This window comes from Larus michahellis, chromosome 9 (genome assembly GCF_964199755.1).
Source record: "Larus michahellis chromosome 9, bLarMic1.1, whole genome shotgun sequence".
Lineage (NCBI taxonomy): Eukaryota > Metazoa > Chordata > Aves > Charadriiformes > Laridae > Larus > Larus michahellis.
Window position 1 is genome coordinate 40,004,337 of NC_133904.1, and position 272,815 is coordinate 40,277,151.

The window sequence follows — 272,815 nt, forward strand, 5'->3', positions numbered from 1 at the left end:
CGGGGCGGTGTTTTCTGCGGGGCTTGATTGGTGTTTGGTTAGAATCTACCAATAACAACTATTAAAAAATAGTAAAATATACAAAGTACATCCTGTGCTAAACTGATAATGTGTTTAACAGTGCTGAGCCTAATAAAATTTCATCGTGAACTAGTAGTTTTAACTGGTGGTTAAAACAACTAATGGTTCACAAAATATTTCACAATGGGGAAAATGTTACATGGACAACGTAAAGACCTTTTAAATAACCGCAGCATAGCAATTTTTTTTTTTTTTCTCCTTTGAGAATTTTGTTTCTGTGTTTAAAAAAATACTTAATGTGCCCTTGTCTGTGCCTGGCACGACGAGGCGGGGTGGGGATCTGAACCGTTGCCGTGCCTGAGCGTGGTGCTGCGGACACGCAAAGTAGATGACGGGATCGAGCAGGGCTGGAGCACGTGCCCGCTTAAAATTGCTGCCTTGTAACTTGACAGAGTTTTAATTGCAGGAAGTGATCTTGGCCTACAGGTACTGTCCACAAAGCAAATTAATTTTATTCCCAGGAGTGTTTACAAATAGATTTTTTGCATGGATTCAACGCTAACAAGAGCAAAGCTATAGCTAATAGAACATTTGCTAATTATAATGATAAAAAAACTAACCTTTTTGCATCAATTAAATACAGAGGCTTACTTGTCTTTTAAATATTGCAGGGTTTTGGTTTGGTGGTTTGTTTTGAGTTTTTTTTTGTTTTGTTTTAAATATAATCCAGAGAAAGGTAACTCGAACCAAAAGTTGAGCATCGCTGGGCTGTGTGGTCAGTTTGTGTCTTCAGTAATCTGGGATTTGGGACAAAGCCGTGTCATCTTGGTGGCTGTATTTGAAAGTACTGAATATTAAGAAATCATAGTGCTTATAGACATGATCGGTCTCTTCTGATTAGCTTTGTCCTGATTAATTAGAGTTTATTTCTGAATGAATCGGAGAAGATTACAAACCCTTGTCCCACAGTGCAAGAAAGACACAGACAAATTGGGGCGGGAATCAGGTAAGAGTTACCCAGCTCATTAGAGGTGAGGAAGAATTACTAAAAAGGAGAGTAACTAAGCTAAATACTCAGGTGCTTTTAATTAACTCGTTAAGGCAGTCTAAAATGAAATACTTCTATCAATGTCACTCTCGTCCTTGGGATTAACTGGAGTGTGAGCGAGATGAGGCTTTGGCTGGTTGATGGGGCGCAGGGCTGGCACTCCGAGATGGGGCTAAACTGGGCACAGGAAACGTCACCCTGGGGTCTCTGAGTGTAGCGTAGTCTCCAAAGAAAACGGGAGACTATCTGTCAGCCCAGACACTTAACGGTGAGCTGAAACAATTGTTTAAAATTCAACTTTGAGGAACTGTGAACCTGCCCTGGCAGGAGGGTTCATCCCTCGCCTGCAATGCCCGAGCAGTGGTGGGAGAGGAGAAGCGATGCGGGATGCTCACGCTGACCCTGTCGCTGGTGTGGTAAGTGCGGAGATACACCGGCAACAAACTGCAGCAGTCCGAAGGACACTGCTAAACTTAGTGAAAGCACGTGCTGTAGCTGGGACAACTCAGCTGTGCTCTGCAATGTCCTGACTTCCTGAGAAGGGCCACAGCAACAGTCTCTCACCACGTTCATGCCTATGGGAGGGTTTTCTCCCCCAAGAAAACTTTCCAAAACAAAGCTGTGGGGTCTCTGCAGGGACTCAGACACGTGGGTGGAGATATCAGTGAGGGTTTAGGGGTGTCTGGTGATGGGAGTGCTATGTAAGTACAGCCCACGGTGAGGGGGAAGGCCGGAGACCTTGAGTGGCAATAGGGGGTTCAGCGAGTTGCAGAGGGCTGGGGAAAGCATGGAACGAAGGGGACTATATTCCCAGAGCTGGCCAGGTTGCGTGGCTGTGGGGGCCAATGGTACGCTCATCAACACCATCGACTACATGTGCGAGGGTTGTGGGGCAGAACAGACAGGGGCAGGCTTGACCTGGGGTCAGCCCCCTACAGTGCACCCTGCCACGACCCTGGCCCATGGCCCTGGGGAAAACCTGGTACAAAGCGCCCATCAATTAAGCCCCATTTCTGGTGCGGCCTGTCTGATGTGATATTCTAATCGCTCTGTGTAATCTGCAGCATCTGTGATAGGTCACAGCTTCAGCTATTTTATAATAAGCTATTTTGCCTGAATATGGCAAACTTCCCTTGTTTAAAGGGCAGGGGAATATTAAATAAATACCATTTATATTTATTTGCCTCAGATCAAACTGTGGCTCTTACATTAATTTTGTAGGTTTTTGGTAATTAGCCTGCTCAGCCCATATTTGGAATTCAAATCCAATATTTGTTGAAAAGCTTCGAGTGATATTAAAATCTGCTCCCCCGGCACGCAGCAAACACCTCTCCCTCTCGGAAAATGCCAGCCCTGCGCCGAAAGGCTGGGAAAGAGTTGGTGAAAGGGAGATGGGTGGAAAACCAGGGTGCTGTTGAGATAGGAGGGAGGGACACTGGCTGGGACACACACACACCCCCCCCCCCCTTCCCTGTGGCGTCCTGCTGGGCTCGGGGCTCCGCTGGGGCCGGCGACGTGGGCTGGGGGCAGCTGGGCTGGCTGCGGCGAGCCCTGGGCTCCTGGCGGGAGGCGGACACGGCCCCGGGGCTGCAGCGGGGCGGGAGCGGTGGCGGTGGCGGGTCCCTCCCGCACCGGCCGCTGCATGTCAGTGTTGCTCCAGCACCGGCAGCGGCCGCCGAGCGCGTCCCGCCGGGCTCCGCCGCCGATACCGGGGAAACGGAGCCGAGGGCGGAGCGGGCCGGTCCCGGACACCCCCCCGGCGTTGTCCCCTTCCCCCCGCTGCAGCGGGGACCAAACCGTTGTCCGCCCCCCCGAGCCCGTGACCCCGGCCCCGCCGGGCAGCAGCTCGCTGGCAGGACCCAGGCGCCGCTCCCGCTCTCCCGCACAGGCTGCGGCTCCGCTTTTCTATTCCTTTAATCAATTTCTTGCGTTATATCGTACATTTCCCTACTCATTACAGCGTATCAAGCATCTGCCATGCGCTCATTAATTGGTCAATTACTTTATTTATATGCTAAACATTATCTAAAGCACCCCTCATTACCAGCATCATGGCTGAGGTTTGTGTTGCACTTTTTTTTTACAGGCTTTATGTGCCTTATCCTCTCCTTGCCACCGAGGCCGGGGGGGCTTGCACAGACCCCCATTAACCCTTTGCGGGCCAGTCACCAGCTCAGCAGCGCGGTGCCTGTGCAGGTCCTGCTCTCAGAGGGCAGCTCCGCACCCACATGCCCCGCTCCCCAGCCCTTCCTCAGAGCCCTCTCCCTTCGCCTTGGCTTGTTTTCCGCTGCCGCCTTCAGCTCCTCACTGCTTCTTTCACACCGCCTGAAACTAGAATAAAGACAGACCTGAAACCAACAAAATGGATGATGGGAGAATCTCCTGTGACTACCTGCTGGGGCAGGCCAGGTGCCACTGCTCATCCTGGTTTCTATCCTCATCTGCTGCTACAAATTGGCTCTGAGTTCACCTTTAGGTGTCAGTTCTGCCTGCTTGCTTGGAGATGTCAACAGCCTTGTCACCAGATGGAAATGATGCGCTGCTGGAAAGCCTCTGCCCTTCCTCGGCTCTGCTCTCCCGGCCCCGTGCTCCATCGCTTCCCATGGTGCCATCCTGCTCCTCCTGCTCCACTGATTACAAGTTGCTGCAGAGCGGGATCCTGTCCTCTTGCTCTCCTGTAAGATGCCCTGTCATCCTAAAATGCCATAGCCATCATAAATAATTTAGGGCTAACACATCAATGTTAGAAACTGTGATGAATAAATACCTGGTGTGTGAACAAAGGTTTCGTTACTCTGCCCTTCCCGTCAGCCCGCGGAGGCACCGCCACCCAGCCCATTGGTCTATTGGTCTGCCCGTGCCATGGCATCCAGCAAAACCGGCGATGCCGGTGCTTCCAGCCAGCTTTATCAACTCCACCGGGCAGCAGCCTGGAGGGGAAGGCCTGGGTGCTGGGAAGGGACAGAGGCTTTGCTGTTACGCTGGCTCTAAGGTGCATATGGCAGCTCCTTTGCTCACACTCTTCCCCGGGTACCGGTGCGGTGTCCGGCTGCTCCGTGCCTCACAGGGTGGCTGCTGCCGATGCCTGTGCCCAGGGGAAGCAGGAAAGCGCTTTTGTAGATGCTGTTGCAGCGATGCTGCCATGTTAGAAACCAGTCTCAGTAATTCCTCTATTGCTGACTGATGAAATACAGACAAGAAAGCCTGAGCAGGTCTGGGGTGCTGGGGGGATTTTAGCCAAACCTGCCTCCCCGTAGGGTACCACGCAGGAAGGTGTGGGGGCCCGCTGTGGTGGCTCCAGCCTGGAGCTCCTGGGCTGGGCAAGACAGAGCAGCGGCTGCCCTGACCCCGTATTAGCCCGCGGCTAATGCCAGCCTGGGCCTTCCCTGCAGCCCTGGGGCCGTGGGGCCGCCGAGCCCAGCTCAGCGGTGTGCCGGGGTGCAGGCGGTGCTGCTGCCGTGGGCACTGTCCTCCCTGGTACCAGTTTTAGATGTATTATGTTCTGAGCTAATATTACTTTGAAATTTATAATATCCATGAAAATATTATCTCTGTATTTAAATCCTTTAGTTTAATTGAATAGAGCTATCACTATCCAGAGCTTGTTTATGTATTGCTGCCTGCAAAATAGAGTCAATTTTCCAGACTGAGATGATGAATGTGAGCACCAAAGAAATTTTGTAATTTAATTTTAATAACCATGACTTATTATTATTTTAGTAACCATAAATAATAATAATTTTTTTTAAAAAAATTGTTCAAGTGCTTTGCACAAAACCTTGGAAGGAAAACTGTGCCATAATAATACAGTGGGGTTTGTGTTACAACTTATTATTATTAATTTTATTTCGTTGTCAGATGCACTCTTTGCTGTCAGGAGGAGCTGCTCTGGGTTTGGATTTTTTTTTTTTTTACGTCTGAACTTGAACACTGTCAAGGTCCTTTTGCTCCTGTTGATGGCTCTGGAAACCTGATGAATTACTGTGAATTTTCCCTTATGTTATTTCCCACCAAGTCTAGAGGCAAAGTCACTCTGGGGCCCATTAGAGCAGCGTGTGCCAGGGCTGTTGCCGTAGCCCTGCTGCCTTCGCTCCAGTGTCTGCTGCAAAGCCCAGCTTTTGACTCAACGTGCACCGTCCCTGCAGCCCAGGGAGGCTCTGGGGCCCCGCCAGCCCCAGCCTGGCCCAGGATGTCAGGCCCTGCTCCTGCACCCTGTCCTGGTGGCCATGGCCCTGTGTGGGGTTGTCCCCCCCTGCTCGCTGGGTGCAGCCATGCCGCTTCGCCCCAGCCTTAATTCTCCCTGTGGAGACCAATGACGAGTGGGGTCAGTACTGGGAGCGGCGCTGTTTAACATCTTTGTCAGTGACATGGACTGTGGGATCAAGTGCACCCTCAGGAAGTTTGCTGATGACACCAAGCTCTGTGGGGGGGTCGACACGCTGGAGGGAAAGGAATGCCATCCAGAGGGACCTGGACAGGCTGGAGAGGTGGGTGTGTGCGAGCCTCGTAAAGTTCAACAAGGCCAAGTGCAAGGTCCTGTGCCTGGGTTGGGGCAAACCCAAGCACAAACACAGGCTGGGTGGAGCAGGGATTGAGAGTAGCCCTGAGGAGGAGGACTTGGGGGTGTTGGTTGATGAGAAGCTCGACATGAGCTGGCAATGTGCGCTCACAGCCCAGGTGGCCACCTGCATCAAAAGCAGTGTGGCCAGCAGGGTGAGGGAGGTGATTCTGCCCCTCTGACCCGCTCTGGTGAGACCCCACCTGGAGTACTGCATCCAGCTCTGGGACCCCCAGCATAAGACGGACATGGAGCTGTTGGAGCAAGTCCAGAGGAGACCACGAAGATGATCAAAGGGCTTGAGCACCTCTCCTATGAAGACAGGTTGAGAGAGTTGGGGTTGTTCAGCCTGGAGAAGAGAAGGCTCCAGGGAGACCATATAGCCCCTTCCAGTACATAAATGGGGCCTACAGGAAAGACTGGGAGGGATCCTTTATCAGGGAGTGGAGCGATAGGTCAAGGGATAACAGTTTTAACCTGCAAGATGGTAGATTTAGATTAGACATTAGGAAGAAATTCTTTCCTGTGATGGTGGTGAGGCACTGGCCCGCGTTGCCCAGAGAAGCTGTGGCTGCCCCATCCCTGGAGGTGTTCAAGGCCAGGCTGGATGGGGCTTTGAGCAACCTGGTCTAGTGGGAGGTGTCCCTGCCCAGGGCAGGGTGCTGGAACTAGAGGATCTTTAACATCCCTGCTAACCCAAACCATTTTATGACAAGTGCCTTGTTCTGCCTGATGCGTATTTATTAGTGCTAGGACGTGGTGCGCGATGCGACAGCACTGCACTGGCTGCTCACACAGGGACAGGGCTGGCTATGGCTGGCGTTACCGTTTCACTCACACCCTCCCAGCTCGGCGCTGGGGCTCTGCAGGTGACTGAATCCCTGCTCACAGTGGCACGTTTTGGCAGGTACACGGGGAAGGGACCATCACACACGCCCCGTGGGCAGTGCAAGGCTGCGTGCGGCCATCTGGCAGTGGGGAGCAGGTCAAGACCCCCTTTCTACAAAAATGCAACCTGCCCGTGTTGGCCCGGGTGCTGAGTGTGAAATGAAGGCTAAAGGACAGAACAATATTTCTTTCCCTGCCTCCCTGCATTCAGTGTGTGGGTGCTTTACATATAAATAGTCTCATTTCGGCGTGGGCTCCCTCAAGGCCAAGGTGAGGGAGGCGCATGTCCCTGCCCCACCAAGCACCACACTCCTCTCTACCCCAGAACAACCCGAAACCTTCAGCATTGTAGGATAGTTTAGGATCAAATAATTGCTGTTGTTCTTACATAGCCCTTGCTTATTCCTGGGCTTATGTTGCTGTTGCTGAGGACTTGGGTGAAGACACGCAGGTGGGCTCAGCCCCTGTTGTCCCTACAACAAGCACCAGCAGCTGGTGGCATCTCTGCAGGGAGCGGGGCCGGGCCCACCAGACCCATGGCTGGGACTCACCACCGGGCACTGGGTGCTGACCTGGAAATGTACCGATGTGATTGCCACGCATGTTTTTCCCTACAGCCAGAGGCATCTCACACACACACAGCTCGTCTGGCTGGGTGTCAGGGTGCGCTTTGGCCAGCAGGTACCCAACCAGTTTCTCAGGTCCCCTGCCCCTCTGCTCTGCAGCAGTGCCACCTGCCTAGGATCCTCACCGTTGGATTTTTCTTTTTCGGGAGATGATCTTTACATCCCCAGCCATCTGAGTGAAGTCTTGCGCTGCTCCAGCTCAGCCCCCGGCAGACGTTGGGTGCTCGCAGGGGATCGTCACCCATGGCGGCCCCAGGAAGGAGCCACGAGGGAGATGGTTTCTGACGGGGACCACCAGGCTGGTTGGGCCAGGGGTATCCCCAGGATCCTGCCAGGGTGTGATTTGGGTGCACACTGGCTGTTTAATACCAGGATTGCTGCCTGTGGGCCATCTTTTGTGGTGACTTGGAAAAACTGAACTGTGGCTGAGGTGAGCTCGATGAATTAGAGTCGGTAGAGTCGGGATTAGCTGCAATGCAGGGTACCAAACCAGAAATACGCACTTCCCAGCAGCGTCCTCCGTTCAGTGTTGTGGGAGAAGCATCAGTGGCACCTCCAGGGCCCCAAACTAAATACCTGTGGGACACCCCCAATAGAGAGAGACGGGTTTATGGGGCCAAGGGGACAGCAGTAGGCAGGGACTTTCTCTCTCTCCTCCAGAGAAAAGATCAGCAGGCTCTTTATCTTTTTTTTTTCTTTACAGTTTTATTTACAAAATGTATTAAAACTCTTTGTACAACACCTCATTAAAATGAGGCTCAGTAATTGATGCCCACACATGCAGTTTATGCTTTTACAGCCATTAGTTTGCTTGGCAATTTTTCTGCTCACTGAAGTGCAGTTTCAACAACAAAAGTAGGAACAAAAAAAGGAAAAAAAAAAAAAGGAGAAAAAAAAAAAGAAAGAAAAAGGAAAGAACCCCCAAATCCCCCAAAGCAAAACAAATGAAAAAAAAAAAAAAATACCGAAACAAATCATCGTGAGACTACTGCCGAACTTCCGATAGCTTGAAGTTGGTAGCCGGAATTGGTAAGCACTCAACACGTTTTGTTTTAGCTTTACATGCAAGTTTAAAAAATATCGAACCATTTACCAAACTCCCTTCACTGGTGTGAAGCCTCCACTCTTAAAAATTGATTTGATAAACATACATATTTTATACAGCTTTTAAGAAAAATGTTTGTTTTAAATACAACTCATAACCGCACAGCTTTAGCTCGCCCTGGCTGGGGACGTGATCGCGTTCAGAAGTCGAAAAAAAAATAATCAGTTTCATGAAAAGAAAATGAAAACAAAACAACAATTTTTTTGTCAATATCTTGTTAAAAACTCGAACAATAAATTATTCTCCTATGAGCTTTTAAAATGATTTTATATTACATTTTTGTTGGAAATACTTATTTTTAACAAGACTTTCCCCATATCATTTTTTTCTTTGTTTTTTTTTTAAATCCTATTAAAAGTTCAAATCTATCATCAGCAAACTAAACGCCTAAGGGTCAGACTGGTTTAAATGAGTTTCTTTTTCGTTGTGTGTTACTGATGAAATAAAACTCTATAGTAAACTACAGAAAATACATATTGTCGATTAGAGGTAATTAGTATGCAGATATTCCATTGAACATTTCCCATGTGATTGACAATATGTTTAAAGGTTTGTTGTTTGGTTTTTTTTTGTCTTTTGCTTTTTTCTTTTTTTTCTTTCTTTCTTTTTTTTTTTTTTTTTTTTTCCAAAGATGAAGTTAAGTAGTTTCCAGGCAGAGGTTCGAGGCTGAAAGGCTGCTGCTGTCTAAGCCGTTGGATGTGAGTAATAGTGAGCCCCTACCTGGAGCGGCGGCGGCTGGAGCGCGGCGTCCTCTTTACAGAGAGGGCAAGGACAGGAGCATCCTCTCACCAGTGGCCATGACACAAGAGTTGGCAGGAGCTGATACAATATAACAGTACTAGCAGGAGTCATGTTAGACTGCTTAATATTACTCTGGAACTGCAGCTCTAATTTGAGTTACTCTCCTCTTCCCTTACCTCTGTTTTAAAATGACCGTTCCCGAGAAGCGTTAGCGGAGCACAGTGCTAGTCGTGAGAGACCTGGGGGGAAGCGGAAGCTGGCCTGGGAAACACTAACCTGCGCTTCTCTTGCTCCATTGCTTGATATTAAACTGCGAATTAAACTGCAAATGCACAGCAAGAAAAGAGATATATGGTCTGAACCTAAACAGCAAGTAGCTTTTCTTTTTTTTTTTTTTTTTAAAAGCCACCCAATGTCATTTTAATAAAGCACCTGTAGGTATGCCTGATGATAGGGAAAAAAAAAAACCAAAAGGACTGCAGTATTTTCTGCCCGCACTTTAGCTACCTTGTCAAGAAATTAATTTACTGATCTGGAAGCAAAGACATGCAGTTCCACAAATTACTTTCTTTTGGATTTACAGATTCACAGTCATTGACCTTAACTGGTTTTAATGCACAGATTCTTTTCTTCAGGTGTTACACCTTTTACTGCTATACAGAATTGCCCAAATTAGCTGGAGAGTTTAAAGTGGCTCAGAAAAAAAAAAGTAAAAATCACACCACTGGTAGGTAAATACTGAAACATCTTGACATCAGCTCATACAAGCAGCGACAGGCCAGTCCGTGTTCGCACGCAGCAGATTTCTGAGGCTTTGTGTCAGGAGGAGTTTCATAATTTGATACGATTGGGGTGGCTGATGAAACCGGCTGCGGTTTGCTTTCAGGACACAAGTTCATTTACTGTGCAGTGGTATCAAAGAATGGCTTTTGTTGCACTGATTTTTTTTTACAAGATTTTTTTTTTTTCACGTACTAATATCTTGTTTCCAGTCTTTTCTTTTTCTCTTTTCTCTCTTTTTCTTTTCTCTTTTTCTTTCCTTTTTCATTTTCCTTTCCTTTTCTTTCCTTTCTTTTCTTTTATTTTCTTCTTTTCTTTTTCTTTTCTCTTTTTCTCTTTTTCTCTTTTTCTCTTTTCTTTTCTCTTTTCTCTTTTCTTTTCTTTTCTTTTCTTTTCTTTTCTTTTCTTTTCTTTTCTTTTCTTTTCTTTTCTTTTCTTCTTTTGTTTTACTTTTACTTTTTCTTCTTTCAAGCAAAGCAAGAATATTTCGGTGATGGTTTGCATTGTTGTGAATCTCAGAGTCTTCCATAAGGCACTGAAGGAAAAAATATCAGTTTTTCCTATTAAAAGTACATTGCACCATCATCAATGCGTGTCATGCCTGACACCTCGGAGAGAGTACGACTGGCTCAGGTGGTCCAAATCCGTGAAGTAGCCACATTCTCTGCTGCTTCTCCTCTTGCGTGCTGTCAGGGTGAGGATCTATAATAAAACCAGAAAGATTTCATCACACCGGGGGCAGGGATGCTCAGCCTGGGGGGGGGGCACAGTCTGTGGGCGATGGGCTAACCAGGCTTTTCCGGGCTTGTTTTTCAGCAATTCAACTCTACTTTTCATGCTTTAGACATCACGATTTCTAGCGCAGACTTTTTTGTTCTATTGTAGATATTTTTGGAGATTTCCTAAAAAGCACTTACCTGAACTGATACTAGCTTAAAAAATAAAGGGGAAGAGGTCACTAGCAAGAGAGATGCAAATTCTGATTACAGTAATTTTTAAAGCAATTAACAAAATACTTTTATATGTGCTGAACTAGCCCAGCGCTGGAGAGAGGAGTTACTCACTTCAGCCTGAAGCCAGCTATCACTGTTTGTAATACAGGATGGTACCAAGCTTACTTCGGTTCAGGAAAGAAATCTACGTCACTTATACTCTGAGATTGCCACCAGACGATGTTTCACAAGCCCTTTTGCAGCAGTCCGCTGATGCACACAAATGAAATATCACACACAGCTTAAAAAAAAATAGAGAAAGAAAACCAGAGGGTTTTAGTTCCTGGCCCGTAGCCGTACCCCTAGATTTTCACACTTTCTGTGCCGTACACGTTGTAGCCTTCTCTGTAGGTAGCGTAATTCTGGGTGTTGGTGGCGGGAGCGGGTTTGAAGTTCTGCGTGTTCTTGGTGAGTTTCATTCGCTTGGACTCGGCCCGAGACTTGTAGCAGAACTCGATCAGGGCCACCATCATGGCCAGCCCCAGGCCTCCCACAAGGATATAGAAAACCCCGGCAACATTGCTCAGGCTCAGAGCGCTCGTCTTGTCCTAAGAGAAACGAGCCACGCCGTTAGTTTCGCTGTGAGAAGCGGACAGACAGACAGACAACAGGCTACTTTGCACTTAGTCCTAGCTGGAATGACTAGACTCATGGCGTTTGGTGTCCCGCTCGCGGGTGGGTGGTGTCCCCCCGTCCCCGGCAGCCCGGGGCTGCGCAGCAGTGACTGCTCTGTCTCCCACCCTTTGGCGGGTGAAACCCTGGCCCACTCCAAGGCGATGAGATTTAATTTGGCCACTGACTTCCCCCAGCCGAGCATCTCTGGTGGCAAAGGCACCTCGGGAAAGCTCTGAGGGGGAAAGCAGCAGCTGTGGAAAACAGCAGGTTTTACAGAAGGCCGTTATAAAACTAGAAAAACCAAACCCCAAACCACTGCACACTCGGTTTTGGTGAATGCAGATAAAATTACTCAGATGCTGCTAAACTTATCTACCTTTTTTTCAACAATTGGGAAAAAAAACCCGCACCCTAGGAAGACGGTCAGTTACTTTAAGGTCAAGCAGCAGAGCCCTAAACTAAACTAACACCTTTGGTGACCGAGGGAGAGGGAGTTACTGAATAAAACCAGTCATTGCAACACAAAAAACGCTGGCCAGGGTTCATCTTCCTTCAATACATGTCAGATGGGGGAGAAGGCTTGCGTTTTTTTTAAAAAATAGGATTCTGTAATCAGATTAACTGGAGCTGCAACCCTTTTGCTGCTGCAGGACCGGCGTGTGGCACCGCTGCTGGCAGCCCCGCGGGACGGGCAGGAGCCGGAGCAGGGCTGGGCAGGGGCTCAGCACACGGGCATCCCCACGGACAGCAAAACCGGCACGGACTCAGAATAAAACAGGATCTGCTTTCTAAGTGTCTGTGCACTTCACAGGCAGTTTGGATAGGGGCCCTTGTAGCAAACAGCCTGCCTTTTAAACTAAAAATACTACTCATTTGCACCTCTCTTCAATTACAGTTTCCTTCTGCAGCTGCTGTACATTCAGCTGCCCCGTGATCCCAAATTTCACTCATACAACAGCTACAGGGTTGTGCCCTGAGCAACTTCCAGTCCAGCTGAAACCAATGAATTTTTTATTATTGGCTTCGATGGAACTTGGAATTGTCCTCTGACACCGAGAGGGTGCTTCCAAATTATAGTTTTCTGTTTGAATGATTATAGAGAGCACTTCCAAAGGTACCAGGGGAGTTGGGCACTCGGCTGTGACTGATTTCAGCTGGAGCTGGATTTCTCCTCCTCTTGGCGCCTTTGAAAATGTCCTTTACTCAGACAAGCTCAGCACTTCTACAGTGTTTTTCTACTCAATGGCTCTATAAGCATAACAAAAATAATAATTCCTCTGTGTTTTCTTTTAAGTGAATGGTGTAAATAAGTATTTCCTGCAATTTAAGTGTGCGGCTGCTGGGCTGATCCACCCGTCACCCCGGGAGGGGGATTCCACTGGGGGTTACTGGGGTCCTGCCCGAGGAGCGGCCGGAGGCTGGCGGGCCCTGCCGCGCGGCTGGCGTGGCACAGGGCAGTACAGCAGCAAGATGGTGCAAAGCAGAATAAAAAAGAATACACGATATTTATGTAATGAGTTACCAGTAGTATTTCTAGATTTTTTTGTTTGTTTGTTTAAAATCAAACCAATTTCAAACTGAATTGGGAATGGGGCAGAAAGGCTTTTTTTTTTTTTTTTTCTTTATCACGGGTCTGTCCTGAAACTGGCCACCCTTAGCAAGCATGTGGCTGTTTCCCAAACTGACATGTAGAGAATCTAAGTCACAATTTTGAAACAAAAATGTGGTTTTGCAAGAAAACTAAGAAAAGACACTGGCCTGAATAATACACACTGACTGTGCTGAAACTTGCACATTTAAATGAAGATACCAGCTTGGGAGGCTTTGGGGGCTTCTCTTTCCACGTTTTTCTAGCAGAATACTCAAACAGTAAAACATACTTACAACTACAGTCTGTTACTGCATAAAAGAAAAATGCTGTCACGTTCAGAGACTTAATTATTCTTTCTATTCTTTTCTTTCAACCTTCGAAATGTAAATACCAACTTTTGAAAGTCATTCTTTGTATAAACAAACAGTGGGTCAAAATGTGATTGCTAATCAGTACAAAAAGACCTTCAGCGACTGACCTTACTTCCGGAGTCCTTGGCTCCACATTCACCCTTATCGTACCACCATTTGTTTTTCAGCTTGTCTAAGATGCCTTGTTCACTGAGTTTCAATACTGCAAGGTTTACAGGAGTTCTTCACGTGGGAAATAACATAAATAACATTATATTATGTTATTTTATGTTATTCAATCTTTAAACTACTTTAAAACTATACAAAGCGATAAAGCAGGGTTCCTGGCCACAAAGTATTTACACTGCAGGCAACTGGATCATCCCCTTAAGTTAACGCTAGAGCAACGCTACATTACCAGGTCCTGCCCATATCGCTTTGAGTAATCGGCACTCACTGTTAAATGAAGGCAGCAGAAACAAAACAAGGCCAATTTCCCAGTTTGGTGCAATCGCAGGCGTTCGCAGTAGCTTTACGGATTACGGTGGGTTTGATCCAGCAGGATGCCCCGTATTGCACTAACAGACAGCAAGTCCCACGAACGAGCAACTGCGGCTCCTTACAGTGAAACAGCGCCTGCGGCTCCAGACCCCCCAGGCAGCCCCGGCACCCAGGGCCGTGTGGGTGCCATGGAGGGGGGATTTTGCCAGCCGTCACAGCTGTCTCCCTGCCAGCAGTGGTTCCTCCAGCTCCGTGCTCGGAGGCACCGCGCGGGCAGCCGCTCTCCCCTAGAGCCGCTGCATCCCAAGCACCACCGGTCCAGGGAACTGCAGCAGAAAATAAGCAAACGCAGACCTTTACGAAACAAATTAGTGAATGTGGAAATGCCGGCTGAAAGTGTCCAGGGTGGGAAATGTTGGCAGGATGAAGGGAGCTGCTGACTCTGGCGCTGATAAAAGCCCACAAGCCCAGGGAGACCTGAGCTTGCCTGTCCCATCCCTGCGGGAAAGCGGCGCCTGAGGAGCCCTCAGTTGGGGTTTGTCATTTCCATTTCCTTCTTGTGAGATATCTCAGAGGTTTTCCTGCCCCATTCCCTCATCTGCCAAGAAGCTGTGTCCAAGAATGCCACGAGACCTGTTTGCGGCTGATGTTGAGAAGCGCTGCCCTCGGAGGAGCCACGTGCCCTTCGGGAGGCAAGTGGGCCTGAGGTGCCACCCTGGGGGTAGCAGCCCCTGGAGGGGACACAGGCTGTGCTTGGCCGAGCCCAGGCAGGTCATGGGGCACCATGAGAAAAACGAGCATGTTCAAGAGCTCCTGAGCTGAATGCCCCAGGGGCTGCACCAACGTGGCCCAATGTGGTGTTACCGAGGCCAGCAGGGAGGGCAAAAGCAGGGAAAAGCCATGGAGGTGGGGAGAACGGCTGGTCCCTGGTCCCAGTGGCAGCGATGCTGTCACTGCCTGCGCCCGCAGAGCTCCCTGGCCGGCCAGGCAGCGGCAGCACCACTCCCCCTGCTCTGCACAGCGCTCGGTTTGACACCAGCCAAGAGTTCATTTTTGTAAAATGGCTATTTTTAAGCAGCAGCTGTAATCTAATTAAGTATCAATCAGGGAAGGCTGTACGCACTCAGCCGGACACAGCCGACGGGGGCGGTGACAAGCCGCAGGAGACAAGGCCGCGTTTGCTGGCTGGGCTCTGGCCCCTCCGCCAGGAGCCGGGGGCACCGTAAAGAGCCAGCTGTATCACAGCGACGTTTGCATCCACCTATAGGTAGGGCTATAAAATACCAACGGGATCAAAGCACGCTCCCCAGACACTGCAAACGCCCTGGGTAACGCACCTGCCCCCGTGGTTTATGCCAACGGGGACCAGCCAGGTGCTGGCCAAGCCACCACCATGGGCCCTCCTGGGCAGCCGTGTTGTGACAAGGCCCCTGGTGACACCCGGGCAAACACCCTACGAGCAGCCGCGCATGATTGCAATGCAAGTCAGTGAAAGCTGAGTGCCCTTACCTACCCATCACAAGCCCCAGCAGAAAGAACGGTGTGGATTATTGCTTAGAGAACAGCACTCTCATTTTAAATTTCATTTAAAAACTATCCAATTTGGAGAGATTTTATGCAATACATCTATCCGCTTTGAGAAGCACTGTGCAGCTGAGAATACACAAACAATAGGGAGAAGGTTATAAACACCTTTTCTCCCATCCGCATATTTTATTGTGCAAATTTTCCCCTCCCCCCAGTCCTATTCCAAACACTATTTTTAATTTGCATGCCTTTATAAACCCCATATGGAGTACAGAGAATTTGCATAACATCCAATACATTATAGATTAGCTTTCACAACATTATACAGTATTGGGAAATGAGGAGGCTTAACATGCTAATTAGGGTGCTTTTTTTTTTTTTAAAGCCAAGATTGCAGTTAATTGCGCATACGCCAACTGCCAAAAAAAAAAAAAAAATAGTAAACTAAAATTATCTTAACTAAACAGATGGGAATTTGCCTGAACTGGGGTTTTCACTATAGTTTGTCATGGCCCTGTTTGTCAGGTGAGGTACTGCGATACCTCAACCCAGGTAGGAAAGAGGAGATTTGCTCCGTCCGTCTGTCCCGGCGGGAGGAGCAGAGCGGGATAGGCGGACAAGCGCCGAGGAGCTGCTGTGTGCTTCAGGCCAGGGGGGCTGTAAGCTGTCCTGACTGCGGGCGGCTGGGACGGGATGGGACAGGCAGGTCGAGTGAGGAGGGACAGGAGGAACTCCTGGCCTCCCCCAGCTCCACTGTCTTCCTGGCCGGGGCACAGGGCGAACCTGAGCAAAAAAGCCCTCTCAGTGTGCTAGAAAAGGCACTGTTCTGTGCTTCACAGATGGAGCATGAAATGCAGCTTGTATGGTCAGAGTCCTAAGGAACAATTTTGTCTGCTTCCAGGAAATGAATCCCAAGAGCTCTCAATGCGCGAGCTGCTCCCTGTGCAGCAGGACTGGAGCGACCTGATGGTGGGCGAAGGCGCGACCTTCTGCAGACCCCGTCCAGCTCTTCACCCGCAGGGATGCAACGTGAAAAGCTCCTCAGCTCCCAGATTCCCCAGTTAAGTAACTCTATTGAAAAGTGAGCCTGGCTGTTGGTACATTTTCTGATTGCCCACCTCTGAGTTGCCTATAGCCTCAATTTAATAGCCAGTGTCAGGCATGGCTTTGGCCGAGATCCCGATGGAGGTGACGGAGAGCATGTCTGGATGGTGGTATTTTTCTCGCCGAGCACTCAGCAGTGCACATTGAATGCGAATGCTCTGTACCGTGCCTCGGCTGGCAACCCAGCCCGTCCCGAAAAGGCCCCAGGGCAGCAGCAGCACCCTGCCCACGCCGGCAGGCCCAAGGCTACCAAGCTGCAAAGCGTTTTGTTTGCTATTACAGAGGGAAGCGCGGGGCTCTTCTGGGAGTGAGGGCTGCTGGCTGTAGGAAGAGGATTTCTCAGAGCCTGCCCTGGCACTGCTTGTTTGCAGGGGGAGATTTTTTTAATTGCCCTAGAGGCAGAGGAGCGGAGTGACTCAATGACTTGCCCGGGTCCCACAGGAACGCTGTGTCGTGTCCCACCTGCCCCCCTGGCCAGCTGTGCTACCCCAGAATCCACTCACAGGATCATTTGTTTGGTTTCTGGGTCTCTCTCTCAAAAGACTTCCCTTTCCTCATCTTTTTCCTGGAATAATTTTGTGCTTTCCAGCTGCTTTTTTAATTAGGTTGCTGTTGTTGGGCTGCACAGGATATCCTATGAGGTCCTCAGCCCTTTCCCGGGTGGCTTCAGCTGTTTTTCCTCTGCCTTTAATTTATGATGGGATTCTTTTTCATCTCCCCCTGTGTGGTTTCCAGCCCAACTCTCTAGTAGTTTGGTTGCTTTTATCAATGTAAAATGTTCAGAGGTTTGAGAGCTTGTGCTCTCTTGTTGCGCTCTGTACGCCTAAGAAAATGAGCCGAGGCAATTAGGATCAAGATGTCAGTGTTTCAGATGTCATAAGATGGTATTCTTGGGCAGAAACTTGTAGTGTTTTTCTTCCTCACCATGATGGAAGGATTTTTTTGTCTGCCTGCTTGTGCTTTTCATCTGGATGTAGCAGGTTTGGCTGATCCAGGCTTAACCACGTGAGGTTGGATCCGTTGGGCAGCTTCGACAAATCCCGCTAAGGTTTTTTTTTGCTGACATCTACAAAAGACGGGAAGACTTGCATCTAGAGAAACGGTACCAGGAGCCTCACGGTATTGCCCCCAGTGGCAAATTAAGCCATTTGCTATGACTGACTAATTTAAGAGAGGCACGACATTAAGAAGACCGGTGCCCATCTATTCTCACGGGCTTCACTTCATCAGAGTCTGTTGCAAACGTGATTTTATACCTGGGACAGAGGTGGGTTTTATCGCTGCTTCAGCACTTTGTTTTCTCTGCTCCCCTGTTAGAAGACCCGGCTCGGGTGCCGGCAGCAGGACCTTCCCCTCTTCAGCCATCACGTACTGCTAGAAAAGAAGCTGCACCAGTCTTTTTCCAAATGCAATGTGGCACCATCTCAAAGGGACCCTCCTCTTCCCTTTGCTGTGTGGCCCTGGGGCCTCCTCCCAGCTCCAGTTCAGCCCCTCTTGGCTTGGGGCACCATCCCCAAAAGTCCTGCTGTACCCCTTCGCGCTGGTGGCCCCAGGTGACAGGATGATGCTGACGGAGCAAACTGATTTTTGAAAAACGATGTGCACTCACTCATTAAAAGCTCACCCCTGAACTAGGCCCCCAAAGCTTCGGGTTCAGTTTGAAAATCCTGGCCACGTCTCCCTCCAGATTCAGGAGTCGCTACAGCACTTCTTTGTCACGCAGGTGATCTTGCATAAAATACAGCATCGCTTCCAGGCTGAGTATGTTCCTTTCCCACGCTGACGCGTGAGATCATCCCTCAGAAGAAAGAGCTGCTCTATGCTTTTCTTAGAGCATCTATTACGTTTCTATTTCATTATTATCTATTTTCCATTAATATGGAAAAGAGGGAACACGATGACACAGAGCTCCTCTGCTCTCTCTTCTTACATCTCCTCGAGACACCCTCATCCTGGCTGAGGGACTTCTTGCCCAGCCTCCTCTTGCCACAGCACCAGTTTCAGGTTAGTTACAGTAATTTTTATCTCCGTTGAGAAAACTGGTGGCATTATAATACTTCTTTCTGTCCAGAACGACTTTGAAGCAGAAGAAAAGTAAATTAATCATCAAAGACATAGTTCTTTATTAGTCCCAAATGTTAGAAGGTATAACTTCTGCCCCTCTCAAATTAGAGATCAAACCAGGTTTTTAATTTGATTAATGACCTTTTAGGTTCATTTTCATGATTTTACCTTCACGGATATAAAGTAGGTAATGTGAAAACATTGATTTTTTATCTAGTGCCACCACTCTAGCTTCTACTGGCTTTAGAAAGAGCCCCAGCAGGCCGAAGTCCCAGATACAACTGCAAAAACTGGCCAGGCTGCTCTTCTGGCAACCTGATTGCAGTTATTGGCCATCGTGTTTATGTGCCGGTGCTGCAAACAGGATCCTTCCCTGAACGAACTCGGACTGCGCAGAAGAGTCTGAGCGGCTTCTTGGAAAAAGTGCTGTTAATTTATGAAAAGAACATCCTGGTCGCCAGCCTTGCCAGGAAAGGGCCGTTTTCCCGGAACGAGCAATGGGATGTACTGATGCTAGTGGCTCTGTAGCCCAGTGTTTGGGCTGGTCCTCACAAGCTGTTGTAGGCGATACAGAGAAGAGCCGGTGACCGCTACAGGTGAGATTTAGGAGCAAAAGTCACTTTGGGACTTGAAAAATCTCACCCAAGAATCTGTAGACTTTCGTCAGCTGTGTGTAACCAGTATGTGAGTGGCATAAAGTCTCGGCAACACTGTAGTTATGTTTATTACTTGCAATCAATAAAGATTTAAGTGGTGATTGGAACAGCTTTGGATAATTCACATCCCATTCTATGCTCTAATGGATGTAATATAAATGTTATACCCAAAAATGATCATTGCCAAGGAGAGCGAATGAACACGGCAGACAGCACACTGTTCCCTCAAACGAGATGAACCATTGCTCAGAATTAATTTAGAATTTTTAGATGTGATCTTTCAGAAAAGGGAGCTGCAAAGAAAAGGTGTAAGAAGTAAAGGCTCTTCGAAGCACTAATTAAAGGGCTTCCCTGGAGTTGCGCAGGACGGGGCGGGCAGTGCAGGGGTGGCACTGAACCTCCCAGGCAGTGGGGCTGCCCGAGTGCTGACTTGGCTCCTCTCGCCACCTGGGTTTTACGAACTGCAGGTGTTCCTCCACCCATCAGCAGCCAGTTTCTGGTGTTTCGTGAAGTATTTGGTGTATAGGGTGCAGTGTGGCGTTTTCTCAGCACTGTTGCTTGTAGCATCTTAAGAATCCAAATGTAGCTTTTTTGGGGGTAGAGGGTGAAGAAATCACCCATGAGCTTGAAGGAAGACCAGAGTAAGATCAGCAGTGAGAGCTCCTCTCTGGTCTTGAAAACTTCCTTTCTCCACTCGTGCCCAGTGGCTGAGGCTCAGGATAGCAGAGAACAAGCTGCAGAGGAGCTGATCAGTGCCTCAGCCCGGGGAGGGACGCCCGGCCGGCTCGGGAGGATGCCAACCACTGGGAAGAACTCCAACCACCGCAGCTCCATGGCTCTTACGAGTGGTCCCCATGCAGGAGGGCTCGGTGGCTTCCACAGTGCTACACAGGCAGGATGTCTGCATCCCCGGTGGCACTTTGGAGGGATGTGTGCCCTCTCACCCAGGGCACTCCACTGAGAGTTTACTCAGTGATGGAGCTAAGAAATTTAAGGCCTGTGGCAATGGGGATCCTCCTCACAAGGCAGGTGGACGCTGGCTCCAAATGTATGGTGAACATGGCCAACAGGAACCCTGTCCATTGCAAACAGGTTTGGCTGGGAGGCCAAAGAGATGAGTTCCCGATGTGCTTAATACCACATCTGCCACAATGTGAAATCCTGCGTGGTCACTAACATGCCCTTTTTCATTTTTTCCCCATCAGTACAACATCAGGTGCCAAATAAGCGTGGCTGGAGAAGCGCTGTGGAAACGCAGACACGCATCACTAGGGATGCGGTATTTACAGCAAAGCTGTTTGTGTTTTAATGTACACTGGCGCTGGCTGTTCGGGTACATCAGGGGAGGCACAATCACAGCGCCAAAGGCACCCTGGGCTCCGGCTGTGTCACACCGCGGGGGCGCAGAACAGCTGTAAATCTGGTCTAATATCTGGCCAGGCCAGGGTTATTGCTGTTTTGTTGGGATCAGAGCAACAAAAAGCTGCATGAGGTTTCTGGCAAACCCATCCCTCTGAAGACTGCAAGATTAATGAAGCGTGACGTCCTGCCCCCAAGCCGCCCCGCGACCCTCCCCGAGCCGTGCAGTCAGACCCGCAGCTGCATCCCCTGCAACGGGCTCTTACCCTCCCGGCCGAACCCCAGTGACGTGAAGGAGGCGAAAGTCCACGGTGGTACCAGGTCTTGGTTAGTACACTATAAAGTGTTTTTTGACTAGTTTTAATCCCTGTTGTTTTTACATAACCCCTTTAATTTAGGAATCCGATATACTTAGAGACATCTCACTTCTGCAGCGCGAATTTTTCTTTTGTTTCTTATGACCAAAGCTGCCCTTGCTGGCTGGAGCGTCCCTGGGATTGCTGACCTCAGCACAACCCAACCAACAACACCCTAACATCAAAGAGTTTAGACATCAAATGTCCGGGTTTCTAAAATCCACCTCATAGTGTCAGAGGAAAGGCAAGTAGACTAAGGCGTAAAGAAACAAGCACGTTCTTAATTCAAAACGCTTCCTAAAGTCCTCTAGGGTAAAACCACTGAAAACACTGAATTAATTGTTCCTGTTGGTATCACTGGCAAATCTCCACTGACTTCAGGGGAAGCAGAGTGTGAAGCTTGCTGCAGACATGTGGGAAATGTCACCTTTACCATGCTCTGAGAGGTAAATATCTGAAGGGGACAGGGAGAACCACCCCAAACGACTGCACCACTGCTCTGCACCGAGATTTCAGCCCCACACGTCCAGCACCGCAGAGAAACCCCTGGAAGCCACACATCCCCGAGCCGGCCCGCGCGGCTGCACAGGGCACTGACAAATGCAGAAATCAAACGAGGCACTCCGCTTAATTTGACAGGATACCATGAAAATCTCACTAACAACCATCTTGGTATCATTAAAATATAAAGATAGAAACAATCCAGGATGAGATACCAAATCCAATGTTATCCTCTAGAGGGCATTGCTTGAGGTCAAAGACCCATCTAAATCAAATAAGGCACTTTATTCCCCCAAGCTCTATAAATCCCAGCCTGATCTGTAACTCTTGAATGGACTTTTTGTCAGATCTTGTTACTGAAATAGCTTCTGACTAGATACAAAACCTGTGGGTGAACGCACTGTCCAAGGGCTCTGCTCTTTCCGAGATCAGATCTATCTGCCTGTCAGAATTTACCAATTTAACAATGTCTTCGCGCCACAAGTTATGTTTTGCTATGCACCCATGCATGGGGGATGGGGAAGATTTCAGATGGAAACGGGCTCATTATTAAAACCCACTACGTTTGTTTCAAGACTAGAGTTACCTGGTGCTTCAAAGCAGGAGTGAACAGAGCCCTGAAAATATGGGCGTAAAAACATACAGTCACTCACTATTCCTATTTGTTACCTTCTGTCTCAAGAAGCGTTCTGTATTTTACACTGAACATTTAATATTCATGGAAAAAGCACCAGGCATTGCTTCTTTAAGGAATGAACACTTGGTTGCTCTTTGGTACCATTTCAGACCTGAACTATTTTTCCCCTGCCCTGTGTTACCAGCAGTTGCACATCTACAAGATTTAACATTGGAAGGATTGAAATGCTTTATGGGTGGACAGAGGAAGGGATGAAAGTGAAAGCCATCTAGTTTGAAAAGACGAAGAGCTTTGAAAATTAGAAGATTAAAACTTGGCGCCTCAAGCCCCATATATCCTCCAGCCACCTAAGAAATACACTGCATGTTGGTGGCTGGGATAGCGCTCGGAGGCATCCAGTACAGCAATAAATCCCCCGGCAGGAGGAGGCTGTTCTTCCTCCATGGCAGAGCCAGAAGTGGTTCCCGTTGTTCCAGGGAGGCCCTGTGTGCTGGTGAGCAGCACCCCGGGACTGCAGCTCCCCGGCTGCCAGCGCCAGCCGTGGGCTCCTCCTCGGCCATCACAGCTGGGCTGGGACCCTCCTTCAGGAGGTCAATGCACATTTTGCCTCTTTTGTGCCTCTTGGTACTGAACAGTGCCATGGGATGATAAAAATCTTATCTATGAAACAGCACACAAAGTAGTTTTTAGGATTTGTTCAGGCTGTGGTATCGCCAGCGACAGAGCCACCAGCTGCGGAGGATGGAGCCAGGCGGTGGCTCCTCTTGCCGTACGGACACCCTGCGCCAGCCTGTGTGGGTGGCTTCTGTTCGGAGGGCATCAGTGACCCCCGCGCAGCCACGCCGGCTTTCAGTCCTGCTCTGATGGCAAATGCCTGTAAACAGGAGGCTTTGCAGCGGGCGCTGAACACAGGTTTTGCAACGGCCATTTGAACACTATGCAAATCATCTATTGGGGATGGATTTTTTTTGGTTATTGCTGAGTATTTAGTAGCTGCAATAGTTCTCCATAACAGAACTCTGTTCTAGTCTTCACTACTGTGTTTTTCCGTAAATAGGTGTTCTTTTGGTCAGTTCAGGGTTTCTTGCCTTTTTTTGTTACAGCAGGTTGGAGCAACCACTGTGTCCTTCTGGAATCTGTGGGGTTTTTCCTTGCAGTAACTAGGTATGCATTTTAAATTCAGGTGTTTTAACTGATGCTGTATTCGCTGCGACGTGGAAGATGCACATTGCCATCACAACACCTACACAGGCTCTGAACACACCTGCACGGAGCCAGATGTGTTACCAGCTGAGACTGCAAGTTCCTCCACGCTTTGCCGAGACTCCACAGCCTGTGTCTGGCAGCAGCGACCGTCTCTAGGAAAGTATATTTATATGTTTCATAAATGTAGCTCAAACAAATTAAACTCTGTACTAACAGGATCATAATTTAATAGAAGTGCCGAGTGCTAATGCAATAACGCATGCCTATTGGATTAGGAAATGTGAGCCATAACAAGTCATTGTAGTTCATTTACAGCAGAGCCCGAGACCGGAGGGACAGATGTGGCAAGGGGGTGGGAGGAAGAGCCACTCGAACAGGGAGGCAGAATAAGGGAGGGCAGATGCTTATTGTCACGCTCAAACCTACACCACCTGAAACAGCGACATGGATCTTTCCTGTCATTGCCTGGATCCTTTCTAACCTGGGTGGATACGAGCAAGAGACTCAACTTACCTTGCGTGTGGGCCATCCCCTCACCTTCTCTTTCTCTTGCCTCTAGACACAGCCATTTTTTCCCCTGTCTTCTATGATTTATTTTCCTCTTGGGACGGCTTCTTCTGCGACTCCTGCTCTCGGGCTCCTCGGCAGGTTGCAGGTAGGTGCTGCTTACTCCAAAGGCTACGCAAGACATTCAAAGAACAGCTACGTCGCTCGTACAAAGCTAGAGGTGTCCGACCCATGACTACAGTGCCGGCGAGCGCAGAGAAATCCACCAGAGCAGCACAAGCGCCTGCGTCCATGTGAGCTCAATGCTGAAACATTAGAATTACTTTGAAGAAGAAGAAGAAAGGCATTTACTTTTCCCTTTGTATGTTAAGTGACAGCAGTTACCATTAAAGAGGGAACAGCCAAGCCCAGACCCCCAGGGCTTTGTTCAAAGGAAGGGCCCTGCTCCTGCTGCTGGGAGCCCCACTTGGAGCTGCTGGTTTTCCTTTTTCCTTCGCCAGTCCCAAGGAGCTCTGCCTCGGCTTTTCCCTTACTGATGCTTACAGTGCAGGATAAATGACTCACGCAATCAATTTATGGAAATTAACTGTTAAGCACCACAGGTATCATCAAAATGAGTGCATGAGTCACAAGTCTTTCTCTAAGGTTTCTGGCAGGACGTAGTGCCACCGCACGAGGCTGGGCTCTGCCGCCAGCACCACTGCACGAGCATGTCTCCTTGCACACTTGGGTCCCGCTCCAGCACAGCCAGAACCCACAATGTTACACAGGCAAAACAAAACACTTCCCAATTCTTAGATGTCAACCCTGACTCCACCAGTTCCTTCCCAGCCTGGGCAACCTGCTCACCCCAAATTCTCCTTCCGGGTCTCCAAATAACATTCCCAGGAAAATACCCTCAAACAACCTGCACAACAGCACGGACGCTTCTGCAAACCAGAGCAGGCTCTGCCCTTCTTGGCAGTGATCTAAGCACAATGCTCCAATGAACTCCTAAAGCATTAAGACTTCATTATTGGCACAAAACATACACAGTATTATTTCCTAATATGCTATAAAGTAATAGCTGTCAATTAAACAAATATTCTGATGTCTTCCTTTTAAAGTATTATTTTTGTCACTAATTTGCACAAGACAATAATTTCATATTACTTTCCTAGCTCTGAGCATGAATTAGCTCTGAGCTACCATCACTGGCTCTGACCAGCCATTGTATCTTTTTCCAGCTCATAACCCAGGCCTATGGAATAGGTGGCAAGTAAATTCATGCTGATGAACATAATTTCAAACAAATTGCTCAAATAAATTGTGCAGCTATCTTTTTAAGATAGCCATTTCCCCAAATGTTCTCTTTAAAGCACAACACATTTGGCAATGGTGCTCTTTAGATGTCAGGTATCATCTAAAATAATGCATAACAGATTTCTTCTAAAAATAAGCCACTTAAAACAAATTATGCTGCAAATGCTAACGGCTGTGCCGAAAATGTATCAAAGCAAAATAGCACAGAGAAATGGGGGAAAAAATCCCATCTGCTAATGGCCACACTCACAGCTCGGAAGGGCTTGAGAATGTGATGCTTTACGGAGCACGGCTCTGAGGGCAGAGCTCAACTAGCAGGCCGGAAAAACTAAAAAGAAACAACTGAAAAATGAAGTAGTATTACACGGCATGTCATTTCACAGATGTACCCCGAAAGAGATATCGTCCTAAAAAATAATATATTAAAGAAATTAAGTCAAATAATTAGCAAGGAATCTTGGCACGTGAAGCTGGCGAGATGCTGCATTCAAAGAATCTCCTTCTGTGTTGGTTGTCATTAAATGTTACCATGAAGGTATAAGAATACAAGAAATGTATCAACAGCAGAACTATAGAAATTTATCTTAGCAGAAAATTGTTCCTATGCAACTGAATAATTAGTTTCACTTAAGTCACTCAGCCTGCTACCGCTGTCTGCATCCCCTTTTGTCTATTTCTTGTTAAATTCCTATTCAGCCATCACTCAGCTCTGAGATGATAGGATTGTATAATAAACAAAATAATTAGTTTCCAAACTTGTAATACACTGTAACATATTTCCTGGAATATGTTTTTTTTTATAACTGCTATTTTGCATTCTCTCACAATTGAGAACTCAGCTCACACATATAAGAGAATATGAAGATGGTATAATTTTGCCATGAATTCAATGGCTCACGCTCATTTAGGAGAGCTAAGTGAACAAATCTTGATGCACGTACCAGAATGTCTGCACCAGCCAAGTCAGCCCACATGTATTGACGTGCACCACAGACAAATTATGTATGGCTGCAGCATGTTCCCCTTCAGACTTTTTAAATAAGGACCACTACCGAGATGGGGGAACTGCCTTCGCCAGGGCAGCACCGACAGCCAAGACGGTGCTGGGCAGACCGGCACCCTCCGCTCCACACCAGCGCTGGCACATACTGGTAGCACTGCAAATGAGACATATGTCAGCTGAGGCCTTTAGAACAATCTCATTAGAAGAGCACAATCTCTTTAGTCTTAAATTGCAAGTGGACTCCAGGAGCATGGAGTGCTCACAGGACTAACCTTACAGTCTGTGTAACCGAGTAGATTAAAAGAACCTGCAGAAAGTCAACTGAATACCTTTTCTTTTTCCCGCTGTACGACTCAAAATTCTTGTGAAATTTGAAGTCAGTGCTTAATTTTCCAATGGTGACGAAGATACGATAATGAGAGGTGAACTCACAACTGAGAATCATTCATCTCCAAGCACAGGCCAACGGCATGCTAAACTGCAGGGAGGATGAGCACGGGAGGGCATTTTCTGGGTGGCTGGGTCCTTTGTGGTACAACGATGGGCACTGGCACAAGCAAACAGGCTGCATACTTACCTCTGGCTTTCAGCGCAAGCTAGAATATCAGATTGCACAGAGGATTTAAGTTTAAGAAACTGGCACCATCAAGTCTGCAACTGCTACACACGACTCATTGGCAGTAGGTAGGAAGCGGCCAATTACAAACTCGGGGCGGCGATTTCCCAAGCCTGGGTCTCTACTGACGAAGCTGAGAGGTGGTCTGTCACCTTAGCCGGTAGAGAGAGCTGCCCCGAGTAAGTAACGGTCCCCGTGCCACCCTGTGTGATGGGGCGCAAGGTCTGCATCTCCACCTGAGGCACCTTCACCACCCCGTCCTCTCTGATTCCCCCCAGCTACCACCTCCTTTAAGGGAAAAGGGAAAAAAAGAACCATTTTGAAGTGACTCCTCTGAAATGCTCTATAAGTGAAGCCCTGTTCATACAAACAATTAACGGGAGAGGTGGGATGAGGGCAGCTCAAGCTTCTGGTGGAAGGACAGAGAGGAGGAGAGGTCGGCCAGCGAGACTGCTGGGGCCATAACGCCCGGAGGGCAGCACCGGTGCTCGCCTTCCCCGAGAGGGCAGCAGGGCTCCCCCGGGGCTGGGGCACAGCCTGAACTCGGGGTTAGTGGCTGCCCAGGGGGGTGTGCGCTGCCAGGATGGCATCTGCCTGTCTGCTGCAATGCCGCAGCACCACAGCCTGCAGCATTCAGTGCCTACAGAACCCCACCTCAAAAGAAAAGCCACTTCATAACTAAACAGCCCTTTGATTTACGACATCTCCAGAAACAACAACTAACCCCTTCACCACTTCCCCTAGCTTAGTCTTCTGTGGGACATCTTCTCTGACCCATGTTCTCCTCCCTGGGGACGTCTGCCAGCTGAGCTGTGCCCCCGAGAGCTGACATCTGTAGCTCAGAAAACAAGTCGTCCTTCATCACAGCGTGTTATGACGAACTGCGGAAAGACAGCGCTTTATGACTTACAGACTAAAACAGCAGAACACGTGTCCTCATGTTTGCTCCCCTGCCCTCTCCACTGGACACCTCCCACGGTATCCCAGCAGACCTGACTCCGCTCCCTTAACGCTCACTGACCAGGGCCAAGGGCTTGCTGAAGGATGGTATCGCTCTTTGTAAAAGGTCCTTCAGCACCAGCAGAATCAGAAGGATGGCCCTGCCCTAATTACGACCATTTTAAAAACCCTTTTTAGTTTCCTCAGGGCTGTGAGCATTAGTCGGCCGAGTTTAATTCAATGAACTCAAAGCACTGAAGTTCATTGACGCTGGTTTGTATAAAGAGTTTTTTTTCATGGAGGCAGCATTAGACAATGCGTTGCTGGATCCCAAGAGAATATTAAACATTTAATATACTGGCAAGTATAACAATATATAAAAATGTTGTGCCAAGGATGAGCAGCAGAGCTAAAAAGCATAAAAAAAGCTCGCACTCATCTCCAGGCTGCCGCTGAGCACTGCGGACCTCCAGCTACTGCACAAACCTGAACTGGAGAGCTTTGCCTTCCTTCATTATTCCACAGTGGCTTTTGCTAACATCAGAGATGAGCAGCTGAGCAATTTCCTACGTAGCCAACTGTAAGCAACTCTTATTAACAGAATGCAGCAGTAATTTGCAGCAATTGTCTGAAACCGTGGTTTACTGAAAATACTGTTATTATTGATTTTGGACCAAAGCTGAAGCATTTTTATAAGCGAGATTAGAAGTTATTGTTCCCTAAAGAACTGGTTTTCCTAGCCGTAGAAAAGTGTCACTATGAAAATTAATCTCAGTACTTTTCAGTATAAAAATGTCTTTTAAAATTATTTTCTTGGTAATTCCTGTACCCAAGGTGACCAACAGTACCCAGCCTGCTCCAGCTCCAGCTTCTCCTCACCAGGTTAAAGACCGCAGAAATTGCCAGTTTTACAGGGCAAGGCTGGCGATATGAAAGCACACTAGTTAACTTTTGCAATATACAAGTTCATTAAAGCAACTTCGAGAGTCCCGTGACCGTACGGGCTGCCTGAAAGACTGGGGGAAGCCTCAGCTCAGCAGACGGCAGTGACAGCTTTGCCACTGCTGTCACTGGAGCCAGGAATTTAATCCACATCTGTTCCAAAAGCACAGCGAACACAGACACAGTGCTCCTGCACAGGTGTCTGCAGAAGACTGGTCAGCGGCACAGAAAAAGTGACATCTGAATATTCTAGGCAAAACTACCAAAATCTTTTTCCTTAAGATTAATTTCCAGCTTAGCGCATCAACACACTTCCCTGTTGCAAGCAGCACACCTCTTGTTTCAGCTTTGCCTGCAGCAAGCTCTAGCTCCTTACATGTTCCTGTTATTGCTATTATTTTACCATTAATGGGTGACTGCCATCTCTGCGTAACATTACGTCTCTGCTGTGGTGGTTGCTTAGCTCTCATGTCTTGACCCCGGGCTGCGATTAGATGAGCAGCCGCCCCTTCCTTCCCTGAGCTACAGACCCAGCCAAGCAGCTCCTCCCCAGAGACCAGGCTTCCTCCCAGGGGCTCCGCTGGCACCAGCTCGACCCCTCCCCAAGAGAGCAAAGGCGAAGGGAGCCCTCTCGCCTGCAGGTCTGTGCTGGCACAGCTGATCCTGGGGTAAAAAGCCTCTCCAAGCCCACTCTGCATCACGGCTAGACCACGGAGGACTGGAGCCTTGTCCCCAGGGGTCAGTACGGTGGCCAGGGGTCATCACGGCTTTCTCGTACAGTTACAAGTACTGATTTGCTCTGCGTAGGTCCCACCAATAATGGACTTTCTATCTGTTAGTTAAATAAGGTTTCCAAGCTTGACCAAGCCCGCTGACGATATTAAATAAGACCATTTCTTTGAAAGAGCTACTGGGCAAGCCAATGGCTTTTTTTTTTCCCCACCACAATTATTCAAATGGTTTTAATCTGCGTTCTTTTGTTTTATTTTGTTTTGTTTTTTCCCTTGAGAAGTAAAATAACAGCCTTGCCGATTACTCTTTGCTAAGGTACCCGATTGTGGTGACATTGAGGCTGACCTTGGAGTCACCTCCCCCGCTGCCGCACTCTCCTTTGTCGTACCACCATTTGTTTTTCAATTTGTCCAAGAGGCCTTGCTCATTCAGTTTTAATACTGCCAGGTTAACAGCATTTCTTGAAACGATAAAACATAACTTGTAAGAAAAAATGCACAAATGCTTAGGAAATCGTAACGTATAAAAAAAGGAGCACAAGAGGACAAATTGGCTAAAATTTCACAGAACGTGGAGCTATCAAAATGTCTGTACAGCAAATACAGGGTTAAATATTGGAAGGTGGCATGGAGGATAACATTTGCTCAAAACTGAAGTGTGCGGGATGGGGAAATCGTCTTTGAGAAAAAAAGTAACAAGAACACCACATCATGCAGTTAACATTCGTCACATATGGCAGGTTAACTCGGCTTTTACCATTTAAATTGAAAAAGCCATTGAACTGTAAAATTAAAACAGCAACAAACAATCAGAAAGGACAACACGAAGAGAACACTAAAAAAATGGATGCATTAAATAAACGAAACCATAATTTACCGTCTTATTTAACTCCATGGAATATTGAAGATTTTTAAACTTTAAAGTTACCTCAAAATCCACAAGAAAGAAAATGACAACACAATACATCAGGGTAGGTGGAATACTATAACAACATGGATATTGTTATATTATTCCACCCACCTTAATGCTGAGCCTTTGGGGGTTGCTACACCATAGCCCTTGGAATCCAGGTTGCCGCCGACTTTCATGGTGTCGCAGGGCTTGCGCTGCTCGATGTACTCGTTCATCGTCGACTCCAGCAGGAAGGCAAACTTCCCCTTCGACTTCCGCACCCTGGCCACCCCGTCTGCTGTTGTTTTGGTGAACACCGAGGGCTCGGCCGACTTCATGTATGACCACATTTTCTCGTAGACGGCTATTTTTGACCTCTGGGAGAGACGAAAGGAGGGAAATGAAGAGCCATGTTGGCAAGGGCACAAGACTAAGCTCCTTGGGCTTATTTGGCTTAGATGCATAATTAACACCCTATAACTGTTTAAGGCTAACATACAAATAGTCAAGGTAGCTCGGGGAGAGACACACTGCCCCCTGAACAAATGACCAAACCATAAAATGGTTGGGGAGGAGGAAACATATCTCAGACATTTATTCTACTAATTGCCATGTAATTGGCAGCCCGGCAGTCAGGATGAGAAATGGTGCGTGCCCGTCCCAGTGCCTCGGTCCCTGCTCTGCGCTGGGCTTATCCGCCTGCCTGCTGCTTTGCCGCTGAACCAGAGGGAAGATGTTAAACCCTCCCTCATCCATCATGGCCAACCGATGCAAAAGAAGCCTCTCCTCTTTGCACAAATCCTCAGCGTTGTTTTTCGTGCTAACTTGCAGCTAGGAAACGCCAACATTTGCTTATTACGAGTTCCCAGCAAGGCAGGAGCCCTCTTTTCACAGTGGCAATGGCAGGTCTACGATACAGGAGACCAGGACAGCTCTAGTGGCTTCTAATAGTGATGCTCATATGCAGGATATAAACAGTAATGACGGAATCCTTTATGAACCAATAGTCAAACTTTCAAAATTCATTTTCACATTTTCCTAAAAGATAGCAAACACAAATATTACCAATAAGCTTAAAAAATTGCTGGTTAACTGCTTGTGGCTGCTTGTGTGTCGTGTATATATATTTTTTTTTTCCTGTTTTGAAACTGAGCCAATCCTAACAGCCTCTAGCTCAGCACACAGGTTTTGTAAACCTGGAAATGTTGAGAAATGGGTTACTTCCCCTTCTCCCTCTTTCCCACCAGTAACATTTAAACCACCCTCAGATCTTAAAGCCACCTCCAGGCTCTGAAGCGTTCGTACCCTGGACTACCGGTTAAACTTTCCTGCTTGGTCGACAGAAGGCAGTAATGCCAACCGTATTTCTCTAAACTCTAGAAATCCAAAGGATTTATATAAGGCTTTCGGTCCAAGCTGTGGGTATCTCAGATTTATGCCTCCTACTCCTTGCCAGTTTCCTGTCCGCAGCCTTCCCTGCAGAATGGGGATGAGGCAGGCAGTAGCTAAATCTAGTTCAGATTTAACAAACTTGTGGCAGAAGACTGTTAATGTCCATCAGCTTGATGATCAAGACATGCTTCCTCCTCATTCAGGACAATTTAATGTGTTTTGAATGCTGTAATGCTTAACAGCCAGCCCCCAAACCTTTCACAGGGAGTGAGCCCTGCCTTCCCCCGTCTTCAGATTAACATGCTCAGATAGTGTCGCTACGACAGATTGAGAGGAGCACAGAGGGCAAGATTTTGCTTTAATTATCCTTCCTGATGAGTTGAAAAACAACTGAAAATGCAAACCAATTAAAATCAGCTCAATCAACAACAGAAATCAGAGAGACAACAATACAGTGCAGCTTCGCTGGGAGCTGGCCGGGTGCGGGGTGTGAAAAACAAGCAAGAGGGATTTCAATGGAGAGCATTTCTTGGCTCAAGATGGGCTGTACGGCTTCATTTGTCTAGCATCGGGAGTGAAGAAGCGGCAGGAGGAAGGGGGATATAAATGGGGCCTGAAATAGTCCTTACGCAGGTAAAAGGAGTCAGGGGATTTGACTGGCTTCCCCCTGCAACAGCGAGCACCAAATACCCTGAGATGAGGAGAGTGGCTCCGCCTGGCTGCCTCTGCCAGCCTCCGACGGCGGGTTCGGAGAGGGCAGCTCCATCCCCAGCTGGCAGCGGGACCACAGGTCCTGCCCCAGGAGGGACGTCTCGCTGGGGGTCTCGGTCAGGCACCTGCGGGCCAGCAGCTCCAACACGCTGCTAGCTGCTCTGTCACCCACTGCCTGGTCTCCCGCTTTTCCAATGACCCCCTTGGTGCTCCTGGGCATTTCACACCTCCTTCCCCGCCGACAGCTGCCCAGGGCACAGCTCTGCTCCCAGGCACCCGCTGGACGGGCTGTGGGGACCCCAGAAGTGCCGGGAGGTGGCGGCTGTCACCGGCTCAGTAGCTGCCACCATCCTCATGCGCTTCAGGCAGCAGAGCCTGTGTGGCAGCTGTGTGCACCTGCGCAAGCAGCAGGCAGAGCAGGCAGAGTGGGCAGCGCGGGCAGCACAGGCAGAGTGGGCAGCAGAGACAGAGCGGGCAGCGCGGGCAGCACAGGCAGAGTGGGCAGCGCAGGCTGCACAGGCAGAGGACCGCAGTGCCCATGGCCGACCTGCCCGCTCTCCTCGTGCCGGTGCCTCCCGCAGAAAGGTAACAGAGGCAGCCTGGCTGGCCAGCACAGAGACTGCGAGAGCAACGGCACCTCTGGCGTGCCCTAGTTTCAAGGTGCTTGTCCTTACAACCTTCAGCTTCCTTTAACATAAATAATACAAACGCACCTGCCCATTTATGTTTGCAAATGGGCCTCTAAGGAACAAAAGACGCAAAAATACAGCTTTACTCTTTCTATCTCTCAGCAAGCTGAAGCGATCAGCCTTCAAAAATTGCGTATGCGCTACGGATGCTTTTGCTTGTTTTCCTCTGCAGAGTGTGCCTTTAATTACACAGATAAACCAGAATTTCTCTTCCTTTTCATCTTCTAACTCACACCGGAGTATCTGTCTTTAATAAGTTCTTTCATACCCTTTCCAGCTGGCCTGACTACCTGAAAGCAATTGCCAATACATCTGTGCATTGTTAATAATAACAGTTATCTGATGAGTGCCAACAGCACGCTCAGGGCTGCAAAATGGTCCAAACAAAGCACGTTCCCTGCTCCAAGGGCAAAGGGTGAATATCACCATTCATGCTTCAAAAACCCAAATTCCACGGCTCAAAACCAGATCTCTTCTCAACTTTAATAAATAGCCTAAGCTTTATAGTTTGCTCCCTTCATTTAACTCTTGGATGATGTAGTTAATGTAAATCAGTACATTTCTGTGTCATCATTGCCCACCTCTTCTGCCATGTGGGATTTTCATAATACCTTGTTATTATCAAATTAACTAAAGGATTTAGCAGAAGTAGACAAAAATGCAAGCTATCAATGAACACAGCAGGAACTCACTGGGAAAGCTTAAAATAAAATGCATTGGGCACAAGTTGGTTTCACAGCATCCAGAGCCTGGCTGGGGACATCTGGGTGAAGATCGATGGGTGTCACTAGGGAGGTGACGGGCTCTGGCCACTGTGTCCTGTTTGGTTAGCCCTGCTCTTTGCTAAGCCCGGCTTAGCCGTTCCCCTAAACTCCTGATAAGGCCAAAATAATGGTTTACGCTGAGGCTTCTCAGAGAGTCAGTGCCACCAGAGGAGCTGTGAAACCCGCAAACCCGCTCCAAAATGCTCAAGGGCGTTTTCTGCCCCAGGAGCCCGTGTTTTACACCTGGTCAACGACATAAAAGAACCAGTTGACTAAAGCTGGTCAAAGATGCAATGTGACAAAATGAAGGACGGTATTTTGAATAAATATTTTCCTTCTTCCAATTTTGCAATCACCTCAAAAAAACCCCCAGAAGTCCCTAGAAGTCTTTCAGAAAAGGAAAATTTATTTCCTTTCTAACTATAAAGCTGCAAATCCTGTGCTGAAAGAACATTTTCACCCATCTGTCCTCCTCTGCAGACATTCTCGCCGCCCCTGCCAGCCCCTGCCAGCGCCTGCGTGGCCCCCCCTGGAGTGTGACACCTGCGAGAGGGGCCAGACAGCAGGAGCAACCACAGAGGAAGGATTTACACTGCAAAATAAGGTAAGGTCTGATAGATCTGCACTACTGCTAGAGTTCAGAGGCAGTAAAACATTTTCCCTCTCATTAAAGTGTTACTTTTAAAGAGATATTTAGAAAAAAAACTTAAAAGCAAGGATTTAAACCAATTCAAAGCCCGTAAGTGCAGTAACTCCCTATGCTCTGCAACTCCTATTTCATTTCTTTGATATTGCTCTCAAGAAGTCTGTCACACACATTTCCTCAGGATTGCAAGGGGATATTATTATCATTTTTTTCTAAAAGCAACATTTTCAGTGTTTCATCTAGGCCTTGGGACACATTAAAGCATCTTTTCATTATCGCAGCCTTACTGCAGATATAAATCGAGCTGGCCTTTGCTTTGTCAATAGTGCCGGCTTTTTTCTTTATTTGCAGATGTTCATGCAGCAGTAGGATCACACACCTCAGCGCGAGGGCGCAGGCAGCTCCCGTTCATGTCAGCAGAGCCAGCAGCTCTCGTGCCGACAGGTCACTTCACTCGGCCTGCTACTAACCCATACCTAAACGCACGTTGCTTCTGGGTAGCAACACATTCATTTTAAATAAAAGAAGGTGCCAATTCAATCAGTCATAGAATCACAGAATGGCTCGGGTTGGAAGGGACCTTAAAGATCACCCAGTTCCACCCCCCTGCCCTGGGCAGGGACACCTCCCACTAGACCAGGCTGCTCCAAGCCCCATCCAGCCTGGCCTTGAACACCTCCAGGGATGGGGCAGCGACAGCTTCTCTGGGCAACCCGGGCCAGTGTCTCACCACCATCACAGGAAAGAATTTCTTCCTAATGTCTAATTGAAATTTCCCTCTTTGAGTTTAAAACCGTTACCCCTCGTCCTATCAAATTTTAACAATTTTAACACCGTCTTTCATTCTAATTCTTCTAGTTTTGATGCGTGGTTGGCTCCAGCACTGAAATGAAAAATCAAACCACCCCGCAGCGTGCCACCGCATCACGAAGTGCAGCTGGACGGGGCTGGGCACGCGTTATCGGCAGCGGGAAGGAGGCAGGTTTACATCTCAGTTGCGGTTCTTTCTTCAATCCATTCACCAACAACAAAACCCAGCACCGGCAAACCTGGCTCCAGCTGAGCAGAACCAGTTGCCTTGGTTTCACTTTTGCACATCCCAAACTGCCTAGGGATATACTGCAAAACCCAGCACGTCTTGGACGATTCCTTGACACTGGTTAAATTCAGCTCCAAAGTACCTTTGTGACTGAAGCCTTCTCCCATTGACCGAATTACCTTTCCCCCTCTGCAGACACCTGTCTCACGCTTCTGCTGAAAGTGACACTGCGTCACCTCCTGCACTACTGAGTAGTGGTGAAGCTATTATATTTGAAAGAAACAGCATTTTCCCTCTACAGTTCAAAGTATGTTACAGGGATGCCCTTTGCCTATTTGAGAATGTTTTGCCCTCTCTGCCACTTCTTCTGTGATCTGCAGGTCGTCTTCAAAATGCCCACCTCGTGCACCCTGTTGGCTTACTTTAAAATGACCGAAATGGACCTTTGTTTCTTATGTCAGGCACGAGCAAAGTGTTTCCCAGCAGTCAAGCTCAAAATGTTCTCTCACAGGTGATGACTGTTGGTCACCCCGTCATGAGCCAAATTTACCCAAATAAATTTTGCTTTTAAAATTAATGTAGATATTCTCCCTTTTCTTATTCTGTATGTTTAAAATTTTAGATTATACTGATGTTAAGTTTTTTACTCCTGTCTTCAAAACTATCGAGAGTGATAAAGAAGCTTAAAAAAGAGGGAGGAGAGAAAGAGATGAGGTTGTTCCCGTAATCCAGGAGCTGGGCTACACGGAGAGCATTTCATGCTGGGCAACATCCATGCAAGAAATGGAACAGGCATACTGGAGAGGGAGAAGACCCAAAAGGCCAGTTACAGCTGCCAGGTCTCGAGGCTGGGTCCAGGCTACATAAACTTTAATATACCTTGGAGTAGGCCAGCATCCATTGAAATGCAGCAAATCCAAGAGTGAAGCGCAGCAAATGGGAGTGAGACAAATGCAAAGCGGGGGGAGCATCCGGATCACGGCACGCACATGAAGGTAGGCTGAGACATCGATAAAGGATCCAAAGCAGCAGAGTTAGCACACTCCTCTGCTACCCCAGCCCTATGACCACTTTATAGCTCTTTAACAAGGGAAATTTATAGCCCTAGGTCAGACAGATGTTGCTGTTAGAAAACACAAAGGTCTGTACTAAAAACAGTGCAGGTATTTAATCTGAATAATACATGCTGCCTTTATATAGATGCACGCCTCACTGATATGAACTTAGGTAGTTAAGTGTGAACCTTAGCTTCATTATCATCACTCATTGCTTTTCTTCCATGCGTGCAATTAGCAGCTTCTACTGCAGCTAATGAATCTGGTAGCTTATGAACCATTAAAAAACAAGTTACTAAAAAAGGAGTGAAAAAATGCCAGAAGCCTGCCTTGGTACCACTGCTGTCCCTGGCTTGGGGGTCACTTTGAGAACTATCGGTTTTAGCAGTTTTCTTGGACTCTCAACAGGGCAAACTGCAAGGGAGTGGCTTCCACTGTCTTGGTCTTTCGGATAAGGCTTTGATGTGATGCCTTTCTGCTCCCCCGCAAGCCTGACGTCGAGTCACCCCGGCCACAGCTGCCTCTGGGAGGAGCGAGGGACAGTGCTCAGAGCCCCCGGCCCAATGCCAGCTCTGGAGCACATGGCGGCTGGCCTAAAGACGCTACATCAATAATCAGAACATGATAAATATTATTAGCAAAGGCCTGAGATTTCCAAGCTCCTTACTGTGAAGGAAAAAACAGGTCTCACGAAGGCCAGCGGGCACCATTAGTCCCCTTTCCCAAGTGCGGACATGAAAGCAGAGATGTCATTTACTGAAGGTCATAGGGCAAAGTCTAATAGATCAATGTCACAGCTTTTAGCCACAGATAACTTGTGATGCCAGCAATTTACTTACCTATATGGACAGAAAAATCAATCCCATCATTACACAAACCTCTTGTTTTTATTACATTCTCGGCAGAAGAAAGTAGGTCAGATGCCACGAGCATGCACAGGGCATTTCTCTTTTAGCAAGGCCAACCCCCAAACCTACCAAAACTCTACCTACAGTTTATAAAATTGTGGGATGCCACAGATAAGCAAGGTTCGGTATGTGTACGTAAACTAGTCTGCATATTTGTAGGAACACAGACTTCTTTGATAACATATCCATAAATGTAAAAGAAAGGGTGAACTGGTGAATATTATTTCACAGTCAAGTTTGGGATGGGACACATTGTCATGCTGGTGCGTTGTTCAAATTAATGATGTTAGAACTTCAGCTGTAGAAATGGTATTTTCCTTTCCCAGCTGGGGCAAAGGAGGCCCACGGAGCTGAAGGATTAGGCCCATGAGCCCCGGGGCCACCCGCTTTCCTCTAGGATCCCCTAAGCCAGGGTCCAGACAACCCCTGTACGGGGGCTGTGGGGACAGCTGCTGTCTCCCGGTGAGAGCCCTCTGAGCCCCCGTGACGGAGCAGGGCCAGCAGCCTGGCAGGGCGCTGGTGGCAGCGGTGGGGAAGGAGGGCCAAGGGCAGTGCTGGGGAAGCCGCCTGCAAAGCCCCTCCAGCCTTCAGCAACGCCACAGTTTTTCCACTCTTAACATACCCTTACACCCCCTTAACCCTTAACTTACCCTTACCCTTAACACCCTTAACATAGGGGCCTGATTACAAACGAAACTTTATCTTATAAAAATATTACAATATTGTAGGCATTTTCTTTTCCCGTGGATCACGGTAATTTTGAAAACGTGAACTTTGGCAGCAGGCAGGTAATGTGCTGTAACTGCTTTAGCAGACAGCTTTTCTGGAGTGAGCTCTGCTCCTACTAACAGACAAGCAAAGAGTCACTCTGGCTGGAACTAGACGTCGCTGACAGGTCGGTAACAGTCTGAGTAGCAAAATGTAAATCAAGAGTTTAAGATGTCCTTTCCTGGCACAGCACTGAACTTCAGACTACGCTCGTATTCCTCTCCTCACTTTATTGCTGCCATCCATTCCTCCCCATTGCAATACTGATGGGGAAATGAAAATGGAAGTCTTTACCAAGATTTTACAAGCTGTCTTTGTGAATCCCCTCGTGATTCACGGCCAGAGCCAGGCTCGGCGAGTGCTCCCCCCGAGGAAGCGCCCTGCGAGGCTGTGCGGGGTGAGATGGGGCTGGGCGGCACGGCTGGGGCGCAGCACGGCTGTGCTGTGCTCTGCACGCCTGTCTGTCTGTCTGTCTGCCTGCCTGGGGAGATGGAGGCAGCACGCACCCGAGCCGGCCGGCCGGCGGGATTACATCAGCCTTCAGGCTAAGGGGCATCTTTCCAGCAGTGACATATTTAGCAGAGTGGTCCTGTCTGGGCAACTGAGCAGCACACCAGCCCTGCTCTAGATTTGGCCCATAATAAATTAACAGAGAACGGCATTTCCAGCACACGATCTGAACACTGTCAGGTCTAATGAGCTTTCAGCTCCAGACAGAACAGGTCAATATACAGGCAATGATGGAGAAATCCCAGCAGACTGCAAGAGGGGATGTTTCATATTGACATCATTAAAGTTTCTAAACCTTCATGTATTTTCTAATTATGCAAAAATAACAGTAGCAGCACCGTGAGTAATTTATCAGCACCCATGTATTTTAAATGAATCCCTAACAAGCACGTATTAATGTGACACAGCAGCGTTACGTAAAGTAGGAGCGACTTGAAAAACCAGGGTCCTCGCTTGTCTTGAGCAATGTCATTATCATTATCATAGAGCTGCTCTCCAAAAAGTAGAGCATTCAAACAGCAAGTGATTTTTCCCCCAGGCGCTCTTGGCTTGGCCTCTGTGGTGCAGACACAGCCCTGGTGTTAACCCGCTGCGAGCTGCTGTGCCGGCTACACCAGGGGCTGCATCCGCACGCACCCCCCAGCCCAGGGAAACCCGTCACCTCCGCACCGCAGCCGGCAGCCCTGCTCCTGCTGACAGCGGCTTTGAGCAGTATCGAGACATGGGTGAGCTGGAAAGCCTAAACCGCAAACACAACTAGAGCTGATAGACAAACGCCATCTGTTATTGAAGATAAGGGAGAGATTTATTCAAATATTTGTTATTAAGTGTTGACTGAAAGCTTCGTTGAGTCCTGGCTTGTCTGCTGAAATGAGTGAAACAGTTCAGGCACCTTAACCCTGGTTGCATCCAAACGTTTCCTTTCCAAGGAGCAGATGATGGATGAGCTGTTAATTTCAGTTCCTGTAAGGATACATTTTCCTCTGCAATCCATAGGCCTAAAGACATTATATCACTTCATGGGAAACCATTTCTTTTGGAATTATGTCACATTTGATTTCCTGTTGTCTTTAAAACTGCCTGTTAGCCAAGTGGCAGAAAGGAGGTTCAACAGATGAAGAGCCTCCCTGCAAGTAGACCGTCTATCATTCATGCAACGGAGGGGCTGCGATCTCTCTGCACGCATACATTCACCTTTTAATACTTGTGCACACCCCCACCTATATCAAACAGGGAAGGGAGAGAGAATATATGGGTAAATAATTTTTTCACAGTTTCTGTGCTGAAAAACAGGTAAACCACAGTAATTTTTCCGATTAATTGCTGCCACGTTGCCCATCAAAGATCTATACAGCTCGTATTTGAAGCTATCACTTTTCTGTGATGTTCCATTCTTTAAAGTCCATAAATACAATCACACTTCAATATTTTTGTCAGGCATTTATTATGATGACTGTGGTGTTTTGCTCGATGCCAAGAACACAGAAGGCTTAAAACTGCTAATCATAGTTTTATCCAAAGGCAAAAGCAAAGCATTTGTATGAATGCTGTGCTAGAAACAAGCCCTTCATCTTCACTAGCAAAATAAATTTTGAAATTAAAAATCAAAGAGTTTAACTACAGATGAAACCCTTAGTGCTGCGTGCATAGAGTTTACTATGGTGTTTTTAATAGGCTCTAATGATGATCTCAATATCGTTTGATTGCACAGAATGCATAAAAATCGCACGGCAGCTATTGGTTCATAATTCAAGGCTTTTCCCTACTTAAGCCGCTTGCTGGTAGAATTTATTTCCCTTAGCTCTTGTCTTCACACAACCTTATCATCAGAGGAAAGCAATGAGCTCTTTATCTTATAACTGGGTGTAATACGCTGGTGCTTCAGAGCGCACTACGGTCATTATTTCTCCCTCTCCTCATAATGGGTCTGGGGTGATGCTGTGCTCCCGCCCGTGGGACCAGCCTCGCCTGCCACAGCCTGCCCTCACCCAGAGCCCCGGCAGGGACCAGCACAGGGCATCCTCTCGGCACGCTGCCAGCTGGGGTGGGATCCAGCGGCAGATCACTCTCTGGAGCTGGGAGGGACCCACCAGTGTCACCAGTGCCACTGCAGCTCCACGTCGTAGAGCCCGCTACAGAGCACCGCCTGAACAGCAGTTCAGTTACCCCAAGCGCTGTTAGTGGAAGGTATTTCAAAATCCTTTTGATGGGTTTAAGGAACTTTTTTTGATTTCCAAGGAATTTGGGGTCAATCTGTTCATTTGTTGTTTGACTGCTTTTTTTCAGATAAATGTTTACTTTCCACTAATCTGTTGTTTTTTTCTTTTAACAAATTGTTTTCTATACCGGCTTTATTTTTACCAGCTAAACAAGCTGTACTTAATGTTCTTTTCAAGACGTACCTCACCAGTCCTCTTACCATATTTACATGCTTTTTCTGGTACGTGTTTCGATGTCAAAGCATCTTTCCTCAGCATGGGCAACCAGAGCTGCAGACAGACACACAAAGGCTCTTGCCAGGGCATCTTGTGCTTTTATATCTGCTCTTGCTGAAGTACTCAGACTTGATGAAATCAAGAAGAGAGAAAAAGGGCGACCAACTTAGGGGCCATCCTTAGCACGACTTCCTGTGTCCTAAAAATCGTAGGTTTATGTCATATCTTATGTATATATGAAGTCCAGAAAGGCCTCACATCTGAACCTGGTTTGGAAAGAACCACTTTTTGAGAAAACTGATGGAGAGGTATTTCAAGTATGGAATGTGCCCACAACGGAGTGGAAGAACGGTGTCGCCTTCTCGCAAAACATTAATTAAAGGCAACACATTACTGAAGTGTCTGGGCAGGCTATCCAAGTGCAATGAGCAGTGAAGCCTTCGCACAGGAGGCACAAGCATGTGCAGAGTCCTCAAGTCAACTGTCACTCCCATGTGTCCTGAAATAACGGAGACTTCAGCCTTAGCTGTGAATATCGTACCGTGTTGCAAAAAATTCCTAAAAATAATATCTGAAGTATCTAAGCTGTGCTTGAAGGCTGTCAGCCTGTTTGATTTCTCCAGGCACTGAGCCTAAAGTCTTTATCGACAGCAGAAGCAACGTCAGCGTCAAACTCTGTCCAATACTCATGAACATCAGTGTCAGGTAGCAGTAACCAACTGCAAGAGCAGGAACCCTTATGTCCGAAAGATCTTTGGCCTTTCTACAGAAACTCCTAACAGGCCTGGCAATTAGTTCCATTTCCAGGAGAAAGAATTAGGAACTGCCTTCAGAGCCACAAGTCATTTCATGTGAGGCACAGGAGAGCCACTGTCAGGGACATCCTTGAAACCACTGCTGAGAAAAACACAGAAGTTCTACAATAAAATATCCGTCCTTTGAGGCCTCCTTTGTCCTCTTAGTTTTAGTTAACTACATTGGTAATGGTGTGATACGAGCTGCCTGCAATTTCCCACAAAAGCAGGAAGGACCTAATGCAAGATCTTGCTAAATGTCACCTGCCTCAGTATTTCAACCTGTAAAGTCTTGTCACATCAGATCAATTCTGAGGATACCTTCTGAAATTTCAGGTTTTCAGTAAAGTGTTCTAGTGAGTCAGCTGTGTTTGTGTTTTTCACTGATCAAACACATACTTTGCAAGTTATTTTACAAAAGCCTCTTAACACAGATATCTGCTACCAATTAAAAGAAACCACCAAAAATTCAAGAGCAATTTACATTTCTAAATGTCTAGAAACAGATTCTGCTTCTAGTGAAGTTTAAATACAGCCAAGTTTACATAAGAATTACTGATTGGTTATAAAGGTCATGCCTTTTGAATATATGCATATTGGAGGTCTGAAACCGATTAGACTGTGGTATTATACTTAGGCTCAGTGCTGAATTTGGATTAAATGGTGTTATATTGATTTGATGAGCTGCTCAGATATGCTGAAGCTTTAATTGAATGTATTAGAAGATGTTAATTCTAACAGATACGCCTTTAAAAGTAGTAGCTTAGTGATTTGAAATTGCTGTCTACTACAGGCCTTTGCCAGTTTTCACAAAAGAGGAAGAGGTATTTTGGAGTCCCTAATCTGAGGCTGCATGTTAATAAATATCTAAGGAGAGGTTCTTTCTTTTCCTTTTCAATATGGATGAATGCCCTTTGAAAGCCAAAAGGGAATTGATGTAATCTATTGATTGCCATTTAAATGCCTTTATAAGCTAATTAGTGCAAAACATAAAACGTTTCTGAGCAGAAACAAGCAACAGCCACGCAAACACAGGAAGGCTCATCTGGTTCTTAGATATACCGGGGTGACAAATGCCCTGATGCAGAGAGTCACCAACAAGCGAGGAGTGTGAACAGTGCCTGCTGTGAAACTGTTATAAAAAATGAGCTCCCTTGTTGCAACCGTGAGAGCAATGTCATGCCGACAGCAGTCATTGTGTGCGCTTGAAACAGCAATGGCGTATCGAGCGTTAATCTACGGTGCTGGGATAGTGACTATCTGGGAGACATTGCGATGTTTAGGGAAACAGCCAACGCTATAAAATAGGTCACTAGCTGGAGTCTGCCCAGGTCTGAAGTGGCTGAAAGTCATTACCATCTGTTCATCTGAAATGAGGTGCTGCTTTTGTTCCAGTTCCTACCAGATAGGTATCCACACCGTAAAAGAAACCTTCAAAAGTGTTCCTAGCTGGAAATGGGGTTGGCAGGAAGGAGCCACGGACTGCAGGCTCTAAAGGAGCTCCTTCTAGCACATGCAGACAAGATGGTGGGTATCTGAAGCTCATTTATGTGCTGTCCCTCTACAATGCATTAGGAGGCAATTTTTCCTTGCTGTTGTCAGTCTGGCACGTTTCACTGGCCGACAGCAGCCATTAAGATCAATACCTGACTAATACCTTTGTTTGAGAAACATTTTATCTTTATAGCTCTGGGAAGAGATACCCACACAAGCTTCTTTAGGGGATCTTCAGAGACTATCCTGCTTCTCCTGTGTGAAGCCATGGCCCAGCTACAAAGCCAAGTTACTGTTCGTGGTGCCTCTACACATCTGCTGACCTCCTGCTTAGAGCCAGGTAACTTCTCCCATCTCGAAGGAAGATTTAGCTACCTCTCATGTGCCACAGCCAGAGTGTGTGTACATACACGTGGGCAACCCATGTAAGTAAGGACTGCACTAACCTGCCCATGTAGCCATCCCCTCAGTTAGAAGCTGCTTTTCTCACTGGGTAGATGATCCTGACCTACTCAGCCAACTGTTGCTTACATCGGTTAAATGCTGGTGGGGAACGGGAGCCTTTTTCTGACTCAGACCTCAATCACTCCCACTGATGCCCCAGTAGCAGTGAGAAAAGAGCTTACAGGGAGAAAAGTATCCCAAACCACAGAGCATGCATAGTCTGTGCAGCAGGCGCTCAGAAACCAACTGTTCTCTAAGAGTTATTTCAAGTTTCAGCCATCATTACCATCTTATTAAGTAGCTAATAAAGACTGTAGAACGAAGTATTTATGTGAACATATGCTTTTAATCTATAGCAAAGCTTTTGCCCTTCTCAAAGCAACTGAAAAAGACTCTAATTACAACAGTTTCATGGCTGCATTACTCTATTCAGATTAATTACTCTGCAAAAGTTAATACAACTGAAATTATGTTGTGTGCCTTGAGAACGCCGAGGAGAGAGAAGCACCACTTAGGGCCCATTCTCCTTCCCTCTTGGCCCATCCGGATCACCCAGAGCAGGCGTTACGCCCCGCTCCACCACCACCGGGGCTCTGCTCTCCTCCTTCCCCATCTGACTCCTCTCCCTGGCAGCTCCTGACAGATCATCCTCATTTACAGCCCTGCTTTCTCCAGCACCAGCAGAGAGTCACAGCTCATCTCAAGACTATTAACAGCACAACAAAGTATTCATACATTTACTAGACTTTGTATCCTTTCACACGGAACACTCATTCCTTTGATCTCTCCGTGAGAAGAGATTTCCTTGTTATGTCAAACTATTAAGGAAATGAAGAAACACCCCCATACAAACCCTCTTTCTGTATTAATGGTAAAAAGAAGATTCCCCCCCCCCCCGCCCTAAGAACAGTATAGTGACTGTTAACAGCACCAATATTTCTAATCAAGTTGTGCTACCTCTTCTGACAGGTCCAGTCAACTCATTTTTGCTGTGCAGATAATGCTGCCTCAGGCTGATAGTTAAACAGAATACAAATTTTTACACACTCATGTCACCCAAGGTCAGTGTTTATCTTACAGGATTCTAATACAAACAGAAGCCGTTGTTAATCAAACAGAAGCCACCACAGTTAATTAAGAACTACTGAGTATCTATTTTTATATAAAGATACTACATATAAGTAAGGGAGAGTACAAAAGTTCCACAAAATACCTTTGCATTCACTTCCAGCTTTACATTAGATTTATACACACATGTATGTGTGTGTGTGGTCGTGTAGTGAAATTTTAAGCAAATTCAAGAGCCATCAGTATTTGATCAGCCTACAACAGCAAGGCTTTTTTTGTCTCCCTCCTCCCGCACACTTGCACCTGGCCAGTATTCCTGACAGGCAATAATTAGTCCTGCAGCACTGACCACTTTCCTATACAAAAAAATGGTGCGAATGGCATCGGATTGGCACTGCCGAGAGAGGACCAAGAGCTCCCTGAAAGGGCTGAGCATTTCAGTTCGCCCTTGGAAAGGCCAGAAATAAGAGCTTTTCAGGTCGCAGCTTTTTTAGATACATAAAAGTGGTCTGAGGTCACATCTAGAGTTTTTAATGACCCTCAGCAAACTCTCAAACTTGTGGCTTGGCGAGTGGAGAAAGACAGGACAATCTTAAATAATAAGCATATACTCGCCCCTACCCCCAAATATTGCAAACCCAGCGTTTCCCTAACCAAGGCGAACACACACCAGCGTTCTGGGGTACAGTTTCACCCCTGACTGCTTCATACAGCCACAGCCAGATGCTGGCGAGCAATGAAGACACAGCAACAACAACTGCAGCCATCAATGCACCGTACAGAAACGAAGGGCAACACATGCCTCCCATCCCCCTTCGCATTCTGGCAAGTGAACACCGATGTCGGATGGCATTAACGGCTGCCAGCTGGGCAAACCGAGCAAGTAGGTCAAGAGCATCACTCCTCCAAGAGTCTCCTTTGCTAAATATTGTGCTAACGACTGCATTATTGCTCATCAGACCGAGGCTCTGAAACTGGTGTTAAAAAACCCCTTCCTGTGATAGCAGAGGTCAGCTTTTCCATCTTGAGATGTTTCAGGTTGAGCAAAATCACCTATTTTTGATAAAAATGCCTTTTGCTATTAAAATCCGTGCTCAGGCCTGTCCTGATTGCACAAAGCAGCTTTCATCAGAACACCTATTACAGCTGGGTAAAAACAAACGACTGAAACCCATATCTAGGCACTTACAGCTTAGAAAAGCTCTGATGGAGATTTAACAGACTTACTCTGAAGAATTCTTTGGTTGAGCCTGAATCCAGAGTGCCATAGGCTATTTCAGTTTGTTTAGCCAGGTCCTCTGCACTCTCTATGGGAGAAACCATCCTTTCCACCGTAAGGAAGGCAGCAAGATTAGCAGTGTAGGAAGAGATAATGATGAGAGTGAAGAACCACCAGACTCCTCCGACAATTCGCCCTGAGAGAGATCTATGGAAAAACAACACATCGTCAAATTGCTTTGAAGACATTCCTTGATTTTTTTTTTTCTTCATTGAAGAGAAATTCACATGCGCAACCCTTTTGTCCAGGCCCTCCAGGTATCTGGGATCAGGCAGACTGAGCTCTTCCTCAGGAGAGCAAACTCGGTGTGCACCTGGCCTTACCTAGTTAAACTCTCTTGCCAGTCTTTCAGTGAAAACAAGGACAGGCAATTAAGAAACAATTCATCTGAGCCAACTGGATCGGAGGCTTGGAGAGGAACAAGCTCTCCTGACTTCCACAGACCTTTGCTGGAGAAGTCTCTTGCAAGACTCTTCTCTGCTTGCCCAGCCTCTCCCTGAGGCTGGATTTGCTGCCGTGACATGCCAGCATCACCTCTCTTTGGGGGCTGCCCAGCTTGCAGGACTCAAATGTACTTTTACTGCATCGACTCTCAAAACATAAGATGTCATGAACTGCAAAAATGAATGTGAGTAAACACGCAAAAGAATAAACAAAAACGATCCAGTATCCTTCTCTCATCACAACCTAGCAGGCATTACAGACTGAATCTGCATATTGAAGTGAGGAGAGAAGCCGGTTTCTTTATGTTTTATGTTAATTAAAATGTGCATGTTGCACTGTTCCAAGTCAAGTGTATTCCCGCTTTATAACCACCAGAGCAACCGAGAAGGAAGCAGAAAAAAATTTAATTGTGTTTTGGTTTTGTTGTCTTTTTTTTGGTTTTTGTTTTCTAAAAGGATCCATAAGGACTAAAAAAAAAAGCCTATTTGTAAACACATAATTACAAAATGCCTAGCGGTCAGGAAGTCTAGATCCTGTCACTAAGAGCTCTTGATGCTTTAAAGCAATTGAACATCAGGCTCAAAATATTTGTTCAGGGCTGAAGGACGCCAGTGCCACGTCACTCAGCTGGGCAGGGGATTTCACCACCACGTACAGCGCTTGTTCTTCAAACACAGCAGCACGTTGACCAGGAATCATTTCAGCAGCTGAGACAAAGCTATTGCATTTGTTTTCCCTTAGCTCTACTGATACCAGTGGAGGAGAATCAGTACATTAAGTCCGTGGAACCTGGGTGCTGTAGTCCCCGCTTTGTGTGAAGGGAAGAAGCAGAAAGCAAGAAAACTCTTACCTGTTTATTTGTTTCCTTCAAGCCCCTCTGTGCCATCCCCAGACAGTGGGTACAAGTTGTCCTACCAACAGATGGAGACAGGAAAAAAGCAAAAGTCTCGTGACGTGCCCCCAACCCGCCCACACAGGGGGGTCGGCTGGTCAACTGCCTAGTCTTGGCCAGAGCCTGAGATTGCCTGAGCCATTAAAAAAAATCCCATTAAATTATTAAGAAAAAAAAGAAAGAAAAAAAATAATCCATCCAACATTAAAGAACACACCAAAGAAAAAAAAAAATCGCCAACACAATAAGAACAGAGAAAGCAACCTGGAATAGGTTAGAGGAATGTGGAGAAACAAACTAAGAAGTGAAGCACTACTATTCTCCACTCTCCTCTGCCCAAGGAGCTGAAGCAGCAGCTCTCACTGAGAGGGCAGATGCAGGCTGGTTCCTATGGATTACAGCATACACCCCGTGCCAGCGCCGTTAGCACTCCAGGGACTGCTGCATCGAGTCCGTACCAATGTGCAAGGTGGTTCAGGTGGTTACAAAGCTTAGGGAAGCCTGAGGAGTGAAGCATCATCTCTTCGTCCATCAGGAAGCAATGACTTTCGAGGCGTGAACTCTAAGAGACATGGCCATAACTCTGGCCTGTGTGGGCTTTCCCAGGGCAGGCACACACCTGCCAGATCACCGACAAATGCAGGAGCCTTCCCTGCCTCTCTTGAGGGCCTCCCAAGCGGATAAAAGGCCTCCAAGTTTCAACCTGGGCCATGCTGCACCTGTGCTCACTAAAAGATGACTACTGAGTGAAGGTAAGCTGCAGAAGTACAACTCCAGAATAACGTAGTAAGTCAAGGAATCTCTCTACCTCACTCTATTCTTTGTAGGTATCAAATGAGTATCTTGGGATTTTACAGATGACTAAAGTCCTTTCTGGCCATCTCCCTTAACAGTTAGGGTCTTGGCTTCGGCTGCTTCCTAGTACTCAATACCCAACACACTGCAGCCTCTCACATGGGCTGATGTAATTTTAGCCAACTACAAAGCAGTGCCTGCAGAACTTCTCACGTAAGGCTCCCTTTGGAGCCAGTAGAGAGAAAGCAAGGAGACAGACACCCTCAGAAAGAGATTTATCTCCCTTGCTGTAGTGTGGGATAAGTCTGAAGGTGCCCATCTGTCTCATGACTTTGGAGGGAACTGAGATGCCTAACTAAAGCACAGCCTCCTGCTTTTAGATGGCTGTATCAGGTGAAATTCATCACCCTTTTGTTCAGTCCTTCACTACATACTTTCCATCTTCACAGAAGACCTGGAGTTGAATTCCTCCTCCCTGCAGCGAGGTTTCGGAGCCAGATTGAGCAGACGTCCGGCTAGCAGGTACAGCAGAGGAAACATCCATTTGCATAGAGCAAGACTAGCTTTACCTGGGGTCTCCAGGTTCCCGTGGCCTTCTTGCTTCCTGTGGTCTTGAAATAGGAAGATGAAAAAAAGACTTGCCAGCGTGTTCAGATAAATTCAATGGAACTATTGGGAACAAAATAGTATGTGTTCATTCTCCCTATAGTTTCCCATAGGAAATGTCTTAGCTTGCATTGGTAGCTGCCTCTGCTGTTAGCAGGACAGATGGGTTGCTGGGATGGAGATGTGCAGGAGACAAGCATCTTCCAAACCAGTGAAACCTCAAGCTCATGCTGCTGTAACAATAAAACATCTGTGTCGAGATGCATGCTCATACGGCATACTACACACAGAGAAAGACTGACCCAGAGATCTTGCAACCTGCATGAACCACGTCAGGCAGATACAGGACAAAAAATGGAGAACAGCTGAGAGGCAGGGGAAGGTGGGCATGGCTGGATCCCTTGATGAAGGAGGCACTTCCCTGAGGGTCCCACATGCAAGAGAGGGGTCTTGCTAGATGAGGACCAGAGCTGTTCTCAGAAGAATTGAGGTCACTTGAAAGAAAAGTGGATGTCGCTACGGAGTTGTTTCTCCCAGAGCCTTCCAATGAGTACGACAAGGAAGATTAAACAGTTGCTACTACGGAGCAGCCTGGGCTGACATAGCTGTGACTGGTGGTAGCAGAGGATGAGGCAAAAGAAAAACAAAACAAACCACAAAGCGGACACTGAAGGAAAGACAGACAGACAGACAGAGTTGAAGAACAAGAACACGGAGGAGCACGGCCTGGCAGCCTCCTTGTCCAAAGGACCCCATTTCCCCCCAGTCCATCTGCTGATGTGAAGGCTCCTTATACCCACTGCAGGGGCTGGTGTAGAGGGATGCGGGAGAAAAAGGGTTAGTACATAAACACCAGGCTGGTAATAAGAGAACGCTTGCATGGTTTGTACTGTGAGCCACAGAAATGTTTGTCCATTACTCAGATAATAATTATAGAAAAATCAATCACAGCTTTTAATACCAGCACCACTTTTTCCGATGAAGACATACTTGTCCACGTGTGCAGTGTTGTAAATTAAAATCAAACAACTAATGCTTTATCCCAACATGCCATTTTCTGAATTACCTCGTGACATTATTTTAAAGCAAATTAGTGTGTTAACAAATGAGAGGAGTAACAAAGACCTGGAATAACAGAATTATAACTCAATTATCAAAATAAAGTCAGACGGTGTTTTCAAAAGCAAGTAAACAGGAAGAGTGCATACCTTGAGAGGAAATTTAAAAGGAAGCATGGAGTCAAATGAGAGCAAATTAGTAAAAAGAGAAAAACAAAATAAATATTCAAATTCACATTCAGTTTCCAGGAGAACACTGCATTCAAACAAAATCTCATTTATTTATCAAAATAGCTTGAATTTTGTTTCTACCCATGGCCATAAAACATATTTGATTTCCTATAGCACGCAGAAATAACAAGCTTCTCACATTACTCAATTTTTAATTGGGCTCTTCTGATCAATACCGAACGGCTGTTATATTGACAAATAACCCTGAACAACTCTGGTGCAAACTCTCTGTGCCTAGAACCCATTCATACTCCGGGATATCCATAACTCTGGGCTATCTGGTCCCCACTAAGCTGCGAGCTCAGTCCCTGTTCACGTCCCCAGCCAGCCCCCGGCCTCTCCTGCCGGCCCCACATGGCCAGGCGGCTCTCACCCCTGCGACTGAGACAGAACACGATAAATAACAGCATCTGAAGCACTGACTTGAGATGCTTCCGTCACAGGAACCGGCAGTGGGAGTTTCAGAAATATCTAGTTACCCATCTCTCCTTGCTATTTTGAAAGTCCCACAAAGTCGTTCCCATGGCCTTTAATAGGAGTCTCTTGAGTATTCTGCCGTGAAAATAGGGATCTAGAAATACACCCTCTTAAATGACCAACCTCATGAGATAATTTTTAATGAACCCCCTGTCTTTTTCCATCAACAATTAATTAATCTAGCCTCTTTGTTCCACATGAATAAAGAGCAAAATGAAAATACATGCTCTCATAGAGATTTCAAAGATACTTCCGCTTAGAACAGTGTTACAAATTTGACTGTGTTTTCTCCTGATTCCATTTGCTGTACACATCTTACATTAAAGCAAGTTTAATAATCTACTTTTGATCCATCAAAAGTGAATTTTCAATGCTTTAGCTCACTACGCAGAGAACACAGCAGCCTTTGATAGCAGAACAAAACTGCTGGAACAAATGTTGATTCCATCAAGGGATGGAGTAACCCCCATCCTTTGGCTGCTATCTGATTCCGTTTAGACGACTCCTATTAAATACAGAGAGGAGAGTATAGGGATATATCCTCTGGAATATCCACACAGCATACTCACCGAGGATAGATCTAACTAGTCATTAGATGTCACAGCTGTTCCACACAAAGGCAGCTGAAAGAGCCTTTATCAGCAAGTACAAAAGTGATCTCTCCAGACTGCTTGTCGGCATCTCTCTACAAGTGCTGTACGCTCTCATATAAGAAATTTATTCAGACAAAACTCACAATGGAAGAATGAAGCCCCTTTTAATGGCAATAAAATAGTATGAAACATTCATATAGTCAATGTACTGTGAATGGCGTAACCTTACAAAGATACGGATTAAGAATGGAATACTTGGGAATAGTCCCTTCTACGGAAAAGAAATTTGACATTTAATCAACTTAAAGCAACATACTGGTGAAAGGAACAGGGTTTCTGGAATTTAAACCAAAGTATTCGATTTCTCTTATTTTCATGTAACAATGCATTTAACTGCCTGGAATCTGTTATCATGAAAGATAACAAAATAACTGGACAATGTCTTCAAACAAGGGCCATGTATTATTACTGAGCTAATAGCTTCTGATGGACAGATAAAATAAATAGCTTTACTGCTGTCTCTTTTTTTTGGGTAGGTATTTCTAAAGCACTTATCATGGTAGTACTGAAAAAAAAAATAGAATATGTTCCACTCATTATATAAGGTAAACGGCTGAACATGTCAAAGAGTCACATGAGAGCTTAACAAAAATCCTATGCACTTCTATTTAACTGTCAATAAACAGACCTAGCGGAACCAGTGCAATGCCTGCAGCTTTCCATGTGATGTCCCAGTGCTTATTTCCCGGTCCTTTATATTGGGCACACACATGGTCAACAGCAATTTAAATGTTATCACTACTCATCACCTTTAGCAGCAAGCAGAGAGGCAAAGTTTTGGTACAGAATTTAGGCATAAAGCAGAAACACCGTGTATAAACAGGAGGAGAAGGCTAACAGCGAGAACTGTACAGTGAGGCAGCACACCCAAACACCGATAGCTGCACAAACTAATGTGTGGTCACATCCAGGCAAAAACGTATGCGTGGTTTACGTAGGATATATGTGCATCTGTCGATAAGTATGAAATCTAATTGCCGCTATCAAGACTTTTAAAACATACGCCTGACTTGCATCAGATACCAACAGGCACACACCAGTATCGCTGAAAGTCCTGGATTGCGCTGCAATCATTAGGAGATTTGGATGTGCAGTGATTGTGAAATTAAAAGATCGTTATTACATTATAACAGGTAAAATCACGATCCTTTCCATGAAATCTCAAAGAAATTGTGTCACTTGCTTCAGCGAGGCTACTCAAGATCCCTACCACTACATGGACCAGGAAAACCTGGTAACTTTTCAATCATTCAGGTATTGGAAAAGGTACACATATATTTCCAATATAAATGCTTAGTTAGAAAAGATCTGTCTCTCTTGCTTTAATTAGCTACCTTGTTAAAGGGAAAACTGCATCCTGTTTGTACTAAGCAGGTATTTTTAATAATTAAAATAGCTGTAAACTGGTTATTAAAATATTGTAATACAAAATACAACTAGTGCTCCATCACCAAGAAACTAGATAATTTTACTGCTTATCACGGGCACATCACCAAAGTATTTTACCAATGTAAATGTAGAAACATTATATATATTATTCAAAAAACACTTCTGGAATGCATTGTTCAATTCGAGAGAACTTCACTATTCTCAGGTGGTTTTCAAAATGCTTCTTTAAGAAAGAAATGTAATTCTACAATAGTTAATACCAGTGCTCTCTGTTAAATTGGAACTAATATCAAACACATTTCACTACAGCCTTATTCAGAAAGACTGCCTTCATAAATAAGAAAAAATCGTTATGGAAACCGGCAATGCTTATTAGACCATATTGACTACGAACACAGGGACAACAGATTAGACTGGACTGAAATAACGATACACATACAGGGGAACACGCAATAACTGTTAGAGGGGCACATATGGAGACGTGAACATACGAAAGATGGTGGTAAGCAAATCAGTAACAGATGAAAGGATGGTTCAAAAAGAACAAAACTAGAGAAATTAGGCACAAAAGAAAGTAAAAAGACTAGCAGAAGCCATGACAGGAGCGGAGGTGTTTTAAAGTGCTGTTGCATGTGACTTTTTTAAATAAACAATTCTTATTTTGCAAAGCAGAATATGTTACATGCACCAAGGAGATGACCGTAAAATGAGATATGCAGCAAAAACACGGTAGCCCTCCAAGCATTGCTGAAAACAGAAAACCCTATGCATTTTACAGCCTCAACATGGTGTATATAAGTTTGGCAGAAATGCATAAATGGCATTATAAGGCAATGGCACTCACTCTGGAGGTGAATGTCAGCAAGCATGGTGGCTTGATGATGATGCTTAGCATTGAATGGAATGTCAACATAAATAATTTGGAATCAAAAAGAAATTTGAAAAAGTAACATATATGCACCATGGCATCAGAAAATGACCATAAAATGCAAAAAGGTGATGGAGTGATATGGAACAAACCTTGGAGAAATATCGCATCCTTGCTGCATAAAGGCACCCAGGGAAAACCAAAGGCTGTTAAATATTCCAAACTCATTTGGAGGATCAGGAGGATTCTGAGGGTCACGTGGTTCTTCACTGCTGTCTTCCAAGTGCCATTCGTAAGGGCTGAATCTGCTGACTAGGAAAAGAACTACGCTGACGCCAATGTAAGCAAAGACTATACACATCCAAATTTCATAAGCCAAAGGATCCAGGAAAGAGAATACGCCTGGTTTAGATTTCTGAGGCTTCTTGATCATGATGGAGATGCCCAGGCTCATAAAGGGTTTGGAAAAGTCTATGACTTCTTCTCGCACCAATGTTATAGTGAGGGGGGCAACAGCTATATCTGCTCTCTGAAAAGGGAAAACAAACCCAAGTTAGTTACAAAACAGTTGCAAAATAATCACAATCTAGAGTCTCAGGCTAATGAATCAGATAAATCACAAAAGGGAGCAGGAAACATTTACTTTGCAGCCTGTTTTTCAGTCACTGAAGTTAAGGACTACATTGATAGAAAATTTTTAACAAGAAAAATTACAATAAAATCTGTGCAAGGGCCTCACGACAGAGGCACATATGTACCAACATGTATTTATACTTCTATTAAGATAAAATGGATGAATAAACACTATGCAAATTGGCCAGTGAGAGGGCAACTAAAATGATGTCATTTTCTAGAAATGGTCTGTATCCATCCTTCTGTCTTGAAGACTTTGGGAAAGTTATGTGTTTGTTATATTTTTATTTTCTCTTTTCCATTCTTTCAGCAAGTTCTCTTGCCTAAATGATTAGTCCAGGATCTTTAAAAGGAACCAAAGAGAAGTAATCAGTTACTGAATTTCAGCTGCATTTAGCCGCTACCACTCGTATGCTCCTTTGAAACCCCACTGCAATAAGGGATAGAAGATGGTAAAATAGTGGGGTGACACAAAGCAGACAGCGCACCCTTTCTGTGGTCACTGAAGAACGATAATACAGATTAGAATCTCCAAGAGGTAAATAGCCTGGGTTATGTGAGAAGAATGCAAAGTAGTATTTTTCGGTATAACATATGCCATCCTATTGTGCAGAACTGAGCCCTATAGATCTATAACACAGACCATGCTCTGGGGCTGTGTCACCTGGAAGCACAATCTCATCTCGTTGCATCTGTCCTTCACCAGCGGTGAACCAGGTACCAGGTCACCACCAGGGTAAACCCTTCCCTTCACTCAATACATCTTTGCTGGATTCCATGGGCGTAAGAATGTGAAGTAAAAAAAAATTACTTAGTTACCTGATTAAAAAATAACATTCCAGAATAGATTTTTAACATATTTAATTGTATCTGTATTTCTATGCCAGAAAGATTCAAGTCACGCTGTTTAGATAAGCTAGCCTTGATTCAGCCAAGTACTCAAGCAGGTGTCAGCATTTGCACCAGAGGGGACTAGAATGTTAAAAAAAAGCCCTTTTCATTTAAAAATTACTGTTATGCGAGAGTCTACATACTTACATACATTTTTTTGTAATCTATTTGAAACACTCTAACTATTCACGTTATTGATAATTTTAAAAGCTAGCCTTTTGTTGGTAATTAAGAATTTCAGAAAGAAAAAATTATTCTTAGGGAAGGTTTAACTTAACAATACCTAAACCACTGTGCACCTTTTAAATCAGATTTTTGTTTCCCACCAGTAAGTACATATCTCTTGCTGGTGGAAAAACAAAACCTGATTAAGTAGAAGTTTGAATAAAATTTAATAGGAAATGTTAATAAGACTTGATTACAATCTGTGCCATAAAATAATCGAATATGCCTTTATGTAAATCTGATGGTGATGTACATGACTTTCATTAATATCTAATTTGTTCCTCCTCCTAGATAGTTTTGTTTTTTTTTTTTTAAGTTTAAGTTTAATAAGCAGAAATGGTGAAGTCCTCTCACCGTGCAGCCATGCCCGAGGCACTTTCTCTGCTAAGGGCAGACTTGTCGGCCCGAGGACCGGCTCTCTACAGCCCTTCCCACGGCAAGTCTCCCTCCCTGCAGTCCCAACTGCACACGCGACCTCTAGATTTGCCCCAGCCACTCAGGAATACCCCTCAACACTCTGTACTGGCATATGCAAGGTGTGTGTACAGGTTCGCTGCTTGGAACGATCGGATAACCCACGCCTGCACAGGTAAGGAAGCCATTCGGAGATCACGGCCCTCGGTGCACCCTCTCACAGCCCTCCTCAGCCCCTTGAGACATTCAGGACATTGCCTTTCCCCTCCAGTGACCGCTTTCCTCAAGGAGAAAACCCTCACCTGATTTGTGGTCACTTACTGCAAAAATTGAGCTTAATGTGGCTTGAATATAAAACCTGAAAATGCCGGCTGCCTTTGGATGCCTGGGTGCTTACTGGCTTTGCAGCTGAATGTGTAAATCACCTAAGTAATAGAGAGACTTGGGGGGACACGGGTGGAGTGTGGTAAAGGGACTGGATGATGCTGGGACTTGTTTGCTGATGAATTCCCCCAAAATATATATTTGTCTTGTAGCTGCTGCTTGTTGAGCTACTGCTAAATATTAGATATCTGCAGTCAGTAAGTACAGGAAGCACACAGAATATCAGTTTTAAATGTAGTCAGAGTCCATGGCTGGCTGGGAGACTAAGCACTTTGACCGTGGCTACTGTATTTTGTGTTGAACTAATGAGGTACTTACAAATTAATCCTTATTAGAGCAAGCTGAATGGCTCTGGACCCCTGTAGAGACTTAGCAATGATTCCACGCAAAGTGAAGCTTAGGTGAGAGGCAGATGCCCTACTGCCTGGTACTTCTGCACATGGAGAGCTGGCCTCCAAACAGCTCATCAAGGTAGGAAAAGGCTGGTTCAGCTATTAGAGCATTTAGTTTCTCTTAGCATTTTCCCAGACTTGGAGAAATTTAATTCTCCCAAAGTAATAATTTTAATTGCCAAAGTAGACACGGTGGAGCTCTTCCTAAGTGCTGATGCAGCGTGCAATAAAGTCCGTATCTCCTTCCTGAGCAGCTGAGTTCATGCAGGATGTTCCTGTGGGGTCTTGGGGGGATGAAGCTGATGCTGTGCTGAAGCACAGACAAATCAGTTTTTAAAGGCCTGATTGTTACCATGTCCTCATTCATCTCATACAGTACAGATTTCTTTGTAAATTATTTAAAATTGCATTTTAATATTACAAGGGATACAAATATTTATTTTTCTGATACATTTCTGCCTTCCTGCTTTCCTACCAATTTCGACAGGCATTCAGTATATTGGAAACATTGACAAACACCCTCATGCCTTGAATGAATATGGCAGCAATAGTTTTCCGCAGAGGGAACAAGCGGAAGTTCAGACACAGGATCTCAGGGAACCATCGACAACCCGGTCACCAAGAGTGGACCACCTACAATCCAGCACCCGAGCCTGGTTCCCCACCACTACCCTGAATATTAGTTGCACTGGAAAAGTTTAAAAAGAGACCGCTCTTTACTTGTTTATTTACGCATATAGTATTTGAAATGGAGAGCTTATGGAGAGCTCTAAGCACCCTAAAGGATCATTAATAACTGCAGCACAGTTGTGAATTTCCCTCCCTCTTACGGCTGCAGATAAGCAGAACCCATAAAAATTGAGCTCGATTAAAAAGAACACAACCAAAACGACAAACATGCCCTTCCCCGTGCAGAACTGGAGGGGGGTTTAAGAACCTCAACAACTACGCTTTGCTAATCACTCATGACTAATGGCGTTTCAAACAGCATCTTCACTGCATTTGAGCCGGGCAAGAAATGTCACGGATTCCTCTGAGGCTTGTTCTGTCTTTGCCTACTCATGTGGGAGGGACGGATTTAGAGAGGCCATGCAGCACGGAGGCGCTACCCACTCTGTTCAAAGCTGACCCAGGGGGCTGCAAACCTCGAGACTCTTAAGGAGAGGGAGAAAAAATCGCAAATGGAAATATTCCTCTACATGGAGAAAGAAAAGCGATAAGGTGTTCCACCTCTGTAATCCAAAAGGAGGGATCGAATTCTTCTGCTTACAGACCTAAAGATGAGTCTTCCTAACTTCAAAGCCATGCACTAGAGGAGATACCAGATATGCTCCTGCCTGTACGTGTTTCTGGTCATTTGTGCTTGCAGAACTGAACAATTTCTTTGCCAGTGTGTTGCTTTTCAAGAAGTGGGCCTGGGCTGCAGTCGCTTTGCAAGACTTTGTGTGAGGGGAAGCCAGCCAGCACTCGGACTACATGCAGACCGAAGCAGAGGGACACGGCCCCGTTTCCATCGGGAGCCAAACCTCCAGGCGCCCCAGATGTGCTGAACGCAGGTACACAGCGGTGTCTGAAGAGCCTGTGCTGGAGTAATGACTGGGTCTGAGCACATTTTAGGACTTCTCAGTGCAGTCTGAGGTTTCCAGGTATCAGAAAAGGGTGTCAGACAGAGCAACACATCACCTCTGGTACCTGCTGGTAAAAGCTACCTTGTAAAGAGAGTCCAGTCCACCCAAGGACATCGGGGTGCGTTGATAGGCCAGGTCATGGGCCAACGTGTTTTTAACACATTAGTTCACACTTATTTAAAAACAACAGCTTGTGTATGACTAGCAGCATGCTACACTGGAGTCTTAATGTGTATTAGCTGAGCAGTATAAAAAGCTATCAAGGTGTTAAAACTGCAGCTGGCCTTGTCTGCTGTAGTTTGTCAATGTTAAGTCCATGCGTGCTATATGTGGATGCCCACAGTTCCTTTGGAGGCACTAACACTCTATGCAGATGGAGAAATTAAGGGTATATCTGCTTTCTGAGCTGCGCACACCCATGTTCTTCCTCTGACTGTGCTCGGACGCAGGTCAGACAAAGTCTGGGACCATGCCAGCATGGCTCTGAGCCAGGGCTGCGGTCCTGTCCCCCCACACGGTGTGGTGCCACCGCAGCTCAGTGGTGGCCTGGGCAGGGACCCCACATCTGTTCATGTGTCTAGAGGATGAGGGTCCATCTGAGCCACGGGGCAGTGGCATCGCACGGCTGCCTTCGGGCACTTGTACCTGGGCTTCCACCCTGTTGAAACCAGGGCGAGGGGCGAGCTTTTCCCGCTCACAGCACAGTCAGGCTCTGCCACAGACTAAGAGCACACGGGATGTTTTGAGGAGAATTAGGAATTGAATTAGTCGTCCTCTCCGCTGCGATTCAAAGGCTGCGTATGCCATCTGTAGCCTTTCTTCTGCTGCTAGGAGAGCCAGAGAGGCCAGCGCCACGTGAGACCGGTTAGTCTGTGAAAGGCAGGGAGATGTGTAGGTGGTCCCACTCCAACAGACTGTGGAGGCTGCCCGCATTCCGGGGACTGTCTGTCCTTTACATCCCTGCTTCGTTCCTTTATGCTATTTTACATATTGAAAGGTTTTTATAAAGACCTTTTTTTACCTGAGGAGAGTTTTAAAGGCTGTAAGGTCTGGCTGCTCTTTCCACTCCCAAAGCATTTGTAGCTACAATTAAGATCTGTGTTAAACCTACTGTCAATTAGCCTCAGCGATGTGAAAAGCATCAGGCCCAGGGAGGGAAGGCTTTCCCTGGCTGAAAAGAGAAGGAAGAACAGCAGCCTGCTTTAAAAGGGAAAGAAGAAATAAAAGCCCACAGAAAGAGGCTTACCCTACAGAAGAGAAAAGACGATTGTCTAGTGCTCAGCAGCTGGTGGGTACAAAGCCCCGAGCACCGGCACTGTGGGAGGTGCTGCTGCTCATCAGCCCCAGCCCAGGGCACCTCGTTAGCAGGTTGATCACTGGAGGACAAAGCACTGGCCTTGCTGGTTTGCTTTGCTGACTAGGTTTAAATAGTGATTCAGTCTCGCAGACTGAGAATGATTTAACTACTTCCCTCTTCTAAAATGTCCAGGAGAAAAGCTTTACCTATTTGCTATTTTTATTCTGTCAGAAGTTTCCACTATGTTTTAGAAATTTCTCTTAGTTTAAAAAATAATAGTGCTTGAATTGGTAGGTTTTTTTCTGGTAGGAAGAAGAGTCTTATTTTGACACCATCAGAGTGAAAGAGCAAAATTAAGGTTTTCTTCAACCTGGGCTAATGTTCTTTGATTTATGAAATATCAAATAAATTATATTTTTATGTCAAATTTTATTATTATGATTATCACTATTAATTGTTATTACTATTAATACTACTACTACCACCACCACCACCATTTGAAAATTGCTGACAAAACCACAAGGCTCTGTTGTTTCCTCTCTAACAAGACTCCTGGGTTCTCCTGTTTGGAGCAAAGGGGTTTGGGAACGTCTCCTCAGCCAGAACTCCCTGCTTCCAGGGCTGACACCCCGACGCTGCCAAAGAGCAAGCCCTTCTCTGTAGCCAGGGCCAGTTGTACAGCCCATTGCAAAGCCACAAGGAAAGGTGGCTTTGGGTACAGGTCAGGGCACACTGAGCCCCCCTCCATCCCTCCCCAGTCGGAGCCTGGGTCTGGAGGCTGCAAGGACCCAGCTGCACTTTCTCTCCTGATTCTACGCTGCATCCCACAGGAAGCAAGAGCGACAGCAACAACCAACTGGCACAAACGAAACATTAATTACAGTTAATTAGGGTTTTGGCATTAAAATGACAAGCCATTCACTTCCTATGACTGTCCTAAGAGCAATTTTAGAAAAGAGCGATATGCGTGGAGCTATGCAGAAAAGGGCACAGCATTCAAAAAGCCTGGTAAGACTTCCCAGCAGTGCCAGGTGGTGGTGAGAAGCTTGTTAGGTCAGGAATATGCTGTATTTGACAAATGACTAGTCACTGTTTATCACTTGAGACAAGTGCAATCTAAAAGATTGCGTTTTCTGCCACAGCTCAGTTCAGCTGCTGGATAACTGGTACCAAAACCAATCAGGCCCCTTTTATCCCCCCATGCCTGTCTTCCATACATGCTAATAAAGGCATTTAAAATCTAGTCTCCCTCTTGTCTTCCCAAAATGGAATCCAGAGGAGCCAAATATGACAGTAATTTTGCAGACAAGGCTCGCAGGGGCATTAGGGGTAACGTACAGTTTTAGTTCCCTAATAGAGTTTTAAGCCCCTGAGAGATAAAGGAAAGTCAGCACATAAATGAGGCGCTTGCTCCAAATAATTAGCACTTCTAGAGCACTTTTCATCTTCAAGGGCTTTGTGGGCATCCTCGTGAGTGTGGTACACAGCCACCTCTCAACAGATGGAGAAAGAGGCCAAGGGCATTTCACGATGTTTGCAAACAGGGCTGGGAAAGGGTCTGGAGGGCTGGTGAGGTTTGTACTGGGAGTTGAGGGGCTGTTTTCCCTGCTGGCAGAAAGCCAGGTGGGTTTCTGTGCTGCATGCCAGCTCGGAGGCTCAGCTCGGCAGGACGGGGAGCTGGCTCAGCAGCGCTGGGCTGTAAGCATTAACCTGGGTCTACACTCAAACCTCAAGGGACGCATCTGACCTTTGAATAATTGAGCGCTGCAGCAAAGAGGCTTCAGTAACTGAGCTCGCAGCGTGAGAAGAGGAGCTGTTGGGGGTCAGGGAGGGAAACATTCCTCAATTTTTCATTAATGTGAAAACACAGATGAAAACTGCTTCAGAATACAAAGGAACAGGCCTTTTTGCAGGGGAAAATGAACAATGGTGGGGCGGGAGTGTGGTTGTTTTAAGGTATGGTCCACGGTGCCTGCCAGGCTGGTTTTTGCTGGTGTGGAAAAGTCACAAGTACGGTCTGGTCATGGGGAAGTGGCAAGGGCTCAGTTTGATGGCAAGGAGGCAGAGGTCTCTGAGCTAGGCTCGTCCCAAAGGGTTGTGGAAAACGCAGCTGCAGCCAACCTGTTTATCATGGAACGGTTTGGGTTGGAAAGAACCCTTAAAGGTCATCTAGTCCAACCCCCCTGCAAGGAGGAGGGGCATCTTCAACTAGATCGGGTTGCTCAGAGCCCCATCCAACCTTGAATGTTTCCAGGGATTGGGCATCTACCACCTCTCTGGGCAACCTGGGCCAGTGTTTCACGACCCTCATTGTAAAAAAATTCTTCCTTATATCTAGTCTCAATCTACCCTCTTTCAGTTTAAAGCCATTACCCCCTGTCCTATCACAATGGGTCCTGCTTAGAAGTTTGTCTCCATCTTTCTTATAAGCCCTCTGCAGGTACTGGAAGGGGCTATAAGGTCTCCCTGGAGCCTTCTCTTCTCCAGGCTGAATAACCCCAACTCTCTCAGCCTGTCCTCACAGCAGAGGTGCTCCAGCCTTCTGATCATTTTGTATCCCTTTCCAGATGGATCTTGCATCGTACAGCAGCTGCACAGGCTAATCTTGGCTAAAGTTCCAAAGGCAGTGACCCATATCACACCTTTCCTCCTCTGGTGTAGACAGTCACCGTGCCCTGGCTGTTAGCAGCAATTTCAGGTTCTCTTTTGTCACACTTTTCACATATGGTATGATTATTTTTTTAAGTGAACAAACTGTTTCATTGCTTTTCACTTGCAAATATATCAAAAGGACCCAATTATGGCTAATACTCTTGATATTTCTTGAACCACACACAGGGAAACTGAGGGTTTAGGTTTCCACTGCAATGTAATTATGCTTGGAACTCAACTAAACCTTTGCTTCAGCGGTTCTCGATTTACTTGTTTTCTCTAAGAGACGTAGCACCAGTTTCCCAAATCACAAAAGATCTGCATAATGTCAAACCTCAAAGCAACGGGGAAGTGAAGACATAACCCAGGGGTCCAGACCCCTTTTTACTTTCTCTAATCAGTAGATTTCCCTCCGTCCCCTTGATACAATACTATAGAAACATTGTGGCTTATATAAAATATTTTGAAGTTGAATAGGCTAGCAAGTTTACAACAAGGTGACAGGACTGACTGCTCCAGAAAAAGAAAACTTCTGCAAATCTAGCAATTACTTTAAAAAGACTGATTCACTTGAAAAGAATTATCTCACCACAGATTTTCCCAAGGAAATTCTGAGGTGACTTTTAAGAATTACACTCAGCCATGGAACAAAAGGAGGCAATGGAAATATTCGCTTCTGCTCAGATATTTTTAATAAAGGAAAGCTTGTTAAAAATAAACTGTAAAGAAGATTTGGGCGGAATCACAAATCATCTCATTAGCATTTGGGGGAAAAAAAGCAAAGATGAAATACCAGCTTGTAAAGTCTTTTCTGCAAAGCCAAGTTTTTCCTCCTTCCATCTGGTTTATCTGTATTCCAAAATTCTAATTTTCAAAGAAGTTTCTAAAATGGCAATTCCGGACTGTTTTTGCTCTTACTAAACAAAGCAATGTACACCCAATATAGAAATACAAAGAGGAATGCAATGAATTAGACTTCTTTTTGGTGTGTCTGACAGATGATTTTTAAAGCCAAACCTAGGTTTAAAAAGAAAAAAGACGTGGGTGATTTCACACCTGCACTGCTGCTTACCGTGAAAAGCAACCACGGGGCTAACTGAGTCTTTAGTCTCTGGTCAAACACAAACTGACATCAGTGATCCAACGAGGGCCAGCATCACAGGACCAGACCCTTAACGGGAGGGGAACCCTCCCAGCACTTAGAACGTTGGTAAAGAAAAAGGAGACACGGCAATGCAAAAGCAGCATATGAAGTGCAAACTGAAAATTCTGCTGCAGACAAGAATTTGAAATTTGCCCAATGTCACTTCTCAACATTTTGTGGACTCTGATTTGGAGAACCCCAGTAAAAAAGTGACACTTTCCTTTCCAATGAAACAATTAGAAAAGTAGACTATAAAAGTGGCACTACAAAGAAATACCTAGAATTTTAAAGGTGGTATTCAAACAGACGATCTTTATTTTGCAGTTTATTAACTTTGAGCATAACTTTTTATAAAGAACATTAAAATGAAGGTTAAGAGAAACTTACCCCATAGACCAGTTCACCCACCATGCCATTCCATATCTTAGTCTCAGGGTCCCTAGCTCCATATTTCCCATCTCCAACAATTGACAGTTTGTATTTTATTCCAACATGTTTTGCTATTTCAGAAGCTAAGTCTACACAATATCCTTCATATCTCTCATTCCCTTCTAGTTGTTCATGGTTTTTCTTATACATTACATATGGTGATTCCTTTGAAACAAAAGTAAAGATCAAAAGTCTATGAATGAAAAATACAGCTTTAAAACATACAAAATGACAGCTGCTATTATCCTTTATATTACTGGCAAGTATTTACAATATTTCCTGCTTTGGTACAGATATTAGAAAGACAGACTTTCGCAGATTAAAAAACCTTGGCTAGTCCTACATTAATGTATTCTACACATAGTAGAATCCTACACATAGTATTGATTTTATTCCTAGCATGGACCCATTGAAGACAACAGGACTATTCCACTTTAACGAAGTTACACTTTTGTTTGCAGGATTAAGCCTGATTAGACAGTCATATAGCATCATTGTAGTAATAATTCAGGTCTTAGTGCTTAAAGAACCAACACACCAAACACCTGTACCATCAAAATCATTTCCTAAGGCCCCAGTGGCCTAGAATGGGGCTCTGATGAAGGTATTTTCAAAGCAGCCTAAGTGAAGCTAGGCTAAAATCCTCAGCAGCAGCTTTTGTCACTAAATTCCCTTAGCCTTCTTGGAAAATTCTAGCTGAAATGCTGATTATATCTCACTAAATCCATAGGACTATAAAATACAATGCTTCACGAAATAGCATAAAATTGGCTCATGCTTAGTAGAACTGTAACAGGCATAAAAGTCACAAACAATACTGTACAGAGCACATCTGCTAGAGGCGTTGGGACTGACACAGGTGCTGCTGTTTATGAGACACAGGAAGAGCTTTACTCCTTTGGAATTGCACGGGTATAGGTCGCTTTTCACCCCGTGCTAGAGCAGTTCCAGTTCTCTACAGGCTTCATTGTGCCACCCTTACTCAGTCCACAGGGGTTGAGTTTACAGGAGCTGTACCTGAGTGAGGGGTGCAAGATTTGACCCTACAGCAGGAAGGCCAGATCCCGCAGTCATTACATACATGCATAATAACTTCACTTATGCGAGGCATTTGAATTCAAGTGTCTGAGAAGCAGCAAAGTGCAACGTTGAGCTCAGTGAGCTCCTCCTGTGAGTAAACTTATTGACACACAGAGACGTTTGCAGGGTCAAGCCCTCAGTACATCTATGGAAATTACTGAACTTTTCAGCCTCTTGAAGTCACATAGTGTCCAACATTTGCCTCCTGGAGAGGTGTCTAACACACCTCAGGAGCCACGCGCCTTGTTTCCTAAACACAAACACACTAAGAACATAAAACTTACCAAGATGGTAGTGACTACTATAGTTCTGTTCTCCACAGATGAAGTGTCATTAGAGGGCAGCTGATCTAATGCTGGCACAAATCTTTCATATTCGTTCCAATAACCAGCCTATAAAAATGGAGATTGTTACCTCATTACATACGTTTACAAGGTCTCTGGTGCATGAACTCGTAACAGGAACTGCCAAAACACTGGACTTTGTAACACTCATTCATGCAACATTTTTGCCATTAAAGGACTACATTAGCTTCAATTTAATTTCCTTAAAGAAACAATGTTCTCAAGCCCACCTGCAAATAAATACAAGCCAAATCTAAGTGACAATACATATTAAATTCTCCCTATCTAAATTCACGTCATCATCATGCCTGTGGAATAAATCCCCATGCATCCACAGCATAAGAACATACTATCGACAAGAAAATAAACTGCACAGCACTCTGACTAAAATTCTTTGACTTTATAATTTTTATCCATATTCTGCTGCAGTTCGGAGAATGAATGCAGTCCCTGCAGAGATGCCCGAGCTAGCTTTAGAGTAGCTGCACAGACATCGTTAGCAACGCAGGCACGGCAGCATTATTTTCAGTAAGGGACACAAACCCCTCCGCGAGCACGAGGTGACTATTTGTCAGCTGGTTTGTGCTGACCTTTATGGTGCTGTGGCTACATTGCTATGCTATTACACTAGTTTGGTATTTCAGCACAACACAGAAGTAACACCTCTGCCTGCGCTGTAAACCTAGCTGAATGCCTGGGCCATGTTGGGGGTATGTTGTTATTAAATATGTGCAGAAGAGTGTAAGGAGTCTCAATGGTGAGTAAGCAGGTTAGGTACCTATCGCCAGGTGAAATCAGGGGGATTTACGTGCCTTGTACATACAGACTCTTCTCTCGATACTCCTGAGATCCTGTCTACCTAATTATTTTTGAAAATCTGCCCTAAATTTCTTTTATAACAGGGATCTAGGCAACTATCCCACTTAGAATCTATACTTTATTTAGGAGACAACAAAGTAAGTGGCAAATCCTAATTAAAACCAAATTTTTTTTCTGTTAATTTCCGAAGGTTTCTAAAATACACTGGCTCCAGCTTCACTACAGCTCCAAGGCCCTGTTATGGAGAGGAAGGGAAAGAGGAATTCAGGAGATAGGGCTGAGCACAGGACCATGACAGCAGGCATTATGCTTGGCAGTGGAAAAGCTCCAGAAGGGCTTTAAGGGGTCGGAAGTTGACATGGAAACCAATGAAGATATTAAGCAGGGCGAGTGATTTGGTCCAGGAACAGAACAGAGCAAGATTCCTAGGACAGGGAAGAGAGTAAGAAGGTTGGGTTTCCTCAGGGCCCTGTTATTACAGTGCCTGTGTGGTATTTTTGAGTTTCATTAGTTTGTTGGAATAAACATTTGAGAAGATTTGAAATCAGGATGCATATCTTGAAACTCACCTTCCGTGATCCAGCGGCTTTCATTTCATACACATCAATTGTGTAATTTGTTCTCCGCCCATAGGTGTCAAACTGGATGTTCCCTGTCATTCCTTGAACTTGCACCTTAAGGGAATAAACAGAAAAAACATTTTAATAAAAAATTCATTTTATTTTTCCCTCCGTTACATTTTGCAGGAACCCACTAGCTCTAGCACAATTTTTATCTACAGAAGAGACTTGTGGCGCTTTTGACACAGCCGGTTATATTCTTCGTAACAAACCAATCCCAATTCTCTCCGTTTCAGCTGTACATATTCTTTGTTAGTTAGTACTCAGCTGGTGACTCACTCCAGCAGAGTGAGCTGCATTTAAGTATACGTGAAATTAGCCCTGCACGTATGTTAAATGCAAGACAGACTGATTCTGCCATGCTTAGTCACACCGGGTTCACTGATACGGCATGGTGTATCAGCGAGGCACATGCAACAATTCAGTGCCATTAAACCCCTCGCAATACAGTACAGAGTCATTTGCGATATGGACCAGAATCCCATATCATTGCTCATTCCAGGAAGTGCTTTATTTTAAGATCAGTCCCAGTGTAGGAGAAAGGGATGAATGTCTTCTCTGAATGAGCAGAGACAATTGTCTCTGCTGCTTATGGAGTTTTGGTCTCAATCTGGATGGATGGGTGTACAGACGGTAAGTCATTATCATTACCTACTCACATGAATCATCTTAAGGGGAAGTATAAGGTACTTTGTTTCAAAGAAAAAATTCTTTCTTATTTCCCTGTATGAAAGGGTGAGATATTTCCATTTATCACTTATCAACACTGACAAGCTGTCATCTCAGGAAGAAAGGGTAACAGTCTGAAACTTCAGTAGGGGTAAATTAGCTTTAATATTTAGCAAAATGCAGCAGAAGTTACAGGAAGAGGTGATGGAACACTAGTCAAAGGGAAACTGTTCAGGGCTGGTGACTGATCTGCTATTTATGGTTTAGAGATGGTGCAATCAAACCTGTCATGGTGGCCAAGGCTACATAAAACAGCCAAAATTCCTTGGACTCCACATCATCCAGTGAGCCAAATTCACACTGACATACAGGGAGCGTGATGTTTTTAATCAGTAAGTGGATGTGAACCTTTCTTAAAATAGTTTATATCATTCAGGGGTGTGGAAGAACAAGTGAGTTATTCCTGCCTCCAATTTGGCTTTGAAAGCCAAACATGCCCCTAAGAGATCTTATCAACTGTGGATGGAGCTAATGTATTTGTAGGGTAGTTGACATATAACTTGCAGCCAGAGGTGAGCTGCTGTGCCTGCTTTTGGCACTTGCTGGAAGCTGTCTGGCTACCTTAGCACAGCAGTGACTCTATGTCTCAGCAGAGCTTCATCCTGATGCGTATTGAGACATGAGCATTGGGCACTTGACACATTTTGACTTCAAATTTCTATCTTTGGTGGGAAAACTCAGCACTTTTCAAAATCTGGCTGCACCGAGGCAGGAAGACTCACCAGGACTCAGAACGCTTCTAGTAGCAGCGTGCGGAGGCAATCACAAATGGAGTGACTCTTTATAACTGCCCAGATCTGCTCAGGTAAACTGTCTGCCACTGATCTGGTGTCTTAGAATCAGTTTTAGAAATACAGAGATGCACAGTTCTGAAGGCTGTAGGGAAGCAGACTCAGGTAATGCCTGTTTTTCCCTTTTGCCTGCAGAACGACTACAGTGTGGCACTGAACCTTCTGCTGGCACAGGGTATTTCAAGGATGTCTTGGAAAAAATATTCTTATCTGAGTTGTTGCTACAGATTGGAGAGGAAACATTGTTAAATCAAAGTTTTTTTTCCTGAAGCAAAGATTCAATATCATTGTCTGAATAGAGGGAAGAGAGTGTGATGGACAGGACAGGGCCTGGAAGGCAGTGCGGGATGACCTTGGGTCACACTTGTTGGAGGTGTACATAAATCTCACTTAGATCACTTTGAATAGCTAAAACAATGCAAGGCAATCAGCTGAAAGTCAAACTACTGCATTTTTTGCCAATCGTGAGTTTGGCTTTGTATATCTTATGAATTATGTTCTTTAAATAAATTCTCCTGAATAAAGGAGCGTCCTGTAGCAGTGTTGGTTTTCTTCGTCAACACGAATACCTCGTATCTCATTCAGAGGAGTTTTATGTTTTGCTTGTAATTAAGTTCAAATGGACAGTACAAATTCTTTAACTGTTGTGAAGGCTGAATTTAATTAACTTCTCTTCAAAAGTGTGTAATGCTACATTAGTGAACGTGCAGTTAGGGCCTTTGTTAGGAAGTGACATAATGGCATAAAAAGAGCTCTGGCAATGTGTGACTGAACCATCTCTCTCACTCTTCAGAGTGATATAGGCTGATTATAACCTTCTATAGCTCTTTATAACCTTCTGATATAATCCTTCCAGTTTGGTAATTCAGAAAAAGGAGTAATTAAGCTAAGTGTATGAAGGCTGAGCTAGGATTTGTTTGTACCTAACTTGTTTATACCTAACATCTCACTCACTGAGATCAGTGAACACTCTGATCGCACTCGCTCCAGTTCTATGCCTGCATTAATAGAATCGATTCCAAGAGGCTTGTTTTAGAGTTATTTAAGCCAGATCAAAAGCAGACCATATTCTTGTCTCTTATATCTACAAAAACATTATCAAATTTTTACTGTTGCAACTTGCTTTAACACACATAGCAGTCTAAAAATAGTTAAAAATCAACAAAATTAGAGACATAAGTGAGGTAGGATCCCATGCAGTAACTTGTATTAGGGCTAAAAAAACAGGCCATGCAGAAGGTAACTTGTCTGAGTGCAAAGTTATGCCAGGAATCAGAACTGGTTTGAGGCTAAACTGTGCCAAGGTTCAGGCTGGTGCTGAAACCCAGCAGTACTGCGATGACCGACAACATTTTTTCCACTGCTTTAAACCGATCTGAGTTGACTTCTTACTGGCAAATTATCAACATTGCGTCACGTGCTTAAGTCCATAAATACACGTACCCCTGCAAGATTTATAATACGCGTGCTGAGGACTCAGTCTCGTTCTGTTAGTCAGATTTGCAGCCCCAGCCTGACTTCAGAAATGTCCAATACATGCTTGTTTGCAAAATGGCTCATGCTCACTCTCATGGGAAGCGTGGGTGTTGTGGGGGAGTCAGACTGTAGGCACTTTGCTGTGGACAATCAGGCTGTTGCTGCAGCGATGCCAGGGAGACGTGATTTTGGCCAAAGTTTTGAGACCTAATTTGTTATACCATGCCTACTACTGAATATATTTTAGCCACCCTTTAGAGTTTGTCATTAAGTTTGGTTTTGGTTTTTTTCTTTTTTTTTTTTTCCTGAGGAGCTGTGGCTGTTTGTGTGAGTACCGAAACTCTGTGTGCAAGGAGCAGGATGCAAGTTCGGTCCCAGCAGAATTGCTGCTGTTGTGGAATATATGCATTCATTAGCTGGTATGTTTGCCCTTACCATTTTCAGCGCTCTTTCTATATCAATTCCTTGGCTCCATGGCACTGCAGGGTTAGCCAGGCAGTCTCCAGCACTACCTCTCCTGGAGACATCCACACGCTGTCTTCGGAGGTAACGGAAAGCCTCTGCTATGACTAGGACTGCATCGTGGGTCAGTGCAGACGTATACTAAAATTGATGCAAATAAAACACGGTGACAAATTGCAGTCTTAGAATTGCCCCAGGTTTATCAGGTCTAGTTCTTTGTTAAAATGCTCTTAGAAGAATAATGCTTGCAAGCCCTTTTACTTGCTCCCTGTCTTGCCGCAGGTGCTTTATGTTGTTTAACAATTCTATCTATTTCAATTAACAAATTAAAAATATTTTCATTTTGTATAGCATATAGCAGCAAAATAACAAAACCAGTTTATAGTTGCATAAGGTTTAAATTTAATTGGAAGCTTGCTCATCTAAGTGAGCTCACTATAAAAGTCTGCAATTCCATGCTGGCCCGTACGGCTACCAATAGAAAAGAAGAGCTCATATTTGGTTTTTGCTTGGAGTGTTCTTTTTCTTTTTAACAAGATTGCCAAGACTGACAGTTTTGAATTAAAGTTAACATACATCATTTCTGTTTGGACCACAATCCTGATTAGGTAGCATCTGTGGCAAGGAACAGATCAGATTACTTTTCTTAGAAGACAGCTATACAAGCAAGTAATCACAAAATACACTTTAGGCATTACTTCCCCTTGGTAATTGCCCATCTGCCTTCTCTTACTCCACAGTAAATCTGAGGAGGGTGGCAAGCTTTGTGTAGCAGCAATTCTTCAACAAGCCCCCCCGACTCCTTAATTACTCGTTCATGTTGCTGTCAACTTCATTCCTTACTTGTCACATGTATCTGGTGACACTCCCCAATGCTATAAATTTAGTATCACCTACAAAATGTCATGGAGGTCGTTTTTTCACTTTTTTTTTCCACATTCATGTGTTGGTCTGAAAGTTCTTCTGTTCTAGAGTGGCCCAGGCTTTGCACATGACATCACTGGCCTTCACCGGCATTACAGCACACCTATAACTTCAAGGTCCGTGTACAGGAGACAATTTCAACATGTACATACTGGGAGCAATTACATGTGCTCAGTGTGTATGACCAGATTTCAAACCCCTGGTAACAAACCCTTCAGATTTCCACAGTGTGTGTATGAGAATGAAGAGAAGAAAAAAAGACTGTAAGGGGTATCTGTGTACGGGTGCACCTGCCCTTCTTTTGGCTGTCTGTGGGATACTACAGCTCCTGGCTCCCGATGAACCTTACGCTGGAGCTCACGCCAGAAGACATGCTGCCTGGGCGTGAATTAGAAAGGCGGAAATCCAAGTTTCAACTGCACGTTCAGCTACCCTCTTTGTGGATAAGACTTACTAAATTCAGAAGTAGTTAATTCTATCTGGTAGGGCAGGATAGCACAATTGGTGGTCTGCATTTCTTAAAAATGTGTATTATCTTATTGCAAGCTCTTCAGTTTGATATAAAGCCTTAGGAAATCTGCACAGAATGAGGCGTGTCTGCATCTGCAGATCAAGAGAATTGTATCTGATAAAAAAAGGAGTACAAAGGTAGGATTGTGAAGAAGGTTATACAGTAGCCATTCTTACTGAGTTTTAAATGACAGCCATTTCTAACCTCTTACCGCGTGTGTGTGGGGTGGTTCCTGCTCTGACTGTATCTAGGTACAGGTGCTCTTTTGATCCTGTCTGCCTTTACCTCTTTCTGTGATGCTTTGCAATGATCACCTTCTCCCCTTTTAGTAAGTTAACAAAGGTGATATGTTACTTTCCACAAAACAATATAGAATCAGATAGTAATTTTAAGGTATTTGTTCTTGTATTAAAAAAATCTTGTAATAGCTGTCCAATCTAGCACCACGTAAAACTTACATGCTGATAATTTTTTCAGCAGACTGCGTCAATTGTCAGTAACCTTAATGTAGTCCCTTCCAAGTCATGCCAAGAGAGCTATCTAATTTTCTACTTTATTTGAATTCTACTTATAAATGCATGAGCATGCAAAGAGAAAAAAGAGAGAGAGAAGGAAAAGGCTGATAAAATACAGAATAAATTAAACATCAGGGCTTTAATCTCTAGGCAATTTTATTTCCTAATCAAAAATATTGTACATCAATTTTAAAGTATGCTTTTTGTCTGATTGACAAATACTGTGCACATTTCTATAATGAGCGGTACATTTGTGGAAAGGTAATATAATCTTTGTGTTTGTACCATATACTTAAGATTATTTTTTAAGGATGGAGAATAATTTTTCCCTCAAGGTAAATTGCTTTCAAGTAGAATAAAATCTTCCCAGGTTAACTTTATATATTTCAGAGCTTTTAAGATTAGTTTGATACTTATCTTCACTTCTGCATCACTGCTAGGAAGCTTTAGAAAGCAGGTCTAAGTCCTAATCAACAGGGAACAATGCACTAATCCGAGTTTTGTGGGCCTCTGTTCGCCTCTCTTTGCTTCCTCTGAAATGCCAGCAAGGCTGTGGGATGGCATGGGATTAAGATAACTTTCCTTACCCAAAGAAATCACATGATCCCAGGGATGGAAGAGTATGTCTCCAAATGGCACTAGCTTTCTGGCAGTGGAACCGCATAACCGGTTGCTATTCTGTCCGTAGTCCTACACAGTGCCACCGCCTGCCCCCGTGTCGCCCCGTACACTGTCTTAGACTAGATTTTTCCTTCCTAGCTAGTATTCTATGCTTCCCTGAATTTTGTCTTACTAATATCAAGACATTACATATGACTTCGATCACTGGACAGAGTATCCTTGACAGACTCCTCGACTGGACAGTGAATAGCATCCGCCTCTACTATAGAGATGCTAAGGCAGAAAAAAAACAAGAGGGAGATACTAACAGGTCATGAGTGTCCTAGTAGCAGCAGCCTTTAGTTAACCCAATCTGTGACAGTTTTGGAGAACCTGGGACTTTCATTCAAAAAAATCTGGAAGAATTTATTGGTTGCAGATGTAATATCCAAAGAGTTTAAGTAAAGTACAGTGGTGCAAAATACAGGGTTAGATTACAAGGGCAACTGTCAGCAGTGACTAGGAGGTGGCAGTGGCTCCTCAGTGAATGTACAGCAGCTTTATTTTGCACATGAAATTCTCTATTAGCAATAAAATGGACCAGTAACCCACGGTTTGCATCTAAAACCTAACCTAACTATCCCCCACCCCCACCCCAAGACTAATTCAAGAAGTTCAAGTTAAAAGCTTTTACATCCACTGCACAATGACGGGATTTGCAAGACCAAGCCTTTGCCTCTGAGGAACTCCCACCACGGTGGGCACTTGTGTCCAGCTAGCAGCCTCTGCCTCCTTCTCTCTTCTGGAAGGGCAGTGAATGTGGCAAGATATTCTAATCAGGAATCTGTATCATACATATGCACACATCTGAGGTCAAAAAAACCCAAGTACTTGTTAAAAGCAACTCATATAGTCTCCATCACTGTCAGGGTAAAATAAATACCTTCAATGGTGAGTTTTTGGCTTCAGGGAATTCCCTTTCATCGAGTCTCACCCAGCGTTGTAGAAACTGTTGAACCATTGGGTTTTCATTATTAACAATCTGGAATCCAGTAACATTGGCACCTCCATGCATTACTCTCTCCAGAACAATGTCTGTGAAACCCTGGGAGGACACACATAGAAAACGAGAATGATTGCCATCCAAAGTCCTTTTTCTTTGGCTCAGTTTTACCTGCTGCAAGCATAGCACAGAAGGAGCGGATTGATTTCCCTCTTGTTAGCTGAAAATATTCTACCAAGGAGACGATTACTATCACAACTGGGATTGCGATAGCAGCATAGTATAGAATTTAAAGTGTCTTCTTGTTCAGACCTTGGTGATGGAAAACTGCCCTGCTGTGTTGTGGCAATGTGGTATGTAATATTCACTGGTCAGAAAGAAAATAGTGGGGAAATGTGAAGTACTATTTCCTCTTTTCTCCTCATCATGGCGAAAACTGGTCAAAGAGTTCAATCCCTTTGGTACAGCAAAGTGCACACCTCTTGCTAGGCAGTTCTCTGTCACAGCATTACTCGAAAACATAACGGTACGATTCTCTCCCACTCTGTTGTTATTTATACTTGAGGCAGTAAATTGATGTCTTTTTGATTAGTATGACTTGATTGCAGTCATGTTTATCTGAATGTCAATGGTTACACATGCTAAAAGGCAACCCAGAATAAGAACCCCTGTATTTCTATGCATACGCTAATCAGTGAGATCATGACTGGTTCTTATAATGCAAAATGACACATTTGAAAGTCATACAGTACTTATACCAAATAAGGATATTTTAAAATTTGTCTTTTCTGTTTTAATCACACCAACGCATGGATACAGAGAATCTCCTACTAAGTGGGATGCTAACTTGAAAATGTGAGTTTTGGAAAAACATTTTTCCACTGATAGTAGAGACACAGAACCCAAAAATTAGTCTTGCTGCAGGATCAATTACAATATAACACTTTTTCTAAGGAACTTTAGCAGATGGTATTTCAAAGGCATCATAAACATCCCTGAAAGTCAATTCTAGAATCTATAGGAAGCTCTGATATAGACAAAAATGTACCATCTTGTCGTGGTGGGTCAACACGTACGCAGGCACCACCCTACCTTCTGAAATACAAAAGAACAGCTAAACAGCCTGGCTGGTTTACTTGATGGAATTGTTCTAATTTGCAGGTTTTTACCACTTATTTTACACAGAAATATGCTAAAATTATTTTTCTTGGAGTGCTTAAATTTCAAATATGTTACACAGAAGATTATGGTTATCAAGTGTCTTATTTATAAGGATACAAATTAGTGGAAAACCTATAATTAAATTAGTATTTTAAAATTAGTAGAGGATAGGAGATTCTTAGACAAAAGAAAGACCATAATTGAGTACAAATGACTGTAACATACCAGTTCTAGTATTTACTAAAGTAATTTCTCAAAATCCAAGAACTCATCCATATATTTCCTCTTTTTCTGATTAAAGTTGCCACAAACTGAGCAGAATACATTACCTTCTAAACCTTAGCTAATACTTGTAATGAAGAAAAGTTCTTACCAGGTTAGCTAACATGTAGTGATAGCCTCTAGAATGTTTGCCGAGGATTACAACCTGCATGAGGAAAAGAATTACATATTATTCAGTTGTAAAAGGATGACTCTTAACTAGTGGAAAACAGCAGAGAATGAACACTTTGGTATGCCCAACCTGTGGGCAGCATGAGTATTACAGACCTGGGGCTTTACAGACACAGTGCAGTCATTTGCGTTTTTAAAACACACAGGCAGAGTACGAAGAAGAGTAACTCACAAGGCTGGGAAGACTCCGCTTGTGGAGATGACCTTACCTGGCAAACCCCACCCTTGTGATCAGCGTCTCCCCTGCTGACCAGGTTAATTTTAGTTATCAGTTCAAGTATTTCTGCTCTGAAATGAGGTAAAACTATATCTACCCACTTAGTAAACTCCTGCTTGCTTTGTTCCTTGTTTGTGGACTGTATGAGAGGCAGGTTCATTAAACAGTACCAGCACAGCCAGGCTTGGCAGGCTCCAGGTCATACTGGGGGTTTCCTGCCATGAGAACCCTGGCCAAGCCTTGTCATACACGAAGGCTTGAAGTTCAATTCCTAAAATGATAAGCAGTGACCTTCATTGCCCTTTGACAGCTTTCAAAAGGCCTGAAAACTTTTCGTTTCCAGTGCATCTAAAAGGACACATCTGACCTTACACGTTTCATCAAAATTTATACTAAATGTGATGTTGCACATTCCACTAAACCAACATCTCCTGCCCTCTCTGACCCGACTTGGGCATCTCTCTGTACAAATGGAGTCATTAAATGGAAGCGCTAAGAGACAAAAAAGCAGCAGGATGAACCGAGCAACTGGATTCTGCAAGGGTGACAGAGAAGAGTGGAGGCAGCACCGTCTGACAAGCCTGAATTCTGCCATCCTCTGGGCTCATCCCCACTCCAGTAATACTGTGCTTTTGCAGAAAGGACGAAAAACCAGTTTCCATATGTACGCAGCTGTCTGCCGGCTCACCAGCAATACCTCTTGTGCAAGATTATGCCACTGCACTTAGCACTGTTCCCTTGCCTTCAGATTATAATCTCAGTAACACCCATCCAGTCCCACAGCCATCAGGTGGAACGGTGTCCATCAGTAAGAATTTAATTAATAATTGTGGTGAGTACATGTGTGTCAGGACAGAATCAAACTTACCCAGACGTGCTGGGTGAAACTAATAAAAGCTAAAAACAGCAAACATAACGCTGGCAATACGCCACAGGTGTATCACTGACTATACCCTATAGGCAGCTCAAGTGAACAGATGATGCTTTTTGATGGAGAATCATCTGAAAATCTATACTTACTATACTAACGTTCTTCTCCATGGTCACAGCTAAGCGCTCCATATGCCATACTCTAAAAGACATCTTTTCAACATGACCACTTACGTACATCTTTGCTAAAAACAGATGACATTTGAGTCATTGACTTTAGATATACTGCTGAGCCTGTTAAAGTTCTTGATTAAATTATTAAGTTCCCAATTGCCTCTTTGGGTTGTCTTGTCCTTAATACATGCCATTTCTTTTAAATTCACGTTTAATTCTGTAGGAATTTGCATACTTCCAGCAGTCTGAAAATAAATTGCTGTTCAGGTCCTCTTGAGAACTGTATGTACACTCTGTTGGTAGAAAGCATCTGCTTTCCTACACTCACATTTGTTTTCTACGGAAATGTGCAGGCTTCCTTCAGATCATCTGGTGTGCATGCTATTTGCATACTGAATTCTCTGTATGTTTTAATTTCACCTTAAAGGCAGCGATTTACTTTTGAAAGGTTAGAGACAAAGCACTTATTTAACAACAACAATACCCTTTGTCCTTGTAACCTTAACAACAAATAAGAAAGCTTTTTCATTTCTGTCCAGAAATGTGTTTATTTAAGGGAAAAATACCATGACAGACGAAGTCAGAGGCTGTAAGAAAAACACGCATGGAGCTGCTACAGGCATCAGGAGCAATACTGCAAATAGGAAATGTAGGACTCATTAGCATAGATCAGACTCAACCTCCCATCTCATCTGTTGTCATGTCTCCAACATGACCAGAAAGAATTCGGTTTAGTCCCTTAGAGAGGTCCAACGTACTACAGTCAAGCTTTAATTCATAAAGCGTCTTTCAGAAGTGACCCGCCAGTATTTCTACTCACTATCAACCACATTAGTTCACAATTATTTAACTGGATCTTAACGATGTTTTTAAAATTCACAACACATGCTGTCCTAAATCTTAACAAGCACAACTCTCCTCCTCCCTCACTTTCCACCCTCTACCGACTGTCCAGCATCTTGAATGGAGCTGCTGGATTAGCGAGCCCAGCAGCAACAATCACAGACATCAGTGGTACTCCCAGGGGAACGAAGGGATGGATAAGGCTTTTTTATGAAGAAGGAAAACAGGAGTATAACAAATAAATCTCATCAACTGCTTATATATTGTGAAGCTTATATAGAAAGTGGGATATTGAATAGTGGTGGTGAATAGAAAGCCAGGATTACAGGACAAGGATTTCACAGAGCTACATGTCTTTGGTAAGTTTCACTTCTGAGACTTAATATTGCTTTCACCTTGACTGAAAGAAAAGCTTATAAGATTTTATACTGAACAAAGGAGGAGGGAAAAAAATGGCTGGAAACTATCATGAATAATTCAGACTTCTGATCCCATATAATTCTTGCCTTGTAGATAAAAGATCATAATGTCAGGTTTGATATAGAATCAAATAAAGTTTGTATTTTTAATTAACTCTTCGGATATTTCCAATTAATTAAGAGAAAATCTAGAGAGAACATAATTAAAATGTATCTGATTTTAAAATAAAAGTCAAATCTGCGGGCGAGCATCAGGTTTACTGGAAGTACAGACTTATATGCTGGATTTGAGAAATTAAGTCAGCATTGCCAATTTTAGTTTTTCATTTGCCTGGGGAAGTTATTTTTTGAATAAAGATAAAGACAACTTGGTTTCCACTGCATCAGTCATCATGATAATAAATAGGCAACTATAATTTTTTGCCTTAGCTTTTACATTTTTCTTACGGTTTTGGAAGATAGCATTATAGAGATTTAACCGGCTAATACTAAACTGGTATGGAGCATCGCGATATTTATAAAGCAATAATGATGATTCTCTCATGACGCAGTTCAAAGGCTACACAACACCTAAGAGGAAGGACAGTGATGAGGAAGCAAAATGACTTTAATACTAACCTCACAATTACTCCATCAGCTTCTGACTTATTGCCCACTCAAATTACAACCACAGCTAGTACCTACTCTAGAACACGGACCTGGGTTTTTGGCCATCAAAATTAAATATTGGCGTTAAGCATGGAGGGAACGTTATGAGGAGGCTGGTGAACTCTTAGATGAAAGCCAAAACGGCAGGGAAGCTGTTTTAAAGAGTAAGGATGGAGACAGATCCAGTAGTTTCGCTGGAATACTTCTCCACTTCAGCAGCCTGTTAAAGTACTGCAGCACAACCACCTGGTGTATCAAACACTCCTCCTAATTTGGTATCACCTGCCAACTTGCTGAGAGTGCACTCCATCCCATAACTGTCAGATCATTAATAGAGAGGTTAAACAGTAACCGCCCCAGTACCCTTAGGGTACTCCACATAGTAACTAGCCTCCAGCTGGCCTTTGTGTTGCTGATCACAACCCTCTATGCCCAGCAGTTTGGTCACTTTTAAATCCACCCCATTGCCTCTGTAGGCTTTGATTTTAAAGACTCATTGAAAAATACAAGCTAAGAGTATATGCTTCCACCTCTGCCTAGAGAAGAAGCTATAACAATTTTGGCAGCAGTGAAAAGAAAACTACCATGTCCAACTAATACCTGTTTGGAGCTCATCTTCCCTTCATTTGAATCCATTGCCATCTGGTCAGTTTAGTCTGTTTAATCAAAGTTATTTATCATCCTTTATTTACAAATGAAAAAAGAAAGAAAAAAATCAGATCACAAAAGTACAGACTACCTCATCTACAGCTCAAAACCCTGCTATTTTATGAGTCCATTAGTTCTTTCCATAACATAAAATACTGATGCTGACAGGCAGTATTGCCACAAAGAAGGTCTAAAGATTTTTACTGTGCTTTTCATACCTGACAAATGGCAGAAATATGCCACTTAAATGGAATGACAGGCAGAGATCTCACCTGCTGTAATGTGTCTTTCCATTTTGGCCATGTCTGGGAACAATGAGACAGCTCAACTCTAGAACTCTCTTTCCTAGGTTTTAAAAAGACAGCAGGAAAAATGAGATTTCCTATAAGCTCAGAGTAAAAAAGGATTTTGTTCTTTGCTGAGGTTTTTCATGCATTAATTTGGGTTCCACTTATGCAAAAAGTCCACATTTAACTTCAAGCATTTCTACCAATTTTTAAGTATATGTGTAAGTTTCTGAGGACAGGAGAGCTCAGATACCTCCAGTTGAGCAGTAATGTGGCTTCATACCTTGCTATAGAAATACAGTTATGACACCTTTGCCTTCAAAGCAGTGTGCAAATGCCAGAAGTGACGGCATGATCCTTTTCAGCAGCAAACAAGCAAAAGAGATAAATGGACTCAGGTCTAAAACCATTTCAACAGCATTGTCAGGATCAGCTATCAGTGTTGACTGCACTTTGTGGGAACAGCACGGATAACAAGCCCTTGCTACCTCAAGCATGGCAACAACTGTCTGGCAAGCTTAAATTGTTGTGGAGCACACTGTCTTCTCTAATGGGTATCAGGTCAGGTGTCTTCCAGTTTCTATCCCTATTGACAGTATTTCTATTCTGAGGATGGAGTTACTTAAAGGTTATCTCAGATCTGGGCAGCTCCTACCTGATACTGGATTGCATGACTGAAAAGTAGTGCCCTGTGATGCAGCACCCTACTGAACCAGTGGCACCGCCTAATTTGGTCTTCAGGGTGCACTTAAGAAAGGGGAGGAAGAGAGCATCAGGGTGACAGTCCAATTAGTTCAATAAAAGCTGAAGTGAGGCCCAAAAAGTTCTAGTCAGTATGTTAGCATGTCAGTATGTCAGCAAGGACGTTTAGCTTATCTTAAGTGGCATCTGCAATGTAATGCATCTCAGCTCTGTTTCTACCGCTCAAGAAAATGAGAAACTAAAGAAGCCCTTCACCTGGAAGAGAGTCCTCTCCCTGGCCTCCATCTCCTCCTGTAGACCCTTGCTCCAGTGGGGGAGCTGCCCATGGGGCTTGTGGCCACAGCACTTCAGTTGTCTGGGGTCAGTGCACTGCTAACAGCAATGCCGTTACCTTCTACAGCGTTACCATGTGGGCAAAGGCACAATAGCGTCTGACAGCCACACATAATCATTCCTCACTATGTTTACTCTGTACAGGTCACCCCCGTCATGTAAATTTTCCAGATAGGAGTAGGATAAATAGGAGGAGAACAGAAAATAAAAGCTCTCCTGAAATGTGAACAGGATTTTCCTCATCTAAGCAGATGCCATAGTAAAAATGAGATCCCTTGTAACCTCAGTAGATCCATTTTACTGTAAGATTGCCGTGCCCACTCCCCTGTTTTCCAATACACACATGCTCCAGCAGAGAGAGCGAGTTCCCTTTGAGGATTATAAACACTAGATAAGGCTAGATCTTCCCTGAGTAAATTTGAAAAAAATAGCTTTTTTGGTGTCATTATTTTGTCTCTTTCTATCACACCAACACCACCAGCACCAACATATGAGGTTCCAAAGGAACTGCAATCCTGCAGTGGCAAAAGGTATGTCACAGCTAGTGGTGGTCTGTCACACCCAAACAAGTGATATTTGTCCTGCCTTTAATTCCATGGAAATAAAGCCATTTCCGTGTTTGGTAAAAGTGGCTTCCCTCACACAAAGGGTCAAAACCTCATGATTGTAACTGCAGTGCAAACCCAGGGAAGGCGATTCATTTCTTCACTTAGTATTAATGGGATGGGAATCTCGCCACCAGGGATTGTGATGCTGTAAAATATGCGGTAAACAATGACTTCGTTTATATGAAGAATGAATACTACATTAAATTTGAATTAAATATTAAATGAAGAATTAGTTAAATATTAAGATGAAGATTCTACACACGTATTATTTGTTGCAGACAAAAATAACTGGATATATAGTTGAGATTAATTCATCCACCATTTTGGAGGCTTCATGTCCCTTAGGGAATGTCATAAATCCATACACAGTCCCAATTGCTGTATTTTGTATTTTTGTGCAGTATATGAACCTAAGAATTTTACATCCATGCAACTGCCACCTTGTATGTTTGTGACTACACCTCATAACCAAAATCTTACTTTCCTCTATAGCAGAGTATCAAGATCATTTGTTTTGGCTTATAAAACACTCTTCAAACAGCTTCTGGCTCTTCCACAATATGTCTCTCATAGGAGATAATTTCCTAGGGAATAGGAGTCTCCTAGAAGAAGGGAACAAAAATGTGCATGGTGGAATGGGATGCCTCTGAAGCATTTTATTGAAGTTTTTTGCTTTCTGGTCCCCTTCTTGTGCCCTTCTCTCCCTTGCCTCTTTCCTTGATGACAGTCACATCAAGAGTGAAATTTTACTTTCAGGCCATCTCCAGATAGATGATGGTTGTGCATGTTGGTCCTTGGAGGATAATTAAATGCAGCATCTGAAAGTTGTATTGTACTTCGTTCTCCCTCCATATGGCTAAACTTTGTTTTCCCAGAACAAATCTGACATTTGCTGATTGAAGATTGTGTGGTGGAATATGCATTTAATTTGGGCGTAAAAGGTTACATTAGAAATTACTTCGGAAAAAAATTACAAACTGCAGCACAGGTTCTGAGGGCATCATACTTTCTCCTGATTTCTTTCAGTGTGATGAAAAAGTTTTCTGTGAATTTTCTGTGCCCTGAAACAGTTTTCCTGAATTCATTTTCCTTGGTGTGACTTAGCAATATTGTCAGATTAACTAATCTGTTGGCACAGTTATTGTTAAAGGACATACTCTACTGCAAAACAACAGACCCTGGAGGACACTGAGATGAAGAGTTTTATGATCCCTGGTAATTGACATTCATAATCACAATTATTTACTCTTTAAAGTGAATAAAAATCATTAAATAAACTTGTCTTTATATGAAAACCTCTTCTTTGATTAGACAGATGAGAACAGTGCTACAGCTCTCAGGAATGCATCTCTCTTCACAAGTCACGTCCTTCAGCACAAAGACCTTCATGTCAGAATCAATCAAAACTTAAGCTATCCTTCATCACTTGCAGCTATTCCACTAAAACCAAGATCAGATATGGGGGGTTGTTACAATCATAACAAAAATTCTTTGTAGCGTATGAAAGGGACACTCAAAATTGCTGAGACCTTTGCCCCTTATTTTGCCAAGATAATCTCAAGAGGAGATACTTGTTCCCAGAGAGCTTCCTTGAAGAGATTTATGTGTTGGAAAATTGTAATTAGTGAATTCTTTAGCTTCTTGGGTGAGAATAAGGAAGTAAAAATACAGTTGTGTTGTGGAGGAATTTTTACAGTTGTATTTACGGGACGCACATGACTTAATTAAATATATTACTCTGCAGCAGTAATTTCCACACATAGATCATTTTAGGAAGGAGGCCATATTTTAATTGTCTACACAGTTCTAGTATATTCTTTTGAGAAAGATCCTCCCTTGAAAAATGTTCATAATGGAGTGATTTTACATCCAAGGTAATTTCATACAGATTCCAGTGCTTTCTCAAGTCTCTGTGAAATCTTAAGTTCCAAACTCGCCTGCAATTTCACATAGAGACTTCAGGTCTCATAAAAAACAACTGAAAAACAAATGTGTAGATGAAATTTCAAATCACAGTAAGCTTTCTGTGTTGAGTGTCAGAATTGCTTTAATTCGACGCTGACAAACCAGCTATGCTACGGTACTCTCCCCATTGGTTTCATCTTCTACATCTGCCGGCTCAGCATTCTGTCTTCTCCCTCTTTCTGGGCTATAACCCTTCTCCGGTCAGACACTACCAGAAGGTCAGCAACCGTGATGTCAAGGGATTTGGGTTATGTTCTCTGATCTGACAGAATTTTTTGGTACAATGTTCAACCATTACTTGGGTCTCAAGCTTTTCAATACACTGTTGTCATCAAAGTTTGAATTACTTTTTAGAAGACAACTGATTTGGTAGTGCATTTGGGACTCTGCAACTTCTGTTTCTCTACATGAATCTTCCAAAGTGTTCAGGGAAACTGAAATCATAGTAGGTACACAAAGAAAGATTCTTGCTGTATTCTGTCTTCCTACTGCTTCTGATAAATTCTGAAATATTAATCTATCTTGTATCTCACCCCATCAAAGGCCACTCCTGTTCATCAGTCAAGGCCCTGTGGAAATACATCTTACGCTGCTTAAGCCTAAGTTTACCACCTCTGAGAAGAGACATGAGGTTTTGCTAACCCGAGAACAAATAGGTACTGCTGCTATCTCTGCTCCAATACTCTAGAGAGCCCAAAATAATAGGAATTTATGTTAACCGCTCAGATGGGTAAGCTTCTTAGTAACCATCACGTGCTTTTCACTGACACACCAGTACCTTTTCAAAAGGCACTGGTATTTCTTAGTCAATTCTTAGCTCAGAAAAGTTGAGCAAACAAGAGCACCTGGCTGTACCGCTAGACTTGACTGCCTTTCCCTAGTAACATTCACAGTTAAATTTCCTTCAGTCTACAACGCAACCAGCTCCTATCCCACGTAAGATGGTCCCATCACAGTAACATCCTCATTTCCAGCTTCACATACGCTCTCTTTACTTACGCTACCTCTTTGCTTCTTGGCAGTTGTGGATGCTCTCACTGTAGAATCTACGAGTCCACATCGGGTATATCAAAATCAGCCCTATCAAAACTGACTTCCAGACTAGAAACCTTCACTAAGTTTCAAAACGCCTGAAGTCACTTTCACAAAGACTATTAATAATAGTAATCTTACATTTATTCTTACTTTCCAAACCTTATGCAGGAACCACAAATGCTTCAGCACTCTCGGCACATCACTAACAAGCAGTTCTTTAGTGATATTTGCATCATGTGCCTAATCCCTGTGACACAGGAGATGATATCTAACTGTCCTTTTTGGCTTTCAATACAGTGAAAATGTATGTTGAACATTCTTAAGAGTACACTCTCTTGCAACCACAAATAAACATAAACAATGCTCATTTCTTCTTCTCATATCCCACAAGGAAAATGAAACTCCTTCAGTCTTAGCTGCTCAAAATATAAAAGGATGTATATCTGTCAGGGGAAGAGAGGAAGAAATTAGGTAAACTGAGGCACACACTTTTCATTTTAAAAATACATAAATTTCCTATTTTGTCCACACCTCCCATCAGCATGTCAGAGTAAAATCTCACTATTACTCCCTGGAATTAAACAAGAGTCCTTGGAAACAGAATTCTGCTTATATAAACCATTACTGCATGTCAGGATCACTTCAAACTATTATTTGGATATAACCCAGAAGTGTCGCAGTAATTCAGTCCCAATGCTCACATGAGAATCTTTTGGAAGGGGTTTTGTACTGCACAGCGCTGCCTTCAAGCAGACCAAAAAATACTGAATAGTAGCCATTCTTTTTTTTTTTCTTTTGAGCTCTCCTTTTCCTTTTTAAATGCCCTATGAAATTAAGAAAAAAAAATAAAAACCAGTGCAACCTATTCTAGGAAAAACAATGTTACTTTTTCTTATACCTTTTATTATAAATGGAATTTTACTGTGACTAGAATTGCATTCAATTTGCTCTTTCAATGCTTTGAGAGTCTGAGAGGTTTATTCTGCTTTGCTATAAACAGCGTTCTGCAGTATTCCCCATATAACTTGGTGCGTAAAGCACGAACCAAAAGAGATTGCAAAGAGTTAATTTATTTTTACTAGACTTAGTCTATGCAGCAGGGGAGGCCATTTTACTCATATGAGGTAATAAAGTTACAGCAATATTTTTCCTTTCTGATTCTTTACATGCATTCTCCCAGGACAGAAGATACTCAGGGTATTTTTAAGGGTCTATGTATATTGTTGATAATTTTATTCATTAGATGATTTAGAAGAAACAGTAGTACATATGCCATTATACCGACACATGCATGCCCGTGATGTGACGCAAAAAAATTTAATTTAGTAACATGGGCTTTTTTTAAGCCTGGGAACATTAACTTCCTCTGAAATTGTTATGCTGTTTTCCATATTACTGGTTGAATACTGTGGGATGAGTTTATATTTGAGGTTTAGTTGATGACTTATAGGGCCTAAAATTCTACCCCTTATAGCTTTAATCTGCTCCAGGGAGGCTGCTGGAATTGCACGGGTATGAAGGTGGGATAAGAGATAGGAATCATGTATGAATGTATAATTACAAGCAGTGAGTGATTTGCACTGGGATAGATCTTTGCCATATTATGGCCTGATCCAGATTCATCTGTAGCCCAGAGCAAATGCACCATAGCTTTGGATCACACCTAGGGACCTCATATTTAGGGACTTTTCCCCTGCGAGGTTGGAGCTATCAGTTGCTAGTGACTTACATACTGCACCACCAGCATCTGGGCTAAAAACAGCCCAGTGGGGTGGTCCCCACTCCCAAAATCTTGCTATTTAAGCTGTAATGTAACAGAGCTCTATGAAATGTACTTGGGAACATCTTGGTGCATGCAGGGCCCTGAAAAGCACCAGGGGTTCTCTTCCTCTCCCAGATACGTGATTCGTATTGCACCGAATCCATTAATCCTGGCTTAGTCAGCTGTGAAAAAAAGAAACACGTTCTTGTGCAGCTTTTCTTTTACTGAGTTAGGACTTCTTCCCTTGTAAATGAACTTATGAGACACCAGAACTATCACGTTGTCTCTGGTGATGTACGACGCCTGTTTGCACAGTGGTATTGTGCTATTACTATTCATTTTGATAGTGTGTTTCCTTCCTCTCCCTGCAGTTGGTTCATCTGAATTGTCGCCAAGATGGTTGCCTTGGAAACTAATTAAGGAAAGCTTTTGGTTAGAAGCAGAGTTTCAAGCATTAAACTATTTGAGAGACAGATGCAGAAATTAAGGTAATGTCTGCAAAGATGAAAGGGTTTATCCTTTATATGGAGAAGAAAGAACCACATTAAATGCTAGGACTGTAACAAAGCAACTTCTATACAATACTGATTTTTAAAAGCTGGAAGAGATGTGTGAGTGAGGAATTTTAAAATCAGCCAGGAGTTTAGAAGAGGTGAAAAAGATTCCCAGAGCTATTAGGGATGGGGAGATGGACAAATACAGTGGGACAAAAAAACTCAGGAGGTCACATGTTGAGCAAATTCTAGCCAGCTCTCCCTTTTCCTCAAATACTCTGTATCTTTAAAAGACTTCTTGTGAATGTTGTTTCTGAAAAATACTGGTACAGCTAATGGAAGACCAAATCCTCTCCCCACAGTCCAGGTACGGCACGGAAGCATCAGTGTGTACATTTGCTTCCAAAGTACATCCAATGCAGGAGCGAGAGGCTCTCGCAAATGGCCCTCAGGCTCAACTTTTCTACTAAGACTGTCAACCAGGGTAACAATTAGTACCAGCTGCAGAAGCAGCTCATGCGATGTGGACACGGGCTAAATAATGAGTGGGACCCTCCGAGGACTTTCTAGGGGCAAACGCACATGCACAAATTCTGTGCACTGAAAACCTGAAAAGAATGGCGAACTATGCAGCAAATTGTGCTTTTACAGCTACCTATTAACTGAAGTTCAAAGCAAATACAATCTTTCTATGAGCACAATGGTATCAATTTAAATATTGTCTCCAGGATAATGTTCAGGATAATGGTTGACTCTATACTTGCAGCAGTGTTAACTGAGAAAAGATTTTGGCTCTCTGTACATTTAATGGCAATGCAGAGGTTGCCATATAAATACGCCTGTAACTGCATAAAAGCATACTACAAATGTTGTGGTAAAAATATGCAAAATACCAAAAGCAGATGCATGTGTGTGCATTGGTGTGTGCATTTATATCCCATGAATTATCATAAAACATAAAATGAGTAATTGCTACTATCACAGAAAAATAAAAACTCTAATGGTGACTTCAGGTTCATACGCCTCTGGCATAAGAAACCAGAGTTGCTTGGCAGCGGCCTTCTACATACGGCAGCTTGCACATTTACGGTGAGACATTTTGTATTAATTATTATTATTACTGATCAGATACATTTAAAACTGTGCTTTAATGTCTTTTGAACACTTTTAAGCTTTGTGTGCCATTACCTCAGTCGTTCTGCGGGATGACTAATACTCTGTTAAATTCCTGTCATTTGGAACCTGCCCTGCTTTATGAAGTCTGGATGACGGCTTTAGAGAGACATTCTCAGGTATGTGTGAAATGTGCTATATGTGGGGCAGATTAACCCAAGGTGTTATTTCTCTCTGCTTTAGCAATCCATCTCTGGCCCTTTATTAGTTTTACAGCTGATAGAAGCAGCCCCTTTAAGGCAGATGCAGCTGTCGCTTTTGACATATGCCCATTTTTTACTTACCTTCCGCTAGCTATGGTCTGACTAACCGAAGTAATTCCCCTTTCCTCCCCGCACGCCCAGATGCGCCTGTGAGCTGCTGAAACTCTCTGGATGTGAAGGGGAAGAAGTGACCTTTCATTCTGCTTTAGAACCTGGTTTCAACAATACTCATGGGCGCCTAATGAAGAAATGCCCTAAATTTTAAATTTCTAGTTCATTGGAAATGTAAAAATGCGCTGTACCAGTTTTTGAGTGACATTACACAACACTGTACATATCAAATATACTCTCGGAGCCTCAGCTGAACCCCCTCCTCTGCTCCATACAGCTCCACACAAAGGATAAAACCATGCTGTGACACGGCCGTGCCACCGAGCCCCGGAGAAGGCGGTGGTGGCCCACTGCTCTGGAGGCAGTGCTCCGTGCACACCGTACTTTCCGAGGACACAGCATCACTGGGGTTCATAAGCAAAGCAGAAGCTGAAGCTGCCCTTAGCTCTGCTCCTCCTTCTAGCATCCCACTGTGTTTATAGGCAGTTATTATATTTTTAATTGCTACAGAGAATACAGGCAAACTCATACCAGACTGTTTACAACGTAACACATAAACAAAGAAGCTTACATGAAAGAGGCATTGATTTTTTCACTTACATTTTTCCTTATTGTTGTACTTTTTAATGGCCATTGGTCACTCGACTACTCCGGTTTTGTATTTATTCTTATGACACCCCAATGTGAAAGCTGTTTTGCAGTGAGCACAGTTCACTGAGATCTAAACAGGTCTGCAGAAGGATGCAGCTGGGGCTGTACCAAAAACCCGCAGACCATCTTCCTAATCTCAAAATTTCAGACTCAAAGGTCAAACCATAGTGAGTGCTTGCAATGGACAGAGTTCAGTCAATCAGATAACCCTTCTTAATCCTATGGATGCTTTACTTCAAGTCTTTGATGGTTTGACTGTCATTGTAAAATTTTGGGGACTGCATTCTCTACTGTAATATTGCTTTTGCTTTGTGAGATACCTCGACTCAGTACAGAGATTGCCTTGGAGCCTAACCTTCATGACTATGTTTGGAGATAGTGTCCTTTTGATAAAAGCATGCAGTCTCTGGAATAAACAGGTCTTTTGTAAAGTTTCACCATTTTGATCCTGAATAGAGTTTCTTCCTCCTTATTTTCCCTCAGGAGATTTTCTTCTAAATGGACACAAAGCCACTCTAGTCTGAAATACAGCTTGTTATCTTGGGAATAAGAAAAACATATTTCTTAACTCAAAAATATGTCTCTAAATACACAGTTGAACAGGCTAAAGCTTACTGTTAGTTCTCAGAAGAAAATGTTCTTCTGTATATGAGAACAAAATTTTATATCTATCTGTGAAGGAATACTGGAATATTTTAGCATCAAGGGACAAGAAGCGTGGGGAGCTCATGAATTTTGCATGACATAAGTGTTGCTATCTGTATGCTTGAGAGGCCACTAGATGATTTGATTGGATATAGTTTTGTTGTGGAAGGAGGGATACGGATCCACTTGCTCAATGGTTATAGAACCATAGGGCAAGTGAACAAATAGATGATAACTTACAGAACGACCATTAATCTCTCTAATTCCCCTCACTCTGCAGCTGAAGAGACAGGGTCAGAGGTGATTTGGGCAGGGCATCCACCTCTAGGACACAATATGGGGCCCGTCACAAGATTTTTGAAGAGGGAATGAAACGAGATGTGCTGCGGAGGGAAACCTGGCACAAAACAGGTTACCCAGGCAGAGTAGGAGCTGAGGTGTCCTCTTTCCCCTACTTTACACTTACATACCAGGGGGAGACATCTGGGAGAGAACCTTTCCTGGGTACCAGCCAGCCCTGAGAAGAGAAATTCTTCATATGACACGTTTCAGATCTTGGAAACATAGGGACATACAGATGTGCCAGATGCTAAAGGCATATGGAATACTCAAGGTCACTGACCCACATGTCTGTATGTTGCTGGAGGAATGTAAAGAGTATTCCAGCAGGACTTGAAGTCTCTGAAGAAAATCTTCAGATGAGTACCTGTCTTTAGATAAGCCTATTCTTTTGGAAGAGAGGTATACCCTGGTTTGAACCAGTTGAAAAAAGCATCAAAGGAAGAGAACTGCACACGCTGACCAGCCTAATACAGGAGAAGAGGTCACTCTTATTTAATCCAAGCACTAACACAAAGCCATGATATGTGGTTTCTGGAGCAGAGAACTGACAAGCTTGCCGAATGGCCTGGCCAAGAGCCCAAAAGTCTGATAGCAAACTCAGCACGTGTGTAGACTGTTTAGTGGTTTACCGTCTGTTTATTTCTGCTATGACTTTTGTTCTTGAATAAGTCCTATTTAAGCTTCTGAAATCCAGAGTCCCTGGCAAATGCTGCTGTTGTCCCTGAGAAAATGAAATGATGGGTGCCACACACCCCCATCATAGTGACCACAGCAAACCCCCCCTCTGGAGGGAGGCACCACCCCCAGAAAGTGATGGGAGGGTTGGCCTTTGAAGATGTGCTCCTGAGGAGGACAAAAAAAGGAGAGGGATGGAAAGGCAGCTGGACTGAGGCAGCCTATGCCAACCCTCTGTGGGACAGTTTGTCCATCAGTACTCTGCCATAACAGGTAGAGAGTCTTGCCCTCCCTTTGCTCTCATTGGGAAAAAGCTCTCCAAAGCCACCTGCAGTTGTGCAGTCAGCCTCCTGTTAACGTGCTCAGATGTTACTGCCTCTTAGCTGAGCAGAATTTCTAGACTCCACAGAAAGCACCGACTTGACTTTCTAAACTGCAATAAAATGCTAGATTTGAAATATGTAAATCCAGAGTTATCTTCCCCCTCAATGGTATGCTATCAGCAAATATAGTTGGCTATAAAGAAGACAACTCACCATTCCCTTGAGCAAACTGGCTGGCTGGATTTAAGTACCACACATATTTGTGAGATTTTTTAACTACTTTATGAGAACATAACAAGGTAAGCAGACGAAATGAAAGGAAAAGCCTAAAACCAATAATTGTTCAGCTATCAACCTGGGGTCCACCATTACTGACTGTCCCTGCAGAAACTTAAGTCATTGCTTTTCAGTATCAGATCAAAAAACCTCCGGAAATTATTTTCAGAAGATATTTTTAGCACCAGAGGCGCCAGCCTGGGATCTACTCAGGCAATTCTTTGTCAAGTGAATGGTCCCAGTAAAATAAATGGGACAATACTCAAAAAAAAGTGCTACATAACCAGACTCCTCTTGTTAGATTGCTAAAAAGACCTGATTAGTAATACAGTATTTATCTCAGCAGGTAGGTTTAGTTTGCTTTACTATCTAGCTTGGTTTCCTAAACAAAAAGTTCTAAATCCATTTTTGATTCAGACATTTCCAGCAATTTTGCTCATGAGTATCTTCAATGAAATTAAGTAGAAACAGTCACATTACATCAATGGGTCAACATATATGACATAGTATTTATGTGTGAAAATGTCCACAGGATTTGATTGCAAAATAATGGACTGACAGTGCTCAATCAATTGGCTAAAACTGGTTGATACAGTCCTAAAATCCAACTGCAAGAAAGTTTTAAGACCTTTAGAAATATTGGAGATAATTTAGGATAAAGATTTCAAGGAAACGCCATAATTTTGTGTAAATAAAGTTCAAAAGATGGACAGCAGGCATAATAGAGTCAGTTAACAGTACAGAGATGGGCTATATCAATGCAATAATGACAATAGAAAGGCTTCAGTGATGCAAAAGTGTGAGTAGTGTACAGCGTACTGTAGAGTTTGGGGAAACCTGGAGGCTCCAACAGTAAATCTTTAGTTACACAGATGCTACACACGTTGATAGATGAATCAAACATTTAATAAAATTAAAACTTCACTAGGTTTGAATTTAGAATGCTTGCAGAAGAAGGAGAGAAGCAGAGTTCACCATTTTTTTGCAATATGGTTTGCTTGGTATATAGCTTTCGTTTTAGGCACTGGAATGGTTTGATTTTTTTTTCTCTCACTTGCACAGTATAAGAAAGAGAGAACAAAACGTAAATGGAGTTAGATCAACAAAAGGCCTGTTCCCCAGCTGAGAGTGGGCCCAAACAGCTATTTAAGCTTGGCTCAGGGGTGCTCTCCTGCATAATTTTCTGAAGAGTGGGCTGTGGGTATGGTGTTCTGCATCTTTTGCAAGAACGGGAGCAAATGAAAGGGCCAGGGGGAAGACAGAAGTTTCTTGCACTTTGCAGTATGAATTTCCCTAAAGAGAGCACTCACCATTTTGACTAAAAATACAGTGTAAAATGCAATGCTGTGTACTAGTATCATAATGACACCAGCTGTTAGTTACAGACCACCACTGGCTTGTACTACATTCTCTTGAGCACCTCTTTCCTTCCTGTTGCCCCCTGTAACCCGCAGTTATGGGACCTGGCCACGACTACAGCGATTCAGTCCCCGCAGACTGGCCCTCAGTGATGCACCTCAAGGCTTGACTAGAACTGAATATTTTGAGAAGGAACTCAGTGAATATAGCTTTTCCATTTCCCAGTATTTATGGCACTGAGGTCAGTTTGCTGCTAGTTTACAATACAACATTTCTAAGAGATATGCTAATGCTTCATGAAATTAAAACGTTACTTCTGATCTATTCCATACTATAAACCCACGGCTAAATTTTTTGAAGTGGCAATAATCACAGGGTCTTTCAGTCTTATTGTAAGTGAATTCCCACATACCTACGAATAAATGAGAATCATGGATTTGGTTCCATACCAACACCAGCTTTGCTGTGAGCCCAGGCAGCAGGGACCTGTCCTGCTTCTGCTCCCTGCAATGTGTAGCTGTAACTATACCTCTTCAAGCACGCTGTACAGCAGAGCCAGTGGCACAGGCATTCTGGGTGGCACCATGGGATGGCCAGGGGGTACGGCCATTCCTCTGAGAGAAAGCAAACACTGGGAAGGCCATGCAATAACAAAGCAGTCACCCAAAAGTGCATCTTTCCCAGTAAAGGTGTTTAGACTCTATCACCCACAATTGAAGCCTGTCAACAGCACTGGCTGTGTAGAGGGAAGGGCTTTATGTACCAGAAAGTGCTAATGAGCTGTTTGGACTATCAGCTGAATTTTTCATTAGCAATATTTCCATTTGGGAATTCTTTAACATGATTCAAAACTACTTCACTGGCTTTTTATTTCTTGTTTCGTGTTCCACTCAACCAACTGCACCTGTCTTGCAATCCCGACAAGTAGCCCAGATGCCAGAAATGTTCCTCTGGCAGCTGAGGTTTTAGGTTCTTAACCTACTTAAAAATAATTCATTATTAACATTTGGGAAAAAATATCACAGAGACATTTCCTGGTAGGTTACATTAAGTGCTGCCACCAACTATGAGCATCACTGAGGCATTTTAATTTTACTAGGTAACCGGACAGTTGTTGGGACTCATATCTCAATGGATATTTAATTAATTTCTAGAAACAGACAGTTCTGGAAACATTAATGATGTCTGTCACAGAGAGATCACAATTTCTGAAAAGCATATACCTGTTCCAAAATGGTGTTGATTCTGTCCACTTCACAGTCAATTAAGTATCTTTTTTCTTGCCGCCTGTCCATCTCCTCTATAATTCTTCTGAACTCTTGAACATCCTTTATACTTCCTACAGATCTGGCTGTCACTTGCCAGTTGTTCTGTACTGCTGCTTCCATAATGGCCTGAAGAATGGAAAATCCTGTAGAGGGAAGAGACAACGCAACCATTTGAAAACAGAACAAAAATAAGAACTGTGTTGAATATTTGACAAAGGATTCACAAAAACTTGCATCATCTAAAGGGACACAGACTAGCTACAGCCTGCAAGTGCTTCATTACTTGAGAAAGCAACAGTGTAGGGACCAGTTTCTTCTTTCAGCTACACCACTGCCAAAGTCACTGACTTCAGCAGAATTGCTCGGTGGTATATTACCGTGAGGCGTATCAGAATCTGTCCAATATATCATATTATGATCCTTTCAGGGATGTTTATGGTTGTCCTGGGGTCCGTGCCAGCTGAGAAGAGGAGCCTGCAGCCATTACTTGGGCAAAAGTCCATCAGCTTGAAGAGCCGGACAGAAGGGGCAATTTGCCTGTGCAGACTGCAGCAATGGGTCATTAACTGGCAAAGATCCAAGCACTGCACAAGAATGCCAATTAAGTCATTGTACTGGTTATTGGAGCCACGAACCACAAGAGAATATTTTAGTGATATTCACTTTGATTTCAAAAAATGTTTTTAAATATGGAGTCTAGCAGCATTAACCACACTTTCAATACTTTCATTAAGGTAATACCAACTCATTTAGCAGCCTCAACAGAGACAAGCAGCACAGAATGACCAAAGACTGCATGGAGGGAAATTATACAAGCAAACAGCATTTCATTTCTTGTGAACAGCCACGTCTGGGCAGCAGACAGAACTCAAGTTAAATCCCCAAGCAAAAGGTGGAACTGGGAGTGGTAATCTCCAAGTCATGCTATGTAGGAGCCATCAGAAATTGATTTGCATCCCCTTATTATACTATGTAGCAGGGAATTTGCTGAATTACCTGTTTTGATTCAGGAAATTAAAATTTTTGCATAGTTCTAATTGTTTCAAATCTGTGCAGATGCCAATCAGAGAGAGAGGTCATCTACTTCAAGCACACATGGTGGTTTCCAGTGGAGTTTCTTTGCACAGAAGCATCCCTGTGAGATGTGTTTCCGTCCAGATAATTTATTTGTAAAACTTTCAGTCCAATCATTCAGTCATACTGTGGATTTTTGATCCACAGCTGGATTTCAGAAGCTCAGAATGTCTTCACACACACAAACACATAAACATACAGGATCAACAATCAATTAAGTGTGCTCTGTGATAACCAGTCCCCTACGCTTCTGACACTCAAAGGAGTTTGAGCTACTGAGGAACAACACGTTCACTGCTTCAAATTATACCAATAGCTATTTGAACTCAGATATCATTGTAGGGGTACACACCAATAACAAAGAACTTGTGCTGCAGTCTCATCTTCTCTAGGCTGCTGTAAATCTGCAGTGGCTGTCTGAAGCCAGAGGATCTGCATCATTACCTCATTACAGACACAAACAAGGAAAGAATGTGATTTTCTAGATTGCAGTTAGATTATTGTAATTTACCATGTGACTTCCTTAAGTCTCACTTAAATGCCTTCACTTTCCCTGTGCAGCCTCCTTGATTCTTAATGCTTTTCTTTGTATGAATGCACTTTACTATCCCATGAAAGGTGGTGACAATTAATATGTACACTGGTTCAGAATTCTTACTGGCATCTTCTTTCCCCTGAGACTATTGAAAGGGAGGCATTTACATATGTATAGCACAATGAACTCAGTCTTCCTTAACATCATATTTTACAAAAATGGCTGTGATGTCTGTGACAGCACTGTGATTCCATTACATGTAGGAGGAAGATCTAAGCCTAAGATATTTGGTTGGCTGCAAACGAGGAATTCTGATGTGGGAACATAAATACCACTAATGTGGATTTACAAATGCTCTGTGTACAAAGATGTGCTTTTAAAAATACGATTCCACTAAGTAATGAATATTTACAACTTTGTTTCATCATTCATATGTCTAAGTATGAACCTTGAGCTTGCTGTAAACAACAAAACAGTCCATATAAGTCTATTTTTTTTCACTCCAAATTGAACAAAATGGCTCAACATATTATAAAAAACATGACACTAAAAAAAAATAATACATCTATAGCTCTATTTTTTGCTAGTAACATATACAAAACTTATGAATTGTCTCAAGGAAATAAGTGAAAATGAACATGCTGGAGAGCAGACGCCGTTGGTTGACTGCCACGCACCCAGTTTCAGTTAACACTGTGAGTCAGAGCTCGCTTTGTCAAACCTTGAATATCTCAGAAGAAAGCTGGGCAATTTTCCTAATTTTGTGCAACTGCATGTTGGTGTGGGTGTGAGCGTGTGTGGCTTCACATGTGTGTGTATTACTCAGTGGTTATCATTTCAAGAAAGAGAAGAGCAAGGTTACTCAGCAGCCTTTTTCCTATGCATGAAAATATAATTACAGTAATCTTAGCATGAAAAAGTTCCAGGGCTTCATCATTTCTGTCTTCTCTACCTCCTGTTTCTCCTTGTCACACTAAGTTTTCACAGTCACAGGCCCCTCCACCCTTGTCAGTTCTTGAAATCCTCCCTATGGCCACCGTCTGTGCTGTGCCAGCTCACCTGGCTGGGGCCCTCTCCCTCTCCCCTGCTCACCCTTTGCCCTTCCTGCGACAGCTCATTAGGCCAGTCCTCTGATGACCTTTACGAAGCCCATTCCCCTTGTTTTACAAAAGCATGGTTCAAACCTCCTGCTTTCAGGAAGGCAGTGCACTCGCATCTACGCAAACCCACGTTCACTGTTCCCAGCCTCCCATCCCTCTCCATGCCTATTGCCTTCAGTGCCACTTACTACATTTCACAGTTACCCATTACAAGGTATTTCTGTAAACAACATGTTCCAGGCTCCAGCTGCACTTTACCATTAAGAGAGCTGTTACATAAGCAGTGTGATTGTTTAAATAAAAAGAACGTTTTACCTTCAAACGTGACATTTTCTTTCTCCTTAGCATAACAATGCAAGCTGTGACAGTTCGGGGGTACTCAATGGGGAAATTATTTTCCCTATTTTGTGCACGTCAGTGACCAGACCTGTACACCGAGCTTCTTCCATTCCTACCCTCCAGCAAACTCGCTGTGCAGATGCTTCACAAGAGGTGCTCGTCCCTGAGCACCGTGGAGGTGCTGAACTCTCACGGGTGCCTCTCATCTCATTCACCCTAAAGGAAACCAGCCGGACACAGCAACTACCTCTACTGTGTAGTTTTTCTATGGTCTGCATCAGATCTATCCCAAAAGACTAAAGGACTGATAATTCACCACAGCTCTGTGATGAAGCCATGCAGGAAAGGCTTTCTGTTGCTGGTTTATACTACTTCAATCAATAAAGCTCCCAAATATTAGGTAAGACAAGAAAAAATGACATCCTCCTAGAAGATTACAGCAATGAGATCACCTCAAAACAGGTTCATAATACCATTACTAAAATTCAGAGGTTGTTCGTTCTACAGTCATTAACACAGACAACAGAAAAAAATTCATTCAACCCCCAATCTGATTTTTCAACCTCTTTTTTCTTAGTCATACCTTGGATGTGAAAAAGCAGCGGGATGAAAGGCATGCATTCTTCTGGAAGCGCTGCTTCTGAGGCTAGCTGTTCCGATGGCGCCACATCTCTTCACAACACCACATTATTAACATGTTGGCTTCCTGATTTACAAATGCGTCTGGTCACACAACGGTGATGCCCACACTTGCCAGGTCATGTAACAGACCTGTATTACAATTCGGTGCCTTTTAGCCCTGTACTGGGGAGGGGTTGCTCCTCTGATCTCTGAATGCAATAACACAAGTCAATCTGAACTGCATCTACTAAAAGCTTAGACAATCCTGGCCTTAATATGCAAATGTGTCATTGTCTGGCTTATTCTTAAAATACTGATGATTTAAAAGCGCTAACCCTCATCTAAACAGTCTGCAAAATGATTGGGCTGGAGGCAACTAAGAAAACTAGAACAAAAGAAGCGCTCGGCTTACTACTCAGTGAGCTGAAGCAAGTATTTTGAGTTTTGCTGACTGAAGGCTGCAAAGAGGGAAAACATTCAATATAAATTTCCCTCAAAGCAGGGAAAATATTATTTGTTGCAATGCTATCTCTGTACTTTAAACAACCCAGACAGAATTACATTCTAGGCAGTCCTCCCTGCAGCTGGACTAAGGCACAAATTCACCCACTATCTTCACACTTCTGCCAGGGAAGCAAAGCCAGTCCCTCAGATCATCCCTTTGATACAAGCATCTCTCAGCTGACCCTACTAACACAGGTGAAGAGGACTTTTCACTTTTGCATCTAAAAAAGCTCATGAAACTTTTCCCACATCCACGTAAGCAAAATTCATCCGAGCAGTTTGCTCAGACAGATGAAATTCCGTATACAACATCACTGAACTTACTCATTTAAATAACAGCAATCATTAATGTGTCACGAGTAAACGACCACACTGGAACATCTGTAGCATCACATGAGCGCTTGCAATTGGCACCAAAGTACTTACAGAAAAAAAATTACCCACTTATGCAAATCACTCTTTTCCTGAATGTTCCTGATAAGATCTTGGACCATAGCCTCCTATTAGCTATGAAGGAGCATTTGCTTGCCATCTCTCTTTCTTTTGCCTTGCTGCGTACCAAAGATCTCTGAGGGGTATATTTTCCTGGCACGAAGCATGTTTGTGTCAGCTGAATGAACAGCAGCTCGGGTCCGAATACTTGTGTTTTGAACTACGTCTATGGGACATGATACAAAGAACTAAGATTCTGGTCTGTGAGTGAACTTCAGGGATTTAAGCATGGACTGTGTTTGACAAGGGCACAATGAACTCATCAGAACGGAGGCCATCAAAGCAAGTGCTTCCCCAAGACAAATACAAAATCTATGACACCAGCTTACATTTCAAGTGTACCTGAGGTCTGTAAATTGAGATATACTTGGATATTCTGTGTGTTTGGCACTCAGCCTGGCACTAATTTAAAAGCAAACACATCAGCATGTTAGGTGTGAGTGAAAAACAACTAGCCAAGCCCAAACGCTCCCTGTCAGTCAAAATCCAAACATCAGTTAGGCGAGCATCCTTTGCATAACCTATGTCTGCTTAACAATTTTATAGTAGGGGAAGAAGCAAGGAACAAGCCACTAATTAGTCACCAGTAAGAGGTGCAGCAATTGACTACTACACCGGAGTCCTCTTGCAGTCTAAGATATGTAAGATCAAATTATTAAATAAAAGTAGAATAACTGCATTCCTCCTGATTTTAACCTGATCCCTTCTATCTGGTAACCAGCACGTAAAGCGTAACACTCCACTATTCTGGTAGCAAACAACCTTCTAGACCAAGTAGCAAACACACTCTAATGTTATTTTTTTCTTCTGCTTTTTCTAGTCAGTAAACCTCTAGTTTCCCCTCTACATATATTATATTATTGCAACCTGTCATCCATAAACACACAAATCTACACAAACAGATATGTCAGCTTGGCTGGGTGAATGTGAACTTGCCTGACTCTGAAGGAGAATTTACAGGAACCATCTGCTCCACATTTGCTTGAGATGGGATAACGCTGAATGCAAGACTTTTTTTTTTTTTAATGGCTCTTTCTGAACGCATTTCATCTTGATCTGTTCTTTCATAACAACCTTGTATCTAACTCACCCCTCATTTTCCTCAAGTTTTAGGTCAGTGCAACTCCAGTGTTTTTGAATGAAGCTGTGGCAGTGTAAAACAAGAGTAATGTAGTAAAGGATCAAAGAGTACAATAACCAAGGGCAGACATAAAGATGCCGTAAGCAATGCTGTCACCTCCATAAAGCGACTTTTACATATGACTTTCACAATGATGTGGGCAAGTCTCCTGCTGTCGGACAGATAGGTATACCTCAATACAACAATATGATCCAAAGTTTATCAAAAGAGCTGTGTTCTAGTTTTAGCTTTGCTATGTAAATCATTATTTAAATATTTCCAAGGGAATAATAATGGAGCGATTATAGTTTCTGGATGCAGATGGGTAACAGAAAACAGATGAAATGGAAACACTTTAAAACTAGAGTATGTTCTGCTTGAGAAAAATTTAACAGGTAAACAATTGTGCAGAGAAGGCAGAAGAACTAGCACAGAAAATGTGAGAAAGGGATGATGTATTTTGAGAAGTGACAGAAGGTGAAGACCACTGTGTTGTCCAGTGGGCATGGGCTGTAGGGTATCCTCTGTGTCCTTATTCCTAAGAACTCTTGATACTGATACTATCAGAAAGCTGGCAGAGGTAATGGTGAGGGCATTCTGTCACCAGAGGATGCTGAGATCTGGGAGACATGGGCCTAGGGGTACTGGAGAGCCCTCCCAAAAGGAAAACTTTTGTTACATGCAAATGGGAAAATGGTAAAACTACATTAGCATTAAAAATAATTAACTTCAAGCTTTAGGAGATCTGAATAAAAAAAATAATCGAACTGCTTAAGTATAGAGAGATTTCATCTGTCAAGCTCTACACTGAGTCCAGGGCTTTGCCTCTGTTCAGCAGAGCCAAAAACCTAAAACTATGCAGTAAGCACAGTACTGTCACGCATAAAGTGGGATGCAAATCTAGGGAGTTCAATTCCAATGGTATTCCTGCCCAACACCAACTTCCCTGAGTGTCCTGAATTCTCCAGCAAGGACATGCTCTAAGTGACATTAGCAAATTCAAAATAAACCATTTGCTGAGTACAGTCCTGCACACCATGGTATCGAGAAGGTAACACCATAACCTTAAATACAACATCCCAGCCTTGCCTAGATGCAGCCTTCTGCAGTGGTTTCTTTCCTTTCTATTCACCTTTGAGCACTTCTGTCCCACGACCACACAATTTTGCAGCCTCACTTACTGTCTCTTGTGTGGTGCAAGCTCGAATCAGCTCACAGCAGGCTCTGCTGCTTGCAACGCACCAGCCTTCAGCTGAAAAGCCTTGTAATGATACGATCAGAACAGAAGTTTCTTTGTGTAAAAAAAGAAGAAACCAAGATACACAGATATTACCAAGCATTTCTTTCAGACCATCAAAGCCGGGATTTTTCATTACTCCCGTGCAGTGGTTACTGAAGTAACCACACCTAGCCACCACGGATAGAAAGCATCTCAGCCATAATCCTCTTGATGTCGGATGCCATCAAGTTGACCACAGTGAGGCCTAAGTGAGATGCTTTGGCCTTAGTCTGTCCTTAACTTCAGGCACATTTGGATGCAGTCCCTTAGGTTCTGTTTATAGTCACGAGAGAGGGATGTCATGTAATTTTTCTGTGTTTGCAGCATGCATGGAAATCAACGGAAGATAATACAGACATGAAGTTGTGTAAGGCATCATCATGCAGTTATCACTCACAACTTTTACCTGCAACTGAGAAACTAAAAGAGAAGAAAAATCTCAATGTGTCGACTAGCACTCAACTGGTGAGGCTAATTACTGCACGTTAAAAATACATATCTAATTGTGTTTATATATTTATCTCAGCAAAAAGATTCTAATTAGGAATCACAGAGTTAGCAATTATCAGACTGCAAAAGAAAACCTAACTTGTCTACAGAACAACTGTAACACACTCTATGTGAAGCCAGTTCTCAAAGGGGAAAGCTTACAAAACCCAAAATCAGAGCATGCACAGATGTTGCAAGACATGGTGAATTCAACTCATCTTTTGTCGACAGTACTGACTTCAAGGACATATATTTGGCCTATGGTATGATTTGGAGAAAAATAGAAAATGGAAAGGCACCTGATAAATAAGGCGACAGCGTGCTGCTTCTCAGTGATGAGCCAAGCTGTTGAACTGCTTCTCTCAAGGCTTGACTGCGGCTGGTCTGAGTGAGATGGTGCAACGAATTATTTCAGAAACAAAAGGTGTGCTCCTGTATAAAACGCTAACGCTGGCCTTCCCACCGGCACTGATACAGCTATATGGATTTCCTTCCTCTCTTCAATGAGCCTGCAAAACTCCTGATGTATCTTTGCCTTAATGAAACACTTTAGCCCAGCTTCAATGGTTCAGAAGTACATCGTACCTGGGCCTATATCTCCCACAGAGTGGTCTACACTTAATACAAAGCAGCACACTTCCCACGAGATGTTTTTGCATCACCCAGTTTTCAGTAAATTCTTACAGAAACATTAATAATGTTAACAACAATGCCAAATAACGCTCAAAGCACTGCAAATTAACAGATTTATTGCCAACATTCCCACATGAAATAGGCAAATAATAAATTTGACACAGAATTAAAAAATGATTTGGCCTACCCCATACAGAGAATTAGTAACAGAGCCAATTTCCAAATTCAGGTTCTCCTGATTCGTATCTAGATTTATTTTTATTTCAAGCTGTAACACAGTTGAATGTATACTTTTAAAGATTCCTATACTGCCTACAAACACACCAGTCACTGAAATTATATAGTAAAAACATCAGTATGGTATCTCAGAACACATTTTCCTCCTATCTTATTTGCTAGAGTAAATTGAATAGCTACCTAGCCCCCAGTAAACCAGGATACTGATGGAAAGTGTTATTTATTATTTCCATTAAAGTTGCACAATTACAAATAGAGTTAAAGAGGAAAGTATTGTGCAGAATTATTATCTGAGAAAGGAAATTAATTATTTTTTAAGCTTAAATAACTTTTTTACCCAAGAGAGAATATTAGTGCATTTATTTTGTTATAGGCAATAAGTGTTTTGGGAAAAGGAAATTTATCCACCTATCAACAGCAGAGGATTTTGAAAACAGCTAAAACTTGGCCTCATATATCACTGCATTAATCTAAAGAGCCAAAATGTAATTTCAATGTATGCTGCAAACTTAAAACTATTGATAACACAAGTTAATTCTTCGCCATGATATGCACAGGGTTTTTTACATGAGCATGCAAGAGTACTGCTGACTGCCTTCTCTTAAAAACATGTCTGGAACTGCTGAGTCTAAAAAATGATAAATATTATTCCTTTGAAGAAACAATCACAGGAGATTATGGTAATCAGACTATGAATTGAAATACATATTCATCAGAAAAAAACCAACTGGATTCACCTCAGATAAATGTCTTGGAAAAAAATTATGCTAGCTGAATTGTCCTCAAACATAGTAAAATTATTCTTCCTATCTGACCTTCAGTCAATCATGTTAGAAAAATATTTATTCCTCTCCCTAACCTTTATCTACACTTTCTGTTTCTCAAACTACCTGAGCAAACAAATCTTTTCCCTCTGAGAATTTTCATTAACAGATGCTATCAGCCTTTCAAAGTCTGTCTTCATCAACATCTCACCCTTTGGTATCCAGCATTTTAATTGCCCTTGCAGCTGGAATGTCTCATGTCTCAACCCGTAAGTTAATTTCCTTTTATTTATTCTGAACACTAAAAAAAATATAGCAATCAAAGGGTGAGTACTGATTTTAAAAATATTCTGAAATTTAAATGAGTTTTTATGGTAATATAAATGATAATTTATGGATCCATACTCACAGTCTGCATGTGTGTTTCTTTTTAGTCACTCAGTTATTTCTGCCTTTTTTTTGCCAATGGCTAGCAACGATGAGCTTTTATATAGCACTATTACCTATATTATTTCAGTACAAGCATTTCTCTTCATAACAATGATGTACTCCTTAATTACAAGGTCTCATATTAATTCGAAACAGATCTGTGTACCTCCCAGACCACCTGGCAATACAGATTTGATCTCAATTGGGCTTGAACATAGAAGTGTAGTTCTACCACATTAATCAGAATACAGGGTATATCATCTAACCTGCTTTCTACCGATCCTTCCTGCAGTGAAGCCACGGGATGACCATTTACAAAGTTAGCAGAGAATTAACATGACATCAATAGACAATATCTGACCCAGCATAAAGCTTGGGGGTAACAAGTTCCCTTTCAAAACACTTGACGCAGACGAGGTGGCAGAATTAGGCTGCAGCGGTTCAGCGCTCTGTATCAGTGTCCTAGCACCATTACTTCTTGCACCATCATCTTCTGTGTATCAAAAAGACCTGGTTTATTCTGCAGGGTGGTGACACACCACAGGCTCACGTAACCAAGAGAGTAAAGACTACCCATTGCCAGTCTGGAAGTTCCTGGGGTTTTGCCTGCTATGGAAGAAAGAGACTAAAGGGGAAACAGCGCCTTGTTTTTAGCATTCAACCTTATAATCCCATTTGAACGTTAGAGGTATCTTAAAACGCATTAAGAACTTTAGAATTAGCTATCCCTTTTCTGCTAACACACAGAATATTTTTTGGCTGCTACTTTGTATTTTGCAACTTCTAAATACAGGGATTGTAGCCAGTAACGTTAGATAGGCACCCCCCCCAATTCAAGCATCTATGGTCAGTTACTGACTATGCTATTCCTGATTTAGCTCTGAAGGCAGCTCAGATGAAATATTAGGCTGGATTATATAGAAATGTGCAAACATTTCAGCATAAATATTTGCTAAGTAGGCAGGAATGTGATTCAAAAGTTTAGCTCTGGCTTCATTTCTCCAAGCGTTGGCGTGCTCAGTTGGGGAAGGAAAGGGAGAGGTGTTCTTGGAGTTGGCTCCACACATCAGCAAGGGTTGGGCTTCAGATCTAGACTTTTCTACAGCATCCAAGATGGTTTACGACTACAGCACTCCCACTTCCAGGGCATTTTTCCCATGGATTGGACTCCCCCCCCCCCCCCCTTTATGGTGCCATTGCATTCGTTTTTATGCTCCACAACTGGAATTTGCACAGGAAGGCACAACACAATTTTGATCTATGAACCCCCTCCCGAACCAAGGCATGCGCAGAATTTGTCTAATTTACTGTTCTGATAATTGATGGTTTAGAAATACTAGTATGATGGGCTTCCCAGAGAAACCGGACTCAGGGAACCTATATGACTTCAAAGGCACTTTCAACAGAGGCTCAACCTTACCATACTTGACCACCTTGGACAAAAACTGGTCCTGCATATAAAGGACCTGCTGATAGACAAGCATATACCCTTAAAATTTGTCCCCACATTAACATAATGGAAGTGTACACTGCTGCATCACCACAAACACAGAATGGTATAAATAAAAGGTTACGTATCCTTCAAGAACTAATGACCACTAAATCTGTGTAAACTGCTGCTGGACTATACACTCATATATATCCATGACTACACAGCAAAATCACTAAGACGTAAAACTATGTTTCTTAGTTTTATATTATCAATAAACATTAAAAAAAATAAATCTTGTTCATGCATGTGCACATGGTAAAAGGTAAAGATTCTGTTAAGTGATCTAGAAATGGTAAGAACTAGAGTATTTGAAACAACTAATACTTTTGCCTATGATCCTCTCTGAAACGGGCTCACTGTGCAGTGAAGCATAGGTAAAATTTTCACAGGTTATCTGTCTTTCATGTTCAAAAGGGACTTGGGTAGGATGGCAGGAGTAGGTTTTCAGAGGCAATTAAGATGCAGATGCTGAAGAATCTAAGCAGGTGAGGTACCTGCACTCCACTGGTTTAAATGACAGCCAGGCATGTATCTCATTGAGGTGCTTTTCAAAGTGTGACTACGCGCATGTTAAAACCCTAAATACCTCTGAAAGACCTGTCCTGTGTGCCTTTGGAAATCACTTATGAAAATAGGATATGTGCTTCTCAGAATGTGTACTTTGTGGCCTGCTTAAAAAGTGGCACAGAATTCTCTACAGAATACACTGTTAATTAGTTATTTCATTGCAACATGTTCAATAAACGCACAGATAAGGACTGCCTGACTAAATAGGATGTACACAGATCTGAGACAGACTATCAATTATTAGCTTGAAGAAGAAAAGGGAGTTAGAAAATTCCCCTGCAAGGTTGCAGAGTGGTACAGTATCTATTACAAAAGGACAGGGTTGCATGTAAACTGCAAACTCCCTTTTTCATAGTTTCAAACTAAACTGCTCTTAATGTTTTCCGAGAGTTGTTTTGTAAAATTAGGAAGCTGTAACAAACACATTCTTGGGACCAGTCAGCCTCAGTACTCCAATTATGTTGGGCTTTGTACCCAATTACACTGCCAAGTGTTTACTATTATTTAAAATGTTTATATGCTATTTGAATATTCAATCCAATATTCAGTGAAACAAAAGAACTCTTCTATTCCATTTGTTTTGATATTCTACTGATGCATGACTACTCTTCCATGACTCCAAAGCCTCACAAATCTGATTGCATGGTTAGCAAACTACAATGATAAAATATGCAAAAAGTTTAGTAGTATCTAATCTGAAGGAGGAAAAAATACAGCGAACGGTACACACAGCCAGAAGCACAAGCACTGATAGCTCTGATCACTCCGTTTACCATTACTGTAGTCATTCAGGCAGAGAAGGATTTCACAGAACAAGGGAGGTCCCTGGTATATAGAGTGGAAAGGTTTCAGTGTTCCGTACAAATCAATACTTTAAAACAAAAGGTTCTCATTCCACCACTGCCCTCCTTCAGCACGGTGGCACTTGTTGGTTAGTCTTATTTTTTTGCCCCAAGTAAACTAAACAAGATTTCTTTGTTTTAACACTTTCTGCTGCTGTAATTATCTCTGTGCAGGTATGAAAAGCAAGGGAAAACCAGGTCGGTCGCGCCTGTGAGCAACTGGAGTTGACTTCAGTAAAAAATTTCCATCTAACCTTACTAATTATTAACGTACAGATGTTCTGGGCTCAGAATATAATGCCTGTGCTTACTCCAGGGAGCTGGTCTCCTCTGATTGTACTCAATACTAAGTAACCTTCCCCCTGCAGTGAAAAATCAGCCAACGTCTTTCTTTTTACGGCAAAAAGTTCTATTAGTGTTGCTTCTGCATAAAAAAAAAAGCAAACATCTAAAAAGCATATTCTTTAAACACTGGATTAGTCTGACTGTGCTCTGTGCTATACGCCATAGCGTATCAAGAGGTCAAGAATCACATTTTAACTGTAGTGCTACACTTAACAGCTCTCGCTGACATCTTAGCTCTCAATGCCAGATTTTCTTGCTCACTGTTTGGAACATGTCCCACCACTTCACTGATTCCTTTTCTATTTACGCAGCAAAAGTTTTGTCCCCATTTTAAAGGGTCTACACTGCGCATCTCTGTCCTCATTCTTTGGACAGCCCTTTTGTCTCTGCCAGTAACGAAAGTCTTGGTGTCTTCATTCCTGTCTTTCAGAAATAGCACTGTTGTCTCCCCTGCTACACTTCATGGCTTTTATTCATTTACTTCCCCCGTTGAGATTCACCTCTATCACCTTGGGTGATGTGGAACTGAGGGAGGATTAAAAATAAAAGCATGCTGGATGAAAGACACAGGGCTGAGACCATGGTCCTACCACCATGCAGTTAAGCACGTCTTGTCTATACCTCCACTGATTACATGCTGCGCTAGAGGTTCAGGAACTCTAGGATAAGCCACTTCATTCAGCCTAACTCAAGCACACTCCCAAATGTCCTCTGTACAGGAGCGGATTTATGCCATTATCTGTCCTGAGCAGCAGAAGAGAAACAACTTGACTTTCCAGTTCCTCAGGTGTCAACACAACACCACCACCTCATTTTCCACAGATAGTAGTATATTATTCTCCCTCTTACATCCTGGAACCACAACACTTTGGGAGGAAGAGAGCTAAATTAACTGTGTATGTTCTAGATCAGCTCTTTTCCACTCCCAGCAAAGAGTTTTAAAACACTGGCAACCAACATTAGCCTAAATCTGCTTCAGCCAAAGCCATGTGGAATTTTTGTGGGAATTCAGAGATCACTTGCGACTATTTAAGCCATATTCCTGAGGAGATTAGTATGTGTTATTTCTAAAAGAGTTCACAAAAAGATTTGAGTTTAGATCAAAGCATATAAACCTGAATGACAGGAAAGACCCCACGCCATTCAAAACTTAAAAGCCAACAATTTGCAACATTTTCCATGTCATTCTTTGGCTCAGAGATCAGGCCATGGCCACAGCGCCTGTCAACAGCTATAAGAAATCTTATTTACCCGACCTGCAAATACTTCTTCTGAAGCACAGCAATCACAAAGTAATTCACCTAATCCAAATCACTGAACACTTCACCAGCACTGCGGAGTTCCAGGGGGTTTTGCCACTCACTGTGGAGGGAACAGCATCAGGTGCTGTATCCAACTGCTTACAGGCTTAAACACCCACCAGCAAGGTGATTCTGTGATTGTGCACCACACACACCATAGTTTTTCCACTGTGCTAGTGGCTTACTATTTCTGGTTGAACACAGTAATATGTCTCGTCTCTTGATGTTAAAAATTAACTTGTACTGACCAACCGCGGTAAACTATTAAAGATAAAGCAAAACAATATTTTTTGTTTTCCTCTCTCGGCATATCAGGAGTAACTTAGATCTTTTAAGAGTTGATTTTTATAATGGCCAAAGAAGAATGGGTAAATCTGAATCCAAATTAGAATCTTTTAGGAAGTCACCGAGGCCAATTCACGGCCAACAGGCATGAGATTCATGCAGTATGGAAGACTGTAATACACTAGACATACCTCCTATTGATTTCTCTAGGAATTCTGCACGGAGCTCAACAGCTGGTGTGGCATAGGAAAGCTCTTCCTTGCTATCCTTGTATTTTGTTGTTTGATTTTTCTCTTAAATAAACATTCATTACTGACAATGTGAGAAAGGTTTCACTCCCTGCTGAAGCTTCAGTTCCTGTATCCTTCACGTAGTTAGTTCCTCAGAGCAATAATATTGAGCATGATCTTCAAACACACACTGGATCCACCTTCAGCACTCCGGTTCCATGGGATTGCCTTGCAATACTCAGTAATCTTCTGCATCAGTAGTTGTCTTTCATAGAATGACTTAAATTTTCTTCTTGACGTGTGAAGACCAAAATTATGTCTTCTCTCCCTAGTGCTCCCAGATACCATTACTAGCACAAAGGTAGGTGGGAGACGAAGCCCCTGATGTGGCAGCACTTAGACTGCATTAAAGCAGTTCCGCACTCAGGTGGAATGTGGTGGAATCCAGCTTTTCCTTGCTTTGCTGGATATACAGACTGCATCCCTCTACACAGTAAGTAAAACTGCAACATCTGTATCTGACAGACACATCCTGATTTCAGTTATGCATTGCTAAAAGGCTATTTCAAATGTTCTTTCTCCCAAAAGTCACATGGACAACACACTTAATTTCTTTGGAAAGAATCCCAAGGAAAAAAAGGGAGAGATCCTAAAAAAAAGACAAAATATTGCCCTTACTCTTTTTTTTTTTTTTTTTTTGGCCAGAAGCCATGTAATTCTTTTCTGGTTGGCTTGTTCTGTCACAAACAGAATGACCTTTACTGAATGGTCAGCAAATGTGATGGTTTTAACAGAGCTACTCTTGCAGTGAAACTGATGCACCATGACTACCCTCACCCGCAGAAGGTAGAGGCTCCACTGGGTATTGTCAGAGCAACTCGTAGCAGCTGAACGCAACAATCCAATTAGTGAAACAAGCGCAGTTCATGCATAAAGTCACTTCCAGGCACCATTAGAAAACAAGACCCCAATGTATAAAGGCTTGCTTTTTAAACTACACATGTCTGTTAACTGCAGAAGAAAAAAGTTGGGATTACCTTGCAATTTGACTTCATCTAAAAAGACCAGAGGCCTAGAAGAGGCCACTTCTCCTTACAACACTGTGCAGAGCTGGATGCTAGAAGAGAATAGTATGCAATGATCCTGTATGATCAGGGCCACAGCTGATGGAAAAGATACCAACTTCTCTGTTCTCCACAAGCAGCACAAAAATGCTTGCTTTCCTGGCAGGGTAATTTTTTGTTACTTAGCTCAATGGATTTTGGAGCCTTTACCCTGTTGCTTAGGATTTTTTGCTTTGAAAACTGAATAGCACAAAGGAAAACCTCTCATCAGCTTTAATGAGATTTTTATCACAGTATTTGTAAGAACTAGTGTGAGAATGAACGATACGTGCCAGGGTATCTCAGTCAGGGCTGTGAGATAAGACAGTCTCAACATTTGATTTTGTCTAGGTTCATCTATTCCGTCCGCAAAAATACTCTCACCACTAGAAGATACAACTATGTACCACGGCTTCATTTGAGTCCTGCGGTGCCACAGCACCATTCCTCTTCTGTGAGACGGGACAAAAATTACAGAAATTAGGCTGACTGTCTGGAAAGTACCATGCAAGAAATATGACAGCAAGTAAAGCCGACTGCCTCTTGTCTGATGGTTCTTGCGTGTGGGTAGAATCTACTCTCAAAAGCCTTAGCTCTTAAATAGCTCCTTACAATAGGCCTGGTTCAGACATCTGTTTCTGATTATCATGCCTGATGTAAATACAAACTAACACCTAGGGCAAAGGGAAGTGTCTCTCATGTACATCAATAAAATAGTATGTTATTATTCACTTTGCTAACCTGTTGCTTAAGTGAACAATGTTTAAGAAGTCTACAAAAATAATGCAATGCATGTTCAACACTATACAACAGTACACAGGAGTCACGGGGACAAGACTACACTGAGCTGAAAATACAACAAATGTGAAAAAGTTTGCTCTGCTCCTGAACAATTTTAATCAAAACCTGTTATATTTGTTTTAGCGAAATATGTTAATGATAATTTTGTGCTTTTTATTTGGGATGTTTATTAATATCTACTTATGATCAATGAATGACAAATAATTTTATACAATGCAGAAGGGCAATAATTCCATAATTTCATGATTTAAAAATCATCACTAACTATCCGTTTCGCTTTTGGCCAAATTTAACACAGGAACCTATTTATAATATGTTTACAGTGTCTTAGCTGTGATTTATTATTTTTTAAATAGTTACTAGTAAGATAAAACAAAGTGTGGATGACAACAATTGAAGGCAGGTATGCAAATAATTCTAGTCTCAGTGAAATTATATCCCTGTACGTACAGAGTAAAATGATATATTTAACTGAGATGCGGAGATTGCTAAAATAATGTCCTGATACATTTATTTTTGGCCAAAAGGAGCATGTTTATTGCTGGTTGGTTTTCTTCTGTAAAGTGTGGCCATTGGCCACTCTCAAACAAATTAAAAGTGTTCTTTGATGCCCTGCAAGATTCACATATGGCCGTATAACTTCACTTACCGTTTAGGGAAGTGACCCGTTAGCAGTTACAGCTCCATTAATTTAGTAGTAGACTTGGGTGAATTTTTTTCAATTAACATTACATTTACTGGAAGAATAGAGCTTTAGAAGAGGAGGGGACCAGAGCTAGAAGTTAGTTTAGGCCAAGCTGAATTTATAACTTGGCTGAAAAAAATTGAAGGAAAATATTTTCGAAATGAAAGTTAATGACTTTTACTTTCATAATCTGAACAAAGATTAAACTAAAGGTTAATCTTAAAATAACATGGACCAGATTTTTTGCAATTAAACTAACATTTTTCAGCTTGGTTCAAAATTAATTTGGTAATTTCTGTTTCACTCAACATTTCCCACTCCTTCTCAGGTTCCACTTGACTTTAATTTGAACAAAATTTTCTTTCTAAGCTTTAATTCTGTCAGGAAGGAGAGAAAATATACATTTGTTACTTATGTTGAAGTGCTATATTATCACAGAATAAAGTAGAAAGCCCTGGAAAGGAAACAAGGAAAGACTGTGAATAGTAACTTGAGAACAAGGCACCACACCAAGGAACAGTCTGTAGAGGACAGTCATTAAAAAAAAAGACTAAAACTAGGGAAAAACAACAGCTTTCAGTCTTTCTTTAAGAAATATGTCCCTAAAAATCCCTGAAGGATCACACAGAAATCATCAGAACATCATTTCTATTAGTTTATGGAAAACTAGTTTCCCTTGTGACACAGCGATTTCCGTTTTTATTGCTTCTAGACTCTGGTCTCTGTATGACAATTGAGGCTGCTATTGTTCATACTGTAACTCACATAAATATACTTCAAGTAATAAAAACTGAAGCCAATTCTCAATTTTCTAACAAAATGTCCACTGAAGCTTCTCCATTTCCCCTCATTCCAGTGCAATAATCAGCAATTATTTGTTTAAAGTAGTTCTTAAGAACCCCCATTGGGTAGATGCTGTAGAAACAGAAAGCAAAAACGTATTCCCTCCCCAACTTCCGTAATGAGTGCAGGTTAAATACAACAATTAAGTACATTTCTACCATCTGACCTCAAGAGTGGTATAAATCATGACAATCAAAATATTACAAAGCCGCCCACAATAAAACTTCTCATTATTGATACAACGAACTCATTGTTCTTAGGCAAACATTTTAAATAGCATCCATTATTCATGTGAAGTCCTAAAAATTAACCTATCTGGGATTTGGAAAAAGAACATATGAATATAAAAATATGGGAGAATTTTTCATCTTATTTTATAATAAGGATTTTGTACAAGTTTTTATCTCTGTGTTACAATTTTGTTCTTTCAAATGGACCTGTCAAGAAATTATTTTTCAACACATAAGGTCAAATCTTCACCTGTGCAAATCTGCATTGCTTCACTTCAAAGAAATGCAATGAATGGCTTTTGCTGTGCTCTGAGGCATACTCTGATTTTTACACAACTGAACCGATTTGGTTACAATTCAGTAGCAGTCTGAATTCACTGCAGTAAAAGTTTTAATGTTAAAAACATTTTGACAAAATCCAGCTCTATAGTCAGAGGGAGGTCACTAAAGTCAAAAAAACACTATCTGCAGAAAAATGCAAATGAATATCCCATAAACCAGGACCATATCTATGCAAAATGAATAGCACTTAAAACTTAAGAACAAATAGCATCATCGTTCCCATTATCTTTTTATCCGTAATTTTCATAGGAGACCCAATAAAGTGTTATGAGGATGCAGCTGGCATCTAAAATTCACTACCAGACAGACGATCATGTGTTTATATTGCCTACTGTGGCCAGTTTTTGAAGAAGGTCAATCCAGCGATTACTTAAATTAAATCTAAATTGTAATGGCCTACAGCTGCTTGCACTTAATATGTTTGGCTTCATATATATTATTAATGGAAACTCAGTGTAACTCTATACACTTCAAACTTTTGAAGCCACTGTATTTATGCTTCCAGATGTGTAGTTTCACAGTAATTGTTAAACTAATGGAAATTACTGCTATATAAATGGGAATTCATAATCAAACAGCCCTTAATACTTCCTTGCAAGGAAATGGTGCTTTAATGCATAAATTTTATTATATGGTTCAAAAGGGAAGCACTGTTTGGTCTTACACATCACGGATGCTGCGGGCAGCTAGACTTTTCTCTGATTTGTAGCATAAGGAAAACACGCAAACCAAAATGGTCATTATTCAAATGTATGCCATTCACATCCATTTTGTTGCTTTCTTTGAGAAATGTAGCAAAATGGTTCCAGAGAGGACAACTACAATAACAACTACACTAATACAATATACATGCATCATCTAAAGCCACAATTTTCACTTTCATCAACATACCTAAACCCAGACAAATAAGCAATGAAACAACCCTGAAAAATCCTTCAGGGCACCCGAATTCCTGGTAGAATGTGGAAAATAACTATCCTTTTTATATTACTAGTTTTTTTCTTACTGAAACAGGACAACTGCCACACTGTGAAGAACGTGTTTCAAATGTTTGTGTTCAAACTGTCTCCATGATGTGGAATATCTCTAAAACCAACACATACACTAATGTAACGGAGGCAGTTACTTTGTAAGGCTTTTTTAAAATAGCATAGCAAGAAACTCAAACTGTCAGTGCATAAATTACTGCTGCCTTGAGGCTGCAATAACTTATGCATCCTTGTATTCACCCCCTCATATACCTCCCCTTTCAAAGAGAAGCTCAGATCTCCCCTCCCGCCCCCAGCTCCCCACCTCTCTGGGGCAACCATTACAATGTCATTAAAAATACCTCGGCTTGCCCGTTACGTGTGTAAGTGACATTAGGCAGGGAGCTGCAGAATGAGTGGCAGAAAAAACAAGCAGGAGGGTTTGGGGTTTTATTTTCAAGAAATCTCTGAAAAAATGTTATTGCAATAATTATGTGTTCATACAGCTCATTATTATTTGTCTACAGCCAGGCATAACTTGATTTTATTTCTTTAATAAAAGCTTGATCTAATTTGAGGTTACCATTGTCAGTTCATGGACAAAAACAACTGATCGATAATGCTAGTACTACTAAGCAATAGGCAATTCTATCTACAGAGCAATTACTGACACTGGCGTAGTCAGCTCAAAGGTTTGATCTTGCTGAGTCAAACAATGTCAGAAGACTGGCTTCTTTATTTTTAATTTCCCTCTTTTTTGTCCTTCCCCCCCCGCCCCCCCCCCCCCTTAAAGAATAAAGCCTTATCTTGCTAATAAAACATGTGCTAAACTGCACAAACTGAAGGCTAATATTAACTCCTAAAATCATAATTTCCCTCTTTTTAAGCGGGGGCGGGGGGAAGCCAGCAAGAAATAAGATTGCAGCAAATAGCACTCTTTGATCTGGAAACAGATTTACAGTATCTTTAGTCTTAGGAGCAGATCATGACACAATCCAGTCTAGACTATGATGGTGTTATGTGTATATAATGCTGGCAAAATAATTAAACTGCACTGAAAGGATTTCATACTGCAGTTCTGACTTAAACTCATCAAATTATATTCTTCATGAATTAATGCACATAGGTTGAGGTTGATATAGTATATGACTTTGACATTTCATAAATATAAGTGACAATTACGTATTCTTTCGTATATTTTAGATGACTCAGCAGGACACAACGGCAACAGAAAATTACATCCAATAGAAGAAATATATAGTTTATATCATAACCTTATCCAACATTTTAGTTTGATGTATTCATCCATTAGAACTACCCATACTTAGGTATTAACTACAGCGCTCATACTGTATTGAAGCCACCCAAGAGTTTTAATGAATGCTTTCTCATATTAATCCCAGACTACATAATTGTTTTTGTATCACTATATATATGTGTTTTATATACATACACCATTATTTTTTATAAATTTACAAGGCCATATATAGCCTTTGCTACAAAAATGACAATATTATGTCGTTACAGTGATCAGTAAGAAGCATCTTGCTAAAAGAGACACCTGAAAGTGTCTGCATTATTTGCCACATTTATCTGATGGCTTCAGAGTGTTTAAAATATTCTAAGGTACCCTGAGGAAATCTTTAATGACCACTGTCATGCATTTTCTTCTCTGGAAAAGTCTTCTTAACTATGACTCTGAGATCTAGACAGCTTAAGAACAGCTCAGAGCCATTGTCTTTGAGACTGCTTTGTACACCATGCCACAAGGAGAACCTGAAAGGAGCAAAAAGGCTTTTCAGTGATCAGCAGCCATTTCACTAGGCTAAATTAGAATAGCCAGAAGTGGCTTTTACTTTACAAAGGGGAAAGGAGCCTCAGTTAAATGCTCACCACACATAAGTGCTGATTAAAAAACCGGCACAACTGAACAAAGCAATTTGGATCTATCATTGGCCCTGGGTAGTACAGTTCAATGTAGTGTATGGAGTGGCGGCGCTCCTTTATAAACCCATTCTCAAGTACAGTTGGGCAGATTATCAAAATCTGAGTTATCAAAAATGAATTATTGCTCTCCTGAACATGAAGAGAGAGTGGAGAAATAACTTGTAACTTCATAAGCAGCAGAAGAAATGCTATAAAGATATTAGCACTTTATGCAAATAACAGTAGTGCTCTTGTATCTGGTATGTGCACAGCCCTGGAAATTCATTGCATATTATTATTATCAGCATTGACAAAAATATCCCCAAAGCAAACAACACCTCAGGAGCTCCTAAGACACCTTAACAATCACTGCTTGCTATCTGTTAACCTTTCCAGACTGATGCTGTTTTATCATGTCAGCATGGAACCACGATGCTCAGAGCTTACCAAGCAGTCACAGCTCCAGCACAGGTCCCTGCGCTGGGCAGAGAACAGAACTGGAGTCCTGTTTCCAGTAGTCACAGTTCTGGCTTATGAAATTCTTCAGGTTCAGATACGATGCCTTAGCCCACGCTGCTCGCTAAACTACTACTACCTTGGCAAAAAGCACCTCACCTTACTTAAGCTCCATCCCATTCACCTGGAGAGAGCACCGATGTACTTCACATGCAGATCCAGACTCCACAGCACACTCGCTTCCCAGAGCTGTGCCTGAGGAATCTGTCCCTAAAAACTGAAGGAGAAACATTTCAGCAATAAAGGGGATCCTTTGCTGTTGTAAGAGACGACAACTCTGTGCTTAATCACTTTAACAAACTGAAGAGGGGCCCTGACTAAATGCTGCTGTGCAAATCACTGCGTGGTTATTTGTTTCTTTGGGCTGCCAACAACCAAGGTAAGTCAGAAGTACTTTTAAAAGCAAAGCAACAGGCTGTGAACACAATGAGCTCAGGATCAGGAGGAATAAAACCTTAGGCCACCTTTCTCTCCTGATTATTCTTTGCATCGTGAATCAAAGCAAAAGAAGCGGCCAGGAAAAGCTACGCATGTAGAGCTGAAGAAATGAATAATTACTTGTTACTGAGTATAAAATTCATGTCAGGAACTTTTCACTTTTTTTCTTTAGAGATTAATACTTAATCATTTTATGGAGGTATTTTCATTCCACCGTACTACAGTAGTACACTGTCTTTATATACCTTCTGAAATGCATGCTCACAGTGCGGTCCTTCTGTGAATTGCAAGGAGAGTTGAAAAAAAAAAAAAGAAAAAGAAAAAGGTGTGATTTTAAATGTCTCATGAGAAACCAGAGAAAAATCTATCTCCATAAGAGAAAACTCCTTTAAAAACTCCTTAACCTAAATACAATATGAGGTCATTTTACCTGCCAGCTGAGTGGGTTTGTCATAAATGCATTCACATTTAGTTTTCTTCTACAAAGCATTCAAGTCCTCTTTATGCTTAGTGAGACAGCTGATATTTTCTGGGAAGAAAAAGGCATGTGGTCAAACTAGTTTTGTAGATTCTCTGAAGCCTGAAAGAAGAAAGTACATCGAAAAGGGCCAAGTGTCATAGATGAAGGAAGGTATTGAAGCAATAACCAATGAATTGCTTCATATAAACTCCATGACAAACACCATTTAATTAACTACCTTAAATACAAAGCTTCTTAGCTTAGCTTGTTAAGGAGAACCTTGAGTGCACACAGAATTCAGCTACAGTGATTGTGGAAGCTCTACTGAATGCCTCTGGGTCAAGATCAGAGGGGTTGCCTCCAAGGGGGATCTTACAGTAGGCATCTGCTACTGACCTCCAAACCAAGACAAAAAAGGCCAAGGAAGCCATATTTTGGTCACTTAAGAAGTTTTGGGTCAACAGAACGTGGTTGGTATGGGTGACTTCAACTGCCTAGACATTTGTTGGGACAACAATACAGCAGCTCACATCTCATCCATCAAATTAATGGAATGCATAGAGGACTGCTTCCTCATACAAATGTTTAATGTGCCAACCAAGAATGAGGCACTGCTGAACTTGCTACTCACAAACCAAGAAAACTGTGCTGTAACGTCTTCGTTAGCGATAGCTTTGGCTGCAGTGGTCACAGTATTGCGGAGTTTGGGATCCTGCTGAGCACACTGAAGGTCAGTACTAAGACAAAGGTTTTAGATTTTAGAAGAGCAAACTTCAGCTCCCTCAGAGCTCAGCTGGGAAGGATTCTATGGGAAGCTTCCATGGAGGATAAAGGAACTAGCGAATGCTGGCAGTTTTTCAAGAATGCTCTCCTGGAAGCACAAAACCACTTCATCCCCTTTAAAGGTAAGGGAAGTAGGTGGAGCAAGAGACCCCGCTGGCTTAACTGTGAGCTTCTGAATCTGCTCAAGTGTATCCTGATGAAGTCTGCCGATCACACCAAACTGAGTGGGGAAGTGGGCACTTCAGAAGGGAGAGCCAGCCCGCAGGAAGACCTGGACAGGCTGGAAGAATGGACTAACAAAAACCTTACGAAGTCCAACAATGACAAGTGTAAGGTCTTGCACCTGGGAAAACATAATCCAGGAGTGCAGCACAGGCTGGGATCTACCCGGCTGGGGAGCAGCTCTGTGGTAAGGGGCCTGGGGGTCCTGGTGGACAACAAGCTCAACATGAGTGAACAACATGCTGTTGCAGCAAAGAAAGCCAACAGGATGCTGAGTTGCATCTACAAGGGCACCACTTGCAGAGACAAAGAAGTCATTATCCCACTCAACTCAGCGCTTGTCAGGCCACACCTGGAATACTGTGTTCAGTTTTGGTCCCCACTATACAAAAAAAGATGTGGACAGGCTGGAGAGGGTCCAGAGAAGGGCCACCAAGATGATCAAAGGCCTGGGAAGCCTGCCACAGGAGGAAAGGCTGAGAGAACTGGGTCTGTTCAGCCTTGAGAAAAGAAGGCCTAGGGCAGACCTTATCACCACGTTTCAGTATCTAAACAGCAGGTACAAAGAAGATGGAGACTCCGTTTTCACAAGGAGTCACATGGAAAAGACTAGAGATAATGCGTACAAGTTACTCCTGGGGAGACTCCGATTGGACACAAGAGGAAAATTTTTCTTCACTGCCACAGAAAGTACCAAGTCCCTTACGCAGACTTTAAGTCAGCAAGACAGTTCAATTCCATGAACAGAACTGTCACAACTCCCCAGGTGAAGCTAGCCCATCTTGCTCAGAGCATCTGGATGCCAAAGACACCAAAGGCTTCCAGTCCTTAAAGCTATGCTGCATATGCAGATGCAAAACAATAAACTTAAACAAAGTAATTTTAAGTAAACTCCTAGATCTGTTAGGTGAGATAGGTTAAATAAATAGGTTTGATAAAAAATTACATGCAGTCATTTGCATATAGTTATCCTTTCCCACAGCCTTCCTTTCTAGTCTGAAAAGTGCTATCTCCTCCCCGAGATCAACAAACTCCACCTCCTCTCCTCTGGTTCCAAGCAAAGCCTTTCCATCACCTCTAAGGCTTGGCTTTGTGTCAAGTCCTTGCCCTTGTCAAAGCAAAAGGGCCAACAACCCCTCTCATGTATCTTTTCAGCCCTTCCCCCCTCCACCTGCACTTGGAAACCATCTTAAACTTCAGCTTTGTTTCAAGAACTCTGTAAATGTGATATTCTGACCATTTAAGCCTTGTTGATACACACATAAAATCAATTGAGAACAAAAGCTTCTGCCACTTAAATTACTTGTGCATACAATAAAAAAATTAAACATGATGGGTATACCAAAAGTTGATAAAACATGCATATTTATGAAAAGATAAATATTTAAATGCATGCATTTACACAAGTCAGTTTATAAGCACATTTCTTTGCAGACTTCATCTCTAAGGCATGGGTGAGTGGCAATGCTGATAGTTCTCCTGTTTACTATGTAAGATATTTAGGGCCTCAGCTCACGTTCCTGAAATATCAAGTTGCTTTTGTTAGGACCACAAGGTAGCACACATCCTGCTTTAGGCTTCCAGAAATTATTTATCCAGGACTTTCCCATTCATAGTCTGTATCCTGAATATTCTGACTCAGTTTTACAAGCTGATTTCACATAAAGGGAGGTCGGATTCCGATGCTTTCTCAGCCACAACTGGATTCACACTCAGTGTGAGCGAGCTACCTTAACACCCTATCACAACACCATTATGTGTGGATGCAAGAACGGATACACATCGTCACCACACAAGCAGTATTTGGGCTCTGTCATACCATGCGCTTGCTCTGGTGTTCCTGCCTTTCTTCATGAACAAGGTGACACACTTCCTTATTCTCAGGGGCTCCGTGGAACAAGACACAAATTTGTTGCACGTGTGCGGTTACTCCACTTGTTGGAAAATACTGGAAATGTGGGAAAGTAGTGTGTCTTCCAAGAGCTTCAAGGGATGCTCAGGCATTCTGTCTGGGCATCTCAACACCAAACTGAACCCACTGTGTACACAAAAAACTTGTAAAGAGGCATAAAGCTGCAGTACAGAATACTGCCATGAACTCTACACTGTTGGTCTTCAGCTGCATCTCTAGCCTTGCCAGTATGATACATCTCATGCTGGATGACTTTCAAAGTTGATTCACTCCTCTTGTTCATAAGCTAGAAAAACGGTTTAAGTGATTACCAGGGGTAAGCTAAACAAATAGCAGCTAATGGGAAAGATCAGGAGAAAAATGCTTAAGGCTCTCAGTCCACCCAAAAACCAGCCAACATCCATTCTCCCACACAAGGTCTCAGTGTTTGTTTGGGGAAGGATCAGTAAAAAGGCTTTCTTCTCTATCTGTGTACCACAGAGACTAAGATAAAAGGAGTCCGTATGAGACTTTAGAGATTTCAGAAGAAATAAATGGAGAGTGATTACCAAAAGCTAGATATAACTGTTCAGGCTCAGATTATTCCCAAACACATTTAGGCAGTAAAGTCAAACAGTAAAGCAATCCTGGAGTATTTCAGTTAAGGTTCTGGCATGTTTCCTGAATAGAGCCCTATTTCATAGATTATACTACTGAAAGCAACGAAGCAATGTGCCCTAAATAAGAATGTCAAGATTTGCCTCTTTGTCAGGGTAGATTACTTATATTTCATACAAACATTGCTAAGCAGTATCTATGACTTTCCATTCTATATAAATACAAATTCTAGGCATTATAAGATGGTAAAATCGCTCATTCCCAAAAGGCTGATAGCGTAAGAAACAGATCATTTTCTTATTGCACATAACTATATGGAGTATGATTGTTCTTTAAATAATGGATCTTCTACCATAAGGGTCTTTACACTGTGTCTGTTCTCTATTGTACCAGAGCTTGAAAACTTGAACCTACATCACATCCTTTCAAGCAAAGCCATGTGAAAGATGCAACATTTTGTGGCCATGCTGCAAGCTGCCTTTTGCCAAGATCACGACTTCAAAGAAAATTTCTGGATGGCAGTTACTGGGGCACATGATTTTTCAAATGTACAGACCTGTGATGCCTGTTCCTGTGATATGGAGGCTGAGCCTCAGCTCGGGAGGCCTTGCCAAGATTTTATTTCCTGCTGGGCATTTCCCAGTATATAAAGAAGTGGGAAAGGAGAATGAGACAGCTCATCTACATAGCTACCTAAATGCTAGCACTTGATAGTGTCTGCATGTCATCCCCATGATCCTGGGCTGCTATCCAAAACACTCTTGCAAAAGAGCCAAAAACTCGGAAGCATCAAGGTTTGCAGTAACTCTTCCCCGTTTTGTCACCTTTGGTGTTTTATAGACTTCCAAACATGCTTTGTATGTTCCATTATTCTTGACCACAGACTGATATTTACAGAAGATAATGTCAAGATTTTAAATCCTTTCATACTTTTGAAAGTGTAAGCAAAATACATCGCATCAACCTTACAGGTGCAACTGAGAAGAATTAAAAGGGTATAAACACACTAGCAAACAAGAATTACAATTTTAAAATGGAACAAGCCCATGTTTAATTGTGAGAAAAAGATGAGCCAGCCTTAAATCCTTTTTCCTTCATGCAATGGGTTCAGACCAATTTTTCAGCTAGTGGAATAACTCTCCTGCCCTAAAGAATAAACATGTTAATGAACAGCTCAGCTATTGATTCTTTTGACATTTGACTGTTCAGGAGGTGCTGAATTCAGGGTTTACTAATGCTGGTGTAGCTGCTACCACCAGTTTCATTTTTCCCCTTTATTAAAGAATGGTCTTTATAAATGAAGATAAAAGTTTCTGACATACAAAACGACGATACAAAATTTAACAAATGAGCTATGTGGAAGCAGGAGTTCTTTTGCACCTGTCTGCTGATGGAAGGGGCTTATAAACAGGCGTCAGTCATCCTGTGTTAGATTGCATTTTTCATTGCTGTTTTCAGCAGAGACTCAGTCCATTCCAAAACACCCAGGAATCCACCTGGTACTAAAGGAGATTCTTTTAAGATTCCACAAAAATTAATCTTACCCCAGATGTTTTGGAAAGATTTTTATGTTCTACATATCAGTAATTTTCAGTGCAAATCTTATTTCATAAAAAAAATAAAAATCCACCAATTTAATTTTGTGGAAGATCTAATGAGCCTGGTTCTACATACCGCTTCTTTTATCAGCTCCAATCTCTCATTCTCCAGGGAGAGCAGTACAGAAGTGTCTTGTCCTTTGATAGCAATAGATAACTAACCTCATTTTGTAAAAGCAAAACTAAACAGAAGACTTATTCTTTGTCTTCAGCAGCAGCAGTGAATCAGACCTCATTGCCTTGTACTGAACCCAATTTAAGGCAATTCGATGCCTTACAAATAATGATTGAGAAGCTTACAGTTGTACCTTTGTTTTTTTGGCTCTTTACCTGGCATTTATTTATACAACAGAATATCAGAAGGTTTTATATTTAAGAGGAACAGGACAGGTTGTATTTTCTGAAGCGTATTTTCAGGCCTTCTGCATCCTTACCCATCTGTTATGTTCAGGTCAAATTTTTGTGTTTCTGTGGCAGTAAGGATTAAAGATGTAATTGCTTTTAAAGCACATATTTTCAACTCTTCTTAGTCACATAACCTGGGGCTTTAGCAGAACACTTCTGTGCCTCAGCCTTCATCTAGCTAGTGTTAGCCAATTAAAAAGAAAATAATATTAGCCAATGATAACCCTTATTACACAGCTTTTATTTTCTTCTTGATTTTAGGTATTGCTGGATAGCAATACAGACTAAATCAAAACCAAATTACAGAAGAATTTCAGATTTAGAGAGGTATTTGCTTACAATGCTATAAAAACTGTGATCTGTCTTTACCTCTGTCTAGACTGAGCTTCTATTGTGTATGTAGGCATTACACAAAGTCACTTTTCTGTCCTGTGATGACTCCTGTGATCTGAAGGAAGAGGAAGAAGACTTCATGCACATCACAGAAATCACTTGGTGTGATTTTGTTTAAATGATCTGCATGACAGCAATCAAGGTCTTTGCACACAGTAGGTATGACAAATCAAAGTAACTTAGGACAAAATGCCTGTGTTGCACTGACAGATGGAAAGCGAACAATCTGTACAAAACAATGTTTCTCAGGCAAAAATAAACTGAAATGTTATTTAAGAAACATTATGGAAATTTAAATAAACAAAAGCTTCAGTATTACGGTCTACCATACCATTTTTATAATTAAATGAGAAGTGCTTCACACTTTCACGCAACATTAAGATGATTATGAAAACCACAAGCTTACCTCTCCACACATTCCTGCTAGTGTTACTCTGGTCCACTGACTTCAGTGGAATAACATCTGATTTACAGTAAAGTAAAGCAAGGGGAGAAACAGAAACAGACCTAAAGACTGGAAATAAACCTGGGTTTTTTGATGAAACATAATCCTCAGCATGAGATGTAAAAGGTGACTTTCCTGACCAGTGCTACCCAAATTCTTAATAGCTTTCTGAATGTAACCCCATCTCATTTCATCCTGACATAATCTTAATTAGTCTTAGTTCTACTGCAGAGAAGCCTACTGAGGCAGTTAGCACCATATAATTAATCAGGTATTTTGCACGCATCACAGCAACCAACAGTGTCAACTTACTGATGTGAGTTAATACAAACAAAATCAACCCTGCCTTTCCCTTTCACGTGAACTAAAAGCATGTGGCATGGAATGAACATATGACTATTTCTTCAATACACTGCTTAACATCCTTTCTTCCCTTAGCAGCCATTTCCTAATGCATCATTACTCTCTATTTTTTGTGATGGTACTAGGAGAAGAACATGCAATTTGATATTTCTCTTAAATTTCAGTTTCTTCACAGAAGAATAAGTCCAGCAACTGAAATAAGCAACGACACGACAGAATTCTTGCTGCTGGAATACATAAATATCCCATTTTATTTTTTTTTTCTGTGTGCTTTAGCAGTTCTTAAGAAAATAAATTTTGCACCTGCACATAAATAGACATTTGAGAGCACAACCTACGACATTCAGTCATCTCACAGCAACAGAAAATACTGTACTTACAAATTTAAACACATACAACATACACACTAACTCACTCAATTAAAAGCTTCACCACCTATCTATGTAATTGTAGATCTTAACTTCATACTATTGTTTGAGATTTATCTTTTGTCTTCATTGCATGAACCAAACATCACAGTATTGTGCCTAATGTCACTGAGGGGGAAACCACAGGATTATATGATTTGATGGCAAAGAAGAAAAAAGCCACTGCTTAAGGAAAACAGATTTATAAAGCCAATTCTCCATTCTCATAAGCTTAAACTGAAATAGTTCAATAAGCGGTATAAAACCACAAGAAGGTTTAGTCAGTTTTGTATGGCATCTGTAATACGCTGCTGTATTTATTAATAGTAAATGCAATGTTCAATACATGGCAATGTTTTGCTTCAGCAGAACACTGTAAAAATACTTGCAAGAACAATGTAGTCCATAACTAATGTTCAACGTAAGAAAGAGGAGTCTCATGTTTTGCAACTTCTCAGATTCACAGAACAAACCAGTGAGATAATAATCTTCATATAGGAAGGCAGTATTTAACTGATAACTTGTTTCAGTAACTGACAGCAAACTGCTTAACACCTTCTCTCTACGGTATTTGTGCCCCAAAGCAGTTAAGTATCTAAGATAGGAATTATTAAAAATTGCGACATCTCTAGTGTTTTCATCTCCAGTGGTATCTCAGCATAGGAACATGTACAGCCTATTCACTACCCGACACAAGGAGTCATTCACCGTTATTATTGTTCAACCTCTTGGGATGGTTTTTTGTATTTGAAGGCCTATCACAAAAAATTAGGCAGCCTACTGGAATTGCCAAACGTTTCAGGTGCTGTCATCCACGATTACTGCTCATCAAACAAAGGAATCTAGTGTCTATTTCTCAGTACCTAATTGCCTTGCCTCTCCCTCCTATGTGAATCTTCTTAATTTATTTTAATGCTGGAAGAATAAAGCAATTGCAACTCTAAGGCTGCTACCAAATTTGTTTTAACCTAACTAAACTAGCAGTAACTGAAGATAATCAACTGTTCATTTTTGTTCCTGTTTTAGCAGATGGCAAATATGTTATCAAACAACAGCAAAAAGGATACATAAATAGGAGGGAAAGATAAGATGTGGTAAGTTTATCTCAACTCAAAGCCCATCATGAAACTACCTATATGCACTGATGACTCTTCCACTCTAGAGACATGGCTGTCCTTTATCTTCTAACCCTGAGCTACATTTTATAAACCCACAGTCAACTGCATTGTCATCTAATTCAGTTTCGCACTCTGAGACTTAGTCTGACTGTCTGACATAACATACAGCTAGCGTAACACGCATGCGAGCCACAGTAAGTTCACGATGTGATTTTGATTAGAAGGCAACAGACATTTGGGGGGGGGGGGTGGGTAATTCTGGGGCTAATTTTGCCAGCAAGAGCTGTGTTTTAAACTGTGATTAAAATCCTAGTACGAACAAGGCAAAAGGAAGCCTAGACACAACCTAAACTGTTCCAAAGGGATTAGTCATCATAATAAGCTCATGATTAGACTGTATCTACCTAAAGACTGAGAACTGTATAATAATGGAAGTCTGAGTCTGCAAACCTTCCCTCATAACTTTGTAACTATCTCAGTTAGTCTGAGAGTTTTATCATCTAGACCAGTTCTAGTGAAACTCCCACTGTTTTGAATGATTTGTCCAGTCTGAAGTGCTGAATTTCTTATTAGGCATGGGCTCGGATGACTTTCCAAAACAAACTTTATTAGCCTTAATCATGACTGAGTTTCATCGATCCTGGAACACACGACATTCTACTTTATCACATGCTGTAAGTTTATTGCATTTGGTCACATCAAACCTTTCTTACTCAGACAAATGGCACATTCACGGGAGCTTTCATTTAGAAGTGGAATAAACCAGAAACACGGATGTTTAGGTAGTGGTTTTAAAAGATTTAAAAACTAATGGCATTCTCAACTTCTCCACGCTTTCCTACTTGATCTTATAGTTAGCGTTTTTCAGTGCTAGAAACATATACACCTCCAAATCACTCAGAAATTTCTGAACTCTTGGCATTCACCTAAAATCAGACCAAAAATTACTTTCTTTCAACAAACAGTATTTGTCCTTAGTTGGGTGATGCTATTAATCTTCAGTGTGAAAAGTACAGCCACTGAAGACTTGATCTTTATCAATATGCAGCAAACCAGGGTATCAACTTTGTCGTGGGAGCTGGTGTCGTGGTTTAACCCCAACCAGCAACTAAACACCACGCAGCCACTCACTCTCCCCCGTTCCCCAACCTGGGGTGGGATGGGGAGCAGAACTGGAAAAAAAAAAAAAAAGTGAAACTTGTGGGTTGAGATAAAAACAATTTAATAGGATGGAAAAGGAAAATAATAATAATAATAGAAGAATATAAAAACCAAGCGATGCACAGCTCAATTGCTTGCCACCCGGGAATGAATGCCCAGCTAGTTCTGAGCTTCAGTGCCCCACCAGCCAACTCCCCCAGTTTATATACTGAGAATGATGCCACATGGTATGGAATACCCCTTTGGCCAGTTTGGATCAGCTGTCCTGGCTATGCCCCCTCCCAGATTCTTGTGCACCTCCTCACTGGCAAGGCAAAGCACAAGAAGCTGAAAAGTCCTTGACTTAGTATAAACGCTACTTAGCGACAGCCAAACATCAGTGTGTTATCAACATTATTCTCATACTAAACCCAAAACGTAGCACTGTATCAGCTACTAAGGAGACAATTAACCCTATCTCTGCTGAAACCAGGACAGCCGGGAATGGAATCTAAGCTTCTTTGGCTCTATCCAAACCCATTTGATCTGAAGAAGGTCTTGGGAGTTGTTAATCATAAAGCTGGTAAGAAGAGCAATGGCACATCTATCTGATGCAAAAAATGCTACCCAGGTAAAATCTGTAACCAAGTAAATTCTGCACACTCAGAGTAGGTGGCAACAGCTGCTCCACAGAGATATGCAAGATTCCTCAAAGAAAATGGTTTAGAAAACCATTAAACCAAAAGCATTAGAAAATGCCTAGATCTCTTTTTGGCAGGATTTGCTACCTTTGGTGCTCTTAGTAGTTAACAATTGGCTTAAGCGTGGAAACACTGGTTTTAATATGTTTTCATTTAGTAAAACATATCTCTGGTCATTCTTGTCATGTATCTAAATTCATCTCTGGATATCCATGTGACATATCTAGAGCATCTTTTCTCCAGCAGAGCCCTAAAGCATCTTATGCATTATATTCTTAGACCATTATTGATGCCTAGACATCTCCAGAGTGTATCTTAGCTTGGATTGCCTTTGTCCAGTGACAGGAGAAATGTGCATTTATGTAAAGCGGTGTGGGATTTGCAATGTCACGCACAGTGGAAGGTCTTGCTTAACAGCCCACTTCACAGTGACAACTTTATTTTGCAAGGACTCAAAAACCCTCGCAAGCATTGAGTCTGCGGTTCCATGGAAACCAGGTATTCCAAATTGAATGCTTACACTGCTAACACTATCCTCTAGACAATCTCTTTACAAATGATCAGTGATATGAAGATGCCTTCTTTTCACTTATCCATTCATTTTAGTTTCTTCAGAATAATCTTGTTTTTTAGGACCATCAGAATGCACTACCTGCATCCAGAAGAAAATTGGGATGGGCTGCATATACCAATTCTGGTAAATACTTATAGCAAGTTATGAAACAGAAAAAAATCACTTAAAACGATGGTGCTTACCCCGTTCTGTGTCATAGAGGTACACAAACTTTTCCCACTTATAATGAGTCAAGAGACTCAAGATGGCTCCTTTTAATGCTGGCCGCATCTGGATGACAAACTGCACATCTGCATCTGTGGGGAAGCTGGGTGTGACGAAGGATGTGTGAAGGGCTCCACAAAATGATGTCAGTGTGTTCATTGACATCTGGTCGTAGAATCCAAAGATGGCATAAACTCCTCTGGAAAACTGTGAACAGACTAACAAAAGACAGACAGGGGTGTTAAAATCTGACATATAATGAACTCAAACAAACTTTCAAAGCATTCTGAAGTAAGCCTTCTAAGCAATCCTGAAATTATTCTTTATGATGCATCAGATGGAATGAATTCATGAGATCATATATGCTAATTTCAGTGTAGCTGTGAGTTGTACCAACTTTGTCACAATTAAACTGGCCTGAGCACATTTTTGATTGCGATTTGTCCTGCTATATTGTTATAATCCACTAATCTCTACATATTCTTTAAAAACAAACATGGGTTAACATTGCTTGTCTGTAAAATACCTCCCCTCCCCTGAGTAGCACCTTGAGAGCTCTGTTAGCAGCTACGTAACAAGTATCAGGTCTGCCTAGAAGTCAAAATGTTAAGATGCAATATTCCCTTGTATCCCATCTTGATACAGGTCTGATTCAAAGAAATCTGGATGTTTTATTCCTTTACAGTCCACAACTCTGAAATTTCTGTATGAAATCTGGGTGTGGTCTTTTTCAGGAAGGAAATTATAGTGGCTTCTTAACTGAGCGTTAAAATCTTTCAGAAGCAATTTGCAAAGCTCATTAATGACAAGAAAAATGAGGAACGCATATTGTTGATTCATGGGACAAAAGTTGATATCCCTTAACCTGGAGGCTTTTAGTCATTAACCATTCCAGCGTCCTGAGGAACTCATCTAGTACCAGAAAATAATCAAAATGCAGTCAAAGGTGTTTTGTTTCACATGTACTTATCTGGGGAAACACTTCATTTCCCATGTTTTATAGAGATTGAACAATGACCATTTTGGACAAAAATGAAAAGTATTTTAATTTATAAATGTGATCAACTCCATGGGAGTTGCAGGTAAAAGAGTTTCCTTGTTGTTCAACTCGGCAGGAACAGAGCAAACTTGTTGTGACCCTGGGTTCCTTCCATGGAGGGAGACTGCAGCAGGGATAGCGAGGGAGCCTGATATACGAGATGCTGGGACTCTGGTCCATAATGAAGATTGTACAACTGAAATACACTACAGCATAGCAGCACTTCTAAATCAAAACATTTCTGGAAAGTCCCATTTGTAATGAAAATAAGTTTCCCAGAAAAATGTTCATTCAACATTAACGATTTCGCTTGTCAAGAACTGGATTTAACAACAATTTTCAACTAGCCCCATTAACCACTTTTGCCAAAACGTTGCATATTTAACTTCGCAAAAAGCAAGGGGAAGTAATTACCAGTAAAGAAGACATGACTTCTACACAGAAATATACAGCATCGTTACTTCCGAAAGTACCATCATGAAACATTTCCTACCATAAATGCTACCATTCAGAATCACTAAAGCCTGTTAAAGTAATTTTAAAAAGGATTCTCCACAATATCAGCTCATTGACAACAGCATCATGGATAACACCTCAAATAGGTAGTCAGGTGTGAAAATTCAATTTTCTTCCTGTAGATCCAGATGCAAGTATTTAAGCCACTGTAACGGGACGTGACCAGTCGTGGATAACAGCAGCAAATAACAGCTGGTGTAGACAGAAAAGAGACGCACATTGGGCACAGAGAGGGAATAAGAAGTAGTGATTTCTGAAAGAAAAGTTTGCAGAAGTTCTCAACCACAGTAAAGAAAAGATATAAAAGAAGTTACAATACAGCAAGAATTTATTCCCAGAGGCGTGACAGGGGAATTAAATACACTCTTTCAAAAGACATTTTGTTAAACTATATACCAGCAGGATATAAAGTAGAAAAGCTACCATAAAAATTATCTGCTGAAGTAACAAATAAAAGGCACTGACTTCCAGGTGAAAAAAGGGGGGGGGGGGGGAGAAAAAAAAGACGACATTCGAAAGTCTGGCAGTCTCTAAATCATTTCAACGGCGTGTAAGCCCTCTAATTCCATGGGAATAATCACTGAAGTGGGGCTAGCAGAGCTGGGTGTCCTCACATACACCGAGTCAGTACCTCGCAGATCAGGCTTCTTTTACATATTTATTAATGGCCTAGTTTACTAGCTTTTCATGTAGATTCTGTCCTGCGGAGAAAGCAGAAAAGAACAAGTATTCCAGGAAACATCCCTTCTTGCACTGCAAACAAAACATATTCTCTAATGTCTCCTGACCCTAAAAACCTAAAGTATTTCAAGTGATGGGGGGTTCACCCATTATTTCTTATCAAGTATAAAGTTTCAGGAATACTTTTGAACTGTGACTCCACTGAAATCTCTCAGATTTACAGGGACACGGTATCTGAAAAAACAGTCACAAGGGGCGCCGGAAAGCCTACCGTGCTATCTAAGTGTAGGACTATTATGAAGGAAACAGATTAGCTCGTATTAGGACTGCTAGTTCTCACATCCCATAGAGTCAGTAGAGACAACAGGAGCAGTGCTAACGGTAACCAGCAGGAGCTAGCTCCAGTATGGACCAGTTCCTCTGCACTGTGCTGGGAACCAGCGGAGAACTGGTCCCTTTTGTGCTCTGTCTTGTTCTTAGAGTTATTGCACCTGGGCACTGCAGTCAACAGCTTGAAAATGGTTCAAGGTCTCTGTCCTTTGGACAAAATTCTGTCTTGCGGGGATATTTTAAAACACTGAATTAAGGTGTATTTATTTGCATAGCAGATTGTGCTCATTTATGCAAAAAGCCCATTCTCAATTTGTGAGTAATCTGAGAAAAAAAATATCAGTCTGTGAACAACCTGACCGTAAGCAGGACCTCCTCCAAACAATACCTAATAGCCAACATGGAGCTGCTGCTTGCACAGAGCATCCTAGAGCAAGTGAGAGCTTCTAAGTTGGCCTTTCAGGTATTTGCAACTTTTTTTTCCTAAAAATTCTGGAGGGTCACCAAGAATACCTTCTAACAAGTATGCCCCCAGGCCCAGCCTTATTCTCCCTGATTCAGGTTTGTATCTACTACAGATCTTTTAAGATTTAACACTTTTACAGACTGTCTCCTATCAGTTCTGAAAAATTTTCATCTCTTAAACTCCTCTGCTTATTTCTTATAGCTTACTCCTCCTGACTATCTATTCTGCATGCACTGTAGGGTGCCAATTCAATTTTACTGGCCCATTTAAAAGGCAAACAAACCTTTGTTTTCACAAGGAGAAGCTAAAAGGCCAATCATCTTGGTTCTCAATGTTCATTTGCATTTTTGAACTCGCATTTTTGAACTCACATTTTTGTTACAATTTTGTAGCATTAGGTCTTTTGTTTAGTTTGTGACCTAATCTCCTATGCTATGAGATGAACCTACCAAACATCCATGTACCCATAGCCTTATTGTTACTTGTTTTCCAAAATACAAACATGTAATGACATCCATTTTAATTACATTATTATTCTAACATCACTGAGCCATAAACAAAATTTTTAAAAGGCTAACTAAACCTTAGCCTTAAGCTCCTTTTACAAACTGCTTTCTATTGACAATCAGAACTATCCCCATGTTCGAGTAAGAATTTTGGTATTGTTCCTTAATTAATCACAGCTGATTTATGTTTGTTTTTCCCTATGTGGAAAGTGCAGATGGCCAAACACATACTTTGGCTGTTAAAGAAGTGATTTGGACAAATCCTGAGGAAACATCATCCCTCAAAAAAAATGAAGTTTTTTTGCTGAGCTATGCCTTTATGAAACGGCTCTTAATTATAGTTATTAATACTGTGGATATGCATCCATTTCCAAGGACACCACATCACCAACTTGCTTTATAACCTGATCTGAAAAAGTTGCAAGCTCCACCAACAAGGGGCAGAGGTCCTGACCAACCAGATCACAATAAGCCATTATTTGGGCATTAGGTGCAAGGTATTTCTTAACAGAGACTTAACTCCGGGCTTGTTCTCAGAGTAAGTTAGCTGCCACATGCCATCATTTTCAGGAGAGGAAGGGATGCTACGACAGAAGCCTGTGAATTCTCAGGCATGTCAAGAGAAGATAAGGAACTTTTGGGTCACGAGAGATTGAAGCATTTCGTGCCAAGGAAGGAAAATGCTCAGAGCCAGAGCGATCACCGCGGCAAGCGTAATTTGCTTTAAAAAAAAATAAAAAAAAAAGGCAACCAAAAATCCAACCCAAACAAATAAAAATCTTTGCTTCTATGCTGAACAGCAGCTGCGCGATCCTAAACGTCAGTGTAACTCAATGAACCCCAGCCTTCTGTTTTACTAGCAGTTCCATCCTCCCTCCAGCCAAATCAGCCCCACCACAGAAACTTGCTAAGATTAACCAGATGCAATTTTTTTTTCACTCAGGCCCAAGGAAGGCTCCAGGCCACAATCTGAAAAGATGCCCCATTTCACACAAGTTATTAGATGTTTTGTGTCTTTTTAAAATTTATTTTTTGCTTTCTAATGGTATTTAGTTCTTCTACCTTTTAGTGACTGTGAGTATTCCTGACACAGCAAGGTTGTGTAGGGTCTGACATTTCTACTGTCTATTGCCTGGAAGCTAAAGTTAAAAATTCTCTGACACTTTTTTTTTTTACTTCCAGTTCTTACTATAAACAACTGAAGCGTTACTAGGAACACTTACAAGTAGGTTTGGATTTTGCTTATTTAAAGAAAAGATGTATAAAGCCAACAAAATAAATATGTTAATGGGTGGATCTTAATACACCATTTCCACTAGATGATATCATTAACGACTGACTTGTAGAAGTTGGCAGGATGCTCCCAAGCGTGGCACACAGCGCACTTCTGCCCAGGGGTGCAACAGCCTGGTAGTTCTGGAGTCAGGGGTTGGAGGCTGCAATACCTCAGACACTATTTCTTCCTCATTACTGTCTGTATGGACAAATAATTTCCCCTTTGTTTGTATCAATTTCTTATAAAATAGGTCTGACAAAATCAACCTATGTCAAAGGGGCACTGTAAGGCCTGCTTTATTGATGATTATACAGCTCTGTGGGACAAAAGGTGCTGTAGGAGCACAATCACAACTGACATTATTGCATGTTGCTCATACCAGTTCCTTGGTTTTGTGTTCTGTGTTTCCCTCAGCTGTGAAATAATTTTATTCCCTCTACTTTCCTCTGCCAATTGTCTTGGATTCCAGACAATTCTCACTGCCAGCCTCTGCCAACAGACTAATGGGACTACTTTATAATGGAATAATATGCAGCGTATCTCAGAGCTGTTGCTATTTTCTATCTAAGGCTCCATGCTATGACTTCCTTGCTGTAATAATATAAGGGTTATCATTAACATCACTTCATACTGTAAGCATACAGGCTCTTAGTGAGACCGACAATGCCTCTACTGCTTGCTTTCCCTTTCGTTTTAATACGCTGAATGAAAAGGCACACCCTCTCTACCTTGAGCCCTGAGGGGATCAGCACAGCAGTGCCCCCGAATGCAGAATAAGCTACTTTTGGGGGCTCCAGGCAATCAGACTTGAGAGCTTCCTTTAAAGACAAACTCATCGTATTAAAAATTAAAAATTAAGTGAACTGCATTCACCTACAGCTGATAAAACTAGCTTTTACAATTAAATTGTTAAGACACTGAATTCTGTCAGGAAGAAAATATTCCACTGACTTGTTTAAAATTCAGCCAAGAAAAGAAGCATTTCTGAAAACATCCACTTCTCAAATAGTTAATAGTGAATATTCTTGGAGGTGGGAGGGAACCTAGGAAGTTATAACTTAGATTTGAATACAAATCCTCCTGAGATATTTGCTATAAACTCACTTCTCAACCCACCTAATAAAGGATGTGCCCTTACTGTGGTGGGCTGACCCTGGCTATACACCAGGTGCCCACCAAGCTGCTCTATCACTCCCCTCCTCAGCTGGACGGGGAAAGAGAAAATATAACAAAAGGCTCATGGGTTGAGATAAGGACGGGGAGATCACTCACCAATTATTATCATGGGTAAAATAGACTTGACTTGGGGAAATTAATTTAATTTACTACCAAGTAGTAAATTAGTTTAATATGAAGTCAGAGTAGGGTAATGAGAAATGAAAACCAAATCTTAAAACACCTTCCCCCCACCCCTCCCTTCTTCCCAGGCTCAACTTCACTCCCAGTTCTCTACCTCCTCCCCACAGCAGCGCAGGGGGACGGGGAATGGGGGCTGTGGTCAGTTCATCACACGTCTCTGCCGCTCCTTCCTGCTCAGGGGGAGGACTCCGCATACTCTGCCCCCGCTGCAGCGTGGGGTCCCTCCCACGGGAGACAGTTCTCCATGAACTTCTCCAATGCGGGTCCTTCCCATGGGCTGCAGTTCTTCACGAACTGCTCCAGCGTGGGTCCCTTCCACGGGGTGCAGTCCTTCAGGAACAGACTGCTCCAGCATGGGTCCCCATGGGGTCACAAGTCCTGCCAGAAAACCTGCTCCAGCCTGGGCTTTTCTCTCCATGGGGCCACAGGTCCTGCCAGGAGCCTTCTCCAGCACGGGCTCTCCATGGGGTCACAGCCTCCTTTGGGCATCCACCTGCTCCAGTGTGGGGTCCTCCACAGGCTACAGGTAGATATCGGCTCCGCTGTTAACTTCCATGGGCTGCAGGTGGCTATCTGCTCCTCCATGGACCTCCATGGACTGCAGGGGGACAGCCTGCCTCACCATGGTCTTCGCCACAGGCTGCACGGGAACCTCTGCTCTGGCACCTGGAGCACCTCCTGCCCCTCCTTCTTCACTGACCTTGGTGTCTGCAGAGTTGTTCCTCTCGCATATTCTCACTCCTCCCATCTGCCTGCTACCACACAGATTTTTTCCCCCCTTCTTAAACACGTTATCCCAGAGGTGCTACCACTCTCGCTGATGGGCTCAGCTTCGGCCAGTGGCAGTTCCATCTTGGAGCCACCTGGCATTGACTCTACTGGACGCGGGGAAACCTTCTGGCAGCTTCTCACAGAATTCACCCCTGCAGCCCCCCGCTACCAAAACCCTGCCATGCAATCCCAATACACCTAACAAACATAAAGTATCTCTCCAAAACAAAAAAACTCACAACTCAAAACCTCACAGCAGAGCGCAAAACCAATTATGACTTACTCTTGTTACTTCATTTATGGCTACAGTTTTCTTAGTGATATAACTGCAGTGCGTTTTGTCTAGTTCTTTTTATAAAGAAATACTCAGCTTGCTTCTTTCTATCTAGTGCCTTCTTCAAATATATACACTACCTTCAGTTTGCATTTCTTTTTAGAAGAGCCAATAAAATAAAAACAGTATGTTCAGACACTGGGAGGAGGATATTATTAAATCACAAATGAAAGGCATAAGGATTAACCCATTCAAATTTTACAAACCATTTACTGGAAAGCAATCCAAAACAAACGTCCAGATCCAAGTATCCCCAACAATCCTTGGTCAAGATGTCATTCAAGACAACTTCTGTCACCCTGTCACAACTCCATTACACGTTACTAAATGAGCGTTTATTTCTTATCTGCTTTTCAGAATGACTTTGGAACCCTGATCGTAATTACAGCTCCTGGGTGCTGGGTGCTGGACAAATACATTACCACAACCTTGGTTTCCTTCAGTATGTCCAATTATTTATGACATACATGATTTGACTCATTAAACTTTACACATTTTGGCCTTTATATATACTACTACGGTCAAATAAAACCCTAACAATGTACATGAATTTGCTGCGTGCTGGATCTTCTCTTCACATTGAAACATTTGTGTGAATTTTATGAGCATATGAAAAATGCCAGCTTGCAACAATAAAAATAGGCCACTTAGGCTGTAACAGTGCTGGTAGGAACACCAGCAGCACAAAAATCTCATGAAGAGCATGATGTCAATAGATGCCTGTTAAGACCTGCAATGGCTGCTGATGAGAAAGAATTGCGTATCTGAAGTCAGATCCTTTTAGACAGAAAGGCTGACGAAAGGCGCAGTTTCAGAAAGCACTCAGAGAAAGGTAGCTGAAGTTCATTCAGGTCCGATGTGCTTTGTCCATTAGTGTAACAATGGTAAAGGTAAACCAAATAAAGGTAAGCCAGGACCAAAAACTCTCTGCTTCTAAACTGCCAATTTATATATATGCAAATAAAAGCATTGATATTTTAAAAAACTAGCTAACATATTTAAAATGTCAATAACAAGCACATCCTTGAGCACCAAACTGTAATACACACAGAAAGTCAGGCTACACATGACCTACCTTGACTGGCCTGAGAAAGCTGTGTTTAGCTTTCTGAAAGGTGTTCTTCAACTAGTCTGAGAACATACTGCAGGTGGCCCAAGTGGCTCGGAACAGGCTATGCTACTTGTGCTGCTATTACCTCCTTGCTTACTGTTTAGTACTGAAGCTGCTTCCAAAGCTAAGATTATGTAGAGTCTCAGCTACCTCTGTTTTCAGGTCACTGGCCACAAAGCTTAAAAAAAAATAATAAAAATTTTGTAGAACTTTGATGAAACTCAAACACAAAATGAGTATCTGTCCTGCAAACCTACGAAATTATAATGTATGCTTTGCTCTTCATTAAAAACCAACAAAACAAACAAAAAGCCACCCCAAACCTCTGTATTTACAACACATTTCTGATGGTGGAGGAAACCCAGGAGTCAATCCACCCAGTTTCCAGCAAAAGCGTCAGCCTCCTATCAGTAGGTTCAAATTATAAAAAGATTTTGTTTAACTGGGATCACTACTGCACACTGATTTTCTTAAAACACCATGGATTCGGAGTTCTATGAGAACATTCCCTTTTGAAAGGCTATGAATCAGATTATCATGGTGCAATTTGAAGTATAATCTATTGCAGTTTGAGGGAAGCAAAATAGGGTTTTAAAGCTTAAAATGGATTAAAGGTGAGAGGAGATATATACGTGCCATACAAATCAACTGATTTTTTTGGAGGATGATTTAAAAAAATGTTGGGTATTTGAGGACTATACTTCAGTATGTGCTGATCAGAATACTACATTATCTTGCTTGTGTCTTTATAAGATGGAGTTCAAGCTCTCAGATCAGGCACAACAAATTATATCCAACTTTTCTATTTTTAAACCCATCCTGGCAATCCATGATCTTCTACTGTTAACAGACCACTTTCCATCCTGATCCCGCCACCCCCACAAGCTGCTCAACAAGGGAGAATGCCTTTTAGTTTTAAAGGGAAGACATCAAATACACACCACACAGTTTAAAACAGATTTAAATGCTGTGGATTCATGTTATTTGTGAGCTCTTCCACTTACTGCCTGTGCTGGTCCTGACACCTAAGGAGATACTTGCAGGAGGAGCAGCAAGAGGCTTCTCTTCATAGACAGTTAAACTCACTGCTGGAGAGAAATGGAAAGGCATTGATATCTGCCTTTTGTGCTTTGATGAAGAGATGTTTCCGCTCAGTTTCTCCAGGATAATCAGTGCCTTTCCAACAACAGCAGCATGTGCAATGCCAACACTCTGCTCCTGATGGGCAGCTCCACGGTCCCGGATGCTTAAGAGTTCAGGCATTGGCCTCAAGTTCAGGGAGCGTTAGAGACTTATCGTGTGGTTGTAAAGCAGTTCATTGAGCTTCTGCCCTGAAGCATGGAAGATGAGCTAACACCTGTGTGAGGGAGCCAGAAGACCTGGCAAAGTTTCCCCCTGGAGAGTCTAAATATATTCGCAGCAAACAATGATCATTTGTGTTCTTCACATCCGAGACTCCTGCTCCTGTTTTGTGACTAATCTCTGCAGAAACATGGATAGTGTGCGTGTACGTAACACGCACTTGAGTTAAATAACTTGTTTCCATCTGTTGCACTATTTGAAATGCTTTTCATTTTAATCTAGTATGTCATGCCAGCATGCTGTGATCACTTTTCGTTGTAACTATACCTCTAATTTTCTAAAGCAATTTTTCTAAAAATATTGGTTAGAGGAAAAATATGAAACCCCTATTCTTTTGAAAGTTCTTCAGTTATAAAACACAAGGAAATTTAAAAGCGGTTTACTTACAAGGAAGCCAATATACTGTACTAATATGCATATTCTAATAAACATAGTAACATTTAATAGTTCAACATAAAATTACGAATGTTTCTATGATTTTATTCAAAGTAATAAGAGTTCCACAAGACATTAAGTACTCTGCCTTGGAACAAAAAGACATGCTCAAAAACGTGTTTTTAATGTGAATTTGATAAGATGTGGTAGATCAGGGAGTATCCTAGTAGCTATTGTTATTATCCTCAGAGAGGATCTACCTCACGTACTTTGTCAATACTTTAAAAAACATGCTAAGAGACAGGCAAGCATTTTGTGGTGTGAAGGAAAAAAAAAGAAAAAGTCACACCCATCAGAGAACGGCAGGATTTCACAGCTGAGGATGTTCGGCAGAACGCAGGGCTGAATCGAAGTGCAGCAGTTAAAGGCAACGCTACGCCTCAGAGCTGAGAATCAGCAGCGGCTATCTCCAGCACTCCCACACACTGAAGGGATTTCTTATTTCATTGGAACACCCCAGTATGCAGGAAGTAAAAAAGCAGAGGCATATTATTAAATGTATGCTTGTTCAGCAGATCCGTCTCTAAGTGATTTCAGAAGTTGACTTCATTCTGGGCCACTGTGGTGAAAGGCAATAAATCAAAACAAGGCTCTGGCAGCGTGATGAAAGATGAGCTGAGTCTGCTGAGGTGGTGCCATTTATAGGCCTGTGGGGATATATTACAGGGGATGAGACAGAAGAGGCAAAATGGCAAACACACCTGGAGTCACTGAACTGGGTAAAATTCACCACGAGGTAAAGGCCAGGATTAAGGCTGTCCAAGGAGAAAGTGGATGCAATCGCCAAATGAGCAGCTGCACAAGCAGCCGCCAGCTCCAGAGGGTTTCCAGTTGGCTCCATGCATGCAGAACATGGTGCTGGCTGACAGACAGCGCGGTTTACCCAAAGCAACAGTCCCTAACACTTTCCTGGAGGCTCTGCAATAATATTCCAGCAAGCGCTGTCACTGCCAGTACATTTTGGACCAGTGAACTGGATTTCACTTTCCTTATCTCCTCCCCTTGTTTACTCAAGGTCACGGGGCTATGCAATTCTCACCCACTCCTCGTGTCCCACTGCTGTCAGCTTATCAGTCTGAGAGACTTCAGATCTGTTAACGCAGAAGAAGAAACAGAATGATTGTGAAAATATGGCTTGAGTAGCCAGGGAAATCATTTGAAGATGTTCCTTATGGGTCCAGTCAAGTAGCCACCAACGTCACTGGAGAAGCTCTCATGGAATTCAGTGAGAGCTGGACTAGAACAGAGTGGCTGGTCCAGTATATTGAAAGAGAAAACTACTATAGAACTGCAAAACCAAAATCCCAAACTCCCTTTACAAAAAAACAAAAGCACCCCACAGCCCCACACCCCATCTAGTTTTACTCTTTTTACCACTTTTATCTGCCTCACAGTTCAGAGTCCTTGCTACCAGCCTCCTGGACCTTCATGATCACATCTGACAGTAATTCACAGACCAGTACCCTCAGCTAAGCCAGTGCCTTATTTACAGGGAACAACAAGAATATTATTCTGTATAAATTATGCATAATCACTATTTATCAAGCTGGGTTAATTGGCACATAACAAAAGAGTTGTCTGGTGCACAGCTGAATAATGTGGAAGCCAAAATTGATGGAAATGGTACAGCAGAAGCCTGACTGTGAAAGAAAAGTCACATTGCTACGCTAATTCTTAACTGACTGCTGCCCTTTCAGAGGAGGAGTGGGACAGGGCTAGTTTGAAATTATTTGTTAATCTCAGAGGGTCCAGAGAGATTGTTGTAGCTTTAAATACTGGTTCAAAGCCTGCTCTCAGAGAGCTGTATTGTTAACCTGGTTAACCTGGTGCAAATCCATTGCTTTTCCCTGCTGCATGAGACCCGGCTACATTCATTAGCAGAGAACAATCTTGTTAATCATCAGCATGAGACTGTGGCCTGCACGGGCATATGTGATGATGATAGAGAAGCGGGACTCTTCCTGTCTTCTTTGGACAGAGATGAGCTAAACGCCTCATACCAAAGCCAGGCTAGCAGCTCTTTGGTTCTACTCAAGAGGTCCTAGAAGTCCTCATCAGAAACCTAGAGCGTGATGAGACAGTGGCACTGAGGGGCAGCACCTGAACTTCTCTAGAACTGCACACACATAAAGAACTTGGTCAACTTTATTCTACATGCACAGAACTGTTTCACTGACACCAGTAAGGCTTTAATAAAGTCCTAGATCCCAAAGCTACATGCACAAATTTAAGTACACACTTAGGTGTTTTGATGAACAGACACAGACTAAAGTACTTGCACAAGACACTGAATCAGAGCTGAGTGTCAAACTACCAAGAGGCTCGCTCTGGTAGGAGGTCTCCCTTCAGCGATGCATCACGATTTAGCTGTACCAGGGATATTCAGACGATTTAGTCTGATTTACACAATGGCACTTCCACTCTTTCCTAGCCTTCCCTACTAAAACCTACGAAAACCCCTCCTAGCAGGAATACACCTGCACATCGATGACTTCAAAGAAAAGCCCTTTCTCCCATCCCCCTCTCTCAAACTTGCTAGTACAGTTAACAGAAAATGAGAAGATTTCTGTAACCTCCAATGCTATGAGTTTGAAGCTTTTTTATTAACAACCACCATCCAGGCCAGAGAATACTGCTGTGATCACATCATGCTTGTAGTCTCATCAGCATAAACACAAATGAATGCAAAACCACTGATATTTTTAAAAAAATTTGGATTATGTTTTCTCCATTACAGCTCCTCCATATTAGAAACATGATTAACAAACATTAGCTTTCCTCTGAAAGCATCCTGACATTTACTAAAGTTACCAAGCTACACGCATTTTTCACACCAAGGGTTTCACATCAATGGGTTACAATCAATGATTTGCATCCACGTTCTCCTATCCAAGAGGCTCCTAATCCTGAATTCTTGATACCCCTTCTTAAGTTTGAAGTGACTCAAGGAAGTGAAATTTTCTGTGCAAAAGCATCTTCACTGACCCTCTTTACTGCAAGCAACATTTGAAGTTGCTGGCGGTTCTTTTGATTGAAAAGGTGGAATTTGATAGGTGAAGACTGTGTGTACTGCATATCAAATACGCACAAAGGTTAACATCAGTGATGTCATGAACTTTTGTTGTTTCATATGTACAGTTAACCAGGCCCTCACTGCAAACTTCTTAGTATTTTCAATTTATGAGTTTCTGGTACGTGATTTGATTTAATAATTTGTACTATATTTTAAACATAGACCTGGTTTTATGTAATATTACTTTGCATGTAAATAAAATGCTTATTTAAGCAACTGTGTTGCTATTGAAATAAATACTTGTTCAACCTACTCTTTAATCATCTATGTCAGGCCTACTTTCCAACTCATTCCCTAGTGTCTTGTTTCATAGACATGCTCCATCCTCAGAGATGCATTGGCATCCTTAATCCAAACCCCTCTGTAATAGTAGCATTTATCAGAAGTATCTAAAAAATTATCCTCTCTGACTTTTCACAAGAATCACTAAATCTGCTAACACCTTCCTTGTATACACCAAAAATTCCAAGCATCCTGCAAAAACACTGTAAACTCAGGAGGGAGAGGGAAACTGAGGCAGGGGGAAGTCCAAAACAACAAAGGAACCACAACACTATCCAAGTCTTTTCTGGTCTTGGTAACAAAAACTCTAATCCTTGTGGCAGAAAATAAGTATGAATTTCTAAAGAGCAGTGCACTGTGGATCCTTCCCTTAGAAGTCACTTCAGTGAACCTTCCACAGCTCTCAATCAGTCCTTGCCATACCATAAGGAATTTGCCCATTTAGGGGGTATTGTTCAGCCAAGGGACAAGCAGATGGGTCCCACCAGCGTCGGAAACACAACTGTGCAATACTCAGATCAGTACAAAGTTGGGGAAAACAGCAGCGTGTACCTCCAGGACAGTAGTCCCTATAGCAAATCTACCAGCACCAAACAGCTTCTGTGTAGCAATTTGGATAACGGGTAGCAATACATTTCTCTGTCTTAAGGAAAGTTCTCACATGGCTGTACCATTGCTCTAGCTCTGCATTCCAGAAGACCATCATCACCCTGAAGGCCTGTCCCCGTTGCTGGTTACCCCTTGTTTGCAGCACCACCTGTTCAGGGAGGTCAAGCACTGAACAGAAGTGTGCTAAGGAGAGGAAGGATCTTACATGGAGATGACAAACTAGAGAGAAACACTGCCAGTTCTGGATGACACGACAAGGCTCTGTAGGTAGGGAAGCCCTTATTCACAGCAGGCACAGGTGTAACCATGGGAGGAACTCTTTCATGAACTCAATGAACTCCATTAATTTTTCAGCTCCCTTTCAAATAAGATTAAAAAAAAAAAAAAAAAAAAAAAAAAGAAAAATCAGCTTGCTATGCACAACAGAATAGAAACTGATATGAGACTCCGGTTAGTGATTGCAAATAATGCCTTACTTTAAATGAAACATACCCGTGTCCTACCAAATATAAATGTATTAAATTTCTCTTTTACTAATTTCTTATAAATTAGTTCAGAATATCTTCCTGGTTTTATAAATTAACGACTCTGCATTTTAACTTGCAAGTGTCAGTGCCAATTTCAGTTTAAATTTAAATTAAGTATTTTTCTTTTGTTAAAACCAGTGTAATTGTCATTGAGAGAAGCATTTACGTCATTCAGCAAAAAGCAGCTCATTGCAAACTTAGGTTCCAAACCAGGAAATCTCTCTCTCTCTACACACACACACACATATATATACCTTATGTGATTCTATACTGCCTATCAAAATAGCAGACAACAGAAAGGACTATGATAATATGTCCCTGCATTTTTTAAAAATAATACATTGTACAGAGCTAATGCTAGGCTATTGTTACTGAATTTTCCTAGTCTGATTTTCAAACAGACTCCCTGACAGCATCAAACTTTTCAAAGCAGCCCATCAACTGATTATTTTTGGACCAGATAATTTTGTAGGCCTTGGAATAGATTTATTTGGTGAACTCAGGTAGTAAAGCTCTTCAGATAGATTAATGGACTTAGTGAAGTGTCTCTCCAGACTATAATAGAAGGCATAAGAGACCTCATTTTCCAAGAAATGTCAGTTATAGGCAGAGAAGACTTCTTTGTACTCTGATTTTCTCCGTATATTTTCCATTTACATGAGCCAGTCCAGGCCCTCCTCCCACACTAGAAATGTTATCAGTGAGACAATACCTTTCTATAACAAAAATAGCATAGAAACCTGCATAAGAAAAATGAATTTGATAACAATAGAACGACTTTCTCATAATAATTTAATAAATTGAAGACATGAAGATTTAAATCCTCCAGTAGAGCTGATGAATTCATCAGCTCTTTCAAGGTTCCCAAAGAAGCCCAGACAATATTTCCTACGTCCTGTTCTACAGAGATCACCTATAAAAGAAAAACAGGCATTCGAGTGCCTCTATTATGCCGCTCTTTGCCTCTGGAGTTAAACTCTGTTGAATCTGCAGTAAGTGGATGTGAAACATCTAAAAATATTCTGATTTGTTTCTAATCTTTCTCATTAGAGTAATATACTTTTAACACCCTTTCTGGGTAGGAGCATGGTTGTGAACCCTGAAGTTACCGTACGGACATATAACAAGCTACTGACCTTTATAGTCTTCCACTAAACCAAGAAAAGTCTGCAAAAACATGCCAGAAATGCAAACGCCGTTATGCTGTCACTAGCTTTAGTTAAGCACTGTCAGTCAAATATTTCAAGAAGTCTTGAGACCTGCAGAAACCACATCAAACAAACCAAATGATGAACTCCATGAACTGAAAATTCCCAAATTATTTTGCTGCCATCAAAATAATTTAAAAAGAAACAAAACCACCCCTTTCTGTCTCTCCTTTTTTCCATAGCTTAGTGCAACTAGTCCTAAATTAAATCCTACTGAAACCATCCTATTATGGAAAGCAACCGGGATTTCAGTTACTGTATTGGAACAGTTTATTTCTCTTTGTTCAAGTACTAAATTTGTGTTATCTCAGCTTCTTTTTCTCATGCTCTTTGATGTATTTGTTGCATCCTCAGTTGGATATAAAGTCAGTTTTTAAAGATCATTTTCAAGGCATTTTCAGGCCCCGCACTCAGCACAGCTCTCTCAAATATTTTATGGATTTAACAGCATACTTTCATATACAGTTCTTTCTCTTTTTCTTGTTACTGTATAAAAAAGGAAGACAGAAAGTGATGGGACTAACTAACACAGAGATCCGATCCTGCAACAAGTAAGAAATTGCTGCTACTTGCAAAAATAAATGAGAAAAAAGACGAAATGTTTTTTCCCCTCTAGTTTCTTAAAATGACAGTCATGTTGGTGCTATGAGTAAGGACAGCAGACAAGACAATTTTATACAGAGCACTTGTAATCCACAAATTCACAGCGTCTCTTTAAGCACAGAACCTTTTATTTTATTTTGGTTTCATCTATGTTCAATAAAAATCTTTCATCCCATCAAAATTCTTGGGTTTTACATGGATTCAGAGGCCGGCTGATAGAAGCCTCCTCTTTACTCTGGAGGAATCCCAATACTCTGAATCTGTCCTCTTATTTTGTTGAGGGACTACAGGAACAAGAGGAGAGATTGACAGAAGCAGGAATTCAGTAGCCATGAATATATGGATACACACTACACATTAGTTCCAAAAGAAGCAAGTATGATTTCATTTCTGTTCTTGAGAAAGAAAATTCCCTTCCATAAAATCTACCCATGTAATTGAAAATCTTTCAAAACAGCACCAGCAAACACACCAAGGTTGTGTCCTAGACAGGAGTAGTTGCAATTTCACATCTTAGAAAGAAGCACAATTTAACCGTCTTGGCTCTGGATCCTTTTCGAAGCTGTGGCTTCCCTTTACTTACTTGGTCCTCTCCTTCCTCCCTCCCAGCCCTCAAAACTATTGCCAAACAAAAAAATATCCTGCTACCACACAATTAACTTTGAATAAAAACATAACATGGACTGTATTACTAGGGAATAAAGAGAAACCATCAAAATGCCACAATAAAAATATTTTCTTTTACCAAAAGGATGGTTCAAAAAAATGCAAATAACTATCTAGCATTTTCATGACTTCAGCCAAGCAGAATAAATGCAGCGGGTCAAGCCAATAAGTGAAACTAGTCATGCTGTACAGAGATGTAGTCTTCTGACAAGCCACATTCTGAAGTCTCTTTCTAAAACTGTTGTTATCTACAGAACCCATTCAAAATTCCCAAATGAGGGAGAGAATCCAAAGCACAGTCAGTTAATTAGAGCCAACTAAGTGGGAAATACAAGATAATTAAATTCTTCTCCTAAAAGATTTATTTCTGAATATCAGTTTTTGGAGACCAGGGGGAGCAAGTGAGAAATTCATCTCACCCTGTAAAACTTAACTCACCTTTGTGACACTCTTCTCAGGAATCAAGCAATCGTATTAAGACACACTACTGATTACAGTAATATTACACAATGATGCCTCTGTACATATCATTTTAAAATTTTTGGCCTTGATATAAGCAGATGTTGTCTACACAAACGTGAGATGTGGATTTAATCCATGACGCAACTGTAGTGGAAAATAAAAAAAAGTTTGATCCGAATCAAAAAAACCCCAACACCAAGACTTTTTAAAAAGAAGGAACATCAACAGCGAGAGGAAACATGATTTAGAAGGTAACAATTCTTTCTCTAAACAGCATAATAAGGGTTTCTGTGCTTAAAAAGTTAAATTGTTGCCTAAGGTTAGAAAAAGCTACTTGAATAGATGACCCTTGAAAGATTGTTCAGGTGAAGAACTTGGGCTTGTGATTAACCAGATCCGAAAAAGAACCATCTATTTAAGTTAAGCAAGCCCACACGTTCTCACTCTCTTGAAAGACAAAAAACCATCCAGAAGCAGAGCTGTGACTGACATGTAATGGAAGATCACGATGGAGACTACACACCCGCACACCGGCTCTTGCAATGGATACTGATACTAATGAAGAACAAAGTAGGGGCCTGAATTAGAATATCCACCCAGCATTTCATCCAGCTGAGCAGAGTGTTGAAAGGCAAGTTTGGACACTAGAGTGTCCAATTTCAATACCTGAGTTCTCCAACAAGCTGTTAATGTCTTCATGGAGAAATGCACAGAATACTGAAGATCATACACAAAGACTTTTAGCTACAAACCATATACAAGCATCCTCTCAAATGACAATATTGTCCTTCCCTATTTCCTCCTCTGCCATCGTTTTTTAAGAATCCAGATGACCATCACATGTAATCCTTATTCTCATAATTGATCTTGTATCTTTAAAAGACAGCACCACAGAATCAGTCACATTGCAGCTTCACAGAAGAATGAGAAAATATCATTTAGGGAAGGCCACCTTTCCTTAGGATTCCCAGGAAATTTTCCTCTTTACTCTGAAGTGAACAGTAGAAAATATCATTGTGTTCCATAATTAAAAAAGAAAAACAGAGAAAGAAAAAAGAGAGATTCACAACTGCACATTTTTTCACCCTCAAGGTGTCCTTTCTACCGAGGAAGCCAGAAAAGCAAAGCAAAAATACCTGCTTTTCAACTCCTAAGTTACCTTTTTGAGTAACTTGATACTGCAGCTGAATAGTCAAACTCGCATCCATGCTTTAATTGGAGATAAGGGGGGCACCTCCTATTTGTATTTACAGTATGTCTGGTTCAGGAGCAGCAGGAGCAAGTTCAGCCATCGCAACTGCTCAGCTTGTGCTGCTCTGATGCATCATTTCAGCAGGGGAGGCTTCGGTAACAATTAAGCAGAGCCATTCACAGCTGAAGAGACCCCTCTATTTTGCCAAGTGGGGTAGCTAGCGTTTCATCCTTGCTGCTGGATCTTGTCAGCCACCACACAAATTATCAACAGAACCCATCTCTCTCTACACTGATAGCGTGGGGATGGGGGTGTCCCTTCTCCCGTAAACGTGTAGGGTATTTATTCCGCTAACTCATCCAGTTGTATAGAGGAAGACCATGTAAATATCCCGTCTCATAACAGGAGATTACATTTTTAGAGAAAGAATTTGAAAATAAAACACCATCAATTAATGTGGTTGTATTAAAACAGAGACAGACACAAAAGCATTAAGCAGAAAGAAACAGTCAGATAAAAAGTGGCTTGCCAGGATCTGAAAAACGAATGACGAGATGCTCAAATGAAGCTCTTTCATGGTTACAGATGTATTACTTAATGGTAAAGAAAAATCTCAGACTATGAAGAAAAAGAAGGAAAGAACAAGAGGAAAAAATTCTTTTCCTATTCAGGAAATTGACAGTTTATGCAGTGGAAAATTGAAATTATGATAAAAAAATATCCCATTTGAAAACCATCATAGGTAGCGGAAGCTAAAGAAGAATATGATCCTTTGGCAAATGAACAACGCACAAATTTGTAAAGATTTCTATCTACCATACTGCCAAAAAGAACTGTTAAATGCCATTTTAAGAATCATGGCGATATAAATCTGCTTCCATCCACTTACATCAGGTATACTAAGTCAAGCTACTCCAGCTGTGAACTGAACTTTCATGTTTTATGAAACCTCAAATGCAGTTATTTAATAAATTTGCTACAATTGCAAATATATGTTAAAACAAACCCAAGCATTCTGCAGTTACATCTGTCACCCCTGTGTACTGTTGAAGTTACGTTCAACGCAACAATTAGTTCAGGTAAATACGGGGAAAGTCAACTCTCAGGGCAACTACTGGAGCCAAGGGTGTAATTTCGGATACAATCAAGTCAGCATTAGTAAAACTTAAAAAAAATATAATGCTCTAAGTGCTTTAATCTATTTTTGATCACTCATGACTACAGAGCAAGACAATGGAAATTTTCAAGTACAGTACTTAAAAATCTATCTAATCTTTATTTAACAATTACACTTTTTCAAAATATGAATCCTTCAAATACACAGCAATGCAACAATGAAAGATCACATCCTCTAGAACGCGACAGGGGCTTTTATTTCAACTTTTGGGGCTTGTTCTAACCCATTTTCAGTTAGAACAACAGATTGTTCCAGTGAAGGGACAGAAGCTGCAGCCAAAGGGCCATCTGCTGAGCTTCTCTCCAGTGAATCCCCACGGCAAAAGACGATGTGATGGAGCAACCCAGGCAACTGGGATACACACCATTAAGTAAGTGACAGAATGAAGGATGGGAAACTTTTGAGGATAGGTGTAGACAAATACAATCACTGCACCACTGCATTCTTTTTTAAATAAAAAAAATCAGAAAGACGAAGGTTATTTGCTATGAAGCCAGAAGACTAGTACTGTATGCGCTGCAAACAGGGCTTGCCTCAAGGTCATCTTTGATTCTAAAACAAAACTGCAGTAATAGAGTAGATTTAAATGGTCTCTTTTGTATCTGCAACTTCTAAGAAATCCTTTACTCATTTAATAAAATAAAATTTTCTCCACCTCCACAGTAGAAAATTGTTTAGAGCAGTTAGCACCCATTGGGGTTTCACTGTGTCAGACCATTTCAACATAAATTTGTTAACTGACCGTTTCTAACAAAGGTATTATAATACTCCTCAAAGTCTGATACTCCAGTCTGTATTCCTTCAAGTAACTTTTAGGACTTTTGAATTAGGATTAAGAAAAGTCGATGCATACAAGGCGTATAAGGGCATATAATTCAGTGTATTTTTCATAACCCAGCTGTCACCAGAGACAACGTTTTTATAATACATGTATTGTATGCGTGCCAGTATGAGATGAATAGTCCTGTAACTATAATCAATACCGTTCATTCAAACAACTGGCAGAAGCATTTGAGACAACTGGCAATTTCATCAGTTTCACTGGGCTGCCCAAAAATAAACAGCTTGAGAGGAATGAATGATCTCTGTGGTTATCTATAAATAATAGCAATCTCAGTCATTTGTTTTAGGGGGTTCATCACTGAGAGCTGCAGAAGTCTCATATCAGTGCAAAAGGCATGGCAGGCATCAAGAAACTAAAGAAATGCTGAAGAATTATACCACTGAGTTTTCATTCACCCAGTTACTATATTTACATACAGGCTCCACCAAAAGCACCAGGATTCCTCCCGTGTTACAGCAGTTCCAGCTCTGCAGGAAACTCACAGTATCTCAGGGATTTATAACCATCTCAAAAGTCAAACTGGATTCAAGGAAAGCTCCAGTGACCTGAGTAACCCTACCCTGGGGATAACTAACGTCACTTCTGAGGAAACGTGAGCAAGTTTGGGATTTTTAACTGCTTCAGTGTGAAACTTGCCCACTCTCAAAAGAGTTTTTGAGAGCAAAACAAATCTAAACTGCTCAATGTGAATGAAACTAACGCTGAGGCTGATGGGTGCGAGGTGAACCCAGGCAGACAGGGAACAGAAGGCGCCATTCACAGGCCTGTTCGCTGTCTCTCGGAAGTGAAATACCTCTTTTTTTTTAAGTTATGGTCTATCTGCTCCTATCTATCAAAGCAAGACAAGAAGAGAGAACAGAGAAAAAGGAATAAAGACAGCTGACTGAAGGGAAAAAACACATCTCTACAGATCCCGAAGAAAACTTCCAAAGCCCTGAAGTGAAAAAAGATCCAATTACTGTGGTTGAACCGACCCTCCCTAGCAGCCTTGCTGGGCTATGGGCTAGCACCGCAACACCGCTGCTGCCCAGCCTGGGAGCCTGCACATCGGTGCCTCGCCGGCCCTGAGGCTCTCTGAACATATCTCCTGCTCCTGCAGGAAAATCTCCTAACCTTTGGGAATTATTATAAAGTTTTTACCCTATTTCACCGGCTAGGAATCACAAGATGCCTGGTGCATGCTCTAGGGAAAACAGAGGAGTGATCAGTTCTCCCAAAGACATAGAGGTTGGCGCTCATCTGCTTCCAGGCAGGATTTGTGCTGCCATGAGACATCACTGCAGAGAGCTCAATACGCCATCCGACTGCAGCAATTTCTTTCTTGCAAGTATCATGAACGGGAGCCAAAGCCGTCACCTCAGCTCCTTCACAAAGAGTGTAATGCTCCGAAGAAACTTCATTAGATGAGCTCTGCAGAAATGCCCACGTCCTCTGAATAGACTACTGGGCAGGAAGCGACAGTGTATGTGTGTACATCCAGGTAACCAAACCGTGCTGGACCGAGTTTAAAAAGTCCCATTGTTCCATCTATGGCTATAAACAATCACTTTTCAGTCTTAAAGCCTGTTCCTCAGAAAATTTATATCCTGGCAATTAAAATAATCTTCAAGTTGTAGCATTATCCAATTTACAAGCTTATTGCTAGTATAATACGAAGGACAACCAGCACACTGAGCCGCACCAAGAAAGCATTTCAGTGGGATGTTTCCAGCACAACGGCCAACAGCAAAAAGATTAACGGCACCAGCGTCTTCAGAAAGAGAACACTTGCTTTGCAGTGGACAAACAGGGGAAGCTCACAACCCAGTTGGTTTGTGAGAGACGAGAGGGGCTGGACTATGGAAGTTGCCTCTGCAAACAGAAAGTTAGCGGCTGTTTTAAAATGAAAGCCTTGATTATATTGTTAAAGTAAATTTTTCTGCAGGACATTCATAGAGAAAGACAGCTTTTAAGAATGGGCAGATTTATCAAGCTGCAGATCTTTATTGCTTTGATCATCAATATTTCAAAGTTATTACTTTTTATTCTATATTGGCAATAAATCTCTACACACTTGAACTGTAATCATCACAGCACAACATGGTGCACTTCCCTCAGAGATTTAAAGTTGGGCTCAGTGACAAAAACCCACCCCAAACAAACTGGGTAGGAGGGTGGCTAAACTGTTAAAATAAAGACTCTCAGTCTCAGGTAAATGATTAGGTAGCAGTGTACACCACTATTAACCTGAAGTCCATAATGAGAGCTTAAATGCACAGTTCGAAGCGGACACAGGCCTTTGTAACGGAGCCGCACTCCTGCAGTTGGCACTAATTGACCCTTTTGCTGGCAGGCTCAGCGGAGACAGCAGTCGGCAGTGGCTGAACTGCAGCCCCTTCTCTGAAGGAAGTCACAGTCCTGATCATCCAGGAGGTTTGATCTTAATGCTTTACACTTCTATAGCATCTTTCATCCAGGAATGAAGCAGGCAGGATAGCAGGGGAGAATCTTAAACTGCTACTGCCCTTCCCGCACCCATTTTGCGGAAGGTGGTCTCCTGTCTTTGGAGCTTTCCACTTTTTGCAAGTGTGCTCCACATACACCGAATTACACAGCTGAACTTCTGAGAAACTGAAATCATAGATTCATATTTCACACATAGCTTCACCCAGGCTTCTTGAAAACACAGTTAATAATCGATTTTGATTAAGTTATTTCCAAGAAGATTTTAATCCCCTTACAGAAAATGTTGCAATAGATTGAATTCAACTCAGCATACACAAAAAATACACAGGGCTGATACAAGCATTTTTAGAGACCACATGGTAGAAAGGAGGAATCATATTGATTCTGCTTGCAATTTTGTACAGAAAGATGCCATTTTTAAATTCATGTGAAGATCCTGATTAAGGCAGACTATTCCAGAGCAGCAGATTCTGGAATCAATTAACAAAACAATTCTTACTAACACAGGGAATCTCCAGACATTACCGAGGAAGCATAAAATCTTTTCAGAAAAGCCTGCAAGGAAAACATACTTCAATATCAAATTGTATCCTCCAGCGTATGCAGAGATTGCCTCAACTCAAATCTCAAATGCATCTAATGTGTAGCAGGGGCTAGCACTGCAGAACAACACAATAAGAATTTAAGACAGGAAGTGCAGATAATTTATCTGAATAAAGCTTCCAGGAGAGTAACAGATTTATGTTGATAATGATCCAAGCTGGAACCTGACCGGGATGCAGGAGTTAGCAGCATCACTACCCACAATAGGTTCACTATTCATGAAAAATAACAGGGCATTTTTACAGATCAAAATAGGTTAAAATATTAGCTTTACGCCTCAGCCAAAAGACCCTGTTTTGCCAGAGATCTGTTCTTGAATTACCTTTAGAGTGACTCAGAAAAAGGTGCTATGTTTTTCAATCAGGACTATCACTATTCACGCAAGCACACAAGAGACACAATGAGTTAAATTTCACAGAAGAGCCTGTGGTTTTTAATGTCACACGCTCTCTATTCATTCAAGAATTGCCAAATCCATAAACTGATGCAGAGAGAGAAAGAAAAGTAGCAAAACATTCACAGCTACAAAATACATATATGGGGGGAAAGGGAAAAAAGAAAAATGAAAATCTGAAAGTAGAGGTGATATAAGAGACTCCTGCTAAAAGCAAGGTCAGCACTTGCCACTGGAGACTATTTGATTTACACTATTTTGTTTCAATTGAAAAACAAAATCTTTCCTTGGCAGATTCTGCTCTACACAGTCTATTACAGATACTTCTGAGATACCCAGCATCATTTATAAAGGGACACTTATTACTGCTGAACGTGAACATTTTGTTAAATTTCCCAAAGTTCCAAGAGGAAATATGTGCGACGCTACACAAGGGGGTATTCAGTTAGTTGTTGAAGTCAAGAGTCTGGACAACTTGGGCAGTCCTGGAGGAGAGGTGAGCTACTGATTAAGATGCTCTGAGTCCCCCTTGAAGAATCCATTGTCTGTCCTGGACCCACATCCCTCACTTATCCAGAGGCTTAAAGCCAGGAATACCCCATGAGGGACCACTCTGTTTTTACCCATTACTGGCTTCACCCCCTCAAAGTGCCACAAAGCAAATCCAAATTTACCCTGGTGTAAATCAGTTCAGAGGAAGACTCCATTATGTATCTTGACTGCTCATATTTATCTAACGGGATACTAAGAGGCTTTTTTTTTTTTTTCCTGTTAGGGTAGAGCAATGAAGCAGTAAAACATTTTGGACCCAGTGGTCATTGCAGATACGCACAACTACATTTCACTGCTTGCCATTTCTTTTTGTGTTATATAGCACAAAACAACTGGCAGTAAAGCACATCTGATGCATGTGAATCCATGTCTTTGAAACAGGACATCATGGTTGTAGAAACCATCACTGCATTTACTACGCTCTGCATGTAGTAAAGCTACGCTGATTCACGCTTTAAACAAGGCGACTTCTGCATTTGAAGTACCAAACTGGAGTAGCGGAAAACTTCAGGAGGGTTAACTCAATTTTGGGCTTATATCACTGCCTCCCCAGGTAATAAAGTAAAGTTGCGTGTAGATGGCGTGGAAAGACATTCTATACATACTTTAGCTGACAAAAATTGTCTATCCATAAAATCCATCACAAGCAGCTTGAATTACATACCCTGAAAAATGCAGACAGCTTCTTCCAAAACACACACATTTATTTTTTTCACATCCATCACCTATATGTCATTATAAAAACTGGACAGAACAGATGCTTTTACATTGAAAAAGGCAGATTCATGTCTGCAGAAACATCTTGCTAACTCAGCCAGCCTACACCAAATTGTTTCAGTCAAGAAGAAAAAACAACTTACAAAACCCAGAAATCATCATTTCCAAGACAAAACATTTGGCTTCAACTGAAACCAAGTCAATTTTTTGAAGACTGAAACTATTAAAAAAGCTTTTATTTTTAATTCTCTAATTTTCTGGTTGATCCCAATCTAATCTTTAAAACGTTTTTGGAACTACATCTGAAATGAAAGATTAGCAAGTCACACGGCTCCCATCATTTCCAATCATGTGTTTTTGAAGTCATGCAGCATGATGTTCTGGGATATACAACCTGCTTCTGGGATGCAGAACAGCAGAGACAGATTTTTTCTACAGAGGAACTCAGTCTGAGCTGGCCAAGGCATTCAATCTAAATATATGAAAACTACCATTAGTCATGAGAATCACACTGCTGACACAGATGAAATAGGAAAGAAATAGGATTAGATGGTATAGGACGATGATATACATTTTTTTCTCTTTGGTATTATTTTGTATTCATCAAGAAGTCATAAGTAAATAGGCACAAAAAGCAATGTTTTAAAAAGGAAATTCAAAGTAGCATAGCAAATATTATGCTCACTGCTTGCTCATTCCGCATTTCCTTAGGTCCAACTCCTTTTGACAAACTCCAGGACGGCAGTGAAGCCACCCTGGAGATGCTACCTGACCACTGCACAAACACTTTGGAGAAAGATGGTCGAGTACATTAAATTTGCTAGGCAATTTAGAATCCCCCTAACGGTTTTCAATTCAATGCAGGGTTAGACCCTGGGTCAGTCCTTTGCAAATCAATGGACGCTAATTAGCTCTTATCTAACTGCTGGGAAAAAAGAATGCACATGAACTTGAGTTTTCTGACCATGAGACTTCATTAGAATCCAAACTTGGTGACACAAGTGGTAAAGACGACAAAAACCCTGTAAAAACCAATGTCTTACCATGTTCTGCTGTAAAAAGGCTATAGAAAGTTCATCACCTGAAAAAACGTACCAATTACCATTTCTCCCCAAGCCGTCTCTCCCCCTGCACCTCTCCCTCAGAAGAAAAACACAAACAACAACAACAATAACAACCATCAAAATTTTTTAAGGAATTTAGCATACACAGCAGGATACAAAGACCAATCAAGATGTGTGTCGTGATGCAGCAACTTTGTGATTTGCATGACCTGCTCCATGTTCACTAACAGGGCTGCAGCACCTATCTCGGACTAAGAGCTACAAAATGGAAATCAGACAAAGAAGTCATGGAAGGCACCAATCCCTGAAATGCACTGCCGCACATCTCTTGGGAAAGCTGGCAGCTGTGAGATACTGATTACAGCACATTCTATAGTCCTCACTGGGAGAAATCAAAAGGCAACACCACTTCTAGTAACGATGGTCCTTTCTCCCACCGCTCAAATAAGCAGTCTGAGTGTGGGTCACGTAGGCAAGAATTGGGCACATGCTGTGCTGCACAGCTGCGGACCATACTTATAATAAAGATCCAGGGTATGTAGTAGACACAGAATTTTCCCGTATTAAACTTGCTTTCTTTCTAACAGCTTTGCTTATTTCAGGTAAAGAGATGAAAATTTCTCCTTTGTCAAGGGATAGGTTGGCTTGCTATCATGTGTTCTCCTCGGTCCCTCAGCAGGAACATATATCGTCTTCTGGCAAGGACAGCAAATTAGCGAGTGCTAATGTCAATTTATTTTTCAGATGCATGAAGAGTAGGCTGGGGTTTCGTGGCTTTTTTTTTCTTTTTTGTTTTGGTTTTTGGGTTTTTTTTTAGGAAAGGAAGTGGAAGAAGTGATCAATAAAATGAAAAAGGCACTGTTAGCTAAAGCTCTCCAAGTTTTTCACCGCAAAAAACCCTGCCTTAGCTGTCTATACAGGTAAATTGTATTACCCTTGCGTAAGAGATAGCAAAACCATGCTACCAAAAGTACAAATTGCCTTACTCTAAATCATGCTAAGAGCCATCAGAAGACTCCACAGTTTCCCAGGTTCAGTCCCTTTACCACATGGGCTGGGCCCAAATGCTTGACGTTTGCATATGTCAAAACTACTGATGGCGAAATCAGCAAGCACTGTTGCACACATCACTCCAAGAAAAAGAGGTGTGAAAATAATGAAGTATATATACATGGACTACATACCCTCAGAGAGCAGATATATGTTTCCCAGCTACCTGCATATCATTTTAAAGACAGTTCTTGTATTAAAAAGGACTCAGGACAGTGAAGTCATCATGCAGCCCTGCATTTTTTTTTAAATTCTTGATCAGAATTTCAAACATCACATTTGAATAAACTCCAGCAAATACAAACCCAATACACAGGCAGGACCAAGCATCCAAAGGCAATCATGTAACTTATAAGTGGTCTGAAAGTGAACACGTTGTAAATTGTGTTTGGAAAAAAAAAACCAAACAAACAAGAAACTTTCAGCATATCTGAAATCTCCAAATAGTCTAGCAAAATAATTGCTTACAAGTGACCAGATAGGTCACTCCATTCCAGCAGAAGAGTGCTCACCTGGGCTATTATCCAATTCTAGAAGAGCAATTCACCCTTTTCACAAGTGCCTGGGCAAGTTATCCGCAGCGCGGTGCCCCTGCAGGTTGATCCTCACACATAAGGGCTTCTGTGCCTCCTGTGCAGTGCATGCGGGGGGGCCACACGTTGCCATGCACTATTTGAGGAGTGGTTAAGATGACAAAACAGACCCGGTGCCTCAGACACCATGAGGAGGATGTGCAGGAACGACTGCTAGGTGGATTCACTGACGTAACTCCTTCCTACATTCACTCTTCTCCTTTACACAGAAACCTTATAACCTGTTTCTCTCTTGCTTTGAGTATGTATGATAGTTTTACCTCTAGTAATTACATCTTGGTGAGATCAACTAAACCTGCATGCACTGCCTTTGAGCGTTCCACATAGAGCTACATGCTGATAAATGAACCCTGCATTTCTGGTGCTGTAGAAATATCTCCAAACTTCCCGATACAGTCAGGTCAGAGTATGTACTGTGAAGCTGTGGGATAGTTATTAGAGTCCACGCTGCAACGACTACAAACAGCTGAGCATGAGTGTCTACTTTGGAGTCTTCAGATGACTGCACATGAAAAACTCCAAGATGATTTCAAGTCTGAGGTTTCTAGGGCATCTGATATTCTGAAGATCAACAATAATATAAAGCAGGTGATATAACGGAGGGAAGCACGCCTCTGCCTCTGGCGGGAAATGTAACACATACACATTTAGAAGAAAAAGAATCCCCATGGATGAAATCTGGAAATTGCTTCATTGCAGTGATGATCACACAGTTTCACAGAAACTAGTTTGATCTAGATCAATCATTTTTATATTTCTATTTTTAGATCGACACATTGTTCCAGTGGAGGTGCAAGCCCCTGTACAGCAAACCTCATGACAATAGGTACAGAGTTTTTAGGCTGCCGTATGAGCCCCCTTAGCAAGGGGACTGTGGCCTTCCAGTGATCTATACCTTACAGCAGCATAGAAAGTACTGATCTTAGGCTGTAACTTAAATACCAAATACAAATTCAACATAAACATCTTTCTCACAATAAATGAACAGGAGTTTTCAATTATATGGTTTGGCTTGGTTTGAAACTGAACTATGAAACCAAACTGTTGCTGCTTTAAAAATAACATATTTATTCCAAAGCGTTTTAAGGATGCCTAACTAAACCAAAATTAGCGTTCCAAAATCGCTAATGACAAAATACATACTTTAAATGGAAAAATGTTAAATCGCTGGATTGTGGCAATAAAGAATCATTAAAGATATGTCAGCTCCCTCATTTCACACCTTCTTGCATAACAGTCCTACACTTGCAGTAGGACGGCCTCCCACCTCCCAGACACTGAACACGGCGAACCCAGAGGAAAGGAACCCACTGCTTTCTGCCGCTCTTGGACAAGATCCTGAGTCAGCCTTCAACAAAACTGTGGTTTTTTGTTGTTGTTAAAAGCTACTGTCACAAGCTTGTTTCCCATCATGGCATCTCCATTTCCTCTCAGAGATAAACTACAGCTGTTACACGTTTTACTGGAATGTGTAGCTCATTAGCAGTTCTAATAGCATAGTACAATCAGTAGCTCTCCAACCCATGCCCATAGTCTCATGGGTCCTCCAGGCCCAGTGCTATACTGGAAAAGTGAACAATTTCATCTTTGCACCTGCACAAAATCTTTCCAAAACTGAACAAGTAAATGGCGCCCTTCATCATGCTTTACTCTTCGTTCATTTGGCGAATTCAGAGTTTCTCAAAAAAGCATCCATTCATATAAGATTTTTTCCATCTCTATAGTGCGAGTTAAATGGAATTCTAACATCTAAACAGTATGTAAATGCTATGTATGCAGCAGAGGAAGAGAGACAGTCAGCTTATTTTAAAATTTATTTAAGAAATAATAAACCATGCTGGAAAGCGTTCCTTCTGTTAACACTGAGATCACATTCAGCTTAATGACAAATCATCTGCTCTGCCATGAAGTGGAAACAAACTGTAGCTGGAACACCCCCTTTACCTTTCGACCTATTCCAATATTGCAGAAGCTTTGACCCCTAAACTAAAGCCAGCAGATTGTCACACAGCAGTAACGTACAACACTTGAACACGTTCTGCAGCATAAAAGGCATTTTCAGGGATCTGTAATGAACAGAATTGTGTAGAAAGCACATTTCCAGGTGTTTTACCACTGAATGCTGGGAGAAACCACAGTGCATTCATTATTGGGAGAGTGAGGCATCTACCCTGTGCCCTCTACTCATGCAAAAATCACCAGCACACGGCCCAAACTTGGCAGGACTTACAGCGAGACACGCTTATGCTTTTGGCAGAAAGGAGATGACCACTTTCAGCATCAGTGTCCTTTGCCAGCTGGCCAAAGAGTACACAGATGCAAGGGAAGCAAATTATCTGCCCACTGGCAAAAAGAAATGCTGAGCAGCACCTAAAGAAAAAGTGTGTGTCTGTGCATGTGTGCGAGTGTGTACGCATGTGAGAGCATATATATATATATATATATATACACACACCCCACCTGTGCTTTGGTAAAGGGAGTAGTAGAGTTAAACTGGAAAAATTGCCTGCTACTAGCCCTGTGGTATCATTTTCTGCAACGTTCTCACAACAACAAACAGGCACTTTCTCCATTAAAATCTTCCGAGTTGAATTTTAAAGATGAAACACAAGGACTGCAAGGATGCTAAAGAAAATTTGCTAAGAAAGTCTGAAATCAGACCCCTTCAAGAAAGGGTCCATACAATCACTTACAGGATTTTAGCAACTTAAGGTATGCATGTCATTGTATCTTCCCTCTTTTTTTGGTCTCTTAAAGAACGAGTGCTTGTGAAAAAAGGACTATACATCAAGATTTGGTAAAATATAAAAAGCCCCCTGGGTTCAGAAGATATATGAGAAATGACTCAAAAAAATTAACAGGACAAGAATTTGCAGCTGATCAGTTAGGTTTAGCTGGGAGAGGGAATCTGCCTGTAGATTAATTAGATTCTGAATCACAGCCCCTTTTCACCCATACACATCCCACCACTATCATTACACGATCAACAGATTTTAATGAAAACTAATGCTTTCTTTTGACAAATTCCAAGGGGACTATGTATGAGGTTGAGTTTACTTTTCTAAATATTTCTTGAAAATTGTACATAATGCAAGTGCACATTTGTTGGCTGTAAAGGTGTACAACAGCAATTTTTTGCAATGACAGTGCAGAGAGGGAATATGAGATCTGTGTGCTAATGAGCTGACACTGCAGAGGCTAGAGCAGTGTTAGTATAGTGCACTACAAGTGCAGAGCAGAAAGACATACACGCGTTATTTCTAGGGAATATGATCTACAGAACTGTACGCATAATTCAACATTAATACTAACATGCTTCATCAGAGGTTATAAGAAAAGCATGAAAGACGCTTCAGTGATGAATTTATACCTTTGAGTTGTTATATTCATATTATTCTGAAAAAGCCAGCTCACTCCCTACACGAGTATTTTTGAAGAAAATGTAACATCCATGTTTTACCTGATTTTATTCATTCACAGGTCAAGTTAACTTTCCTCCTTTCTGTTTTTTCTGCTGGCGAAAAGCTGTATATTTTAAAAGATGCAGTAAATCCCCCCCAGAGCCAACTGATAAACTTCAATTCACCTTTAAATACACTGAAATTTTCATCTGTGTTTGCATTTGCTCTCTGTTAAGACATACAGCTAAATAAATAGGTGGGTAGATAAATACAGAGTGGATGAATACTGTATGCCTGTGTGTAAATTAAATATACAGAGAGGGGCTCGGTGCAGTGAAGCAGGGAATACATGTACGTAAATCAGATTATGCATCATTTAACCGAAAAAGGAATGAGAGGGAGGGGCTTAGGGCAGGAATTTTCTTTTGCTTCTAAACAAGTTTGTTCCCATGTTGGGATATTTCCAAATCAGCCCTACCAGAGGTGAGCTTTTTATCTCTGGCTCATGAGGATACTTCAGAAGAGATTTTTTTTTCTCCTGCCTCTGGAATGCACCAGATTGCACCAAGTGGGATGTGCAGCTGTACAGTAAGAACATAAGTCTTTCCCAAGCACAGCCCTCCTCAATTCCTGCACACATGAACACTTACTACAGCCACTGTCACATAAATCAAGGCAAAGGAGAATGAAAAGTATTATTTTATGGATACTGACTAGTACACGCACCAGACTCAAACCACACATGATACTTTCTCCAATTTCCCTTCAGTCCCTTTACCTATCCCACCACAAAGTCAGTCTCAGCCTCCCTCTCCAGTGAAGGCAGTCAGAGTCACTGCAGGTTTCTCTCCTATGGATCCCTGCCAATTGCAAATATTGATCAAATATCTGTGTGACAGCACTGGAGACAATTTATGCTTATCTCCAAGAGAAGTAAAAATGTTGTGGAAAGAATTCCTTCATGGATACGGCAGCACCCTGAAATTATCTGCCACTCCACTGCGAAGTGAGGATGTGGTTAAGGGTACTTGGGCCAGAACGCTTTACAAGTTAGCCAGGTAACGTGAGGAGCTATTAGTTCATCCTAACGCGTTGATATGTATGAGCATTCTGACTTTCAAAGAAGATATTTGCTTCCGGATCCAAAAAGAACAACTGTTCTTCTGCCTTTTCTTTTATTTTGAGCTACTGAGACCTATGTGACTGGTGACTTGGACTCACCGTATTCTTTTCCTACCAACAGTATTACCAGATAGTTGACATAGCTATGGACAAGGTCACCTTTTCATTTTCTTTCTTCTGTTTCTTTTTTCACATCATCTATTTTTAAACAGGTTACTGTAGGTTGGTATTCTCTGGTCTACAGTTTCTCCGGAGATTTAAGTTTTCTCAATTTTACTACACTAGCAATATGTGTGTTGGAACATGCAGCCCTATACTACAGAAAACCATCTCATTAAAATCGCCACAGCTTTCACTAAACAATGACAAAAGAACATTAGATGTCAGATGAGAAGCGCACTGACTAAATAATACATTGACTGCCTCTGAACAAGCATGTGGTTCACTTCTCTTGGTGGCATCTGTAAAGAAGTGCTGGTAGAACTTTTAAAAAAACAAGTAATAATTAATCAGCCAAGCAGTTTAATGTATTTAGTTTAAATCCATATAATTGATATTTAGGAAACTATGTTTGAGATACAGCCTCTTGAAGGGATTACACTGATTAAGGATTAATAGTCTGATGTTTGTTGTAAGAGCTGTTGAGGCTGGATAGGATTAGTAAAATAAGATGCAAAGTACAGACACGCTTTTATTTACCATTTTTTTCCACTTCACCAATATTTTTATTGGATATTATATAAATAACACCCTTGCAAAAGTTTTAAAGGTCCTCATTCAAAGCCCTTTAAAAGTGTGATGCTGCACTAGCAAGAAGCAGTCACATGGGGGATATGTTAGAATATCGATCCATATTTTGTCCAGATATTTCCTTATTGTATATTTTCTAACCATCAACTTTCTCAGAAAACACCTGAAATCCTAGAAAAATAAAATATCTACTTGTCCAGCGTTTCGATTATACAGCATGGGACAGGAATATAAGAACTAGCCTACTACCAACAAACAAAAAATTAAATAAATAAGATATTCAAAACATGAAATCGTTTTAAAGCAAGAGATATTAGTTTTCTGTACTGCAATACTTCATTATTTTAGCACAATGCTGCTTCTTTGGACATTTTATACTCCGAATATATGAACAGGAAGCCTGTTCATAACACAAAGTTAGTACATTGCATTCAGAGGTCCTTTAGATCATGTACAGACATATTTCTGTATACTACAAAGTGCATGCAACTACCTCACAAGACGACTCCATTCATTTTCAGATGTTTATAATAAAAACAGTATAAAACTGAATTTGGACACATCAGTAAAACAAATATTCAGGAACTACTACTGCTAAAGGAACGCTTTTTTAAATGCGGAACACGCACCAGTCTTTCAGAAAGAGATTTCACATTTTAACACCCATTAACACTACTCAAGGTTCTGTTTTGCTTCTTCTGTTAATAAAGGCTCAAATTATATATATGCACTGCTTGTGCAGAGCTATTTCTCATAATGCTAAGCGTTCTGATTCCATTTTCTCTCCCCTCAGCTCTAACGGTATTTGTCAGTTTACAGTCTCCTCAGCTTTTAACTGGACTTTCACTGCAAGAAAACAACCCAGTATTTCAGGGCAGAGGAGAGACTTAGCTTTGTCCCCTCAAGGTTACTTGTAAACAGCTGTCTCCGTTTTATTCCTACACGGGTATTATTTGCAAATTACGCTGTTTCACATGGCTAGGTTGTAGCGTCAACAGAAAAGGGATGTTACTTCAGCGGCAATTCACTGATCACAGCTACACAGCGCTACTATCTAAATAACATGGTTGTTTTTCTGGAAAACAAAACTAAAGGGGTGAAAAGAAGCAGTGACAGAACTTTCCCTAAGGTATTATTCAACCATATAATGCTGCAAATCTACTAAACCTCATGTTAGTATACACATTTGTTGCACTATATTGTATGAACAAGAACTCTAGGCTACCAGAGAGAAATTGAATGTAAAGTAGGTAACAAATAAATATTTTTTTTAAAAAGCATGTATTTACTTACAAGCATTTGTCACTGAAAAACTGTTGGAAGAGTCCAAGTGATCTACGTGATAGTTCAAATGGAAGGGCTTTTCTGTGGTATTTTGGTTTGTGTTGTATAACTGCACAGCAAATCGAAATGCACTGTGCTCCTGAACAGTGTTCCTCATGAAAAGTCCACCTAGGATGCAAAAAAAAAAAAAAAAAAAAGGGAAAAAAGGGAAAAGGTATTTCAGAAATAATTTTGAGGAGAAAGAGTGGAGGTAAATTACATTTGCATACTGCACATCTCAGGAAAGCATGAACAGGAGCAAGCTGAGCCTGAGCACATAATTCTGACTGAGCGCGTACATGAAATACATACTCCAAGTCCAAAGTTGGGCTTTTAAAGCCACACATCACATCCAGGTGCCCCCTGAGCGATCGGGAGTCACTGGGAGCTGCAGGTGCACCTTGAGAACCAGGCCACTTACACACGGATGCCCGTACACAGATTTAAAAGCCGAACTTGGGGAACTGTGCCCCCTGAATTATCTCCAGACTCCCCACATAACGGCTCAGTGGAGTTACTCGCTAAGGACACGGGTGGCGTGCGGCGTGGCAAACGTGCGGTTTGGCAGGGTCTGGTGGGGAACACGCACAGCTGAGCGCTGCTCCGAGGGGAAGGCAGGGAAAAAAACCCCAAGTTTCACTCGCACGCCCTCAGCCTTAGGGCTCGTTCAGCCCCAGGTTTCGGGCACGTCGTTACAGATTCACGCCGTTACTCTCTCACGTTATTCGCTACACGGGATGCGCTGCTTCAGAGCGCGATTCCGCAGGAGCACGGAGCGATCCCGCTGCCGATCCAGCGGTGAAGGGGCAGCGCAGCAGCCCGGCACCGCTCCCGGCCGCCCGCCAGACCAGGCACCGTCTCCGCCGCTCCCTCACCACACAGGAAAGGAGCCGGAGCCCGGCTGGTCCCCGGAGCCGCCCGCACTCCCCCCCCGCCGCCCCGCACTCCCTCTCCACAGAACTTCCCCCCGGCTGGCGGGGAAGGAGCGGGCGGCCGTGCCGCGGAGGGCGCTTACCTATACTGATGGTGTTGGGGAACCCTGCCAGAGCCTCCCCCAGCAGCCCCGCCAGCAGCAGCAGGAGGGTCCGGGGTGCGCTCTGCCCCATTTTCTTCAGTCCCTGCGGTTCAGCCCCTACAACGAAACTGGCGGCACAGGCATGGGCGCAACTGGAGACTCGGATGCTGGCGGAGGTAGTGGGGAGGATGGTCCCCCTCCTTTCTTCCCTGCTTCTTCTTCTTTTTTTTTTTTTTTCCTTCGCCAAATCCTTCTCCTCCTGTCTTCACCCCAGCCTGGGAGGGCTCATTGGCTGGGAGGTTGCTTTTCTCCCCCCGTCTCCAGCAGCCCCCCCCCAGCGCAGGGACTTCCCCCAAAGATGGTGGGTAGCGGAGCCGACGAGGCTGCTCCGCCCGGGCCGGGAAAGGGTTATCGATCAAACTTGGCGTGAGGCGGGCTGGCAGCCGCTGGGCTCGGCTCGGCCCGCCCGCCCAGCCCCAGCGCTTGGAGTCTCCCGGCCGCGGCGGCGGCAGCGCTCGGGGCTGCGGTCGGAGGGAGCTCACCGGCCTCCCGTGGGCCGGTCCCCGGGCTGCAGCTGGCCCCTTTAAAGCTGCATCGCCTCGGCGTGTGTGTGTGTGTGTGCGCCTGCCTGCGGGCGGGGGAAGGGCGGGGAGCCGAGCCGAACCCAGCCGGCAGAGCGGGGGGTGCGAGGGGGATGCGGCCGGGGTCCTACCCGCGCCCGGTGGCGGGGAAGGCGGGCGGTGCAGGCGCCTTAGGGCCGGGGGCCGAAGGGCGGCGAAGGCGCCTCAGGGCCGGGGCGGGGGGAGGCCCCGTGAGGGCTGGGGCCTGCCCCTCGGCGGGCGGAGGACGGCGCTCCAGGTGCGGGGGCGGCCGGGGGCGAGGGCCCGCGGCCCCGCCTGAGGGGAGAGGGGAGGCGGGAGCTGCCTGAGGGAGGAGGGGGAGAGGCCGCGGGGCAGCCAGCACGGAGCGGGGGGCACTTTGCCCGAGTGACTGTGTCTGCCCTGCGCCCGAGTCCTCCCCATCCCTCCTCCATGCTAACGCCTGGGGGGGGGGTGGGCTCCCCCACTCATACGCCCACAGTGCCACGAAGTGAGGGGAGGCAAGGACGAGTTTATCCCACGCAAGGGAATAGTAGGTCCTTCCCAACCTCCTCTAAAGGAAGGATATCCACCCAAGTCTCCTTGTTTCATACCAGGGAACATCTCTGTCAGATGCTGTCTTGCCCCAGCACAGAGCGTGGCCTATCCGATGACCACCGGGGAGCAGGCGGGTGGGCGTTGGGTGTCCCGTGTACCTCTTGGCTGAGCACCAGTGTCGATGCGCCTCAGGCCTGCACATCCATAGGGAGCTATTGTGCTTCTGCTGGAAGCCTGGGTCTCTGAGAGGCTGATCTTGCCCCTGTCTCCTTGACACCTTGCTATGTGGATCCTGCAGCTCTTTTCTCATTTTGCTGCTTTGAGGCTCACAAAACTGTAGAAAATGGAGACAGAAAAGAGATATTAGGTCACCTAGTCCATCTCGTAGGCCCAGGGAAGATTGTTCTTCACTTAACGTTTTTTTTCCTCCGATTTCAGTAAGTCACTTTTCCTTGGTCCTCCTCTGCCCTTCATTTCTTTTTCTTTTTTTCTCCTTAATCTCAGACTCTGGTGTTCTTTGGGCCTATGTTCAGTTGAGTTAGGGGTAATATCAAAACCAGTTAGCTTTGCTTTTGCAAAATAATCAACCAGTGCCACTGGCTGTAGCTTTGTATAAGTACTTGAGATGTAAGGCAGTGGCAGATTACTGCACATACGCTGATGAATAACATCAGAGATTCAAACCACAACTCTTGGAGGAAGCCAAAGGCACAGCTGAAGAACAGGGCACCACATTCGTGACACAGGAGCATGACATATGCCTTTAGCAGCATACATGTGACCCCTAATTACTCCTAGGTGCATGCATTTGTTGCTACATATTGTGTGTTCCTTTATGAGAGTCATGCCCAGAAGATGGAGTGTATTCCAGTTGAGGGTAGCTGAGTGTATTCCGGTTGAGGGGTAGGTATCAGGCTGTGGGGTGGCTGGTAGTGTTCCCTGTTGAGATTGAGATGGCAGTTGTCACTTTATCTCTATTTAATGAAATGGCTATGTGTAGTGATAGGTGGGGTATAAAGTCTATCTTTATATCTATAGCACTCTTCAAACTCAAAGCACTCTGCAAATATTACCTATGAATTCCTGTAAACACCCCCATGAAGCATGATTGTATTCTTACCTTACAGATGTAAAAACTTAAAAATCAAGGAAAACAACTGGCCTGGCTCACCTAGGTGGGAAACTTCGGACCCAGAATTAAGATCATGAGCAACAAGCCAGCTTCACTGTAGCACACTCCTCTCAAACATCCTTTGGTAAGCACAGGAGATCTGAAAGCTACAGACAGGTATGTGAAGTTTAGCCATTCAAGATTGTTGCGAAAAGCATGTTCCTATAGACAAATAATTTCTGGTTGCAAACTACTTCTCTTTCCCCATTCTACTTACCTCCAGCCCATTTCTAACTCGTTCTCCACAAGGTCCTCCTGTCCTCTTTTTTGTGTCTTTTCCTAGTGGCCCTATTTTCTTCCTGTTCACTTGCTCTCACAAAGTTCGTCTCTCCATTCCTGCAGCTGTGTATTCCAGGCTGACTGCAACCTGCACTCTGACAGCTGATGATGTACTGAAAAAATTATGAAAGAAATTGTTTAACATTATAGATGTTAGGACAACAGAAGAGATAAAATAGCCATGAATGAAGGTGGCATGTGTCAGAATCTCATTTTCATACACAGCCGGTAGGGTGGGTACCTCATCTCAAATAAAACGGTGCTTCACAGCCTCATCTCAAAATGGAGATGTTGTTGTTATTATTATTATTAGTGTTTTCAATACGCACTTTGCTTTTTGCCTAGGTAATTAGTCTCATTGTACTATTTGCAGATACAAATGGTACAGCAGCCATCCCATACAGATTTTGGAGATACTCAAAGAGACCCCATCCCAGTTTATCTTTCTTACAGCAAGCCCAGTGTCTCCTAGGACAAAATGGTAGGAGATGAATTGGCTTTATGTGGATGTTAATGCCATGCAAATCATTTATATACTTTGCTAGGGATGCTCAGTGACTCGAGTTAATGAGTTCCATGGTAACTGAGGTCATACCAGATGCTTTCCCAAAACTTCCCTAACTAAATACAACAAAGATTTTGCAGGATAATCAGAGCTACATGTTTAGATGATTTATAGTGTTCTGGGACACTAGGGGATTCTGAGTACTATCTACCTGAGCAGAAGGAGGTAACGATCTATAATTAGCTAATGTGTTCTCATTGTAATGTCTAATAGTGGATTAGAAAAACGCTATGGAATTTGGGACACAGTGTTCTCACCGAGCTTCCTGATGTTACTAGGCTAAACATATAGTGTTAGCATAAAGTCATGGCAAAATCTACACTAGGATTCTGTGGCTCAAGCTTCACCCTAACTGCACTAAGCTGACTTTATCACTTTTGTCACTCCTATTTGTAATTGCAAGAGAGAAGCTCAGGCAGCGAGTTTCTAGAAATCATGTGCTTTTCCCAATACCAACCAAATCAGGTTATAATTGCCAATACATGTATTACCAATCATGTCTTATAGCCTTTTTTTTTTTTTTGGTTTGTTTTAAACTGGTTATTTCTTCATGAAAACAAAGGAGACACAATTAACTGAACTTTATGTTAATGTCAGCGTTTTGATTAGCTAAACTGATTAATTCTACAATAGACAGTTAACAGATAGAGTGATAGTGGGGAGAGACAGAAGCAAAGATGAAAAGGGATTCAGGGAGAAGATGGAACTACAGATAGAAGGAGTCAAGGGGAAAGTACAGTGTCAAAAAAGGGAAAATGAATACAGATGTTACAGTTTCATACATTTTGGAAAACAGGTCAAAAGGACATCTAGTTAAGATTTTATTATATGATGAGTGGGCATAGAGCAAACTATTGAAGCTCTCCTGTTTACCTTTCATTACCATGCAATAACAGAGACGTAAAATGAAATTAAAAGGCATCAGACGAGAGACAGTTTAACAGAAATATTCTGCTATGCAGTTTATAGCTAATCTATAAAGCTGTCTTCTACACCGTATTCTTGGCAAAAATAATTGTTTTTAAAAGTTTCGAGTATGCATTAGACTAACCAGTAAAAAGCTGTTTGGATTAATATTCAGAATTCATGGCAAAAAGTACCTTCTGAAAGACCTGTTCAGATCTGTTTAATATCTTCATCAGTGACACAGACAGTGGGATCGAGTGCACCCTCAGCAAGTTTGCAGACAACACCAAGCTAAGTGGTGCGGTTGACACACCTGAGGGATGGGATGCCATCCAGAGGGACCTGGGCAGGCTCGACAAGTGGGCCCATGTGAACCTCATGAGGTTCAACAAAGCCAAGTGCAGGGTCCTGCACCTGGATTGAGGCAACCCCTGGTATCAGTACAGGCTAGGGAATGAAGGGATTGAGAGCAGCCCTGCCAAGGAGGACTTGGGGGTACTGGTGGATGAAAAGCTGGACATGAGCTGGCAATGTGCACTTGCAGCCCAGAAGGCCAACCGTATCCTGGGCTGCATCAAAAGCAGCGTGGCCAGCAGGGCGAGGGAGGGGATTCTGCCCCTCTGCTCCGCTCTGGTGAGACCCCACCTGGAGTACTGCATCCAGCTACGGAGCCCTTGCACAGGAAGAACATGGACCTGTTGGAGCGGGTCCAGAGAAGGCACGCAAAAATGATCAGAGGGCTGGAGCACCTCTGCTGTGAGGACAGGCTGAGAGAGTCGGGGTTGTTCAGCCTGGAGAAGGCTCCAGGGAGACCCTTCTGCACTCTTCCAGTACTTAAAGGGGGTTTATAAGAAAGATGGGGACAAGCTTTTTAGCAGGGTCTTTTGCGACAGGATAAGGGGTAATGGCTTTAAACAGAAAGAGGGTAGATTTAGACCAGATATAAGGGAGAAATTTTTCACAATGAGGGTGGTAAAAAACTGGCATAGGTTGCCAAGAGAGGTGGTAGATGTCCCATCCCTGGAAACACTCAAGGTCAGGTTGGATGGGGCTCTGAGCAACCTGATCTAGTTGAAGATGCCTCTGCTTATTGCAGTGGGGTTGGACTAGATGACCTTTAAAGGTCCTTTCCAACCCAAACTATTCTATGATTCTATTCTATGATTCTTACGCATGATGAGAGTTTACAGCATGTCTAATGTTCTCTGAAAGTTTTTGTACTGGTCAGCATTAGAGACAGGATAGGAGGCTACCTGAATCATATTATCAACTTTTTCTAAGAATGGTTAACAGGTGAAATCCTGGAACCACAGAAATGTATGGTAGGTTTATTAGCCCTATCATCGGAGCTAGGATTTTACCCAATACATCCTGGCAGAATAATATGGTCTGGCACATAGGAATATGTTCCAATAGTGGAAGGGCGATCAAGGTTTTATAGGAATGGTATCACAGAGGACACTTGTTAATAAATAAAAGTCATTACTCTATTACTGGAGTCTAATTCAACTTTAGGTAGCAGAAGTAAATTCATCCAGCAACTTTTATCAGAACTGAACATGGACTGTTACAGTAATAACCTGTATATATTACAATTGCACAACTAAGACAAATGTGGAGACAGTCAGCATGTACAAATGTCTTCATTTTTCTTGGGTTTGTGGTATCTTCAGGATACATACTTCTCATTCTTCTAAGAGCTACGGGGCTGGTGGAAATGTAGCGTTATTATAGTCCCATAATGTCAGAAACAATTTATATTACCTTCTGCTTTCTGATTAACTGTACACTAGGCACTGCTGGCATAACACAGCCCTGCAATTCTTATTTAAACCTGTACTTTTGCTGTGCTCATCTATATTTATTACTTAAGGAAACAGTAAATCGAATAAAAAAGTAATGGTATCCCTTATATACAGTTAATAAAGTGAATCCTCTCTCTCTCTTTGTTTTATACCTATGAATACAGTTTTCAAGCAATCTTGGGAGTTATATCCAGTTCATACCCACTTTAACTGTGCAAGATCTGACTACTGAATATTTAATTTCTGTATATAATTATTGAAATATATTCTTCTTAAATACAATCTCTTTTAGCCCTAAGTAGTGAATAATCACTTCAGATGATTGTTTGCCAACCAAAAGTCTATTTTACTCTCAATGTGTTTGTATATTACTATAACTCACCTCATCTCAGTTCAAACCTGCAGTAGTGTCTTCTAATGAGAAAGTCTTTTGAAAACAGCACATAGATTCTTAGAAATAGGTGTTTAGACAAAAAGAATTTACATTTTTCACTGAAGTTGTAAGGATTTCAGATTTGTTCTGTTCCATTTGATCAGATAGAGATTCCTACCCTCCCCTAAGCCAGCAGTCTAGTAGTTACAAAGTTTTAAGAGTTATGCAGAAAACTGACATTAAGTTCTCTGATAGTTTCAAAGAACCTGTTTTACCTTTTTTTAGGTAAACTCACTTTACCAAAGTGAGCCTTTGCAGCACTAGGGTATGGAATCAACTAACTCTCTTTTTCTAGAGTTCATTCAATTCATATAAATAAGGTATTTGTTAATATGGGAAGGAAATTAGACAGAAAAGGAACTTTTAAGCTGTGTCTCCCTTAGTCCTGGGGAATATATTGTCTGTGGAGTGTCAGTCTATCCCTTGCTTTGTCACTACCCAAGAAACATTACCTTGAATGTAAAAATATTTCCCTACGCAACTTCCATGAAAAGAAAGCATTTCCTTAAAAGGAAGAGGTGCATATAGCATACATGGTAAGAATAAGCAGCTCTGGTACTTTAAAACCATTTTTTTAAACTCTCACTTAGAGACCTACCCAATCTCCCATCCAAGTCCAACAGCATCTCAAGGTATAACAAGACAATAAATTGACTAAAAACACCAAGGGTACTAGCAAACTGTCAATACAGGGAATTTACAGAACAGTCTAGAATCTGAGAAAAATCATAGGAAAAGAGATATCCTATTGCCACATAGCAGTCTAACCCACAGGCTGGAGATTTTGATCCCTGTATACTAAAAGAGCTAATACACAGTCTTTAAATCATATTTTGTCATATTGCGATGGACTTGCATTGTCCATCTTCACAGAGACGAATTTCACCTAACATGATTTGTTTTATTGATTTCAGTGGGATTAACTGAGAGTACAAAGATGACTACAGTTGTACGCTTACATTGATGTGAATAACACAATGTAGTTCTGATAATATGCAGTGTTTGGGAGACAAGCAAATCCTTTGGAAACCCAGTGGTTTATTTGAAAAGGTCTGATATTAACAACACAGCCAATGTTAACAGAAGTGTTCTTATGCTTTATGAAACTTCCATTCCTAATTAAAAGTTGTTTGGCTTTGTAAGTCACGCCTTGTAGCAATTGTGCTGGATCTTGATAATTACAGTATAAAACTGACTGACTATTTGATTGCTCTTTCAGCACAACAGAAGGCATAAGACGTGAAAAAACAATTGCAGAAGGGCTTTGTAATAGCAATTCTCACCTTATATCAATTTGAAGAGTCTTAAGCATTTTCCAATAGATCTGCAGTGGTCCTTATATAGCAAATTGAAGTCAACTGACAATAGATTTACTCTTCTTAATTACCTTTTGCAGACTCTTCAGAAGTAGCCCATGAGTCCTAAGGAGTCCACAGACCTGATTTGCAGGAAAAGAGATATTTATTTATTATCATCTGTTAAATGTTGTTTTAGTATCAGCTTATCTTGAAACTGCTCTTGAACATGCAAACTGCCAGAATCCTGTGTTGAGTTCTGTTGTGTCCTCATAAGCATTCAATAATAGCTAAGTACTCAAGCACTAACACGAAGGTAAAATCACTGCTGTCATTGAACGCCTCTTTTTGGGAACTTTGTCTAACCCATTATGTTGCTGGAGTATCCTACTTCTGATGACGAAGCTCTGTGTTGTGTGTACAGCCATTACTTGCAGTAAGTTTGAAAGCAGACTTCACAGCGTAACTGATTCAGACAAAGTCAAGGAAGAGGCACCCATCCATCTGGTGTTCATAGACCCACGGTTCTTAGTGTTGCTTTTCAAAGTGTACCGGACCAAATCCTCATCTAGCATAAAGCACCTTAGATTAATGAAATAAATTCTACTGTAGGATAAATGGACTCTATACAGTTATCATATTGTGCATGGCACAAAGATTCTCATCAAGGCCTGCACATGAGTGAATGATCTATATATTTGATTTCACCCTTTTCACCCTTCCATGTGTATTGTTTAGGAACTAGGCAGCAGACCCCACAATCCTTCTGGGCATCCCTTAAGACTAAAGTTTAAGCAGAAATTTCCTTTCATTTAAAAATTATTTTACGATGTTGAATTTAAAATGTTTTTACTGTTTAGCTTTGCTGCATATATGCCCCCTGAAGAATCATGTTTCAAGAGTGCCAAATTAACTGAAAAAAAAAAGCACTGTGATTGTTCTTGCTTCAAATTATGTAAAGAAGTCTTGAAAGATTTTTTTATTCTTACCTTACTACTTTATTTTTTATATTGTTTTCTAAATATTAGGGATATCAAGTGTGATTGTTCTCCTTTCTACCAGAGGCCCCTCTGGTACTACAGAGAACTGTTTGAAACGTCAAAACATAACTGGACGCTCAATCTTGAATAATAATTTGTGTATTTTAACAAATGCAAAACAATAAATGTAAATCAAGTCAAATCCTTCCTTTCCATGAGTCAGGTGCTATTTTGTTGGTACTTGTGATGCAGTGGCCTAGAGTTTAGTCTAAAAACCATTACATTCATTAAGCATCATTCTATTGACTTCAATGGTCTTTGAATAAAGATAATAGCCTATTTTGTTTCTACACATCCCTAGTGTTTAGGTGCAAGGGAGGCTAGGGAACAACAGGAAAGGTAGGACTAGAATTTTTTTATTTAAAATATCTCATAAGCTATTTGTTCTTCATACATCAGAAAGTATAAAATAAAAGAGCATGGACTTTTTTGTTTTGGAAGAAGAAGGTGGCAGAGAGGAGGAAGGTGACAGAGAGGTCACCTTATAGTTCTGCCTCGAAACTTGTTTACATAAAAATCACCCTTTTTCAGAAACAGTAGCTCTGCCTCCCCTACCTAGGTTAAGACAATATGAGCAGCCTCAAACTCCACAATTACTTTCCCAGATTGACCAGTTAATTAAATCTCTAAAAGCAAGACAATTCAAAATTTCCTTAACACCTTGTTAATCAGCTGTACACAGTTATCAGAAGAGTTAGCTAAGAAATGGCCAGTCTTACACAAGGTTTCTTTGGGGCTGTAATACTTGTAAGTGTGATGTAGTGAGATAAGGAGGAAATGCAAACACATAATTTTAGACTTAACTTTGAAATTTCTTGCTTTTGTGTTGCAAGGCAGACCTTACACATTACTTTGACATATTGTTGTTATTTGCAATGTAATCTTGTATAATAATTAACTCCAACTGATCCACTGCAGTGCTTTAGCAAAGTATTGAGGCCTATTAAATTGGACTATGAATACACAGTTGCTTTCCTTATTTCTCACATAATTATGCTGTTGAAGAAAAAAAAGACAGATTAACGGAAAGGCGTTGCTAAATAGGGCTCCTTGGTGCTGTAAATTTCTGGAGCGCTGTTAAAAGGTTTTGAAGTATTAAGTATATATGAAAAGCGACATGCTGGAAATCTTTTGGAAAGCACTTGTTTCTGTTATTCTTTAGGGAAACATTCTGCTGTCAAAGGTGAAACCCAGTGACAGGAGCACCAAAGTGTATGTTTTCACTGCAAGCTTATTCATAGCAGAAGGGCCACCCCATTCCATCCAGCATCACACAATCCCTTATGCCTCGATATACATGAACTTTGAACCTGGCTTTGCTGTTAGAGCTGAATTCAACTTCTAAGTAGATCAGCACTCATAAAGTTTTCAGTGAGGAGTCTGGCTTTAAGGCACACGTGAAGTCATGTGTTTGCTACATACATCTGATTGGATTATGGATTCAGTTTGGAAGATAAATATCTCTTTTATGGACTTACTAATGTAGTGAGAGCGTGAAAAGCAAATAAAATATCTGTGGTAAGCAAGGAGACAGGGCATTATTCTAATTCTGTATGAATTGGGCCATAATGACCACAGTTTAGGAAGATTTGCGTCTCCTCGACCCTGTAGTTTCGGAATCATTTGTCTCCCACTTGGCTCTTGCTAGAAGCTACCTGCCAGTTTATATACCTCTACTCAGCATTTGACCCTTAGTTCCACATGCTCTCTTTTTGCAGAAGAATGCTGAAAGACCTCACCTCAGCAGGCTGCACTGTTGTAAATACAACAATGGCTAGCTGTAAAATATGGCTTAGGGTGCCAGGAGCTCTCTCAGCTCCCGTTCAGACAGCAATCAACAGTAAATCTGCATACAGATAAATGATAATTATCACCGCAGTGATGTTGCTCTAACAGGTCAGTTCACATGTGATTTTTGTGGGGAGGACCCTGCCTGACTACGAAAAAGAGGCGTGTGGATTACGCTGTAATTCAGAGGATGAAACGAATTCAGAAAATGCAGGAATTGTTCTAGAACACTCCATGAGTCAATATATAAAGAAACTCAAGTCAGTGACAATTAGCAGCCCGACAAATACCCCTGCAGACCTCCTGTCAAACCCAAGTAAATGTCAGGCCATGATGGATGTGCCTCCACATAGGCATAGAACTATGTGAGTACGGTCGTGTACTCCACATACATTCTGCTGTTTTAGCTGAGGCCACAGCCTCCTCGAGCGCAGCATGAGCTTTACTCAAGCTAAAACAGCTATTTCACATTGGAGATGACATTGGGAACTTCATAAGTGCTGAGATTTGTATTTAAAACAAGACCAGAATCCAGCTGTTTTACTTGTTCTCAGTGAATGCATTTTCCATACTTTGCACAATAACGAACTGAAATTTAGCTAATTTCTGCATATTTTCAGTATGCACTATATGTACCAGCTTTTTCGTAAGAGATTATTCCTGTAGTTCTCATATTTACAAAGAGTCATTTGGTCAAATAACAGAATCCCCATAACTTTACACTCACATATGCCTTGATTATGATACATTTCAAATAAGCTGATAGTGATCTTCTAAAATAGGGACATGAAAATAATTTTCTAAGAACTATAGCTGTAAGCTAAAAACGCAAAGATCAGCTGACAGCACTTCTCACATCCATCAGCAACGTTCATTTTTGATGACAAAACATAACTAAAATTTCCAAAATTGGCTCATCAGAGAAGATCTACTCTCTCAATTTAGTTGGTGTTCATCAAAAGGCTTTTGCTGAATTAGTGAGGTTTTGGAACACAGAAGACCATTTAGGCTACCCAAGCCAAAGGGAAACTGAATGGCAGCTCTTAGTGGCAACTGCATTTTTCAAAGTTCACAGACTGCCTCAAGGTCATCAGACCATTAAGCCTGGAAATATAAAGATGTAACCTTGAGACAAATTTCTGGTCCCATGCACAGTGAATGAGAAACCCTCACTGACATCCGTGGACATCAGACTGAACTCCAAGACATTATATCACAAATGCAAAAAGAAGGAGGAAATACTATCCTAATTTTATTTTGATCAGGCCATGATTGTCACATCTTAAAAACATGCAGTACGTATATGGATACTTTCCCCATAACAGGAAATATGTTTCTGATTCAGAAGGTCAAATGCTTCCAACTGACCGAGAAATTCAATACTTTGCAGCAGCTTTGTAAAAACAGCATTGTGGAGTCCTGTGTATCTCTTGATTACTTGTACCAAACATACTCCTTTTAAGATTAAAAATGCACTTTCAAGCTCTCAGTTCTGCAGACTCATTTGGGGCCTTGAGAGTCAAGTCATTCTCTCTCTTCCCAATCTCACAACCAAGTACAGTCTTTAAAGGCTAAACAAGGCCTTCAATGGTTTCGGTGATACCACTGCCTCCTAATTGCGCCCCCAGTGATGTCCTTGCAGCCTAAAGCCTATCAGTGAGGTTTATCAGGGGTAACACACTGAAACTTCAACACTTTCAATCCTGTTGAAGCTGTTCATAAGAATCCAGCTTGCATGTGCAAGCTATGTTGGTTCTTTCTGAAAAACAGAAGCAAGAGAGCAGTGAAAACCTATTTTTCACACGAAAGCCAGCATAAGTGATTCTTAAAAACATAAACAGGATTGCTGAGTGAGAATGTGCAATAAACAGACTCCCCACTTTGCACAAAACTCCTCAGGTAGGGGTTAGCATGTGTTTTGGCTCTATGGCTTTTCCTTCTGTTCAGGAGAGTACATGATTTGTACTCTAGCCCAAAAAATTATTTGGAAGTGAAAGATAGTTTGATCACAAAAGCAGCTCTGTTGTTCCAGGAGCAGCATGGAAAGGAAAGCTTTTTTACACAAACATAATAACGTTCTCTGCCTCTGGATTCAAATCATTAGAAAACTGTCTATATTCTCCCCAGCCCTCACTTCCCTTTTCTAATGTTTCTCAAGTGTTTCAAAGCATTAGTAGGTATTCTCTAAATAGGCTGTTTTCTAAAAAAAGGAGATTGAGCCAAATAACCTTGCAAATTTTGGGAGTGTACTTCCATTTTCAGTAGATTTTTCTGGTGAAGAAAGGATTACAGACCTCAGAATCTGGCCCTACAGTTCATATGCAGAACTGAAATCATACCATAAAAATTTAGGAAGCCAAAGAGAATATACAGACACAAGCACAGGTTAGTTAATATTTAAATATTTCGGTTGTTCCGCTATAAATTCAGACACTAAGCACAGATTAACTGGATTTGGAGCTATAGAAATGACTGTAACACAGCAAGGTCAGGGCTGAATGAAATGACTAGAAATCGATCAAATGTGCGAAGTACTAGGGGGGGAACAGGGCAGTTAATCATTTCAAAACTTTACTCTGTAAAATGTACTGTACATGATCGATGACAGAGGAGATAATAAAACAAGCAGACTATACCTCTGTTCCATACATAAATATGCTGGAATTGTGTTTGGTCTGATTAATTCAGCAAAATTTGTGTTGCTAATTAATGATGCTTTAATCAGAAGGTAGAAAAGTTAGCTCTGGGAGCCTAGAGAGGGACTGTACTTCCTTTAGACTTCTAAAACCTATATGGATATGAAGTGCATATGCTTTGGATGCAAGAAATGCTCACTGCTTGGCATCCATTTATTGGCAGTGGGATATGCATTTACAAGCCCCTTTTGCCTGCTAGCACCAAGGGATTAACAATGCACCAATTCTTTGAGCCTTGGGGCCTGATTCTGTATCACTGAAGTCAATAGAAGCTTTGTCATTGACCTCAATGGGCACAGGCTCAAACCTCAAAGAACACATTATGTGATACACGTTTTTTAAAAAAGGGCTTAGCCGTTCTGTGTTTGCAGAACCAGGGATGAGTGACTGACTGATATACGGGAACTGAAATAGAGAGGTGAAAAACAAACTCTGATTTCCCAGTCAGGCAACTGACTCTAGATATGAACACAGTTTAAAAGCTGACAGAATAACTGCACTGAGCGGTTGCATTTTGCATTACATTTAAACTGTGAATAATACCTTCTGAAATCAAGTCTCTAATTTAGGTACCTGAAAACAATATAAATCAGTGAAAGCAGCAGAAGCTCTGTAACTCTGAGAAGCCTGGCTACTTCGTGGTGAAATATAGATGCAGGAGCCTCTATGTAAGCAGGTCTAGATTAGAGATTTTTGACTGCTGTATACTCAGAGTAGTTCTTCTCATTTCTCTGACATGCCTCCATCTGCCTCCAGAAGCCCATCTCTTAAATGACGTGATCACATAAACGTGAGAAACTTTGCTAAGAGCAACTGTTCATCACTATATTCAGAGATGTAAGCAAGGTAATGACTGCATGTAATAAAATACATACTTTGTAACCACATATAGTCAATGGCTGCGCTTTCCCCTTCTAGCTTCGGTATTAATAAGAAACTCTTTCAGTTTTCCAAAAGTTAATCTATAAACGTAACAGCAGGACCTGCATATACATATTCATGTGAAAAACCCTCCAGAGGAATTAAAGGCAATAGCACTATTCATCTTCCTTACATATTGAATGAATGAAGTATCGGCTCTCTAGGTTTTGTAAGTGCTACTGGTCACCTCAGTCACATACCATTGTTTCTGATCCGTATCTGGATGATTTGCAAACACACCAGCTCTTTCAAAACAGCTTTGTGAATACTTCCAGTGAGAATGCTTATTTGCCAAAATCCTTGTGATATCTTATTTACCAAAAACAGTCTTGGGGGAAAGAAAATTTATTCTGGCACCACCATGTGTAAAAAGGGAAAGGATGCCTTCACTAGTGCTTCCAGACAAAAGCTGAGCACATCAGCAAGTACACTATTTAGGGGGCGGGGGGAACGTTGCAGAAGTCTCCTCATATTAGTAGGGGTTAGAGCATCAACTCCCAGGCACAAAGACCTTTTGTAATACCAAACCCCAAAACATTTTCTCAAAAGTCAGTATGATTATCACATCCTAGTGGTGCAGAATTTTTAATGCTGAGCAGCTAGTACATTTTATGAATTCATCACTTTGCTGTTGAACACTGGCATGCACTGATAGCTAGGCACAAAAAGCTCCAGCGCTGTACAGAAGTGGCATTCAGCCTTTGACAAGCGAAGAGCTACTTTGTCATCAAACAGAGGCTCACAAAACCATGAAAGAATGAACCGCATTTAAAATAGAGAAATGTGCGCAGGCATTTATGCGAGAGTTAATACACTGCTCCAAACAAGTCAGCAAAATCTACAGTCAGAACAGTGTTTTTCAGAGCATAGCGGAAGACCTAGACTCATTGGCTATCTGTCACCAGTCTCTGAAGACCGGTTCTGTATAAGTCAATACAGTCCATATGTGTGTGGGCGCACTCACACCTCTATTTTTTGTTTCAAATTGCCTGGGGGCAGCTGCCATATCACCTTCAAGACACCATGTGATGTCTTAATCAAACATTAGCAAGGAGCTTGAAGCAGCTTAGAAGCCACAAATGGGGTACAAAATACTGGGGCACTGAAAAAGACATCACCAAGATAGCAATAATCAGCTTCATTTTTTCTTGCCTTTTGCATGTTTTTCTTAGGTAGAATGCTGTCTTTATTGCTTATTTCTTCTGAATTATATAAAAAGAAAGAGCACAGAAATACCTGTTAAGGAAGATGGGTGTTTTAATAGGAAACTTTTAGTCTATTTTATGTATCTTCATGCTGTCCAGCTGCCTGGATTAGAATAGCAACTGAACAGAAAGGGGATTGCTGCATTCTAATCACCTCTAAAGCTTAGGAGCATAAGCTTTTGCCATTTTTCAAATATGGATTTTGGTTACAACCCAACCTTGTCATCCTTTCATATGCAAACTTCCCACTGAGATCAGTGGGACTTCTGCATATTTAAGGGATACATGGGAACTTGTTATTTTTTTCCTCCTCAGTTTCTAAACTGCTAGTGGAAAATTATGTCAACCGGGGATGAAGAGAGGGAAGGAGGAGAATATGAGGGAGTGTGAACAGAGCTAGATAATGCTGTGCGCCAAACACTTCCCGATCAGCCCCTTGGCATGCTGCTAGAACGTTGGAACTGCAGCCAGAAGCATTACATTTGCAAGTGCAATATCTGCAGTCCCTTATGAGTAAGTTTTCAAAGATAAATCCCATTCACAAATACCATTACAAATAACAAATACTGTTGCAATTCTTGAGCGTATTCACAGAAACACAAACAGAATTTTTCTTACTCTTCCTTCAAAAAATGGAATGAAGTATGTTCAGAATTCTCTTTACTGAAATATTTATGCCTAGTCTGAAAGGGTGAAGGGCACATTTTTAGTACCCGCGGTCTCTATAAGATAAACATGAAACTCTAGCACAGCTGGTGCTTGACAGTGGATGTATTTGTCTGTTGGAATTTTGTGTTAAGGAGTAAAAGAACCTTTTTAGTATTCACTCTCAGATTGCTTTTAGTACTTGGTTCAAGGCAGTGCTTATTACTAAATATGTTATCTTAACATAGTAAGTTCCAGCAAATCTTAATCATTATCAATGAAAGCTATATTTTTTTTTCAGAGTTAAAGTCAGAAAGTAACAATGCATTTATTAGTGTTTCTTTTAGATATCTGAATGTATTGACTTAAATATTTATCTTTTTTTAACCCAAATTTACACATTTTTTCTGTTTCCCTCTGATATTTAAACTACACTGTACTTCATCTCCAAAGCAATGAGGCTTTCAAACATCATCATTTCACCTTTTGAGCCTAGAAGATAATTTGTTCTTGAAAAGGGAAAGGATATATTAAAGGACTTTTAAAACTTGGCTGGAACAGGCTGATTTGTCTGCCTTATTATTATCGTTTCCAGAAAATAAGATGTTTTGCCTAGCTAAAAATGCACGGTTTTATTCTATAACAAAGCTGTGTATGTTTCCTGATCCAATACATACAGTCTGATCCTCCTAGCATCATGCCCGTCATTGCCATTTTATTACTGTCCAAATGACACATGACAAGACAGAAGTGTCACTTAAAATACATTAGAGTTCTATACCTCGTTTTGAGATTTATTACTGTGTTGAGTGAGATTGCATTTTTAGTGACAACACTGCAAAGGACTCTGAAAGATTTGAAAGAATACAGTCAGTTTATGGAGGTGAAGCATGCATTACTGTGAGTGTGGGAAAAAATAACTGAACTTGTATCATCAACCCATATTTTTAGAACCATTTCACAATGAGACAGAAATTATGCTCTTTTGGTACTGAGATAAATAATTCATATAGCCAAAATGTTACTGGCCTCTACTACAGGGAAAAGTCTGTCAAGTACTTCAACTAGTCCTTTTCATTATTGTTGCCATTAATTCATACAGAATCAAACATCTTTCACGGCTTAAGTGATGACAGTTTCTAGTAGTACTGAAAGAATACAACTGGTACTCTCTTAGTATAGTAAGAGTTGCAAAAATTCGAATTCAAACCAGGACTTCAAAATCCTCTGTGTGCAAAACTATACAGAATTAGGATTGGGTAAGATGCAGCAAATACCCCTTCTTTGTACGTAGCTTTTGTCAAAAACTGTGAGAAAGAGTTCTCGGGAAACTTCAACTAAATAAAGCAGGTATAGAGCAGCTGAAGTAAAGGACCTTTGGTCATTCGGTAATTGTTTAATACTTAGTTTTACATGGTGCCCTCTTTCCTTTTTTCATAGCCTGTCCCAAACAAAACAATGCTTACAACCTGTCCAGTTTTGCATTGACATTGTTCACTTTGTGTGTTGTGCCTTTATTTTGTTCCAATTTGTCTTGTCTGCTCACAAATCTATCTCTGCCTGGCTAGCCAAAGAGGACCTTATTTCTAGTTGGTCCTGGAGGTCCCACCATAATTAACACAATTAATAGTAATCTGGTGAGACCGCCTTCTGTAGTTGGTGAAGGCTTACAAACATTTTAGGAACCACAGTCTTTACAATTGAATCTCAATAATGTAAACTCAAATAGGAACATAAAATAGGTGGCACAAAAAGTATGCGATGGAACCTTCACTTTGCTGCAAGAACACCAACAAGCTGCTTTTATTCTTCAGGAGCAGAGGGAAAGATGAGCATGCTTTCCTTCCTCTTTCAGTTAGATAAGGGATCATGCACCAGGAAACAGGAGCTGTTCTTTTTCATCTGTCCTGGCTCTGGATTGTCCACCTACTCCAACAGTACGTGTACAAGCTCTGAGCAGCTGGCTGACAGCTTGGTGAAGGTGCTTATGCTTGGTAACAAAACGGAATTGGTCTCCCCGTGAAAAGCTGCTACAAAACCCACCAAGTCCAATCTAAATTTCCTTCATTTTATTAAGTCAGGACATAATAAAATTTTTGCTTATATTATTTCTAGCTGGTTTATTTGCCAAGTCCTTTGAAGTGGGTTCCTTTCTGCTTTTCTGAGCAAGCTCACATGGTTCATTCCTCAGGGCTTCTTGGTGCAGTGAGGTAAAGAGTTTTCTCAATATCATTCACACAAGGTAGTGCGCTGCTCTTGCATGGTTGAGACTGGTTCTTCACTGAGACGTTTCATGAGATTCAAGCACATAGAAGATTAGGTCAGATGGTGATGGCAAGGCTGAAGACTATGATAGTCTTGAACAAATGATGCTGAAAGCTGGTTCACCTTTGGTCAAACTTTTCACGGGCAAGAAGCTTTTTGAACCTGTCTGTTACTGAACCCACGAGGAACTTCAGCAGTCCAGCACAGTTTCTGAATCTAGCAAGATACTTATGGCTTAGCCTTGTTATAGGTTGTACACTGAGTTTGTTTTAGAGGATTTCTTCTGCTGCTTCTGCAAAACAATTTCTTGCTCCAGCAGCTCCCGAACTTAAATTTTAGCCTACAGCACTCGGTCCACAAAACACAGGACTAGCATGCAACTCTGAAGAAGATCAAAGAAACAATGATTTGGGATTCATTCACAATTATTTTAATCTCTTAAAGGCAATGGGACTTAATATTGGTTAAAAACTGTAGAAAAGGGCTCTTGGGAGGACAATTTTAATACATCCCAGGTGTAACAGCATTGAAGTCAACAGATAACATTTTTCAACTGACTCCAGTATGTTTATTTTGTAGAGAAAGTTTCCTCAGACTGTAAATCGTTGTAAGATTAGTATTAATCTGACTGAAATGTCCTGAGCCATCCAGTTCTCTGGTTAATTCTATTAGGCAGAATTTTCCACATGCTAGTTTGAAATGTTATCATATGATGACAAATGTAAGCTTTTTTATTGGATTTATGTAAATCCTTTCTTCACTGAAGCTGTTGGAAGGGTTCCGCCGTTGCTTATAGGATCCACATGCTGAAAAGCATCACAAATACATTGTAAGAGACTGGTTTTTCTTCAGAAAGTCCAAGCTTTAGAACAACTGCAGATTTCAGATCCACTGCACACTTCCAACCCTTTTTCCTATTACAGCATCACATGAGATGGCAGAAACCTTTCTGAGCACCATCTTTAGCACTGTCTACTTTTAAGAAAGAATGCACTTTCAGAGAGAAACCAAGAGCGAAAAGAACAGGTTTAAATCCCTGCTTGTCTTAGCCCTGTCATTTGGTTATGTCCTCTTTAGATTGTACAAACTTCAAGGGGTTCTCATCCAAATGGCCTTCATTTGTTGTAGTTCCTATTTGAGAATTGGCAGAATAAAAAACTCAGTCCTTCCAGCTATACAGGTAAGCATGAGAGACAGAAGGAACAAAGAAATTCTTTCTGGATGCCATTTTCCGTACCTGGAGACCAGAGCAGTTAGATTCTTTGATCTCAGAAAGGTCTTAATAAAAAAAAAAAACCACAAAAAAACCCAAAACAAATCACAAAACAAACAAACAAAAATTTTTTTGTGACTGAAATTGTCAGCTTTTTGGCATAGTCTATTGTTTTATTTCTTTTTTAGTTCATTACACAGCTGTGCTCCAGCTTGACATCCCAGGGCTGAACTACAATACATATAATAAATAACTAGTGCTGCTTGCCTTCAAACACAGGAGTGGACCCATTGGCTGCAGTGGGGCTACTCACACTTAAAGTTAATCATATACTAAAGTGCTTTGCTGGACTGGGGCTTCATATCTCAGATGAATAAGCTTTTCTTCAACGAATTTGCCAAGTCTCCTTCCTAAAGGTCAAAGAAAAGGCCTCTTCTATTTCCTGCTGAACTTGGCGGACCTTTTAAAACACATTATATTCATTCTTCGTGTATGTTCTATGGGCATGGAATATTAGTTGACCTTAGTCACAAGAGACTCAAGAAAGTAGTATAAAAGCTAAGGGTTAAATACAGCATCTTAGATCTATAAAATTTTGTAAAATTTCTTTGTTCTTATTTATTTAGTTGTTTTTAATTCAAAGGCAATGTTCTATTTGGATGTGGAGATTCAAGTAACACTTTCCAAAATATGAAAGGCTAAATGCCACATTTACAATTGTTTCTGAAAAGGGTTGACCTTTATTAAAGTTACTGAGTAAATACAATTCCGAAGGTTTTGTTTCTCTTGTAAATTAAATGGTATGTTTGTAGATGGAAAGGTCAATTTTCAGTAAAGCTGAGCTTCAGAAAACATCACCTTTCTCAGCTAAATCAAAGGAGTTAATTAGTTTTACAGACAGAATACATAATATATAATTCTCTTATCTTTGCTTGAAAATCAATTGTTTATGGCATAAAGAGGATACACTTGTCATCATTAAGTGTAAATGTTCGCTGCAGCAGCAAACGTAGACTCAGTCTGCCACACACAGCTTCATAAATGTGAGACACTGAGGTCCTCTGAGAGGTTGCCATGTAGGGGAGTGTGTATCCAGATCCTACCCGATATCAGATTTCACGTATTTAGTAAATTTATTCCATCTTATATGAAACTTAAATGAAAACTTAGATTTTATTAACATAAAATGCACTAGGAAAAATGCACTAGGAAAAACTAGGAAAATGATACTGCATTGAGAACTCTGCAGTTTAATCCCTTTCCTCCTACGCCATCCTTAATTCAAATCAGTTTTTTATATTTAGTAATTTTTAGAACAATTTCAACATGAGACCAGAAGTACATATTAATAAACATCATCTGAACCAGTCAAACACCTGGGTGTATTAACTAGAAGGAGGCTGGAAGGCCTGGATTTTCCTGCCTAGGTTTGTGATAGGTCTCATACCAGTGCCTGGAGCCTCGTGGGGAGTACCGATCACCACACTGTTGTCTCAGCTGTTCATTACAGAGACTATTGTTTGCTTCTTTGGACAGAAAATTGTTGGACTAAGAGGCAGCACTTCCTGACTTTGTAGCAGCCTTCGGCCTCCCTCTTTGTATGGCTTTCCAAAATCAAAGGAGAGAAGGGAATGATGTTTTCACTATCTCTAGTGTCTGTTTAAACCAGCATGTTACACAAAGATGAACTTTCCAGCAAGTTTCATGGGTATCTCCAGAAGGAAGACATTTGAAATAAGATGTGTAGAAGACACTGGAAGACTTCAAGTCTTCGTAGAGATGTAGCACCACAGCAGAGTGACTGAAAGTTGTGTTTCTTCTCCCATGCCTACTGGCGATGTCCAGAGATTTCTTACGGACATTACTGTCCTTGATTTGGCCTCATCTTGTAATTTTTTCATCCAGTGCTCTGTATAAGTTAAGCGCTATTTAGGGACTGTTATTATGTACAGCTGGGTATTATTTACAGCCTGTTTATACAAATCTTACCGATAAATTTCTCCATAGAATAAATTCTTTAGGACAAATCCCACATACCCTTGCCTTGTCTGAAGCAGCAGTACTAGCTTTATTTCAAAGTCATTTAAGTATCATTATACCTCTCTTCTCCATACAAGCAGAAAATATCTAATTTCGATATTTGTTCTCACAGAAGGCTGCCACGTGGGAAAAAAAGAAGAGAGACTATGATGAAGTTGTCTGAAGAGACAAGTGAAAATAAAACAGCTTATGTCAAGCACTGAGGTTTGTAATAAGTGATGTGCCGACAACAGACACCTTCAGTAAGGGAAAGGGAAACCGAAAAGATGAACATCAAAAAATTACAGGCAGATTTTCCAAGCTGCTTCACTTTTTATTTCTTTTAATGGAAGCTAGGTGACCCAATCCCTCACAGTGCTTTTGCCACACTTAAACCTTGCAGCTGTTACAGATAATCTAACCCTTAGTTTTGTACTGAACAATATTAAACTAAACAGAAGTCGTCTTGCTCTAGCAGAGAGCTGGGTCAAAGCGGTTCCACTGCTAAGTGTAGATCAGGTAGTTTGTACTCCGGCACAGAGGTTCAATCGAGGCTTCAACAGCAACAGCAAATCCACATTACTGTCTTGCAGCAGGCTCTTAACATGATTCCATTATTACCAGAGGAACCAAAATAGGTTTTTGTAACAGTCAAATGATTTACTAACCATTTTTAATGTCCTACTATTCTGTTGGATTTTCTGGTGTGGTGTGTGGTGCATTTTCCATATCCAAGCAATTTTGAGGCAAGTAGTCACTAATTATTCAGTTCATCTAGGATAAAAATAAAATATTCCTAACAGATGCTTTCTGTTTAAAAACATGCCCAGCCAGCATATATACGGAAGGTACATGAACAGTATGGTATGAGGGCTTAGATATTACACGTGGATTTTACAGAGAACTCTAAAGAGGAGTTCTGTAGAGGAGATATAGAGAAGTTGTATGAAGCTGTAGGTACTGGGCGTTGAAGCAGGAGACATCAATTTATAATTTTTCTGACAGTCTCAGTACTGCTGTTCCCAATCTGCTCTTGCAACGCACAGGTAGCCTGCTCACTGCTGATCCACAGTGAGACTCCTAACTGTGTTGTGCTCTCCTTTGCCTCTCTTTACGTATCTACAGAGCAGCTCTATGGCAAACCTGTGCCCTCTAGCTTATTAAATCACTCATTTAAAAAGTACAGCCCCTCAGGCAGTATTACAGATGTTGAAACAGATACCAAGGTTGTAAAGGATACTAGAATTTTGGGACTGCTGTGGGCATTCAATTGAAGCAAATAATCAGTGGGCTCAAGTAACTACACTCTGCCAGTGCAGCCAATATATCATAGCAAAACACTGAGCTGTATGAATGCTGGGATCTTCAATCAGATATTGCTCATTTAAAAATGGAGCTGTGCAACAGTGGCCCTATCTCTTGTATTCATTTTTCTTGGAGCAGCAGTCTGACATTTCAAAAGATGAGAAGTACCTTTCAGCTTGAATAAACTCAGAAATCTATCTGTAAACACATTTGGCCTCATCTTGAGAAATGTCAGATTTCTGGAATGAACAGCATGGGTACAATATTTGTGTCAGTATTTCGATGGCCACATGTAAGAAAGCAGGCATGGTGGCAACATTTTATACTGCACTTTTTTGCAAGTACAGTAGCTCTAGGAAGAAATGCACATTACACTTAACATCTTTGTCCTACCGTACCAATAAATAAGTAAATGACCGAGTCAGTAGTGGGAGGGAAAACTTCTTTCACCTCCTTCTCTGCCTCATCGTAATCAGGTCTCTGACTTGCTGGGTTTCCATGGAAGAATCCTTCCTGACACTAGATGACAATCACTGTGTTCATTCATTATTGTTATTCATTGTTGGGGTTCCTGTATTGTCACCTAAAATCAAGTCCTTGCTGTGTTGAGCATTATACACAGAAAATGGCAGTTCTTGCCCTGAAAAGCTTGCAGTCCAGAGAGACAAAACAAATGTGAAGTGAACGACAGCCTACAAACAACATTAGTGCCACTGTGTGATTTGTGTGTGTGTTTACAGTAGTTTTCAGCCTACGGTTTGTGAGCCCCTGAGGGTTGTGGTCTATAAGGGATCCGAGAAAGGTAACTAAGGAAAAAAAAAGAAAAGGCTTAACTTCTCCTCACACAAATCTCTGCTTCCTCTGGAAAGCGTTTAGGGCCTCTATACTGAAAAAGCCTGAAAATCACTGTATACACAATCAAGCCTGTCATTTATTACACCCTGAAACCCATCAGCCTACATATCTGGCTACTGCTTCATAGGCTCACGCACCAGTCTTGCCCCAGCCTGCTTCCACTCCAACTAGCGTGGCATGGAGTAGAGAAGACCCAGCAATGTGCTGTACCTCCAGGCTTGTCACCCCATGAGGTCCTATGCTCAGAGAAGCCCTGCACAGATTTCAGATGAGCACACTCACACCACAGCCCCTCAATCTGCCATTAACACCCTCATCTCCCTTCTCCTTGTTACGTAGGATTTACACCTAGGAAGATAAAAAACTCACATCTCGAGTCTTCAGATGGAAAGGACTTAAGCTCTCCTTAGTACTTGCTTCCTCCTTCCTCCGATGGAGGTAGCAGACAGGAAAATACCTGCCAGCAAACAGCAGTTTACCCAGCAGTAGCTACCAAGTTAGCTTGCTTGAAAAATACTCAATTGCAGAAGAACCTATCTGTCTTAAGACTCCTAGAGACCATGAACTTCAGCAACAGGTCTGGCAGCGTTACTAGAGATGGCATTCCCTGGCTACTGCACACAAGAGTGTCACCCACACGCAGAGAACTTGGCTTCTGAACTCAGGTGGTTTATTAAAGCCAGGGAATCTCACTGGTTGTGGATTAGCCCTCCAATCTGCACATGGTACTATCCTGTTTTTTTCATAAAGTAATTAATTCTCTTACAGTCTTTCAGAGACTAAAATTTTCACTGACCCAATAAAATATGCTAAAATTGCTTACAATGGCGTTGCTTAGGATTTGGTAGGAAGCCATTATATCATAGTTTACAGAGGTAATGGCCAGTATTGAGTGTGCATATTGTAAACTATAATGAAATGGGAAAAAATTACTTTCAGATGCATTTTCACTCTGTATTTTGTAATAACAACAATGTATCAACCTTTCTAATATTCTTTTCTCATGATTGAGTGGACCTATTTGGTTTGTTAATGCACACAGGTAACTCTTACAGTATCATTTGGCAACTGTTATGTTCAAGCTGGAATGCTCTTATTTCTAATCTCTCTACTTCCTCCCTTAAAATATTACCTTGTGCTAAGGCTGGGGAGCAATAAGGATGACACACAAGAAATCTGCATCCACTCTGAGAACACGAGAACATTCCTGCTTCCTCAAAACACCTGCTTTGCCTTATAACCAGAGTCATTGGACTGTTTATTCTGCAAATATGTCCTGATATGGGATGGTATTTTGATTCCTTTTCCATTTCTCTTTCTAAAATTTCTGATCATCCTCAGAATTCCACCATTTATTTTGGTCAATGCTTCTGTCTCACTCTCTTCTTTGTTGCTTCAGTTTCTGAAGTACATGTGTGTATGTATATACACTCATACATTATTTTTCCTGCAGAGCAGATAACAGAGAGCCAGTAACGTCTTTGTTGTTGGTTCAAATTAAAACTTGGCCTTGCTCAAATATATTCAGATCTAAGGAAGACCAGATACTAAAGTGAATAGTATAACCCATCTGTATCAGTAGAATATCAGATCAAAGCCGTGTGTATATGCATCTATAAATTGGAGATAGTTCACAGATAAACCACATCCAGCTTTTATAACTGGGTACTATTTGTTCTGGAAATGTAACCTGAAGTCTTGATCAAATGCTTCTCATATTTATGCCCCCATTTCACTTAAATGGAATTACTCCAATGAGAAAGGCAAACAATGTGCAGGATTACAGGATTTCTTAAGGAAGGACTCAAAATACATCCTCTAGTATCAAGTAAGAGAGCAATGCCTCACAATATGCTTAAAAAGCAGAAACATTCAGAAAAATTTATCAAATGAAACAACCCAAAATGTGAAATCACATCTGTTAAATCTTCAAAACAGAAATGTTTTCAGACCAACGTACACAGACAGGTCCACCCCAGGAGTCTTAAAGTGAATGAGTCTCTCTCAACCAGTAATATTAACTTAAACACACTTTGGCAATCTGAGAAAATATCAAACAGCTGGTGATTGCCAGCATGATCCCAACGTATTAGAAGGATGATGTAGAGAATAACAGATTGGTTAGCCTGATATCAATACTGGCTGAAATAATAAAGTTCATTCAAGACTGTGTCAGCAAAGCATCCAAACCTAAAAATGCAATGAATGCCACTCAGCGTTCCTAGAAGGCAAGTCTTGTTATTTTGGCAGGAGTGTGTGCCTGGTTGATAATGGCAACTCTCTTGGGGTGGGGTACTGAATTCTTCAAGGCATTTGACTTAGTACATCAAATTTTGATTTTAAAATGCTCATAACAGCAACATAAAACAGGACAGCTTAGATGGGTTATTGGCCCACTGACAGATCAGAGAATATAGTTGTTACTGAGGCGGTATTAACTTTCTTGCTTCTATTGGTAACACTTAAGGACTGGTTTGTGTTATAACAAACTCCAGTATTTTTAACACTAGAGTTGCAATAAGGAGGGGCTGCTGTTACAATGTGATATGAATCACCTGATAAAATGATCACAAGCCAACACAATATTTTTAATTTTATACAAATATGCAGCAATCTATCCAGAACATGGATGAAAGTGATACCTAAGGATTAGGATTTTCATCTCTGTCCGCCTGCTGCTCTTGAGTTGATGAGCTCTCACTGCACTTCTGTAGCAGTACCGTCTAATATGATCGTTGGATGAAGAAAAGGAGGGGGAATTATCAAACTATCTTATCCTTCTTAACAGCAATGGCAAAAGCGGTATTAGAGCCTGGCATCTATGTTTGAGAAAAGATTCATAAATGCTAAAATCACTTAAGACAGTGAAGGGAAGCCATGGAACTCGGACACGACCCCCCCGCTCTTCTCTCTTATTACAGGGGTAATTAAATACTGGAGCAGTTTGTACACTCAGTATCTCTGCAGCCTTCAAAACAAGATTAGATACTTCTTTAAGAATATGTTGTTTTACAATTGCCTTTCCTAAGGTGCTACACTGTATGTTGGTCTGTGGGTTGTCTAGGCTATGGAAGCTCTTCAACATGTGTATGCAGAATGTTAGGCCAGACAGGATCAGACAGTTCAAAAAGTTTTTGACCCTTCTCCTTCCTCCCTAGCTCGTGAGGAGAATTGTTCTTCATAAAGATGATGAGTAAAATTGGATATGATGTGATCTGAGGTGACCAACACATCTGAAGGGACCAGGAAGGCCACAATCACCAATGCATGTTGCCAAAAGTGTGTTTGGCTTGTCTGCTTCTTCTGAACCATTCTGTGCTCTGCACACGGGAGCACAAAAAATTTGTGGGAAAATCCAGCTCAGGCCCAGGGACAGGCACATGTGGAAATCGGAGAAGGTGAAGGAACTGTGTAAGTAGTATGGAGTAGCTACACACATGGATTCTTTCTAGACTTTAGTAAATAGTCCCTATGGAATGAGTGAAACAGTGAGAATGATAGGAAGCAATTCCCAGCCTTTAGGCCATCTCCCACGGCAAACTTTAAACCTAGAATTCATCTCACCTAGTGTTAAACATCTAAAAGATCGGCATTAGTCAAAGCTAAATTATTTGAAGCTTTGCTCTATATATTGCCAGGAGATAGGTACCACCAGAAAGCAATACATATTTCCTTAAATTAAGAGTCCAAAAGAGATGGAATCACTTTGTGATACCTCTTGGCCATATGGAAGCCTAGGTGAGTTTAGACCGGACATCTAGTTTCTGGATGGATAAAGCCAAGTGAGATGAACCCCATGCTAAATACCTTCTCCAAAGCATGGCATTAGTAATGTTTCTGAATTTAATGGCCAAAAATATGTTAATATTAGCAAAATAACTAATTTTCCTCTTCTTTTATGCCTCTCTGAGACACATTCATACTGGTTTAGTGGAACAGATAGTCTCTACAGTTTGGGTTTTTTGGGGTTTTTTTAACTTTTTTTTTTGATTTACACTCAATAATCTATAATTGTCATACCAAAGAACAGGAAACATCTTCCAACAGAAAGTGATATATCTAATACTATATATTCAATACACCTGCAAAGGGAGTGTGTCTGATTGAGAACTGCATACTGTACTGCAGCCTTGCCTGAAGTGAAGCACAACTGGGTGCAGCTGTGCACCTCAAGACGGGGAAAACATCCGCATACTCAGTGTGGGTCGCACAAACACGAGTGCTGACACTTCTCAAAGATTCAATGAAATTCATGTTGGCTTGGAACTGAAGAAGCCTCTTGTTCATGTGATGTGTTTAATCATGTGATGTGTCTTGTTCATGTGTTCATGTGTTTAATTTCAGTGAGGTGAATGCATTTTTACAGTATTTACCTACCTCTAACATAATACAATTTCTTTTTAGCCTTTAGATACACTTCATTTTGAATCTGAGATTTTAGTCTCCCTGATTTATTGGGCTTCTTGGGTAATGGAACTTCTTTGATCCTTTAAACCAAAGTGAAATGGAAGACAGACGTGGAAAGCACTACCCCAGATGAGATTTGGCAAGGAATCAATATTTTACAGTTTAAATATGTATTAATCCATGGCAGAACTAAACCATTTTAACTTTTTATACAGACAATATTTTACCCTTGTGAAAGTGTATGAAAAGTGTATAAAAAGTGTGTATTATGGAGTTATTTTGCTGAACGTTATTTGTGATACACTTATCTCATTGGGGAGAAGCAAGAGCTAGTGATATCTGCCCAGGGAAAAATTATTGGGTGGTAGTTTCAAAAGAGCTTGAAAGATTTAGTCAGTCAATTCCCAGTGAATTGGGAGCTGTGAAAGGAGTTACGGCTCTAAATCATATAAGCGGTTTTGAAAATCCAGCTCCTCCTTCCCTCTTTTTCTTTAATTGAGTTCATTTGTCTTTCATTTGCTTATTGTGACATTCTCAGGCAATTTGAAGCTGCTTCAGAAATAATAACAGGCGAAATATACTGTCTTCTGCTGTTAGAGGCACTGCCCTGTGGACTAGAGTTGGGCTGATGGCTGCCTCTCTAATCTACTCCCTTGTTGAACCCACAAAGGAAGCAGCGCTTTCATGTTACGGGCCATCAGGTGCAGAAGTGGCGGTAATAGAGAATGTCTCCAACAGAAGCTGGAGTGCGAGACAGCAGCGCTAGCAGCTAACCAAATAGACTCCTGAGCTCCCAGATGAACTGCCTGGTGTGGCTCTACACCTTCTACCCACCCAGGCTGCAGATCCATTGGAGCACTTTCCAGTGACCAACAGCAGGACTTTGGTCTTGCTCAGCTTTAGAACAAATCAGCTCTTTCCTAAACTGAGTTCTAAGCATTTGCCTGATTAAAAACCAGCTAAAAGTATTCTTAGTCACTGAAGGGCTTCTGTAAATGACAAAAAAACCCCAACAACAAACAAACCCAAACCAACCAGAAATACTCTTAGTACCTGAAAAGCTTTTGTAAAAAAGCCAATAAAAAAAGTAACCAAAAAAATTACAGTGGTACTTTCTCTGGTACCTCTTACTTTAACAATGCTTATAGTATTGATAAAATGATAAATGATGTGATTATATCTTAAGGATAATTGAAACCAAACACAAGATCTTTTCATTTAACCATTCTGCTTTGAAACAGCCATTTCAATTCCAATTTCCTTTTAGTAAAGAGCTCTAAAATAAGAACTATAGAAATAACTGCAGCATATGCTTTTCTTTACTTCTTTTGGACAACCTGTAGCAACCATCCATAGTGTACTCCTAGCAAAGTAGAAAAACAAAGAGTTTTTTAATGAGAAAAACCAAGACTATACAATGTGGCATGGAGAAACATCTGATATAACTTCAAATTAAGTCCTAATTAGTTCAAATTAGAATTTAACAAGATTGAAAATAATAGAAGTTTTCAAGGCAAGGTGATAAACAGGTAAATCAGACACCAGAGAAATGCATAACTTCTAGACATATACCTAAGTTTATTTTAGACACCAATTTTTCTGCATTGCTGAAACATAAGGCTTATTTTATTTGTTTCATCTTTAACTTTACCTCAGTAAACAATTTTCCTTTTTTGGACATCTTAAAGCCTCATTTGCACACTGACTCTATATAATTACCAACATAATTATTTAACATTTATATAACAGCAGTATGGTCATATAATCAAGAGAAATGGATCTACAGCACATCCAGAAAGAAAACAAATACTTCCCTTAGAGAAGGTACCAAGGCTCATATCTTACTGTTTATAATATATAACAGGTTTTTAAAAAGTCAGAAGGCTGTGCTTATGTTATAGATATGAATAGCTAAGACAAGCAAAGATATGATTGCTGATATTCCTATTTTACGGGTGAAAAGCTGAGACTGAAAAATGGACTTGCCCAAAATCACAGAGAGAGTAGGTGAGAGAAAGAGCTGGTAGCTTGCCTGCCTGAATCCTAATCCAAGACAGTAGTCCTAAAATTAGAGTGAAAGATTTCTGTAATAAATTGTAACATTAATATATGTAAGCCTGAAAAGATTTAAAGTTCTTAAAAAAAACCACACACTTGCAACTAAATATTGACTAATATATGAACTTTCTCGATGAAAATGCCCCTTTCTCTCTCGTCTTTTTAACCCTAAATTACAATGTGTGGTTACCAAAAAAAGAATTATGCCTTCTAATTCACGTGTGTCATAAAAAAATGTACTCTTTCGTTCTACTTGACTTAGCATCAGTCTTTAGTGTTAGAAAACAAAGTTCTGAGTCACGGATCGCATCTTCTCCTTTACCTGACATGGTCTGTCTTTCTACTAAATATTGTCCTGTTCCTGTTTCCTTGCTAGGGCGGTTCTTCCAACCAGGGAACAATCTTGTCTGTGGGTGTTACACAGTCTGCACACAACCTGGTTGATGTTCTCAGGAGGGAGCTGTGTAATATGCTATGTACAAATGCTGTATCATATCCAAGTCCATCAACCCTGTTGCAAAGGGGAATATGTCTGCATCAAATCATGAAGTCTGCTTTGTGTCTGGGCTAAAATACCAATACTGTAGCTTCATTAGTTCTTACTTGCCCCAGGGCGGCCTGTTATACTATTCTATTCTCTGATAAGCCTTATTAGATCTCTTGTTGTGAAATCTTAGGATTTAAACTAGATATATTTGGTAATATATCTAGAAGCAGCTACTCTCATCTGAGTATCATCAATACACATAACTCCACTGAAATTACATGACTTGAAGAAAACAAATCATGTAGAAATGATCTTGACATTGTTGTATAGAATACCTGCCAAAGGGACGGCAGATAGGCGGGATTCTGTATCTGTCACATATGGTGATATTTTACATTTTAAGCTACAGTGCACGAAATCTTGATCACAGTGTAGTGACTGGCAAAGCTCCCACCATTTCAGTGAGGCTGGGATTTCAGTCCATATGTGCACCAGGACGTACAGCTAGTAATATTCATAACATCCATGGTAAACTAAAATAGTGGGTTGTTCATCCTGAAATACATTGCTTTGAAGGTTCTTGGTACTGAATATTACTGCTAGAAAGGGGAAAGTGGCACAAATGACCCTCTTGGTAAGATGGAAAAAAGCCGTTTCACAACTATTGGTTCCTAATGTGAAAGCATTAGAACCTGCATGCAGTTCTCTAATATGTGCCAGGCAGAAAGTAAGAGCCCCCGTTGGCAGAGCAGTGAACAGTATGTGCTGTCTTACGGAAAGATGGGGTTCAGTTTTATCCCTTCCTGAGACAGACAAATGTACACAGAGCCACAGATGGAACCAATGTCCCTTTTAATCTCAGGTGAAGGGACACTTGACTGAGCGTAGAGGAGTTTTTAAGGCTGCTGTAACCTGGGATCAGTTGCCAGCGGCTCACATTGGTTTCACAGTAGGACTGTGAACTGAGGGGCAGGGCTACCTGTGTATTTGGCATATTGTGCTCTTAGGAGTACCTCTACAGAGCAGCTTAGGGCTGGAGAAGTCAAGTTTCATCTTAATAGCACAGTATGAGAGCATTTGCTGTAGACAAGAGAGTGAGTCCATGCAACTGTTTCTGTGCAAGCTGGAGCTAAAGGACCACCAGACAATCACAAATTGAGCTTTCTTTGCCTGTGTGGAAATATAAGACATTTTGTCCTTTTTTCTTTCTGTGGTAGGTTGTACGTATTTGTTTATTGTGTTTTGGTTTATTTATACAAGTTACATTCATCTATATAATTCTATTTTTGAAAAATATTTAAATACATTTAAGAAAGATAGATATTTATACAAATATGAAATCTGTATTTATTTTGTAAGTCATTTATAATTACTGCTATATTTCTTATTTACTTATTATACTTCTTATACTATGCGATGAAGCAAAACACCAGACAGAAATACCAAATGAGAAAATCCTGCTCCTTGCTCAGAACAGGCTCTTCACTGCCTGTATCTCTGGCTGAGACTTTAGTTCTTCCCAGTCTCTGAAAGCTGATGCATGCCTGTCCCTAGCAAATGCTGTTTTTTTCACTTGAAAAACATACTGAAAGCAACCAAGTGCAACAGTGACTGTATTGAAAATTACAAATTTTGTATCGTCCTATTTTCTTATCAGTTATTATGCTGATCTCTAAATGCTATATATAAATGAGACTTAGCTAAGACAACACGCAAGCCAATATAGAATTACAATACCTTGGAAGGTAACTGTTGGTGGTGTTTCTTAATACTTGCACGTTCTGTAACAGCAAAACAGCAGCTGTCTGACATTTCCTAGTGACTAATTAGCCTTCTCCCCTCCCCCCCATCTAATACTTATTTAAGCAGTGATGACTGACAGGGAGGACTTTCCTAGCAGTTAATTACCAGATAAGTTAAGTCATGGCACACTTAGCTGAAAAGAAACAGCCTCTCCATCAGTCATTATTGCTTAAATATAGCCCAAATTGGTCCATTTTCAATTCTTGAGTAACACCTGCAGGCAATATTCCTTTAAAATGTGCATGTAATAGGACTTTTATATATATAGAATAGCAGGTATATTTATGTGAATACTATCCCTCTGTGAAATCAGTTGAAGGATCTTGTGTGTATTGCCAATGTAGGGAGGTAGAAGAGTGAAAAGAAAAACCACATGCTGATCCAGCAAGGAGTTTTCTCAGAAGCCTTTTTGTTTGATGGAGTATGGGGAAGACTGCTGCTTTCTACAGACCGAGATGCTAATATGATAATCAAACATTTAGGGTTAGGTAACCCCAGGAAAAATATTAAGTATTAAAAACAGGCAATGACACAAGCTCTGGATAATTTTTTTGAATCACTTCAAGAAAGTATTTTTCCTAGCCGTCCACTTGTGGTATTTTCCTGACAGATAGGTATTTTCCCTCATAGTAGTTCAATGGCTTCAGTTCAGATCTGGTGAACTTGGTCCATTTCCATTTGTGTTAAGGTTAATCTCAGACACTTGGTTAGGCACTGCAAGGCCAAGGCCGTGGCAGATGCTCCCTCTGTATTTTTCTAAGGAAGTGGAAACTTGTAGTGATGGCACACAAAAAACAATAGTAATTTTAACTGCCACAGCAACATATGTCAGAGTTATCTCATTATTCGGAGCATACTTGAGTTCTGAAGGCTTCAAAGTTAAAATCCTTGCTATAAGAAAGGAAGTTAATTAATCAAATAATTTGCTGGGAATCTCAGCCAGTCAGGAGCTTCAGCAAATAATATCTTATATGCTCGCTTTTGTTTCAAGCTGAATACTAAAAGTTGAGGCATTAATTTGAACATATTCCTCACTTTATGTTAACTACAGGATTAAGCCCAGGTAACTCAATGTCAGTTTTTACGTAGATCTTTGTTCTCAATGCTCCTGTTGTTCTACTGCCTAGCTTTAATGGGATGGGAACTAAAAGTTTTGATCAGAACCAGGTCAAGAAAAAATCTTACGTTTCTATTTGCCATTTGTCAAGACCCAGAGGTTATTAATCTTACCCTTTTTTAACAGTTTTGCCAGGTGTTAATTCTCCATAAACTCAGATTTAAACATCACTATTAGAGGTACTTTACTTTATACCTCTTACAGTACTTTTAAATATTTTATGCGGCTTCAGCAGTAAACCTAGCCAGAATCTGCTAAACTTCATGGCTTCCCCTTAAATTTTCCAGTCACTCTTGTCCTTGGTATGCCTTTTTTTAAGAATGAAAATGACAGTACCTACAAAGGCATTGAATTCTACTGCTTTTTTGCATGTGTTTCCCCAGCCCCCCGTTTCCCTTACTTTAACAGGGGAATACCTAGCAAATACCACTTTCAGGATCCTTCCCTGGCAAAGAGCACAGCCAGAGCCATTTGTAGCACACGGTGAATGTCCAGCTGTGTGTTTGGATGATAAATGCCAACAACATTAGGGATTCTATGACTGGCTACCTATTTTAAGCAAATTGCATCATGGTAACATCTAAAGGATTTAAAAAACCTCAGCAATGACAGGTGACCTGGTCTCTGTTAATCTTCTGGCATAAATATGTACAGGCAGTTTCTAGCAGTTTTATAACAGCAGAAAAAAATTTTGCTTTCAAAAATAACAGATCAGAGTTAATGAAGAACACTCACCTTTGCTTGTAATAAGAAAAAAGCACAAGACTAAATCAAAACTTCTTGTTGCCCAGAGAGATTTGTCTATCTTAGATAACACACACATTTCCTTGGTTGTATCAGAGCTGACGAGCTAAGCAAGCACTGCCTGTCCTTTGATCTTCAACCGAGTGCAGACCCTGGGCTCAGTCCTCACCCAGAGGAATGGCACTGAGGATTTGGTAGCTGTCCCTCGTCCCTCTGAGTTACTGCTGCGCTGACATCCCAGGACCGTGCTGAACAGACCAGTGATACAAGCACCGTTTCAGCTAGCTTGCAAAGCTGGCATTGTTACTCATGAGAATAGCAGTACACTGACACTTTGGGGAATAACTAGATCAATTCAAGGAAATTGGCTAAAAATCTCTTATACGTTCACTGATCAATCTCTAGACCAGAAAAGTTGAGGCACTTCAAATTTTCCTCTGTAATGTATAGGCTGAATCATTTTCCTACAGCAAAAATACCCCTTAGTGTCCCAGAACGACCTCAAGATGCTAAGAAAAAGACTGATACTCTATTCTTTTTACTGCTAAAAGCCTTTTGAATACTAACAGTAACTTGGGTATCAGGGAGTTGTTTGTAGGCCATTTTGCGCCGGACATTGTTGTTGCAGTTTCTTAAAATTTATATACTATCTCCGCTTCACAAGTTTATACTTTTGAGGGGATCACCTTGAAGGAGTCAAAGATTTTTGAAGGGCCATCTCACCATCTTGTGGCAGCCCACCTCAGTATTAACTGCACCGTAGTTGTTTCTCGGGACCAGTTTCATGCGGAAAACTCAGTTGAATTGCTTATTTTAAACATATAGGTTATGTTTATATACCAATATATGGTATATATACCAATATATACCATTGACTGTTGCTTCCAAACTGGCTGATAAATGTGGGGGAAGGACTACATAGATAATGACTGGTGGTGAAAATATTTTCTCTAGGCTCTTGAAGAGAATGCACGATAGACATCTAGCTAGACACCAGTGCAGACTGCCTGGTGTGGGAAATATCCAGTATATAGTAGCCCATTTTCCCTTGCATGTTGTTTTTCTATTAGAAAATAAAAATTCCAACTTGTACTTTGGAACAAAGAAGGTACCAGAGCTATTCTTAAAACCTGACTGTCAATGGGCTTTTGATGCAAATGAATACATATAGTTTATCTCTTCTTATCTCACAAGAATTATTGAAGCAGATTTCACCTCTGTAAATGAAATCGGCATATTTGCATATCCTTTTGCTGTATTATTAAAAGGCTGCACATAAAATTATGCATATTACCAGTGTCTGAAGACTTAAGAGTCCTGACTTGCTTTCCTCACTGTAAAAAAAAAAACAACAAAAAAAGCTTGATGTCAGCAAGCCTTCTGGCTAACAGCTTTTAAATCAATAATAAAGAAACCTACAAGTAAAAACATCGAATAACCTCTACAAATTTTATGGATGTACCCTGCAGTATGTGAATGTTGGGTTAAAATTTACAATGATCCTGCTTTGTAGTATGTGTGAGTATTGAAATTTTCATTTAAAACAATGGATTTCATAACAAACAAGTATAGAGCTTAATACTGGTATTTATTTATTACATTGATTTTCAGAGCTCCTTTCAAAGCAAAGTGATCAGTTAAATTCAAGCATAAAATGAATGAACACGCTGAAACAGGTGCCACTGAATTGCTGTTCATTCCTGAATTGCTGGCCACTGCTGCTGATCAAAACTCACAGATTTAATTTGCATGCAACAAATCGCCTGAAGTTAAAAGAAGATGCAAATGGTAGATTTACAACTAGCTAGTAGTCCGTCAGTGGCCCAGTGGTTAGCACAAGGCATTAGGGATATGGGAGCCCAGAGGACATTGCTACCTGGCTGCTGCCCTAATCTGTCCTAAACTGTGCTGTTTGCTGGTCCAGAGCAGCATCCTCAGCCTCCCCTCTGGAGGAGGAGCTCTATCGACTGCTCGTTGACCTGGAAGAGTTAAACAAGAGAGACTTCAGACCTAGGAGATTAGGATATTCATCCAGGCTGTAGGGCCAAGCCCCTTTCAAGGGATTTGAATCAGCTCTTCCATATTCAGCTGAAATGCTGGAACTGGTGAATTACCAAATATAAGAAACAAGAAGTGGTTGGTAACTCCCGTAATGCCTCGTTTCCTTTGCTTGTCTCATAGTGGCTTGCTAGGAAACGAAACTTTCCAGGGCAAACTTTTTTGCTGAGCTTGGTGTGGCAAGTACATTTTAATACTCAGTTCTGATCTAAGAAACAACCCCAGGTCTTCTCAGATATTTTGGTACAACAGCCCTACTGAAATACAGTTCATTCACTGGCAGTTGAGATGAAGGAACAATCTATTCTGTGTCACATATTTCACATCTTTTGAACTCTAGAGGACCATGCAGACAGATCAGGCTAAGCAACAGGAAGAGCGTGAGAGGGACTGCTAGCACTAACACCTCAGTTCCACAGCCACTGAATCTGATGGTCCTCTGTTCTCGGCCTTCTCTCTTGGCAGTGGTCTTTGTAGTCCCCTAGGGAAAGTGCTCCCCTCCTTTAAACGGGTCTTGGTAAGGAGATCAGATGACCTAAGTCTTTAGAAACTTGAAGGATCAGGCCTTTTGACTTACAGAGTATACCTGGAATATTGTTATTAGTGCCTTTACATCTTTTAAGATGGGGCCTTTGGGGACAAATAGTTCCCTATGCTTTTAAATCACTTTGCAGAAATTTCTCGTTACATATGGTGTATTAACTTTCCAAGATGTATGCATCTGCAAATGAAAGAGGAAGCTTTGCAGTTGGACACCATATTTTATAAAATTGACGTGGCTTGTTAAAATATTTAAACTTTAAAAAAATCTTTCCATTAAAACAGAACCAAGTCGATTTACTTACATTTTGAGGGGTCAGATTTCAACAGAAATTACTTGTGCTTAGGCTAAGTTAGGTTTTCATTAGTAATCATGTAATTGATATTCATTGCTCATTACAGTTAAGCAATTTCAGGATAACTGTGCAAATACTGAATTTAGTGAGCTCTTGTAAAAGCCAAATTGATCACAAATATGTAAGGTCATTCCAACAACATGGGAGATATTTGCTCTGTTATAGTTCATACTCAGGAAAACTACTTGCAAAACCCGATCGTCTTGGGGGCAATTTTGCCAGCGTAGGCGTTGATATGCTTGAAGGCACTGTGCTGTATGAAGTGACATAGAACACAGAGGTCAGAAGTCACGTTAGTAATGGAACTAATCCTGATTAAAACAATTTTTTTCTAGGATAACAGTATGTATGGAGATATCCAGGAAAAAATGTTGGAGGTATCCCATGATTGCAGCTATAGGAGCTGAATACAGAAATGCCTGTAACTTGGTTTATTTCATTTTATGTTGTATTCTGTAAAGCTATACCATCCACTGCTGTTTTTCACATTTGGTCAGAGATAAAACTGACTTGGCCCCTTTTTAGTCTATCTTTTTCTGGCATTACACATGCTATTAACGGTTCTTTTTTGGATTCCTAGGTCTCTTTCCATAAAAACAAGGTAAACGAGCTTCCCAAATCTCCAGTTTTTGTTAGCTGCAGCTGTGCTGAAACCTTTATCAAGTTATATTTTGTACTTCCATGTTCATGATCCCAGCAAATTTCAATGTTCATTGATAATATATATCATTCAATAGTGGCATTATTATGTATTATTACCATGATGTGGTATAAACGGTTTGTTTAGTGTCCCAGCTGCTCTACACTGAGTTGGAAATTAGGAATTCAGGGTCCTGGATTTTTGGCAGTAGTTTCCCTACAGACCTTGGCCAGTCCTCTCAGAGAAGAGATGCTAAAACAAGCCTAGAAAACAGCCTGTGAGCAAAGAGAAAAAAACAGAGACTCTGGAAGGGAGACATGAAACCAAGTTCAGAAACAAGAGAAGGACTTGAAAGGAGGGAGCAATCTCTTCAGCAGAGTGAATGGGATGAAAAAATAATTATTTTATATAACAGGATTCATATATAATATTTCATATCAACGTTAGGTGGTCTGAGTGGATACTGGGCCTCAAAGCAACAGGAAGGCTTGATACTGAGACAGATACGTACTTTCTGGACCAAACCCCAACTAAGCATAACTGCTCCTGACTCTCCAAAATGTCTGCCTGAAGGATAAATGAGCACATCTATTCTGGTCAGCAGAACTCATTGAATATTTATATGCAAGTTTTCATTTAAGTGAAATATTTCAAGGCATTTACTAGAACTGAAGAATATGGATCTTTGAAAATAAGAGTCAATAATTTACATATACTGCAGATAAGATAAGCTTGTTTAAAAAATACAAATAGACACAAAACCCATAATAATCATATATTTTTGAAACAGTATAGTCTAATGGTTACAGCAGTGTTGGGTAGCTGGTATCTTTTCTTCCACTTGTCTCTGATATATTGCATAGCATTGCCTATCTCCCTGCCAGCTATGAGCTTGCGAAGCTTTCAGAACATTTAGCTGAAATTCTTGGTCCTCCCATTCTGCAGAGAGATCTGCACAGCCAGGAGATGAATAACAGGAGGAAGGATGGTCTCGTGATTACTGTTATCCCAGGAGACATGGATTTGTTTCTGTGTAACCTTAGAGGAATCATATTCAGCATGCCTACATCTGGTGATGCAATGTCCTGCAGAAATCCTAGAGCTACTGCTGAACCAGCTGCCTGTGAAACATGCAGCATTTCAGTCCTTCTGGTTGCACCTGAGCCTGTGCTGCGGTACCGCACTGTGCAGATCTAGCAATTTCCTTGGAGCTTGCCCCAGTGTCTCTGCGTTGGTCTGCAACTTAATGTTGTCTTTTTTCTTCCTGTGCCTAAGATCTCCAGATCTAAATTGGGAGCAACAGCACTTCAAAGTGGTCTGCTACGAATGGCACGCATGGTCAGGAGCAGTAAAATACTATAGCATGTAAACACCTCCAAGACAAGAAACGTTCTTCTAAAACAAACGAACAAACAAACCAGAGTAACAGGTAGAAGCAGCTTCTTTGCTTAATTTATTCAACATCTGAGAAACAGAGGCTTAGGAAGAGACAACTAGACATGTAATTCTCCTTCTGTACTGGTAAAAATATAACATTTACTAAGCAAATGCTGCTTTTAAAACTTGCATCTGTAAAATGTTTAATTAAAGTCATGTATAGTGGTTCCACCAAATGTCCTGGTGAGCACATATTTTTCATAAAATATTGGTATTGAACTTCTGTTGGAGTTCTGAGTATTTAAGAAAAATCCCAGGGCAAGCAAGATTCATTCCACGCAGGGAAAAAAAGAAAACACTGGAGACTTCAATTGCAGTAACATACTAAAGGAATAAAGTCTACAGGTAAAAAAACCCTTGAAACCGAATTCTGAACTAGAAATATGGATAGAATTTTTTGGACAGAAATATAAATAGCTCCTCTTATAAACTGTTTCTAGTTTGCCAGAGCAAATGAGAATAGTGTTTGGTTTTCATTTGAGCTGGAGAAAAGTCTCTAAGATTGATATTTATGAGGCTTAATAAGCCAAATTTACGAAGGCAGGTTTCTAGTTTGAGTTCTTGTGATAACTACAAGGAGACGGTGAACTTTGAATGGAGCCACAGGAGCATGCAAAAACCAGGCAGAAGACAAGGTTCAAATACAATTTGGTACAGACTTCGTTGACTGCAGTTAGGGTTTGGCCTGAGGCAGAACACCTAAAAGACTGACCAGAAGAAAAGTGCTAGGGACTTCCTCATGTAGATTTAATTTAGTGTATAATCAGAGTAATACTAGGGCAACAGGTCAGACAAAACCCCTAAACCAGACAGACTGAGAGAACATCTGGTAATGGCCTTCAGGGAATGAGCTAAATGACTCCCTGGGACAGTATACCTTCCCAGGTGTTCAGTGAGCCAGGCAGCTGTAGGGAGGATGCAAGGTTTCTTATTTATGAGCAGAAGCAAGATCTATACCCATAAATCACCGTGCAAGACATGTAACTCTAAAGTACGTTTTAACAAGCACAATTAAGAAAAACTACCGAGAAGCACAGAACTCGGCGCTATGTAATTTAACACAAAGCTCTGCTATGATTTAAGAGTCTCTGCCACTGTTGCCTTAATAATCCCTAAATCACCTGCTGCTATAAAAAAGCCCGCTCCCACCCCCCAATATATAGATCTCTGCTGAACACAAAGGTTAACTATTTTGTGCCAAGTGGGGCTTGTAAAGCCAACCAAGCCGCAGAAGAGACTTAACAGGACGCTGCGAAGGACCAGTGCAATGGGGAAACCTCATCCTCTATATCCTGCTTTGACTCCTTGTTTCCACACTATGTTCTTGTCCCAGCTGACCTTCTATTCCAGCAACTGACCTCATGAAATGTCGACAGACAAGAACATTTATGGTCAGAAAACATTTAAAATTGATAAATACACCAGAAAAGTTTTAATTCATAATTTTTTGGCCTATAGCCAATGAGATTCTCATCAGATTACGCGCAATAGCGTTATGACATTTGCACAGTTCTAATGAGAAATTAGCAAAGACCCGAATCCTTGAAATCAGCTATTCACATAGGAATGACTTTCAGCCCCAAGTTTAGAAGTCTAGATGAAAAGGAGTTGCCAGCAAGCAACCTTTACAGGAGAATAGCTTGGAAGCAAGTTAACATAAAAGGGAAGAATAGCCGATGTGTCAAGAGATCTATTGTGGATTACAGTCAAAGTGCTAAACTCTACTAATTAAAATAAAGACAAAATCTTTTTTTCAGTCTTTGTTACACAGTGGACCAATGAGCTGCACGCTGATACGGGTGATCACTACACATCCTAAATTGTTTCTTGAAATGACAAAAACCAAACATCACAAAGCACAGATCACTTAATATTATACGCTAAAAAGATTTTAAATACAGTTGAAAATATGAATTCAGCCCTGAGCCTTAGCTGATCATTTGGTGATTTCAGACTTTGGCAATTAGAGGTGCTGAAGGACTTTTCCGTAGAGCACAGGTGGTTTGAGGTTCTTCCTGAAACAAGAGGACTGGCTGACAGATACTACGTCTGAGAGAAGCTGACACCGCTAGCTTTTTAAGATAGATTTAACATGATATATTTAATATAGATAATGAAACTTTCCGTGAATATCAGGGCAGTTTCCTCATGGTTTCTCTTCTCCCTTCCTGTGATAGCTAATCAAGAGTGACAGTAACAGAGCAAGTAGTGAGGTTATTCCTTTAGCCCAAACATTGAGATCCAAGACTGAGTAGGCACTAATGACCACTGACGAACCTTACAAATACACCTTCTTCTATTTTCTTATAATTTCATGCTAGCAGAAAGGAAGTAATTATATTCAGAGACATTTTTTTTCCCACACACCTGGAACTACCAGTCAGGTACAGCACAGGATACAAATACTTTCCTATGCTGACTTTAGAAAACAAGGAAGAAAACTTGTGAGAAACTGAGCAGAAAGACCATTCTTTGGGCCACAGCATCTCTACAATACATACAATCCTGCTTCTTGATTAAGAAAATATCAAGTAAATGTTGCCCACTTTAAATCAATTTTGTTATAAGGCTTGTCCCTTAATTGTTAACTCTGAAAACCGTGACTCCGTAGCAAGTGTTTTCAGTGAGTATCTTCAGGGACTAAGACCACATCTTTGGACAGTTAAGACCTAATAAAAAATGAACATACTGTAATGGTGATTAAAGGTGAAGTGGAAATAAATTGCTGATATGTAGTGTAAAACTGAGTGTGCTGGATCACATCCTGAGACATCCAAAGATACACAAAAACTGTAACATAATCAGAAGTCAAGTCCTGCATGTACAGTCAAGCCATATTTACAAGATAAGAGACCAACATGGAAGCACTGACTGTAAAAAAGCTGGCTGATCCTGGTGGATAACCATCACAGTGTGATGCTGAGGACAAATGGATTAATGAGACATTTGAACATATAGATAGGGAAGCACTGATTAAGAGGAAGTATTATTTCTCTATTTGATACTGGTGAGACCTGTAGTTCAAAAGGCTTTTGCTAAATGGTATGGAGAGACACAGGAATGCTTAGAAGACTGGAGAATGTATAGCCACCAGGAACATAGTCTCTTCAGTTTACCAATGCGAAGATGAAGGGGAAAGAGGACAATTGTATTTAAGGACCAATATGGAGAACATAACTCCAATAATGGTATCTTCAGTCTGCAAACAAAGCTTTAACAAAGGGTCAGTGCTTAGATACGGATGCCAGATACGTTCAAGCTAAAAATAGCATTCACAGTTTTAACAGGAGGAGTTATTAGATCTTGCAACAATTTAATCAAGGTTGTGAAGAATTCTATTAATGGTAATTTGAAAATCAAAAGTAGATGTTTTTCTTAGAACTCCAGTTCAAACAAGAATAATTTCATAGATGTTTAACACAGCTAGATAATAATAGCACAGAGGTTTCTCTTGGCCTTGTAGTCTATGACCTTATTAACTAGATGGCACATTAGTGCTCAGGTGTCTGTGGGGAGGGGTGCAGTTTACATCTGTTTTGGCTGCAGTGCTTACATCTCTTTTGTGCACTTGTACAAACGGAGGGATTATCTTTTATTTACCGCTCAAAGAAGCAAGTGCTGCTGAATCAAGTTCAGAGCCCTTTTTGCCTTCCTATCATCGTACTGCTTCTGAATTTCAGAGCACTAAAAGAGGACAATGAGGTGAAGATGAGGGACACCTTCCACCAGCAATGACATTTGTAAAGTGTTGATCCATCCAGCTGCAGTCTCTGCAGAAAATGTTCCTCAGCTTATTTACAAGCACATTGATACACGCAACAGCTTTGTTGTCTCAGGTTGGGCTTGGGGATGTTCAGCTGAGCAGATTAATTTCCAGATTCTGTTTGACTAACCTACAGATACTTTCAGCTAATTTTCCTCTTTCACTGACTATATTTGACTTCATCTGCACATACAGAGTTAGTACAGGAAACAGCAGTATTGCAGCAAGACACTTTTTTTTTTTTCAGACTCCCGTACCTGCTCCAGAACACAGAAAAACCCCAATGAATTTTCTGTTACAAAGCAGGCACTTAAATCAAAATGAATAGTTTCAAACAAAAAGTTTAACAAAAGCTCCCTCCTGCCCTGGCTCCCAGATAATGAACTGGGGTCATTCTAAAGAAAAGAACAGAAATTCTGTGCCTAACAGAGCAGAGTGTGAAGGGTTTTTAATGTCATGGCAGATTTAATTATCGTGTGTTTCTTTTTATTATTATTATTAAACAGTGAGGTAACTAGGAGTGGAAATCAATACAATGCACCATCTTCAAAACAGTGCTTATATGTACCTATAATTAAGGATTCCAGCCTGCGCTTTATTATGCTGGATATATGTGAATGGGGAGATGAAGATCCAGTGGAAGGAGATGGATCTTACTGAAAATGCTTTATGCCGTACATTGGTGAAATCACTGGAATTAGCATTAAAATAGGTGTATTTTGCATTCCAGTCTGTGTACTGGGGGGACCTCTCTGGCCATGCTGGATCTACCAAGTTGCTTTATTTCTTTGCTTGCTCTGCTAAATAAAAGTTTGATCGCTACAGGAGAACTATTATAGGTAATAATGCACTTAGACTACTGAGGGCAATAATGCACTTACTTACACTACTGTTTGTTTCCTTCAGTGATACCATTGAACGTTGCCTGTTTGGTATAGCTGTGATTTCTTTTGGTTCATTACTAACCTATTAGGAATTATAGCAAAATAAGTAGGTCTTCTGTCTAATTGCAAATAAAATATTTCCATTATAATGGTAGAAGTTCAATGACTTTGTTACCCTAACTCTTTACATATCATGGTGTACTTTATTGCTTATCCCATTTAACAGTGCAGCTGCAAGTTTCCTGGCCTTTGATCTTTCTTTTTTTCTTCTACCTTTCTTTCTTTCAGAGGGGCATTATAAGCTTATTTAGGCTAACGAGGAGATTGCATGTCTAGTAAATGTGCACAGCAAATAAAACCAAATACTTCTTAATATTACAGACATATTTCAAACATCAGTGAAGTTCCAAAGTGAAGAATTATGGTGAGTTGACCCTGGCTGGATGCCAGGTGCCCACCAAGCTGCTCTATCAGGGGACGGGGAATGGGGGCTGTGGTCAGTTCATCACACGTTGTCTCTGCCGCTCCTTCCTGCTCAGGGGGAGGACTCCGCATACTCTGCCCCCGCTGCAGCGTGGGGTCCCTCCCATGGGAGACAGTTCTCCATGAACTTCTCCAGCGTGGGTCCCTTCCACGGGGTGCAGTCCTTCAGGAACAGACTGCTCCAGCATGGGTCCCCATGGGGTCACAAGTCCTGCCAGAAAACCTGCTCCAGCCTGGGCTCTTCTCTCCATGGGGCCACAGGTCCTTCCAGGAGCCTTCTCCAGCATGGGCTCTCCATGGGGTCACAGCCTCCTTTGGGCATCCACCTGCTCCAGTGTGGGGTCCTCCACAGGCTACAGGTAGATATCGGCTCCGCTGTTAACTTCCATGGGCTGCAGGTGGCTATCTGCTCCTCCATGGGCCTCCATGGACTGCAGGGGGACAGCCTGCCTCACCATGGTCTTCGCCACAGGCTGCACGGGAACCTCTGCTCTGGCGCCTGGAGCACCTCCTGCCCCTCCTTCTTCACTGACCTTGGTGTCTGCAGAGTTGTTCCTCTCGCATATTCTCACTCCTCCCATCTGCCTGCTACCACACAGATTTTTCCCCCTTCTTAAACACGTTATCCCAGAGGTGCTACCACTCTCGCTGATGGGCTCAGCCTTGGCCAGTGGCAGTTCCATCTTGGAGCCACCTGGCATTGGCTCTATTGCAGATGGGAGAAGCTTCTGGCACCTTCTCACAGAATTCACCCCTGCAGCCCCCCTGCTACCAAAACCTCACCATGCAAACCCAATATGAGAATATTGCAGTCAAAGGAAGGGCTCATATTGATTTCATTGATTTTGAGCCCTGGCTTGTCCTCAAATCAGCAAGCTGAGTAAAACCATGTCCCGGTTCAGCACTTAGTTCTCCTCACTGCATGCACTTAGGGCAAATCCTGAGCTCAGCAAAACTGTCATTTTTAAAGAGAACTGAGTTACAGTTTGATAATTACTACGTATCATACCCTGGTAATGGTCATTTCCAATGCTTTGTTTACAACAGGAAAAAAGTATGTTTATGAAGTGTCAATTAATGTGGGATTCCCACAATTGTGTAAAACCTTATGTCTGGGATATAGGTGCTTTTATATCAGCTCAGCTACTGAAGATGAAAGCTTGCTAATACTCTTTCTCTCTAATGCAAATGCACTTTGAGGCTTCCTTGCTGTTCATATTCCTGATGTTATTTATCAGGGAAAAAACCCGGGACAGTAACTTCTCCTGTGAATTTTATGCAAAATCTTTATGGTGTAAACAGAGACCATCATTACATTGGGAATCATTTCACATACCAACATTTGTTTGGGAAGTGATCATCTGTGTTAGCCAACAACTTGATATATAGAGCAGTTAAAGAAATATCTAATTTTAAAAACACAATAGCAACATGATAAGTGAAAGAGATCTTCTCTAGTTTACAAATAAGTTTTCTACCTAAAACAAATATACAATGTTTGCATAGTCAACAAAAGGCCAATATATCCTCCTGTTTTCATTAGAAAAAGAGAATAACTAGTTGTTACTGTCAAATTTTCCTCTGTACTCCTACTGTGCGCTGGCCCAACTGTATTTGCAAAGGTGTGGAAAGCAGTGAACTACATGCTTCACTTCACCTTTTGCCATATTAATAAACAGAGAGTCGCACCAGCTGGGGAGTCCCCCTTGCACACCCAGCCTTGCCAGCATTCCCGCTGGAGCCTTGGGCCAGGGGAAGAGCCGCTCTGATGCATCCAGCCCCAAAGACCTGCACCTGGATCGCCGGGCTCCTGGGATGCAGAGCAAACACCACCTGATCCGCTCGCTTTGCATTAACTTTGAAAAAGGCACCTGAGCAAAAGCAATGGAAGTTCATCAGCAGTTGGGTAACCACTTTTGCGCTTTTAGGTGACCAAAGCGGATCTTGATCATCTCTGCACTTGTCTGGTCAAATTTGCCAGCTCTTTAGGCAGCTGTTGTTTGATCCCCACCCATGACAAATATGCCAGTCAGATGGGGGTGTTCCCATTTTTGTTAATCTGTAGAAAGGAAATTACTTCCCAGATGCACCAGCAGTTAGACATATGACTTAACACACACGACAAGACAGCATTAGCTGTGCTATAGTGAAAGCTGAAAATTCTTTCCCTCTTCAGGCTGTTTCTCCAGATGTTTGAAAATCTGCATGTTTAGTGAGTTTGCCCTCAAATCTGATGAATTTTGTGAGGCACAGGGAGGCGTTTGTCCTGTGTGCTGGACCACCTATGAAAAAGGCAGGAGGAAACACTTTGTCCCCCTGGCTCCTTCGGTGTCACAGGCTTCCTTAAGCTGATAGTGACTGACCTTCCCTCTTCATCCTCCTTTCAGGGATGCGGGGATCAAACCAGGGCCCTGATCACATCCCAGATGGTCTCAACGTACACACCAGCTGATGCCTGGCACCCTCTCTCCTCTTGAGGAAAAGACATCTGTGATCCTTCTCACAAGCCCTGTTCGCTGCTCTCTACTCCAGGCTCTACAGAGTGCCATCCTACTCCCTGCTTACTGTGCATAGGAAGAAGGAAGGAAAACTCGGGGATCACACCAAGTCTTTCACTTTGTCACATCCATACTTGCTTTCTCTTGAAAATCTTTCAGAAGTACCTTTCTGTGGAAGCTCTGCAATTTTAATCCAACAATGACTGTAAAACCATTTCAAAAAAAGAATACCTGCAGTATTTTCCAAGTGTCAACTGATCATCAGATAATGCAGTCTCAGAAGACTAAGGCTTGATACGGGCATGAGAGCTATCCATTTATATTTGAGAAAAACTCATTTAGAGGGTTGTATTCAAATGCCTTTTTAAAAAAAAAATTAATGCAAAATTTACTTATATTACTTTTTATTTGTATGCATGAGATCAACTACAACGGAATAGTATTGCTAATATAATTACAAGGGCCTGTCTCCTGAGGAGGAGATATTATGCAACATACTCTCCGCTCTATATATTCTGAGCACAGGTACCACAAAGTAAATGAGCAAAATTATTATTTCATCTGATGGGAGTTTTGACAGATTTATTCCTACTCTAAATTTCTTCCAGAGGAACAGAAAGGTGGAGAGGTCTTCCAATTATACCTGAAAGTAGTTAGATTTGGAAAAGAGGAAGAGAACACAGGACAGAGGAGAGATTTCTCAATTGATGGCTTGGTATAAAAGAACTTTTAAAACTAGAAATAAGATGACTTCACAGATATGTAAAGCACGTAATCACACTTAAACAGCAATAATGAAAGAATTAAACTCCACAGATCTGGGAATCTGTCCTCTAATTGAAGGAAAAAAGAGCAGAAATTTCCATTGTCACAAAGCTGATCTAGGTTCAGCTGTTGACCTCTTTTCATTCTCTCCTTGTTAGACTACTAAATACCAGGAAGTTATAGCTATACTAAAATGAAGTATTGGATCAAAACCATTTTGCAAAAGTACTTTTTCAAAAGTACTTTTTATAGTTGAGGAGGATATTTGATCATTTTGCGGAAATGTTCTATTTCCTTAGGTATTCAGCTTTTAAGAAAGGCCAGTAAAAAAGCACCGAGGTTACGCAATGTTACAATGCTGGTGCTCACTCACAGTAATTGGAGATTGCTGAGAAGGAGAGATAATTTGTCTAAACCTACAGACTCAGTAATATGCCTGAAATTTCAGCTAAGACTTGAGAGGATCTTAAGAGGACTAACTAGTGTGAGCATGAATTCATGCCCAAGTGATTTCCAATAATTTTATTAGCTCCTGTTTAAATGCTATCCCAAGCATCCAAAAGGAAATTTTAAGTGCAGTACTTTTTTAAATATTTTTTTTTAAATTTACAAAGTAGATATACAGAAATAGAAGAGAAAACCAATACTTTGAGTACAAAGTAAAGGAGTATTTCTGGCTGTAATAAGAAGAGCATACATTTAAAAAACGACTCAAGCAAAATTAGATAGCCCAACTGGGTGTACAGAAATTTTAAAAATCTGTATTTGTATATAATCAGGCTAGAACATTACAGTACCTTTGGTAATAGACTGAAGCAAGCTCGGGCTGTGAGTCACAGGTACATACACGCATTTCATCTGTATTCTAACACCTCATGCACTACCCCAGATCACCGTATTTCATTAGATAAACTGGTATTTGTTCTAGAGATTTTACTATGAGACAATAAATGAAAGAACAAAAGAGAACTTTGTATTATTCAGCTTACTTATAGATGAGCCCTGAGTGGCTTCTTTATAATTTCACAGCCAACAGGGTTGGTTTAAAGTTTCATCAAAATAACACTTCTTTGAAGATGCATTGGCGAAATATAATTACAGAGCCCATACTCTGCTTTGTCAAATACCTTTGTAACGTTCATCTAGATTACAGCAGGGATCTCAAGTGAGATTGTAACAGCACTGAAATGAAAAGGGGAAGCCCATAAATCACTCAATCTGTATCTTCAAAATATCTGTCTCCTTGCTAATTTCAAGGCGACAGTTAGTGTGTGGTATAGAAGTACAAAGGTTTGTCAGTTAACATAAGCAGGCTTTTCCAAGTATTTTAACTAAAAATTGAGGTTTAGGGCTATTCAGACTGTGGTTTGTTTTGGCACTGTGGTAACAGAGAGACTGTACAAAATCAGCATCATTTTTAAGCTTCTCCACCGCTTTTACCTTTACTGCTGTAATTCAAACATTGATCCAAATAATGCAAGAAATGCTTATGTAAAAGACTGAAAAACTTCAGAGGACTTGGGAATATACATCTTTTGTCCCTAAAGAACAAACAGAGGTCTAATCTCCTAAAAGTATAGTGAGGTGGTCACCAGCCACCTGCTTTTACAGGAAGATACTGAAATGCAGGAAGAAGTCCAAAGACAGAATCATGCTGGACATTTCAGTTGTGAAGAAGACTCTAATGAAGCAAAGTTTGTGGGATGACTAGAAAATGGAAGAAGCAGAAAATGTGTTTGGTGCTAAATGCATTAGAGTTTGAAGAATCCCCAGGGAATGTGGTTCTAAGAACCAATACACTGCATCCTAATTAACTCCTAACTGACCTTTCTGGTTATTTGGTGCCCAGAATTAAATACAGTATTACATTTCATCCTGCTCTGTCGCATGATGTCTTTCCATATCCTGGCCCAAATTGCATTTGTCTTTCATGCTGCCATATCAATTACAAACGCAAATCTAATTTGCTGCTTGCCTTCTCCAGCAGGTCTCTCCCAGCATTAGTACCTTCCAGTTCCTCACTGCTGCGTAATCTATTTATTATGGATGATTTTTTTCCTCTGCATTTTTTAGGTTGATGATTCACAAACATCATTCAGGAGAGAGAACAAATAACAGAGATTCAAAAACAGAAAAGTTGAAAATTAAACCAGACTCCCTCATATCCCAAACAAGTTCAGAGTAATTGTCCTGAATGAAGTCATTCTGTCTTCAGAGCAACATTTTTTGTTTGTTTCTTTTTAAAAGGAAGACCACTAAGAATGCACAGAGCAGAAAATGTGAGGAAAACGTTGGCCTTCACAGTGTCTCTGCTTTCCTCTGTAGGGCTGCTTCCACACTGGCCTTAGCAGGAGGCTCGTTCCTATACATACACTCCGCTTTCATTCACCTGATGAGATCCCCGGTGCCCTGGGAGTTGGATCAGGCCAGACTACAGTTCTACTCCACTGCATGGAGGTGCAGGACCTAAGTCACTCTCCGGCCACTTGAGCACGTGGCAGTTTCCTTGTGAAGGGACCTACTTGGTTCATGCGGCGGAGGAGGCAGCGCACGAGCTGCCGCGCGTACCATGTGCAGCAAAAGCAGGTCCTCCCCAGACACAGCTGCACTGGGCACGTCGAATAACACGTTCTGTGAATTTATGTTCTACTATTGTTTGCCTTCTTTATCTCCCTCGTATACCTTGCCTCCTTCGTTTTACATCTCTAGGAATTTTCTACAATATGATAAGGACTTTGGATTAGAGGAAAGGTCACTATTGATCTCACTTTGATCAGTTTAGTGAAGGGAGACACTGACCCTACATAAATATTTTATGGTTCTGAGCTAAAAACACCTTTGCAAATGTTTTATGGTCTAACAGAAGTTTCTGACACCACTCCGTTGCCTTTGCTACTGCGAATAAATGCAGTACTGAAGCCTCTACGCCCCTGTATTAGTGAGTTTAATTTTGTACTCCACAGTTAATTTGATATAGCCAGCACTTGCTCCCCAGGTTTTCTTGAAACATCGAATATTAAAAATATGTAAGTTCATGAAAAAAACCAGGCTCATTTCACAGCTAAATAAGGAAAACAGAGATTTACAAAGGCACATACATGGCTGAGCTGATTTAAAGTTTCCTGTCTGCATTTCCATGACAATGAGGCTACATAAATACATTCCAAACTGAACGGTTAGCAATGATAAAAGTGGGCAAAATATCAATACCATCTGCTCTCCTAATGCTTGAAGAGAGTGAAAACCTAAAATAAACCAAAGAAAATGAGCTGCTAAATACCCTCTATCCCCCTCACAAATCTGAGGCCTGTACATACCAGCAAAGAATTTCACCTTTAGTTCTTCATTATATTATAATATTTATATTTCAAATGTTTCCTTAACTTAAACTATTGTGCTAGCACTGTTAAAAGGACTGTAACTTAATAAAAACATAGTAAAATTATGCTAATATTAGTAGTCTCCGGTACTGAGACTGCTGTAACTGAGGAGAATAAACAACCTCACTGTGAACAATTTCTCAAGATTTTTAGCCTGAATGTTGCATATCCACTTTCACTGTTTTCTGTCTAAAATTAGCTTCTCTATGCTGAAAAGCTTCCCGTAAATGTCAGCAGAGGAGCAGAAAGAATGTATTTGTGTTATTTTAAAAATAATGTTTTTTCTAGTCCGGGCATTAGAACAACAATTAGTTCTGGTTCTAAAACTGGATTTTTCAATTGTTTGTTTGTATCTTGAATCATGGATGTCGATCCCTTCCTTTCAATCACCAAAAGAAGAAAACCAAAGAAAGAAACCCCACGTCTTTAAGCCTTGTCCTACAAGGAGATCTACGCAGATCTCAGTGCGAGTGTTTCTTTGTGTATATTATACATTTTATGTTGTCTGAAATCCCGCCCCACAGGGCCAGTTGGCACAAGCAGCTGACGCTACTGGTATTCAGAAAGGAATATATTACAGTGGCTTGGTTGGATTTCACATGGAGAACGCTGAGACCAGCAAGCTTCTGCCACCATTCCCTCTGATGCTGTGGCACCTATAAGCTACAGATATGGTCCGGATTTTAATATCCACCCAAAAGCAGCTGATAACACTGAAGGAAAAATTTTAAACCCCAACTTATTAGAAATACTACAGTTGCTGGTATTTCTTTTTGATGCTGGGAGGGAGCGTTATGTCTTTCTACGCACCCAGAGTGAAAAAACATCCCTAATTCTGAAACAGCACACCGTGACCCCATCCGCTCTCAGCAAGGTTGCTTACAAATGACAAAACCTCTGAGATACCTGCTCGCCGAGATTCTCAGTACTTGAGAAAGGATTTTTCTGGGAAAGGCAGGTCAGGAGAGTCCAGGAAGCTTTTGTGTCTTTTCACAGCACCAAAAAATGGAGATGATGTCAAAGAGTTAACTTCCAGTTTGCTGGTATTTAGGGGACGGAGACGGGCAATGCTGAGCCTCAGAAATTAAAGACATAGGGAAATGGATCAAAGGTCAAACCAATCAAAAGAAAATGGTAAGACTGGAAACGGAGGTTTTGGAAGAAGTGACAGAGTTAATCTATGACCAGAAACTAGAACTTCCTATCATTTTTGCAGAGGCACTTAGGTGATTTTATACAGTAAGAGCCTGAAAACATAGAGCTATGTGTGAATTTTATTTATATGTATTATCTCACTGATGGCAACACAATTATTCATATGAGGAATATATGCTAAGTTGTAGAGTCTGAGCCAGCAGGCAGAGAAGAGTTTCTAGTTACTGGCTGAGCTAAGCACTATAACCCTCACTGTTCAATAGAACCCTCCTAAACATACCTGTTATCAGGAGCTTTATCCACTTCTTTTTCAGTATATAAATCTAGTGTTAATGCTACTGATGGTAATCAAGTAGTACTGCTCTTGCTACTACATTTACAAAGGAAGAACAACAGATAATTATACCTAAAAATACTTTTATTTGAGAATTGTTAATAAATTTTAATATGGAGAGATATTTTGAAGCCTCAGTGAAAATGAAAAGCTAATACCATTAAATGGCTGAGGGTGATTATTTTTGCAAAGAATGTGGATTATGCTAGTTCTCAGTATAAAAACAAAAAGAATAAAACCATGGTTATAAATTCATCTGGGCAATATAAATAGGATAGACAGATGCTTGATATTGTACAGTAATTATAGATGGCTGAACTGAGAATAAACCTTTTTTGTAGATAATGGCTTCTGATTTTGAAGGCCATTTAAAATCTATGGTTAAGGTTTTGTCTTCCTGCCAAGGACATGAGTTAAATATTTAGTATAAAGTATAGTGGTGGTTTCTGAGTTTGACTTTTAATTAAAATATGCAAGCAGGCTGATAAGTCATGGGTCAAACAACATGACATTCACCAAATTGAAAGAGATCGGGGTGGGGGGTGTAATGAGATTATAAATTTATGTGATAATCAGAATCGTGTAACGTAACTAAAAGGAAAAACGTCCACAGCATCTTTGCGAGTATTCTGTGCTGCGAAAGGACAAAAACGAAGGAAAAGACCCTTGACACATTCCTGAAACTCAAAGCTGTCTAGCGTGGTATCTTTGTGAAGCTCTAGGCTCTGCAATTGATATGCCATAGCTCTCTTAACAGATGCAAGAAAAAAGGAAACACAGTACTACATAAAAGTGAGAGGGAAGAGACAGAGTGGCATTGATGTGATCAGCTTTAAGGGCATTTCACCTGAAAGAACACCTGAGGCAACAGAAGCAGAAGGGACAATAAATAATTCAGCAAGAAAATCACATTTCAAAACAATGAGGTTGCCTTTCCCTTTCCCCTCTCAATGAAAACCGCTTTCAAAGAACTTTCTGCAGAAATAGCTGCAGAAACTTCTGCTGAGAAATGCTTATCCACTTATGTTTGGTGAAACATTGCAATCCTCCTCATGCAGAAAGGACGCTGCCCACTGAAAGGACAGGAGTCTAGAATAAATCGAGCTTCGTGAGGAATTAAGGCGTCAGACACAGCCCAGTGTTCTCAGGCTGGACCTCAGCTGGTAGAAATTGTCATAAGTTGTCTGACTTCAGTGGAGCTCTGAGCACTTACACTGGGGAGCGGGTGTCCCTGGAGGATTGTGAAAAGTTTTGTTAAAGTCAAGTTAATGAAAATGTAAGTTCAGCACACTGCAAACTGACAGGCAGGAGAAGGGGAAGTGTGGTTATCACCTTGACTTGGCTGCGCTGGGAGAGAACAGCACAGCATTTTCAATCACTGGAGAGTGTGTGTAGCAGATAAGTCTTTACTGTATGGAGAGCTGGAGAAAGCGTGAGGAGGATTTTAAATAGGACACAGAAAAACTTAATTTAAAAAACAAAAGTAATTTAAGTTAAAAAAGGAATAGCTGGGTCCTTATCAGGTTTTACACTGATTTAAACAGAACTTAGGATATGGCAGATGAACAGGGACAGCATAACTTCTGATTTACAGCAGGCGAGTTACCCCGTGGTGAGGTACATCTGCCCTTACCTAGGACTAAGCACTGAGCCCTGCAGGATGACATCACTCCTAATGAAATGGGGTAAACCCACTTGTATTTACTGTAGCATGGGACGTACCCTTCAGTGGGTCCTGTGGGACAACTCACAGACTGCAAGGTCACACCTAACTTACTCAGCTGTTAGTTGTCTTCGGACCCATACTCTTAGTCGTGGTGTCACAACATTGGGATTTCGCTGGTAGCAAAGGCCAGTGTTGGAGGTGCTCGGCCTCTCTTGGCTGCTGCTGGTCACCACTGTCCTTCACTGCTCCCCTTTGCTGGGCTGATACAACTATTAGTGGGGTTAAGCTCTAAGCAGGACTATTTTAGCTTTCAGGGAATAAGCTATAAACTAGATCCCTGACCCAGACTATGAAAAAAAACCCCAAATCCTGCAATATGTTCTTCTTAATCCTCCTTTTTAAGTCCTACAGGCAAGGCCCTACAAACAGATGAATCATCACATCTGATGGGACACTGACCTAGAGGAGGTGGAAAAGCAAGAAGCAGCATGGAACAGGGGACAGGACAGCATAAGAATTATTTAATGTGGCTTTGTTGCCAGAGAGAGCATAGCAAAGACCACCACCGCAGCTTTGGCGTTCAGGCTACATGCTTTTGTATCAGGTGGAAACCAGGCTTTGGAAGGCAGAGATCTCAGTGGGGCTGCAGATGGCTAGAGAGAAAAAAATAAAAAGAGAAGATAGAGAGAACCAGAGAAAAGCACTAGAATCACATTTCTAAAGTTAAGACGTTTTGAAGGTTTTTTACTTTTGTTATGCACAGTCTGCTAGGAAAGACGCAGCTCTTATCTATCTGAAAACGTCTTAAAATTGAACTATGCTTTTAAGTGAATATTATATATTTTTCAGGCATGCATTCCAGCTCATATCTAGTATGATGCTTTCTTGTATCTCATGTGAACAAAGGTTCCAGAGATCCTCTGAGTATTTCCCTGTGTAATTTTGAAGAACGCATGAAAGAGGGAAAAAAACCCCCACAAACCCAGTAAGCTTTTCAGGAAACAAATTCACTTAACTTGTTCCTGATAAAGTCCCCAAAAGAGGCAAAGCCCAGGAGGTTTTCTAACATTTCTCCTGTCTTTAAGGAATACAGTATTCTGGCTTGAAGTGGAAGAAAATCTCCTTGCAAATTTATCCTTTCCGGGAAGTATCTACTGATTTTTGTGCCACCATAATCCTATGAAACTATAGCGGGGTTCTGTCATCGACTAGTTTCTATCCATTAATAGATTCTTCTCACCCTTATTTGGGGCTTCATTATCATTATCATGTACTAGGTGAACTGGATTTAATAGAGGAGAGTGCAGATAACAGCACAATGAAAAAGGGAATAAAAAAGGATGAAACGTTTAAAGCCTTGTAGAATTCCTACTGATGTCAATAGGAGTCTTTCCACAGGCTTAGTGGAGTGTGAGCTATGACCTTATTTATCTGACATTTTCTCTGAGCTGCAAAAATGCCTGTAGTTACAGATATTCACTAAACGTCTGCCTACTAAGAACAAAGAGTGAAGGAAGTTATCTTTCCAAAAGCAGCTAAGTACTATTTTATGCATATTATGGTAGCTGGAAATAAAATCAATTACTGATAGTTGAAGAAGTCTGAATACAATGATTTACTGTTGAGGACAGGTTGCAGTTGCTAGATCAACAGAGCTCTCCTACACTAAGTACTCTAAGGTCCTAAAAATAAACTCCAGCTCATTACAATTAATAGTTGAGATCTCACTTCATTCCATTTAGTGGAATCAAGTCAATATTGTTCACGAGGTGAACAGATGTTACACGTGATGTATGGTTGAAACATTGAAATCCATTGAAGTGTGTCTTTGAATATGACACATGAACGATTCTGTTGGATGACTAAAAGCCTCCTTTTTCTAAAGGCAAACTAAAGCCTTTTCTAAAGACAAACATGGCTATGAGGCCTGGAAGGTGGGTTGCCCTTTTAGATGCACATGGTGAAAATCTAATAAGAGAGCAAGCCTACGTGCTAACCTCACACAAGTCACTAAATCCTTCTTCAGTGAGTAAGGCCATGTTTAGACTCCATGGCAGGGGCATTTTGTGGTGCACCCAGCTGCCAGGGCTCTTTGCCTGCCCAGCATCCCAACTTTTAGACATAGCCCAAGTCCCCTGCTGTTGCATGAGTAAGGTGAGAGAGAATACGACCAGCCCAAATGTCACAGCAGTACATTCATTCATGCTCAGGCTATGAGCTGCTCTCAGCTCTTGGAAATTCTGTTTGTGGCTGGGAGAAGGATGCTAATTTCACAGCATCCTTTGAGTAGGTTTTGCCATTCCCGTGACAACTGTGCTATGAAATGCCAGGTGGTATTCACCTCCCACCCCATCTCTTGGTTCTTCCCACCACAGAAATGAACACGCTTGCATGGCACAGGATCCTTATGTGAAAGCTAATGCTTTATGAAGCATCTGGACTAGTTCTAGGCTACCTCCAACTTCAGAGTGCCTGTAAGATATTGCAAAACAAGTAAGTAATTAAACACTAATATTCTCCACATAATGGTAAGGCTACTCCTTGTAAACTGGTCCCCACATTTGCTCCCACTCTCATTGCCATATACCTCAACCAGCACTTCTTGTTTCCAAGTTAAGCATCTTTCTACATATCTAGTCAGGGAAGAGAGAACAGACTCTCCAGACGGCAATCCCTTCCTTCCTTAGGTAGCTAACTGGGAGTGTTAGGCAAACATCTCCCAGAGAGACCTTTCTCCATGCACTTGAAAATCACTTGAATACACAAAGAGGTGAGCAGGACAATTGAAGAAATAATACTTTTTACATAGTTGCTTTTCAGAGTTTAATGGATTCTTTTTATTATTTAGCATTTGTTCTTTGGTCATGTTTACAATCTCTAAGGAAGGCACTGCTCTCTTGGCTAGGTGTTGCACAAACACATAATAAATTCGCCTCCTTAAAGCTCGCTCTGTCTGAAAATCTAAGTGGCCCAGAAACCTAGGGTATGAATGCGCAATACAACAAATGCAGGAGCCAAAGAACTCAGTTAAGAGTTAGGGTAAAATAACAGTAAGCGAACAATTCTTAGCTGGTATGGAGTAGGGATTAACATAGTCACTTGTTATAAGGTGGTATGCTTCTGTACAAATTGTGAAAATAAATGGTGGTTGGCTTCTTTAAGAGGTAGAAATGAGACACAAAGTTTCCATCTGTTAAAAAAAAATAAGATCTGTAACAACTGAATGAAAATTTCTGTTTCACAGGTGAAATGCATTTCCATACATTTCTCCAACCGTATGCAAGAATCATCAGTTCTTGCAGCTTGTTTTGCCTAAATGAGAGTATATTCCTTGATTTTCTATCTTTACAGGAATAGGAAGGAAGGAAGGAAGGAAGACCATAATACCATATTACATATATCTCCATCCTTAAAGATTTTCAAAGCTTGAATAGACAAAGCCCTAAGTAACCTGATCTGACTTTGAAATTAACCCTACTTTGAAAAGGTGGTCAGAATAAATAGTCTCCTGAGGTCCCTTCCAGCTTTTATTTCCATGGTTTCTATGGTCTATGAAGACATTTTACAGTGAACTATATCATTTTGAAAAATAAGTGCTTAATCAAACTCACAGTACAAAATATCAACACAACCCCGCAGAATAACCACCCTTGCATTAGGAAATTAAGCGAGTACCTTTCAACCATGGAACCTACGGTTCAAGATGGGGATTGAAACCTATTGCCAAGATGAGAAAAGGAACCTTATATTACCACTTTCCAAGTGGCATATGTCACTGAAACAATAGTTTAGACATAAGCATAAAACAGAGAAAGAAACAAAATTTAGTTAGAGCTGGGCAAATTGCTGCTACTGCACAAAGTACTGTGGAATCATGGAAAACGAGTTCTTAGCGTTGATGGCTGCATTGCAACTCCACGCCAAAACCAACAACTTCTTTGATACGTCTACTCTGAAAACCTGAATAGACAATTTGTAGTTCTAGTAATGATTGAATACTTCCTTCCTCAGCCTTAGCCAAACTTTACACTAAGCACAGCGTAAATGCGCAGTTTTCAGTGCAGACCATTGTGTTCAGCTAGGGGTTACCACAGCCAGGGTTTAACACAGTCCTTGGTCAGTCAGGCACCTGAGGTGGTTTTCCAGTAGTGGGCACAGGATGCTGCAAAATACCTTCCAGATATGGGTTTAAAAGGTTAAACAGCCTCACCTCTGCAAAGTTTCCATCAGGTGTCTTAATGCAGCCCAGTGAATCACCACAGTATATATGCAGTGTACGTTATTGATTTAGACTGGGACCATCTCAGCCAGACATATTGCAGACTGCCAAGTGAATTGTCCGTTGGCGTCGTGCTAGGAAGATGAAGAGATGAGGGCTATGGAAAAGTTACTGTTAAAAGCAGTTTAAACAATTTCACTCCATTCTAAATGTCAGACTGAAATTTTCCGGAGTTTTAATCTGCCAAGTGTATGCAGGCTGGTGATTTCAGCTGAATGATTCCCAAGCTTTATTGTCCCACTCTTATTTTAAAGCATACACCCTGTTGGAACAGACCAAGAACACCCACATGGATAAGGTGGGCTGGTGCTTCTCTTTTGCTAGCTAAAAACTGACAAAGAGGTTTTATTTCCTTTGATGCTCGACTCGCATTATTGTAAATCCCACTCAGCTTTGGAAAAGAAAAAAACAGATACAGCGCAATTATACCTTCTTCTAAAAGAGTAGGGGATTTGCTAGGGAATTTTGTACAACTGTGGGAAGCCAAATACATCAAAATATTCTCTATGAGGCTGATAGATTGCTGTACTGAAAAGGTAATGCATGGGTGAATGTATCTGTAAGTAGCCATAAAAATGCTGTGAAGACAAGGGAAGGAAATTAAAGGAGCTTAAATGTCACCTGGCAAAACAGAACTGACTCTGGAAACAAATGCTGACGCTTGGGCACACAGATCCTTCAGGAACGAGACTCTAAGCTCTATGGCATTTTGCAGGAGGCCAAAGAAGTTCGCATGAGTACCCCCTAGCTGGGTCTTGAGTGACAGGCCTTCTTGTTCCTCCCTACAATGAGAGAAATATTTATTTTATATATGCCATTCTTGGCAAGTTCAGGCAGGAAGGGATTTCTCTCCACTGAGGGCAGCTGGTGTTTGTGCTAGTTTCTTCTGGGTGGGCATAATCACGTTAGGCAGGGTAACTTTAAATAGAAGCTCTGGAGTACCCTGGGAGGACGAACCTTTTGGGAGACCTGTAAATCTATGTGGTGACATCCTGTGACTATGTTTCTTTTTCAGCATCACTGCCTACTGTTCAAGATTCAGTTGTTTCTTGGAGGCCTCATTGCTGGCTGGAAGGTACAGATACTTTAGGGAAGAATTGCTCCCCTTTAGAACTTTACTGAATACATATATCTAAAAACATAAATTGGGCTTGAAGCTGAATTTTTTTTCCAGACGCCACTGCAGAGATTTTCCAGAATCAAAGCACAAGGTCTTGAAAACAAAAAAAGGCCAACAGAGAGCTGTGTGAGTCAGAGAACTGGCAGCACGATGTGAGGCTGTTCAGTTCCAGCCCACAGGGACAAACCAAATTGAGAGTACCTGAAGGTCACCTCTATCTGCTGGCTCTCAGCTGACCTATGTGAAATGAATCTTTGGTCTCAGTCCATGGCTCAAGTGAAGAGAGAGCTATCCAGAAACAACTAACAGTGCTTGAACCTAGCAGTGTCCTGCACGAGGTATCTTTTCTGAGTCCATTTTTATACAGGCTCAGCTTCCCAGTACTATTTGTCTGTCACCTTCTCCTCACCCAAACCTACAGCAGGGCAATGGCAATCTTCAGAAAGAGATATTCAAGGCTGGATCCAGCCTGCTGGCACTGGGGTATGCCAAACAGTTAAACAATTTGTAAATTACCGTCTCCAAGTTGTTCAGTTACTCTTTCTCCATCACTTCCCATTTCACCTCCTTAATTTATGCTCGCTATTGTTACTTGTTACAGCAGGAAGTACGACATCCTGGCACACAGCTGCTGTCTCTCAAAGCTGGAACAGAGTCCGCTGCTTCTCCCAGTTCCTTGAATGTTTTTATAGACTGTCCCAGCCTTTGATGGAGTACAGCAGGCTCCCCTCGCTAGCACAGACACATGCTGTTGATAAGCTGTGCCAGCACTGAATAAAACATCTTCTCTTTTCTTTATATACTCCACAGTAGCTGTTAGCAATGGCCTTAAATTCATGTTAATATGGGTAGTAAATTTTGCCTTATATTTTTTATGAGGCTGGATTTCTTTCTATCATCAAGGGAATTAAATAAAGGTATCCATTAACAATTAAACTAACAATATGAAAGCTGCAGTTCTCTTCATGCATTAGCTTACACTACCCTGAACTAATCAGCCCTGATAGTATGATACAATATCACTTGGGGGGTCCTTTTTTTCTGGGGTGTTCTTTTTTCAAGGACAGAAGAGAGGATCCTCTTACAGTTTCATTTGTGCTGTGAAATACTCTCCTCTACAGGTAATTTCCTGATTTTTCAGTATGAGAAACCGTAATAAAATCTGCATGATGAAGTAAGGTCTGTGTCTTCTTGTGCATCTGTACTAAGCCTGGCTACATCAAGCTCCAGTCTTCAGCTGAGTCTTTGGGTACTACCAGAAAATGATGGCAGGTCCTATTAGCAGTGATGGAATGTGGATTTTTGCCTTTAATTTATGCTGTAACCACGCAGGGACGTGTGTGAAAGTGTTTATGTGATGGAAGTGATGAGCGGGGTAAATGCAATTCTGAAAAAATCCTTTGAATTACCGGTCTGCAATTCCTGATAGGCTTTTACCTTCTAAACATGGAGATCACAGATAGTAGTTAGTATCTATAATAGAAAGAAATTTAATAGAACAGTATAGAAAATTTATTACTGCACCTGAAGACCTCAGTATGTCGTTATACTAAGCAGGCAAGTGTCACCAACTGACAGTAGAGAAATCGTGTAGGAAAGCTACCAGTGACAAAACAGCACACACTACAATGACTGAGAGGAAGATAACATTTGATGTGGACTGAACTAGCCTCTTAAAATATTGACATTAATACAACTTTCCCTGGCAAAACCAGGGATCTTCAACTACAGAATAGAGCAAGCAGTATTTGTAGATGATACAGAATGAGTTGTTAAGGTTCTCAAGTAGGGGCTAAATTTCCTAAAATTCCTTGGCCTAAATTTCCTGGACTCAAGAATGGAGAACACTGCTGTGGGAAATTCTGAGTGCTCTTACTAGGAAATGCTAGGAAATGCTAGCTAGCTCTTGCTAGGAAATGAACTCAGTATTTCCTGACTGCATCCATGCTGAAGCATACATATCAAAGGAAAGATTCAGAGTTGCACCTGATCGCAAGCCTCAAGAAAAGTTAATGTTAGAGAAGTTTAGATGCAGATGCCGCTGTGCTTCCTAAGCCAGCCTCCACACCATGTCTCTCTCTTGCTTCTGTAGCTTGCAGAAGCCACCCAAGAAAAGTGATTTTTCACGATGCCCAAATTCAGAGAGCGAGGATTCTCAAATGAGAATGAATAAACCTCATTTAGTGCACATTTAAAAGAAAAGAAAGTTAATGCTAAAACACCTCTAAGACATCTGTTGTCCTTTTAAATTAAAGATTAAAATTAAGAACAAAATTAGTTCATTATAGAAGTGAAAAATTTGCTTGATCTTTTGAACTTGGTAGAGTGTTCTTATTATTTCTGAGGTGAAATAACAGATTCTGTGCTATGCAAAATATAAAACAAGAGAAACAATAGAAATAACTAAGATGCACATCCCTAGGAGCATACTGATCCTAACTCCTTGCATCTTGAGTTACCACCTAAGCCTGTGGAAAATGAGTTCACATGCTGCTCTGAGTGGGCATCATTCTACGCTTCCTTTGCAAAGTTGACAGTCACCACATCATCTAATAATGGCAAATTGGACTGAACGTATTTATCATAGGAATGTTTTCCATTAGCCCATCCTCCAAGAGACAAATACAATTACACATATTGAACGTCACCACTTTGAGGTCAATGCAATTTAGCAAGAGTAAAAATAAATCATCATTGCTCTGGTAGGAAAATGGCCACCTTGTCTTGCCAACTGCATGACTGTATTAGTGAGCAGATGTGATTTGTCCTGTTGGGGCCAACTTTATTGACGTGTAACCACACACACTTCAGTCAAGCTAGATCAGGGATTAATTTGGCAATCTGGAATAAGATTGGCCTAGTTTTTTTTCCCAGTGGGTAGTTTGATGCCTCCAGGATAGCTGACCTGGGACTTATACGGACTCCACACATCACCAGGTCCTCTGTGCCCAATGGAAGTGTGTACTGTTGATTATTTGAGTAATTTTGCCTCTTACAGGCCAGAAACGGAACCAATATTATTATTGAAGCTGTATGTGTGATTTCAGTTTCCATGAATAAGGTGGTAATTTATCCATCATGATACTTTAACAAGCATACATTTAATGGATGATACGAGTTATTATACACGTTATAAACTCCTAATGATATTTCACACATCTTCTGTTTGGAATTCTGTGACAATGTACCTTATAGCTATGATTAGAAAATGCTGCATCAGGAAGAGCCCTAGAAACACAATTTATCATAAGTAGATCATTTATTCTCTTTAAAATGTTCACAAAAACAGATTCAACTTGCACAGTTTCTCTTTTTGTTATGCATTTTGACGTGATGGTGAAACTGGCAATATACTGAAGACTGAAATTCTTTGATGACTCATAACTGCCACGAAGATTAAAAGAGAAAAGAAAATAGAATAATTCTTATAACATTCTCATAGCAATCTCATAGCTGTGATACTAACAAAGTTCGAACAAAATTCTCATGATATGAATCGCAATGAACATCTGTAGCTATTACAAAATTAACCTATTTCCACATCTCTGAGTGGTTGCATTGTTTTTTCTTAACAGGCAGTGGCAAACTAACTTTCCAAAATTTATCTTCTTTTTGAATTACCTGCATTTTCTCTGCTAACTTGATAAATCAGCAACCGTATATGACTCGCTGACTGTATCATTAACATTTTAGTATATTAATTGGCATGGTGATTGAAGAAAGCAGAACTGTGTGGTGTGAAACTCTACACATATCAATCACAAGTGGCAATTCCAGCTTTCTCAATGCTGTAAAAATCCCCCTCATTAGTCTCAGTTTCCTTATTTTTATCACATGTAATTTATTTTATTATAAGCAAGTGAAAACTGCTTTGTACTTGGCAAACTATTATTGCAGACAGCAAAGCAGATGACGAAAGGTTTGAGGACATTACTAAATGGCAGAGCTGTATCTGTACTAGTGAAAACTTCATCAGGTGATCATAAAAAGGCAAAAATTGGAGAATGAATGAAGAAGCTCAGAATGTGTGCTGAAAAGTAACAATTTTGGATATGCATGGACAGTTCCCAGAATCATCCTTACGGAATAAAATTCTACCATACAAAACTTTTTCCCCAAACATGGTCAGAACACGTCTTCAACAAACTGGAAACCGAGTGCAGTATGGATTTGGATTAATCAGGAACAAGGGAGAAGTAAACTGAAAAAAAATTTTGTGTCAAAACCCAAATGTGAGAACAGAGGAATGATAAACAAAGGTTAACGTATCTAAGCAGATGATCTTTTTCATTGTCTCTGCTTCAATGGGGTTTCTTTCTCCCTGCAATGAGTAGTTTAAGTTCAAAAGAAGGTGAGCTGCAGGTAGCAGGTGCAGTAGCACCACCGCTACCATCTTCTCCGTTTCAACTTGTTTATATATTATGCTCCCTTCCCTGCATGTTTGCAGCCACTAGGTAGTTGCTTGCACTAACTCAAATCGCCCCGTAAGGTCACTTTTATTATTAGTTGCTGCTTGCTGAGGGAGCTCATCATCAATCAGCTTCTTCAACAACAGGCCAGCTTAAGTCCGTTCACTGATGCATGTTATAGCTAAGAGATGGAGAACTGGTACCACAGATGGCGTAACTCATGAAGCAAAGCCAAAATAAATAAAAGTACACAAAGAGAAGTAGCACTGCTGTTGCATCGGTGAAAAAAGTCACTTAATCAACGTGAGGTTCAGAATCACACAAAAGACAGTCTGAAGATGAGCCCAGGATAGTTCTGTTGTCTGCTAAAGGAAACAGTCCAGAAGAAAAAAGCCACACCACAACTTAGTCTACTGTAGACTCTCTTTGTAGGCAACGGAAAGTGTCTCACTAGGGGTTAAACATGGAAATAAAGATGTTAGGATGGTGCCTCTGCTGAAAATGCTCTCCTCAGCTGTGGATGGGAGACTTACCAACCAAAATAAGAGAATGTTTTCAGAAAAGCTTTTACCTCTGTAGTCTAGGCAACAATAAAGTTGCAATTTGGAAACTTAAGTAAAAAAATCATTGCAGATTTACTGGTTATAGGCAAGAAAAAAGTCTAAAGAAAACCAGTATTTCAGTATACAACTACATCATCTAAAAGGGTAATTTCCTACCGCAACTTCTGTTTTCTTTCTGTGCCTCAGCGTGTATGCTACATTAAGAGACTCAAGTTTTCACCTGTGTATGACTAAGTGAACAGATCAGTGAGTCCTGGGGAACTTAACAGAATTCACATTACTATAATGTACTCTAAATTTGATTCAAAACTTAAAAATACATCCTCTATGTGCTATGCTTATGAGACGAGTGCAAGAAAATGTGTGTATTGTATCACAAACTTAATGAAAGAGCCATTTGTTTTTCTGAATTGTACATGAGTGGGTAATTATCTCCAGCAGGCAATTTTTGTCTGCTTGTATACAGAACAATACTGCAACACTACAATACTTCTCCATCTCCAGTATCAATTTATGTACATAATAAGAAGCAGGAAAACAGTCATTGTGACTGGTGTCTTTTACAACAACAATTGGCTCATTAACCTTAAGTAGATCTTTCTGACCTTAGTATGAATGAAAAAAAGGCAAACAACTAGAGCGAGGAGGCGTGCGTAGATCCTGCCTGTGTCAAGAGACACACAGGAGTTGACTGCCGTCTTGCCATACCTCATGTGCTCTGCAGACTGTTCTGGAACAACACTGAACAGCAAAACCGTTCAGCTGACACCAAATACAGTCTAACGGGATAGAAATGAGACCATGCCCATGACAGTTATGTGCCAAGCACAACTGCAAATAGGCAAAAACAAAGCGGTTTTCTGATAAACTCTCTACTGCTCTACTGAGTTTCTTCAGACTCACAGCTATAATAGGAAATAAGTTGCTCACAGCCATGCCCTTAAGTGCAGGTTTGGTATCAGCCTCAAACAGTTGGCATTGCTCTGATACCACGGACACTCAGTGGTGCTGCTACTGACTATTTAAATAGCGATGGAGAGGAAAGATTACTGGAGCTTATTACTGTGGCAGGAAGACAAGAACACTACCGTAGTGCAATAAAAGCCCTTGTTTGTAGAACAATACCACAAGGTACTGCCTACACCTAGCAGGTACCTCTGAGAAATGAGAATGGGACCAAATTCTTAAATCTCCTGCAGGTTAAGCAAAAAACATTCTGAAATCTTTGTCTCTGTGATTCTGATTTGAGCACCTTTCCTGAAAATACAAATGTTTCAGAAAAAAAAAAAAAACACACCAAAAGCATGAGGAGCTGAATTATTTCAAACAGGTTTGTGAAGCAGATGTTTAAAACTGAAAAAGCAAGAAAATGTAATGGGACACAAGCAAGAACCATTTCCTCAGAAACGCCATTATACCGACTGGAAAATCCTACTGAGATATGCACATTAGGGAAATGCTTAACAGTTCCCAGAATTAATAAGAAGTAGCTGTAGTGAGCTAATGCATAAATGGAAATAATGCCTAAGATGATCATTTTTACAGATAAGATTTTTCCTATGCTATTTTTGGATGAATTGGTAAATTGCTTTTCACTATGAGTAATAACTGCTCATGCCATATCATATCACAGATTAATTGTAGTGCAGCTTGATTAATTTTTTTTCCTCTTTACCAACCAAGCAGTAACTAAAGCTGATGAAACTGAAATAATGACCTGCCTGAAACCTGTCCTCAAGTATGAAACGAACTGCTCTCGATACTAGCATTGTTTCATTTAGAAACGTGTAACTTTCAGTAATACGCACCTACTTCATTACAATTTTTAAACGTCATTTCTGCCGGTTGAGGGATCACTCATTCAACCGAAACGCTGAGCTGCTCCACCTGACTGGCATGCACAAATGCGCTGCTCTCACAGCGTCAAGGATTCCTTGCCCACTCTCTCCCTAACGCCTCTGACTTCAATTATATTAGCATCAAGCCCCAAGGTTATTTGATGGATGCATTAACTGGCAATTAGACAGTAAGAAACAGGTTCTACGTAATTCTGTGGAAATGCCTTCCCGGCTAGGCTAGAGGGGACTATGGAAGAAAGCAACATTTGAGAAAAAGCCTTCCACAGTTACTGAGAATTTTGTCATGAGCTTTCATATTTTACTTATTATATCAGAAAGTGTAAGGTTTAGATTTTGCTATGATTTGGATGATATTTATAGGTACAGCTAAGTCACACAGAGCTTTATATAACCCCGATGTATCCGTGAGGAGGAGGAATTTTACATATTGTCCATAGTGTTAACACGATACTCTGTCAATGCAGTATATATATACACACTCATCTGTTGAAAATACTCAGTACGCTTGGCACTTCCTGAAAGCATATAAGAACACAAGAAAATAAGCACTATCTGGAGGTTAAGTTTTCACTAATTTGTTTGTGAGCCTGCGTATCTCCAGCCTGAATATTTACATGCTGACGCACAGGGCACTAAGAATCATCTACTGCAAAACTGAAGATAAATGGCATCTTTGTGACTGAATCTTAATTCGTTCTGTGATTCAAAGTCATGAGCAAAATTATGCTTGCAATTCATTAATTTGAAGGCTGGCAAGTATTATTAAGCAGAAATTTGCATACAAAAGGTGTTGCTTTTTAAATACTTATGACAGAAAAAATAATGAGTATACAAATAACAAATCTTGCATGAATATGTATATGGCTTAATGGAACCACTACTTAATCTTTCCCCCAGATTTATCTAAACGAAGGAGGCTTACCGGTGGATCTCAGTAGGCTGTGGTGTCACCTAATTCAGCAGATTTAAATCTTGTTTTATAAACTTTGAGATGTTTGGTAGTCCACGCTGAATTACTTGTTAACCAGTTTTTCTAACAGACAGCTGTGGGAAGTCTGGCTGTATAGAGTCTGACAGAGCAGCATCAGGATTCTTCAAAACTGACAGCACAGCTGAAAGAAGACCCAGAGGGTGTGGGCAAAGGCGCTGTAGGGCACCTCCAACCAACGTGCAGATACACCCAGTCCCACTGCAGCCAAACCCAGATGTGCACCTCCCGTGCAGTCGCAGGATACACAACCTTCTGCACCTACAAATTATTTTCCTCACGCTACAGGTTGATGAATTTCCAGAAAAGCTGCACACCTATAGAGGCGGAGTATGGGCTACAGCATTAAGACCAGGGGTAGTTTGGTGGTGTTGCATCATCTATAGCAATGAAACTGAATGCTAAAGTGAAAAGGAAACAGACATTTTCTCCAAGGCAATAGGAGCATACATTTCCTTTTAGACTCATTCTGCTTATTTCCAGGATTTCCTCAGTAACTACCATAAAAGTGGACTTGATCCTGCATAAAAATTGACTTGGTGCCTGTGCGTGATGCGATCTCTAAGTTGCATGACACTGAAGCCAACACATACCGGACTGGTTTTTGTCAACTCTGCTGCGCGATATGCGTATGGAGAACGCGCTAGTTCAGGAGTTCCCGTAATGCAGTTTACATAATGTAGCTGTTTAAAGTTTGGCTTAGGTGATCTGCCAGCCATTTCCAAAAGGCAGATCGCCTAAAATCAGTAAATAAATAGGGCAACATCATTGTCATGAGATAGTAGTAAAATCCCATGAGATTCCTCTAAAAGCAGGAGAATCATATGGAGTAGTTATCATTTAGCTTGCAGTGCTCCTACAGGCTCTCCAAAAAGAAATGGAAAAATACAGTGTCTGGCCCACAGTGTTTTCAAGACACAGCTGCACGTAATAGAGCTAAAGAGAGGCTCAGGAAGGACATTTTAATCCTGACCTTGTACATACATACCCTAGTACATCCTTAGGGACCACCGTATTTTGATGACCTAGAAAACTTACATAACTATCATTTATTGTTTCCGCAAAAGCTATATCTAGAAGTCAGGTTACAAGCTTGATCTCTTTACATTTGTATATTAATTATAAAAGATGTTTATTATGGCTTCCTTTTCATCAGGCCAGGATTAGAGCAAAAAACATCCACGTCACACATTATGTGACTGTGTTAACAGGATTTTCACGTGATTATGAGGCATTAATTAAGTGTTGCCCTATGTTGTGAGACAAAATTGCATGCCAGAGGTATTGATTCATAAATTACTGGAATGAAAGAAGTATTTAAAAGCATATAAAGAAATGTGTTAATTTAATCAGGTACAGTTGATGGAAGAAGTACTTTCATCCAAACCCCTTACATTATTTACAAGGTTGTAATACAGCATTCTAAAAACCATGAACAACCGTGAGTGTAGAAACTGCAGTTATAGGTGGAGTCTTTTCTGTGAGAGACGCCAAGAGGTCAGCACGGCTTTCAGTGCAAACTCTCCAGTCTTGGACACTGCTAAGAGAGGAGCTAGGACTGGCAGATGGAGTAGGGATGAAGGTAAATTTATTTTCACAAATTTACCAGAATCCAGGGCTGAACCACAACACAGGGGGCGCCAGAATATCTGGCATTAGAATAGTTAGTAGAAGCAAACCTTGCAAGAAATGTAAAAATCTCATGCTTTAGGGTTTAGGATTAAACTGATGTGCAAATAGCAGAAACCAAGATGAGATCTTCACAGGGATATATTATCCTGTGTCTAGAATAAAAGTTTTAACACACTTCTGACTGAAATTTTCTTCACTTTGATGCCAGGCTACTAACCTGAGCGGTACCTTCACCTCAACCTCAGACATTTTAAATTTCCTCCATTCTCTGATGCTCAGGCTGTACAAAAAAATCCCAGTAACTCCTGTTTGCTGTGCAATAGAGGAGGCCAGTGGAGCTGACACTGTGTCTGGGAGGCAGAAAGTTTCTTCTCACACTCCTGGAGAAGATTCACAATTCAGCACAGCGTTAGCTGCCGGGCTAGCTTGGCCCAAGGCCAGGCCGCCTCTTCTTGCATTTGCTGAATTCAGTGAAAAAAAGCTTTTATTACCTGACAACTCTGATAATTTCTTTCTTCCTTGTGGCTACCAGGAATCAGTAGCCTTGTACTTTGGACCACAGCATTGAAGCCAGGAGAGAGACAGGCAGAGCCCAACCTTTTTGCTGATCTATGTTTTTGTTCCCCTGTGCTTCTTCAACTATATCATGCAGAATCTTTTGTTTCTGCATTAATATTTAAACAATATTTAAGATATTCCAGCCAGGAACAAAATGAGCTGTACAGCCACTGGTGGAGTAACGAAAAGAGCACCCACAAGTCACATAGGCTGTGGGGGAATCTCACATGAAAGGGCAAGAAAAGACGACAAATCTCCCCAGGTAGAGGCTTCATCTGTGAAACTGCAGGTGTTGGTGCAGTAACGGTAATGGCTGCAAAGCCTCTGAGCCCTTGGGAGGAGGGAAGCAGTCAGAGCTTTCATCACGTGGTTTCTAAATTCTTTACAAACCACCAAACCAGTCTGGGGACTTGCGCTCCTGCGCCCTGGGGCTGTGGGTACTCTACTAGCTGTGGTCTGGGTAGATCAGCAAAGTTACACCGGGTTACAGCAAGTGAGAGTGAGAACTATTATCCTCATTGTTAAATTGGGGATGCCACAACACAAAGAGGTTGAGGGCTATAATCAAAATAAAACAGCACACTCGGGCAGGGATGAATTCATGCTAGTCGTGATTCTGCAAACAGAACTATTTGCTCCCCAAGCTCATGTTAGCATCTTTCCGTCATTCACCTTTGCTGTTCCTATTGTATTAATTTCTTAAAAGACTACTTTTCAAGGAAGAAAAATTATTCCTAGTTTTTATCAGTAGCAGAGGCATTAAATTCCTGAACAAATTGCACAAAATCTGCAGAATATATAAATCCTCAATTAAAACAGGCACACATTGATACAACTTGTCAGCTTTGAATAAGGCTATTAACCTGCACTCAGTCTGGAAGCTGCTTCATAGGCAAACAGAAGGCCCTGTTTGCTTCTGTATGATGTTGATTTGTGGGCATCTGACAAAATATTTGTCACATTCTTGAAGAATATTAAACTTCCCCTGTGACAAAAAAGTAGGACTTTAGACAGTAAAATGAAAATGATGGTAAAATGTTAACCGTGGGTCTTATTCGGCACTATTCACTTACCCTGGGCAGCACAGGGAATTTCACAGGGGCTGGCTGTTAAAGATTCCATAGGTTTATTCATGTAGGTAAGCACTGTTTAATGGGAGAAAGGGTTGTGAGTCAGACCACAAAGCAGTACTGAAAATATTTTGTCTTTCATTTTGGTTACTCAGTGAGTGACCAGATTAGGAAAGAGTTATTTCCTAACTACTTTGTTTCTTGCATCTCCAAATCCAAATATAAACCAAGTTTGTTTGTTTGTCTTTCCCCAAGAAAAGTCAAAGAAGACACACACAAGGAAGTCTTTATAGCTGTGTGGGACTTCTGGGCAAGATCCAAAGGAATTGCCCTGTTTTCTCTCACGCTCCCTTTTTTTCTTCAGAATGTATCTCTGTTGGTATCACAGTTTGTTCCAGTTCTGGTTAAGTTATTACACTTTACACTATTTTGTACAATTTAGCAAAATTAACACGACTAAACACAAAGTTACCATCTTTAAGGAGTTGCAGGTTTGGGTATATTTTGGTGTTGTCAGAAAATCTGGGGGAAGACTTTAGGTCTTTATAGGAAATGAGGTGATTCTGATGATCTGAGTTGTAGTGAAGTACCACCTTCCTATCAGCACCCCAATAACCTTTGGGTGGTTTTCAGTGTTGCTTGGTTACAGAAATATATTCCCAAATTCAAAAGTCCTGTAAGGTTTGGTCAACTATATTGTGTTAGTGGAAATTGAAACTATCAAATGATCACGGTAGAATTTTTTTAATAATTGGACGTAAATGCTTTGTAATCTGGGTGATACAGAAAGACAAGGTTCAAGCACTTGAAGTGTTTGGCCATTAATTTGTAGCTTTTATCTAATAAGTGAAACATTTCAAAGGTAAGTGCTGCTAGTATTATGAACTCATCAAAGAAGAGGGGACTGTTAAAAAGTAACTTCTTTTGGCATGACTGTCTTACGATCTAGACGTATATAGAATCATAGAATTGTTGAGGTTGGAAGGGACCCCCAAGATCACCGAGTCCAACCTTTAGCCTACCCTGACAAGAGCCACTATGTATGTTGTATTTTTTAAATACCCCTAAATAGAAAAACATTTCCACTTGTTTCTTTATCTACAAAACCTGCTTTTAGGAATCACTGATAGCAAGATTAAAATCCTATTCAACTAAAACTCTGATCAACCTTGTGTTTAAAGGAAGGCTGCATGTTGTAGGTACATGAGATGCCTATCTTGTGTATGTCTAAGTTCAGTCAGTGAGTGCAGTGGCAGAGCTCAAAAAGTCACAGCATATTATTCTTTTTTAATGACAGACATTTGATTCAAGATGATTTTCCACTGTGGGAAAAAAGACATGAGAAAAAAGAAAGTATTGACTCTGGGACATATGTTGCCCTTAATATTTAGGAAGCCTGTAAAAACTAAAGGTGGAACGTGCCCCAAAGTGGAAATTAGAGAGAGTTATTTTGAGATGCCTGAAACCCTCAGATGTGGGAATAGTGGCGTAAGATAGCACGTGTGCTTGCAAGGAAAGAGGAATTGGAGTTAAAGAGTAAACTCTATACTCCTTGGGGATCATTTATGGTCTCTAAAGAGGTTAATGTGTGTCCCGCAATCTGTTCTCATATGTAAGTTACTTTAGTCATGCTGAGAAGAAAAAAAGAGTAGAGCAGATGGCCATGACAGATGAAGACAGCAGCCAACACTTCTCTTCGGGCAGAAGGGCCATTTAAACCTAAATGAACTAGTCACTTGAGTGATGTAGAGTGCTATCAGGTAGAAGATCTGGCCTCATTAGAAAGGGAAAACTATACAGCAGGCTGTCCTTGGCATAGAGGACTCGAGTGCTGCAGTGCACAACCTCCCTGTGCAGTGCACCGTGGCCAGAGAGCCCAGACCTTGTTTTAGGCAGAACGTGGTCTACACAAGCCTACAAGAGTCACCTCAGACACCTTTTTGCAGAAAAATAGGGAAATCCAGCCTCAGTTGAGGATAGGCCAATGGTCTGAAATCTGTATAGCCTCTTCCTCAGAACAGCTTTAGTATTTCAGTTCCAGCAAGATCTTTGTCCTAAGTCCTTCCTTGAAGACAGGCAGGTAGACCTCCTTTTAAAAACTGAGCAGGATTAAGAGTTGCTAACCATTGCTTGCCCTTGAACCTGGCCCTCCAGAACTACTCAGCTCCAAGCTAGTTCATTCCTCTTTGCCTGGCTTCCTAGAAGGAGCGGGCTATGGGTGACACGTTCTTTCCTTGCCCTGACATTCTATATCTATTTACTCATTCATTTTTATCTTGGCTACTCCAATCACATATAAGACGACTTTCTTCAGTTAACTGAAAGAAGTGAGTCCCATATTTAACTCTCTCATTTGCTTATGTGCTTTCAAATGTATGCCTTTGAGTTTGAAAGAAAAAAACCTCTTTTGCCAGGTTATAGATTATTCCAGGTGAGGGAGTTTTTTGTTTTAATTGAAAAGACCAATAACTTCAAGGTTATCATAGAATACGCTTTGGTCTTATTGGAGTGTATTGATTTATCTCACAAGATGCTTCATATTCAGTTCTCAGCTAAAAACTAGGTATTATTGAACACTCTTAACATTATTTCATATTTATTGACATCATCTCCTGTGCATCGAAGCCTGATGTCTAGAATTTGTTGACTGAATTTTTGTCTTTGCTGCCTGGCCAGACGTAAACATGATTGATTCACGCACAAGGAAGGGCAGAGTATCTTCCCTAATGCTGTAATCCCTTGCTAAGAATCATTTGGCTAGGATAGAGAATTTTGCATTTAAAAGTAGTTGAGATTTGCTTCTCTGAATAATTACTGTGATTGCCTGAGGCTCCTTTGTTGAAATATCAGAGAGGAGATGGTTTCAGCAGCTTGATGATAAACTGGACAACTTCTGGCATTTTAATTCTATTCCAAATCAATACTGACAAAGACTGACCTTGTGCAGAACTTATAAGTACACATTTGTGATGGAATCACTTCACACGTTCATTAAGATCTTATGAACATTATATGTGAATCTCTCAAACCTATTTTTACCATTCCAGGATAAAATTACATGAGCTGAATACAAATACGAGGAAAGATGAGTTTTCTTTGTTGATGTGACTCCATGTTTTGTACTACAGAAAACATCTGAGTTATCAGAAAGCACATACTGATACTCCAACATATAAAACCAAACTTAAAAAAAGCACTATGAGAAATAGATACATGTATAATAAAATGCAAAAGCAGCACATGTTTCATTTCAAAATTTGGAGAAGCTGGAGGACTTGGGCTACTTTGCTGTAACCAACACAGCTTTTCAGAATGCCAAAACTGTTCTAGCTTTGCATTTTAAAAGGTGTACGCAGCCTGACATAAAAAATCAACAAAGCTCATAGCTCTTATTGTTGCCTGGCTCGAAGGGAAGTTTGGCTATTGATATATTATCACCCCACCCTGGTAATATATTGGTGGTGTCACGATATGTTAAGAAGTGCATAAACTCTGCTTTCAGTAACTCCCAGGCGCCATTGCCATCTAAATAGAGCTATAATTTAACACTGGTTGGGACATCCTAGAAATAGCAACGTATTTCTTAGAGGGTATTCCTGAGTGGAAAAACACAGCATCATAAATAAATACAACAGCTCCAATCTTGTGCTTACCTACCATGCGGTGCAGGACAGAATGCCCTATTCATGTGGGAGCTCAGCTCCTGTTTAGAGATGGTAATACCCAGACTGGAGGGCTCCACTGAGTACAGAGAAGAAAACTGACTGCAATATATCAACCTACCACACCAATGCAATAGGGAAATCAGAGGGAATATGACATGCCTGAAGTCTATGGACCACTAAAATCTCCCGGCTGTCTGGGCTAGCTTCAGCCTTACTTATCCATCAGGATTAACGTGCAAACACTTAGCCACAAACTACAGAGGAGGAACTGGGCAGACTGGGGAGACTGCACTGCTTTAGTAACCATTCAAAAGGCAGGGAGAAAGGCTCACGTTTCTCACTGACAAAACTGGATGGACTTTTCAGAGCGAAGCGCAGAGGGAACTGGAGCCAGGAATAACTCAGCTCAGCCTTCCTGAGCATTAACACCTAGTTTTAACACTGTCACCCAGTTTAATTGTTAGGAAAATACTGAAAATGCTTTTTCCTCAACCCACTATCCATGCAATTCTGTTGAGTTCTGTGGGCAGTGTATGCTCAAGAGGAGACAGCGTTCATGTGCTTTCAACCTCTAGCACAGGGGGACCAAACCTTTATGTACCCTCAGGAGCAACACAATGACAGAAACAGAACCTACAAAGCAGAAGACAAAGTAAAGAAAAAATACACGAAGAAAAACACTACAAAAGACAAAGGAAGTTCACCAGTTCTGTAAAATGGTTATTACTGGTTTTGCACAGTTCATTAACTATTTGTATCTTCCCCTCTGCTGAATTTTTGAACTAATTCAAGGGCCCATCTAAGCATTGTGCAGCACTACCATTCCCCTTTGCCTAGCCTCAAGAGATCCTTGAAATCTCCTGAAAAACACTGTCCCAAACTCCCACTAATGTTAACTTCAGTTTTACTGCATCAGTATCATGCAAGACTCCATCATTGTGCCTTGACAGTGTTCTAAACTCCTAATAGGTACCCACTGACATTCAGCTAGACTTCTGTAATTACTTATCTTATACCCCAGACCATTATGGCCACACCACCATTAACGTGTTCTGAAAAAGCAAGGAAAGTGTCTGGCATACTTGTCTGAAAATCAGCACAAAGACTTAAGTTTGTGCTTCAATTAATTTCTGAATAAACAGGATTTTGAAATGTATGCAAGTCAAATAATGACGGTTGTCAATGTCTTTGGAGATACTTCCTGATGGCACAGAAGATGTGAAGTTGTTAAACTAATTTCAAATGTTCTTACAACTTATTTCACTTGATTCACGTTCACTATGTAGTTCAATTACCTTATTTTCTAGACTGATAAATGAGAACTAAAAATTAAATGAATAATTTGCAAAATTAAATTCAGTTCTAATCGGTTTCTATCAAGCATGGCACCTCTCATACAAAGGTAAAAATGACCCAATGACAAGAATAAAGTTATCTTGTGATGCTTTCCCATTCAATTAAACCTTAACTGTTTCAAGAATTAATTGCGTTACAGGAAAAGTTATCTTTTCATTTTCCAGTGCCCAGGTGTCAGCTATTTTTCTTATCTGGGTTATATGCATACATTTCACTACTGCTTGATGCTCTTATCATGCCGAGAATGCATTTACAAGGAAAGGATAATAGAGAATTCATTACTTTAATGCTTCTCAAGTTGTTAAATGAAAAATCGTAATAGTTATGACTTACTTTGTGGCTACTGGTGACCTTTTATCTATACACTTAACCTTCAGCCATTTTCCAAACAGTTGAAGTAAATAAGAATTCTGAATGTTAGACCACCAGGGGCAGTGCCCTCTTATTTAGAGAGACACCCATGTCTACGGTGTGCATATTTCAGTGGGAGTGAAGGATTCTTGAAGCATAAGTATGTGCCTACCATTTATTTTTAATTGCCCTGATCATTGTTTTTTTTTTTTTTTTTCACTAGAAAAACCCCAAGCCCAGAATAAGCTTTGTGTGTTCATGTCCACTTTAAGTTCACTTTCCATCAATAAATATATTAGTTATTATATTGGCAGGAAAAGGAAGCAGCCATGAAACACAGGTTAATCAATAAGTAGCCACAGGAAGTAAAATCTGAATTCATAAAGGCTGAAGATCACATCAGGAGTCTTGCTCATTCCGTTAAAAACCCACGTGACTAATCCAAATAAAACTACACATCTCTCATATTCATGAGCAAGTACTAGCTGCGGACCACAGCTTGCAGCTGATCTAAAACCCAAGAACCACTGGTAAAGCAATTTGGCAAACAATTACAAACAATACGTATATTTAGAGAAGTCCAAGTGCTTTGGACAATTTGCAAAGAAAAAATGTAGGCTAAGTTCATCATATGAATTGTTGGAGCCAAGAAAATAATCTATCAGAATTAGTTCCACTAGAGCACCTCTCAGTCATTAGAGATAAATAACTTTCTCATAAACATACACCAAGTAGATATCTAAATACTGTACTGATTAAAATGTACATTTTGCATTTAGTGCCATTGGAGGTCTGTTCTACTTATTTATTCATACGGTAAGTCATTAGGAATATACAAACGGCACTGAAGTGGAACATGGTGAGTAATTACACAGTGGTGCAGAAAGACACGGACTGTTGTGAGGAGGAGAGGGTGCGCTGTGAGCTCGGCTGCGGGAAGTCCGTCTGCCTCTCTCAAAGGTCTGACTCAACACCTATTACTGCTACATAAGTATGTACCCAGCAAGACATACATGCAGCGATTAAAGAAAGATCCATTGTGCTGATTGCAATAAAGGAATAAAATATCAGCCCAGCACAGAACTGCGGCTTTTATTAAGGGGAAGTTGCTATTGATCTGTTAATTGCAGCTCACATCATTGTGGGTGATTGGTTTCCTTCTACCGCATTGTAAACAAGGAAAGGACACAATTGCTTCTCTCGAGCTGGATGAAATGAAATTGAGCTATCAAGATGGATTTCTGATTAGGATGGTTTGGTTTTTTTTGCGAGCCAAGTGTGAATTTCTACTCAAACACTAAGCAGATTTTTCTTTTCTATCACATTAATTTTGAGCTATCTGGGCACATGTAGTGTCAGATCTTGCAGTCCTTCAGAAATCACTCGGTATGATGGAGATCTGAGACTGTGTGTTATAATGAGTTAAGTCAGTGTCCTCACTCTGCATTTGTCCTTACTGATGTCTTCACTGTCCCTCTAAATTTACTTCAAAAGCAAAACGGGAAGGAGGCAGCAAGAGAGCAATGCAGGAGCAGACCAGAGGGGAAATTTAGAGAAGAGCAGGGAAAAAAAAGTAGGGTAGGAGATAAATTGAACTTTTGGGAGACCATGATAAGCTCAGTGGAGTTTCATCTCCGCCTCTTCAAGAAAGGGTGGGCTTCAGGATAACCTGGAATATGCAAACAATGTTGGTTTTTTGGTTTGTTGTTTGTTTTTTTTTTTTTTCCTAGGAAAAGAAAAAGACAGTTTTTCTGGTCAAACAGAGCCATTTCATTCAATGCAAAATAAAATGCATCACTTTGCTTTTGTTTTCCTTAGCCTTTCCACAGTGTTTATTACTTCTCTAAGAATAAATAAATAAATGTCCAGCCCCAGAACCTCAAACTACTCAGAGAAACGGCAAGAAGGGAAAGCGGGAGTGAGTAAATAGCATTTTACTTTTGGAACTTGTAAAATTCCCTTTCCTTTGGAGCTCCAGAGAAAACATTTTTCCTCTCCCCCTCCACACACCATTGGTCTTGGCATCGAGTCCATAACAGATGATGGCTAAAAAGTTCTCCTCCCGTCGTGCTCTGATGCTAACTTCAAGATACCAGTGTGTGCTCATGTCAAAACACACGACCATTGCCACAAATACCAGATACGCATTTGTCATATATCAAGCGTCCTCAGTAAGAAACACCAGCTAATAAATTAATAAGACATTTGAATGAAATGTTGCCTTGTTGAAATGGGTAGCTTTTTTTCCCTCCAGCTTAGAGTAGGAGTCAGGATTTCAACCTCCACGCTGCAAGCGTTCAAGAGAGGCACGCTGAGATCCCCACAAACCCCCATCCCCGCTGATTTGGGAGGTGGACACTCATTGTGTGTATTGGAGTCAAACCCCATGGGGCTGCCCGCTATTAACACTGCCCTTAGAATGCTGCCAATCTCCTTGCTCAGACATCTTGCCACACATGCATGGATGGGACCTTTTATGTTCCAGCTTTTTCCCATGTTACATTTAAACACAATAAAGGCTTGCTTTAGCTGAAAAACCTTATGAGGGTTCATTGAATGATGACTGTTTACTGGAAATTGAAAGTTAAGTTTTGGCCATAAAGGAGAGAAGTTCAGAACTCAAGTCATTAGTGCTTACTCTTCCCATCAGCATTTTATTTATTGTTGCTGCTACAGTGAAATAGGTACGGCTAGAGCTTCGGGAAACCCATATGTCAGGCCATATCCTCCAGGCCTTCAGGCTAGTCTTGACAGCTGCTGAGTCTTATGTTAGACAAGCCTGTCATTTCGTGCACCCAATATATATATATAATCTTTTTTCCCCAAAGGTGACCTACAAGTAAAAAGGGGAAAATGGGCTTGTGCCTATATTTTCCGCTTCATCCTAACAGAAAAGAACCTATGGGATCTGCACTGTATTTATTGCTGTTAGTTTGTTCTCAGGCTGGGAAGGAAGGTTTTCTATACCTGCAGCAGGAGAACAGGAGTCTGCAGAGACAACAAGAGACATCAGAGAAACGTAGGAAGTACAAGTAGATTCATGAATTTGTTATTTCACAAAATACAAAGGGCTGTGAATTAAGACTTTGAGGAATAATTCACTGTTGACACAACAATAGATAGAGACAAAACTATCGTGTCCCAGAAGCAGCATCTTTTTTTTCTTTTTTTTAAATTTCCTGCCTTACCAAGATTTCTAAATACAGCACAAATAACCAATGAATTAATTACAATTTATAAAATCATAACAGTATAGTCAAATTTGGTATTTTTTAGAATGAAGACGAATCATTTTCTGATATAAGATAAACAGCTATTAAGAATTGGGAGTCAAGGCTAAGAATAAATGGAAAATACATTTTCTAAACTATTTTATTCTTCAGAAGCTCATTGTTCGTGCTTAAGGGCTAATTCAAATGAAAGGAAACTTCCAAGTTTCTGGAAGATTAGTCTGCAGTTCTGCAGTACCCAGAAATACAAAGCAATGTGCAATCCTACATCACAGCTAAGAGCAATCATATCAACCTGGCAGACTCAGTCAACAGGTGCCTGTCCCACTTTTTCCTTGCACTCTGAATAATGCCCCCTTCCATCCTCCTCTCTCTTGTCCTCCTTTTTGCAAAATTTCTCCCAGGTTTGGCCTCATGGCAGAGGTCAAAGAACAGCAATGTCTGCCTGTGAGAGAGAGACTACAGCTGGGTTATTCAAATGCACCTTTATGTTACTTTGTACGTGCTGGGTTTATGAAATTCTGTGGCAAAAAATATTGACCTGAGCTATGATATGAACTAAGAAATTTATTTATTAATGCCAGAGGATACAATTTTATTAAGCCTAAATATTCCACACCGGAGCATTTTCATGGAGGATGGCACAGAAAATTTCACATAGCACTGGATGAGTTCTATTAGCACTGATGAATATATTACTTTTTAAGGAGACACTGTTAATTAGAATAATGCATCTGCTGCACCTGTGAATGCTACAACTGATTCTCTAGCAGGTTATCTGCCTCGGGAGAATACAAGACATCTCTTTGGTACTTCAATGAATTGTAACAACTACATTTTCTGCCACAGCAGTGTGAAAGCACGCACACTGCCTTTCACTGGCTGACTTAGTGTTCCTTTCTAAATAGAGAAATACGGGGATGTAATATACCATAAGTGTAAACGCTCATTGCAAGTGGAATTCAGAATGCATTTGAGAAAATAATAGTACTAACCAATTCCTGAGAGGGACTAAGTGGCAGGGGCTGAACCAACAAAGCTGGAGGCATCCTTGGTGGTGGAAGAAATGCCGGCAGATAATGATGGCAGAGAAAGAGGCAGAAATTTGGACTCTTCCAATATTGTGGGTGCATTAAAATGTGCAAAGAGTTCTAGGTCCTTCTGCTGCGCTGAAAAAAATGTTGAAAATGCCATTGCCAAAGGAGATGAAGACCATTAAGTCCTCTGGAAAGAGTAGGTCAGGCCTATCTGACACCTGGCTCAGAGCACCAGCCCTGCAGCTGTTACCTGCTTTCCCGAGCACTGCTCTTCAGGCAAATCACTTGCAGTCGGTGACAAAAGGCCACCTTCTCCCTCCGTTCCCCATAGCAGCCCGGGTTGGATTCACTTTATGGATACAAGGTTGATCTTGGTCCCCAGCCACTGCTTTGCACAGCCACAGCTCAGTAATCTCTGCAGTGAAGCAATTAGAAGGGATAGCAACTCTACCGTTCTAGCAAGGGGAAACATAATTTGAATACTGTGACTAAGAAAGGGCAGACGCGTGGCTGGTTTATAAGCGTTTTTAAATGGTTGTCTGACTAGGTTTCTTGCTCTCAGGATAGCATCCTGTTCTCAGTTTGGGCTAAAGAGATTTCACAGGCTCTGAATGATAGGACAAAGTGTCATTTGTTTTCTCTACAGACATAACTGCTTCCTACTCAGCCTTTGCCTCAGAGGTATAATCATGGAAAGACAGAGAACTTGAGCATTTCTGCAGCTGCAGATTGACAACATTGAAACATAGTCTTGGCCCTTTCAAATGCCATCTGCCTAATGAGAGCAAGGTCTTTTCTTCCCCTCACAAGAGTTCAATATATTTTGTTGTGTAAGAGAGGAGAAATATAAAAATGTGCAGGACTTAATTCAGGGAGAATGGACATGACAGAAGAAAATAGTAAGATAAATGTGGGGCTCCTATCCACCTTTTACTAAAACAAGAATAAGGGAACAAGCAAGTGAAGTTGAAGTGCAATAAAGATTAAAGCTAATAAATACTTTTTTTCCACATCACTTACAATTAACCTGTCAAGTCAGTACCGCAATAAGTCACTGAGACCAAGCACTTAGTATTCACAAGAAGATTAGACAAATGTGGCCCAGTTCTCTTCTCCATCTAAGGAGAACTTACACACTGAGGGAGACACGGCAGTAACATGCAGCTCCCTGTTTTAGAGACACCAGGCTCCAAAGCAAGTTAGAAATGTGCCTGAACAGGTGTAAGCTAAATCAATAGTGCACTGTCTCTCTGATTGCTGCCACAAACTGCTTCAGGCCAGGAAGAAGCTTCTACAGCAAATCATTCAGCGAGTATGTGCTGGAAAGCCTTGTGGAGTGTCCTACCAGCACTGACATGTCTCCAAAGATCTGGGTTCTCTGTCCAGTGCAGCTTCTTGGCTGCTGGTGATGTCCAAATGTCGCTTTTAACTCCCTGTCCTGTGTTTTTGCCCTCTCTAACTAGAGGTAAAATACTGATCTCTGCAACAAGGTGCCCTGAGATTTACTTGCGAAATGTGGTAGGTGTTATTGTTGTACCTTCCAAGACAGGATATATTGCTGACCAATTTCAGAAATTATTTATGGTTGAAAATTACTCACCTCCCTGAGTACGGCAATCCCTATGTATCTATGCAAAACAAGTGTTTAACTTGTAACCTGTAGCCTTTGTAAGCCATAAGGTTTGTACTTTTGTATTCACTTTCAATTTCCTTTTTATCCACTCAATATACAAAAAATTCAGTTCCAAATAATCTCCCCAAATTCAGGTACGTTCAGAGCCAAGGGTTCAGGATTCAGTTTCAAACTATCAGATAACAGATATAGCTACAAACTCCTCAAAGAATTAAACAATACGTTAAGAAAACCCATATACAATTGAGTTAGAGGCCAAAAATCTCATCCTACTTTAATATTACCCAAATAATTAATTTCAGTGATGCACCAAGTTTTTTAATGACATGTACAAATAACTTACGCCCTTGAAATGTGTCTCAAGCAGAACTTAAATAGATCAATTATTTCAATGATTCATCTCTGAGAGATTTTTTTTTTTTGTAAGGCTAAACACATTTCTGTGTTATGATATCATATGATTAAAGAAGGTCTTCTGAACTAGTCTAAATTAGGCTAAGTAGAAAAAATACCAGGGAATTAATTTTTATGATCTGCCTTAGATTTATCTGTTCTTTGCTAAATATTTCCTGAAACTAGACTCTGCCAATGAAGGAAACAACTCACTGGTAAGCTTACATGATCATTTGCTATCTACGTTTCCACAAGGAATGTAGCATCCTTTTGAGGGAGATGCAATTTTTCAAAGGTAAGAAAGACTTGCCTCAAATGTCGATGTTAGAGCGGGCTTCTGAAGCTAAAAGTGACAGATGGCAGTAGGACTAGCTGCTTGCTAGTTTACAAGGACAAAGCTGAGTGGCTCTCTCTTTGACCCTTTATTTTCTCTATATTTTTCAATCTACATTCTGTCGTCCCAGTAACCAATTCAACAAGTAATACATAAACCCTCAATGAACTGAAACAATGTTCAAGTTTTTGTCATGTTGTTTTGTACTATACTAATCTATTTTATTTATCTTTCAAGGTCCATGAGTTTAATGGAACTTGTCTCAGGTCACCGTTTGTTTAATTTTTCCCCATAAAGTCAGCTGCGCTACATTACAGTTTTCGCAGCCAGCAGCCCTCACAGCAAATAATGTGTTGTGTGAGAACACCAAGATGTAGAACAGGACAGAGCGTACAGTGGGGAAAAGCCTCTAAGGCAGCAGGGTGGCCTGTGATGTACAAGAACTGTTCTGTCAGAGTGCACGTGGTGGATGCACAGGTCACTTCCCTCACCTCACACTTCCCTGAGACACTTCTTTTCTGTTGCACAATTCTGCTACATACCTAAATTAAAAGGTCATATGCATGAAATAATATACTTGGATATACTATACAGAGTGTAAAACTCTGCATTCGTCTTGCTTCAATTGCAACTTCAAGGTTATTACAAAGCCCATCTCCTTACCTGCCTTACCTACCAGCCTCTCTGCTTTCCTTAAACTTTCCCATCTTTAGAGCATGTTTAGAAGAACTGTAATAAGGCACTGGCTCCTTATCAATGCTAAGACAGACAGTGGCAGGGGAGGACAAATAATCTGTGCTCAAAACTTCACGCTCCCATTGTAATAAATTGAACGCTGCCTACTGATGATTCAGCACAAAAAACCACCATTACACTAAATCTTGCAGTCTCGAGACGAACAAATAACACTGAGCCTAACCTAAATTCAATGAAATTATTTCAGCTGACTTACTGGGCCAGTCTGCTGGCCACACGTGGAGTTTAGCATGAGGAACAGCTTTCGGCGTCTATACTGGCATTCTATTACAGTAAATTGGCAAAATAAAGTCCCTACTGTTTTCACAGTCTAATTAAGATTGGTTTTGCTATTTTAGAGAAGCACCCAAAAGCCTCCACAGGTTGATAATATTCCATTACTTGTATCACACAGAGAAGCAGAACTGAGCTAAACAGCAAAAAACATTTGACTAAGAGATATAAAACAAAATGTCTCCAATATTAAAAGTAAGCAAAGCTGTATTCTGATAAACAGTGGCCTTGATTTTGAAATACAGCATAACGCATCTGAGACTTGGTTGCAGAAGGCAACACATACTGAAGAGATGAGATTTCCAAAACCAAACATTACATTCAATACACTTTTCCATGGTTTAAAAGCAAGAGAAACTTTACTTCTCTCAGATGCTCTTCGGTTTTATGACAAATACAACTAATGCCCTGAAGATAAAGGAAAGCATTAGAGCACGGCATAGAAATATTCTCGGCGTAGAAAGCTTAGCACAGAAAAAAAGACAAAAGAGCTGTAAAATTTCTTTCCATATAGAATAATTCAAAACAGGTTCGAGACAAAAATAGGACACAGTTAAGCATCTGAAGTGAAATAATACAAAGAAATTATATACAGGTACGACAAATTAGCATATTACAGCTTTAGAATGTCGTACAGATACTATTAACCCTTCCAACACCTCTGGGCTGTTATTTCAACTAAGACAAAAGTGACCATTCTACGTCTACTGGACTTTTTGCATGGTTGAACATTGTATCATTGTAACATTGAAATACCTCATTATTGTCTCTTAAGTGCTTTTAGATTCGTGTTGTATGAAACAACAAGATATTACTGTTATTCCAGATGCAGGAATGGGGACAGAGAGATGTCACTGAAGACAACCAAGTGAATCCGAGTTACAGCCTCAGTAATGTCTGAGCTATCTTTCACCATTTATCTTCACTATACTCTAAGGCAACTGTATTAACAGTGGCCATTAAAACCTATATAAACAGAGGAAGCTCTAGTAGTCTTTAAACTAGGCCACAGATCCTACAAGAAGTCTACTGGAAGCGGTGTTTCCAACTACTATGATAAAGTGTTGGTGTGGGAAGACGGTTTGCCAGGCAGAGATTTGTGTTGAGTATCCTCTTCATGTTAGAGTATATTTTCAACAACAGGAGAACACTTTCCTTTCTACCTGTGTGGTAGATGTCATACCATAATATCTGGATTTTCTGTTTGTTTCATATCGTATCTCCACTAGATAACAAACTCACCTGAGAAGAGGATACATCTTTCAATGACTTGTGAACTGACTGTTCTCACACTGTATTCTGTAAATAACGCTGATGCCCACGCCAGACTCCAGCTTCACAAAGGGGCATAGAACACCTTACTGGGTAGGAAGCAAATTTAGGGGATTAAGTAATAATTTGCCCTGCCTGGGCTAAAGAGCCACACCAAAAAAGTACAACATGACTTAAACATAACTCACTCTCTTAGTTGAGCTGGCATTTGATACAGACAGGTTGGCTGCTTTGTTTCCACAGAATTTCTAGGAGATAAAAAGGCAGCCAGAGAAGAGGGGTGTCAGAATATCATCTGACCATGTAGAAAATCTGGCTGTAGTTTTTAGCTTCTGAATACATAAACATTTATTTGAAGGGTTTCACAATTGAGATTTAAAAGAACAAATTGAATTTTTCTTCTCTATTCCATTCTGCACTGAACTTTATCTCTACATTTTCCTTTTAAGTGTTTAGTTACTGCCACACATAGCAGGTAGGCTGAAATCCTTTTTCATCCCTGCTTAGCGTCTCCCTACAAGGCTTACTTCCAAAATGATTGAAGACAAGAGTTCAGAAACAACAGACGCTGGCAGCCTGCCAGTCACATGCACCCACACAGATGCAAAGTTAAAAATATATCAATTCACGCCTCATACAAGTGGGTACGTAGGATAGAGAGGGCTGATAGAACAGATTGAGAAGGAGAAGTGTATATTCACAAAGGGCAGTACACATGTATCTGTCAAGAAAAGGCCATGAGGAATGAACGGGAACTTCTGGTACTGCTGCGCTACGGATAGGGTGTCTTAGTCAAAACCTTTACTTGCTAGGGTTATTTATGCTTAGAAAATCGCACCTGGACTGAGATTCTCATGCATTCTTCCTTCACTCTATTAAAGTCACTACCAAAGAGTACTATGGACATACTACTAGGGTTATGACATAAATAGTGTTGGTAGGAGAACCTTTGGTTTCAACTGATCGTCTAAGGTTAGATTTGACCAAGGGATCAATGTGACAGACCTGTTTTCTTTGATAACCTGTGTCTCTGCTGGGCTTAAAGGGGTAGATTTTTGCCTCTTCTTTCACTGTGGCTGAGCTGTACCTCAAAGGCAGCACGTTCCTCCTACAAAATTCAAGCTGAATTCCAGTCCTGGACAGCTAAAAATAGTAAACTATTTTTACCAAAGCCTCAAGGCCCGTACCTTAATTTCAGAGAGTTTGGGTTTTTCTCATTTGTTTGGTTTTAGTTTGATGATTAACTTCTGCTCCAGATTCCCTAATTTGAGCAAATCAATTCTTTCCAGTACTAAACGGGAGGAAAGTTCTGAGCGAGCATTTGGGTCCAGTCTGAAAGGTGCTGCTTCCCAAGGACGACTGATGGCTCAGGCTCAGTCACGCAGTGAGGAAAAGATCTCCCCTGTTGTTCTCTTAAGCCTCACATTTTTCCTGGGTCTTGTTTTAAGTCTCCTTTTAAGAGACTTTTATTCCAAACAAACAAAGGGAGCTGCTCTTTTTAACAATTTAAAGTAGTTTAATGTCAAGATTTTTATCTATTCTAATGGAAGTACTTTGAATTGTGTACTGAACCCATTATCAAAAACAGGCGATGGAAATTAGCTGCATGATTAATTGTGTCAAACCGGTGGTGCTTTCCTGAATGCACCCTACTAAGCAGGGGTGAATCTTCTGCAGGATGTTATTAGGATTTGCCAAACCAGGAGCTTTTTCCCCAGACCCCAGGTCAGCAAAGCTGACAGTGTACAAGCTGAGCGCTCTCAGGGTAGCAGCTGTACAAACAGCCACAGAAAGTATGGGTTTAATTTTATGTTGTCTTAGGACTGGTTTTTGTAATAATAAAATCAAGCCCGAGGAAAAGTGTGAGGCTTTGAGGCAAGAAACTCTGAGGACTGGACAGGGCTGAGGTTAGCAGAAGGGTATGTTTATAATGCTAATAAACTAGATTCTGATTTCTAGCACGAAGGGAGTAAATTACAAACTGATGAAGCTTCTCCACAAATGTGATTTCTATTAACATTAAAGCAGCCATGGGCATATACTGAGGGAGAATCGGTCTCTAGAGTTTGCTATTTTAACCATCAGTCATATAGCGCAATTGCTGGAAGAAAATAAACGATAGAGCAATAGCAACTCTAAAGGCAGATAGAGGACAGGAGAAGGAAAATATTACATAAGAACAGTCACTATGGAAACAGTTGGATTTTTAGTATTTTAATACCTGGATGACTCAGAGCAGTGGCAATAAGACATGGAGCCTTTTGCGTTTGGAGGAGATATCAGTTCAGATTTTGCCCAAGCTAGGGGCAATTCAAAGATCATCCTAATAACAGTTTACGTAAAATGACTTCACAGTTTCAATTCATTTTCAGAGTTAGTATCTAGCTAGGAAATCTCTCCACCATGCAAATACCCTCAATTCGTTGGCCCAGCAGGGGGCCTGAAAACCTGACCGGGGAGGCAGCATTTTCTTGCTGCTTTCACAACAAGGTTGGGACTTAAGGAAGTTTATTTTGCTGCTGCTGCCGCTAACACAATGTCTGTGAGTATCACGATTTTGGTCTCCAGGCCTTGCAACTATGGTTCATGACCATCAAATTAAAAATTAAAGAAAAGCATACACTGTGTTTGCCAAATGGAGAAAGGATGAAGTTAACGAATTGCAGAAGAGAAACAAGATCTGAAACTAAACCTAACATATTCCCATATTTGGGAATTTTTCTAGATTAGTTTGTTCAGTTCCCACCTATACTGTCTGGCCTGAAGCCAGGCTCACATCCAGCACGGTTCAGGTAACTTCAATGCATTGGTGTCTCTGTAAAAGACAGAGACATCGCTGTAGGAATAAGTGAAACACACTTTCATTCACTGTTCACGTAATTTTTTTAAAGAGCTAAACTACATCAGATTTATTTAGTTTTAAATACTGGAGTTATACAATAAAGGACTACTTGAACAATCATCACAATCATCTAGAAAAACGTCTCCGATATATTTTCAGTCACACACAAGTGAAATTCTTTCTAATGTTCTTTTAAGATGCCCTACTTGCCTGTACAGAGACTGAAAGGAAATCTAACACTCCTTCCTCCGTTTCTTTCCTTTGATGCCTACACACTAGACACAATGCAAATCTGGACTGCCGCCTTGGTAGTCTCGCTACCAACTGCTACTGGATCCTGGAGAACATAAAGCAGATGGAGCACATTACCAACAACTTGTTTTGCCAGCTAGTCAATCAGTTGAAAACATCCATGATCTAGCCATATTTTTTAGGAGAAAGTTGTACAGGACAGCATTAAATCTTACTAGTAGACATAGCACAGGAAAGTATAGGTGAGAAAAACAGAGATAACCTCACCAGATTCCTGTTCTGCACAAGTGACATTCACGGAAAGGGACTCTATGTGCTTTTAAAACAAGTCGTTCCTAAAAATAAGCAGAAAACCAGTTCAACTACACTCATCTAACTCACCAGGCGTTCTTAATAACGATGTGAATATTTTCAGGACAATACCACCTATACCGTACCTATGAAGTTCTATTATGATGACTGAAACCAATTGAAAAAAAAAAAATGACAAAAAGTAAGAAAGTAGAAGCTGCATGGGGAGACAGTATGGTAACTCCAACCCGATCCATAACTTCCAGAGAACTGCATTGCAAACAGAAGCTGCATGGGGAGGACCAAGATGCACAGAGACAGAGGCTGTGAATGCAGGACAGCCCATATATCTGAGTATACCAAAGCAAGACCCATAAAATGGGCTGTTCCTCTCAGGCCCTTCACAGCTAGAAAGCCACAGCATTAGGAAGAAATGTCTGAATTTTCACTCATTATGGGTCTATGGAAGATGTTGCATTAGCAGAAGTTAAGATTTGGTTTATAAGAAGAAACTCAGCAGGAAAACCACAAACTTGTTGGAAGTCTGTTCCCCAGTGGACCATAGGGAGAAGCACATTAACCATCATGCAGCATTAGCTTCAAAGTCAAAAGAGTTCCGGCACCAAATTCACTTATGATTGTGATCTAGTACAGATAATTTGGGTTCTTGTCTAGTCTCAGTCATAAATATTTATTTTCAATAGATGGCATATAGAATCCCATTTCATGTAATGATACTGCTGGATCTGATACACAAAAGCTCTACCAGTTGTTGCAACTGTCCTCAATTTTACAAGACACACAGCAGCACTTGCTAACAATGGCAAGGCAGCTTCACACCCTTATGCTTTGATTAAATAGCAATCATGTTATTTTGCTGTTTTGCTCACCATGCATCACACACATCTGTTATTTCAAAGAAAATTTATGTTTACACAAAGGCTCAAATAGGACTTGAAGGAGAAGGGGGGGTATGGGTGCAAGATTTCTAATCTCATCGTATTTTAATTTCTGGAAAGACAAAATTCCCTTTTCAGTTAAATAAATTTTGTTTAAAAAGCACGTGCACAAACACAAAACCCAAACAGTATTTCAGCTTTTTAAAATGCATGCAATGAACTGAAATCAGAGTAATTCTGGTATTTTAAAATTTTGCTTGTAATTAACAAAAAAGATCAATCAGCAGCAAAGCGAACGGAAAGGAAAATGAGCATCTTCGTATTGTTCATTAGCCCAGACTAGTAACAAATATTTTCGTGCTTTCTGCATTGGCCTCCATTTTCTTTTAGGCTCAGAGCAAGTTTTACAAATGTGTTGTGATCAACAAAATGTATCATTTTTTGTAAAACCCTGACATGATTCAGATGCCAGGTTTCTTTCTTGAGGTTCTTTTAATCTGCTCTCCAGGTCCTTATTTATGCTCTCCCTTAGATATATGTGCCTCCTAGCAAAAAACAAAATTTCCTATCATGTTCTGCCTGGGTCACAAAATATTAAATTCATTCCTTATCACAAACCATACGTTAACTTAGGCATTTAAAATGTTTATGAAAAAGTGCTGTGAATTCCTTCCTTTTGTGCATCAGTCAAACTCCAAGCCCACTGCATTCCTGTGGGTGTACAAGCAATTTAAATTTCAGCAATTTTCTGTTAGTCAGTATTACCTTTTATTTCCAAGTAGTGGGGAACTCAACTTAGAATTACGATGGGCAAACTTCAGAGGCTTTGGAACTTGAGTTTGGCTTGGATGTTGATTCATATGCTGTTAAACACTGCTGCAGAAGTAATGTTCTCCGTTGCATTAGACCGGTTTTTCATAAGCCTTTGATAACTGCAGAAACACAAGACCTGTTGTGTCCCTGCCCTTGTACACCCGTCTCTAGAAGATCTGCAGAAGCCGTGGGTGGTTTCCCTGCCGCAGTCCTGAAGCCCAGCCAGTCTCGTGCTAGCACAGAGGATCATATCTGGCCACTGCGGAACGCTACAGAAAACTGTGCTTCTGATTTCAGATTTTATACGCACTTCTCTAAATGAGGCTGGAGTGACTGAGGGTTTTCTTTTCACTCATCTAATTTGATTCATTTGGCCATAGTACTGACACACGTGAAAATGTGGGTTTTTTTAATCTACAGAGTGACTCCCACATTACCTGATTAAGAATACTATAGCCCAGCAGGAGATTAACATCATTCCCATCTTTCAATGAAGAACAAATGTTGTAATCAGGAAATTTAAACCACTGTAAAAATCTTAAAAAATCCTGAAATAAGCTCCAGCTTTGTGGGGATATGTATATGAAGATCTTACCAAGTTTGCAAATGCCCCTTGAAACAAACCGAAATTGAGCCAGGTACCTACAGCTAACCACTAACGAAAATACAATAAAGTGCCCATCTAAACTACTAGATAATGAAATTAAGTACCAAATTAAAATGAGAAGTCTACAGCATAAAATTAATGACTTTTGTGATGTCTCTGGTGAACTGTAGCTGTTTGACAGATGTTATCTGAGGTGGTCATTTTAACCGAGCTGGGGCTGGTTCATCACTTACAGTTAGCCCTATGCAAAAGGAATTCCCTTTTTTTGTAGCTTAATTTTCAGCTTCAGATCACCAGTTCTGACTCCCCAGGTATGGTTTCTGGAAGGGGCAGGCACACTCCACACTGTGCTACCACGTAATTTTCTGCAAAGAAAGAAGATCTGGATCCACCGCATACTGTATTCCAATAAGGCATTAGTTAGATATATTGGCTCACTTAATTCAGACCTTGGTTTTGTTCAAAAGATGGAAATTAAAATAAATGAGCTGACTGACAGAGAAGGTGAGCACGAGAGCAAGTCTGCCCACTGGAAATACCATTAAGGTTACTCTTAACTATCACGAATGGAGAGACACTGAAACAGCCCACATAAATCAAATCCCCTCCAGCTGAACAAATCAGGAATGCATGTAAGAGAATTAAAAGCTTTTCATTCCTCTTTCTTTCAGGAGATGCTACAGCCCTGTAAAAGCACTTCAATGGATAGGAAAACCCCCAACCTTCCCAGAGTTTTGAGAAGGAAAATTATAAAAAGTTTTCAGTGAACTCAGATTCCCAGGCTGTGCACAAGCTGTGGAATACAAGGGCTCCTCACAGCCCAGTGAGCCTGGTGTGCCTCAGCTTCTGAAGAATTTTGATTTCGTTCTCAAATTATCAAGGAGGATTCTCTGAACCAAAAACCAGAATAGAGGGAATCTAAAATAGCTCTGCTCTCTTAAAATGCCTTAGTTGAAGCTTTTTAAATGCTTCACACAGTCATATGCACAAACGTCCTTATTTAGGAAAAATGTGGTGTAACAAACTGGGGGAGAGAATTGCGATCCTGAAGAAATCAGTGGTAAAGAGAGATAAGCAGAAGGTGCAAGACTCACCTTTTGGTGATTGACAGTGACTTTTAACAGCTTGAATCTTGACACAAGCACCTCAGCTAAACGCTTGTCACTCACTACGCTTCAAAGGAATGACCTGTCGTAACCACACTAATGACCAGAATTGGATAGAAAGGAAGATAAAACTTGCTTTTAGAGAAGTGCTCTTTATTGACATACTGTTGGTATATTATCAGCTAAAGACTGAAAATATGCGGGAGGTCTGAATGTTGTCCCAGCTGAAATGGAAAACTGAGTACGCCAAGACAGTAGTCCAAAGCTTTCCATCAGGGTGCAACACTCTGAGGGTACTTCCCAAGCTGACTTCCTGGCAGTTCCTTTATTTTTATTGTGGAAAGCATTTCAAGGAGAGAACTTACTGTTTTACACTTTGTGTCAGGGTTACTATGACTGGACACTAGACTTGGATTAGATTCAGACCTAACACAAAAATGTCAACTGAAGTCACAGCAAGGTAGGAGCCCTTACACTAGTACTGTATTGCCTTCTGGCTAAACAAGAAGGTAGAGGAGAACGTAATACACTGGAATTTCATTTACTGTCACTAACATCAATTCTTAAGTGGCCAAACTCTTTTATGCTCGACGTCAGAGACGGGCTAGGTGGTTTCTTTGATTATTCCATTTAGCAAGCTGAAGGCAAGTGGTTTTCTGGCAGCTTCCCACAGCAGCTTTATAATCTGTTACAGTTGCTTTCTTCATCTTGCTGTTTTACTCGTTGCCATAATTATTTTCTCATTTCTAAATTCACTATTAATTTTAATTAAGCTCATCTACACTCATTAGTTTAGCTAATCTATCTTCACTTTTAAACACACACACACAAGTCTTCATTCTGATGCAGCGTTGGCGTGGAAAGTTTTATGCAGGGAGGCAGAAAGACCCACATATGTAATGAAATAAAAGGGCTTATAACTGCAGCTTGTTGAGGATTTTTTAATTAAGCTTTTCCTATCCAAAAAAGCCAATTAGTTGGGATTGAAAGTTTTCAGAGACCTACATGCTGTTTAATAAAATTTTAATCTGAAGTTTTCTCTGGTGAAAAGTAGAGAATAATCACTAGCTAATACAAATCAAACTTAGAGGTCAAATCTCATCTACAACAGAGGAGGTACCGAACATGCTGCATTTGATTATAAGAACAGCTCTGAATCCACAAATGCCAGCCTCAAAAGTCCCTCACCATGAAGCTGCTTGAGTGATCTCCTTTTCATTAGATACTCAGGATTTCATTCAGCACTAGGGCACAAATTTAAAATCTCTGAATTTTTTCATGCAGATGAAGTCTTGTTCTCCCATAGTTAGTTTTATGGAAGACTAAATGACAGAGTAGATCAAATGCGTTATTATTACTATTATTTTCTGAGATCTCCTGCTCACAGATTTTAAGTGATGCTTCAATGTTTGCGTAGGCCACAAAGTTTAGCAAGGAAGTTCTAACCTTGTCTGTGTCCTGCATATAAACCCAAGTATTCTTGTTTAACTAACAACATAATCGATACCAATTAAGCACTTCAAAAGATGCTGAATCAGAGAATGTTGTCCATAGATTGCAGCAGTCCATTGTTTACTCTTCTACTTTGCTACTTCAGCCTCTCCCCCAAGCCACGATAATTACTTTATGCTTGTGCCATCCCTGTCAGACTCTTCTACTTACAATATTCTGCAGAAAACAAGCACTTGCCAAGGTGGACCATATTTACAGTACGTTATCATCCGATATTCTAACAGTTGCTGGTACCAGATGTTTCAGAAGATGATAAAAGACCCTACAAGGAAGCAGATGTGAGACAATCTGCTCTGCCTAACTCACATGCAGAACTATATCCAGTCCACAAAGTTCATCTATATTCTCAGAGCTTGAAAAAATGAGGCATATTTCCAGTATCAGCATTTTTTCATATGTAGCCTCACCAGACATATTCTGTGAGTCTTTCCGTTTTTTCCCTTATCTCCCACCTGTTTCCCATGTCCATCCCAGAAATTCACTCCACCTACAAACATCTTTTCAGATATTCAGAAGAATATGCAAGTGTCAAAACAGGCTTAAGAAGCTTTAAAGTGTTCTGTTTACCTATGTACGTACCTTTAGCAAAGATAAGAGATTACCCAAAATGAAAGTTACCGTGTTATTTAGTAAAGAAAGGCAGAGGCAAATTGGTATGGTTGTTTTCATTATTATAGGGAAGTAAGGTCTGTAATCTTGGACTAACAGGTCATCTTCAGGTCTTATTCTTCTGGGTGAATCAGTGAAGCTGCATGAAATAGATATTTTCATAAATGTTACTGTTCATGGTCATCTCATGTTTCACTTTCTGTGGCCTCCACACTGTGGACATAAAATAATTCTCTAGGAACTGTTACAATTAGAATTCAAAATCACCTATTCGCTTTGAGGAGGGAGAAAATATGTGCATTGCATCTGAATACCCTGAGGACCGTGGGACTCACATATTCATGTATTCAATTTTATTAATATCTCCAGAGGATAATAAGACAAAATAGAATTTACTTATTTTTACAGCCTGTTCTAGGTCTTCTGTATTTTCAAGTTCATCATGGGCTATTTCTTTTTCTTTTTTTTTCTAACATAATTTGGAACAGACCCAAGACTGCTTGAACATGAGTTCCAGCACAGACGTTGGGTTGAGACAATTTAGATGTGTCTTGGTGATATAGAAAATGCCCTTGTATTTGTGCATCTTTGAATTATGTTACAGATGTTGGTACAATAGTATCCCCAAGCTTTAAAATGATTACCCACTTACATGGACTCACAATAACAGAAAAAGAAAAATACAGCAGTCAGCCTTTTCTGGCCCCCAAATCCATCTCCCTGTTGTAGATTTACATTTATGTGCAGAGACCCTCAGAACTGGCCAAGAAGGGAGGAGTGAGCAGAGGGTGCATTATGAACACTGGGAGAAATCTCAGCATTTCAACCTAAGAGCATATTCTGTTGTCATGACAACACAATGTAAAGTGTTTTCTTAAAGAAAAAGATTGCGATGTAAATGGAAAAGAAAAACTCAGTTAATAGAGCAAATTCAGATGATGTGTTTTATGAGGTTGTGACATGGATTAAAACACAACAACTATTACCATAAACAGATTTTTTTTAAAGTCCCATACAGAAAAAACGCTTGCTTCACAGCAATGTCATTCTATAAAAATCTTATTTATCATTAGAAATGAACTTTAGAAATGACACTTTTTTTTTTTTAAAAAAACAAACCCAAATCCATTTCAAATTAATTTCATGTATTTTCTACCAGATATTCAGAAAATATATGATGGCTTGCTCTCTCATTTTCTATGTAAACTACTGATTTAAAGTAGCTTGATATTTTATGCAACACCAAGGATCTGTTAAGTGCTGTAGAAACACTTAACGTGCCACTAGCCTCCAACCCTATAATTGCAGCAGTCAAAGGGCAGAGAAAGGGGATATCATTATCCCATTTCAAAGTAGGAGCAGAGGCACAGGGCATGTGAAGCCAGAGGCCCAAAAATCACATGAAAAGCTTCCAACCGTGTTGGGAATTACATCAAGATTGCTGTAGCCCAGCTATGTAGTTTACAATGTCATTCTCATCTGCTCACGCAAAGAGAGAAATTGGTGACTATTTTCCTTCAAACATTTACTGAGGTTCACAGTTATTAAAGCTTTCATCATTTAGTCCTGCCCAAAACGTTAAAATTTTTGTCATTGCTTGGAAGTGTGACCCATGCCTCGGGGCACGCACTGGAACAGAGCAACAGCGACAGAAATACTGAGGTGGCCCTTGCGGCCCTTGCTCACTGGCCATTAAAATGAATAGATTACGTCTCCCACAGCGGGAAGAGAGAATGTATTTTTATGTCAGTCTAAGTGACCTTGTATCACTTAGATGGAGCTGGAGAATTCTCCCCGCACCCCACACTTCCACAATAAAGACAGATACTAAAAAAACAAAAAAGGCAAAAAATCCTGAGAAGTGTCTGAAGCTGGCTTTTTCTCCTTTGCCGACATAGTCTCCTGTCCACAAAAAGCTAAAATATTTAAGAACTTAAAGAACTAATGAATTAGAAAACTTGGATTTGAAATTTTACTTGACAGCTCACAAACATGATGGTTCTTCAAGAATAAATAGAGAAATACACTCCTAACCTGCCTGCTGCCTCTGCAGAAAAAGATCTCAGCAACCAAAGATTTGTCTTGCCTACAGCTGACCACTAGAGGTATGTGCCCTGGCATGTGGTATTACAATGATTTATTTGGTAGTTTCTGGGAGTCAGCAGAGAATGGTGTCCCACATAGGCGGACACCACTTGGGCACAGACAAGGAGGTGCCACCTGCCTCTTGGAGAGCACAAAGAGAGCGAGGCAGAGGAAAGCAGGTCTTGGCTTGCAAATGTTATGATAGTGTCACTGTGTTACACCCTCTCTGGTGGGATTTTGTTAAAAGGGCACCTGGAGAAGCAGGAACATCAGAGAAGGAAGGAGGAAACCAAAGACATCAAGTTCACGTTGGAAAGGTGCAGAAAGCTGTTTGAGACCACCACTGTGCGACAAGCACCAAGTTGTGGGAGACTGAGCACTGCCTGTCGACAATGTGTCATAGTCTGGCAAACCAGGACACAATGACTTTACACTGAGATTTGAGGGGGTCCAGCATCTTACAGGATCAAAGCTCAAGGCTTTAAATAAGCTGCAGTGTTTAGATCTGAAGTCCCCTAGAGAAGGAGGGCTGAATTCAGTTCTGTTTAAAATGGGCAATAAGAGCAATTTACTGGAAAGGTACATTCTGAGTAGATACTACGGCAATTCTGGTATAAAAGATCACTTGTCTCGTTAAGAGCTTACAAGTTATTTGTCATCTCAACTCTCCGTTCCCTACAATGTCAGGTTCTGGAAAGCTGTGAATTCCCAGCTAATGAAACAACTCAGTTTGTGCTAAGAAAAGTATCTTGTACACAGAATTATGGCTTTGCAGCAGCAGCTTCTAGAAGGTAATGATCATGGTCTCCTTGTGTCATTCAAAAATATGTCTGTGAGCTCTGTGTTATGTGAGATGTGACAAAAGTGTGATGCTGAGACTCCTGTGAGCCTTTCCCTTTGCAGTGAAGGGAACCACCAGCGAAACACAGCAGGATTGCCACCCACCCTGGAGCCCTGAAAAGACAGCATGAGTTTAGAAAAGCTTCCTAGATGTGCAGCATAGTAAATTCGCATGGAAGCTGCCTGTATGTCAGACGTGGCTTGTTCTAGACCTGTCAGTCCGGAAACCTTCCTGGGTGAAGGGCCAGAATGACACTGCGTTATCTCTGACACTGCTAAGACTTCTGTAATAGTTTTTAGCAGGAAGACTGCTGCGCGCCACGGCCTCTGTTCTACAATAAAGAAAATCACAGGTCATTTCTTTTTCTTCTGCTGCTACCCATATGACCTTAAACCAGTTCCAGTTTTGTCCTCCAGTTCTCTTCCTAAGTTAAAAGGGCCATATTTAATTTCTACTACTGTTTGGTTACCTTACGTTATGAGGATTATAAGCTCTGTCATGTAGAAATACTGCTTCATCCGTGTTTGTGCACAAAGGGACTCTTGAGGGCAGGTGGTGCCTCTAAGTGTTACTGGAATATAATAATAATAAACACGTAAAGTGTGTCTCCCCACACAATACTGAGACTAAAATGATTTTAAGAAATCCCAGAAAATTCTTAGTCAATGATACATTCCTCACGTGAGTTCAGAATCTTATCTGGTATCTAGGATGTTTGAAAAGGAAGTTTTAATGCTACTTCCTCTTCCGAGTATTTCAGAGATAATATAAACTCAGGGAACACTGCTGGGGCCTACACATGTTTTTCGACCTAGAAACAAGATTGGAGAATAAGAACCTGCTCCTCCATCTGGTGTATACACTAATAATCCTCCCCAAACGAGCAATTCAGTTAACTGAACTGACCGCCATACCATTATTGCAATGGTGGTCCTCTACAGGTGGTCCTCTAGATCACATCAAATACGGACTGGCGTTCAGATGCAAGCACGAGGTTAGATCAAACTGGCAGGTAGAAAAACAACATCTTTGTGTTTGTAAATTCAGCCAATTTGATCAGGACATGCTGAGAAACCACCCCATGACACCATTTTAGAAAGGAAAAAAGAAAGAAAACACAGATTCACTGTTCTATTTACTAGAGATTTGAACTTTTAAAAGCATAACTGTGAGAAAAGGAGAGAGAACACAAAAGATTATCATCTTATCTCTATAATCACACCTGTGGCTTTGTTGACATAAGGCTACATTACAAGAGATTATCGAAGTTGGAGCTAACCTTCATATCTTCGTAGCATCAAGTGAATGTCAAAGCATCACAGGCACAGAAGATCCTATTTGCTCTGCTAACTGCATCAGTAACATCTTTTCAACATATGTCTCTGAAATACAGGTTGTGAGAAGGAAGATTGCTCATTGGAACAGCAAGTAAAGAAGCACAGAGATACTTTGCTAGAAATAGAGAACTTGAGTTATGCCATTGAGATCAATGGAAATTCAGAGGAAAGCCTGAATAAGAAGTCTGAGATTTGACCCTAAATCAGTTTACACAATTTTCAACAGATTGAGTTTTTAAAATCTGGTGGAAGCTCTAATTATGTTGTCATAAAAATCTCAGCACTGTTGAAATCTTATTTCTGAAGGCTCCCAAAGAGGCATCTATAAAGGATTTTCTTTCCCATTTTGTTCTGATAGAGGACAATATATGAGGTGTCAGACTAGGGAGCGCGATGTGGGACATGCCACCTCCATCACCTCGCTGTCAAGGAAGCCAATAAACAATTGGCTGGCTTTTATTAAGTCATATTAAGGACCAAAGCCTCAAGCCCTGACTCTTTATTTAGACAATGTTCCCACAGAAAGGAAAAATTAAAGAATATATTTCATACAATGGTAAAAAGACTCCCCTCGCTAAAGATGAAACATGCTTTTAAACGCCTTAATCCATGAGATGACATAAGTAAGTGTCTAAAGGCAGCTGTCATAAACAATAGACTTTCTTCCACCAGAAACACACAGAACTTCAGGAAGACAGCACAGAAAATTGCAGGGAGGCAAGATAAAATTTTCACTAGTTTACCAAGAACAGATATTTTACAGAAATAGTTCAGCTTTAGCAAATTTCCGCCAAAGCACTGGGAATTTCCATCAGAAACGCACTGATTTCCTGGCAGTTCACTTGATGCCTTTTGGCAAAACTGGCCTTCACGGGCCCGTTGCTGGGGACAGCCCGTGCACACAGACCGCACCTAAATCACAGCATCCAGCTCATGGCCTCCAGTGCCACGCAGCTGGGTGGGTGCCTTGAGGTTTGCAGGCAGTAACTCGGGGTCCTGCAAGGAGGCCCAGAGGGCAAAATGGGGAGGCCCTTAGGAGTCAGGGCAGCTGGCTACGCTGCTTCAATTATGAAAAGATTGAAAAAGGGTAACGGTTATGTTTCCAGTTCAAATATTTCAAAGTGCTCAACCTTCCAATAAAATGGAAATTCTCACTTGAACAGACCTGTTCAAAGCCCGCTGGCATAACAGCTCAGGTCTCTAGCATTTAAACTATCAAGAAATCTTTGTTACTAGTACCGTCCACTGTGGTATCAAAAAGACAGCATGTTTAGAGCAACACAGCATAAAAGTAAAAAACATACAGGAGCGGTAACACCTGATAGGTGTTGCCTGACCCCTCAAAAAGCTGGCATTACAGACACCATCTTCATCCAGGAAATAATTCCTTCCTAAGACTTGCCTTAGTTTGTGAAAAACATTGATATTCAAAAGAAATATTTTCTTCTATGACTTTCTCTTTTTTTTATTTTTTTTTTAAGGAAAACATATATTTCTGGACTGATCTACCCAAGAAATTCCTTTAAAATTAGAATGAAATGGACTGTCATTTCAGATGTGTTTTAATGAAATATTAGACAGAAGAATTGTCTGCTACGGAGAAGGTAATCAGTATTCATTGACAGCTGAAAGGTGTCGGTTAGCCTGACATGTTGACAATGCTGTATTTCCACACCTCCAGTTTTAATTCCAAAGCACAGATTGGTACTGTAAAGGCTGCATTCTCGCTCAAAACTGGCCATATTTGATCAGACTAAATTTCTCTCTTGCCCAACATCTTTGCATGCCTAACAAAAAGCATAGGAACTCAATAAACCAAAGCTTTTTTGGTACGTTCTTCCACTGGCATGGTTTCCTGACCAGAGGTGGTTATCATGGAATGCTTGTTCCATCAGAGCCTGGATGCAGAGCACACCTGTAATTTGGGCTTACATTGCTGTTGCAAACATGCACTCTTCACACACAGAGTGGGAGCAGAGCCTGGGTGTTCACCCTGAAGCTTACGATAATAGACAGGATTTAGTGAAACAAGTTTATATAAACAAGCACAACAAGTCATCCATTCACTTTAACATTAAACATTTGCATAATAGTCTCGGTATTTTGGATCACATGCAGTGGATGATGAAAGTACCACAATAGCAGGGCAGGGAACAGGCTGGAGTTGGAAGTTTTAAAGGAAAAATCAAACATTACATTTTGCTGCTGACCAAGTTCTTAAATATATACCATTTATCTATTTGTACTAATATATTTTAAAGAGAAGTCACGGAGAGAAAGAGTACCCCATAGCCAGACAAGAAGCATGCACAGGATAAGCCTTACACCTTAATTACATGGAAGAGAGTGCTAGGGGAGGAACAATGAACAGAGAAAGAATAAGCCAAGAAGCAAGTTTTGATGATATGTTATGTTATGTTATGTTATGTTATGTTATGTTATGTTATGTTATGTATGTTATGTTATGGGCACTACAGTGTTTAAACACAAAAGAAATTGCAGAACAACCCAACTAATTTCTAGTAATTAGCACTGTCTGCTGCCAGGCAAAGGGCAAGTGGTGTCCCCCGACACCCTGGTTACCCCCCAGCTGCATACAGCACCCCAGGTGCTGCAAATGTGAGGGGCCAACCATCCTGCCAGGTAGGATGGGGTCTCTCCAAGGGCTGCAGCCTCCCTTACCAAAAAGAAGGGCTGGGCATGGGCTCCTTCAGTACCGGTAACTCCCTATCGTCCACCTTCCTCCTGAATAACCAAGCAGCCACTTGGGCACGCCACGTGCATGCACTTGTACCTGATGATGTGCTCTCTAGAACAAAAATCCTGCTCATCTTTTAAGTGCTACGATTTTGCAATGTGCCAACATACTTTATTATTTTTGGTAATAGCCCTTCACCTAACACAGTAAGACAAGTGTACTCACTCAGTCCCTAGATACTGTTTAAATAGCGTTCCTAGCAACAAGCATCCTTCACCAGGACCGCAGAGAAGCACTACCTCTCTAACTGACAGGCTCACGAGGGTGCTGTGCACAGCATCCCACTCGCTGCACCAGCACCATGGCAGGATGGGAGGCAGAAGCCAAAAAACCTCCTCTGCCATCTTGGTATGCCCTGAGGAGCCAAAGGCCAGCACCTGTGGTAGGTTATCAATGCAGAAGGCATTTCCTGTCCTCACTTAATACCTGATCCTGATCTCCATTCAGCCCCCATCCACTATTTCCAGACTCCTTCCTCTCCCCCCCAGCAGATTTCTCTTGCCTGCGTACCTGCTAACACAGGGTTTTGCCCTTTTTATTACAGTTCAGTTCAAAATAAACAAGAAACTCCCCAGTATGTTTGACTCGTGATCAGCAATTTGTTTCATGTGACAAGACTGCTGCTCCCAGGCAGTCTCATTATCTACAGCAGAGATCAATGCAATATTCTACTTACCTTTGATAAGCTGCATCTTCGGGCCATAGCAAAACCTATTTTATAAGGGATTTCTCAATGTTGTCTATATATCTAGCAGGTACAGACCTCTCATAAAATTAAAGTAACCTTTATACTTCAACAATAAACCTAATATACAGTTGTATACACATAATGCCATCATAGATTTCATATCATTTATGGATTTCTCTTTCAGCATGCTTTATTTTAGTAGTGATAACATGCTTAGCTATGTCCTGTATTTGCCCAGTTTATGTAGCTCTAGCTGCACCATCAGATCTCACATGGTTCAATTTTCACATCCTGTATGGATAAAGCCTTATCAGCCAAACTCTCATAGGAGCCCTGTCCTTTCCAGAAAACACCCTTAACTCCAGGTAGAGAGGAACTCATTGAAAACGTGAAACACAAGTCCCAGCACCTTCATGAAATTATATGAAAAATAAAATGACTGTCTATAGAAACACTGTATAGGAAAACAAATTTAGCTGTTGCCTACATCCTACTGTTTTGCTGAAGTGCTCTCAGAACAGGTTTCCATAGTTAGCATACATTCTTCAGCATTCAGGAGTGGAGGTACTCAAAAGAAGGAAATTACACTTTCTCTTTCCTTCCTTTTTATAGAAACTTCTCCACTTCAAATGTTCAATTGCTCATTTTATCAGTGAAAATGTCAGTGGAAAACTTCACGTGCACTTGCAAGGTGGAGTCAGGGAAGGCGGGGGACTGAGAGCTGGACAAATCTGTAAACTCTGTTAATTCTGGCAGATTCTAATCCTGGAGGGACTGGACTGAAACCCACAAACAGTTACGCAGACTTGGAGAGCAAGCGGACATCAGGAGAAAGGCTGAATTTAGGGAAGGCTTAGCCTTGGGTTGCACGCAGTCCCTCTGCAACAGACACGGTACCCGCCAGCACGGCCCGCCAGCCTCACGAGAGGGGCTGTAATAGCTCTTTTCCAGGGGGAAAAATCCCCAAACTACTCAGAGATTAAAAATACACCAGTTAAATAAGCTAGGGCTTATTTATACATCTGTACAGCAAAGCAGCTTGAAAAACATGTTTCTTCTGTCTGGTAATTAAGAAAAGCAGTTTTTACGGCTCCAGTGGATTATCAGAGAATGTAAGGCCAGACCTTTTAAATGTCAGCATTGTTCTACCACCACCTGCATTTTAACAAAGTCACAGTGTAAAAAGGACTAATTAGTATGTTATGAAAAGGCACACATCCAAAGATGATATTTGATACATTTCCGTACTGGAACCTGAAATTAAGTACTGTGTGTTGAAGTTCAGATAGGTGTATTGAAAAAAAACCTGCCTGCTTCGAAGTTATTTAAGGGTCACTATTAATACTGGTTTTGTTATTTTGATTGACATTTCGCATTCTCTTAAGCGTATTGTAATTTTGCTCTAAAGAAAAATGAACTATATGGAATGTTTTATTTAAAATCTTCAAAGTATTTTCTAATTCTTTCCCCTTCACAACACATCCCTTGTTCTGCAAGCCTTTTTATAACATGGAAATTAAAACGAGTAAAGATATGAGAGCATTCATAATGCATCATTTAGGTAATATGTTTAATTAATGTGAACAGATTTGTCATTTTTTTGGTTATCAAGACGGTTTAAGCAACATAAGATTTTCATCAAGCATGAAATTGGTGCCTCGACCTACAGACCTCTGTTAGAAACTTACTTCAGATGGTTTTTTGCACCACAAGTTACCCTACATGTTTATTTTCATGCATGTCTGCTGTTATATGCATACACTTATTAGAAAGATGAAGTTGTAACTGGTATCACAAGAGCATATACATACTTCTCAAATTCATTATTTGGACAGAAATGACAAATTGTGCTTTAAAAGGAAAATAACATTGCCAAAGTTTCTAATGTGAAGAAAGCACAGTTAAATTGAAAAAGTTCCTATCTCATCCTATCCCAATAACCTGTCCTGGTCTTCTGAAATATTCATGAAAGAATAATTATTGCTGTTTATGGTCAAAATAAAATGCTGTTGATGGCACATGATTTTATGGCAGTTCCTAATATTTTCCCTTAGCAATTGCCCATTTATTTGACTTGCACTTGGCTCCAGCTTATTATTGTTCTCAGCGTTACCAAAAGGGCACATTTAAAGAGAAAAAATACATCATTAGGATCAAGACTAATCATAGGAACATTGATTTTTAGAATAAACAGAGAAAAACATTTTTGGTGGAAAATGCACTATCTAACACTATGTCTGAACAGTTTCAGATCATGTTTATCCAAATCAACATTCGATATGGAACCCCATTTATTAAACAGATTTCACAGGGAGCTCACGATAATCCTGCCCTGACTCTCTCCACAGCTGGTTTCCCAAGCCACCGGCCAGCAGGGCAGTATCTCTTGTAGAGATTATCTGTCAGGAGCAAAATGATGTTTAACTCACAGCAAGACATTCAGACGTTACAGTGCACTGACTGTAGCAGACACCAAAGAATGGCAACATCCTTCATCCCTTTGCCTTGTAATTTTGTTCTTTTAATTTTTAAAACTTTAATGGTAGCCCAGTTCTAACCTAACTAGAAAGTGGCACCACCTACCCACCAAGGCTTTGATGAGGTGCCTGGGGCCATCCACTCAGATGCAATTGTAGTAACAGGACCAAGTAAAAAGGAAACTGAGGTAAACACAGAGTGATATTCTCTTTGCTTTAAGCTTTTTTGCTTTCATTAAAACTAAAAACCTTTCCCCTCCCAAGAAAAAGTCCTACTTGAAATTTTAAAACCCTTTAGTATTGCTGGGCTTGTCTGTACTGCAGTCCAAAGCCTTGAAACCGGTTGAAGATTTCTTGACATTAAAAATAGGAAAAATATTACATTTATAGAAAATCAATGTAGCTAAACTTTTTCAATTACTTCTTTTAAGCTTGGTCTTAGTGCAAATGGATTTTTTGCTATTAGAAGAACAGGGAAATGTAAACTCCGTGTATTTGCTCATACTAATTTAATTGTAGCATTTGTGCATTAATTCCCAGAAAAATAATTCACATTTTAAATGTGACTACGTAAAAAAAAATATCTTGTATTGGACACATTATTATAAAACAAGACATTAATATTTTCCTTTTGACATTTTACTCAGTGTTTCCTTCCATTAAAAACAGAGAAAATTCAGGATAATGCTGAGGTTCTGCACTAAAACCAGAAAGCGTCCTCAAACTCTTCACCGGTGTAAGGTTTGTAACTGGCAGCTAACACAGATGCATGTGGGATGCAACGACTGTCATGAAATCCTACCCTGTATCCTATATTCTCAGAAACAAGGTTTGCCTATAGTTGGGTCACCCTTGAAATACACAGATGATTCCTCCTGCATAGGGTAAGCTTAGAAGAGAGAACCTTTCTTGTTTAAACAGGCAAGCCATATAGTAACACCATCATTCTTTCTCTTACTTCACTTCTATAAGAGTCAGACAAGAGTGGATTTTATTCAGGGTGATCTCCACAGCATGACCTTGCATATATATATTTCTAAGAGTAATATACGCTCCCCACTCGTGTGAGTGATTTCAGCAAGGCTCACTTCATCGTCATTGCCTGACAACTCAGTAAGACATAGCAAGTAACAAAACTCATCAATTTTCAATATCATGCAAGTTCACTCCAGCATCTCTTCCTAATTTTTAATGCACCCTACCCTTGAGCTTAGCTATTTGCTATTACAGGTGAGCCTGCACAAGCATATGGTGAGTGGAGGCCCAGTGAGCTGGAACGTTCTGTTTCAGCTGATATTCTGCAGAACTGTTTGGCTATGGGAGCTCAGCAATATATTTTGATAGGCTTGACTATGCAGCTATAGAGCTAGTTTGCTTCCCACTCGGATATTGTTCATGCTTCAGTTATCATGCACAAAATTAGCGATAAGCAATATTAAGCAGAGCACTCCGTATTGCAGTTCTGCCCAAGAGGGCTGATAGGGGATCCCAGTCTCTTTATGCTTTTTGGCTTTACAGGAAGCTGAGTGACTGCTTCCCTGGGAAGCAGAAACAGGTAAGTATTGCGAGCTTTATGTTAATGCAATGTCTGTCACATCCCTCTTGCACCTTCACCGGGAGGCTTCAAAGACTTGGTGGAAATACTAAAATGGAAGACCTTTCTGCTGGTGCTTTTTCGGTGAGGATGCTATGATGCAGAAATAAGTAGTAAAGATATTTTAGCAGCTTGCCATGCATAAAAAATGCATGATCTTCAGAACACGATCGCTTATAGCAATTAGCATGTATTTATAATACATCTATGAGTAACTGCATTCTTACCTGGTTATTGCAGGATACATAAATAGCCTTTCAGCTTGATGCACTACAAGCCCACTGATTTCTTAATTTAATGCATGCTCAGTCCATTAAGAACAATAAGAATCACATACAGCTATCCCATTTTTCCTAGCATATAGTTTAGAATACTGCCTACAGGGGTCTACAGGAGCCTACATCCTGGCTTTTCTGCCCTTGTCCCATTCTATTACAAGCAGGTTTTCCTAGAAAAGTCTTAATAAGCTATCTGCCATACTGTTTGAATATGTTATTTGCAGGCTTGGTATTCTTTCCTCTTCAAATTCAATTCACGTGGCTTGATATTTTCTTTAAAATGTCTAGAGGTTATACTTGCCCACACATTGTCCACCCTATGACCATTGCTACACAAGCCCTTTGCTTGTAAACAGGTTGCCCTTTTGTTCCTTCCAGATGATTCAAGATCACGTTAATAAAACTCTGAATCAAAACAGTATATACAAAGAACTGCAACAAGACATGGATCCCTTGTCCCTTTGGCAATAAAAGTATACAAAATAGTTCCAAAATTCACCAAGCGCCACAGTAGGTGACAAAGGTTTTCTTCAGCATTGTCCTTCCATCTTGCATCTTTGACACTCTTGCATATTTTACCTGTAGGGCCAATATTCCAAAGCTTCATGTGTTTTTTGCTGTCATTCCATAGTATTTTACTGTACAGTTCCAGATTTACCAGGGCTAAAACCTTTCAGTTGGAAGGATTTGCTTTCAGCTCTAAAATTACTGGGCATTTCAGAGGGGAAAATCAAATGCATGTTCAGATAAAAGACTTAAGATAAGGAACCAAAGATAAAGAACCACGGGAGAAAAACACTATTTGTATCACTATCGCATAGATAGATTTTTTTAAAAATAAGGAGGGTGTCTGATTAAGATCAAGAAGGTTAAAGAATCTTTATGATACCTACACACTTCAGCCTACAGCATGACCCAGGAAGCCGTTTCTCACAATGTCAAAGGAGCTCATTTTCCAAACCTTTACCCTCATCAAAACAGTAACATTACATGGAAGCATTTCCAATGGCTGCTTTAAATTAGAGCACATCTGCCCTGTTGCTAATGAATACAGAACACCATTCACTTTTGTGTGCACCTCTGTCTATCCAGCAAATTACAAACTGTTGAATTTGTTAGGGATGTAGAACAAAAGCTTCAGCAGATGCAAGTATGCTGACTTACCATAAATGAAGATCTAGTTCCTGCTAGGAAATGAAAACTATCTAAATCATTCAAGTGCACTCTCTAAGTCTCATAAAAATATTCTGAGTCATCTGACTGATAAACTATGCTAATTTAGCCTGATTGTTCTAGTTAATCTTAACGATTGCCTGAAAAGCTAGGAGAATATTTTGTTTGGCATCAAGAGAACAGCATACTCACATGAAAACCAGTTGCCTGTGTGGTGGGTTGTCCTGTCTCAGAGCCTCAGAAACCCATGTCAGCACCACTGAACAATCACAAATTCCTGTACAAGGAAAAATGGACAAAATGTTCACACGTTGGACTTACCTGCTTCGACTGTATTTCTCTTGATAGTCTCCTTAGCATTTTAGATAAGACAGTGTCCTAGGTGGGCAATTAGAACAACATGCTTTAAGTTAAGTAGTATAAAATGAACTCAAATCTGTCACAATAGCTTACCAAAAAAACCCCAACCATCTATGAAAAAATTGTTGGAAGGGTCAGTATTATTTGTATGATATTTTCTTTAAATTTTGGCCACCTCCTAAGCAAGCATCCTCTAATTTTCATCTGGATTAGCAGATTAGTTCTTTCCCCCCTGGGGAGAGAACTGCGTAGCCACTTATCTGAAACCCATGCAAAAACTGTGAGAAACTCAAGAGCATCAGGCTCTGGGGATGTGCAGTCCATGGCCTTGTAAAGGCCTCTGGGGCTTCTTAAAAAGATTTTAATGGGATCCAACAAGGGCAACTTTGATTATCCCATGCTGTTTCAAAGATGTAGCAACTAAATGACAGAGACCATGAATCTGAAAGGCAGCTGACAAATCTAGAAGAGAAGCAGAATTTGCTAAGATTCAGAAGGAAGATTTATACGTCAAATGACGACTATATTTCAGAAGCTGTCATTTCTAGGAATGTCAGTTGGAAATGTTATTATTTATTACTACCTATATAGAACCCCATACATATTGCGATGTATGTGTAGACATTAAAGTCAGCAGCAAAAAAAGACAGAAAGAAGGCAAGCAGGAGGGAAGGGAGAGCAGTTTCCTGTGTATAAACAAGGTGTTTTCTTAAGAAAATTTGAATACATATCACCTTTGAAGGTGTAGGTTTACTTTTCCATTTCAGCTCACAAGTTAATTATTTTTGCTCATGAGTTTCTACGAAGTATGCTCGGGAATATATTTAATTTTTTTGGATGAGACTCATGCTATCCTGAAGCAATTACTAACTTAATTTGCAGTAAGCTTGTCACAAATAAATTCTGGAGTTGTTCTTGAGGGCCTTCCAGGAATCCTGCTACCCCAAGTTCCTTTCTGCCAGTACAGCCTGTTGCTTAGAGTATCTCAACACCCAAGGTTTCTTTCTTTCTCAGAGAAACAATTGTATGCATTATTGAACATGCCATAGCAGAAATATTACATTATTTTGTTACTGCACTGCTTAATGGCATTTAGATATAATGTTATAAACACATCATAAATATCAATCTTGAAAAGACATTAAAAATTCAAAGAATACTGAATTACCCCATGTAGGTGATCTAAAGCAATTATAAATTAATAACCACAAAGAAAATTGAAATTCAGAAGTTCTGAAAAGGTAATTTAAACATCTGAAAACTTCTGTAAAATACTGGGAGAACAGACACAGTCTCTAATGTCACCATCTTATCTCATCTTTTTGAGTACGTGGTTTTATCCAAAATATACATCCAGAAGACGATTTCAGGCAGAATTACTTCTCTGCAGCCCTAGCTTTGTTTCTCTGATCATTCAGCTCTTTTGCAAGCTGTCACAACTCTGTAAAAAACACTCCTTTCTCAGTTTAGATTGGACCCCTAAAAACAAAAAAATGGTTTCCTGAGCTAGAGGAAACTCAAACTATTTAGCTACTGCTTCCCCAGCAATTCCATGTGCTGAGGTTTGCTACGGCTTTCATTTTGTCTCAAGTCTTGAATATGCCAGTACCTTGTTGAAGGAGTAATCAAGTAATCAAAAAAAAGGACTCTCACATCAATGTCCATTGAGAAAGTTGCATCTAGAAAACAGTAATTGTGACCTTCTCATTAGGGGTTTGGGTTTTTTTGGTAGATCGGTGTAAGGATGACACTTATGGCATCTTCCTCCCACCCCCTCAGCTGACTCCCCCGCTGTAATTAAGAGCACTAGCAAAGACTTTGATTTTGATGTAGCTCTACATACACAAAGGCAAACATGAGGACTGAATACAGTGGGACCTTTATGACATATATGTTGATAAACAGGGCATGTGACAATAAATAAAAGGCACAGACTGTTGGGTCCTAATAATGACTTTCCACTCATTGTGCCTTAAGATTCAAAATACACAACAAACTCCAAGTGCTGCTCACAGGACTATGCCCAGCATTCCTTAGAGAGGTTAGAAATTCATATCCATTTCTTTCATAGTGATTAAGATGCATTTTTCTGACTATACAGCTTTCCAATTCTAGCAGAACATCCTTGGTAAGCAAGGCATTCACACCCAGATTTTAGATTATTGTAAGGATTTAGCAGCATGCAATCCCTTGGTTTTAGCAGATGATGGGGTGTTTGTTATTAAAACTCTGCCAAACCTTACGTATCAATGGGACGTTGGCATACAACCTGGATGAAAACACAGGTTTAGCAATAGCACTGTTGTAGCTATACCAGCCTAAGACACAAGCAATGCGAGGTTCAAAGGCAGAGGAAATGACTGTTATTAACCCAGGTGATACAATCAAAGGGAAAAAAAAAATATAAGCTTTCAGGTACATAAGGTATTTAGGTCTCTTCTTCAGAGACACCAATTCCAAAAAGTAAGAAGCCATGTGCAAACCTTATGTCTAACCATAACAGTTAGCCAAGT

The 272,815-nt window shown here is 41.3% G+C and overlaps 1 protein-coding gene across 5 annotated transcripts; it reads right to left on the reverse strand.

The window, feature by feature from the left end:
• Nucleotides 1-7,820: 7,820 nt before the first annotated feature.
• GRIA3 (glutamate ionotropic receptor AMPA type subunit 3) lies at nucleotides 7,821-163,504 on the reverse strand. Of its 5 annotated transcripts, XR_012589003.1 has the most exons (17): nucleotides 162,886-163,504; nucleotides 161,841-161,999; nucleotides 127,006-127,245; nucleotides 93,131-93,318; nucleotides 75,065-75,118; nucleotides 73,471-73,632; nucleotides 69,951-70,118; nucleotides 66,469-66,573; nucleotides 65,021-65,128; nucleotides 63,615-63,821; nucleotides 53,720-54,096; nucleotides 46,103-46,301; nucleotides 30,288-30,535; nucleotides 29,613-29,727; nucleotides 13,444-13,558; nucleotides 11,060-11,307; nucleotides 8,590-10,469 (listed from the first exon to the last, which is right to left on the reverse strand). XR_012589003.1 is itself a non-coding variant. In XM_074600602.1 (16 exons), exons 1-15 carry the CDS (start codon nucleotides 162,974-162,976, stop codon nucleotides 11,062-11,064), a joined length of 2,667 nt encoding a protein of 888 aa, XP_074456703.1. In that variant the 5' UTR covers nucleotides 162,977-163,491; the 3' UTR covers nucleotides 7,821-10,469; nucleotides 11,060-11,061. The 5 variants fall into 5 exon arrangements, 4 of the variants coding, with proteins under 4 accessions (XP_074456703.1, XP_074456704.1, XP_074456706.1 ...); XM_074600602.1 differs by lacking the exon at nucleotides 29,613-29,727 and having other exon boundaries at nucleotides 7,821-10,469; nucleotides 162,886-163,491; XM_074600603.1 differs by lacking the exon at nucleotides 13,444-13,558 and having other exon boundaries at nucleotides 7,821-10,469; nucleotides 162,886-163,491.
• Nucleotides 163,505-272,815: the final 109,311 nt, after the last annotated feature.

Excerpts from the sequence above, each read along its gene's own strand:
- GRIA3 (XM_074600602.1), bottom strand. The coding sequence starts at position 162,976 with ATGGGGCAGAGCGCACCCCGGACCCTCCTGCTGCTGCTGGCGGGGCTG. Across the intron at positions 70,119-73,470 it reads CCAAAAACTCACCATTGAAG|TATACGTCTGCACTGACCCA; the intron begins GTATTTATTTTA and ends CATCAATTTTAG. Across the intron at positions 46,302-53,719 it reads GGATGCGATATTTCTCCAAG|ATCTCTCTCAGGGCGAATTG; the intron begins GTTTGTTCCATA and ends GTTTTTCCATAG.